Source organism: Lontra canadensis, unplaced genomic scaffold (genome assembly GCF_010015895.1).
Source record: "Lontra canadensis isolate GAN:19392208 unplaced genomic scaffold, GSC_riverotter_1.0 scaffold167, whole genome shotgun sequence".
NCBI lineage: Eukaryota > Metazoa > Chordata > Mammalia > Carnivora > Mustelidae > Lontra > Lontra canadensis.
This window is the reverse complement of record NW_022631161.1, coordinates 621,250-855,000: the sequence shown is the minus strand read 5'-3', so window position 1 is coordinate 855,000 and position 233,751 is coordinate 621,250. Positions and strand designations below refer to the sequence as shown.

General features: G+C 38.4%; 2 protein-coding genes, 1 non-coding gene and 1 pseudogene across 8 annotated transcripts in view; 1 reads left to right on the top strand and 3 right to left on the bottom strand.

The window, feature by feature from the left end:
* Window positions 1-10,169, bottom strand: part of TNFAIP8 (TNF alpha induced protein 8) — a 113,203-nt gene extending 103,034 nt beyond the window's left edge. Inside the window, exon 1 of the mRNA XM_032845606.1 lies at window positions 10,034-10,169. Coding sequence (XP_032701497.1) covers window position 10,034 — 1 coding nt within the window. The 5' untranslated portion in view covers window positions 10,035-10,169. The remainder of the gene's footprint in view (window positions 1-10,033) is intronic.
* Window positions 10,170-19,779: 9,610 nt separating this feature from the next.
* Window positions 19,780-143,706, bottom strand: DMXL1 (Dmx like 1). 6 transcript variants are annotated; one of them, XM_032845597.1, is made up of 46 exons: window positions 143,147-143,706; window positions 127,325-127,450; window positions 124,408-124,479; window positions 121,535-121,613; window positions 116,996-117,128; window positions 112,410-112,476; window positions 111,146-111,324; window positions 108,740-108,929; window positions 106,439-106,607; window positions 102,305-102,514; window positions 101,236-101,489; window positions 100,443-101,127; window positions 100,234-100,355; window positions 97,570-97,659; window positions 97,388-97,490; window positions 94,913-95,032; window positions 94,171-94,392; window positions 90,362-92,044; window positions 89,378-89,485; window positions 87,719-87,888; window positions 86,830-86,927; window positions 85,666-85,831; window positions 84,105-84,366; window positions 81,163-82,253; window positions 80,498-80,689; window positions 77,452-77,528; window positions 74,739-74,866; window positions 73,945-74,193; window positions 73,490-73,603; window positions 66,639-66,814; window positions 61,723-61,853; window positions 59,438-59,523; window positions 58,076-58,277; window positions 56,946-57,063; window positions 53,548-53,610; window positions 43,504-43,590; window positions 40,372-40,493; window positions 39,871-40,012; window positions 36,771-36,821; window positions 36,449-36,509; window positions 34,540-34,667; window positions 30,946-31,038; window positions 28,371-28,462; window positions 27,222-27,274; window positions 24,350-24,567; window positions 19,780-21,894 (listed from the first exon to the last, which is right to left on the bottom strand). In XM_032845597.1, the coding sequence occupies exons 1-46, from the start codon at window positions 143,231-143,233 to the stop codon at window positions 21,670-21,672; spliced, it is 9,294 nt and encodes a 3,097-aa protein (XP_032701488.1). In that variant the 5' UTR covers window positions 143,234-143,706; the 3' UTR covers window positions 19,780-21,669. The 6 variants fall into 6 exon arrangements, with proteins under 6 accessions (XP_032701488.1, XP_032701489.1, XP_032701490.1 ...); XM_032845598.1 differs by lacking the exon at window positions 36,771-36,821 and having other exon boundaries at window positions 143,147-143,705; XM_032845599.1 differs by lacking the exon at window positions 53,548-53,610 and having other exon boundaries at window positions 143,147-143,705.
* Window positions 34,044-34,150, bottom strand: LOC116859899. The gene has a single exon (XR_004381227.1). It is a non-coding gene; the product is annotated as a U6 spliceosomal RNA (small nuclear RNA).
* A 67,119-nt stretch (window positions 143,707-210,825) lies between the features above and the next one.
* Window positions 210,826-211,518, top strand: LOC116859895 (annotated as a pseudogene).
* The last annotated feature ends 22,233 nt before the right edge of the window (window positions 211,519-233,751 follow it).

Genomic DNA, 233,751 nt, shown 5'->3' with positions numbered 1-233,751 from the left:
TAAGTACTCCATAAATGCGTGTCATTATTGCCATTATGGTTGTGAATGTTTCCAGAAACGTGAAGAATTCTCTATTTGGTGGACACCTTCGAGGTTTGAATGTACAATGCTGTCTCTAAAGTAAGTTGTGCTATTTTTCTAAATCTATGACCCTTCCCATTAAAAAGTCACTACTAGGAGTAATGAAGCCTATGTGGTTTTCAACACCTCCCCCATCTTCTGTTTTTCTCCCCACTCCTCATCATGGGTGGTTAGCTTTAATTCCAGTAAAACCTGGTTTTATCATTCTCAGGAATAGTGAGGGCCTTAGCTACACAGCTTCTAGAATGTGGGAGTCTGGGGCCAGGGAGGGTGCTGTCTGCCCACTCGTCATGCCTTCTCCCTTTTTCCTTTTGGCATAGCCAACCTCCCACAGTGGCGTTTTCTGCTAATGACTGCTACTTACTTTCACAGTTTCCCGTGTAGCCCCACTTCACTCACTTGTGCCCCACGAAGCCTGAGGAGACTTCAGGAAAGATTCTACCCCTGGACAGAAAGACATGGACACTACAGGAGAATAGATTCATCATTGCCCTCCACCCTCCATACACACACACACACACACACACACACTTTGTGCCTTTGGATGGGGTTGGGAACAACGTGCAATACCTGGTGCTGATGACACCCTTTTCTGCCCATGAGGCAGCAAGTCTGCTGAAGGAAAGGTAACATGCTAACAATGGGAGAGTGGGAGGATGGGAAGAACTTGATCCCTGGTGATAACTGTTTAAGCCACTGGTTCAACCTTGGATTGGACCAACCACAGACTTCCCCTCACTCAAGATAACTTAATGACTTTACTGTTCAAACCTGTTTGTTGGGTGTTCTCTTACCTACCACCTACACCTACAGTATCCTGATTGTTATGGCCTGCAATGTGCCCCCCTCCCAAATTCGAATGTTGAAGCCTGAACATCCAGTACCTCAAAACAGAACTGTATTTGGAGATAGGATCTTTAAAGACATGATTCACCTAAAATGAGGCCGTTAGGGAAAGCCCTAAGACAAAATGACTGGTGTCCTTATAAGAAGAAAATTGGACACACAGAAATGAAGGGCACACACACAAGAAGTTGAGAGCATTTGTTCCCTGCAGGTCTGAGCCACAGGAAATAATAAAGGAAGTTCTTCAGGTTGAGAGACAAGAAAATACCCAGATGGAAATGGGCCTATGCTAAAGAATCAAGACCCCAAATAATGTGAATAAGTAGATAAGTAGAAAAAAAATCCACCTTTTTCTCATGTTTTAATTTTTTCAAAATAGTTGTTTAAGGACGAATGGATAAGGAAGATGTGGTCCATATACACTATGGAGTATTATGCCTCCATCAGAAATGATGAATACCCAACTTTTGTAGCAACATGGACAGGACTGGAAGAGATTATGCTGAGTGAAATAAGTCAAGCAGAGAGAGTCAATTATCATATGGTTTCACTTACTTGTGGAGCATAACAAACAACATGGAGGATGTGGGAAATGGAGAGAAAGGAGTTGAGGGAAATTGGAAGGGGAGGTGAACCATGAGAGACTATGAACTCTGAAAAACAATCTGAAAGTTTTGAAGGGGTGGGGGGTGGGAGGTTGGGGGAACCAGGTGGTGGGTATTAAGGAGGGCACGTATTGCATGGAGCACTGGGTGTGGTGCAAAAACAATGAATTCTGTTATGCTGAAAAGAAATAAAAAAATTTAAAAATAGTTGTTTAAAGTGCAAAATAGTAACTGCGAATTCAGAGCACTCTACATAGTAGATGTAAACTGTACGACGCTAACGGAAAGACTACCATTTGTAATACCCTTTCATAGTCAGAGAATTCTGCCCCCTAACATATTCATATTTGGAAGCCCCAACCTCCAATATGACCTTATTTAGAGATAGGCCCTTTAGAGAGATAATTATGGTGATATGAGATCACAAGGGTGGGGCCCTAATCTGACTGGGCCTGTGTCCTTGAGAGAGAAACACTTGGGATGCCCTCACAGAGAAAAGGCCAGGGGAGGAAATTCTGGAAGGTAGCCCTTTGCAAGCTAGAGAGAGAGAGGCCTCAAGGGAAACCAAACTTGCTGACACTTTGAGCCTGGCCTTCCAGCCTCCAGAGCTGGGAGAAATATAGATCTGCTGCTAAAGCCGTCCAGTCTGAGCTTCACCAATATGGTGATATACCACACTACTTATTATCAGGACTGTATAAACCGTAAGGGCAACCATAAAAGGCAACAGAACTTCCAACAGATGGATGGAAGGTAAATTTGGGGTAGATGTGCCTGGAGGGAGCTCAGAGTCAGGTATGCCCCCGCCATCCATCTCCACAAGCCACTTCCAAACTCTTACAACTGACCCCTTTCCCAAACTGTGAGGCTTGAAGCACCCCTGTCCCTGCCAGCGTGCTGCAGGATGGCTGCCTAGAGAGAGGGGCTCAAGCATGACTCAGAGGAGTCCCTTTATATCCTTGTGGATCCCTGGTAGAATATTTAAATCTCAAGGGAAAGACAGAGGCTCCTACTAAAATGGCTATTATGTAACATCAGAGGCAGACTTCTAATATACCCCATGGCTCTTACCAGAGTGATAAAGGGAGAAGTGACCAGAATTCAGAAATAGGGAAGAAAGTCTCAAGCACGGGCCAACTCAAAATGCAAAAAAAAAAAAAAAAAAAAAAAGGAAAAAGAAAAAGAATTTGTAAAAAGAAGAGGGAGGAGGAGGAGGAAGTGGAGAAAGTTACGGCAACGTGGCTTCAAGGAAAGAAACTGTGTTCTCCATCTTGCCATTGCCCACCATTTTGAAATGAGAGGGGCACCCCAAGAAGAGGACAGCCCCAGAGGGGTCGGGACCTCAGGACAGGGAGGGGACCTAGGGCAGCCCTCACTGGACATTCAGTGACCAAGTCTTAGGCCTTGTGCTCCTCTCATTGTCTGCCACTCTTGAAAAAGGGGCGCCCATCCCATATGAAGCCACAGGATATGGCCTCCAGGTTGCCAGCACCAGCCAATGACGTCAGCAGAGCCAGTGATTGGTAATCTAGATTTTTAACTCATGAATCCTGAGCTGATTCCCTGGGGTCCCTGCTTCACAGCTCTCAATTCCTGGATCTACTCATGGGACACCACTCTGGATGTTGATGGTTATTTTTTTTTTTTTTCTGACCTCGCTGTTGGTCAACATTCCTCCACCCAGCGAGGACCTACTAGAAAAACTACTTTGTTGTTTCTTAGATGGGTGAACAGGTGTTCATTTTGAGCGAGTTCAATTTAATCTTCTTTAAACTTTTAAAACCACTCTGTACTTTCAATAAATCTGCTCTTTCCACTGCCAAAACCACCCTGGGCCCCCACAAAAACAAACAAAAACAACCCTACAGATCATCTGTTGCCTGAATAGTCTTCTTATAGAACAAGATATTAAAACTGGTCTCCCAGGCTAGGGGTTTAGAATTTGCTAGGCAATAGTCAAGGTTTGGGGGGAGGGGTTCAGAAATACAGAGTCCCAGGCCCAGCTCTGGTAGTGGAGACCAGGAACCTGCATCTTTGGTATCAAGGGTCCCAGGGGATACTGACTTGCGGTTAGGTGGGGAGTTCTGGCTCCTGATGGGCCCTGCACTACAGCAGCACGCTGGAAAAGTTCACGGCTTCATTTGGTCTATCACCTTTGTGGCTGCCCAGATACTCATGCATTCAAACCATCCCACTTGGGGCACAAAGGCCAGGGACCCCCCAGAGCCCCTGCCTCCTCAGAAGGCTCCCCATTGACACATAGTGTCTGACCCTGGCAAGTCACAGCAGCCTGAGCTTTCCAGGTCAGAGAAGCCAAGGAGCAAAATAACCCGGTGAGTGCCACACAGAGGGGAGGTCTGAGCCCACTCACCTGTCAGGTACACTCTGTGAGTTCCTGGGAGCCTATCCTGTCACCAAGGCAACAAGGGATTCCAGCACTGAAATTAGGATTGCTCTGTCCTTGGGAAGTGATAACATAGAATCAAACACCAGCCTTTCCCAGAAAACTACCTCATCTTTTTAAAGAGAGAAGAGGGGCGCCTGGGTGGCTCAGTCAGTTAAGCGTCTGCCTTTGGCTCAGGTCATAACCCTGAGCCTGGGATCGAGCCCCTCATCAGCCCCTCATCAGGCTCTCCACTCAGCAGGGACTCTGCCTCCCCCCCCCCCCGCTCCTCTGTGCTCTCTCTCTCTCTCAAATAAATAAAATCTTAAAAAAAAAAAAAAAAGAAGAAGAAGAAGAAGAAAGAGAGAAGAAAGAAACACAAAGGAGTTATTTCCTGATTGCTGACTGGTGGAACCAGTCCGAGACTTATTCCTTAAAGGTTTGGATCATCAAAGATAGTTCTGAACTCCTCAATCTGTTGCCAACGTGGTGTCTGCTGATTTTCTCAGAAGACTGACATCTCTGCAGAGTTCTTTAGTCACGTGTGTGTGTGTGTGTGTGTGTGTGTGTGTGAGAGAGAGAGAGAGAGAGAGAGAGCGAGCGAGCCTGGACACAGCTCAAGCTCTTGAACTAGGGAAGGATGAAGACAGTTGGGTCTTCACAAGCACACACTACAACCCCTGCCTCCTTCATTTTGGTATTTTGGTTGGAAGTGATATTGTAAGAAACTTTTTAGTGCTCAGGGGTGGAGGAGGTTGGCTCATTTCAAATATACACAAGGGTATTTCATGCCCGAAAGAGAGAGAGAGAGAGAGAGAGAGAGAGAGAAGTGTGCCCAGCAGACCCTGACCCAGTAGACAACCAAGACGAGGCATTCCCTCCCTCTGGAAATCTCACAGCTTCCCCCCAAAGACCTGCCAGGCCAGGTCCCCTTGTGACACCGAGGACAACTGAGACATACCTGCCTATCTGTCTTGGATAATTGGGTTTCATCCAATACTTGATTTAAACAAGGGCCTCCAGAGGTGAAAGGCCAACCCACTGCTCACATCTTAACTGCAATAGGTTTTTCTTAAAAAGCTTTCCTCTTGGGGCGCCTTTGTAGCTCCCTCGGTTGAGCATCCGACTCTTGATTTCAGCTCAGGTTATGATGTTAGCGTTGTGAGATTGAGCCCCTCCGCCCCCCAACCCAGGTTGCATGCGTGGAGCCCGAGGAAGATTCTCTCCCTCCCTCTCCCTCTGCCTCTTGCCCCTGTAATCTTTCTCTCTAAGAAGGAAGGAAGGAAGGGAGGGAGGGTGAGGAAAAGAAGGAGGGAGGGAAAGAAGAAAAGCTTCCCTCACACACAGGGAGGCTCCCAGGATGCTGGCTTGCCTCATGCTTAGATACAAAAAAACCCAGATACCCTGTTCTGGCTCATTTCTCTTTAGAAGCAGCAGCAGCAGCAGCAGCAGCAGCAGCAGCAAGATTTCCCTCCATTATCACATGACCCTGCAGCTGGGAATCATTGAAATTGTGCTATATTCACCCCCTTCTCTGGGCTCCTCTGGCATCATGGAAAAAAGAAAGTTCATGCTAAAAACACATGTGGTACAAGTTATGGCTCTTCCTCTCCCCTCCACTCTGACCCAGTACAAACACCATCCTCTCAAAATGAGCCCAACCTGGCCAATCCAGAGAAGCCCACCCTTTGCTGGGTGCCTTCCACACATGGACACAGGAGAGGGACGTTCTGCTTTAATCCACATCACAAAACCCAGGACGTAACTACTATCCCCAGTTTTGAGGTAGAGAAACAGGCTCAGAGAGCTTGAGTGGACTGTCCAAAGTCACACAGCCAGGGTGGCTGGGACTGGAAGAGGTGAATCCTGCAGAGTCATGTGAACCAACCACATCGTGACTAACCTAGAAGTCATCCTTATTCCCAGTGTTTACGGAAACTACAAGTGGAATTTTGGATTTAATTCCATTCTCTATTATTAAAGAAACAAATCTCGATTTGTTTATAAGTCAGCATGGAGTGCTTAAGCAGAGGCCCATTCCTGTGATCCCTCATCCATTTTTTTTTTTTTTGTGAGGCAGATCACTGTATGCCTGCCCCCGCCCCTCGTCACCTCGAGAGAAACATCCCCGAGTTGTTCTATCAACTCTCTCCTTCTAGATATCAGAGCAGACCCTAGAAAAACAAACTTGTAGCTGCCCACCCAGCTTTGCTGCTGGTTCCGAACCTCTACTACCTGGGTCCTGAACCATGAATCCTTGCCTCTAGAGAAAATGCAACAACTCTCTAAAAGGAGGGAAACAAAGTGAAAATCCAGGGAAACAAAGTTCTCTGGAATCAGGCTGATAGCAATTATACCCCAGGCCATTTGAAAGGGACATTAGAAGAAAAGTGCTTATTTCCATTTCTTATCTTTTGAAATAAAAGTATTTTGAAAACGGTTCTTCTATCCTAGGGAAGTGCCTTTACTTCCCTTGGTGAAACTGAAGAATTCTAAACCTACTTTTGCCACTGTCGATCTACCTGCTGGGGCCCGTTCTTATCGACATTTTCCCTGCAAGTTGCCAGCCCTCCTGTGAACAGGAGAGGGCTGTGCACACAGCAAGAGCTCTATCAGCTCTGTCCGTTGTGTGAACCAACGGTAACACCCCCCACCGCCCCCGCAAGCTGGAAGAGGGGATACACCCCCAGATTTGTCTAACAACAGACGTTATGGTCTTAAACCCATAGGACAGATGGTTTCTCACGTTCCTGAGTGCCTCTTGTTTCTAGAATTATCTACCCTCCACCTGTAGCTCATTTCCTCTTCTTACTCCAAAATGTCGAATGCAAACCAGTGTCCACTGGATACTATTTTATCTCATTTATCTTTTGCAACAAGGATCACTGAAATTTTTTTTTTTACCCTCAAAGAAGTACCCACTTTTAGCTGTTGGTAAGCACCACTCACGGAGAAGAGTCTAGAAACTTCAGTCAATTCAGACTCCAGGGCCAGAGTCATCAAAACCAGGGATAGGAGAGCTGAAAGGAAACTGTTACCCCAGGGAAACATAAAGGTTGGGGTTTTAAAAGCTCCTTTTTAATGTTTGTTGAGTTCTTACTGTGTGCATTTGGTATTAGACGCAGGATGTGGGCAGCATGAGGAGGGGTGAGGCGAAAAAAGTTAATCTAGCCCCACACACAGTGCCTTCCGTCAACTTCTGTCTCAGACCTGAGCTGACTGAGAATGCCAAACAGGGAGTCAAGGGTCCACTTTCTTTTTTTTTTTTTTTTTAACCTAGGTTGGACCCTGTGCACGGGCCTGGGGCCCAAGTCAGTGGTCCTAGGACTGGGGTTGCACTAACGCTGGCTTTTGTCTCTGTGAGAAAATAGGTGGCCCTCACTTGTTCTCACTGATCCTCCCCTGCCTCCCAAAGGTTCCCCCACGTTGCATCCCTTCAATGTGAGCAAACCTGGAAGGGGTGGGGAACAGATTCTTCTGAGAGGTGTGCCAGCAAAGCTTAACTCTTGACAGACCACACATGAAATCTTCAAGAAGCAAATGTCTTCATTCCAAAAGGCTGTCCCAAGCAGAAGAGGATTAACTGGACCCATGAACTTCGAGATCTCCCTAGTGCCCAGCATGGTGGAGACTCAAAAGCAAAGAGCAACCATCTGAAATTCCCACAACCAGAAACCATCTAGAAATTGGCCCCTCCTCCCATATGGCATTTCCTAACGAGTGCTGTTTGGATGCAATCATTTCTCTCCACACACCCTTTCCTCCAATTTCAACAGAACGAAGAACTACAGAGAATAGGCCTCAGAAAACACTCTTCTGGTCAGGGGGCATGCTCACCCTCAGCTTCTCGGCCATTCTGTCAGGATACCTGAAGGGTCTACACTCACAAGACCACGCTACCAAGACGAACACTGTAACTGGCAACAGAGTCAGAAACAGAGAACTAAGGGACAATGAAGATGAGATTTTCCAGCTCAAGCTACCCCATATCATTGAATTTAAGCACAGGACACCAAACGGCGCAAGAGATTAAAATCTCCCTTAAAGAACAACATTTCAGGGTCCACTCGTCAGAACAACTACGCTTTTGGGGGCCGCTTCTCAGTTGCAGTGATTTCCCAATGATTCTTAAATTATCCGATAATCTAGATGAATAGAATAGCTTATAAGGCCTACATCTGTTCCGTTGACGAAACAGTCAACATCTAAAGCATTCACATTTTACAGGGAGGTAGGTGGTATCCACTTCCCGAAACTATTTACTCAAATAACAGGCAGAAACTCAAAAGGTGGGCCAGGGGTGGGGGAGGCAAGTACTGTGTACCAAGGGGAACAGCCATCCAAAAAAACCTACAAAAAAGCTAACTGTGTTACCAGCTAGAAAATTAGCAATAACTTGCTGACTTAACTCCCCATGTCAGATCTAATTAGAAGGTGGCAATAAATGTTTCCAGGTGTTTAATTAAGTGTGATAATTATTTCTTTCCTTTAAGAGAGATGGAGTCATATGTTTACATTTCACAGCATAATGTTTCCTTAGTCAAAACACCGTGGAAACACTTTTGTGTAACACGGGATTGAAACCAGGATAAAAATATCTGCTGTGATAAGCAGCACTTAAAGTGATTTATCAGCACTTGCTTTCACATGCCAACGTACAATGGCAACGTAAAGGCTGCTCTGTTCTAGTGATTTCCTTTAGCCACACAGCTTTCTGCCGCCCACCCCTCCACCCGTACACCTCAATGAAAGATTTCTATTCGACACGTCATTTAATTACCAGCATGTCTTAAATGAATTGTCAAGGAAGTGGGGACATTTTATGGGGATCTCTACTTTCACAGTAAGAACACAGCAAGAATACAATGAGATACAGAAGAATTCAGAGATACAGAAGAATTCAGAAGAATTCGGCAACCAGGGAATCATTTTAGGGATGGGTTCAAGTACAGTGTCGCTATCAATTAACCTTTTTTAAATTATTTTTTAAAGATTTTATTTATTTATTTGACAGGCAGAGCTCACAAGTAGGCAAGAGAGGCAGGCAGAGAGAGAGGGGGAAGCAGGCTCCCCGCTGAGCAGAGAGCCTGATGCGGGGCTCGATCCCAGGACTCTGGGATCATGACCTGAGCTGAAGGCAGAGGCTTTAACCCACTGAGCCACCCAGGCGCCCCTAACCTTTTTTTAAATGCATAAATGTACTCTACATTGAGATAGTATTGATCCCCTGCTCCCCCCCCCCCCCCCCCTAAAAAAAATTTCCACAGGGATATAAGTAGCTCAAGGATTTTGTTGTTCCAGGGCTGGGCTCTCAACTCTTGTCCCCTTCCTTCCACCAACCCGCAGGTCCTGCTCTTTCTAACTACTGCTGTGTTTTAGGAAATCAGTCGGCGCTAGCATTACCGTGTCACTGAAGGAATGCACACCCTTTTAGGTGTCAAAGTTTGGTTGGTCAGCTGGAGGGGGTTCTTGAACATGCCTATCAGCCTCCCTGGGTCCCAAAGGGCTCATCAGGTGTCCCTCCATCAGGTGCTTAAGGCTCGAGTGTCACCCGAGTGCGCGCAAGGACACACACACACACACACACACACACACAAAACTTTCTTCTGCAAAGGCAGTCTCCACCGAACGACGGAGGCAAAAACTCTAGTGCGCCCGTTTTACCACGCGGGGTTGGATTACAATCTCAGGCCAGCACCTAGGTCTGCAACCTGGGGCACCGTGATAACCCGGGCAGTCCTCTGCACAGCACGAGCTGTTAGCAGGCGGCGGGACACACAGCGGGCGCCGCGTCTACACAAGGAAGGACCGGATCGCGCGTGGGGCTCAGAGGAGGAGGTGGAAGTGAAGGAAAGGCTCGACCCGAGTCTGTGGTAGGGGCTGCTAGCCGGAGGTCTCAGACAGGCGCCGCGGCGCAGAAACTGGGTAAAACTTCGGGGAGTTTCCGGGGCTGTGCGCGCCTGCACACACACGCGCTCACATGCACCTACTCACACCCACTCACTCCCGTAAGTCTGAGGGAGCGGAAGGCGCGCCCCTAGCAGCAGCCGGCAGCCCAGCGGCCGGGGAAGCCCGGAGAGGGAGTGTGTGCGAGACCCGCGCGCCGGGAGGCACTTACTCTGAAGAGAAGGCGCGGCGGCGCCGGGACACACAGGCGAACCTGGTGATCTGACGGTGCGGAGTTCCCTAGCGGCTCGAACGCTCGCGGGTTTCCGCGGACGGATCAGCAGCGCGGGCCAGAGGCGGCGAGAGAAAAAGAGCCACGGGCCAGGGGAGGGGCGGACTAGGCAGAGGGAGGAACACAGCGGCCGGGGCGGGGAGGGAGACTGGGCGCCAGGGGCGGGGCTACGGGAGGCTCGAGGACGCTGGGGCGGGGGCAGGAGGACGAGCGAATGGGTCAGGGGCGGAGCCACGAGGGGCTGGGAGTCCAGAGAAGGAACTGAGAGGAGGAGCTAGGAGGGTGGGGGCAGAGCGGGCGGCGGAGGAGGGGCCAGGGGCGGGGATAAGGCGGGGCCCGACGGTCGGGAGCGGAGCTGAGAGGAGGAGCCAGGAAGCTGGGGGCGGGACGGGCTAGGGAGGAGGAGCCGAGTCGGGGATGTGGGAGGAGCTAGATTGTCGGGGGCGGGCCACGAGGAGCAAGAAGGTAGGGGGTGGAGCTGAGAGGAGGAGCTAGGAGTCCAGGAGCAAAGCGGGTTGAAGAGCTGAGAGGCGTAGAAGACGAGGGAGAGGAAGAGGGGCAGGGCTAGCGGACGGACCCAGGAGGTCAGAGGCGGGAAGGGGAGCCAGGTATCCTGGACTGGGTGAACCCAGCCTGACACCGGGGCGGCACGGCAGGTGCCCCGAAGAAGGCAGAGGAGGGCTGGGCTGCGGCGTGGGAGCTGGATCCGGATTGGAAGGAGGGACGTCTGGACGCGAGGGGTCAGGACTGGCTTGAGGGACACGTTCGGGCCTCGGTGTCTTCAGTTGCAAAAATGAGAACCAGCCTCATAGTGTGTTGAGACGGTTAAATGAGCCCATACATGTTTACTGTGCCTGGCACGAAACAGGCATGCATGACTGTTACCAACTGTTGCCATTATTATATATATTAGAACTATCCACATAAGTCCCTAAATCCCACTTTTCTTTTCTTTTTTTTTTTTTTTTTTTTCTTTTTCAGCTTCTACTGGCCTCAAGTCTACCTCGCGATGTCTGACGCATTCATGATTCCTGGTTGCCATTCACAGAGATTGCAGGGCTTCCTTTCTCAGGTAAAGACTCGTTGGCTCCTGGGAAGCCCGTCTGGTCTCAGTCACTTCTGAGGCTTTCACTGTGACTGCTCCTGCCTGTGGGGTCGAAGGCTATCTCTCCCCCGGGATGGGGCAGAATCTGCCTTCCTTCTGCGGAGGAGCCCCGACCTGGGGTAGAGGTTCATGAAGGTGCTGACCTTCGTGGGAGCACAATGAATCCACAAACATCCATTAAACACCTCCGATATGGTTGCTCTGTGCAGAGGGCTGTTAATAATAATATTAGCAAAACTTAGTATGGGCAGGTCACCGTCCTAATCCTCACAACAGTCTATAATGTTGATTTTATAGTTACCTTAATTTTACAAAGGAAAATGGAGGCATAGTGAAGTAAAATATCCTGCCCAAAGTTACGCATTTAGGGAGTGGCCCAGTATGGCTGGGAGACAGGTAATTAAACACTTTGTAGGTGAAGTAGACCAGAAAATCACAACACATTTGTGTTCAGTGCCCCAAATAAGAATATGCACAGGGTTCATAGGTGTTTAGAAAAGAACACTGTCCTGTGGTTATACTATGGGAGGGGGGTGTCAGCAAGACCATCCTGAAAGAGGTGATGTCTGAGTTGGGTTTGGAATTAGGAATAGGAGTTTTAGGAGCATCTACAGGTGGAGAAATGGGCACAGTCAACATTTTTCAAGCATTCAGGAGGATGGAGAAAAAGTAGAGTGTAGATTGGAATGAAGCTAAAATAACAAAAGACGACCCTTTAAATCCAAGCGTGTGTGTGTGTGTGTGTGTGTGTGTGTGTGTGTGTGTTTTCTCACTATAGGAGCTAAACAGCATTAATTTGACCCTTGGGTAGTAGAAAGCCAGAAGGATTTTAATCATGGGGGACATGTTGTTCCAGAAAGGTTATTCTGAAAAACAGCAAAGAGAATGCCAGAGCCAGGAAACTTGCTTAGGAAGTTACTGAAATATGACAGGTTGGGATACTGTGGTAGGCAGAATACTGAATCTGGGACGGATGTCCACTCCCTAATCCCTGGAACACTTTGCAGATGTGCTTATGTGTAAAGACAATGTGATGGGGGAGCTTATGCTGCATTATTTGAGTGGGTCTAATCTAATCATGTGAGTCTGTAAAGTGAAAGAGTGGGTCAGAGAGATTCAAAATATGAGAGGAACTGGACCTAGTTCAGAAGCCAAGGAATGGGTGGCCTCTAAAAGTTGGAAATGGATCTCAGCCAACAAAAAGTGGGAATCTCAGTCCTGCGGCCACAAGGAAGTGAACTCTGCCAGTAACCCAACCAAGCAGGGGAAAGGGAATCCTCCCTCAGAGCCTACAGATAGGAACTCAGCTCTTGCGGTGACACTCTGATTTTCTCCTGTTGAGATCCACACTGGAATTCTGACCTACAGTACTGTAAAATAATAAATTTATGTTGTTTTAAAACCTTATATTGGTGATAATTTGTTGTGACAGTAATAGGAAACTCATACAGATGCTGAAGGCCTGGAGATTGATGGGATGTGGGGGTTGAGAGAAGGAGAGTCATCTAGGTTGATTCATAGGGTTTCTGGTTTGGCAGGCTGTGTCTTTGGTGGTGCCACCCATTAGAGGGAGGGACAAAGACATTTACTTTCTAAATACTTCTTGACTCTGCAGTGTTGCAACTAAATTAGGATTAACAGAGTTTGTACACTCCCATCCTTCCCCACCCCCAAATAATTAGAAATGATTCCTGCCTGAATGCCCATGGGCAGTCATATTTGTCACCACCAACTGAGAACTGTGGTAATCTATCTGCCAAGTATAAACTGGATGACTTAGGACAACGCGCCTCGCTTCTGCTGAGATAGGAGGAGGCGACTGTCGGCATGACTGCTGTGAGAGACAGCCAGGAGGTCATGGTGCCTCCAAACTCAGCTCCAGGAACTGTCCCCATTGCCTCACTCCTGTCTCCCTTGTTCCCAGCTGCACCCTAAAACAGCACTGCCCAGAGCCCCTTCTATCTTTTTCACGGTGCTACAATCTATCTTCAACATTCCTTTTTTTTTTTTTTTAATATTTATTTATTTGACAGAGAGAGAAAGCATGAGCAGGGGAAGTGACAGAGGGAGAAGCAGACTTCCTGCTGTGCAAAGCGCCCAACTCGGGGGTTCCATCTCAAGACCTTGGGATCATGACCTGAGCCAAAAGGCGGTGCTAACGACTGAGCCATCCAGGTGCCCCTGTTTTCAACATTCTACGCCTGGACTAGTCTCTTATCCTTGCCTTAATTTTTGACTCTTCCTTTGCCTCACATACACTTGCATTTCTCCCAGCTTCCTCTCCTACCTAGCCTAACGCCAACAACCAACACTTCAGCCAGTCACTGCTAGTGCCTCCTCCTATTCCTTTACCTCATCATCCTTTCCCTGTACTCACCTGGCAAATTTCCAACCAACCATATTTTCTATATGGACTCAAGAAGAACCCAAAAAGGTGAACTTAATTGTCTACAGACACATGATCTCTAATCTCAGCTAAGTCTGTGTGCAGCCTAGATACCCTCCTGCATCACAAGAGTATGAAGGGGGTTCAATTTTTACCTCTTTCCTTGAGACATCTTTCCCATCCCTTGCCCTTCCTGCTCTCGATATCCCTACCTGCTAATATAAAATATACAGATAAGCAGTAGTTTTCTCGACTTCCTGTTGGAGCTAGCAAAAATACCATCTACATCCACTCATCGTGGTTTCCTTTCCTCTCATCCCAGAGGATCAGAGTAAACCCTCTCACCGGTTCTTTGGGTCCCCCCAGAGCCCTTGCTTCTATCTTACATGGGCTGCATTCAGTTAAATATCCCTTCTGTCTCTCTTTTTTGTAAAGATTTTATTTATTTATTTATGAGAGAGAGAACAAGCAGGGGAGGTGGGGGAAGCAGACTTCCTGCGGAGCAGGGAGCCCCATGCGGCACTCAATCTCAGGATCCCAGGATCATGTCCTGAGCCAAAGGAGCCGCTTAACCCACTGAGCCACCCAGGTGTCCCTTTTGTCCTTAACCTCTCAAGTTCTATACTTTCCTTGCAAAACTTTTGGGGAGCCTGAGTGGGTGGCTCAGTCGGTTAAATGACCAACTAACTCTTGGTTTCCACTCAGGTTTTATGATCTCAGGGTCATGAGATGGAATCCCATATCAGGTTCCCTGCTGAGTGTGAGGTCTGCTTGGGATTCTCCTCCCTCAGCTCCTGCCCCACTTGCACTCTCTCTCACTTTAAAATAAATCTTTTTTAAAATGCTAAGAATAAAAAGAGAATGCAAAGTTAAAAATTTTCCATGGATGCTGCTACTACCTTCATTCACTACAACCCACTTTACTAGGGCCATCTAGACCTGAGAGGCCACAGATGCTGCTCATAGAAACATGCAGATCGGCCATCATCTCAGGGCTTATTTAAGGGGGCTAGGGAAGGGAAGGGACTCTACAATCTCAGGCAACTTGCATTACTATCTTAAAGAACTATTATTCTTCCACCATATTCACAGAATGATAATATTTAGAAGTTAGCAAAGATATTAACTTTCCTATCCTGCTCGAGCAAATAAACACTTGGATCACTTCATTTTCAAATTAGCTCTTGGGTATTTCCAATGTGGGGTCATAAAAAGAAAAAAGTATTAGAATCTAGGAATCTTCTAATCACTAGACTATTAGTGAGTGGCTACGCATATTTTATAAATCCTTGCAGCTCTGTCTGGATTAATTAATCCTCCCAGGCCAAAACTCCAAGACCCAAGACCCTAACACCCTATAAATCACACGAAGTAGAGATAGCTGTATCTCTTGCTGCCTACCCAAAATACCTCTGTGCATGCCTGTTTTTGCTTCTACCCAGCTAAAGGTAGGAACTAACTTTAGATACTTTTTTTTTTTTTAGATTTTATTTGAGATAGAGAGCAAGAACGAGAGAGAGAGAGAGAGAGAGAGAGAAAGAGAACGAGTTGGGGGATAGGGTAGAAGGAGAAAGAGAGAGGACTACCTGCTAAGCAGGGAGCCAATGTGGGGCTCGATCCCAGGACACTGGGATCATGACCTGAGCTGAAGGCAGACGCTTAACCAACTGAGCCACCTGGGTGCCCCTAAACGTATTTGTAAGTTTTAAAAAATCTTCTGATTCTGTTTCTCCTGTACTCTCCTCTCTTTGAAGCCTCGACTATAGTTACTGAACAGCAGGGTTTTTTGTTTTTTTTAGTGCAAGCAAAAAACTCCATGATACTGTGATACGTGCAATAAAAATGTATGCACACATACTCTGGGAGGAGAGTGGAAGTGGCTCATATTCCCTGGATGAACGGGGAAGATTTCACAAAGGACCTTCCACCCAAAAAGGATGAACTGGAGTTTTCAAGCAGAGAGAAGGGCACTCCGGGAAGTGTGGAGAGAAAATGAAGATCAGGTCTCACATTTTCCAGCAGGCTAAAAGCACTGAAGCAAGGCTGTGCCCATTAAACACAGCCAAGGGAAATGCCCGTGTAGCCTTTGTACTTTAAACACATTTTCATGCAAGTCTGTTAATGAACGTGCCTGATTCCAAACATGGCTGTAACTTCACCACCCTCCCAACTGATTATCTGATGGCCCACTGCTTCACCTCTTTCCGGGCCTATTTCTCTTCTCAGAGCATTATCATAACATGTAATCTTGTCCTTAATGTAACTACATGAGTAAATGGTATATACATTTTTCCAAATAAAGGTGATTAGGTCAGGTAGGAGAATTGTTCAATGTCAGGCAAACCAGAAACTCAAGGATAGAATAAAAATTTAGGGATCAATGATCTCCCCCCCCCCACACTGATAGCTAGTACAGGTCACTGGTGATTATACCTTCATTGCAGAGTATTTTTAACTCTTTATTCAGAATTACTTACCTTCTATGATAACTGTCACTAAAACACACCTCTTCAGAAGAAAGCTTGCTAGAACTATTGCCTCCATCAAAGGGTGACTTTATCCACAATCTTAGACAATTCTGTCAACCACCCCCCCCAATGAAAATGAGTTGTCTCCATGTTTCCAGGTGTTCAACCTTTGAGCTATAGTAATTAAAGTGCTGCCCCCAGTTATTCTTCCATGGTTGCCCACTGGACTCCTTGTCTATGTGGCTTCTTTATTTTCTTCTTTTTGACTATCTCAAATCTCACTTGAGCCTATCCCAAATACTACAAAGCTTAGTTTTGTTTTGTCTTGTCTTTGTGTAATTCTGCTTTGAAAAGATGTTTTTCTACAAATACGGTCTAAAGCCCCTGGAGTTCTCCTGTGTATTTACCCATGAAATGCTAATCCAAGTTGGCAACCCTGCACTTTTAAACCAGGAAGGATCCCAGCATGGCACCCTCACCTGGTGGGCTCTTTTTTTCCTGTAACAGCCTCTCCCTTTTCTCTCCAATTACCAATCTTCAGAGTAAAGAGTTGTTGGACTAGCTCCTTCTATGTGTAGGTTATGTGTGTGTGTGTGCATGTGTGTGTGTGAGCATACATGAGTCTATCTCTTCCTAACAATGGCCTCATAGATATTTTTTAAAAAATTATCCAAAATTGTAGTGATTAATAGTGTCTTGTAATAAGAGACATGGCCAATGTTGTGTTGTCCTTTTGTTGAGATCTCAGAAAAATTTAAGGGTGTGCCATGCAGACCCTTTTTAAGAGATATTAGAATTTCTAAGAATCTTAATATGGTATACCACAACAACCTTGGGGTAGCTCAAGGTTATTGAGAGCCCATGTCAGAAAAAAATGTATGAGTGTGGCTTTTTTCTTAGTGGATTATGAGAAGTTAATACAGGAGAAACACAGCAAGTTTTTAAAGCAATTTTACTGGACTGAACTATAAGGAATAGGGATAGCACAAAATGAAAAGAGGACTCTGCACCCTGAAACAACTCTTGCCAAGAAACAGGCTGATACTCTTATCAGTTAAAAACATGGGCCACAAAAAAACAAAACAAGACAAAACAAACAAACAAACAAAAAAAAACCATGGGCCACTTTTACAGAAAAAAGCTCACTCAAGAGTTTGAAAGAAAAAACAGCCCAGGGGTGGAGCCAAGAGTTGTGGAGAATTAATTCAAGGATTACTCAAGGGACTGGTGACTTCTCAGCTAAACTTAGAATCTCTATGGACCAGGTACTACTGTACTCCCATTTGCCCTCTTTTAGAGTGGGAGATAGTCATGTTATCTGTCTCACAACTGTGTGTTTGGTGTGTGCAAGGCACATAACTTGTCCCCTTAGTTCATAGGTCTTTAGACTGAGAAGTACTCTACACAAGGAACCTCACCCAAGGAACCAAATATACACTTGGACCTGATTTTGATAATGGGCACTCAAGCCTCACCTGGAAGCAATTAACAGGATGAAAATACTGGAGTTCTGGGGAGTCCTGTGTATGTGGGGAGGGATGTAGATTATAATGATTCAACACTTATCTGGGGCTGATGTACTGTATTGCTTAAATTCTGTCACATAGGTCAGACCTACATAGGATGGACAGTTGTGCAGGGGTAAAACATCTGTACTGTGGAAAGAAATGGATTGTCACACAAATGATTTCTGTCACCTATCTGTATTTGCGGTGGGAGAACCTAAGAAATAATTTCTTACTCCCAGGAGCCTTGTGAAATAATGTGATACTCTGACTGCATGAGCTCTTTCAATTACTGGCCTCATAGACACAGGAAACAAGCAGGCAGCAGGGGGGACATGTCATGAAAAACTGAAATACAGACTATAGTAAAAGATACACACCTCTAGAAGACATTTAAGTAATGTATGTTCAACTTTTTCCAAGTAGTCCAAAGGGCAACATTTTAACCTTTCTACTTAAATAAATATCAAGCAACAAAATAGCTCAATCCAAAGAGTATTCTTGACACGTCCGCTTCATTCAACAGAGCAGCTCTCAGTCATTAAGTACTATGTGGTTTAAAGATACAGATCTTCTCTGTCTCTTTGGTATCCTGTTACTCAGTGGGGTTTAAAGGAGTTTGGAAGGAGCACCTGGGTGGCTCAGTGGTTTAAGCCTCTGCCTTCAGCTCAGGTCATGATCTCAGGGTCCTGGATCGAGCCCCGAATCAAGCTCTCTGCTTGGCGGGGAGCCTGCTTCCCCCTCTCTCTGCCTACTTGTGGTCTCTCTCTCTGTGTGTGTCAAATAAATAAATAAAATCTTTAAAAAAATAAAGGAGTTTAGAAAAGTATTAGTTCATTCTTCCCTTTTCCCAAGTTATAGTTTTGTGTATCCTCCATACATATTTCTTTGTCTATATATGCATATAGGACTGAAAAACCTGAAATAATATATGGGATATTTACCTTTAACTTAGAAATCTTTCTCACTAACCTATTTTCGGATCAACAGATACAAATCTGGCATTCTTTTAGTGCTGAGAGAATATTCAATTTCCGGGATGTTTGACAATTTATTTAACCATTTACCAACCAATTAACATTTAGATTTCTAGTTTTTTTTTTTCTTTCCCTCCAGATAGCTCAATAAACATCTATGTACACATATTTATGTGCACAGGTGCTTTTATCTTTATAGGATAATTTCTCAAAAGTAAGACTACTTAGTGAAAGTACATATATTCAAACTTGACATGCATCTAGGAGACTCTGTGGCAACTTACTCCTACCAGCAGTGTTTCAGGGTGACTTTTCCTTCCAGCTCTAGCAAATTGATGTTGTCCCTTGACTTTATATCAATCTGACAGATGACAAGCGGTATCACATTGTTGCTTTTTTTCTTTTTTTAACATTCCTTTAACCATTAGGATGAGCATACTTTATACTTTCTGACTTCTTCAATGTCCTATTCTATGAATTGAATTCTCCAACAACTTCAAAGTTCTCTTTACATATATGGACATTAGTAATTTTCCTATTACTATACAAATAGTTCTTATAGTCTACCTGTTCTTTTAACTTTGACGATGGTCCCCTTTCATGCCATTACATCTTTTTGTTTAGTGAAATAGGTCTGGCTTTCCAACCCTGTTAAAAAGATCATCACCACTTTAAAACTGTATAAGGATTTTCTTATAGTGGTCATCTTTGTATTGGACTCTGACTGTTGAGACCAGTGTGAGAAATTCTTACAATTTCTTAAGTAATTTTTTAAAAAAGGAGAAATAAATTTGGATAAAGTAAAGAGAACAAGAAAGGGGGATGGACTTGACTGTCTCATGATTCTACATAAGAAAAATCCTCCACTTCAGAAAATGAGACTTGCAATGTTGTAAACTTTTCTGTCATTACAAAGCCACATTCTCAGAAAATGCACAATTTAAAAAACGTATGTATTTTGATGTACCCATTCCATTAATGTGGATAAAATTTTACATGTATGTACACCACTTTATATTTAAATATACATTTCAACTTTTTATTCTTACCTTTTTTGAATAATGTTTATATATTAAGTTAAAAAGATAATAGAAAAGGAAGAATAAGGTGTTCAGGAAAACTACTCAATCCTTTCTATATTTACCAAATATAAATACAGAAGTTCTCTACTTTAAAATGTCACATATCCTTTAAGTCAACTAAAGTTGCATAAATATTACTTAAAACAACAGCATGCTAAAAAAAGTCACTGCATGATTGTTTATTTAAAATATTATGACTCTGATGTAAATACATATGGGCTTACATAATTTATTACTCATATAAACCCTCAATTAAAATGCTTAATTGTTCATCCACAATGCCTTTTTTCTAATAATAAGCATAATAAATTTTCTATCTCATTGAAAGTGTTTAAAGCCTTTTGAATCTTGATTTGTGCAGTTACTGAAAAATAAATTAAGCTGAACTACAGCACACAGCAGGATCGTTTGCAATGCCGCCACAGATCTCTCTGCGGCCAGTCACATACTGTTACTGTTATTGCACGGTTATAGATACAGGTTATTATGTGCACATAAACTCTCTACATAATCAACGACAGTGTTTTCACTGCAACTAGCTTAACACATTTAAAATTATGAATACAATTTACAAAATCTTTAACAATATACTTTTAAGATAAAAGTATCCTGAGGATATTACAAAATTCATTTTACCAGCCCTTCATTTCTTCACTTTGACTCTTTAATTTCCAAGATAATAGTTGTTCATATTTTGTTACATAAAAATGTTTTTATAATTCCTATTAACAAAATATATTTAAGCTACATAGTATATAATTGTCCCTTAAACACTTAGTCCCATCTGCCTCCGGTCTCCTTGGCTAAAATCAAGTATTTATCAAGTTGTCTATAATTTTTAATCAGAAAAGGTAGCACAAAACAGACAGAAATAGGGTTATTAGCACATTTAAGTTAAAAGCATTGTGCATTTTTAATATTTTGGTCATATTTTATAGTAAAATAATGTATTTTGGCAAAAAATAATAAAATATAAGGTTTAGTTTATTTTCTATTAATGGTAGATCTGGCAGGTATTTTACATTTGTAAATATTATCTATTTAATTTTACTGTTTTCACATTTGTTTCTAAAAACACTGCTATAAGGTGTTCAGAACTTTGAGACTAAAAGCACCTAACAAAAAAAAAAAAAGACGAAGTATAATGTTTGGTGCTCTAAAATCCTTTGACAATTTTATGAACTTACTTTTAAGTGTCTCATATATGCCAACACAGAATCATTATTGCCTGCTAAGACTTAATTAACTCAAGATAATCTTTAAAATTATAATCTTGGATGTCTTCCTGAAATTATTTGAAAATTAGGATGGGAATTAAAAAACTAAAAACAAAAAAACATGGAAAAAGCTGCAAAAAAGGTCGCTATTCTAGTGGCAGTAGTTGTTATGGCACAAAAACACATGAAAAGACTTGTAATTTCCTCTGATATATACACAAACTAAGTCCAAATAAGATGTGTAAGATATATTACATATATACAAACACACTTGGGCTTCAGGCAGGAAACAGGGAACTTTATATATCTTGGGTCATATATCACTGAAGTCCCAATGACAGTTTTTAATGAAGATGTTCATTATGTTTTTTATTCTTGCCCAATTATCAATCTATCGTTAACAGAAGAAGAGTTTGAGATGCATTAGTTTGAAAAAAGAAGTAAGGGCATGGTGAATTAAGTGATGACCGATGTCAACTGCCTTTACATAAAGGGTATTTTTACTGTTAAATTCATACAGAGACATCTGCAGAAGAGTTTATCAACAATCAGAACACAAAACTCCTTTAACACTATGACATACTCACTATAACATACTATAAATATGTATTATTACAGTATTACTTATACATTTTACTTTAGGCAATATAGTCTAATTCTGAATGACCTTGTTAATTTTTAAGGCATCAGTGCATCAAGGGCAAAGCTCCGTAAAATAAATATGAAAACAAGAAAGCATTAGCTTATCTGTGGCAGAGACAGTGATCACTGTACATTGTATGTGTTGGCCACTTCCATGGAATAGGGAATAAATTATACAACTTATTGTCAAAATGTTATAGCATAAATTTCACATCATTTCTCAATACTTCATTTAATGGGCTAAACTGATCCGGCAGTATCCTCATTTTCATTGTTCCATCAGCTCCACATGAAAAAATGTGATTTGCTGGTCCTGTCTCAATTTGCATCACTCCAGTTCCAATATTTCTGAAAATGGACTGCCGGGCATGTTCATTGATAAAAGTGTGGAGAAGACTAAAGGTAGATAGACTCCAAATCTGAAAGACATTAGGAACAAAATTAAAAATTGAGGTTGATGATTACCTTAAAAATCCAAATGAAAAATTTAGACCTCTTTAGACATTTTCTTTCTTACATACACTTCTATGTAAGTCTAAGGTCGTAACATTTTGACTCTGTGTTGCTATTTTCCAAATCCTTTGATATTATTATTCTTCAAAATCCATCCCTTTAGAAAGTATTTTACCTTGCATTTAAGAGAAGAACTTAGGTAGAGGAGGTTAAGTGTACAATACTATAGAAACTTGTAATATTATAGGGACTTTCAGAAAAGCTTGTGCTAATCTGGTTGAACTCAAGATCAGTCGGTTAAGCGACTGCCTTCCACTCCGGTCATGATCTCCAGGTCCTGGGATCCAGCCCTGCATCGGGCTCCTTGCTCAGTGAGGAGTCTACTTCTCCTCCTCCCTCTCCCTCTGGTGCTTGCTCACTTGCTCTGTCTCTTAAATACATAAATAAATCCTTAAAAAAAAAAAAAAAAGAAAAGAAAAAGAAAAAAAACACAAGCCAATACCTTCTGTGAGGTGGTCTCATGATCCCCAAAAATACAAGGACATAAATCTCAGGTTAGGAAAACCTGAAAGCTAGTCCTACATTTTTAGTGCTGTTACTTCATGTGTGTGTAACGTGTTGTGATGCAAATTAAAATCATACAAAAATACCTACTGCTATGTAATATATATGTGAAATTATATGTATATAATATGAATGATACCTAAATATCACGGTTAACTTTACTGGGAGATAAAAAATGAGAAGGCTCCTATATATAAAATACTTGTTGATTGACAGGCCACATATTTGAATTTTCAGCAATAAAGTATTTTTCATTTGGGTTAAAGTGCATTTTCCAAAACTTTCCCCAAACCAATTTACTCTGTTACCCAGGCTCCCCCAACACAGTAATATATTAATAAGCAATGAAAATTACCATGGATTAATTTAAAAAAAAAGAAAAAAAGAAAAGCTTGTGCTGTATAGTTTATAATGTATACATTTCAACTTTCTATTCTTTTTTATTTTTTATTCTTATAATACCCAGCAAAGGATTAGAACCACTGGAATGAGGGCCTCAGAAATGGCAAAACTATGTTCCAATTGCAAGATAAATGATCACAACTTTAATATACTTTAGTGAGATTTTCTATTTTCAGTCTCTACCAAAATAAATGTGCCTGTTATTGAAGTAAATTACTTATAAAGTAATTTATAAGCATCTTCACTTATGTGAAGGGCCTAAATGCTTTCAGGACATCTATTTTAAGTTTAGGGAAATCCAGTTAATTCCTGATTTTTTGAGATCACTATTTTTTAAATATTTTTTTTCCAAGAAATTCTTTAGCTCATACTACTCCAGACAGGATTGTTAAATTGTGACTTCTGAATACTACATGGTATAATTTCAAATCTTTTTTTTACTTGATTAAATAATAAACCTCAGGATCATAGCACAAACTAATCCAAAGAACTAATAAAAAATATAATACATCTTATTCTAAACTGAAGGCAGTTCAAATAAGAAACAAGCTTCAAACTGAAGGAAAAGAATTCTGTATGGAAGTTGGTATATATAATTGATTGAAAAGCCTTTACAAAATTCCAAAATTCTAGATAATTTTTTCTGGCTGGTAATTATGAAAACAATATGTAGGTTCTAACAAAGTAGCCCAACTTATTCTTACTAAATTTTCTCACTAGGGCTTAAAACAATGGATTCTAAGACTGTAGAGTCCTCCAGTGGGTTGCTGGCCATTACAATAACTTACGGACTTCTAAACTGACTTAACCCTGGAGATCTTTCCAAGTGTGGCCAGAGGACCCTCCATCCAGACTGCTAGGTATGCATTATAAAAATGCACATTCCTGAGCTTTAGAGTTACCATCTGACTATCTCTGGGGTGGGACCTTGCAACAGTATTTCTAGAATGGGATGCATTTTAATAAGCTGCTTAACATTTTAAACAACCTCTAAGATTTAAATACAGTGGAGTTTGAGAAGGACAGGGTTTATCCAGGTATATTCAGAATTCGTCAATCAGGGTGGCTGGATGCTAATGCTATAAATTAAAAAAAGGGGAGTAATTTAGGATCAAGGGAAATGTTAGTATATTTCACAGTACGTGAAACTGAGTTCAGTGACTCTGAAAATGGAGTCAAGACTAATTCAAATGACTGAAATATGTTTGTATCTGTGGAAAATTAAGTTCTTTTGCACATTAATTAAGCACATTTGAAAACAACTGAAAAAGAAAACTTTTTAGGTTAAATGTCATTCATTAAAATGTTTATTAAATAGCAACTAACATGTTGACCACAAGTAGGAGTTAATATTTCTATTATTTAAATAGACTGGTATCATCAATCCGATTAAACACTTAAGGTTTCTGAAGATTTGTTTGCATTTTGCAGATACTGTGGCATTACTGTATTTACCTTTATATTGCCTTCAGCAGATCCTGTAACAAAGTACTCTTCTGTCGGATCAATGGCAATGGCTTTAACAGGAGAATCATGGCTCTGGAAAAGCTGCCTTTGCTGTCGTTGCCGAAGGTCAAATGCACACGTAAAGCCTTTTCTGCCGCCTGATATTAGTAGCTGATGTTTTGGAGCATATGCTAAAACAGTAGCTCCACTATCATGGCATGTAAAAGCTAAAAAGATAAAATAAAGTAAAAATAAAATAAAATAGAAAAGGAAAAACCATTTAATGGTATAAGAAACAGAGTTCTGGCTTCTGGCCAATGTAGAACAATAGATCACCAGGTTTACCCACCTACCTGAAACAATTTAAAAAATAAAATGATATATAGGAAACAATGTTTTGGGGCACTGGACATCAGGCAAAGAAAAATGATCTCTAAGAGATGGGAAGCAAGGTAGGAGTGAGCCATACAACTGTCATTTCATACAGCTGGATCAAAGATCAAGCTTGTTAAGTAGAGACATAAAAGAAGGAGATAAAAATAAGAGGTCCGGAGATTAAAAACTGTAATATTAAAATGAAAAATACACTGCATTGGATTAAGAGCAGATTAAACAATGCCATAAAAAAAAAAACCCAAACTGGTGAACTTGAAGACATATCAATATTAAGTGTCAAATACATAAATACAATGAATATTTTTTTCTTAAAAAAAAAAGTCTAGCCTAACAAATTTCAGGGAAACAAACATCTATAAACAGCTCAAAGACAATATGGCATAAAGATGAAGATTTGGGAGTCAGGATGTCAAGATATAAATCTTGGTTTTTTGCATGGGTTTAAATGTATAACTTAGGTGAATTACTTTTTTTCTTTTAATGTTAAGTGTCAGTTTCATCATTTGTAAAAAGAGACAATCCAGCCTGCTTAATAATTTTGTGTGAGGATTAAATTAGTTAATACAGTCAAAACATGTAGAGTGAGAGGCATATACTAAGTACTCAATAGACTTATTTTAAGAATCTGAAGAAAAAATTATAGAGAAGGATTTTTTGAGTTTTACTAGTAATTTGAGATATAACTTATACAGTGTTAAATGCAGAAATTCTAAGTGTTCACCTCTGAATAGCTTTGACAAATGGAGACATCTGTGTAACCATTACTCAATTAAAGACACAGAATGCTGTCGTCATCCCAGAAAGTTCCCTCATGCCTCTCTGTAGTCAGCTTTCCTCTCCCACAACAGCTATCACTAGTCTGATTTCTATCTGATTACTTTTACCCGTTCTTGAACTTCACATAAGTAGAATTTTGCAGTATATACTCTATTGTGCCTGGCTTCTTTTCCTTCAACATGTTTTAGAGGTTAATGAATGTTGTCCCATGTATCAGTAGTAGGCCATGCCTTTTTTAAATTGCTTAATAGTATTCTATTACATAAACAGACCAGGTTCCTGGTGGACATATTTGTGTTGTTCCTGGTTTTTGGCTTTTATAAATAAAGCTGCTAAGAACATTCCTATACAAGTCTTTTTGTGGGCGTGTATTTTCATTTCTTTGGGGTATATATATAGGTGCATGTTTAACTTCATTAGAAACTGCCAATCAGTTTTCCAAAGCAGCTGTACCCTTTTATACTCATTCAGCACACCATGAGGGTTCCAAGTTCTCTATGTCCTTGCCAACACATGGTATTCTAGAATCACTGACTTTGGCCATTTTAGGGTATAGAATAGTATCTTATGGGGAATTTAGCTTCCATTTCCCTAATGACTACTGATGTTAGGTACCTATTCATATGCTTACTTGCCATGTAGATACTAAGGAGAGGGTAATTTTAAAGTCTTGAATATATCATTTCTTTCATGGACAGTGCTTTAGAGGTTGTATCTAAAAACCCAGGACTAAACCTAAGGTCACCCAGATCTTTTCCTAGACTTCCTTCTAGAAGGTTTAGTTTCTGTTCTGTGATCTGTATCTATTTTTAACCCATACATAGTATCTTTCATTACTGTAGTTTTATAGTAAGTCCTGAAATCAGGTAGTGTGAGTTCTTCAAGTTTGTTTTTTTCTCAGTATCCAGTATTCTAGGCCTGCTGCCTCTTTATAGGAACTTTTAGAACCAGTTGATATGTACAATACAGTTTGCTGGGACTTTGATTAGGATTGCATTTAATTTGTAAAGTTGGGAAGTGCTGACATCTTAACAACATTGGCTAACAACACTGAATATGGACTAGCTCTCCATTTATTTACATCTCTGATTTATCTTTTTTCTATAGTTTTCCCCAACAGAGGCTATATGTATTTTGTTATATTTAAATCTTAGTATGTCATTATTTTGGGTGCTATTATAAATGGTGATTTTTAAAACTTTCAAATCCCAGTTGTTCATTGCTGGTGTATATGAAAGCAAATGACTTTAGTATATTGACCTAGTATCCCGTGATTCTACAATACTTGCACATTAGTTCCAAAAGTTTCTTTTTTTTTTTTTGTAGATTCTTTAAGATTTTCTACACAATCATGTCATCTGTGAATAAAGGCAGTTTTATTACTCCTCTTCCAAATGTATACCTTTTAATTCTTGTGTTACTGCATTTGTTAGGACTCCCAGTACAATGCGGAGTAGGAGTGGTTATCAGATCCAAAGTAAAAACATGACTTTTATATTATCTATGTTCTACTACTATCCTTCATCAGGTATAGTAAAGAGTTAATTACATATCTCGCATTTTTCTGCTTTCAAAGTTTGCACCACTGTGGGCAAAATAAACCTCACAGGCTAATAAATATATGTCATTAAAGACAAGCCATTAAAAAATTCTTTTACTTTATGAATTTCTTGACTTGCAGAATTTACAAAATGCTTTCAAAACTTACCATGGACTAAACTATTGGCAGGTGCTACGAGAGTATCCCACAAACATATGTTCCTGAAAAAAAAAATTATTTGAATGACACAAAATTTTAACAGAATAAAAATAAGCTGTCTCATATAGTTATATTAACATTTGAACCTTGTTCTCATAAAAAGTTCTTAAATTTATAAAAGAACCAAATACAAGTAACCAATATATTTATGCATGATTAATTTTCACACAAAATTCAAAAAATTACTAACCTAAAAAACTAAGTAACTTTAGACTGGCACTTATTTACAAATAATGCTATATAAGGCCTGAATACAGAAACTACTTTTTGTATTTGTTGATTCTCTAATCTGACTGATGGACTGACATATACCAATACCAGGACACACTGAATTTTTTTGGAACACAAAGAAAACTTATTTCTGCTAAGAATGGGAGTAGCTTTTACTCCTTTCTATGAGTGGCAAAGGAGGCACTAACATACGCAAGAATTTCTATCCAAGATGGGCTAAAGACTCCATATTCCTACAATCCAATTTGTAGTGCAAAGTAAGGCTTCATAGATAAATAGAAAAGCTCAGCAACCTCAGCAGAACTCTGCTGCATAAGGGAAGTGAAACGGGGTGTTGTGGACTGAGGCAGGAGGAGATATCTTCTTACATATTTAAGGTTTTGGGGGAGATGGGGATAGGCTGCCACTCACTAGCTACTGTTCAACTAAAAAGTCTTTTGAGTTTCTAGTTGTTGTTTTTTTTTTTTTATCATGAAACACTAATAATACCTACCTAAGAGAGCCACCATGAGGATTAATGAAAAAGGTGGACCAATAAATAATAGTTCTTCTTTTTTGCCTCAAGCTTTCTTAACACATAAGGAATAATATGGAGAAAAATTAATTTCACTATCAAATTCTTTTTTCCTGAAGTCTTAATATTGCAATTTTAATAATACAGAAGGAATGGATTTTGTTTTTAAGGCCACCAAAATTTCCCTACCTTTACAATTAGAACAGTAAAACTACTCTAAGTAACAAGTCTTTATAATAAAATATGGAAAGCATAATTGTGAAAACATTCTTGAGACACAAAAATGCAAAGCAAATAAAAAATAAAGTTCAGTTATACAGATGCACACTTAAATTTCAGTTATAATCTCTTACCTATTGTCAGTTGAAAGACCAGCTGTAGCTATCAAAGAGGAGGAACTAACAAAGACAAAATCATTGGCTGTTTTGTTGTGACACTGCCAAGTCTGGAACAGTTAGAAACAAACAAATGTTACTGCTGTCACTAGCAATTTTATAACCAAGTAGATGCATTAATAAAAAAAGGGATCATGTAATCTGTGGCTTACTTAAACCTTTTGAGTCTTTCCCTCCAAACTTTAGACAAGATTCAAAAGTAATACAGAGAATTTTCATATACCATTTATCCAAATTCACCAATTTTGAACATGTGGCACATGTTTTGCCTCTCCTTCTCTTTTTCTCTTTCTCTCTCACACACACAACTTCCCTGAACCATATGCATTATAAGTCTTTACGAGACCCTGTGCTTTTGTTCATCTAAAAGTTCAAAAGAAAACAAAAGGAGGCTAATTGTTTAATATTTCTCAATATCTGTGAGAATTTTTTCTTAGAAAAAACTAGAATTTTAGATTATCTCAGACTAAATTATTTGTTTTCAGAAATGTTTAAACTCTTAAATAATTTTTTTCTTTTTTCAATTTAATTTCAGTTAGCCAACATACAGCACACCACTTGTTTCAGATGTTGGATTCAATACTTTATCAGTTGCGTGAAACCCCCAGTACTCATCACATCACGTGCCCTCCTTTATGTGTGTCACCCAGATACCCCATCCCCCCACCCACCTCCCCTTCGGCAACCCTCAGTTTGTTTCCTTTACTTAAAAGTCTGTTGTAGTCAAATATTTTTTCAAATGTGTGAATATAAACATATTAAGTCAACAAAACTAGAAAATTTACAATGTTTGTGAACACTCCATCAAATAGTAACTTAGTATGAGAGGCCTAGTCTATTACAAAGATTTCCAAGCTTACTTGTTCAGATGTTTCTCTTCAATAAAAAATGATTTTTTAAGTATATCAAAATCAACACATAAAAGATTTTTCCTTTGAGTCACTTCCCCATTTCCCCTGACTACCCTGACTACCCCTAGATATGTCCTTAAAACAAACAAAATACAATTTAACCCCCAAAACCAATAATGTACATTTCCAATCCAATTTATTTAAAAAAAAAAAAAAAAGAGGCAGCCCATAAGGGAATATAAACATATATTTAAATCCACTGGCTTAATAAAAAAATGAGGAAAAATATTATTGCAAAGTACTCTCACCAACCATCCCCTTAACTGCTTTTGTTTAAATCAGTACCATATCCCAGAATTTAACCTTGAGTGAATTATTAGAACCTTAACTTATATTCTCAATATTTTCCCAATAGGTATTGCTTAGTCCTATAAAGGGCTTCACTGAAAAATATATTAGTGCTCGCTTCGGCAGCACATATACTAAAAATATGTTAAATACAAACTCAGTGTTCTCTGAAGTTGCAGAAGGTTCATTATTGCTTGTGCAGTCCTGAATAGAGATGTATCAATTTTTTTAAAAAAAGACAGGGCAAGAAGCACCTGAGTGGCTCAGTCAATTAAGCTCTGACACTTAATTTCCAGTTGGGTCATGATTTCAGGGTTGTGAGATCAAGCCACACGTTAGGCTCTGCACTTAGTGTGGAGTTTGCTTGTCCCTCTCCCTCTGCTCCTCCTTCTGTTCTCTCTCAAATAAATAAATAAAATCTTAAAAAAAAAAAAAAAGAAAGAAAAGAAAAGAAAAGAAAAGACATGGGCAAGAAAATAAGTGTGCCAGCTTTAACATATCCTTTCTACTTTGTTTGTTCATAAGCGCTAATTGCAAAAACCAACCAACAAACAAACAACAACCAAAAAAACAACCCCAGCAGATGCATAGTTTGTTGATCATTCTTTTTAGGTATAATCCCCACTGTAGCCTAGTGAGGATGGAAAAGGGCTTGAGTAACCCACAGGCTGCATGGGTCTCTGGAGGTACCACGTTTGTTCGATACAGGTTAATTTTCCAAATTACCAGAGACTAAGAATTTTTAAATTCTTACAGAAATTTAAATTCTCACAGATTAATTTTCACATAACACAATGACAGGAGTTTATAGTAAAGTGATTGTATACATAGAACTAAAGAGATTTCACTTTTTGGCTTTAATATTTATTGCCTCAAATGTATATTCCTGATTTCTTTAAAATAAAAATTCAGGGGCGCCTGGGTGGCTCAGTCCATTAAGTATCTGCCCTCAGCTCAGGTCATGATCCCAGGGGTCGTGGGATAGAGTCCCGCATTGGGCTCCTTGCTCAGTGGGGAGCCTGCTTCTCCACTGCCTGTTTGTGCTTACTCGCTCTCTCTCTGTGTCAAATAAATAAATTAATTAAATTAAATAAAAATTCAAGGGGTATCTGGGTGGCTCAGTCAGTTAAACATCTCACTCTTAATTTCGGCTCAGGTTGTGACCTCCGGGTTATGACACTAAGCTCCATGTAGGGTTCTATGCTAGGCATGAAGCCTGCTTGGGATTCTCTCTCCCCTGCCCTTCCCTTGACTCTTGTTTCTCTCTGAAAAATAACAAAAATAAAATAAACTAAATATTCAAAAAAGTTTAAAGGTAAGAATTTTTGGCTTACCAGGTATGGCTTAGGCATGCTTCCAGTTACTGGGCAACATTTCCAGTTTGTTTGATACAAACTTAAATATCCGTCAGCATCAACTATTCCAAACTTAGAGAAAAACATTTTTTTAAGTTTCTAATACTAATACAAAAGTACATATCAACCCATACCCCCATTGTGAATCCCATATTTTGATCTCAAATATTATGTTGGTAAATGGACTTTTACTTCACCGATGCATGGATCTAGTCCAGAAAAAGTTAGCTGCTGCTTAAGAAAATACCAGGTCACACAGAATAAGCAAACATCAGACATACACTTTATCATACTAACCAAAAGCAGAGTCTATATATTATCTAAAAATACTCAAAAAATAGGATAATAGATTTACAAATTAAGTCATGTAACAAATGTTTAGTATATATAAAATAGAAAACTGTCATTATGACCAAGAAAAAATAAGGACTTCCAGAAATATATAAGAAAAACGTGTCAATAAGAGTAGAAAGTAAAATGAAACAAAACAAGAATTCCCACTATGGGAACTCAGGGTAATCTGATTGAGAAAATGTCAAAATTATTCAATGAGGGAGTGTATGTTACAGATATAAAAGGATAAGGAAGACTAAGCATTTTTTTCTTTAGGTTATAAAAATAACATATACAGTTTATAATATAAAAACAATGTCTACTTCGGACTCTTGCCCTCCCCCATCTCCAGATCTAGAAACTATTAACAATGTGATGTGTTCCATTTCAAATCTATTCTATGAATAGTCCAACATTCACACAGGGTTTTTAAAAAAATGAGAATCATAATAAATATACAGTTCTACAATTACATTTTTTACCTGTTATAGCCATCTTTTCATATTAGTACATTTAATCTACCTCATTCTTGTGCAGTGTAGTATTAAACTATATGTTGCATTATGACTTGTTTGAAAGCTTTTTCCTTTATGGACAGTTTCCAATTTTCCCTAATGCCAAGTGCTCCTTTAAATATTCTGGTACAAGGGTGCCTGGGTGACCTCAGTTGGTTAAGCATCTGTCCTTGGCTCAGGTCATGATCTCAGGGTCCTGAGAGCAAGTCCAGTGTCAGGCTCCCTGCACAGTGGGGAGTCTGCTTGTCTCTCTGCTTCTCTCCCCACCCCCGCTTCTGTCTCTTTCCCTCTCCCTCTCTCAAATAAATAAATAAAACCTTTAAAATAAATAAATATTCTGGTATATAAACCTTTGAGTATTTATGTAGGATAGATATTTAGAAATGGGAAAGCTTTGTCAAATAGCATCATTTAACACTGGCAGGTGAAGCTAAAATTTAATCTTTAGTGGTAATATCAATTCATACACCTATTTTTCTTACACATTAGTTAACAGTGCTTATTACTAAAATTTTAAATATTTGATGGTATACAGAAAAAAGGCTAATTTTAATATGTATTTCTTTAATTATTAGTCAGGACTGTTGGTCATGCATAGTTGTTTTGTAAACTGACCTGATTATATCCTTTATCTACTTCTCTATTTTCTTTTTAAAAAATTGATAAGGCAAATATTAGGAACAGTAACTCATTGTTTATCCAATTGTTTATCCACAGAGAATGTTACAGATATTTTCTCAAAGTCTATCCTTTTTGTGATTTATCTTGTTTTCTGGAGAAGACATACATATGGTCTTTAGAAAGGATATATGGAGCATGTTATATCTCTGCACACTTAAAAATACATTTTTTAATGTATTTTTCATCAAGTTTGAATGAATGTTTGGACAGATAATGACAACTAATTCCCATTCGTTGTCCATCAGACTTCTGTGAATATTGATTTCCTATGTGTAATCTTTATTTTTGAGTAGGTGAAATGCCATTAAATTTAGAGGGGAGAGGTGGAGAGGTTCTAAGTAATCATTTTACCCCTACTCCTTCCTAGAAGCTCTCTTTATCTTTGGGTTAAAAAAACAAAAATCAAATAATCAGGATGTATCTAGGCATGTGATGTTTCTCAATATTTCTGCCTAGTACTTGGTAGGTCCTTTCTTTTCAAAAATTCCATTTTTCTTTGATTTGGGAATATTTTTATTCTAATTACTTCCTTTGAATATAGTGCTTCTTTCTAGTCCATCATTTTTTTCTTCTTCTGAAATACCTTTTAAATGTCTTTTTAAGTTTTCCTGGGTCTAGTCTTAATTTGTTTCTTGTATTATTTTTATCAAAGGATAATTTCCTAAGTTGTTCTTCCAGTCACAAACTAGATTTTCAACTATATCCATTCTGCGATTCAGCCCTTATAATGACTAGTTGTTCTACTAACACAATTTTGGGAATCACATGTTTTAAATTTCCAAGAATTCTTTCCTCTTCTACTGGTTTTACTTCATAGCAGCTTATTTTTATTTTAGAATGCAGTATCTTCCTGAATCTGAGGAACTGTTGCTCACACGTCATTGATTCCACTTAATGCCTCTTTTTAGGCTCAATAACTTCTGGCAGCCCATTTCTGTTCATAATTGACAAACTAACCAGGATTACTGTCCTCTGTTTTATTTAGCATGGTAGGCTTCCCTACACGAAGGGAGACAGCATGCTTAGCTGTTGTGCTGTTTGGCTTCATCATGCTTATGGTGAATGGACAGTAAGTAGATTGTTAAATATACTTGGGTAGGTAATGAAGAATAGTTTTTTTGTGCCTTAAAATTTATGTTGAAAGCTATAGTGAGTGTTAAATCTACAAAATAATTCAGACTACAGAAGGTATTGAATGCCGTGCTAAAGAATATGGTCTTCTGGATACAACAAGGCACCTTGACGGGCTCTTGAAAAGAACCAGTAATGTGATCTCCCTTATAGTGTGGTTATATAACTCTATTATTAGTTATACAACTGTGTTGGCAATATGAAGGATGCATTAGAAAGGTAAGAATTGAGGTACAGAGCCTAGCTAAGGAACAATATAGTATTGACACCCAAAGTAGAAAAGCATAAGCACTAAAGTATACATTACACAACTGAAATTAAAGCTTAATGTAGGTACAAATCACAAAAGGATTTGGTTAAAATGCAGATGGTGACTCAGTAGGTCTGCAGTAGAGTTAATCTGCTTTTTTTTTTTTTTTAAATATGGAACCCTTCACAAATTTGTGTGTCATTCTTGCTTAGGGGCCATGCTAATCTTCTCTGTATCCCAATTTTAGTATTATATGTGCTGCCAAACGGAGCACAATATTCTGCATTTTTAATAAGCTCCCAGATGTTACTTGCTACTTGACCATACTTTGAGTAGGTTCCAGAGGACAAAGAAAGTAGAAATATTTAATCAAAAATATATTTGGTGGTCCTATAACAGTTGGTCCTTAAGCATCATTAAGTGAATTTTAATGGATATATAAACACACATATACACACAAAACATGCATACCCATAAATAAATGTCGTTCCAAGAAGAACGAAATGAATGTAAATGTTCTTTGAAAAGACTTTTATAAAAGAATCCATATAGATTAATAATTTATCATTACTTCACTCAACTGCTCTCTTCAGAAACACAGACTAGTAATATTTATAAACTTCCAAAATAAGCCCTCTTCCCATTTATATTTTTATATACTACCTTATTTCCTTGGTAGTTAAATCTCATTCTAGTAACTCTTGAATTGCCACCAGATCGAAAACAGGTTATTTGTTGAGAATGGCCCCATTCAAACATTCGGACACTTCCGTCTTGAGCGCCTGTCAGATCTGCATTATAAAGGGCAAAAATTGCAAATTTATTACAGTCATCTTTGGAAGGTTTATTTTTGAATCCAAGTGAAGACTTTTATGAAAGAAACAGCTTTGAAATGAATCATAGTCAATTTACATGAACTTACCTTTGTCATGAAATTTCGTTTGAATATTTTTAATCTTAAAAACAGTTTTTTGATGTACTTTCATTTGATTCAGAATATACCCTCACACTACATAACAGAAGCAATTAAATCAGACCTCTGTAAATTTTATTTCCTTTTGAAATTATCTTTTAATAGTCTTTGAAATGATCTTTTAATAGCTTTTAATAAATACTTTATATAATAACCAGTTAACAAATTTCTGGGTGAACTAAAGAGTCAATTCTTATCAGTCCTACTATTAATGTTTAAACTTATATATTTTGTCTGGGAAAAACAAAAGACTGTAGAAAGTCTTGAATGTCATGCACGGTAAAGAAAAAAATCACTTCTGATAGTTATTCTGACTGACTGGATATCTCAAATGTGTTATGTTTCACTGAGGGATGTGAATAAGCTAAGTAGTTATTAATTCATCACTTTGCTATTTACTAATTTTGTGATACGAGGAAGCTTATTTAATCTCCATGAACCCATTCAAATTGTCCTGTAAAAGGGGAATAATGATATGTAAGTTAAGAGATAGCTAGCAGAAGTAAACAAGATAATCCATATGAATCATTTAGAAATATGCTTAACATGGACCACTCAATTTATGTTAAGTATAATTATCAGTAGTAATGATTCAATGCAGTAAAAACACTGATTAATTTTTACATTATTTCACACCTTTAGGATCCGTAACATAAGTTACTCTCTTCATTTTAAATACATAGCTCTTTTGAACCCTTTTGTTGGACACTGATATGCAATTTTGATAACAGCTGCTTGTACTACTTAGGACAGTGAAGTAGAAAAGAATACTGGTTTTGTCAAATGTATCTTATCAGAATATCTCTCATTATAAAAGTAGTATAATTTTTTATACGTTACAAAATTGAAGGAACATGAATGTTTTTTAATTAACAGGCGCGGTACTTATTACTGTGTGGTGGGGCAACTTGATGACAGGCACAACTTAAAAATCATATTAAGAAAACTTGAATATTGAGATGCCAATATGAATGCTGATTCTAACGCACAAATATTTTTAAAGTTGTCTTTTTTGTTTTTTCTCTGTTTCAATATGTCCAAATAAATTCCCCATTGATTAAGTTCTTTGTTAAAGGAGAAAAACTTTTGAAATTCCCAAGAATATTAACTGAAAATAATATATCTTCCCTGAGAGTGTAAGAACTTACTAGTAACTACTTCCTTTGCCTACTATTAGTGTGTCTGATAAAAGGCAAACTGACAAAATATTAATAAAATACAAAGTGACTATGATGAGCCAATAAGTGACCAAGGTATTGTTCTGATCTATGTAATAAAAGATGGGAGTGATCTCATTATTAAAACAATTAATTATGACTATAACTTCTAATTGTATGAAGTCTCCAGAAATGTTCAAAACTAAAATGTTCTAACTTAGAAATATGCAGTCAACATAGTAAAGATTTACTGCATCAAGTTAGCCTTCTCTATTAATTCAGGAAAATTTCTTTTTCTATTGTTATCCAATTTTGAAATGTTTTTATTTGCTAGCAGACACTCTCTATTAAAAAAAAAAGTAAAATAGCTGACTACCTTTCAACTGAAACTAAAAACCTGCTTTAAATTCCTTAGAACACTGGCTAATTATTATCAACTTACAGTAAGGAAGAGTTGGATGAGAAGTCATTCTTCTGACATTATTAATGGCTTTCTTAATCATCTGTTAACAAAGAAAAATCATTCTTCTATAGTTACAATAAAAAGTAGGATTAAAAATACAAAATGTGACAGGTAATTCAAATAACATTTACTTATTTATTTTTATGTGATTCCTACTAAACATTGTGGGTGCTAAAAATACTAAATGTAATAACAGAAATTAAATTTAATAGCTCAGCTCTCTCACGTTTAAGTGTACATACATTTTCAGCATCATTGACTAGGCTCTAAGAACAAATTCACCTTGAGAATTTAGTCTTACCTCCTTTCTTGCCAATTCTTTTCTGATCCCATTAATTTTATTGGAAAAATCCTGAATGGTACAAGGTTAAAAAGATAGGCAGAAGCATGTGAAAAAAAAAAAAAAAAAAAAAAAAGAGGTAAACAGAAAATTGTATAAATTTTTAACTGATAGTGTGGAGCTATTCATCCATTTTTTAAAATTTATCCATTTTTAAATCATGTTGTGAATGATTTAAGTAGCCTGTCAAATAAGAATAAGTGAAATTAAAGAGATAATTTTAATTACTAGAACAATTCCTATTTATATAGCACCATAACCACAATTATATGTTATCCTAAGCTTCACAGTATACGTCTTGAGTAGATTTTTGTGTGTTGTTGTTCTTGTGGATTTTAAATTGTCCATTAGACTAAAGTCATGAGTAAAGTGGGGATTGGGTAGGGAGGAAGAGAGCCGGCAAGCAAAGTGTTGAAGGACAGAAACACTGAGGGATGGTTATGGTTGTAATTTTATTACAAAACAGCAGAAGTTGGTTATAACAAGTGTTCTTTTTTTGTTAGAATTAATAATTCAATAAAGCAACAGAATTAAGAAAATATTTCATTAATTCTTCCCAAAAAAACAAAAACCTGCTGAATGTTACTTCTGTTTAGCAAACTTGATGTTGAAATCTCATGTTCCTTTAATTAAAGAAACGCCTAAATATTCCTATTCTTTTACTTTTCTTTCTGACTAAAGTATCAAAGTAAAACCATAAGTAAAAAATACATAAACACAGGTTTAATAAAATTTCTAAGAGCATATGCAGAACATATAAAGGAAAGAAATCATAACTTATTTTAGAAGATCCTTATAAAAAAGAACCACCTGATAATACCAGTGTCTTTTCTTGAGGACAGAGTGGGACCAATTAGACTAATTATCCTAACAAATAATCTAATTATCCTAATTATCCTAACAAACCCCTCCTGAAAAGGGGTCCTACTAAGAGGAGATAGAAAGGAAATCCTATGCTAACAAGAATGACAAAGGTAAATTTCTGTATTATAATGCTTTGGAGTAAAAACAAGTATTTTCTGAGCACTGACCACATGATAAACACCATTCTAGTTAGAGATCATCAGTGTCTAAGGCAGGCGTAACAATCTCTCACACAGTTTCCATTACAGAGAATGTTAAAAAAGACAAATAGTGAACAGATAATTTCAAAACTGATACAGGCCATTAAAGAAGATAAAATGGGGGATAATAATGACATACAGAGTGACTACAGGTAGAGTTGGTAAGGGCAGATGCCTTCACTTAGAGAAGCAAGGGAAATCCCTGGGAACCTGACCTGAGATCTGAATGGTAAAAGAAAAAAAAAAAAAAAAAGAACATTTGAAGCAGAAAGCAAGGCAAAGGCTCTAACAGGGCAATGAGCTTGATGTTCTCAAGAGACTTCCTGAGTGGCCTCTCAAGGCCACTGTAATTACAGCAAAGCGAATCAGGTACAGAATGAACAGAGATGAGGCTGCAGAGGCTGGCAGGTATTATTAAGGATGATTAAGGATGATCACAGAGGACCACAGAGTCCACCTTAAGGACTTGTTTTTTTAAAGTTGTATTGGGAAATCAGAAAGTTTTAAACACCAGAGTGACAACCTAAATGATCCTTTAGAAAAGAGCAACTCTGGCCGCTGTATCCAGAACACAGGGAGCAAGTGTGGAAGCAGAGAGACCAGCAAGATACTGTTAAAGGAAGAAGTTCATTGTATTCTCTGAAAGTGGAGTTGGAGAAATTGCCCGTTATTTCTTTTTATATATTTTGTATATTCTCTTTAAGTTTTCCTTTAAAAGAAGATAATATCAGTAGGTTTTATAAGTGAATTTTAATGTATCTGACAGTTGGAAAAAATGAACTATAAATGACCAAGACAGTTCACTTGAATAATTCCTAGATTGCTTTTCAAACTCTGTAATACTTAAAACACTCCTACCTGAAATCAGTGAACTAGGTAGGAGGAATAGAAGACTTTAATATAAGCTCTACCAAAAATCTGAGATAATGACTTAAGTTAAATCACTAGGCCCTTCTGGATCTTAAGTTTCATCTGAAAAATGATAAGTAGGAGTAATTATAACAGCTATCTCAACAGGTATCTCAGAGCATAGTAAGGTTATATGAACAAAAATAAGGTTTTATGAGCAACAGAGGAACTACATTAATATATAATACTATCAGGTATTATTAAGGATGATTAAACATTTACTAAAATAACTATCCTTACTAATTAGTAAAAAAAAAAAAAAAAAAAAAAATTAGTGTGTGTGTTGGTGGGGACCGGGAAGCCAAGGAAAGAATTCTGCAGGAATTAGGAAACTAAAAATAACCACACCACCAGAAAACCACTGAAAGAATTACTGGTCCTGGGTTTCTCTGACTCCATGCATCATTAAATATTAATAAAAGAATCTCATTGAGGGATAAACATGGATCACATATTAATCAGAGCTCAAAAAGATCCTCTGACAAAATACAAACAAATAACTGTGGCTATGTTCCAATAAAACTTTGCCTATAGATAATGAAATCTGAATTTCATATAATTTTTTTGTATCACAAAATACCATTCTTCTTTTGACTTTTTTTCTACCACTGAAAAAAGTCAACACTACTCTCAAGCACGTTTATACAAAAACAGTTTGACTGACAGACCACAGCTTGCTGATACCTGATTTGTACCAGTAAGTTTCAAATAATTAAATATATCCTTAAAATACAGCTCTATTTTAATTTATTTAAAATAATTTTGTTATCTTTTTCATATGAAAATACATATTATTCTTCACAATCTAAATTTATAATTTCCAGCAAGTATGACTTACTAAAAAGTTAAGGATTTTTTAAAAATGTTTAAATCACCCTTTATCTATTAAACTACAGGGGAGGGAAAGGGACAGTTAAACACAGTATTTTTACTTTGTGTGTGGGGTTTGGTTTTGTTTTTGAAGTAGGCTCCATGCCCAGCATGGAACCCAATGCGGGACCTGAACTCACACCCTGAGATCAAGTCAGACACTCAGCTGACTGAACCATCCAGACATCCCTATCCACAGTATGTTGAACTCTACATACCACAGATGCTCCTCTGCCAGTCTGTGTACTGCCAAGCCAAGGCATGTTGATCGGAGTGCCGGGATTGCTATGTGTATATGGGGTTGTACCCTGCACAGCTGTTAAATCATCACGAGCATGTATAACCAAGAAATCTTCTGATCTACAAAAGAACGTCACCCGGAATGAGAGCAACCCATTAGTTCTTCATTTCTTCCTTTATTCCTGAAAGCTCTAATATATGCTTTTGTATTTCCCTCTAAAATTTTCTTCAGCTCTTAACTCCTAACTCAGAGATAGTAACTTTATATGGGAACAATTGCAGAATCTCTCACATTATTCTCTTCTAACCCTCAGTTCCTTTCTTTAAAGTGCCTGCCACCCCTTTTCCATTCTGTATCGTATCAGTATCCACTATACTCACAATCTAGGAATGCTCCTCTAAAAATCTTTTGGAAGTTATATTTCTGTGTATATCATTTAACACAATGTTAATGAATTAAAAACAAAGTATAAAAGTACCCTTTGGTTTCCATTTCAGCATCATCATCTACCCAAGTATAGATCTGTGTAGCTAGAATTCCAGAAACATCCAGTTCTTGAACATCATGGCTTGATGCAATTGCTATGCAGTTTCTATTTGCCTGAAAAACAAATCATATCATAATTTTTAAATAAAAAATCACAACATGTATATGGGCCACTTATAAAAATGCAAACTAGAAAATAGCCCCTAGAAATTTTAGGATGCAGAAAAGACAGCATTATCACAAATGAATACTTAAAATTAATTTTAATAATTAAATCTTGAGTATAATAATTATCCGCTTGAGCTTGGAGATATGTTTATGTTCTAAGAACTCAAGAGCATCTAACACAAAGCCTCCTCTAAATAGTAATGCATGTACCACTTTATTTCTTCTCCCAGCACTCTCTCTCCGGTCTGCTAGTGTGGTACAATCTCCCTAAGGTTTACACAGTTCTGAAATGTGGAGGGAGGTGCTGGATAGAAGCTCTAGAAGGTAGAGAGAGATAAGGAACATCAAACTAAAGAAATAAAAGTACATTATTCAAATAAGATAGTATCGCTTTCACCTAAAGCTTTTCAGGCTTAAACAAGAAAAACAGAATTTGGGAAAGAGTCACAATGGAAAGATATAGGGGTAGACAGAAAAAGAGTAGGGAAAGTTTGTCAGAATAAATCATAAATTAAAAGATGGATACTGTAGGGGCACCTAAGTGGTGCAGCCGTTAAAGTGTCTTGACTCTTGGTTTCAGCTCAAGTTGTGATCTCAGGGTCATGAGACATAAGTTCAGTGCAGAGTGTGCTAACGTCTCTCTCTCTCTCTCTCTCTCTCTCTCTCTGGCTCAGTTGGTTAAGTGTCTGCCTTCGGCTCAGGTCATGACCCCAGAATCCCAGGATCAAGTCCTGCATTGGGCTTCCTGCTTAGTGGTCTGCTTCTCCCTTTGCCCTTCACCCTGCTTGTGCTCTCTCTCTAATACATAAATAAAATCTTTGGGGAAAAAAAAGGTTCTCTCTTTCCCTCCACTCTCTCCCCCCCACCACGTTCTCTCTCTATCCTTCTTTAAACTAAATAAATAAATATTAATTTAAAAAGTTGGTCAGATTAAATGATAGAAAATTTTAAACATCTATGAACTGAAAAGAGAAAATAAAATGTTGACAGCAAAGAGAAAATAGGATTAACATTTACATTACGTAAAATGCTAATACAAAAACAAAAGGAAAAAATGAATACCCAGACATAAATGGAAAAAGGATATAATGAGACTGCTTGGAGATAATTCTCCATAGGTCTCTCTGTTTCTCCATGTCTGGTGAGTGACTTACTGACTGCTGTTTGTTCTGCAGAATGGCTATATATATGCCTATAGCGTCTCCCTCCAGATCAAAGAGCAGGTACCCTTAATGTACATTAGAGAAAATTAAGGTTCCCTAAACTCGGTGTTCCTTTCCTATAACACAACCTACTCTGTGTGCAGTTATCATCTGGCCCCCTCCCTGCCACTTGTGGTAATATTAACACAGGGAACTACAGCATAAATGCTGATATTCTGGATAATGCTTCTGTTATTAGTAATAAATCTTAGACCTTTCACAGTTCTTAACACAGATAATTCACAACTAAACAAAAGGAAAAAAGTTCAATCTCATCAGCATTTTAAAAAAATTGAATTTAAAGCAAAAGGCATTATTTCTCATCTACAAACTTAAGCTGTAAAATGATAATCAATCTGGAGAAATAAAAATTAAACACGTACACTCTTCTTGCACAGTGAACAAGAGATTTTATATAATATGTGGATAACTGTTTATTACTAATTACTAATATATAAGAAGAAGAAAAAGAAGTGAGCTTGTTTTATAGCACAGAATATTTAACATCATATTTTTTTCAAGGGAAGGAAGATAGCTGTTGGGTGCAGACAATAGCTTTCTATTTGTACTGACATATATTATACCATATATGGCACAGATGCTATAACATGAGAACTGCCTGGTTAAGGGGCTCATTCCAAACCTGCCTGTCTTCAACAGAACTAGTCACTGTTCAGGGGTGTGTATAAGAGGGAAATGAGACAAAGGACATAGGGAAAGATGAGGACAGAAGGATAGAGGAACTATCTAGGAGAAATGAAAGAAAAGAAAGATATTTCATAGGAAGATGGAGAACGAACTGGTGAAATGATTCTGAATGCATAATGCCGCAGGGTATTTATTAAAATAATATTTAAAAATTATTTTAAAGTTAGGAATATGTGAAAAAGGAAATATACGTACTTATGTGTATAGGTGTATTTGTGTGTGTATGCAAATAAAACTGTGCAGCAAGGCATTTAGGGAAGAAAGAAGGAGAAAGTGATTAAATTCTTTTTTTAAGGATTTATTTATTTATTTATTTATTTGACAGAGAGAGAGAGAGAGATAGAGAGATCACAAGTAGGCAGAGAGGCAGGCAGAGAGAGAGGGGGGGGGGGGATGCAGGCTCCCTGCTGAGCAGAGAGCCCGATGCGGGGCTTGACTCCAGGACCCTGAGATCATGACCTGAGTCGAAGGCAGAGGCTTAACCCACTGAGCCACCCAGGCACCCTAAAATAAATTTGACTTAGGACGACTATATATCTAAGGCTATTCTTTTTTTAAGGAACTCACAGACAGCTTTAAGGAACATGTTATGTAGAAGACTAAGGAATGTAAAGAAGAAACTAGTTACATAACTAATGTAGCTATAAGTCAATGAATGAGAATTTCTGTAAGTCATGTAAAAACTTGAATTTGATCTAATATTAACAACCACATTCAACATATTCATATAAGGAAAATAAAAAACCTTTTTTTAGATTAAATGCTTTACTGTGTTGTAGAAATTCTAAAGGCTATTGCATATATATTTGATATTTCTTTCTGTGTAGTAATAAAACATTACTTTATCTGCTACATATCCAATAAATTGAATTATCAAACAATATAATCATTTTATAAAATAAAGGAACTTACTCAGATTGAAATTTAGGCAGTGAGAATTAGCTTTGGGAAAGAGAATTACTAATACTGAATAAACTGACATAATAGTAGACATTCTTCAACAATGAATACTTAATAATCAAAGAATAAAAAGTCTATGCACTTACTTTATTAACAGCAAAGGCAGTAATGATATCAGATTCCTTGTGAATAATCCTTGCTTTACCTCCAGGATATCCCAAGTCTGCTTCTATCTAAACGGAAGGAAAGAAAATATAAAAATATAGTGATTTTAGTCATAGAAAAAAACCAGTATATCCCAACTTATCATTTAATACTTGCATTAATTATTTTAAGAAACTTTTTATACATTTCCTAGCCAAAGGTACTGTTTTACATGCTAATTATCTCTAAAACAAAACTAATTTGACCAGGGAAATTTAAATTTTTCCAGCTTCCCTTCCCATATATAAAAAGACAGTTTATACAATATACAACTTCATTAATTAATTATGTTCCCAATAAATTAACACAAATGAATTAACTTTATAAAGGATCAAGACATTCTAATTATTAAAAAAAGATTTGTTTGCGCTATTTCTTAGCATTATAATCCTTGGATAATATTTTGTAAATATAAGAATGTCAAAAGATAAATATTTTTAGATTTTGCATACCAAGAAGGATCACTGTTGCATATTAGTCTTTTTTTTGTTAAACAACCTTTTAAAAATATAAGGACCATTCTTATTTCACTGCCTATATAAGAAGAGTCAATATGGTCAGCTGAATATAGTTTATAGACTCCTAGTCTAAAACAACTTTTATTTTATAAAAACAAAAAAAAAGAAGAAAAATAACCTGAAACCCTGAAAGGCATAGTAATTTGCCCAGGTCAGTAGTCATTTTAATAGATGAATAAACCACAACTTGATTACTTTAGTTGAGGGAAATAGATCAACCTTCTGCTTACCCCAGAGAAGGTATATGCAAGGCCTTTGAACACAGAAAAGAATACTGTATAAAACTAACATTTATTAAAAATAAACAGGTAAAAGGAGGAGACAATTATTAACAGTTAGAAATGTTAATAGGATATTGTTTCATCTTATTTTACCGCCTAACCTTCAATCTTTAAAATGCATTAGTATAAAATAGTTCACAACTCATTTTGAAGTACAGAAGTTATTAATTTGACAAAAATTTAACAAAATTGAGGCATCTGTCTAGCTAAGTCAGTAGAGCATGCAGCTCTTGATCTCAGGGTTGGGATTTCGAGCCCTACTTTGGATGTAAAGATTACTTAAAAATAAAATCTTAAAAAAAAAAAAAAGAATATAACAAATACAATTCCTGCAAAGTTTAGATAAAAACATCATCAATGCTTGCCCATTGTTTGACCAACAAAAGTGAGTTAGCACTATTTTTAAAAATGGCAAATAAGAAGCCTGTTGAATGGCAAAGTTGAGTCTTAAAAGATAACCAAACCCGGGCGCCTGGGTGACTCAGTGGGTTAAAGCCTCTGCCTTTGGCTCAGGTCATAATCTCAGGGTCCTGGGATTGAGCCCCACATCTGGCTTTCTGCTAGGGAGGGACCTGCTTCCCTTCCCCCTCTCTGCCTGCCTCTCTGCCTACCTATGATCTCTGTCTGTCAAATAAATAAATAAAAACTTAAAAAAAAAAAAAAGATAACCAAACCCAAATAATCTTATATACAAACAAAACTCACGGTCACTGGATATAAAGATGTCAAATATATTCTAATCTAAATATAATCTGGGGGCACCTGGGTGGCTCAGTGGGTTAAAGCCTCTGCCTTCAACTCAGGTCATGATCCCAGGGTCCTGGGATTAGGGCTCTCTGCTCAGCAGGCAGCCTGCCCGCCCCCCACCACGCCCCGCCTAACTCTCTCCTTACTTGTGATCTCTGTCAGATAAATAAATAAAATCTTTAAAACACAATCTGATAACAAACACAAAGCAATTTCAGTGCTTGGCAAACATGTGGGTGATTTCAGAGTCAACTTCTTTACTGAGGAAAATCTTACCTCTGGCTACAAGAGCCTCATCAAATGTATATAACGTCAAATTCTGTAATTTTATGACAAAATCCCAACTTAATTACCTATCTGCCTAGTATCTAAAGCATACTAAATGTCCGCTACTGGATTTTGAAAAAATTGAAAGAAAGACAAATGATATTTGAAGTCCACAGAGGAATATATTACTTGCTGGTAATGGGTAGGTGAGGGGGAAAATATTCATTTTACCTGCATAGCTTTTTCAAACTTTACATTTATGGGAAAGAAAGCTTGAATAAGCATAAACTTCAAAAAATCTTCTTCAATGTGAAAATACATCCTTGTCCTCTCATTACTTACATTTAATAAAACTTTAGCTCTTAATACTGTGGCCCCAAGATCACCTGTGTGATAATCAATAGGAGGGAGGGGGAAAGAATGATGTTTAGCATCTCAAAAGCTTACGCATATTTAGTTTTTTTTTTTTAATTTTACCTATTTATTTGACAGAGATCACAAGTAGGCAGAGAGAGAGGGGGAGAAGCAGGCTCCCTGTGGAGAGCCAGATGTTGCGGGGGGGTGGGGGGGTGGGGGGGTCTTGATCCCAGGACCCTGGGATTATGACCAGAGCTGGGAGCCGAAGGCTGGCCAAAGGCAGAGGCTTAACCCACTGAGCCACCCAGGCACCCCTGCATATTTAATTTTGAGAACAATAGCAAGTGGTAAGAAATGAGCTTGGAGACCAGGCAGGATTCAGCATGCAAAGGGCCTTAAAAGCCTTAATAAAGAGTTCAAATTTTATTTTAAAGCTAGGAAGCCACTGCAGGGTTTAGATAATTCTGGATGTTGTGAGGCAAAGTATACAGAATGTGAGAATGGCTGCCAGATCAGTTAAGAGGCTACTTCAGCAGCTGGAGTGAGAGGTAAAGGGGGATTTGATTAGGGTAGTAGCAATGGTGGTCGTGATTGGAATCACGATTCAATCAAGTGGTTGGAATTAGGATAAATTTTGCTAATGGACTGAAATTACAGTAAAAGCTAAAAGAGAAAAAGCAAGGATAACTTCTAGATTTCAGACCTGATAACTGGGTGAATGAAGGTACCATTTAATGAGACACAAGTGAAGAAAAAGTGGGGATTTGGATTAAGATTAGGAGAAGAAAGAAAATTCTGTGTTTAGACATTCAGGGCAAGATAGCTCTTAGATTAACAAGGCAAGTCCAGAGTTCAGGAAGTGATTTAAGAGTTATAACTTAAGAGCTAGCTGTGGATGGTATTTAAACCATGAGATAACATGAGGAGAAAGTAAAGACAGAGAAGAGAAAAGCTTAGAGAACTAAGTACTGAGATACCCAACATTTCCAAGAAAGGAAAAAGATAAGCCAATTCAAGATGGAAGTAATTTGGGAAAAGAAATACTGACAGAATAAATCCATAGAACAGGAAACAGTCTGACAGAAGAGGAAACATTCTCCAACTATGAATACTTAATCATCAAATACGATGTTACAGAAACCAAGTGAACCAAGTTTCAAAAAGGCGGCTTCGGTCAACAATACCAAAGGGTACTGAAAAACTGAATTAAAGGAAAACAGAACCGACTACTGAATTGAGCATCCTGGAAGTCAAGGGTGAGTGACTTTGACCAGTAAAATCTCAGTGCAATGGGCTGGAGATAACACGTAACTACATTAGAGAGGCACGTGACATTGGTGACTAGGGAGGGAAGTCCATTGGGGAAGATTCACAGGGGCATTCAACTGAATTGATAATGTTTTCTTCCTTAAACTGGGTGGTTCCTCCACAGACTATCTGCAACATTACTCTTAAGTCTTCTCTGATGATTTTTAAAGATTTTATTCATTTATTTGGCAGAGAGACATCATAAGTAGGCATAGAGACAGGCAGACAGAGGTGGGGAAGCAGGCTCCCTGCCGAGCAGAGAGCCCCATGTGGGGCTCGATCCCAGGACCCTGGAATCATGACCTGAGCCGAAGCAGAGGCTTAACCCACTGAGCCACCCGCGCCCTGATGATTTTTATAGTGAATTCTATAAATGAATTTTCCTAGATGGCGGATTACAGAAATGGGAGAGTAGCAAGATTCAAAGCTAGGTCTTTTGGTTTTCATCTGAAAATAAGACAATAAAATATATTTGTTTATGATAAGAATAATCTAAGAAAAAGATAACTATTTATCAGTGTAGAGGAAGAGAGGATAACTATTGAAGCAAAGTCCTTGGGTAGATAAAGAGGAGATAGGATCAATGTATAAATGGAAAATCTGGTCTTGGACAAAAAGTGACAGCCTATGTAGTGTTAGAAAAGGCAGAACAAAGTATCTGCATATAGAGCAGAAGTTAGCTTTGATGATGAGAAGATTAGTCTAAATCTCCCGCACTTATTTTGATGGCAAAATAAGGTCACCAGTGGCAAACAGCAAGGAATACTGGAAGTTTAAGGAAAGAGGGCAAAAGTGGGGAGAATGGAAAAGAGAACAAGAAAACAAATTTACTACAGAGTCATTAATTTTGGTTGTCAGGTAGTTTAGTTTGGGATTTGTGGCTGTAAATTTCAATGCAAGCCTCCGGGGTTTGTGCTTTTTCTTCATCCATGTTCAGCTATTTGGGTGAATATGTCACCAGCTAGACCCCAAGACCTGACCTTTATGGCCCACTTGCTTATACTCCCCCACCTCTGTCCCACATTTTTTCTTCAGCTCTTCTTTCCCCCTTATCTCTTAAGTCAAGCCAAGGGAAAGCAGAACTGCCCCTCCAGCAATAGTGCCTGCCGTGACAAGACCTCCAGCTGGCCCAGGCCACCCAGACCAGTGTGATCTCAACTCCCCACTTCTGCCTGAAGAGATGGACCACAGAGTTACCTCTAGGATAGGGATGACTACCTTTACCCCATTTCCTTACCCCATTTAGTACTAAACCTCAGCCCAAGGAGGAGCACACGCCTCATCTGCATAACATACAACATGTGTATGGGCAGGTTTCCTTAAGGTGCATGTGTGACCTTACGCCCATTTCTACACAGGACAACCAGACTTCCCCATCTAAACATGCATTCTAATTCTAAATAAAAGGAACCCATCCACCCTTGCTCAAGGAGGCACAGCTTTGGAAGTCTTTCCCCACGATCTCCTTATCTGCTGCAAATCAATTTTTCTCTGTGCGATAACTCAACAGGGAGTGTGTGACTCACTGAGGATGGAACTCAACTTTGGTTCAGATACAATGGCACAGAGTAGACAAAAAGCTACATGTAAACAGGTTTGGGAATATTCAAGGCAGAGAGAGAAGAGCACAAAAGGGTTGAAGGTTTCTGTAAAGGACTGATCATAATGATGGATCATGAAATCTAAGGTAGGCAAGGAAGGAAGTGGAAACACAATATGGTCAGCTAAAAAAAGAGAACTTGCATGTGCTAGGAATATAATTTGCTAAAGGCCATACCATATAAAATCATAGTAAAAAAAAAAAAAACAACCCACAGTGAATATGGTCTTAATGTAAAGGTTAATGTAAGCTTTATAATAAGGTTTCAGGCCATGCTTTAAAATTTGATTGGGCTGGATACGTGAGGAAACAAGAATCTAAATACTAGTGCTAAAAGAGATTTTAAGAGATTATGCAGATCAAAAAGTAGACAGAGAATTACCATAGATTCCAGCAATTTCATTTCTGGGTATATAACTAAAAGAACTAAAAGCAGAGACTTGAACAGGTATGTATATATCAATGTTCACAGGAGCATTATTCAAAACAGTCAAAAGAAGCAAAGAACCCAAATGTCCATTGACAGAGGAATGGCTATATATGTGACGTATATAGAATGGAATACGAGTTGGGCTTAAAAACAAAGGAGATTCTGATATATACTACTTACTACATACATACTACAAAATGGTAACCTAAGTGAAAGCAGCCAGTGACAGAATGACAGATACTGTATGATTCCACTCATACAGATACCCAGGGCAGGAAAATTCACAGAGACAGACAGACCTGGCTGGTGGGCCAGGTGAGGTGGGAGGAGAAAATGGAGAGCTACTGTCTAATGGGGACAGTCGTTAAGTATGGGAAGATGAAAAAGATCTGGAGATGGGCAGTGGTGAGAGCTACACAACAATATGAATGAACTAATGGCACACAACTGTATGCTCAGAAGAATTAAATGGTAAAGTTTATATGTATATTTTACCACAATTCAAAAAAAAAGAAATTTTTTACAGGACCTGATCTAAATAATGTTCATGTTCCACAGAGCTTCCTTTAAGAACTGAAGAAAAGAGGACCACAACAAACTAAATCTAGGACTTTACTACTGTTTAAATTAGGGCAGCCAGCATGTTTAAAACTATCAACCCTAATTTTATACATTAGTAAAGAAGGCTTCAAGGATGTAAGGAGCTCAAGGTCCCATAATAGATCTACAGAAAAGCTGACCTGAGACTCTAGGTCTCATTGGTGATTTTTGGCTACTATCACCTTCTACAATGTGAAGGTGAACATTATAAATTACTTCAGCACTACTCTAATGATATTAAAAAAAAAAACATAAAGTAAAAGGAGATCTAAAGAGTATCAAAGGAATATTGCAAGGAAATGGGAAGCTTGCAAGTGAACATAAAAGGACACCAATACTCGAAATATTAGGAAATAAAAATATTCAGGAAGTAATTTTGTTTTCAAAACTAGCAGAAAAATGAAAGTTGACATCACCATAGATTTCACTGTGTATTAAAAAATAGGGAACTACTATGAATAACTTTATACCTATAAATCTGACACTTGAAGCAGATAAATTCCTTTGTTTTTAAATTTTTATTTATTATTTATTTTAGAGAGGGACAGAATGGGGAGGGGCAGAGGGAGAGAGAATCCCAAGCAAGTTCCATGCCCACCACAGAGGCTGACTAGGGTTTGATTTCAGGACCCTGAGATCACGACCTGAGCTGAAATCAAGAGTTGGACATTTAACCAACTGAGCCACCTATGCACCCCAGACAAACAAATTTCTTTAAAGACATGGACTACTAATGCTCATTCAAGAAGAAATAAATAACCTGACTTACCCTATATCTGTTAAAGAAACTGAATTTGTGTATATAAAAGACCAGATAGTTTCTCTGGTGAATTCCACCAAACACTTAAGTAAGAAATAATACTAATTCTACACAAATTTTTCTAAAAAATTAAAGAGAATATTTCCCAACTCATCTTGTGACTCCAGCTTTAGTTTAAAACCAAAAAAGAACTCCAAGATATTAAGAAAACCATTAACTAATATTCCTCATTAACATAAATGCAAAAGTTCTTAACAAAAGATTTATCATTAAAAAACAACCAAACACACACATCATGACCAAAGGAAGCTTGGTCAGAGAATGAAAGGTCGGTTTAACATAAACTAATCCATCATCCTATTTAGCCATACTAACAAACTAAAATAAGAACCACATGAACATCTCAATAGTAGAAAAAACAAAAACAAAAACAAAAAAACCACCAACTCAAAAAGCAAACAAACAAAAAACCCCCACAAAAAACAAAAACATGTGACAAAATCCAACATCTATTACTGATTAAAATCTTTCAACAACTAGGAACAGAAAATCTTCCTCAACCTTATAAAGGATCTCTAAAACAATCCTAGAGAAAACAGCATACTTAATGATCAGCAACACAATAAAAATGTCTGCTTTTACCACTTCTGTTCAATAATGGACTGGAAGTTCTAGTCAGTACAGTAGGACAGTGGGAGATCAGTATAATGATAAATAAATCAATGGTCCAAAACAAAATCCATGATACATATATGTCATTTGTTTTTTTTTTTTTTTAAAGGAGGAAAAGGCAATTTAGTGGAAGAAAAGATAATCTTTTCAGGCAACAGTGGTGAATAACTTTGTGCCATATAAAAAAATGACTCAAAAATTTTTTGGTAGGATTTAAACAATGCCTTTGTGTTGTGATTTCTTTGTAGGGCAGAACTTTGGATTTCTTTTTCATTGGAAAGTTGCAGTAATGAAGTAATCTTCACCAATTATAAAACTCAAACTAGAGCAAAGCAGGAGAAAATCTTTGTGACTTTTAGTCAAAGAACCTTCTTAGATATGACACCAAAAAAAGGATGTCCATACACAGAACAAATTTTGATGAGGTCCAATGTGTCCATTAAAAACTTCTGTTTAAAACAAATTGTAAAGGGAATAAGACACGCAACAGAGTAGGAGAAAATATCGGCCAATCAGCTATGACTTATATTTAAAATAGAAAAAACAACTGTTACAATTCTATTAAGAAAACAACCCAATTAAAGACACATTTGAAAAGATACTTCAACCAAAAAGTCCTACAAATGACAAACAAGCACAGGCAAAGATGCACAATGCAAATTAAAACCACTACATACCTACTGGAATGGCTAAAATAAAAAGGTTGAGCATGCCAGGTAGTGGTGAGGAGGTAAAGCAACTCAGATTTCATGCACCGCTGCTGGGGGTTGGGGGGTAAAATGGTACCACCACCTTGGAAAATACTTGAGCAGTTTCTTAAAAAGTTAACCACACACCTACAATGTAATCTGGCCCTTCCACTCCTAAGCATTTGCACAAGACAAATGAAAATCTATGCCCACACATAGAGACTTGCCTATGACGATTCTGAGCATTCTTTAATTTGAAATAGTTCTGAAATGGGAAGAGCTCAAGTGTTCACCAACAGGTACAAAAATAAATTATGGTACTGTGATACAATGAATACACTTCAGCGATAAAAAGCAATGCATTACTGAAATACCCAATATGGAGGAATCTCAATTATGCTAGGGGGAAAAAAGACATTGTGTGTAATTCCATTTACATAAAATTCTAGAAAATGCAAACTAATCTATAACATGAGGAAGCAGATTTGTAGCTACCTGCAGAGAAAGAGGGCAGAAGTAGGAGGAAAGGAGGAAGAGGGAGATTAAAATTTTGGAGGTGATGACTCTATTTGTTTTCTTGATTGTGGTTATGGCTTAGTGTGTACATATGCCAAGATCAAACTACACTTAAATAAATATGTGCAGGTGTTTTAACTCAGGTATACCTAATAAACCTGTTTAAAACAATTCTGTTTTATTTAAACATTATTTAACAATGATGTTAACAAACCAAACAGAATGACTACCTTCTAAAGTAGTGTGATTACTACAGAAATACCACATTCTGATTATTAACATCTTATAAATAGTATGAAAAGAAAAATCCTTGGATAAGAATTCATGATAACGTACAGACTAGTAGTTAATGATTACTTAGGCAAGAACTTATTGTTAACTGATTAAAAGTTTCAACTATACTCTTTTTAAAATGCCCAAAGGTCAATAGACATTTCCAAAGTATGAAATGCATAAATTTATTTTGCCAAAGTTTGAGTTATAATGTACACTTGACAGCTAATCAGTCCTTTTTATTACTTGCATAGAATTATTTTTCCTATTTTTACCAAAAGATTTTCTTAGAGAAAGAATTAACAGTGGGAATTAGTAGCCTTAAAAAATATCTTTTGAGAAATTTTTCCCCTAAAAATTACTTTGTTGAGAGGGACTTAAAAGCAGAGTAAGAAACACACGAGTTAAATACCAACTTAATAAAAGTCATACTTGAATGTATGATCATGGGACATTTGGGAGGTACTTCATGATTATACAAATTCCTACAATTTTTGCTCTTGATCTCAAGTATTATGAGACATTATTACACACAAGGCAATGTGCTACATGCTATTCCTATCAGAAAAATAAATGTTACATAAGAGTATTTGATATATTTTAAGGAATTAACATCACAGGAGAGAACGTTAACTTCAAAAGTGACACTTGTAGAAATAGAACAGTACCACTATAATTATATAATGGCTATTGTAATTACATTTTATTAAAAACTTCAGTTGTATGTACTCAGAAAAATCTGTAGCCAAAACAGGTTACATTCAACTCCCTTTAAAATTGCATTCTCTTATTAACAAAACAAATAATTTTTATGATTGCATATTTGTTGAAACCAAGGAAGAGTAATCTGAGGGAACAACAATTTAACTACGTTGGAGACAAAGTCCAGTTCAAAACTAAAATGCAAACAGTTTGTTTTTCTTGTTAAAGAATGCAATTTCTAATTTCAGTTGAATGATATTTTGTACCTTATTCATGTTTGGCTCCTCCATCATAGAATTTTTGATGGTTTCACAGTTGTCCTCTAATGACTTCATCAAGAAAGAATAACCACATGACAAAGAGTAAAGACGAGATATAACATGCAAAATACTGGGGTATTTTTTAAAATTATATTTTTGACCGAATTTACTAGAAAACAATACTGGACTGAGTTATTACCTTTTAAATATCATACATCTTAAAAGAAGCATGTGTGGGGTACATTGGTGGGGGGCTGGAGAAAATTTAATGCCTCAAAACTCATTAACCACTACCATAAATTTTATTTCACCTCCGAAGAAATTTTAACCAACTTAACTGATTTTGAAATGTTGACATTAAAGCAACATTGAGCCCACAGTTCTAATGTTATAAATTTCAAAGCTATTGGTGCCACAGTACTCTAACCTGATAATTAAAGTCAGCTTGTTCTTCTTCATACACACACTATGCCTTGTCTCCATCATAGTATCTCACTCCTCAAGAAAACCTCCTGATTAGAACATTTAGAATTCAAGGTTTCTAATTCTTTTTATTTAGCCAGAAATAGTCAATAAACTGCTTGAAGGCACAAATCCTTCTTAAAAGGGGATATTAGCATTTGTTAAAGAAGTGATTAAAGACCTTTAGTTCTCAGAAAATGAAAGAAAAAAGAAATATTAAGTAGGGGACAAAGATGATAGCTGTCAAGTATTTTTTTCTGGTTGGAAATTATTTAGATATAGTCTATCTGTAGCTATCTACACTTAATTTCAAAATAAATATAAACTGGAAAGACCTTCTATTTTAAAAATATAGTATATAAAAAGAAAAGATCTGAGGATATACCAGGATTTTAAATTTTAACATCAGATGGCAAAAATTTCATTTTCAAATGTGTAAGGAATAAAGAAACAAACAGCAGCAGTCTCAGAATCCTCCCATCCAAAACACTGGGACTGTTTGGCATCTATTTCCTAAACACCTGAAAAGTCACAGTGACTTGGACTCAAGCTACTTAAATACAATTACCGTTTTACAAAAAAAGAGATGGAAGGTAATTCTGCTAATAACAAAAATAAGCTAGTCAACTATAAAGATTAAATAATATTATACTAATTCTATGAAGTTAATATTCTTTTTAATTCTACCCAATCTATGATTCCCCATATAAATTTTTCATTTTCATATTCCCTTTATCAAAATATCACTATTTTTAAGAATATCACCATCAAGAATAAAACAATAAAAAATGAAAATAAAATTTAAGAAAGAATAAAGTGGTAATAACTAATTTCTAGTAACTACCATTAATCATACCAGGTTTTAAGTAAGTTAGATTTACTGGTCAAAACACAGCAGATTAAGGGGTATTTCACTCATTTTGCAGATAAAAAACCTAAAATTCAGGGAAAATATCTACCTTACTGATAATTATAAAGCTTTTAGTCTAACATCCATAAGCATGCTTTTGATTAAAATAATAACACAAAAATAACTTTAAAATTTTCTTAAGGTATCATAAAACTCCTAAGAAAACTAATAATAAAATAGCAAAGGGATCAAAAGGTGTACTTATACTTATTTACCTGTTCTCCTTCCTTATGCATTTTGGCTTATGCTACTCTCTTTCCTTAGTGATACTATTCCCTGATTTAGCTAGACAATCTAGTGGTATAACAGCTTCTTGTTTTGTTTGACAACTATTTAATTTCCCAGATATAATGATTATATCAGCAGTAGAGAAACGTTTTTATTTTTACACCTATATTAATCAAATACGGCCATGTTTAAAAAAAAGATTTTATAGTTGAAATTATGCCAACTTTCATATTCATATTATAAGCTACATCAAAAAAACAAATAAATAACAGAGTAAACATACTTTTTATACAGAATAATGTAGCAGGGTTTTATAAATTATTGTGAGAATGCTTTAACTTCTGATACATTATTTTAGGCAAGGATATATTAAAAATAAAATAAGAAACATTACCTTATCAGTAAATATACCCTAATTAATTAGTTTCTGATCCAGTACATTTTAAATTTTATTTATCCCAAAATTTTCTTGAACTGTTTAATGGTAATTCATATATGCAATACTTAAGGTATATCTTACATAAGGTAAAATAAAAATACTTCATTTGTATTATATCTATTTTATCTATTGTTGGCTTAGTTTTCAGTGTCACACTAAGGTACACAGAAGTTATCTAAGTTAGCAAAAAATTATGTCTATTTCCTTGGCTTGGCTAATTCAAATATATAATCTGGCAAAAACTAAATAATGGTGCATTCAGTTGCCTCTTATAAAAAACAGTGTTTAAACCAAGAGGCAATGAAATCTATGTAATTTTCCCTTTTATTCGTTAAGATTATATGACATCGTGCTTTTTGCTAACTTGTCTTTTAAGAAACCATTCTGATGCACAAACTTGTTGAGTCACTAAGTTGAAATTGAAACTAACGTAACACTGTATGTCTACTATACTGAAAAAAAAAAAAAGAACGAAGTTAGCAAAAAAAAAGCCATTCTATTCCCTTATTCCTCCAAGTGAAATACCTTCTTGTTTTCCCTCCCACTTCAAAACCATACAAAGCTTGCTTTAAGTCTAGTTCAATGCTTCTCAAATGTGATCCACAGACCAGCTGCTGGTCTTGAAACTCTTTGTTACTAGTCCATGAGGACGTAAGGAATTACTACCATCACCAAGTCCACTACTGAGTTTGCCCGGTATTTTTTAATAGCAATACTGTCCCCAAAAAAGAAGTAATATGTTAATTTACATTCAGGTGCAAGTTCCCCATATCATCCAAATGGAACTTTTTAAAGCCATGAACTAAATGAGAAAAATAATCATTATAATGATAATATCATAATATAATCAACTACAGTAAACTTACAAATTGTGCTTACAAAATTTCACTAAGAAGGATAATCACTAAAAAAAAAATTAAAAAAAGAAGGATAATCAAAAGAATAGAAAGAAAATGTACATATTTGAAATGTTCTCAGTCTACCAACCTAGTTTCAGTTAAACTTCTAAGATAAACTTCTTTTAGCTACATCTGAAAATCACGGGGAATTTCTACTTTGTCTCCCAACAGGCACTCATGACAGCAAACAAGATGTAGAATCTTCACACAAACAGTATTTTTTTGGGGGGAGGGGAGCTCCAAATACATCTGAATTAGTTCCTTTAAATTAACTTGATTTAGGAAAATACTGACCCCCTCTTTCTCCTTTTCAATCATTTTTTTCTACTTACTAACAGCATAATAAATGTTTATGATATAAAAGTGAGCTTTTTAAAAGTCTGTAAAATGAAACTTCTTTTTTATGGTTACATAATAAAAAAGACTTCATTAATACTAGAGTAAAAAGGTTTTAACTTATACAGACCTCATTTAGACATCTTTTCTTTGTGAATATATTTCTGATAAAGGTTTCCTGAATTTCTTCCTGCTTCACCAAGTACTGCCATAGTCTCTTCACGGACAGTGCCAGATGGTGTTTGGATCTACAGGGACAGGATACTTAATTATACACTTTGAAGATTTCTGATTAACTTGACCACATTCCCTTTGTGCTCTATAAATGTTTATAATAATAAATTAACTGGAATCAGACAATACCATTGAGGGCACCAGTCTTCAAACTTTTTCTTAAAAAACCAGACGGTAAATATTTTAGACTTTGTGGGCTATCTTTCAACCACTCAACTCAGTCACTGATAGGAAAGCATCCAGAAGAAATATTAAAATCAAAGGGTATGGCTGTGATCCAATAAAGCTTTATTTATATTGCAGGAGGATGGGTGGATGTGGCTTCAAAGCTGTAGTCTGCTGACCCCAGAAACATAATATCTACCAAAAACAGATCACTACTAGAAGATATCTAGAAGCAGAGCTACTCAAATGGCCTGTGAACACATACCAGTCCATGAACTCTGTTACTGATGCTCTCTAAGGTAAGAACTTGAGAAATAATGTAAATCAACTATGTCACTAAGCCACTAAGTACAGTGTATTTTAATTTGGTTAACATTTTGTAGAAAGACTTTATTGATGATGCAAGCACTGCATCGATTTATCTTTTCATGCAAATGCTTCATCTCTTCATGGATGATAAAACAGCTTGCTAACTAGGTATTATGAGGAGCACTGTTCCAGAGTGGGAGAAGTAAACAATGGCCCACCGGTCAAATTCAGCCTCCCTTTCATTTTTAAAAATAAAGTTTATTGGATCACAGCCATGTCCATTTGTTTACTTATTGTCTATAGTTGTTTTCACTCTACTCTGGCAGTTTAATAGAAGCAACAAGGACTGTAGGGTCCTCAAAGCCTAAGGCATTTACTCTCTGGATCTTTGCAGGAAATGTTTGCTAAGCCTACAATATACATCAAACAAAGATACAGATAGGAGCCAAGAACTGCAAAGGAGGAGGCCTTAAATATTTTTAAAGTACTAATTGATAACATTCTGAGTTAGTAAAACTCTGACTTAAAAACAGGATCCACAGGATAACGTACTTGAAAGGAGTGTTTGTAGGTTCCAGCAAAGCTTTATGGCGGAGAATTGCAGGACCCCCAGACAAACTCTCTTCAGATGTATGACTTGCAATATAGTTTTGAGGTGGCCCACCATGGATTTCAAGTCGTCGGAGAAGAACTTGCTCCCAACACTGAAGAGTTTTTAGAACCGCATGACAAAGTGGTGAACTAACTGGAAGCTCTAAAAAGAGAAAATAAAAATGATCCATGTTTGTCTTCTTCAGCAAAATGCTACAGTTGATTTTAAGAATGACTGAGGCAGACATTTTGGCGAGGAATTATGCAGGAGAGTGGGGAGAGACCTCCAGAGGCTCCAAAAAAAAAAAAAAAAAAAGATGTAATAAATCTCTGTTCCAACATAATTAGGTGGCCCGGAGCAACAGAAAAAAACAGTAATCCGAGTCACAATTATACCACAGTTTTACTACTGCAACTTGGAATGATATTTATAACTTGTGATGTAAAGTACTGCTATATCGATTACTGCTTTTGGCTTTGATTTCACATTAACGAATTTACCTGAATATTATGAAAATATGTCGGAGAAGAAAAATAATTGCTTTAAATCTTTGCATCAGCCCAATGTCTATACGGTATGTAACTAAAATTTGTTTAGAAAATTAAAACACACAGAAGTTAAAAGAAGTTAAATAACACTGAGTGGGAAATTCAGCACTTTTTACTTCTGCATAATTTCATGTTCCTGATTCCTCACTGCACTTTCAACTTCTGGCTACTCTTGCTATTCGCCTCCAAAAATCCAAGTAATATGCCTATCCTGTGAATTCTGGATTTTTCCATCTTAGAAATGATGTACTCACTTATTACTACGCTGTGGAATAGAAGAATAAACTACTCTCTCCATCATTCCGGTAGAGTCACATAACAATTTTTGGTAAAATTGGTGTTTTTGCGTTTACCTTGTTATTTATATCTATAAATGCAGACCACAGCTGGATCATGCAGTATACTATCGCTCCCCTTTCTTTCTGTGCAATCTTTTCTTCCCCTGGAGTTAATAATCACTAAGTTTTTACATTTGCTTCATTTTCTTTGTGTCTACTGCTATCAAATCCCCCAACACCTCCACTAGAGGTATAAATAAAGTCTCAATACAGTCAATCATATCAGGTTCAGATCCCCTGCTTTCTTGGGACATTGTCCTCCTGATGGCACCTAACAATATGATAGATACATTTATAGATGGCTGGTCTGGTTAAAAGAAACCTATCTTCTACAACAGGAAGTTACTAAGGTTTTTCTTGACTGTTTGAAAAAAAAATGCAAAAACGGTCATTCAAAAGCAATGGGAATATTAGTTCATGTTAAGATATACATTACCTGCAAGATCATGACCTGCAAAGGGATAGAAGGTCTTCAAATTGTTGAGCACTAACTGCACCATTGCCAAGCGCATCAATGACCAACTAAAAATAAAACAACAGTAGATCTGTTAAAGATTTACTCAGGGTTTTAGAAGAGTACACCACTCTTTAATCCAACAGTTTTACTATCAAGAATCTACTCTGCAGATATGCTTCCAAAAAAATAAAACAATTTGAAGTTACTCATGTCAGCTTTACCTATAAGAGCAAAAGAGCAGAAACAACCAATTATCCCCCAGGAGAGTACTGGTGGAAACACTTCGGTTTTGAACCACAGAATAATAAGGAAGCCATAAAAAAAGAATGTATAAGAATTCTGAAGTGTTAGTATGAAGTGAACTCCCGTATGTATTAATAAATAATCAAATCATAGAACACTATATATACTATGCCCCTGGTACCTTCCATGTAAAAAAGCAGAGAAATAAGGTTTTCAAACACCTACAAATACGCTTATTTTGCAAAGAGAAGGATAAAAACAGGAACTAATAAAAATGGGTATATGTAGAGGGTGTAGAAAAGAAACAGGTGAAGACAGAAATGTGAGACTTCCAATTGCACATTTTTATATAGTTTTTTTATTAAAAAAGAAATTTCAACTTTTCTTTTAAAGTGAAAATTTATTTCTTAGAGTACTGGCTTTTTATTACTTTAAATTGTATATATAGAGTTAACCATCTTAACTATTTTTAAGTGTACATTTCAGTGGCATTAAGTATATTCAAACATCACCACCATCTAATTCTAGAATTCTTATCTTGCAAAACTGGAACTATCCCCATTAAGTAATAATTCCCCATTTCCCCTTCTCCTAGTCCCAGGCTACCAATATTCTTCCTTCTGTCTCTATGAATTTGACTACAATAAACAACCTATATGTGGACTTATACACCACTGTCATGATATTTGTCTATTTGGGACTGGCTACTTCACTTAGCATAATATCCTCAAGATTCATGCACATTTTAACATTTGTCAGAATTTCCATCCTTTTTTAGGTTGAATACTATTCCACTACATGAATATACCACATTTAGTTTATGTATTCATCTGTCAACAGACACTTGGTGCTTTTATCCCTTGGCTATTGTGAATAATGCTGTTATGAACATGGTTTCTATGAATACCGACCCCATTTTTTTTTTTTTAGCATATGTGCTCCTGATGCGAGCATGGTTTGTACAAATACCTGTTCAAGACTCTGCTTTTAACTCTTTCAGGTATATATTCAGAAGTGAAATTGTTAGGTTATATGGTAATTCTATTTTTAATTTCCTAACTACCATAATGTTTTCCATAGTGGCTGGACCATTTCACATTCCCCCCACTAGTGCACAAGGGTTCCAATTTCTCCACATTCTCACCGACACTGTTATTTTCTGTTTTTTGGATACTAGTCATACTAAGGGGTGTGATGTAATCTCCCATGGTGGTTTCAATTTGCATTTCCCTAATGATTAATGATAGCATCTTTTCTTGTACTTATTGGCCATTTGTATATCTTCTTTTCAAGTCATTTGCCTGCTTTTTTAATTGGGTTGCTTGGTTTTGTTGTTATTAAGTTACAGAGTCTGAATGACTTTTGAGACACGTAAATATTATATATATTAAAAAAACAAAATTGGGTCAAGTAAAAATCTTGTAATAATTCTTCTTTTCAATAAAGGAGTATTTTTATTTCATTTTCACTAATACGCTACTTATCTCTTGTGGTATATTTCTATTTTTCTATCATACCATTAACATACAATGTTTTAAAAAGTATATACACCTTTCAGAGATATACGATCTATCAAAAGGGACAAGATAATATCCTCTTAGCATATATGTAAGGATAAAGCAGCAATGGAGCTGAGGGTGAACATTTTGAACATTCATAATTTTTATAATATGTGCAACCCATTTTTAAGACAGTAATCATTGATATCTTAGAGTATTAGTATTATACTGAAAAAATACCATGTTTTCTAGGCTAAAACAGTAGAGTTTGTTGATCTCAGGGAAGCAAAGAGCAAGGAAAAGTCTGACAGCATTTGTGAGGACCGATTCACGGATAATAAAAAACTAACTGTAATTATTCTTAAAGAAAGGAATTTAACAATTTCATCTAAAGAAATCTGAGTAATAATGGATGATGTAATTCAACAAGCTATCAATTTCAAACGTGTTATTTTCAAAAATATTATGTATATAAGCCAAGATGAATTTTTAAAAAGAAGCTTAAAATTAAATACTCCATACCTATATGAATTTGAATTAGAATGTTCTTGGAGATGGAAATCTGAGGCTAAAACATCATCATCATCGTCATCACTTTCCAGACTTTCCTCTGAATCATATTCTGCTCTACTTTGGGAAGGGGGTAGAAAAGGCTAAAATAAAAAAGGTACAGATTCAACTCTGCAATTTAAAACATTCAATTATATAGAGCATAATATTAGCAATTTATCCCATTTTTCAGATACGTCAATGTAAAAAAGTAAAGTAACCAGTACTCGGTTGCTTCTTTTTTGACATTCTATGCCTTCAACCTCACTTTACACAATTCTCTTATTAATTCAGACATTCAACAAAAAAATTTATCAAGTATCAATGTGTCAAAAAGTATACTTGCCATAAGAATTTTTTTCTTTCAAGTAGGCTCCATACCCAGTCTGGAGCCCAATATGGGGCTTGAACTCACAATCTTGAGATCAAGACCTAAGCTCAAGAGTCAGATTTTAACCATCTGGGTGGCACCCTTGCTAGAAGGATTTTTTTAAAGACTTAAACAGTCACTGCACTCAGCTTACCTTTTTATGGAAGAAAACAGACAAATAACAGAAAACTAAATACAAACTATTTAGTTGTGCCATACAAAAAAGAAGACAGAAGGGATTGAGAACATTAACAAGAACTGACATAAGGTGATCACGAAAGGTCTCTTAATAAAGCAGCATTAAGTGAGACTGAAAGAACAAGAAGTAAGCCATAGAACGAGAGGGAAGAAAAGCATTTTAGGCAATGGAAATTGCAGGTAGAAAGGCATTAATATGGGAAAGAGCTTGGTGTGGAAAGTAAGCGGTTTGACTGAAGCCCATAAGCAGGAGGATATGTGTTGGGATGAACACTGAAGACAATGGAAGGAGACAGGTGGGGAGGGTTTTTGTAGGTCACAGTAAAGAGGGTAATGGAATGCCACTGGTGAGTTTTAAGTAGAGGGCAGGCATTGAGATTTACATCTTAAGAATATGACTATGCCCACTCTTTTATGAGAGAAAAACTCAAATGGTAAAACTAGAAATGGAGACATAAGTAACTAAGTAAGGCAAGAGTTGACTGGTGAAACCGCTCTAGAAACATAAAGATGGATGGAAAGCCAGATGGACACAGTAGTGCTTCAGCAAGGCTTAACTTTAAATGGAATTGATTTTTCTCTTCCTCATTCTTGAAGCCTACTCCCACCTCTACCTTGACTTATTTTTCTATACAATCTTTTGTTCTAGGAACTCAGTATCAATGTGGACATCTCCCCGACCTCAAAGTATACTTAGTCAAGAGACTCAGATGGCTGGCACCTGCACTAGTCAGATACCACCTTGAAGACATGATGAACAGAGCTGGTAGCTCATACCAGATTCCTCTCTAAACTGCCCAGATCCTTTATTTTCCTCTAAAATTCCCACAGCCTTTTATCCCAGGTAGGTCTGCAGTTTTGAAAGCAATGGCCAGCTATAGCCTCCTTCACCTGGCAAAGCAATAAGACTATCATTCTTCTTTTCTTTATCCCCAAACTCTGTCATCATGTTATATTTTGGCTCCAGAGCACAGAGATTGGTTTCCAACAACATGGAGGTATGTGTTAGTGATGAAGATGGAGAGAAATAACACACTAACTGTATATTTTGGAGAAGCACTTACAGATAGGCTGATAAGTATGGAGAGCAAAGGACAGAGAGGAAAAAGACTATTTCTAGGTTTCTGACTCAAGCAACTATTAGAATGAAGATGCCGTTTACTAGTAGGAGAGAATGGTGGTTATAAAAGGGAGATGTTGGACAAAAAAAATATAAAAAACCCAAATGTTGAAAGAGATCAAGATTCACAGGTCAAGCTGAAAAGTAAGAATGAAGAAAGGACTATGGAAGAATAAATAGTAAGGTTAGGGGAAAAAAACTAGAAGAGAATGACATCAAGGAGGAAATGGCTGCATGTGTTGAATATTGCTAAGAGTTCAAATGAGATGATGATAAAGAAGTTTCAGTTATATGTAACAACCTGGATGCCCCCTGAATCTCAACAGCAGCTTCAATGAGGTAGCTGTGTCAGAAGTCATACAGTGCACAACTATGAAAGGGACCCAAGATAACAGAGAAAAAAAATGTGTGTATAGTTTTAAAAAGGTTAATGATAACAGGAAATAGAGAAACAGAGTTCTAGCTGGAAAAAGTTCTGGGATCAAAGCAGGATTTGGAATGAGAGACAGTAGAGCACACTTCTGTCCCGATGGGAAGCAATCAATAGAGATGAGAGTCAAAAGTAGAGAAGAAAAGCACAGATGGGATTCAGAACAGAACAGAAGTCTCTGATAGGAAGGACTCTTTGTCCTTATTAACAGGAGGAATGAATAAGATGGGAACAAGTGTAGTTATAGCTTCATGACAGGATGGTAAGAGTTTTAATGCCTTTCAACTTAGGAGTTAAGAGCGAAGATGGAAAAGGTAATACAGGAAATCTGAAGTTATAAAATCTTTGGTGTAGGGAAGACCAGTAAAGACACATAGCAGGGATAGGAGAAATTCTGAAAGAGCTGAGAGAGAAGCTCCTAAGTCCTCTCACCAGAAACAACAGTAAAACTGCACAATGTTGTAAAAAAGACCCACTTAAAGATACTGGATCAATTGATCAATGCATACAACACAGAGAGAAGCATTTATTCAAGAGAAATCAACTGGACTCTCTGGAGAAACAGTGAGAGCCAGGCATTTTGGTCATTTGGGTTGGGCTGCCGCTACCCCACCTGGCCACTCTGTGCTGCAGGGCAGTCCATGAGCGCCAAGAACTCTGCTGCATGGCCAGAGGTGGCTATCTTGAATAAAAATCCCAGGTCCAGGGGCACCTTCAAAAGCAACAGCTATCTCAGTACCAAACGACTAGGAAAGGCTAACCTCTCAACTAGCCTGAGGCTATGGTATGAACTGGGACAGGGACAGACCAGCCAGAAATTTAACAAGATCCAGGAACAAAAGAGCTAAAGAAGGCCTTCCTCATCATGGATCCTCTATCAATTAAAACTGCTTCAAAAATGAAGATGACATCAAGATATTCCCATATCAATAAGGGGCTCTATACACATTTGTTGAATAAATGAATGACTCTGCAAAGGGCAATGAAGAACAAGGAGAGACAAATACCTGTCTTTACCCCAAGAAAAATATAAGAAAAATAAAAGCTACTGCTTAACATGCCTAAAGGATTGTTGTCAGCAGAAAACAGTTAGGTATTCAAATAATAGAAGAAAATAAGAAGAACATCCAGAAGTTGAGAACACGAGGGATGCGGCTGATCACAGGAGAGGCAGATAGGCCATTTCTGCTCTGCACAATGGCACGGGAACATGGAACCGACCATGCAAGCTGAAACCATTGTGAAGCAATCTTAATAAACAAAGGAAAAACTACAAATATTCTGAGACTAGCAAAAACATTTTTCAATATATTAAAACTCTTATGGTTGGCAATAAATGTATAGGGAAATGAAAAAATAGTAAAAATAGTATTTATTTAGCACACTAAAATTAAACTACTAGAAATATTGAGAATTTAAGTGTTTTATTTATTTCTTCTTTTTCTTGAAGATTTTTATTTATTTATTTGAGAGAAAGAGAAAACAAGTGAGAGGCAGACGGAGAAGCAGTCTCCCCGCTGAGCAGGGAGCCAGCCCTATATGGGACTTGATCCCAGGACCCTGAGACATGACCTGAGCCAAAGGTAACTGACTGAGCCACTCAGGCGCCCCATCAAGTGTTTTACTTCTCTGTAAATAAATTATCAAGAGTACACTGAGTGGGCAAACTGTCATACATGTTTCTAAGTTTGTATCATCTTCCAACATTTTATTCTTTACACTTTCAGTGCTATGAAATATTAGCCAGAGTTCTTTTAATGTAAAGTGGGTCTTTTTTTGGGGGGGGGGGCAATTTCAGTATGTGTAGAACACCTTCCTCGTTGTGTTACACTTTCTTCGCTTCTGTTGACAAGTTAGCCCTCACTAGTCCTCTGGTTGCACATCCAGAATCTTTCAAACGACAGCAGTGTCAGCAGCCCCAATGTGAGCTATTTTTCCATAACTTTGTTTACATTTAACTTTTTTTTTTTTTGGTAGAAACCATCTTTCATTTTTTAATTTAAATCCTATTAGCCAACATACTGCTTACATTCAATCTGCATGTCACTTCCAGGGCTACCACTTGTCATTGTTTGGTTGCACTTCCATCTTCACGGGCCAATTCCCTCTTCTGACTATCCAGTTTTGTAAAATGTCACTTGAGTTGGACACTGCTGTCTGTATACAAACTGAGTAACGGGTCCTAAATGATGAACCACCAATAGACTCTGAAGGAACTGCTGTGACTGATCACTGCACACGAGGTGCACCTGCTCTTTTCCATAGTGATGCTAGCAGGGAAGTTTGTACTTAGGTCACTGCTCACAGTTAATAGACTGGAAACTCTGAGCCATGCTGCTGAGGGACTCGTTACTTCACTAAATAGCAGTAACTATAACATGTGTATATGATAACCATGCAGGAGCATCTGCAGTACAGAAAAGGAACGAGAGCAGCAATGGCCCTGGGACTTCTTGTAGTCTGGATTCCTTAATTACCATCAAGTACCTTAGCACTAAGGTGTTGACCAACATATCTTTTTTCATCTAAGAACTATATTTTGCTTAAAATATAGAAACTATAATTTATCAGAGGACTGTGTCAAAAACCAAATGGAAATGTCCAAATATTTTTGAGGGTTTTTTGTTTTGTTTTGTTATGCAGCCTGACAAAATGAAATCTTTCTAAACCAGAGTGGGAAAACACTTGGAAGCAGCAACAACCCACTTACTTCAAACATTTTCATTTCCATTTCATTGCATACATGTTGTTCTAAGTGGCACTTTCTTTACCTTGGCTATGAAATAGTCCCAGATACTGAGCTCTGGTGGGATGAACTTCTCTTGGACTGTCAGTGACTCCTGGCTGACTACTGATGGGGAAGAAGTCGGTAGGGCAGATTCTCTACAAGAAATTTTTGATGGCCTAAAACGTTTGTTCTGTTTCTCTCCTTCCACAAGTGAAGAAACTAAGAAAAACAAAATAAAGTATTATTAAAGTAAGTACTACTTCCACTGTACTAATTTCACGTATCTTTATTTAAGATTTAAGGTTACAAATAAGCATAAACACAAAACTGAGATCCTTACAATAGGTTAAAAAAAATAAATAGAAGTGAGACAAAAATCACTGTAAAAACCAATCTTTGCTTTTATCTCAACTTATCCCTCATTCTCTGAATGTTAACTTTTCTATTCCATATGTAGGTAATAGGATATAATATCTGTCTATAAATGAGTCCAAAATTGAGCTATGATCATGAACGAAAATTATCTACATCCCTTTACTTTGAAGAATATCATGGGAAACAAAGAGTATCATGGGATGTCAATGTTAATTGAAGGCACCAACTTACTTATGAGGTTCTTTAGTAATCCTTTGGCCTTTTATCTACATAGAAAACTGAATGTTTTCTCTGAAAATATATAAAAGAATTCAAATACATTAACAACTGAATTACACTGACTCAGACTTCCGGAAATGGCTTGCACATGGAATTTTCTGGTCAGTGGAATAACAGAGAGGCAGAAAACACAATCTTTGTTGTTTTAACTTTTAAATACTTAATGGTTAGTATTTTCTTAGTATTTTACTTTAGAGTATTAAGGGAAAGAAAAACGAGTTACACAAATCTATAAATAACAAATACTAAGTTACAAGATGCAAATTACCAGTACAGAACCAAGGATGTTCCAAAGAGAAGCATATGTCTAATTGACAAGCAAATAACTCTGCAATAAGGCACACCAATATACTCTTTCAATGGTTCCAGTGAGAACTGACTTACCTTTCAAAGGAATGCAAATATGTGTTCTGTAATATAATTTCGTTTTATTGTTTGAAGCTACTCAGCTTGCATAAACAGCATGCTCATGCATTATATCAAGCTACAGCCAAGCTGAGTTTAACAGACTGATTTAGTGATTTCAGAAAAAAAGTAAATTAAAATGGAAAAAATTCTAAAAGATTGCCAAGATGTGGTATGATATTACATAAACTCTCAAATGATTTTAAAAATAAACTTTTGGATTAAATGTGTAAATTTCTGCTTTTTTAAAAAGATTTCTTTGTTTGAGAGAGAGAAAGAGAGAGAATGCGCACGAGTAGGAGGAGAGGCGGGGGAGAGGGAGCAGCAGACTCCATGCTGCGTGGGAGTCTGATGTGAGGCTGATCTCAACACCCTGAAAACATGACCTGAGCCGAAACCAAGAGTCAGATGCTTAACTAACTGAGCCACTCAGGTGCCCCAATTATTTTCCTGTTTTTAAAAGCAACTGGTAGTCAACAATCATGTTTCTAATATACGTTGTATACATTCATATTCATTCTAAAACAGTGGTTATACCAAATTCTGATCAAATAAAAAATATATAATATAAATGTATTTTTTAATCTTTTAAAAAATTAATGCTGTGGTTTAAAATAATCATTTAACTTTAACATTACTATTTTGCTTTTTTTGTTTTTAGATTAGAAGGCATATGAACATAGAAACTTAAAGAATCTCTGGAAAAATAAAATTTACAAACAACACTAAATAGATACATTTTTGCCAATACAGCTATATGATAAAAAATCAGAGTTTTAAAACCAAAACCTAAGAAGATTTTTAAATTAAAAAAGAGAAAAATTTATAAGTATAGTCAATGAAACCAGATACTGACATGAAAATAAGAAAAGTCACCACACTGGGGGTAAATGTTTAAAATGACAGAGTCAATATCAGAAATATAAAAGTACCTATTAAAATACTTTTGATGAACAAAGAAAAAAATGGCAAAAAGTTCACAGTACTGAATGTTCTATTGCTTGAAATGCTATAAATAAAAGGACCCAAGTGATGCCTTCCAGCAAACAAGAAATAACCTGTAGCTTCTCATTAGCATAGTTGCTTCTTCTTTTCCAATAAATTATAGCAAGACTTAAGATGATTTTATGTTTAAATCACAGTGGGTTAGCATAGTCAGGAAGGACCAATAGAGGCTGCAAAGTGGCTGAAGGCTCAACTGGTGATTTTTGAAAATGCTAATAATTAAATATCAAGAATCTCTGTCACTCCTTGGATAAAAACTGACTCTACTGTTGCATTACTAAGGTGGTAAATGGCTACTTTACTAGTAATAGAAGAAAAAAACAGTATTAGGGAGAACTGAAAAGAAACTTGGATATGGAGCTTAGAAATTACAAGGAACATAGAGAAGCTAGAAAGTCGGTTAAAAAAACCCAACGTACAATGGATAAGAAAAGACAGAATCACTCACTAACATACATTTTTAAAAATTTCTTAGCTGCTTTGGATTCATAGAAAGTACTTTTAAGAAGTACTTTTAAAGTCAAGATAGTACTTTTAAAGTCAAGATTTTAAGAACCTCTATCCTCATTCCTAGTACAATCCGCAGTGACTTCCTGGAACTATGGATGTGACTCCCTAAGAACGCAAAACAAAATGGAGAAATGGTTAAGAGACTACATTTAAAGAATGGGCAGAGGAGTAAGAAAGACAGTGTTGCTTTTTATCATAAATTCTTCTGGACTACTGGATTTATTATCACGCACATATATTGTTTTGATTAAAATCAAAACATAAGAGGAAGGCTCACAAGTTAACACTTTTTGAGTTTATCATTTTATTTTCTTAAAAGAATTTATTTGAGAGCACAAGGGAGCATGAGTGGGGAGGTTGGGGAGGGAGAGGGAGAAGAAGACTCTTGGCTGAGTGAGGGGTCCAACAGGGGGCTTAATCCTGAGATCATAACCTGAGCTGAAGGCAGGAGCTTAACCAACTGAGACACGCAGGTGCCCCAAGTTTATCATTTTAAATCAGACAAAATTAATGTTCTAAACCTAGACTTAAATATTTTAAAAAGTGACCTTAAAGTAACCAGCAGAATGATCTCATTCTCTGCTTATCAATCTAAGGCACTCTTCATGCCAGAGAGTGCATGAAAAAGCAGGGGGCGCATTGTCCTGGACCTTCAAGTATAGCTCCAAAATTTAGGGGGTGGGAGGATGAAGGTAAGTAATTTAAATGATGATTTAAATACTGGAAAGAAACAAAGATATGGAGAAGATGAAAGTCATGTAAGTTCAAGATAAAACAGATTCCCATCTATTTCTTGCTTTTGGCAAGACAGTTAAGCATAAGAGATCTCCTAAGAGGAGATCTTCACTCTCCTCTAGCATCCATTTCAGACAAAAAGTTTGAGAAGTACAAATACAGGCCAATACTTTATTTAACCAATTAAATAAAAAACAAATTCTCAAAATTCTATGTAAAACATGACTTTACAAGTAAACTTCAAAGATTCTTAAAAGGAAAATACCAAAATAGATTTGAGTAGCATAAATTTAAGGCACTTCTTAATCCTCAAAGAATAAAATTAAGGCTACAAAAATGTCTGACAAGTGAAATTTTCCAGATTTTAGTTAAGATTGACTCTCAAGGATTGGTAAGGCACAGTAGTACCTTGTACCTGCTTCATAAGTACCTATAAAAATGAAATGATGATTATCTTAGTAGAAAGTAGTGATTTGTCTCCAAATCACAGAGCAAGTAGTTTCCAAAACAGTTGGTGTTCAAAGTGATACACTGGAATATGGAAAGAAAATATTACAACTATTACTGAGATTTATTTTTTAATAAGCAGAAGTGGGGAAAAGGAAGAGAAACAGGGTAAGAAGGGGAGAAGGGAAAGAAGAGAGGAGGAGAAGAGGAGTGGAGGAGAAGGCAATAGAGGAAGGAAAAAGAAAGGGGGGTGGGAGAAGGGGAGCAGAAAGGAGAGGGAAGTGGTAAGGGGAAGAAGAAAATCTATCAGTGTTTAATATCTGGATCGGCAGGGGTACATGCATTTATAAATAAATAAATACACACATAATGAGGATTTGCTCAAGCATGTTTTGTAGATAGGGTTATATAATAAAAAATCTGGAGATAACTACTTCTCCATTACCCTGAAGACTATGATCCAGATGTGCCTATAAGATTTCAGCTCCAGCTCAAAAGACCTATTAAAAGTGAGAAAGGAATACATACATACAGTGAAATACTATTCAGCTGCACAAAGAAAACTCTATCATGTGCCACAACATGGATGAACCTCGAGGACACTGTGCTACATGAAATATACCTGTCACAAAAGGACAAATATGGTAGTTATGAAATGAATAGATGCTTTTTAATGAAAATTTATGCCTGTCCCTCAAAAAAAAGTTTGTCCAAAGACTCTAACAAAAGATGTATTCCCTTCTCTGGCAAAACTAGTTATTTTTTTGGTTCAGTAGCCAGTTAAAATTGCTGGGCATATTCACATCTGTATTGTAAATAGCTGATCACTTTCTATTTTAAAAACACTGAAGTCTTATACTTTTTCTCGTCAAGAAATGTTGCTATTTTATATATTTTGCTAAAGGAAGGATAGCAATGACACGTATAATCACTAAACACTGAACAGGAAACTTTTATTTTATACGAGTTTTAGGGGAAAAGCAAGACATTTGGATTTTCTGGTCTGTATTTAACATAAATAATCAAATGGCAAAAATATGCTTTAAAATGTCTAAAACATCATTAGCAGTCTCATAGTTAAAAAAAGTTATGCTTACTACAAATAAAATACTCATTTTATATTTTATTCCTCAATGTGGAGACATACAAAATCATTACTATAAATTTATCAAGATGAAGATGGAAAATCTACAGTTCTCATTATTGCAAATATGACAAAATACAATAAAAATCCTTCAGCTAAAAACACTGCTTTGCTTTATAATATTTATGCAATCAAAAGCAAAGTATGGATTTCTAACTGTTAGCAGAAAAAAAAATCATTTTTCCAAACTTGCTATTGTTCACCTGATTATTTATTTTAAAAATTAACCATAATAACAAAACAATTACTAACTCCACAAACTTACACCTGCACTAATTTTAGTTAGAAAAAATAAATCCTTCACTAATATGTGATGTGGAATTCACCCAGTTAAATCTGATTTAAAAAAAAAATTACTGACTAAATTCACATTTTTGTTAAGAATTCTAACCTGCCAAACTGAAATCTAATAGAAATCATCTATCATTTTCTTACATTACAAAGCTTAGTCAATATTTAAATTTTGTCACTAAAAATATTAGTGGATTAAGTATATAAAAGACATGTAGAGAGAAATATAATGATATATAATTTAAGTAAATAAAAAAGAAAAAAAGAAAATAATTTAGTTCATGAGACCATCATTGCGAAGAAAACTGAAATCAGAATTTACACTAGAACAAGAAAAACAAATGGTGACTTTTAATTCGTCTTCTAGTACTAAGTTACATCTATGAATGATTCCGTAGCTTCTGGGTCTTCAAAGACAGATGAGCAACATATAACCTGGATGCGGACTTAAAACTAAGGGAACCACGTGTTTTAAGTATTCTGCGTTACTTGCCACCAAAGAATTAAATGTACAGATGCAGGTAATTTCCAGTCACTTTCACTAGGTAGGGTTCAGTAAGTGATGGAATACAGTTTATAGATAGTACCTATAAGATAATTTTTGTAAAGGTATTTGTGTGTAGAAACAACTAAAACTGAGTGGTTCAACAAAGAACTTAAGACTCTGAGTAAGGTTCTTTACACATCTATGCTTAGTTGAAATGGTTGGAATTGAGACATGGTGACTGGTTAGTAAGAATATTTTTAATTTTTTACAGGTATTTGGACATTCCATAGCAAGAATTTATCCCTTTTTAATATTTTGTATTAACGAGATCCAAGTTTTAAATGATTTTCTCTTAGGACACATTAAAAACAGGTCCACAATTAGTTTACCAACTTTTTAATGCTAATCTCATTAGACCTATAAATCCTATTCCCTCTTAGACTTAGACTTTTCTTTAATTGAATTCAGATATCTGAAGTTAAATATATATATATATATATATATATATATATATATATATGCCAAGGCAAACTTTATGAAAAGTTAGACTTTTTCTTTTTTTGTCCACATAAAAAATAATGCACAGGAAATTACTCCTTAAAAATGAAAAGAGATGTCATAAAAATGAAAATTTTTTAAAAATTTGAAAACTTAGATTATCACATATGGGCTAATAAATTATAAAACAAAAATTTAACAGCTAGGTAGAAAGCATTATGAAGATCCTTTTCACATCAAGATATAATATATACAGTTTCAACATTAGAAAGTCTAGAAACAGGGATACAGTTGTTAAAAATATTTACTTTTCCTGGTATTATGAACACTTAGAAATCCAAAACCCCTAACGGCCAGAATCATAGTATGCAAAACATAAAGCAGCTTCATTTGAAATGTTTTCCAGACATTTCAAGCCATAGTCTGATTTACCATGATTAGCACTGACATTTATTCCAAACATTTAAAAAGATGTTGAAGTCTAAGGAATAGAAAACATCAAAGGAAATAATTTAAAAGCAGAAAAAAGAGCAGAGATGGTTTTCTGAAATGCTAATCATTGTTTCAAATAAAAAATATGGCTTGATTAAAGGAAATTTCTCAATTTTCTATTTTAAGTGCCATACAAAATAAAACGGGCCCAAAGTACCCCAACCCCTCCAAAACAACACAAAGCAAGCTGAGCCATAAAAGCCTATTTCTAAAGCTAGTATCTTGCCTGCAAGACTGGGAGGGCTATGAGAACTGATGGTTGAAAGAGCTTTGGTAAAGCCCACACATTCCATGGAGAATACCACTACCTGGTGGGGGTTAGGCATAGCAAAGTGCCTTCCTGCCAAAGAAAGAAGAGAGAATCTGTATTTGGGATAGAACAAAGACCAGTGTTACAGAATATTTCAAAAGCAAATGATCATTTCAAAAACAAAAGATTTAAGAAAATTACATTAGATACTTCTAATTGCTGGTGCACAAGTGTCTCACAGTTTGAAAACTGCACCAGAAACTTGACACTGTATTTTCACCATAAAACCATTTGTTCATGCTTTAAAAAAATGGTCTGTAACAAAAACTCTCTGTGAATTAATTAAAATGTAATTACACTTGACAAAGTTATCATTTGGATGAACAAATATAGTTTCAGTTTTAAAAATAAATAAACACGAATACACTAACCAGGTAAAGCTTTTGAGTGTGTGTGTTCTTTGTTAGGAACATGTGCACCTCCACCAAACACAGCAGACCACATTTTTTCATTCAGAGGATGGGCCATGATCCGAAATAGTTCATTACTGGAATGTGTCGCCAGGCCATGGATGAAGAGACTCAGATACACTGCTGTGAGAATCTCACAAAGCAAGACTGTAAGCCCTGACTGGGCTTCCTCGCCAGAAGAATTCAAAAGTCGAATCAGAGAAGTGATTCCTAGAACAAACAAACACAGCTACCACTGACAATAAATTTTACAAAGAACTGTATCTTTTAATTTTTGAAAAAACTGTCTTATATCAGGATTGAAGTTTTTTCTTCTCTAGATTCACAGACTAGTAGAAGTTATTACAGTTAATGCACAAATTTGTTCAATTTAGAGAAACAATGAAAATCTACCATCTAATACAAATCTGATAGATAAAATTTAATTCCCACCACAAATGTCATTCTATCAAACATCTATCACGACAAAAAAAATTATAACAAGTGATGTAACAAAACATTTGAGTTATTTTAGTAAAACTGTCAGGGAAATACCAATGTTAGAAAGGAAAAAAAAAAAGACCAATGTTAAGTAACTGCAAAATTTACCATGAGTGCTAAATACTGAAGTGGTATCAATTCTAACAATATTTAACACTGATTATCATGCAGCAAAACCATACCAAATGTACTTTGTCCTCATTTGATTAAATTTAGGCTAAGAAAAAAACTCATATATATTTATTTACATACATATATACATAAATTATTTATACCTGGCCATTGCGCTGGTGATGTATTTGGAGTTATTGCTTCATCTAAGCTTCCTGTTTTCAAAGAATGTCGATGGGGAAGCAGTACTGTCTGATACATCATTCCAGTAAACTGATTTGTTTGAAATGAACTAAGAAAACAGAACATTTAAATAAGAACAATCTGTAATAATATAAGACAAAAATAATACAAATGTAATGATCTAAAATGAAACATGTAATATTTCCATGTTTTAGATCTAACTTCTAGAGTATCTTAAAATTCAAATTTTATTAGTTATACTGCTATTACGATCCAAGCACTGTTCTCTATAGTCTGGTGCTATATTAAAATCAAGTATCCTTTAAGTGTAAACATGTAAATTTCTAAATTAAAATACAAGTGATATGCTTTTAAGTATATTTATTTAATGAAAGATAAAAAATACATACAAATGAGAAAACTAAATCACTCATGACCACAAAAAGCAAGCTATTCTATGAAAGTTCAAAACAAGGTTATCTGGTTGAAAAAAAGTCAGTTTAGGTTAAGTTTGATATTTAATGGCTGTCAGTGCTACATTAGATTAGGTTACATCAGGTATATGCACAAGGTACCAGGGATATAATGAAAAGTGTGGTTTCTGTATCCATGAAATTTATAGTCTGGTGGAGGAATCAGACACAAATAACTTTATCAGATTGCTTTCTTTCTTTATTTCTTTGAGAGTGAGCAAGTGAGCAGAGGAAGAGGGTGCAGAGGGAGAGGAAGAGAGAGAATCCCAAGGAGACTACACAACCAGCAAAGAGCCTGAAGTGGGGCTTGATCCCATGACCCAGAGATAATGACCTGAGATGAAATCAAGAGTCAGGTGCCCCTATCATATTGCTTTTAGAGAACAAACCTATGCATACAGGGTTATGAAAGCAAAAGGTGAGGAGCACTTTACATAATTTGGGAATTCAGGGTAAGCTTCACCAAGTAAATGGCACTTCATACTAAAATTAAATAAACAGACGAATGAACAAAGTAACTTGCAGCTTGACATAAAGTATGAAATAAATCTGAAAGAAGATGGTACAAAAATATTTGTTAAATCCTGTCAGAAATTCCTATATCAAATGTGAGTAAATGAATGTCATATTTAAACATAGCGCATCTATTGGTTTAGATCTGTTCTGACTGGCAAGTCTTCTATTAGACATAAAACTTTGATGCATTTGTAAATAGTTTCTCTTGCTTTACTTTGCAGTTGAGAAATGGCAGACTGCCAACAACAAAAAAAATCCCCCCTGCTACAATAAACCTATGGAAATGATGAAAATAAAGCTCCATTCAATAACAAGAAAGTGAACTCTTGGAGGATGAAAGCCAAAGAAATCAAGTTGAAACTACTTTGGGAATACAGGAGCAGATTAGTAAATTGAGACTCCCATGGTAGAACTGAAACACAAACAAGCAAAAATCAACACCAAGGAAGGCTAATATCAGGTAAAAAACAACAAACTCTGTGAATGACCTGTACCTGAGGAAGCAGACTTATCAGAACATGACAGAAGGTGCTTTATACTCAGAGACATTAAAACAATTAATACAGACAGTAAGTTATAAAAATAAAAGTGACCATTAAAATCAACAAGGAGATCTTAAAAATGAAAAACAGAATTTATAAAAGACAAACTCAGCCTAAATAAAAGATGAGACATTGCTGAAGAAAGAGTGTCTGGAAAATGGCATTAGGATTTCTCCTAAAATGAAGCAAAAATAAATAAAGAAAAAAAATATGAGATGAAAGGTAAAAGGAAAATAAGAGAAACCTGTGAGTTACAATACCTAATAAGAAATAGGAGACAAAAGACAAAATATTTTAAAAAAGTCAAGAAACAAAAACAAAGGATCACAGGGGAAAAATAAGAGAAGCAAACCAAGAAACAGACTCCTAACTTTAGAGAACACACCGATGGTCACCAGAGGGTGGAGGGAGGGAGGAAATAGGCGACAGGGATTAAGGACGGCACTTGATGAGCACCGGGTGATGTATGGAAATGTTGAATCACTACACTGTATACTTGAAACTAATATTACACTGTATGTTAACTAACTGGAGTTTAAGTAAAAATTTTTAAAAAAGGAATGAGAATTTCAAAGAACTAAAGGAAGATACCAAAGTGTCAAACAGTGTGTTTTAAAAGCCTAGCTAAATTATAGTGAAACCTTGGGCTATAAAGGGAAATATCATAAACATCACTCTTTGATCAAATTTTTCTCAATTTCAAGTCAGTTACTCCTTCCTGTGTGTTCCCTGAACCCTTCCTTATATTATAAATATACAATATAGTACATTGTAATGTTATAGTATATAATTATAACTGTACTATAGTACTTATCACTTAAGTGCAATGTCATGTTATATATATTACTTATCAACTCATACATTTGTTTCTAACTAGATGGACCTCAAGAAAGGAGAACTTATCTCGGGCATATCACAAGGCCTGGCATTAGGCAGTAATCAATAAAAGTTAACTAGTTACACTGACAAGGGTCTACTTAACATTCACTTGCCACAAAGGCAGAAAAGCTAAAATTCAAAGATGGAGAAATAGTACTCATCATTTCAAATGCTTTTGGTATTATTTAGACTGTCATAAACAGTTTTTCTAAGTAAGAGCATACTAATTCTGAAACCTCATCAGTTATTGCAAACATTCCTAAATTTCACAAAAAGATATTTACCTGTAGTTATGACTACCACAAAGGCACTGATAAATACAAGCAGAAAGTGAGGCTGCTAAAGTATGCATTACATATACCTGAAAAAAAAAAAAAAACAAAATTAAGTATAACTTTTAAAAAATCAAACTTGTCTCAAGACCTACTATAATCTAGTGATGTAAAAAAGATGGAAAAACTATTTTGTCCTTAAAAACTATTTCTGTTTTTTCCTTAACACTCAGGTATGCATATAGAGATCAAACTACAAACAAATTAAAAACATGAAGGCCATTGGCAGAAATCATAAAACACACACCTGCTACCTAATTTCTATTTTAAGTATAAATGGGAACAGATGTTAGCTATTCAGTAGTGCATAAGCCATGTATTAAAAGAAACCCCTCCAAGATTCAACCTTCTTCCTCAATGAAAATATGTAAAATCTTAGTCTGATAAATGATAGTTTACCGATGGACAGGTCATTGAAGCATATGCTAATATATATTCTAACTACACGAGAAAACAAACAATCGAAAGAGAATGCAATTACTTAGAAAAAGAAGAAGGTTTGAAAGACAGCAACTGAATCTTGGGACTTGTCAGCCTCCATAATTATGTGAGCCAACTGCTTATAAAACACAGTTCTATACACACACATAAACACATCATATTGGTTCTGTTTTTCTAGAGAACCTAGGCTGCTTTGCTTGCCAACTATCAGTCCTGGAAATAGTCTGCCAACCACCAAAAATATAAACATGGCCATCCTAATCCAGAATCCAGCCAGCCTACCAGCTCACCAAAGACAAATGAGAATATCCAGAAGTCAGTACTGAGAAAGAGAAGGCTCTAAACATGGCATGACAAGCAATGAGAGAGGCAGATCTGAGAAGCACAAACCATGTCAGAAAGCAACTAGATTAGACTATTTAAAAGACTAGGTTCTTGATCTAATCATCAAGTATGACAGTCTGATATGTAGATAAAAAAATGGGAGTCGTAGATTAAAACTGAATTGCTATTTCCCCTTCAATTATCAATAAGATGTGTGGTTATGAATTAAAATCAAGAATATCATCATAAAAATGAAGACAGCAAGTCCAAATATGGAAAATTACAAAAATGATCAGAATATTTCCCAGCTTCTCTAATCAAAAAGTGGAGTCTATTTCTCTACTTACTGAATCTGGAATGACCATGGGACTTGCTTTGACCAAGATGGCAAAATGCTATGTAACTTATCAACCTAGTCCTCCAAAAGGCTTGCAAATGCTATTCTTGCTGATTTTTAAACACCCTGCAACCACTATGTGAAATAACCTAGGTGTGACAGTTAATTTTACTTAACAGTTTAACTGGACCAAGGGGTGACCAGACATTTGGCCAAACATTCTGGGTGTATCTATAAGGCTGATGTGGGATGCAATTAACATTGGTAGAAGTGGAAGACTGAGTAAGAAAGACTGCCCTCCCTAATGTGGGCAGGCCTCATCCAATCAGTCGAAGACATAAATAGAACAATAAAGCTGTAAAAAGGGAACTTCTGCCTGGCTGCACTGAGCTGGAACATTGGTGTTTTCCTGTCTCTACGTTAGAACAGAAACACTAGCTCTTCTTAGGTCTCAAACCTGTTGGCTTTCAGACTAGAACTTATACTCTACTGGCTCTCCTGGTTCTCAGGCCTCTAGACCCAAACTGGAACTACACAATAGGTCCTGGGTCTCCAGCTGGACGACTGCCAATCTTGGGACTTGTCAGCCTCCATAATTATGTGAGCCAACTGCTTATAAAACACAGTTCTATACACACACATAAACACATCATATTGGTTCTGTTTTTCTAGAGAACCTAGGCTGCTTGCTTGCCGACTATCAGTCCTGGAAATAGTCTGCCAACCACCAAAAATATAAACATGGCCATCCTAATCCAGAATCCAGCCAGCCTACCAGCTGACCAAAGACAAATGAGAATATCCAGAAGTCAGTCCAGGTGAACGAAATTAGAAGAACTGAGACGCCAACCCACTGAATCATAAGCAAAACAAATGATGGTCATTTGAAGATACTAATGTTTCAGAATGGTTCTTAAACAGCTTTAAAATTGTGCACAATCTGAAGGAAATTTAATTCCTTACTGAATAACATACCATGTGGACACTTATTCTACAGAAGAGTACAGGAAAAGTGACAAAATTAAATGACAAGGGTTAAGGGTATTCAAGAAGGTAAAACTGTAGGAGAGGCCACCGTTAGGCAAGCAGAATATGAAACAGGTGTGATATCACAGCCTGTGAGGTAGACGAGAACCAAATGACAGACTATTCAAGAAAAAAGAGAAAAAAATAGACAAACCTGGTCATACCTGAAAGGATTTCAGTATGTTTTAGAGTAAAGATGAAACATGAAATGTGATATCAATGGTATATAAAGTACAGTGGTGATGGGTGGCAACATGATATGGATGATTAGATAACTATATGATGAGTTATGCATCAGAATCACCTAAGAAACTTCCAAAAAATACATATTCTTGGGACTCATTCTCACACACTGATTCAAAAGTTTGGAGTCAACTTAAGAATGTAAACTTTTTAACAAGCATGTCAGGTGATTCTGCTGTAGCTCATTAATAAAACACTGCCTGACCTAGAGAAACAAGAGAGGCAAAATACTTCACATTAATCTTAAAATATATAGTGTTTTAATATTAACAAGGAAAAGTTTACTTGTATATTAATAATTTTACACCAAAATTATTTCTAAAAGGCAATTTCTAAATCATTTCTAAAAGTTTCTACTTCTAAAAGGCAATCAGCCTTTTGCCTAAGTGTAATACTAGAAGAATTACTCATGTATCTGTATACATACCATATACATACCGTATAGATACATGTATCCGTATACAAACTCTGTTTTCTTTGATCAAAAAATATGTAAGTGGTAATGTAACAATTCCTATGTGTAGTCTGATGTTTAAAACTGTCTCCAAAAAGTGCTGCTTTACATTTTTCCTTTGGTTTTCTCATAATAAGTAGCTAAGTTTTAAAGAATGAATCAAGCATACTTACTTTGCTGTTCTGGATGTCGGGATGGGGTGGTGAATCGAAGTTTATGATGGCATGCAGAATATCATGTGTGAGGTTACTGAGGTGCAGTAACGGGTTGGCAACAACTGTCTTGGCACTGGCTGTACAGGCAAAGAGGAGGGGTACTGAGGTCTGCTCTGACAGAGGACTGGGAAATACTGGTTCTAAGGTTTCCTTAAAAACAAAGCGAAAAAAAGGTTAATCACTGTTTACAGTTTTAATACATTACTTAACTAATTCAGGGGCCTCTTGGAAAAATTTTAAAACAATTAAAAACTAAAAGCATGACAGAAACTTTCATAGAGTTACGGGACCTGAGGAGGTCAACATTCCACCAAATATAATGAAAAAAATGAGAGGAAAATACCCTCTTATTCTAATGAGAAGCCCATCAGCTCACACAGCACTCATAAGAATTCAGAGTATGATTTCACCTGATCAAAGGGCCTGATGCTGAATGATCCTGAAACTATTACACACACAACTCTACAAATTCATAATACAATGCACCGTACAAAAAAGAGCATCCCTAAACAGCCATAGTGAAGAAAACCAAAAATTTTAATATTTAAAAACAAACAGAGCAATACCAAAAACTGTTTCTCCTATGTGTACTACTTTAACTGGCCATTGTCTAAGTTACATACCTGCTGAGATTCTTGTAAAAGCAAAATCAATTCCATTCTCACAGAGGCAAGACCGCCACCATGGGACCCATGAAGTATGCAGTAACTCAGAAACATCCGCAAGAGGGACTGATATTTCAAAAGCCACTGTCTTTTTTCCTGAAAATTTTCTCTTAGTTGTTTCACTTTCGTTTGCTGAAGCACATCTTCAGCATCTCCATTTAATCCAAATTCATCTCCATTTTCACCAAATGAAGCCTCTAAGTCTTCACCATCTGAACAGTAGTCACAAGTCCTCTGAAGAGCTATCACCTCTTTTTCAAGCCAGTGGTAGAGCTGGTAACGCAATTTTCCACCATCTATTTCATACCCAGTAGATAATGTACGAAGTTCCACTGTGAGAATCTTTAAACATGCTCTAAATTTTAATTGAACTGCAATGATATCTTCTGATGGACTTAAAATGTCGTTTTCATCTAGTGTGCTGAGAGATTCTATGTAATTAGAACTTGTTTCATCTATTATTTTCCCCATTTTTCTCTGTAAAGGTTTTAGTTCTTTCATTGAAATAGGGAGATCCTCATCTTCATCGTTATCACTGTCCCATTTTAATTCTAAAGAGTCATCCTGAAATACAACACTCGGTTGGCTCCAGTCAAAAGAAAGAGTGGAGTTTGACTGCTTCTCTGAGGAACCTTCTGAAGAAGATCCAAAACCATTCATTAGTGACTGTGACCAGTCAATAGCAGAAGACTTATCTTCCCTGGCATCCAACTTTAATGGAGAAGAAGGGGAACAGTCTTTACTAGTATCCAGGAAACTAGATGTTCTGCAAAAAGGTTTTGTTTTCTTGATGACTTTTGGCATCTTCGATAATACTTCCAAAGCTAACATAGGGCAGCCAGCTTTCAAATGAGCACTGGCTGTGGTAAAAAATAATCTTCTTTCACTTAAATTAATTGTTCCTGCCAGCCCACTTTTTCCTGTTAAACTCATGTGTGTGGACAATACATCAGATGATCCAAAATGACGTCTTAGCAAAAGAGGATGTGTTCTTAGATAATTGTAAAAATTAAAAACTGCAGGATTACAGGGTGACATCATGACTTGATCTGAAAGAAAATTCATTCTATCAGCTAAGAAAAGTTCAAGACTTGTACCTCAGTCCTTTTTCTGTACCATGGCACTTTTATCTACCTGGTCTTTCGATCACATTTTACTAAGACAACAAACTAATATACAGCAATGAATAGACAAGAACACATTTGTAAAGAAAGTGTTTTCACACGAAGGAAAAACAAAGGTTATACTGATTTCACACCTCTTCAATCAACAATATAAGATTATTTAAAATACCCACTTTCACATTCATCGTTCTTATTATACTTCCCTCAACATTCCTTCCCAGTCTGCTCTGCTAAATCTTCCTCATCCTCTACTTTAGAATGTTAAGTGTCCTAGAGTTCAAGGTTTGACATCTGTTCTATCTACCCTCCATGAGAGAACTCTAACAGTCCCATGGCTTCTAGTATCATTGAGACATGGATAACCTGCCTTAACTATTTCAGGCCCAACTTTACCCTATGAATCCATACTGCTTTATTCACATTCCCAATTTACATTCTATTTCCATGCACACACTCTTGCCTCAAAGCCATTTTATTTAGTGAGCCTTTAGCATAAACAACTCTTGACCCAGTTAGCTACACTGACCTTATAACACTCAGGTCTCTGCTCAGAGGTAACCTTACCAGAGAAGTCTTCTCTACCTAAAACAACACTCCCCCACACCAGCTCCTGGTCTTGCCCATATCGTTTATCTCAAGTTAAAAACCTAGAGGAGTTATTAAAATTGACTCTTATATCCTTCACATTCCATATCTAATCCTACCTAGTCTACCTGAGAATTATATTCCAAATCCAACCATTTTTCATTGCCTCTACACCTATCATCCTGGTCCAAGTCCCAGTTACCTTTAAAAATTTTCTTCTAGAATACAGATTTAATTGGCCCTGAAAGTATGTGACTGTGTATTAATTCCAAATCAAAATACATTTTTGACATGAATATGTGTAGGCATAAAAATGTGAAAAGAAAATGCGTTTTCTTTCCTTCCTTCATCACACAGAAGCCAGTTTGGAAATCTTCAGCTCAGATGGCCAGGACACTTGAACAGTTAACTGAACATGGCTTTCTCACAAGTCTTTCACAGTAAGACTCATGATACACTTCCCGATTAAATGATGCCATGTAAATAGCCATGAATTAAAATCTTCACCAGTTAGTACTCCAAATGATATGACACCTGTGATACCAGCTATCAGAACCAATTCAATTCCACCTATGGCAAAATATTTGAAAAACGCATATCATCATTTTTATATAATTTATACAAAGATTTCTATTTTATACTAACCTCCAAAAAAGCTTCATCAAATGGGATTTCCAAAACAAAAGGCAGAAATAGATCTCAAAATATTAATTCTAAAAAATTCTCTACTACACTCTCATAAAAAATTAACCATATCACTTAAGTCAGCTTTTACACTAAATGTTTTTATTATAAAAATTATAAAACTGATTAGCAAATACACAAACTTCCACCTAAGAAAATCACCCTTACATCATTATTTTCTCCAGAATTAGACTCAAATGTTGATAACATTTATGTTCAATACATTGATTTTATAAAAGCAGAAAATCTTAAGTTCTTGGTTTTCAAAGGATTTTTCTGAAAAAAAAAAAAAAAAAAAAAAAAAAAAAAGGAATCCTCCCACCTAACAAAACAAAACAAAACAAAACAAGAAACACATACTTAGCTCGAAGTTCCCACCTAAACCTTAAAGTCTTAGTCCATGTTTTCAACTTGCTTTGTATTACCTTTAGCACCCAACAGTGTGCTCCGTACCCAGCAAATGCTAACATAACTTTTTATTATCAACATCTTAGAAATGCAGCTTACCATCATCCTCTCTGACAGGCTGCTTTATTAATGTTTCCAGAGCACCACTATAATCTTCCAAAATCCAATATGCCATACTCCGAAGAAAAGGATCATAATGCATATTTATGTTCAGTGAATTGAGTTCACTGACAGGAGAATCAATCCCCAAAACTTTTTTACGTAAAATAGATTTGTATGTTGCAGAGGTATCAAATTCAGACTCATAGAGTCTAGCTATTACAAGAGCCAACTGAATGTCATTCAGTTTCTCAAGACATACCTTCAAAAAAAGAACTCATGGTCATAAATAAGCAGGGACATCTTTCATTTTAAGATAAACTCAATTAAGTAGAATGAATAAAAGGCACTGTTATTATCTGAACTAAATGAACAAAGATAGTAACAAATAAAACATATACTGCTTGCTTTAGCAAATCTACCTACTAGTACTAAATACCTACTTGCAAAAAGAATTAGCCTATAAAATTAAATAACCCTCAAGAGATTCAACTCAAATGACATTTTATTTCATCCCCCCGCCAAGGGGAGAGAAGCGAAGGAAGAAGAAGAGAAAATCCTAAGCAGGCTTCACAGCTTGGAACCCCACTTGGCCTTCAATCTCATGACCCTGAGATCATGATCTGAGCCGAAATCAAGAGTGGTACGTGCTTTTTTTGAGAGAGAGGGAGAGAGCAACAGAGTACGAGCAGGGAGGAGGGGCAGAGGGAGAGGGAGAAGCAGACTTCCTGCTGAGCAGGGAGCTTGACATGAGGTGGGACTCAAACCTAGGACCCTGGGATTATGACTTGAGCTGAAGGCAGATGCTTAACCAACTGAGCCACCCAAGCTCAATGTCAGTCCTGACATTCTGTTTCTTGAACTTTTACTCCTTCCCATCTCTCTCAGCAGACTATAGGGTTTTCTAATTAAAAAGCTGTTTCAAATCACTTGTATGAAACTCCGAGCAAAAGGGCAATTTGAGGGGTGACCGGGTGGCTCAATCAAATGGCTGCCTTCAGCTCAGGTCATGATACTGGGGTCCTGGGACTGAGCCCTATGTTGGGCTCCTGCTCAGCAGGGAGTCTGATTCTTCTCCTTCTCCCTCTGCTCCTCCCCTCCACTCCTCTCATGCGTGCACTCAGTCTCTCTCAAATAAATATATTTATATATTTCAAAAAGAGCAATGTGAGATAGGTTATACCTTAAATGTTTAATTTTTTTTAAGGCTTACTGAAAATAATCAGTTAAAAATATGCTAAGGTTCAATCAACTAAGACAGAGCCAAATATAGAGTCACGTATGCTTAAACTGATAGAAAAAACTTTTTTCAACCTGTTCATAAATATTCTTAAAAGTTAGATCAATTACCTCTACCAACCAATACAATGTGGTTAATCTTCATTCTGTATAAGTATCATTCAAGCTAAATGGCAAAATTTTAGAAGTCACTGTTAAATATACTAAGTACTTAACCTTATGTAATTTCAATATACTTAAATTGAAATTAAAAAATAAAAATTTGAGCCTACAGAAAGAGCTTGAAAGGATAATACTTTTTTTTAAAAAGTTTCATCATTACCTCAACTGCATCTCTGAGGCAACCAGCTAAAAGAAAAAATGCTGCAGAATGTTCAAATCTTTGTTTGCCTAACAAAGAAAAAGCATTCTTTAGAGCTGCTCTACGCCATCTCTCATCCTCAAAATTGTGTCCAAAAAACTGTGTCATCTTGGGGTCTTTTTGAGATCTATAAGGAAAAAGAAAATGTAAGAAAATTTTGAAACACAATGTTCCCACAATTTTCACCAAAGTTACCCATTTAAATGCTAGGACTCCAAAGAAACACTTGCCAGTGTATCACGTACTATACATCTGCTTCTTTTTTGAGCAAAAGAGCACTTACAGTAAACATCTACTTCTTCATGTAAATCTCAGACATTACTGAAAATTTTCAAACTATAAAAAAAAACTGCTTTAGCAGGACTTTAAGAAATTATGTCTAAATTCATGCAAAATACATAACTTGTATTAACTTGTATTACTTCACCATTTAAACTTCCTCAATCACCTTCACCCTCACTGCCCACCTGATGATGACTGGTAATCAAAACCTAAGGAATGTGTCCTCTCAAAACAATCCTAAAAGTTCAAGCCTCTTAGAAAACTGACTGGTGCCCATGATTTTCCCCCAAAGGTTAATGTTCATATGGAATCACCTAGAGCTGAATGCAATATACATGGTGAACTATTTTTGGTGATCATGTTTATCAAGTGTTGCTGAGAACTAGTAAAAGAAAAATTCCAAGTGATCCTAGCTCAAGAATGGGGTCATGTCAGGGACCACTATAGGAAGGTAGTTTGGAGGGATGGCCCGGCCCATAAGCTTATAATAAGGCAGAAGGAGGATGCCTGTTCAAGACTCCACCAATTCATCATCCCGACTCCAGATCCAAGTTTTTGGTTTAGTTCTTTGTTTTACAGAAGCATCATGGGACATCCTCAAAGTAAACAAAAAAATGTTCTTCTGGACTGATAAACCTGAAAACAAACTAAAGTGATCTCATAAGATTCTTTTGCTATGAAAAACACCTGGGCTTCTTTCCTATGAATCTCTCCTTAAATACAAAAATAACTAAGAATCTACAAAGAATCACACTTGACAAGAACAACAAATCTTTACTTTTCCTTCATACATTTACTTCTCATGAAGATTTCTCCATTTTGAAGCACAGTTTTCTCACCTACCTGTATAATCCCCAAATCACAGCTTTCTTTCTCATTGCAAGGTAAAAAATGGCAGCATCTAAAGGATCATTCTTTCTATAAAAGGCTGCTTTGGCTACCTACAGTTAGAAAATATTGGTCAGAATTTCACAGAAACAATTTTTAAATAAACAAAGTAATTTCTCTCACATTTAAGACTGGCACACATTACTTAATGTTCAATACATTTAGAAAATATATACACTATAAATATATATGCATGGATGTATATACACACACAAACACATATTATATGCATACACAGACATACATATATTTTCTGTAATTTTTTTTTTTTTCTGTAATTTCCAAAGTAATTCATGGTGGCCTCCAAAGACACAGACAGATGGGAACACAGGACTACACTTTTCATTACATGCTCTTCAGTACTATTTTATTTTTTCAAAGATGTGTATGCACTATTTCGTAAAAACCAGACATACGCTACTACATAAGTGTGTCACCTAGCAATTTAAGAATTAGAATATAAACATTAAAAACCTTTATTAATGTGATATTTTGAAATGTAACAGCTATTTAAAAGCATTTTACTGCTTCAGTTAAAAAAAATGGGAGAAACAAGAAGGAAATATGGAATGTCCTTTAAAGAAACACTCAGAATATACTTTTTAAAGATGTTTTAAAGATTTTATTTATTTAATTAAGGGGTGGAGAGAGAGAGCACAAGCAGGGGAAGCAGCAGAGGCAGAAGGAGAGGGAGGAGCAGGATTCCTACTGAGCAGGGAGCCCGATGCAGAGCTTGATCCCAGGACCCTGGGATCATGACCTGAGCCGGAGGCAGACGCTTAACCACCTGAGCCACCCAGGTGCCCCCTAATTCCTTTTTATACCAAAATAAAACACAACTTACCTTCTCTATACACTTGCGTAACGTGCGGCTATTCCGGACCCACCAGCCCACGCCCATGGCTCTCAGTTCAGACCAAGTGGGATCATCTCTCTGCATGGCTGGCAACATGTTCAGCAGCTCTTCTTCTGCTACTGAGTGAAATGCCCATGCAAAGTGACTGGTAGACAGACCTGAGGAAATGTCACCAATAGTGTTTATAAGAAACATAAGTGTTTTTATAACGATTATCAGAAATGTATGTTTCATATCTGCCATAAAAATGTCTAAACTTTTTATGAGATTCACAGAGTCACAATTAGGTAATTAAGGTTGGAGGGAATACGGGCGTTTTTTTTTTCTGGCTTCTCCTAACAACTCTTATCGCTTCATGGTTTTCTACAATAAGCACATATTTTCTATAATTAAAACATATTTCTTAAAAGATAAAAAATGCTGTATGGCAAATGCCACTGTGCTGATTATTTTTGTTCTCTAGCTATTACCCACGACCTTTCCTTAGAAAATGAGAAACATGTAAAGCTTTAGTCTATGCTTAAATAATTGTTCTTCGTTGCTGACTCTTACTGTCCTTTGGTCAATGTTTTTTTTGTGGATTTAACTCCACAGAATTAAAAGAGCATCAGGCAGATGGGACAGCGCACTGAACAGAACTTAAGACTATAGACTCTGGAATCAGAATGTATAAAATAAGCCCAGCTCCAACCCTAACTATAGGACTGTGGGCAAGTTACTCAGTCTCTTGATTCTTCAATTGCCTCATTTATAAAGTGTGAGTAATCATGGTACTACCTATTACATCGTTGTGAGGATTAAAATATTATAGTTAAAGACTTTAGAACAGTACTGTACCTGGCACATAATAACTAGTATGTCAGATACTTTTCTATTTAAATAGCATCATTAACACCAGCAATTCTCTCGACCTACTGATCGGTACATGCGTATTTCTTGTTGAACTTCTAATTTGTCTTTTCAGAGTATGTTCTGTTTAGTATTTCTAGGTGAGGTACATGCTTAATTAAAAGATATGGCTTTGACATATATGGACTCAACATTTAAACCAAGAAATACCCTGTTTTAAGTTACCTTAAATTTCAGTAGTATTTGTTACTTTGAGTCTTGACTAACTACATAAGACTATCTGAAAGGTTACTAGACTATATCTGAAATACATACTAATGTTAACAGTAGTTTTGGGGGTAAGTGAATTTTTACTTTCAGTGTTCTGTATTCTGTATGTAAGACAATTAGATACTGAATATATAGTATTTCTGTAACAAAAATGTTACCCAATTTTGGATAAAAAACTGAACTTCAATAAATATCAAAGAGGAGAAAGAAGATAACCTAAAGAAGTTAAAGAGAATAAAACAGTATTAATTGGCCTTTAATTAAAGTATGATGCATTTGAATATGCAACTCAGAATATCCAATTGCCCAATATCTACTTCTTTATTAGCTCTTTCTAGCTACCAAAAAAATTCCAGTATTTAAAGCAAAGAAAATAATGCGGAAATAAATGCTTTTACAAGTAAGTTAAGGAAACTGAGAATGTGTCAAATTTGTCATTGTTATCACATCTGGGCAAAAAGAAACAAATGTGCTCCGGTCTCTCTACTTTTACTCCCATTTCTTTTAGTAGATTACTACTAAAATCACCTTGGTGAAGAAGCTGAGCTCGGTAAGCTGGAAGGGAAGTTGTAAGGAAAGTATGAAGTCGAACAGCCAAAAGAAATTTTAGACCACATTCATCAAGAGTTTCTCCACCTATAAAAAACAAAACAAAACAAAAAGTATCTATTTATTTGTATTTATAAGAAAACAAGCTGATTAGCAAAATCCAAGTAAATGTTAATAAGATCTGATCTTATTTAAATCAAAATATGACAAAAGTTTTAAAAAGTTTAAACTTCACTATGGAGTATGTTAAAGTATTTTCCATGTTGATTCAGGTCCTAGACCCAGCCCAATAATCTGCTGCTAATATGCGAAAGAAGAGTTGTGTACATTCCTTTCAAGCATAGTTTAAGGGATGCATCTTACTGTCCAATGCACAAGGCTGGACTTGTTAATTTCAGATCGTACTGAGATGTGATGGAAATTCTACATTCAATTTTTTTATATATGTATGTAACTCAGGAGATTAAAAAGAAAAAAAATGCTCTCTGGGTGAGGAAAAGACCAATTTTAATATACCTGTTTTTGCTATTCTAGGTAGAAGTATACATTAGTGATAATTTAAAAAAACCTTCAATATTTTATAAACCAAATTAATAGTGATTACAACATGAGAAAACGTAAAGCAGAAAGCACCTTTAATTTTCAGGTATCTAAACTGATTAGTTAATAAGAATGCTAACTTTTGCCAAACTCCAAAGGATTCAGTTGGATCTTTAATATTATTGAGCAATTAAGTAAAAATGGCTGGCATAATGAATCTTTGCATACTTTCTCAAAGTACTATGATTTCTGGGATAAACAGCATATATTAAAGTTAAAACTATCGAGGAGGGAACAACAATGATTTAAAAAAAAAAACCTTCCTGGGCGTAATTTTTATAAACATTCTTTAGGATTATTTTCTGTGTAAATAAGTAAACATATTCAGTTTCACCTCCAATCCTGTGCCCAATTTAGTTTTACCTTGGCTTCTGTCTCTGCTCTCCCCGATATCAGTGCTGGTAGTAGCAATTGTATCTGCTAAGGCCATTAGAGACATCTGCTCCATCCGGCTGAGTCCTGGTAAACTGGAATGAAGTAAGTGGCCAGAAAGAACCTGAGCGTGCTCAGGACCAAAGTAAGTTGGACTGTACTGTGAAAGGTCAATGACCCTGGGCTTGGCATTTTCCTCATCTGTCTCTAACACCTGATGATCAGTCATTAAAGTTGGGATCTGAAAAAGCTCATCATAACTTTCTTTTGACAACTGGTTTGAGTTATTTAAGGTACTCTGCTTATTAGACTTCTCTAAAGATGAGTAGCAGCTATCATCATCTGCCGCAAGTAAGGCATATAAGGGAAGGGGAGGGACAGAATCTATTTCTGTATAATCCGTATTTTCACTTTTGTTGAAAGCCTGGGGGTCTCTGGTTGTGCTCCCACTAGCACTGATAGTGAGAGACCTAAGGCGGCGCTCGTGATTGGATTCAGCTTCATTCAGTGCCACAACCTCCCCAGCAATGCACTTGACAAGGTGCGACAAGATGGCTTTTGCTCTCCGAACTTTGCCAAGGTCCATGAGTTCCAAAAGCTGCAAGGGATGGTACTGAGGTAAAGTTGGGGAAAGAACATGAGCTGCTTCGAAAAGACCTGAATCTTCCGTATCCACAGATGGATCAAAGGCAGTTTTCTTTCCACAGATTTTCTGTGCAAGACTGGTCATGGATCGAGTCAGGGTTTTCTTTGGAGGATGTAATCCAGAACTCGATGAGTTGCTCTGTTTTATTAAACTTATTAGAGATGGAGTGCTCCCATTGTATGAATCTGCTGTAACAGGTTCCTGTTTAGAAGACGGCTGCCACTGGGAATATACATGCATTTCACAATCCATTCCTACCACAAGGATGCCATCCCGGACCCATGATAAAGAAACAGGAAAAGGTGGAGAGCCTTCCACAGAAGAAACCAAGTCCATACTTCTTAAGAGGACAAATTTAGAAAGAGGCACAGCTTTAGTGCTTTCCCAGAGAGGAAAGGCTAGGCTTTCCTTACCCGCCTGCTCTTGTACCTTGCCAGCCAGGGGTCCATACATAAAAAGTTTTGATCCAATTCCTACAGTGAGGATATGAGAACCATCTTCTCTAGACATCCAATCTAAGTGAACTAAATGCTTTGTGTTTGATGTGATACTCTCTTTACTGGATAAATATACCTCTTGTTTATTATAAGCCACTAAATTGCTATCGATACTAATACCAGAATCTAACACTGTATTCAATTCATCTAAATGAATCGTCTGTTCGAGGACCCAACATGAACCTCCTGTAGACTCACATTCAAAAATACTGACATGCATCAGGAAGTCCTGAGACCTACTATTAGACGCAAGCTGCTTATACGCTACTGCTAACCGATTTGTATGTGCACAGCTAACTTCTACAGGCCTACCAGGGACGGTTATACTACTATTGCTATGAAGTCCATCTTCGATAAGTAATGGCCATTCTTCCCAAATGTATACCAGATCCACTTTTCCATTCTTTGATGTGTCAGATTCTCCATCTGTTACTCTGCATCTCCAGAATCTTACTTTCTCATCTGAACATGAAGTTGCCAATAAATAAGGAGCACTGCACATAGGATATATGGAAGAAGAACTCAGATGTCCTAAAATAAAAATAATCAATTAACAAAATGTCAAATTTGGTTAAATATTTCTCTTTTCATGCACCAAAGATTTTAGTCTTTGTATAAACTACTGTTAACAAGACAGTAAACATTTAGTGTAAGAGTCAATAAGATCAGTAAAAAGCTTTTAATGACATCAAAAAGGTATACAAAAAGGGAAATATTATCAAAACCTAGAGCTGAAAGAGAATTCTGAGGTAAATTCAATTTCTACATTTTATAGGAAAGGACCCTTAACCAAATGTGTGTAGTATCTTATGCCAAACAGCTAGAATACAACAGAATCAGAAAACCGGAATTCTAGTCCTGATTCTCAGAAGTACTATTTTCTCCCAACTTTTAATCATCCAATTCTTATAAATTGCATTTTAAAGATATCAATACATTTTAAAACTGTGTCAACATTTATTGGCTCCTCTTCAATATTTTTACCATTTTGTGCATAGCCCATGCTTACCTATGTACTAAATGGGCCCTCCATAACTGAGGGGTATTTGATACTACTGATGCTGACAAGATTCCTAAGGGGGACAAAACATTTGGGTCCTTAATATAATTACATACTCTTAATTTCCCAAACCATTGGCAAGCTTTTTCTTTAAGATAGTAGTGACTATTTTAGGCTTTGCTAGCTATAGAGTTTCTGCTGCAACTACTCACCCTGCCAGTCTAGAGGAAAAATAGGTATACCCAAAAGTCAACCATAGGTATGGCAAGGTTCAAGCAAATATATTTACAAAACAGGTACATGGCCCATAGCCTGCCAACCCCTGTTCTAAAATAATAAAATATAAACTACTAATTATAAGATATGTTATGTAGGACATTTATTGTACTTTGAAAGCATTTCAACAATTTTTTTTTTAACTCCTCAAGGAGTGTAGCAGTGTTGCAGAAGGACACAATTAGCATTGTTCATTGCGATCTCTGAGCTGAAGAGACTAGCTTACCTTGCAAAGAGTCCTGATTAAAAAAAAATAAAAAACAATCTTAAGACTAGCATTTACTGTATGCTGTTTTTGCCAAACAAAACGAATTTCTTATCTTTCCCTAGAAATCCTCTTCTTCTGCCAAACTCAACTTGGGCCAAAGTTAAATAAGAGGACTGTTTCTAGAAATATTTTTCTTACATTTGCCGTATGTTTTAACTGGAGTTCAGCAGTGAAGATCATACTGTTTGGCTAAGGAACAGCTCTTAAAATTGTGTCAATGCAAAAACATCATTCTTTTTCAAACTTTAACTTTCCTTGCACTGGTGCCCCTTTTAGTAAAATGTACAGGGATGAAGAATTAAAAGTTACCAGAACACTGTTAATACCCCAAGTCCTGCCAACTTCACTAATTAAAAAAGATTAAGTACCTGATAACATGGCACTGAAAAGCACTCAAAGTCATCAGTCCAAAAAATGACAGAGAAGTAGAAAAAAACAAAAATGCACACTCTGACTAGAAAAAAACAAAGAATTGAGTGATAAAAAGATGGATTTTGTGTTGGTTTTCTTGATACCCTAAAACTGTGGTTTGTGATCTACTCTGTGCAATCAGAGTCATGTGGGACCCTTGTTAAAACAGCCTGGTAGGTATACCCCAGAGTCTGTGATTCAGTAAATCCTAGGGGTAAGCCCAAGAATTTTTATTTCTAAGAAGGTGCCACATGGGGATCTGATGCTGATGCTGCCAGTCTGGGGATCATATTTTGAGAACTACTGCCCTAGGATAAAGATGATAAATATATACCAGGACCCACGCACTTCAAATCCTTTAAAGACACAGTTCCAGGCAGTTACTACCAATATTATCAAAGTTGCCAAATAAGGCACAACCTCGTTACTATCTCTGCCCAGGAAACTCTGGGTTTTTCTTCATAAAGGCATCATGAAAATTTGTCTTGGAAATCAATACTTAAGATTACAACTGGCTGACAAATGTCAGAATAATCTGAAAACATAATGAGATTTAAGTTTTCAATGTAGGATACTTAAAATAGTGTTTCCATTTCTGCTTCCATGTAGATTTACAAACAGAAGTTGTGGCCCTTTTTAAATACCTTTAAATATTCATGGATTATCAAGTTTGATTAATCTCTTTTCACAAACTTTACTAACCTGCTGATGGCTTAACACTTATTATTTCAACTCCTTCTGGCAAATTCATCTCTTGGCTATAAACCATTTCTGAAGTCAGAGTCAACTTGCTAGTACTCTGGAGATTTGCTCTGCAAGCCTGATACTTCTGTGAAAAAGGAGATACGATCTTCTCTGGAGAAGAAGAATAATGTTCTTCTGGCTGCCAAACTGCTTCAGATATTTTTGTATCTACTTTTTCATCTATAAAACATAAGAAAAGAACCAAAAACCGGGGGTGGGGGGAACCCTGTAAATATTAAAACAGCTATATTTTATAATCCCAAAGTCTTATAAAAAAATATTCATAGGATTCTTTATGGAAAGAAAAATCAGAGAATCCATTTGCTTTTTTCATTAACTGAATAAAACTACAATTAGTTTCACTCAATAAGAATAGGTTTAGGGGGCCTGTGTGGCTCAGTTCATTAAGCAGCTGCCTTCAGCTCAGGTCGTGATCCTGGGGTCCTGGGATTGAGCCCTGCTTGGGGCTCCCTGCTCAGAGGGAGTCTGCTTCTCACTCTCCCTCTGCCTGCTGGTCTGCCTACTTGTACTTTCTCCCTCTCAAATAAATAAATAGAATCTTTAAAAAAAAAAAAAAGAAAGAAAGAAAAGAATATGTATTAAAAAAATGTACTGAACTATCTACTCATACATAATTTATTCACTTAAGCCTACGTAAAGCTCCAGATATTAAAAAAAAAAAAAAAAAAAAAGGACTCACCCAATGAGACAGGAATGGACTGTAAATGTAAATTCCACATGTGTAGCAATGAACGGTTGTCTTGGGTACACTCTATCACAATTAGGTAGAATTTCTCAGAAAATCCATTAGGTGAGCTGCCTGTTGGTATTAATATTTTTCACTATTAACATGGATAAATGAGATAACTTATTAACTATGCCAAGTTAAAATAAATGAATTAAAAAAAAACTCTTACCTAAAATTCTATATACAAAGCAGCATTATGGAATGCAATCAACTTTCTGATCACATGAATTTGTGTTAAATTAAAACTTTAACAATTAAAATATATGTTATACTTTTCACTTCTGAATTGTCAGGCTTAAAAACAGTCACATATCATAGTAATCACTATCATGTTATTCACATAGGTTAGACCATAAAGAAATTTCTGAATAGGTGGGAACTATGTGACAGATACTTTATTTTTTTTAGATACTTTAAATCAACATATCATGATTAAAATTGTATTGCCAAACATATTTCAAAGTAAATAACTTCCATAATGGAATGACCTATTAATGAAGTTTATCTAAGAACCAAAATAAAAGTATTCATCATTCACCCATTAAGAATTTTTCTTAGTCAAAACTGCATGATTTAAGCAGCACACAAGCTGCTCAAAATAAAACAACTGCATCTAAAATATAAAATCAGTGACTCATTATTGCCTGGAAAAAAATTAACTTGGTTTAATGATGGACTTTAATCCAAGTTTTCTTAATTATAAACTAATCTTCACTACGTACAAAATTATGTGAAGAAAAAGTAAAAAAACATATAAATCATAGAATATATAAAAATCAGAAAAATAACCACAAATATCTTAAGTTATATTGTGTTAAGAAACTAAATGAAAAGGTAACCTTGGTAATGGGTTCTGGGTGAGTTAGACACTTAAATTCCAAGAATTAAGAGGAAGGATAAGGGATTACAACTAAAGAAAAAAGATCAGAGATCAACTACTTCTGATAATTTTACTAACAAGAAAGACTGTCCTAATAACAAATGTATCTGTGAAGCATTTCTTCGGTTCTTGATATTAAAACAAAGTAAGATGAACATGTTATATTTTGTGGGTGTTTTCTGGAAAACTTTGATAATCAAGATAATAGTTTTTTAGTAAAAGTAAGAATTTCCAGAATATTTTAAGAAAAACTAGGAAAAATATTCATTTTTAAAGAGAAAAAAATAAATTAAAAAATGAAGAATCCTAGAAAAGAAAATGCTAGAATAGATTTAAGATCACAAAAAAACTCCACCTAAAGCATAAGAGAGTAACTTCTTTAAAAAATACCTCAAAGAGACGTGAGTTGTTAACAATATTAATGCTAATATTTTGATATAAAAAATAAATAAAGAATATTTTGTTGATATAAATAGCCCTTTATTTTGTACCTAACATCTTTATTTTCCATTTTCAGTATCTTTCCATTATTATATTCAGAGCTTACCAAAGCACTGTGTTTTGCACAGTTCACAAATTCTCAGGGAAAATGACAGTGAAAACAGTGGTAAGAAATTAGACATTGGACATAACAGTGCAAACTCAAAGGAAAAGAAAAATAGAAAAATGTGGAATTAAGAAACAGTGTACAAGAAATCTAAGAAAAATAACCTGGAACAAATACAGAATGAAATTAGTATTATGTGGGGCTTAATAACAAACTTTTAAAAGCACCAGGCAAAAACTGTATGGTTCATTTATAAGGAAAGTAATTTCTCAGTTTGCTTTGGCTCTATAATTAGAACTAATGACCAAGAGGTTTAAGCTTTATTCTGCTCTGTTTTCCTCTATACAAAATAACAGTTAATTTTTAGTGGAGGAGATTAATTTTTTTAAATGCTTAACTATAAAAGTATTAATTAAAACACTTTGTCTTTAAATTATAACTTGAAGCTTTAAGCTATTGCTTTAAATTGTAGATTTCTAAAAGGTCAGGTATCCATATTATCCAAACTGCTAGTGCAGGACTGTATCGATGCAAAGCATACTCATATGCTATTAATAAAAAATCTCAATTATGCTTTTTAAAAAATATAATTGACAAACTTCTTTAATTTTTTCATGGTTTTTTTCCTGGTTTAAGAATACAAAACAACTGGGTGACTGGGTGGCTTAGTCAGTTGGGTGTCTGCCTTCTTAGGGTCCTGGGATAGAGTTCTGTATTAGGCTCCCTGCTTCTCCCTCTCCCTCAACCACTCTCCCTGTTCATGCTCTCTCTCTCCTGCTCTCCCAATCTCTCAAATAAATAAATAAATAAAAATTAAAAAAAAAAAAAAAAGGAATAAAAGACTACTGGGTATTTATATGGTAAATAACATCACAAACCTAATGGGAAAATTTTAAGTTCACATAGGTGATATGAAACATTATATCAACTGATCTTTATTTACTGTTTAATGTACTCCACATAATATTTCTCATTACATTAAAAAAAAACTATTCTTTACCTGCATCAGATAATATTCTGTCTTTTCCCAGACCTTTCTTCTCAAGGTTATTCAAAATGAAATCTTCTTGAAAAACATGAAGCAGCTGGGTTCTTCTGCCTTGCTGAATGTAAATAAAGACCAACATAAGTTGACATATATGTTATTTCCCAAGGCTGAGTGGCCAGAAAAATAGTACTTACAAGTCTGGTAATAGGATCTAATGCAATAATGCATCCTGGCCTGGCTGTTGACTGTTGACTTACGATGTTAAACACTTCTCCAACATATTTCTGTTAAAAAAAAAATTTTTATTAAACAATTAAATTCAAAAATAATTAATAAATAAATTAAATTTCAGTCATAGTAGGTAAATAATAAGTAAGTTCAAGTTGGGCTAAATAAATTTACAAGTTGCTTTCATTATAAACACTCTAGGATTTTACCTTACTATTCATCACAGAGGAATGAGTAAGAGTTATGGGTCAGTCAACGCAAAGAAGAACAAAAGTAATGCATGATAAGGGGGAAGAACATTTTACATCTATAAATGTAAAAGACTGACTTCATTGTCACAGAAATGTTCTAAGCATCAATGTTTTCTAGGCATTAATTTTGAGGTGAGAAAGATGGAACTAAACAAACATGTTGCTATACTATTTATGTATGTGGGTTTCTCAAGCTATATATATCCTGACTGCTCTAGTCAAGGTCACACTGTTAAATTGGATCTTCATCACACTTTATCTATGAACAGCATTTGATTCTAGCGATCACTCCCTTCTTGAAATAACTGTCCTCACTTGGCTTCCACTATATGCCACATTCACCATACTTTCAACAATGGGATGCCCCAGAGTTCAATCCTATCACTTCTACTGTCCTTCCGTGATCTCAATCAGCTTCACACCTTTAAATTCATATCCTGACAACTAGTTATTTTACACCTTCAGCCCAGAGCTCCCTCTGAAACTACATCTAGTATACCACACCTCTTGGATGTCAAACAGTCATCTCAAAATTAACATGTTCAAGACCAGCATCTCAAATCTACCTGCTCCTCAGAATCAGCCTCTTAGACACTCTTCTCAACTCAACTCAGAGTCATTCTATTCTTCCTTGTGCTCACCAACATGAGCCATCATTCTCTTTTTCTCATGCAAGCCCCACATTCAGTCCAATCCTGCCTATTCAACGTTCAAATCACATTGAGATTTGACCAATTTTATCATCTTTACCACTACCACTTGCTACCATTCTATGCCCCTTTGATTCTCTCCCAGACTACTGTAAAGACTCCTGCATTGGCCTCTTTGATGCCACTTCTGCTCCCCATGTCTGATTTATACAGCAGCCAGAGAGATCCTTTCTTTTTTGTTTTTTCTTTTTATTTTTTCTTTAGAAAATTTTATTTATTTATTTGACAGAGATCACAAGTAGGCAGAGAGAGAGAGAGAGGAGGAAGCAGGTTCTCAGCTGAGCAGAGAGCCCAACGCGGGACTCGATTCCAGGACCCTGAGATCATGACCTGAGCTGAAGGCAGAGGCTTAACCACTGAGCCACCCAGGCGCCCCAGAGAGATCCTTTCAAAATCCAAGTGAGATCCTATCAATCAGTCATTGTCAATGGTTTCTATGTAATTCACAGTAAAAGCCAAAGTTACCACAAAGGCCCAGAAGGGCTTGTAAGATCTGGCTAGGCTAATTTTATAACTTTATCCCTGACTACTCCCCACCTCACTTACTTTGCCCCAGCCACAATGTCCTCCTCGTTGCTCCTTTACATAGCAAACATGCCTTGACCTCAGGATTTTTACCCTGGCTGTTTCTCTTCCTAAAATATTCTTCCTCTAAATATCCACATCCATATCTCCTGCAGGTCCTTACTCAAATGGTACCCTTTCTGTGACCAGTAACTTACTTGGCATTCCCTTGTGCAACATGGTTTCTCTCTATAACATTTATTAATATATTTTTGCCTTTTTTCTTATACCCCTTTCACTAGAATGTAATCTCAGATTTTTGTCTGTTCTCTTCACATCTAAATTCCCAGCACTTAAATAATACCTGAAAAAACAGAAGGCCCTCAATAAATATATGTGTTTCTAGTAAAACACTGTTATATGTGTTTTGAAAAACCTTGCATTCTGAAAAACCACACATTAAAAATAACTCAGGAAAAAGACAGGATGGGAGCAAGACCACTAACACCTGTGCAGCTGGATAACAAGCACATTACCAAAAACATTAACTGGTAGCTGAGGAGATGGCTTGAATCCCCTAATCAAGAAGCTCAGTACAGCTAAAGGTTACCTCAAGGGATATTTAAATGTAGATACTAGCTTGGTGGAGGCGCTAAGACAGTGCAGACGGTGGTTGCTATTAGCTGTGCAGAGGAAGAAGTACCACCTGTCACAAGATAAAGGCTCTGTGATGATGTTGGAAGGACTCCTAACTGTACTGCAAACAAGCTGAGAGCTTTTTCTTTCTGGGTTAAGATTAAAATTCTACTGTTGTTACTCCCGCTCCCACTGCCTTGAAAAAAACTGCAGACAAACCAATGTAACTTCCACATTTATTCTGCCAGTAGTCCTCATTTATCTCTGAGCAAAGAAGCATTAGAGAAACACATATTGTATGACACTAGACTCTATTTTTGGAATGAATGAAAGAAATGGTTTCTTTTTAAAGAAGCTGAGAATCGCTATAATGGTACATTGCAAATATGAAAAAAAATAAAGTAACCAGAAAATATACATCTATTTATCACAAATTATATGTCACAATTCTAGAACATGCCTAAAAAGTATAAATTAAGTATCTAGAAACCTCATACTATACACTTACTTTTAAAAGCCATTTACTTACAGAAATTTCAGGATTGGAAAGCTCATACAGGAGTTTCTTGGCATCAATAACAGCTTCATATAATCTCAGATATTGTCCATCACTTGCTACAAAGCATGCACTAGGAGAGTTGCAGTATGCACCTAGAAAGTATTCACAAACATTTAAAATTTAACCCTGAAACGATGTCAGAAAATCTAAATTTCTTAAAATAAAACCAGAAAGCTTACCTAGACAGTAACTGGGTATAAGAGTGGGGAGCCATGCCACATTGGAAAATGCAGAAACATGTAGAGAATTAATCCGGGCAAGCTCAGAAACACCTCCAGAAAAGGACAATGGCCCAACCGGATCAACCCTCCAAAGAATAAGCTCACTATAAACTGCATTGGGATCCTGAAATGTCACATCAGCGCTGTTTTTACTCTGTTGTGCCAAAGAACATTCTTCAGTATTTACAGGATCACAAGGCTGCTTTTGGTTATCAACATCTGGTGTCCTTAGTGCGTTGTGGTGTGACGTTGTCAGCAATAAAGGTAATACTGAGTGGCAAGCTAAATCATTAAGATGAAAGCGATGACCACAATATCTAGATTTGTGAGAAATACTGAGAACTGTAGAAAAGGCAGATTCTTCAGCAAAACTGACCAGCCACTGATTCAGAGAGCCATCAGCATGCTTTGATATCATCATAACATTAGGAGTGAAAATACTTAATTTTAAACTATTTGTTGATTTACTGTGGCCGGAAGAGATAAGCATTGACGTAGACCGCGTGAGGCTAGAAGGTTTTTGTTTCCCTTGCTGAATAGCCAAGTCAACATTCTTGGTGCAGGCGTACATCACTATGCTTTTACAGAGAGAGTTCGCATCACCTGTGGGAAAAGCTACAGGAATTCTGGAAACAAAGGACACCTAGAATTAAAAAAGTAAGTATCAGAACATATGATATAACACGAAGAAGTATCACAAAACAGGACCCACATTTAACAAGCAGCAGCTCTCCTGAGATCATAATAGTACCTGGACTTGACGAAACATACCAGGCTGGTATTCGTCCAGCCAATCCACATGCCAAACTAGCAAGGAGCCATCCATGGGATGAATACTGAATAGCATGTCTGCATTTTTACTCCATTCAGACAGAAGTACTTCAATCTGATGATCGATGGCAGCTGATGGTAAGGGTACAAAACCTGAATTGGGTACCATTTTATCACTGCCCAATTCCTTCTTTTCATGATTTATTTTCAGATCATCCACACCATCATCCATTTCTGTAAGCAAAAAAATTCATGAGCCAAGTAAATACAAGCTGCTAAGAAAGATCTTTGTAAACGCATGCAAGATGAAAAACACAATAACACACTTAATTAAACAAGAAATTGGCTCCCCTTTAAAAATAACTCTGCTCCAGGGAGATAAGGCCACTGGAGTTAACTCAGCAGTCAGAAGGCCTATAGGATTGAGTCAGTGGATTAACGATAGAGGACTAATACTGGACTAGAGAATAATAGTTAAACTTGCTGTACCACAATTTACTCAGAAGACCTCAGATTTTCTCAGTGAAGAAGGCAGAATGGGGTCTATAATTCTGGGCTGAATTATTCAAATATATTATTCGAGTGTAATTTGTACTCTCTTGATAATATTGGATTTTTTAAAACCTGAGTTGGCTACATTAGAGATGCTCTGGGCATATGCACTTATAACTGATATGACACTCTTAAGAAACGATTTTAAAGGAATACATTTACAGTGTCCAATTTCCAGGTTTCCATCAATACATAGGTAATTTTTAATAAGCTCCTAGGTAATGTCAATGTTACTAGGCCACAGATAGTCCTTTAAGCAGCAAGGCCTAGGGGCTAACAGAAGCATAAGCATGGAGAACCCCAAGCCTATATCATCCTATAAAAGAAGGCCACCAGGAAGAGCAATACCAACATTGGACTATTTACCGAGCTACTTCAAAGTTATATTAACCCATTGCAATTTTGAATGTCTGAAGCTAGTAGCTTACGTTACCCCAATATAAAAATCTTAGCTATTGTCAACAAAACATTTTTTTTTATCCTTCTTAAAACTTTACCTTCATCAGATTTTACATCTGCCTGATTAGAGTCTTCTACACTGGCCTCAGAAGACGGTTGCTCAAAACTTTTTCTAAGTTGCTGTAAAAAGACTTCCATGGACAAAGTAAAATGCAACTCTTTATTGTTCAGCCAATGTACCACAAAAGGCCCACTCTTCTCATTTTCACTTAGACTTAGAGATGTGATAGAAGGAAGAAGTGGAATGTCTGTAAAGAACAACAAAACACATACACACAATTTATATGTCTATCATTCCAGCATACAAAACATTCACATCTTCTATTTCTACTATGTTACACTTATCTTTAAACCTCTGTACTAGATTTTAAATAAAACTCCCAAAATAATGTTTGCCATGATTATTATTAATGATAAAAGCTTTAAAAATGGTAGATTGAACATAACTATTATAAAGGAAAACAATTACATATTTCAGGTCACAGATCATATTTATATACACATACAGGTATTTTCTTTAGTTCAAAACATATTCTCATTAAGAAATAAATCTATAGGGATGCCTGGGTGGCTCAGTCGGTTAAGCCTCTGCCTTTGGCTCAGGTCATGATTCCAGGGTCTTAGCATTGAGTCCTGTATTGGGCTCCCTGCTCAGTGGGGTGTCTGCTCCTCCCTCTGCCCACTGTTCCCCCCACTTGTGTTCTCTCTAACAAATAAATAAATAAAATCTTAAAAAAAGAAAGAAATAAATCTATAATCTGTAGACATGTTAAGAGGAAAGTCTCCTTACAAATTTCTCTAAGAAAAATGTCATCATTATGTCAAAGGAATAAGTGGCTTATTTATCTCAATTTTTTTAAAGAAAGATTTTATTTACTTACTTGACAGAGAGATCATAAGTAGGCAGGCAGAAAGAGAGAAAGAAGCAGGCTCCCTGTTGAGCCATCAGGTGCCCCTCATTTATCACAATTTTAACAACTTTTTAACTTAAGTTTTTAAATGACCTACCTAACTCTAAGCTAGATAATGCCAATTTACTGGCATCAAGATTCACATTGGAAAGCAGAAACTGAGATCCCCATCTTACATTCAAGGAAGGCATTCAAGACAAAACCAGGTTAAAAAAAAAATGCTTTCTTGGTATTATTTTTCACTTAATTGCTGAATTAAGTATACTGAAGTACAAATTCAGAGTAAATTGTGACAAATTATAATCCCTGATTAATAGAGAGGTGAAGAAAAGTTTATCTATCATATTAAATCAAACAGAAACTAGATCATGCTGAAATCTGCAGAACAGTAAAGGCTAAAATGGATTCAGAGAAGGAAACTATTTTCCACAAATTTACTGATTTGTTTAAAGGAGAAGAAAAATAATTTGACTTAATTACCTGTTCAAACAGTCTATCAATCGTTAGATAGCAGTGAAAAACAGTATTATAGGAGATGACTTATAAAGGAAAGGATAAAAGAACCTTTCTCCTACTCCTGTCGGAGGTAAGTTCTAAGAGTTGATAGATATATCCAATCCAATCCAAGAGCTCTGTTTATAAATGCACATTCATTACTATATTATTGGATTTGTATTTATCTATCCCTTTCTTAATGAGAGGCTTCATGAGAGCAAGGATCACACTGGTTTCCAACACTATACCTTCAGTTCCTATCACTATCTCTAGTTGCTATGTGGCACAGACCAAACACTCAGGAAAAGTCTTGAGGGACTGTACTGCCAATCCTATCATGCCTAGGTGGATATACATTAGTGCCAGGGAATCAAAGAGTGTCCTCAAGAATCCTATTCAGTATGATTTTCTGATTTTCAAGTGACAATCAACACAAAAAAGATCAGCAATGCCTCTATGAGACCAAAGGCCTAGGTGTTAAATACACAACGAGAGGCCAGGTTAACACAGGCTTTCAACAGCAGCACTCGTAAAAGGGACCTTAAATTTCTCCTATCTCCTGACCTCAAAGAATTTTATTGAAGCCATTTTTTTATGACAGATCTTCAGGGAAAGGGTATAAGAATTATAATTAAAAGAAGATGTTCTTACAAGCTCCCCTCCTCTATTTCTATTGATGGGCAAATAAGTGAAGCTCTATCTGAAAGTTTGGCCTTGAACAAGAAACACAGCATCCAAAAAGGTCATTCCAAAAGGTCTAACTTAGGGAAAGGAGATCTCCATAGTGTCTAATTTAGCTGCTTATAATATTATTCTGCTTTGATTCATTCTACATATATGGATTTTCCTTAAGGTCTTAATACCTAAAGAAAAGTTTTAGAGTTTTCCTTATTGGAAGGTTGTCAAGGAGATGCTACATTGGAACTCAGGGCTTATTTTTCTGTAACCCCTCAGCCTTTTCCATTAAAGGTAAGAATCCAAGCTTTCTCTATTCTCAAAATGTTGTCCTTTATTCAGAAAAGACTTTCACAACAACTCCAGTAGACTCAGAGCTGCCTTTGGGTATTACAAGCACTGCCAATGTATGTTTTTGACAAAGATAAGGGTATTTCCCAAGCCTATATAAAGTTTTACTAAAAATAATTCAATATCGTCCTTTTATTTGCTTGGCTCATGGATTCTTTTAGAGCTGGGACTCTTGTTAACCAAATAAGAGCTAAGAAAATCGGCAAATACTCTATTCTTAGTGGCAGTATCTCTACCCTTAACTTACCAGAACATTTCTCTCTTTGGTTCAGGTAACTAACGAACCACATTTATTGCTATGTTTCCTTAAGGAATGTAATAGTACTGCAAATCCAGGGGGACAAACCATAAGAGACTCTTAACCACAGGAAAACAAACTGAGGGTTGCTGGAAGGGAGAAGAGTTGGGGGGTGGGATAACTGGGTGATGGATATTAAGGAGGACACTTGATGTAATGAGAACTGAGTATTAACTGATTAATCGCTGAAACTAATAATACACTCTAGGTTAATCAACTGAATTTAAATAATAAAAAAATTTAAAAATAAAGAGATGGAATATTAAAAAAAAAAGAAAATAGGTTATGCTATTCTATGCATAAGAATATCTCCAAAATATGCAAAAATTAAATAGTGGTTATCTACAGGGGAGAAGGACTGGGGGGGGCAGAGGTAAAAGAGGCTTTCACTTTCCACTTTCTGTACAGATGGTATTTATTATGTGCAAATAATGTTTTTAATCTTTTCCCAGTAATATGCTAAGGTTCCTCTTTAAATGCTCCAACTTTGACCAGTTGCTTTTTAAACTCACAGAAAACATTTACTGAAAGATGAGCATTTTAAATCTTCAAATTCATAGATAGATCCAGATATTCTAGATTTTTAAAAATCTAATAGTACATACTTGACTACTGAGGTAAGTTTCTTAACTCTTTCAGTTATAACTTCTACATATTTCTGTCCTACTTCCGGAAGATCACCTAAGACTAAGCATTAGACATGTTTTATTGTTTTGTTTTATTTTTTAAGATTTTATTTATTTATTTGCCAGAGAGAGAGAGAGACCGATCAGGGGGAGAGGCAGACAGAGGGAGAAGCAGGCTCCTCACTGAGCAGGGAGCCGGATTGGGACTCCATCCTAGAACCCTGGGATCATGACCTGAGCCAAAGGCAGATGCTTAACTGAGTGAGTCACCTGGGCATTCCTACATGATGGTTTTATTTTAACAACTATACAGTAGTTACAAAATACTATTCTATGGTGTTAACCTGTTAAGTTTTAGCTCAAATCGCAACTTCTGAATAAACTAATAAAGGATCTCAAAGACTTATTAAGATCTTAATCACAAACCAAATCATAGCTTTAAAAAGCAAACAAGTAAGCAAAACCCTGTATTTTTTTTAAGATTTTATTTATTTATTTGACACAGGAGAGAGATCACAAGTAGGCAGAGCAGCAGGCAGAGACAGAAGAGAAGCAGGCTCCCTGCTGAGCAGAGAGTCTGATGCGGGGCTCCATCCCAGGACCCTGAGATCATGACCTGAGCTGAAGGCAGAGGCTTAACCCACTGAGCCACCCAGGTGCCCCGCAAAACCGTATTTTTATGTAATTAGTGAGCTGGCTATAATGAAAAGTTAGATAAGCAACTTTTCTTACTTATTCAAAACTAGAAGTAAAATATCTTTGTTATAAAATTAATTACTCAAGTCCAAGAACAGTTGTTGAACAGCGTTCTATTACCCGTGGCTGGGTTGATGCTGGCGGCAATATGAAAGTGGCAAAGTGCGTTGGCATGCAACGGAGCATTTCTGTGGACATGATGAGGGTCCTGCTGGTGTGGCAGGTATCCAGTATGCGCTACGATGGGAAGTGATCTCCTCCGACCTCTGCGAAAATGTCTCAGATTTACCTGTACCAGTAAAAACAAAGTAAAACCAGTGGCCACAATGTCATAAGCATATACATACGTATGGGTTACAAAATGATTATTAGACATTATTCTCTACTTCGTTTCTCCATTTTAACTAATTTTTAATTCCAGTATAATTAACAGCATTACATTAGTTTGAGTTATACAGTACAGTGATACCACAATTCTACACATTACTCAGTACTCATCATGGTAAGTGTACTCTTACTGACTTATTTCAAATATACTCTATTTTAGAAGCGTTTATATGTACAAACATTTTCAGTACTTTTGTGCAGCAAATCTGAAATCTGAAGAATAAGCTTAGAACTCAACTGCCTAACTTTTTTAAACCATCACAAATATTTTGCAATTTTTATTTGGTTTATTTTTCTGGTAAGTAATTTTCTAAAACAGAAGTTCACAGCAGTGTATCTGTGGATAATGATGTCTCTACAAATAGTATTCCCTTTGTGTCCAATTTATTCCCTATGACCATAAAGCACTGAACAATATGCCATCATACATTACGATGATATTTCAAGTGGCATGGCTGACTTGCTAAGCTTTTTCAGAGATCACTTCATTTGACTCATAAGGCAGAGTGCTAAAATTTATTTATTTTCATTTTTCATCTGATAAAACAGTTTCTACAGAATGCAAGGTCACCTAAGCATAGAATGAGAGTCTTCATTCCTAGGTAAGACCTCTTTCAGCTGTTATTACACATAACCATTCTATCAGTTGTTAAGTCTCCAGGCAATATATATTTACTTATATTCTGAGCCCTGAGAATACCCTCCAAATTTGACAAATAGTTTTTCCATAATTATACAAAGCATTCCGAGATAAATCACTCTCTGATTTCCATATCAAGAAAATAAGAATCTGTATTACTAGTGTATGTTCAATTAATCTAAACATGAAAAATTTACTTTTACTTTCTATACTAATCAGTAAAATAAATACTTTAAGGGGCACTTGGGTGGCTAAGTCGGATGAGTATCACACTTGATTTCAGCTCAGGTCATTATCTTAGGGTCATGAGATCAAGCCCCTGGTCGGGCTCCACGGTGGGCGTGGAGCCTGCTTAGGATTCTTGCTCTTGCTCTCCCTCTCCCTCTACACCCTGCCCCACCATACTTTCTTGTTCTCTAAAAACAGAACAAAAACCCACCAAACAAACAAACAAACAAACAAAAAAACCAAACCTTTAAGTTCTGGGAGGTTCTCAAGATGAGAAATATAGGGGTGCCTGGGTGGCTCAGTTAGGCATCTGCCTTCAGCTCGTGTCATGATCCCAGGTACCTGGGATCGAGTCCCACATCAGGCTCTTTGCTTGGTAGAGAGCCTGCTTCTCCCTCTGCCTTTCCCCTTGCTTGTGCTCTCTCTCTCAAATAAATAAAAATCTTATATAAAAAGAAAGGTAACACTGGCGATTCACATACCTGTACCCCTGGGAAAAAATATATGTTTATAAAAAATAAAATTAAAAAAAAAAAAAAAGAAAGAAAGGTAACATGGGGTGCATGGGTGGCTCAGTGGGTTGGAGCCTCTGCCTTTGGCTCAGGTTATGATCCCAGTGTCCTGGGATCGAGCCCCACATCAGGCTCTCTGCTCAGCAGGGAGCCTGCTTCCTCATCTCTCTCTGCCTGCCTCTCTGCCTACTTGTGATCTCTGTCAAATAAATAAATAAAATCTTTAAAAAAAAAAAAAAGGTAAAATATACAGAACAGAATCTGATAAACTATTCCAATCATTCCTATAATTACGTCAGGACAAAACACCCCAATCTCTAAACAAAGTAAAAATATAAACTATTTTTACAGCCAAATCTTTGCATTCTCAGATTTTCATTTGTTATTGTAGCTAAGTGTAATCTTCCTTATGTTATCATCAGTTAACCTAAGATTAACTTCATAATTATAAGTAGTTTAATGCTCTTAAATACTTAGGCATATTTTTTAAACCAAATAAAATAGAAAGTTTTCTGAGAATTGTTTTCCTAACATACATATTTTTTCATAACTAACCACATACTTTGAATATTAATTAGGATGAATGTTACAAAAAAGGCAAATTACAAAAGGTTTTAACACTTGTAGGAAATAACACCTAACAAAAGCACTTACATCTAAAGTATTTTGAGCTCGTTCCTTACTGGAAACATTTCTTTTGAAGTTATTTGTTAAATTAATTGGTTCGGCCCAATGATTGCAGTCACCTCCATAGAGCAAACAATCATTTGGTAAAAATGTCTCTACCCAAAGACGACATACGTTATCTTTGCAGCAAGTCAACAATACATTACATACAGAAGCCCTGAGGAATAAAAAAATTTTAGAGGCAAAAATATAAATCTCAGACAGTATAACATTCTGTAATGTTTCTGTAATTAATTAAATGCACACAACAAAGGTACTGATGAAAAAAATGTCAATACACATTTATGCAATGTATTTAGTAAAAACCATTAAAATTGAGTGGGTATTTTATTTCATCACAGCAAATGCCTGCTAACCTATTTCTTTTCTGCCTAGAATTTGGTAGTTCTTGTTTTAGGAACCTAAGATTCTCCATACAGCCAAAGAACGAAGACTGAAACAATGCCATAATCTTTCAGTCTATAAACAAGAAAAAACCTACAACTTCTTTTAGAATGTTCTGATTTATTCAGTGGATGGTTATCATTCAGATTCCTTCATAATACTTCATTTTTGCTTTCTGTAAAGCTACACATGCACTAGTCAGTGACAAACTACACTATTTAGTATACTTATTCTCTCCTTGCTTAACACTTGCAAAAAGCAGTGACTACATGAATAGAAAAATCATGATGAAATAATTACTAACCACCTCCTTCCTTATTCTTGACTTCTAATGAAGTTTAGTGAAGTCTTTCCACTTTCACTGTCTTTCCAATCACAAAATAAAAGCAAAATCAATTACATACATATTAATAAACCTGATAAGCATCAAGAGCTCAAACGTTGAACCCCCATCAACAAAGAGTACCTTTTATTGGGTAACTCATTAAAAAAAAAAAAGAAAGAAAAAGAAGTCACAATATCCTGTAGTAGACACATATTCAAACATATCAGATTTTTTAAAGATCAGTAAAAGGCTTTTATCAAGTAACTCAGTAAGTTAAAAATAAAAAAGGAAATCAAAATATTCTGTAGTAGTTGCTTTGTTAAACAGAGCTGCTTGATTAAAAAAAAAGATCTCTAACAAAGGGAAGAAAGAGAAAACCACCATGTTTTGCATGGGTTGCTCTCCCCTTCAGCTTCCCTCCTCTGCTCTCTCACCTCTCCCATCCCCACCCCTTCCTCTGCTACTCTCCAGACTTTTTTCCCTTTCCATTCACTTTCTGAGCCTCCCTCCCTCTGTGCTCTACCCGAAGTGCTCTGCTTCTCAGGCTTAAAGGCCATTCTCCCTTTCAACCTCTCCCCACATGCTAGGGCCCCTACTCCTTCCCTTTCTCAATCCTGTTTCTCCCTCTCTTTCCCTCCCTCATGTCTAAACCCACACAATATACAACGCCAAAAGCAAACCATAATCTGAACTATGGACTTTCAGGTGATAATGTGTTGATGCAGGTTCATCAATTATAACAAATCTATCACTCTGGGGGAGGCTATCTATGCATGTGTGAGTGCAAGGGATATATGGGAAATCTCTCTACCTTGTCCTCAATTTTGCTATGAACCTTAAACTATTCTTTAAAAATCAGTCTTATATACATTTTTTTAAAATTTGGATATACTTTGCTGGCTCAAAAGAGCAAAACTAAAGTCAACAAATGACCCAGGTATCCTACCAAAGATCAGTGTTTAAGGGAAAAACTGTACTGCTCCATGATGTGGCCAAATTGAAAATGGTCATGAAACAAAAAGCAATTTCTACCTACAGTTAAGAAACAGGTCTCTGTGCTTACTAAGTACAGGCAAAAATTCAATGGGATATCAGGTCTTGCAAGGGTCACAAGAAAGAAAGGAAGTACTGACAGGTGTGCTCGAGTATGCATGTATAGGTTAAAATAATACCTAGTTCAGGGCAGAGTAATCTATTACCACACTCTCTTTTCCACAAAAATGCTGAATATAGTTAGAGCAATGTTTGAGACCTCACAGTATATCCTCTCCATAAAGCAGTTAAAAACATAAAGGAAACCAGAGGAGATACACAGAGAAGGTACCAGATGAGGAGTGAAATATGAAAAATTCCACGCAAATGACAATATGGGGAATGACTAAGAGACAAAAGAATAGGACACTTAACACCGAGAAGGAAAGACGTCCAACTTTGCCACTTAAAGGCATCTAAGATGGAGGTAAAGCATCCTTTCACATGGCTTTCCTCTGAAGTATCGATCATAGCTGACCCATGGCTAGATGTCTGTAGGCCAAGGACTATCTAATATTACTAAAATCTTCCTAGGCAAAAGTCCTATAGCTATAAACTCTTAAAGTAAGAAGAGCAGTCAATGTCCAAATGACGCTCTCTTAATACACAGACAAAAGGACTAGGTTACTGACCTAGGCATGTACTTGCTTGTTTTACGCCATGAAAATCCATTTACAGCTCGAGGATGGGCCAGATATACAAAGGAAAAGTCCATTTCTCCTTGGGATTGTTTTTCTGAACTTTTATCTGGAGAGGTAACAGCTGTCCGCCAGTTTTCTACATTATACCATACCTTTAAAAGACAGTCATCCTGATAAGAAAAAAAAGAGAGAAGTAAAACATCCAAATAAGAATTAAATTAAAGTTTCAGTCAAAAAGCAAGGGTAAGAATTTTCTCCACAATCACAGAAATTTAGGGATGGGAGGAATGGTGGGGCATGGGGAAAATGAGAAGAAAATCTCTAATTCTGATAGTTTTCTATCAGCATTCCATCATTGTGCATTGAGAATTAAAGTGTGTGAATGTGTACTTTGCAAGAAGTGGATCAAGGAAAATGCTAGTTACCATGCAGTATGCTACATGGAGTCAATGAGGAAGACTGCTAAATGGGATCGTCTTCCCACTTAGCCAAATATCAAATAAGAAAGCATTACCACCAGCAGGGTTATGAAGACTGCTAATCTCTGAAAGCGAGACTTTTCATGAAGTATCATATGAATGTTTAAAGAAAGTTCTGAAGATGATAACAAGGAGTTAATAGCTACTATTATAGAAAATACTCTAAGTATAATTAAAGCAGCATCTCTTAATTTGGGGAGTAAGGGAAAACAAGATGATTAGAATGTACCACGTTTTGCTTTTAAGCTACAACTGCATTCCACACTTAAAGTCAATCAGAATGAACAGCTTTACTTGTCTCCTAACAAAAACCCCCCTGAGAATTTAGGGTATGTCACATCCCCTGTCTACAGAAAACTATGATCCATGAGAACAATTAACTTCACACAATCAGTTGTGAGTGAACTATTTGGTGAACCAATAATTACAAATAAATAATTTCAAGGAAATATACTGTTCTGACATTGGCAGGTAAAAACATGAAAATGGTTACAAATGTCCCTCTAGAAAGTCTGTAAATTCTTCTATTTGCTCGAAAAGATTAACCAGTTGACCAAAATCAAAAAGTTGGTAAATGGCAGCTTTATATCCAGATATACCATTCTCTGTTTCAATTATACCATATTGCCTTTTAACACATAATAATTACCCCGATTTTTGCTATTTAACATTTTAATAGAAAATATTTTCAATGTCAATACATTAATAGAATGAAACCAGTTCCTGTTTCTGATGTTTCAAAATGAACCAACAGCAATAGCATTTTCAAAAATCACCTTCCCAGCAGTGGCAAAAAATTCTCCATCTGGTGAAAATTTCATTAGATGAATTTGGGAAGCAGTTCTGTAAATCAAACAGGTAAGAAAAAATTTTTAAGGAAAATTAGAATTCAATATTACTTCTATAAGCTATATTCAGCAACTTGCAATTTTGTGATAACGTAAGTTTCAAACTCAATTTTAAGTATATCTCACAATTATAAAATAAGAAGTATAAATGTTTAAATATAAAAATTATTTTTATATGAAATAATCTATGTATAAGAATAATTCAAGAATTACTGATATTATCAGTCTTTAAAGCTTAGGACAAAGAATCATAGCTTTCATTGCCTAAGAATATGAGAAAGAGAAAGGTTTCATTTTCTAGTTTGCAAATTAAATTTCCAAAGCCATGAGATATCTATATTCTAACATACATTTTCATGGACAATAAATCAAGATTTTGAAATCAATTCTCCCTTAAGGTAGCATTTACATAATTAAAGATTATATGTGGGATACTGGGGGACTTGTAAGCAGGCTGAAGTCAGCCTGCCAGCTTGACCTATACACTTGGCGCACACTTGCCTTTTTCTTTTTCAAGAAGCTTTGGCTCTTGTCCCTTCAGTGCCTTCTCTTCTGGCTACCCCTATATGCTGATCTCAAGAGCACCCTCACTATCACTGCTTTCCTTTTCTTCACCCAATTTCATGCTTAGATAAATTTGTCTTAAATTTACTGGTAAAGGAGGCCAAAGAGGAATTCTGTCATAATTCATTCCAAATTAAGATAACTTCTTCTAGGAAACAAACTGAGGATTGCTAGAGGAGAGGTGGGGGAGAATGGTATAACGGGGTGACAGGCATTAAGAAGGGAACTTGGGGCGCCTGGGTGGCTCAGTGGGTTAAAAGCCTCTGCCTTCGGCTTAGGTTGTGATCCCAGGGTCCTGGGATCAAGCCCCGCATCGGCCTCTCTGCTCAGCGGGGGGCCTGCTTCTCCCTCTCCCTCTGCCTGCCTCTCTGCCTACTTGTGATCTGTCAAATAAATAAATAAAATCTTAAAAAAAAAAAAAAAAGAAGGTAACTTGATGAAATGAGCACTGGGTGTTACAGGCAACTGATGAATCACTAAACTCTACCTCTGAAACTAAGAAAAAAACCCCTCTTCTTCTTGATTTTAAATGTAATAAATATGTAATCGAAAACACTGATAGAAGAGAATGAAATCATCAGTTTCACCTATACCACAACACCCATTTCCAGGAAAACTACTGCTAACATTTTAACACACAGACTTCCAGACCTCTCTCTCCACCCTCCCTCTCTATCTACTTTTTGTGGTTGGATATAGGGAAGAAGGGGATGGAAAATGAGGTCATATATTACAGTTTGCTTTGTAATATTTATTTTAAAGTATGTAACAACCATATGTGTATATCAATGTGTATAGGTCTGTATTATTTTACTGGCTATGCTATTTCCATTACAGACACATGCAATGCCTCAAAATAATTTAACTACTCCTGCTGTTTACTTATTTTTGCTGCTACAAAAAAAGTGGTGCAGTGAACATTCTTGTATATGCATTTTTATGCACCTGCTTAATTCTAAAGATATTCTTAAAACAAATAGTTAAAAATGCCTAATATCTATGGAAATCCTCTCCATGATTGTGACCTTTGTCTCCAGGTCTTCTCAAAATAGCAGCTAAGGCAGATCCTTTTAAAGAGGAAATTAGTCCACAGCACAAAATCCTAAAGAGCTTCCCAACTTGGAATAAAAGGCAAAAGCCTCACAATAACCTCCAAGCAGTCTTTACTCCAAGCACAACCTATGCACACCCTGACCACAGAGTCTGTACTTGAGGTTCCCTCTGCCTACAACATGCTTCTTGTAGACATCCTCACACATGGCTTGCTCCCTCACTTCCTTCAGGTCTACATTCAGAAGTCACCTCTACTCTTCTTCCTCTTACCCTATTCACCTTTCTCTGGCTGTTAGATGTTCATCTAGCATGTATAAAAAGTGTTTTAAAGGCATCACAAAAGGAATGTGATCAAACTATGTTTAAATGTGATCTGGGTGGCGTAATCATCAGCTGCTCCTAAATTGAAACCCAAGCGCCATGGCTTTTCTGCTTCATTAAATAACCATTTCAGACAAATAGTATGTGCAGTCCAAGTTACTACCGTGGGCTCTGATCTTAATTTTTTTTTTTTTTTAGAATTTATTTATTTGACAGAGAGTGAGAGAAGGAGAGAGAGCACAAGTGGGGGGAGCAGCAGAGGGAGAGGGGGAAGCAGGCTCCCTGCTGAGCAGGGAGCCCGATGCGGGACTCTATCCCAGGATCCTGAGATCATGACCTGAGCCGAAGGCAGAGGCTTAACCCACTGAGCCACCCAGGTGCCCCTGGGCTCTGATCTTAATTTAACTTAAGATTCTTCCCCTCTCCCAAATGCACGAAACATTTCAAATTTTCAGTTCAACACACAGAAGCCCTTCGGTGAAGGCAATATAACACTTTGCTACTTCCTCTCCACAAGCTTACATGAAAGGCTCCAGAGCAAAGACAAATCTTGCTGAAGAATTTTCTTGGCAAAATCCTATTCCTTTTCCATATGTTAACCCTTTCTAAATCCCTTTTAAAATGCATATGATCTAGCTGAGAGGTGCAAAACACATGGAACCAACTGCTCTGAAACCTCCTTTCTAAACTTTATACCAGGTCTACCTTACTCTCACTTTAATATCTGATGTATTTCTTATTACTGTTTCATATATTATTGACTCAGAAAGAATGCCATTTAACATTTTGTCATATAGATTTCCTGGTTTATAGTCTTTCCCCACCTGGTCAATGCTATATTCCAAGCACTTTTACCACTGCCTTGAAACCCGATAAACACTCACCAAATATTTGCAGCATGAATGAATGAAATTTGGAGTTAGTATCTCAAGGGCATAAAAAAATTAAGCCTGTCAATTCATACTTCCAAGTTGCTCTTCAGAAAAATATCAATTACACTCCCTTATTAACAGAATATGAGTACCTGTTCTGTATACACTCAGTAATAATGGACATTATTTGTCCTGTTCTTTCTGGATATTTTGCATTTCTTGATTTTGAGTGAGGTCCATCAGTTCTTATTTAATTTGCTATTATTGATATGTACTATCAATTACAATTTTCCTCTTCATTGTTCATTTTTGTTTGCTATTTTTTTCTAGTTAATTTTTAAGACTTTCTTTTAAAAAAAGGCATTAACTCCAAATTGCAAATATTTTCCCTTAACATTTTAGTTTCCTTGCTTTACAGGAATTTTTCACTGATATGGTCACAACTATGTTTTCCTCCCCCTTCCTTTCAGTTTCTAGTTCTGGCATCATACCTAGAATGTCTTTCCTAATCTAAGGCAGCATTTTTCATGCAACAGTGATAGAACATAAACATCCAATGTTAAATATCCTAGTACCACACTTGGCAAAAGTAAAAAGAAACAGGTGAAATTATTTTATTTAAGGGGAGCTGGGTGGTTCAATTGATTCAGTGTCTGCCTTTGGCTCGGGTCATGATCCTGGAAGCCCAGGGATTCAGACCCATACCACTGTGCTCGGCCAGGAGCCTGCTTCTCCCTCTCCTTCTGCCCCTCCCACCACTCATGTGTGCACACATGCTCGCTCGCTCTCTTTCTCACGCACTCTCAAATAAAAAAAAAATCTTAAAGAATAATAAATTATTTCATTTAAGCTAGTATATCAAAAATACTATCGGGGTGCCTGGGTGGCTCAGTGGGTTAAAGCCTCTGCCTTCGGCTCAGGTCATAATCTCAGGGTCCTGGGATCGAGCCCCACATCGGGCTCTCTGCTCCAAGGGGAGCCTGCTTTCTCCTCTCTCTCTGCCTGCCTCTCTGCCTACTTGTAATCTCTGTCTGTCAAATAAATAAATAAAATCTTAAAAAGAAATATTATCAACACGAAATCAATAAAAAAAAAAAAACTAACAACAAATTATATTGTTTTCCTTTGTGTTAAGTTCTTGAAATCCAGTGTGTACTGTATGCTTACAGTACATCTCAATTCGGACTGGCCACATTTCAAAAGTGTATTTCACTAGTTGCTACCATGATAGACATTGCAATTCTAAATTACCAATATTCACCTGTATTTTCTTCTAGTATTTGTTTCATTGTATAGAAATTCAGTGGTTCCTTCTTTTGACACTTCTTATGGTGTCAGATATGAAACAGACTCTATTTTCATGATCTTCTCCAAAGAGCTACCAATGTTGCCCCATGATGTAAAATGACAACTTATATATTATATCTCCCTGTCTCCTTTTATATAATTTAGCAAGTTGCTATTTAATGATAATCACACAGGTTTAACCAATTTCTTATGTTTCTTTCCAAGTGTTTTATTCAACAATTAAAAAAACTGGATCTGCAGAACATGGGAAATTGTGCATCCCCTGTATATAAGAAAAGACCTATCACAGAATAAAAAATCTTCTATGTTAGTATAGTTTTACACAAACTAAAAGGCATTTATAATAAAACCCACATGAACAGGTTTATCACTTTAATCCCCTAATTAATTGCTTACTTGCAATGCCAAATGCATCTCCAGTCCCCCAAATTAAGATCTGTTTTATCTGGATTTTCATCTTCAGATGGTTTCTCCAAGTTAGCATTGGACCACAGTTGCAAACAGCTAGAACCAGTTAAAAGACGATTGCCTAAAAATATATGTATATTATACACCACTTATTATTTAGGTATTTAATTAGTGAGTTAAGTCACATGGTCAAGAGTTTCACATAATAATATAAAAATAACACAACTTCTAAGAAAAGTTAAATAACAAAAAAATGTGGGGGAGAGGGAAGGAGGCTGTATTTTAATTTTGTTGAAGCAGCTTGGGAAAAAAGGGACTATGTCATATAATCTCTAATTTAACAAATATTTAATGAGCATCATCTTTGCACCAGGCACTGCACTAGACACTGGGAAGGATACAATGACAAAAAAAGCACTGTCCTTTTTCACGATGACTTCACATTCCGGTAAAGACATACTGTAAAGAGAGACACGAAATCGTGCAATTTCAAGTATAGTCCCAAGAAGGATTCATAATCTGGTTTACGGTTAAGAAATAAGGTGCACAGTAGACTTGGAAAAATTAAGGCTGAAAAAGTTTCTGGGGTCAGACTGCATTTTCAAAGTTTATAAGGAATTTGGACCATGTTATAGATAACTTTAAGTGTGGGGGTTACATAAGTGGATGTGTATTTTAGAACAGGTTGTCTGAAATGGGGTGGGGGATGTCATCAAATGGACTTGAAGAGGACTGTAAATTTCCCTCTTCTGAGATAATATGCAAAAGTTATCTGTATAGCATGTACATTTTTCTAGAGAGGTAATCCATAATTTTCACCATGCTTTCAAAGGCTCCACTATACAAAGAAAGGTAAAGATTCATTTTAAAAAATAAGACTAGAGATAGATGAGATTAGGGAAAACAAAAATACAGGGAAACCTGATTAAGTGACTATAATACACAAAGGAAATCATGAGGATCTGAATCAAATATGAAAATACGAAGCAAGGATTTGAAAGCCATTTCAAAAGCAGAATTTTTAAGGCTTGACACCAACTGAAAAACAGGAGATATAAGAGGTTTCCAGGACAGAGTCCAATTTATGATTTGGGTAATTAAGGAGAAGGCTGTGTTGTCATGCAAAGAAAAAAGAGAAAGAAAGAGACACAACTGTGGTCAAAAAGTTCAAAATAAGTAAGGCATTCACTTTGGCAATTAAGGACTGTGGATTTGTGTCTTTCTTGAAAGATCACTTTTTTTCAAAAGAAAGCGGGTCTGTGACAAAACACAGACTGTAGATCAGAAATCCCTGTGTCTAAATTCCAAATAAGTCACTTAATTAGTCATGTGAGTTTGGTCTAGTGGGAAAAACTCTGAGCCTCAATTTTCTTCTCACCTTTAAAATCAGAAGTGTGTATAGAGTTGTCGTAATGATTAGCTATTACTGTATAACCCATCTAGCACAGGCTAGGCACTTAGCAGAAGCTCAATAAATAGTAGCAACCAGACAGAAAGTCTCACAAATGGATAAAAACAGCCTAGACAGCATTAATGAGACATTCCATTCACATTTGGTTATTATTCCACTGTTTAGTATAACAAGAGACACAAGTTTGATTTTTTTTTAAATTCAGATATAACATATAACATTCTATTTCCTTCAAGTATACAACATAATGATCTGATATTGCATATACTGCAAAATGGTTAGCACAGTAAAATCTAGTTGATATCCATCACCACACATTGGTTACAATTTTTTTCTTGTGACGCAAAAACTTATAAAATCTACTCTTAGCAACTTTCAAATATACAATTTAGTATTGTTAACTATGGTCACCATGCCACACATTACCTCCCCAGGACTGATTTATTTGATAACTGGAATTTTGTACCTCTTGACCCCCCCCGCATTATGTATTTCATCCACCCCTCATTCCTGCCACTAATCTCACCTCTATATTTATGAGTTCGGTTTTTACGAATTTTCTTTAACATAAACTGAAGCTGAAATTAAGCTATACCATGAAAGATTAAGAAATTAATAAAGAATACAAAGTAATTAATCCCAGTTATGAAATGATACAAAAATAGCTAAGGTATGGTACAGAGTATTGACCTGCACACAAAGGGTGGAGGTATGAACAGTAAACTAGGGAAACAAAGCATAAAAAGTCTTAAAAAGAAAAATCTTTTGATTTAAGCCAGATGGAATAGTGGATCAGAAGAAAACACAAAGGCACTACAGTAAATTTTAGTGGCATCATCTGAAAAACTTTCTTTAAATCCCAATACCTGGCATATAGTTAAGTATTGATCAAATCCAAAATACTAACACTTCACTTAAAATATTTAAAATCTATTTATAAACAAAGTTCACTTGCAAAAATAATATACTAGTTGCTTCCAAATTTTTACTGCAACAATAACCTATTTCTTAACCAAACCATTATATTTCAAACTTTTTGATCATAAAAAGAAAAATAATAAACTTTTATGTAAATTTTAACTTAATCACAATAAAGAGATAATGGTCATACGTGTTGTGAAGTCACTACTAGATAGTTAGGAAAATAAGTAATTATCTTTTGATACAACTCTGTAATGATGACAAAAGAATTTAACATTAATACTATCCTCCAAAGCATTATTACTGATAAACCAACTGTACAAAATTTCAAAGCAATTGTTGTTATGTTATTACTAAAGAAATTTCACTTAACTCTAACATTTAGAGTTAAGTCATATTTACAACTGCAATTTTATTGCAGTTGTAAATATGACAGTTGAAGTACCTAGCTTACTTGCTAACACTATTTTTATAGGGCTCTTATAATTTACCAAGTACTTTCAAATACACTGCCATATCTGATCATTAAAAACCTAGCTTGTGAAATAGATACTACCTTAATTTATAACTGTGTTAACCATTCTTAATCTGTTAAGTAATTTCTTCATGATCATAAAACTTAGTCAAGTATATGAACATTTATTGAAAGCCTAATATAATGTCCCCGCAAAGATAAATACTAAATAAAATAGAATCTCAGCTCTTGTCTAATCAAAAATTTAAACCATGTAAACAAATAACTACAATAGAATGTTGTGCTATAATAGAATAAGCTTATAATGTATCATCCAAATAGGAACTTATCTGAGAGCAGAAGGTGACACTATTAATAATCATTGGAGAAACAGGTATTAACTGGGACATAAGTCTCACTAGCTATAGTAAAATTATACATAAACTGTTGTACTAAACTAAATGCCAACTTTGAACCCAAGTGTGACCTCTTTCCACTGTATGCATAAAATATACATATAGGTTACCAGCTTGAAGATATCAATCCTACATCCTTACATAAGAAAAAAACATTTTAAAACACTGATTTTTTTTAAAAAAAAGTATCTCAAAGATAATCTTTTATCTTCTAAAATAATTACCAAGGGTTCTGAACTTTGTTTTCTAAATAAACATTTTTCTCAGTCATTTCATGTACTATAATAAGATGCAAGCTATCTTATCTAAACTGATGGCTTCTATGTTTCAAAGATAACTTCTTATATTCTAGAAATTTCTATATTTTGGGAATTGCTATATGATATGCAAACATGTCAAATTCCACATGTCCAAACAAAACCTATGTTCCACTATCTAGAACTCCTACATATCTCTCTTCCACTTATGATCACAGATATTCTCAAAATACTTTAAAATCCAACTGTCAAGTAATGTCAATTCTATCACCCATATGCATTTCATATCTATGTACTCCTTTCATTAGTCATGCAACATTAATTAAGCACAGAGGTCCTGAAATAAATTCTTAGTTCTCATTCAGACTACTGTGAAAGCACACTGTGTAAAGGTAATTATAAGTAATTATAAATATTTATCCTCCTGTTCCTTCCAACTACTGCTACCAGAAAAATTGTACAAAACCATAAATCCTAGCTTGGCACAAGCCACTTTCAAAACCTACAATATTTTGCTGGATAGTCAAAAAGAATGAAATTCAAATACCTTAGCATAGCTTTAAAGGTCTTTCATAATATGCTGCAGTCTTACTTATCACCAAACTCATTCCAGCCTTAATGAAGTCCTAAGCATTAAGAGAATGTATCTTATGCTTTCTTTCTCTGTGCCTTTGCTCACTGCAGGAGACTGGTAAAATGGCTTTGGGATTTTAATGCAGAAATACATAAGTGATATATACACACATTATCTCTTCTTAAAATTCACTTCTTTTTCTCTCTTCCCATCTATCCCCACTCTTAATGTTAAAATCTACCTAATCGTAGGACAAAAAGCTCCTCTTCAATGAAATTTTGATTCTCCAGAGAGTATTAAGTCTCTTTCTCAAAACAACAGGTATTATTATACTGAATATCTGTCTTCATTTCAGTACAAGCTCTAAAAGAACATAACGTCTTACTTATTTTTTACTCCCAACAATCTCACACAAAGCGAACTGAAATACAGTAAAGTACTAAAAGAAACAGCCTAGGCAAGTGATGTTTGATTTCAGTTGATCCATTTCTTACCTGCAGGATCCCAAGTTATGTTGTGTGCTATTGATTCCAGAAAAAACTGGCCACTCTTCTGCCATTGACTATATAATTCCTAAAGTTAAAATTTAAAAACTCATTTAACCAATTAATATTGGCAGCTTTTCTCTATCAAATATATACATTCATGCTTGTTATTCTTAATAATACAAGATGCCATTTTTTGGGGGGTACAAGTGACCATGCGGTCATTTTTAATAGGGAACAAAATGTTCAATTCAGTTGAGAATTATAAGAAGTATATGATGGAAGAGACTAGTGAGAGAATGACTACCTATTCCTGGAGGGCCAAAAGTCTGTCTTCAGCATAAACGACCAGTAAGTATATGCCAATTTGGACAACATCCTCATAATCCTCAGATTTTTATAATATGATTACCTCATATTATTATAGTTACAAATGTTTAATTTTAAGTGGGCCTGTGCTATCTGAGGCTTCCTTCTCTTTTAAGGTTTCATCCTCACCTGAGATCAAAACTACACGAGAAAACTCAGATTACGAGATGTAACACATCCATTATATTATATAAGATTTTTTCATTCATTATAGCAATATTTTTCCAATTTTTTTACCTGTAAATCAGTAAGAAATATGTTGCAATAGGACCCAAAAAATAAACGCAATCTAAGTTTACCCTTACTACATGTGATGCACTCTAATATTTTCCATTTTACTTTCTTTTCTTTTAAATTCAGGCTGTGGTCTAAGTTGATTTCACTAACCTCTGCAGGACTGAGACCCATAAACCACCTTTGAATGCAGCGGTTCTCATACTCTAGAACAATAGCCTAAGATGTTTACTAAAAACTCCAATTTCTGAGATACATCTCCAAAGGTTTAGGGTAAAAAAAATAAGAATGAGGAATCTGTACTTTAAATGAACACCCCCAGTGATTCTGATAGAGATGGTTTGCAGAATATACTTTTATGAAATACTGCCTTATAGGAATGGCTCTTAATCATAGCATACATCAGAACCCTCTCTAGAACTAGACATAGAAATGTCCAGGCACAAGCCCACCCCTACAGATATAGAAATCTCCAGGGCAGGATCTGGACACATGGTCCAACTAGTGATTCTGAAGTGTTCCGCTCATGAAGAATCACCACCTTAAAAGAATTTTCTAGAATGGAAATAATTCTTTTTCTAGAATGGAAATAATAATCTTTTTTATGAGAATCTAGAGATTCTCTGAGACTCTATTCAGGAATTACAGATTCTGTGTACCTTCTAATAAGTCCTTTTCCATTTGATCCGGTTTTCCCCTTATTCATCAAGCTTTTTTTTTTTTTACCCCTTTCTCCAAAGTCAGTGCTGCCTAACAATAAACCAGACTTTTCTCACCGACTTTTTAGCATTACATTAAACAATGTTATTTAGTACATGAGAAAATGGACAAAAACTAAAATTCTTGATTCTACCCTTCATAATAAAGGCTTTTTAACATAACATACTGAATTTTTTTTAAACATACTGACTTTTAAAAAAAGCCAGTTACCTTATTCAATAAATATTTATGGAGTACTATTTGAAATACATCATTCTGGGCAGAACAATCACTTATTTTTACTATTATCAATTACTAATTCACAGGTTATCAGGGCCTCTAATACTGGATTCATTAAGTAATACACAACACAAATATAAATCAGGGGAGGACTATAACTCTCTTTCCATGAAATTTTAAAATGAATATCAGTTAACCTAGAGAAAATGTTTTTTCATTTACACTAGGTAGGGAAAAGCATGCTCATATTAGGAATCAATACAGTTGGTTTTACTTAGTTCTGTGGCTCAGCAGCTATTTCAATGGTCAACAACTGATTTTCTTTGGGTACCTGCTGTCATATTTATAAAAAAGAAACAATAGCTATCATACTAAGAGAGAATTTGTAAGATACTAATGAGCTAAGTGAAAAGGCAATGAAAAATAAAAGGTATATATAAAGGTATATGTATTATTAAAATATAATTACTTTTAGTTAGCATACTTCTGCACAGTTTTTGAGATCATGCCATTGTTCCAAGAGGCCCATGAAGAATGAATAGCTATTAACCAATTTTAAAATTGAGCAAAGAGCCTGGGAAGACTGACTGGCTTAGGATCAAATGACTAGAAAGCAGCAGATAAAGAAAGCAGTTCTATGGTTCCTAAGATAATGTTCTTAAGACCATACTATGCTGATCCTCTTCCATATAATTTAAATCACCAGTTTAATCTTCAGTAGAAATGGGTAAAATAACCTGGACTATTATATTTAGAGCATTAAAGCACCCAAGAAATCTAATACTTATAAACTGTTGTTTTCAGAACTATTTCTGAATATAGTTTCTTCATAAAGAAAAACACTGACCTGTTAACAGTTATATTACATGATACAATAAGGGGGGGGGGGAGTCCTGAAGGTAGCTTAAGACTCTGCAATTAAAACATGTAACTTTAAGAACAAAATATTTAAGAAAAAGCAGAAGTATATTAAAGAAGATAATAAAAAACAAAAACAAAGGGCCATACTTCACTACATAATGGTGTTTGCCATTAGCAACAAACTACCAAACTTAAAATTGTTGACTCTTCAACAAGAGTCAACAACTCCTTCCATAAAGGAAAATGTCAGAAGAAAAAAAACACATATAATTCATCAACACAATCTGATTTACTTCTACTTCAATCTAAGATTTAAAACATATTTTAAATAAGGAAGTGGCATTTAACATCTATTTTTAAATTATGGTATAATTTATACAATTTATCTGATGATCACTCTGATTTTATACTCTTAAAAATAATGTCTTTTAATACTCAAGACATTTTAATTCCTAAAAGAAAAATGATAAATTACTGACCAAATTTTTCTTTTGCTTCGGTAGGTTAACTGGTTCAAAAACAGAGATAACATTTCCATAGGATGCTGCAATCTTTTAAAAAGAAAAAAGAAAGAAAACTTATGGATATGTTAACTTACTTATGAATCAAAAGACGAAAGAAATAATACAAATTAAAATAAGCCCCCCCACAATTTCATGTATGAATACTTGAGAATATCAGTTTTAAGAGACCACCATACCTGAGTCAGAATTCCAGTACTGTCACCTACTGTGTAACCAGCAAGTTAACCTCTCTGTACCTTATCGTCTCTATCTACATTTAGAATATGCATAATACTATCTTCCTAATGGAATTAGTTTGAGGATTAAAACAGCATCTGTAAAGCATCTAGTATATAATTACCTGTAAGATACATGGTAAATATTAAGTCCCTTTATCATAGAAAAAAATGTAATGATAGATTCCTTGTCAAGTGGAAATGAGATAGGATTTAATCCATTTCTAGGTTATCTGTCTTCAAAGTTCACAATTCTGTCAGTGTGTATTTAGCTTTATAAAAATAAAACTTAGATCTATTCCTTTGTAAACGCTGTAAGAAATGTATTTTTTTAATACTCCATTTTGTCTGAGTATTTTTAAAATTTACTCTTTCAATCAATGGCTCTGTTCTATAAGGTGGCTACTATTATAGCTTGGGTGAGCCACAATAAAGAACAATGAAATATCAGAAATAAGGACTGATAGATACAAAAACGAATGAGGGATAAAAATAAGAGAATATAATCTCAAAAAGAAGGGGATAAGCAATGAGGATGTAATATATAACAGAAAAAAAAACTTTCAATGGCTATTTTTAAGTGTTCTAAGAAGTTAAAAGGATATAGAAATCATCTGCACTGAGTCAGTCTGGGAGGCCTTATTGAATTTGGGCTTTTAAGAGTGGGTAGGACTTCAAAGAATGGTGAATATTCAATTACAGAAAAGGGGCATAACACAAGTATGAACACAAGTGCAAAGATTAGAAGAGGTGAAGTATGCCTGGAAGTGACAACCAGCCGAGATGGAATGGAATGTCCCTTCTAACAGAGTGAGATACATACGTCCAAAAAGGCAGACCTAAGCCAGGTTGTACAGGGCCTCATGCCCAGGTGAACAATTTGAACTTTCCCAAGGTAATGGGAGGCAAAGAATGTTTTTAAGCAAATGAATAAGATAAATGCAGATGAATTTTCTCATGAAAATTAATCTTATAGTAGAAAAAAAAACAGTAATGCTAAAATACTGGATGTCTACAGTATCAAGCAGCACTTCCCACTTAAAGTATCATAACCTGCAAATTTTCTTCCTGATATGGTGAGAAGCCATTTATTTGTACGAATATCTGTGACCCAAAGGAAATCTGCCCTTTATAAAAATGACTATAGGGGGCACCTGGGTGGCTCAGTCCGTTAAGCAACTGCTTTTGGATCAGGTCACAATCCTAGGGTCCTGGTATGGAGCCCCACAGGGGGTGGCCCCCCCTCCCTGCTCAGTGTGGAGCCTCCTTCTCCCTTTCCCTCTGCCACTGCCCCTGCTTGTGCTCTCTCTCAAATAAATAAATAGGATCTTTAAAAGGAAAAAAAAAATGACTACAAAACCAAATGACCCATCTATTTTAATCTAGACTGTCATGTAATCTAGGGTATCATGAAAACATAACTCATATTGCAAGTTATTAAAAGGGATTTCCAACATAGCCAGGCCTATGTGAGTGTAGATATTACGAGCAAGTTTCAATACAGTAATGAAGATTACAGAACTATAGAGCTGGAGACCAAACAAACATGAAGAGAAAAGGGGGAAGTCTCAAGGATTTGCAATATTCCGTAATAAAGATCATTTTTGTAATATAGTGAGAATGAAAGGTGTAAATAACAGAAAGATGAGAGACACCTTAACCTGTAAAGGGAAGGGACACAGGAGTAACACAGTAGTCCAAAACAGGGAAAGATTGTAAGAGCCGAAACTCATTTTACCATAAGTACCTCTACACTAGATACTAAGAGGTAACTTTTCAGACTGGCAGGTGCATTAGGAATGATTAGATTTAAAAAAAAAAAAAAAAAAAAAAAAAGATTGGGTCCTTTTGATTCCTCACACAAAATATTCTAGTGGAATCATATAGTCCAATAATATATTTAAACATCTAGCAAAAAATTAAGTGAATCTACAAAGTCCACCCCAATTTAGCTGTAAATATGCCTAGACCTGGCCTGTGCCTACATGGTGCTATATTTACCTATATACTATGCTGTCTACTAGCTATGACTCTACCTATTCTGCTACTGTATAGAACTGTACTTCACCTGATACAGAATCATAACCTGTTTCTTTTGTTGTTGTTGCTTTCCTACTTTCAAGGTTACTTGTTACTTTCATATGCAAATGGAAGTCCAAACAAAATTTTTCATTTTTCTTATAGACTTGGAATAAATTAATCAAAAAACTATGCACTTTAGAAGAGTTGACCTCCATTTTAGTACAAAGTTTATCCAGAAATTATAAGGAGATACTACAGCAAAAGAACAACTCAAATGATTTCTCTTTAGTAGTTTATTTGTAAATAGATTGAAGGTTTACTGTCATTCCTTTCCTTTAATCCAATCAGTTTTTAAATAAGTAAGTTTTAGACCTGTTCTATGGGTAATACTTCTTTATCAACTCACAGGAAAACATTATGCTGTATCTTGAAATTATTTAAGAACAGAATTCCTGTCAATCTGAAACATATCTGAGTCAGGAGTTTTGTTTTCTATGGTGCATCTCAGAGAGCCAAAGAAATTTGTAGCTACATTGTCCTTGAAACAAAGCAAATTCGACAGGAAATATATACTTGGGAGATTATTCTGACAAAAAACATATTCAAAAGAAATCTCACATTACAAGATTACAAACCTTGCCTTGTTGCAATGAGCAGTCTACACATCCTACTTGAATATTTCCATGTTTAGCTCCTGGGATTATTTGTAATCTTTCAAAATCACTTCCCAGTATAACAATGTCACATCCAGATGCATAAGCCTAAAAAAAGGGGGGGGGGGGAATAAAAAGGATAAACTTGTCAAGAAAGTATTTATCATGTAGAATACTGGCATTAAATACTGTTTTAACTAAATATTATGTTTTAACAAAGCAATTTTAAATATCCCTTTTAAAAAAAAATCTCTATTATTTGAGAATATTTCCTTTACCTCTGATATCCAGTCCCATCAGCAAAATCAGTCAGTCCTGTCCGCAAAACATTCATTTCTTCCACCTCCACTGATGCTACGCTACCACTATCTCCCTCCTCCACTACTATTAATAGTCAGCTTCCATTCTTGCTTCCCTCTAATTCCTTTCCACACAGTCATGGTTTTTTTTTGTTTGTTTGTTTTTTGTTTTTTAAGTAGACTCCACATCTAATGTGGGGCTCAAACTCATGACTCCAAGATCAAGAGTTGTATGCTCTACTGACGGAGACAGCAGGCACCCTGAAAAGAGTCAACTTTAAAAATGTTTAATAAAGGGGCGCCTAGGTCCTCAGACAGTTTTAAGTCTGCCTTTGGCTCAGGTCATGATTTCAGGGTTCTGGAATCAAGCCACACACCAGGCTCCCTACTTGGTGGCAAGTCTGCTTTGTCCTCCTCCTCATGTGATCTCTCTTGTTCTCAGTCTCTCTAATATAAATAAATAAATGAATAAATCTTTAAAAAATGTTTATTAAAGCAAGAATTTGCCCTGCTTAAACCCCTTGATAGTTACCCACTGCACTTGGAATAAAATCAACTCCTTGCCATGGTTCAATGCCCTTATTGTCCCCACTCTCCAAACTCATCCCAAGCTACTCTTTCTGTCCCCTCCATTGGCAGTGTCCCTACACTGCCTTTCCTTGTCCTGGAGCATATCAATCTTTTTCCACCTTACGGGGTCTTTTATCTACCTCTCTCTGCCTGGTCTTTGTCCAGCTAGCTTTTTTTCAACATTCATGTCTTAGTTCCCAACCACACAGACAGACAGACAGACAGACACACACACACGGTCCCTTCCTCTCTCTCTTACATTACTTTCTATCACATTACTATTTATTCTTCTTCATAGCAGGTAACATGATTTGTAAGTATCTTGGCTATTATTCACTTTCATTATTGCAAGTTAAGTTACAAAACAAAACGATAGCATTCAAAAGTGTATCTTGCTCTCTGCTCTCACCTCCAATTCTAAATGAAGGGGCTTCTTTATAAATACCTATGAAATAAATGAAATATTTAACTTAAAAAAACAGCCACCATGACCAAACAAATAAAAAGGTATAGTTTAAGGCTTGTTAGCAAGCATTTTATAGCTCTTTTTGAACTTTACAATTAGCAGAACTCTTCCAACCAGAATTTTTTTTGTATATTTTTGTCATACTTCTTAGATCACAGGAGTTTCTTCATGGCTTTCTTCTTGGAACTTACTCATATAAGCCACCATGAAGTATGACACTGAGAACAAAACATCTATCACAAACTTTACCCCAACCAAATATAAGTTCTTAAAGTATTAGTAATTATTTACTTTCTCTCATTTTTGCACCTGTACATATACCTTACTTAATGTAGAAGATAATAATATATACTTTATGACCTTAATTTTTACTAAGGCCAAAATGTTTCTGTATGTGCCAGCAAAAAATATTTGGAAAGGCGTTTGAGAGAACATACAAATAAATCTGCTCACATTACAGACAAGAAAATGAGGCCTAAATAGGCTGATAGAACTTCTTAGTGGCAGAGTGGGCTTTAGAATCTTGATCTCTTTTGATTCTTGATCTAAGTGCTGTATGTACACCACGAGGACTTCCCTAGTTAAGTATCCTTGCCTAGAATTTTCCTAAAAGGAACTGGGGACAATCAAGTCTGGTTCTACTGGCGTCATATAGTGGAAAAAATTGGCTTAGTAAACAAACAAACAAAAATCTCATGATGGCCTGCTCACCTATATAAATATCCACGGTAGGATCACAAGGCTTGTCACAAGACTATTAGCAAGAATAAATTCCAAAAACTTATTTTAAGAAAAATTTTTATTTGCAATATTCTAAATATCTTAATATTTTAGAAACTGATTTTTCCCCTCAATATTAAATTTTGATAAAATACCGATAGTCACTATATCCCAAAACATTGTGTCAAATTACAAATGTTCATAATTTAGATTTCCTATTCATTAAACAAAAAATTTTAGTTCCATTAACTGGAATGAATGAATATATATATATATTTTTTTTTTCAAAACATGTCTTCATAACTTTGCCTTCCTTTTGCCATACCTAAAATTGTCTACCTACTTTCAGATATTGTATAGCAACTATTTTTAATCAACTACAACTCTTGATTTTCTGAATTAAGTTTGTATTAATCCTGAAGTTCCTCAGAAAATTACTGTTTAATACAAGTACTAAACATCTGCAGAGTTGAGAAATGCATAGTTAGCCCAGAAACACTTAGCCGTACAGAGAGGAGGATACCAATTTACTGCATAATTAACCCTTCATCATTCACAGATTAACCCAGTTCTGAACTACTCTTGTTCTGTTGCTGCAGTTGTAATACACTAATACAGCCTGTCATTTGACTTTCTCTTAGTGACAGTACTAAAACATACAAAGCTTTCTCTCTCTAGTTTTGGTAAACTTCAAATCAATTGAAATGACAGATCTTATCTGGAATATCTCTCTTTCGGTCCTCATTTTCTTCTCTTAGAGTCATAACTAATGGATGACAATAAGCTACTACATAGGGAAAAAAAAGGGAAATAACCAATTACAGTCTACACTTCATGAGCTGACTATTATGCGAGGGGTTAGAATAAAGATCTTCGGGTATTTTTGACTCATAAGCTTAAATTTTTACACTTTATTTGGTTGTATAATTAAACATAGGATGGACTAAAGACTCAAACCATATTTGCATTATGTTCCATTTCTTAATCATTTTCAAGAATCTGTAAATGTATCTCCTAAAAAGCCTGCTGTGTATAGGAGATTAGCTGAAAAAAAAAACTATAGTAAATATCCACAATGGAGTATCATATAGCTGTAAAAATAAGAAAGAAGCCATCTATGACTCACATGGAATGATTTCCATGGGATATTATTAAGTTAAAAAAAAGGAAAGTACAGGGGTGCCTGGGTGGCTCAGGGGGTTAAAGCCTCTGCCTTCGGCTCGGGTCATGATCCCAGGTTCCTGGGATCGAGCCCCGCATGGAGCCCTGCATCTGGCTCTCTGCTCAGCAGGGAGCCTGCTTCCTCCACTCTCTCTGCCTACTTGTGATCTCTGTCTGTCAAATAAATAAAATCTTTAAAAAAAAAAAAAAAAGCAAAGTACAGAAGGACATATATGTCATTTTTTGGGTAAGAGTCAAGGAAAATGAATCTGTTTACTACAATTAAAAACACAGGATTGATAAAACTAGGGAATAATAAAGTTGATTATCTACAAAGGTGGGGAGGATGGAATAGAAGAGATACAGGAAAAAATGACTTTTGAAAACATATTAACATAATGCATATTCAAAGACAAATCAGTCAGAGTGGGGGAAGTTATGGTAAAACAAAGGAACTAAGTACATTTCAAATGACTACATATCCACACCAAAAGAAAGAAGGGCCAAAGGAACCAAGCAACTTACCGAACACTGATTTTGACCCCATATTTTCAGTCTTGGGTAGTGAAAAGGAAAAAACTAGTCCATCACCCATGTTTCTCCTTTACTCGCACACTACTACCATATTCACAATACTTTTGTGGACAGATGTGGGATCTTTTAACCACATCAAACAATTCTGTGACACCCACTAGGTATCTGACAATTGAACTCAGTTCTGACATTATCTACCTGAGAATAGCGTCAGATCTCACAGGTGAAGGGCTCAGTCTTAACTGAGACTGTCCTACACTTCAGATGCTAATCTCAAGTAGTGGGACCCCAGATTACCCATTACTTCTGCCCAACCTGGCTACAAATGCAAAGGTACCCATGACCTCCTCTCTCTTGGATTTGATTTTTCACTAAAACAGCTTACAAAACTCATGTAAACACTTACTTACATTTACCAGTTTATTAAAAGACCTGATAAGAATAGAGAAAAACAACCAGATGAAGAGACACACAGGGCGAGACCTGGGAGGGGCACAAGCATAGAGCTTCTGTCCTCATACAGCTGGCGTGCATCACCCACCTGGTACACAGATATGTTCACCAACCTGGGAGCTCCCAACAGCACCATATTGTTGGGATTCCATGGAAGCTTCCTCACACAGCCATGACCAATTATTAACTCCATTCCCAGTGCCTCTCTAGTCTATGGAGAATGGGAGGTAGGGCTCAAAATTCCAAGCTTCTGACCTTGGCTTGATCTGTTTGGTGACCACACGAGGAGCAATCCAGAAGCCTACCCAGATTTTCCTCATTAGAACAAAAGATGCTCCTAGTACCCTTATAAGCTACAAGGATTTGTGGTAGGACCCAGTGTCAAGACACAAATATTAGGGGGCACCTGCCTGGTTTGGTCAGCAAAGCATGAGGATTTTGAGGTTCTAAGTTCAAACCCCACACTGGGTACAGAGATCACTAAAAAGAAAAAAAAAATCTTAAAAAAAAAAAAGAGCCAAATATTATAACAAGTGATGCTCCTAATGTTCTTATCACTTAGAAATTTTGAAGTGTCAGGAATTCTGTGCCAGAAACTGGGGAAAGAGACCAATACATGTATTTTCTATTATCTCACAGGCAGGGTGGGGAGAAGTAAAAACAAATCCTGAATGTTTTTTGTAGGTTGTTTTTTAATTATAGTGGTATGGACAATGCAATTCTGAAACTATTTTGGATATATTATAGAAATGAGCAAATGAGCCGAGGATCTCACTGTGTAAAGAAAAGGAACAAAAATATAAAATAGGAAAAGATACAAGAGTCAAGCAAGGTTGTTATGGAAGTGGAAATACTGGTATAAAATCATGTTTTCCAAAATATATATATTTCCATGTACACATGTAAATACATGTTTGTATATGTCTATGTATGTGCATACTAGCTTGCTATATGCATATGCACGTGTATATGTGCTAGTTCTATACTATTAAAAGGCCAAGAAGCAGATATCCCAAAAGCAATGAGATCACTTAGTACCTTGATCTTGGCCTCTAATAGCATTCTCTACTAAAAGAAACCAGGGCTCCCTGAAGAAATGGCTCAGTATAGCACTATAGCAGGGCAGTACAATAGGGGCATAGAACACTCTGTTATATCAGAAAGAAGGTACAAAAAACAGGCAAGAATCTCATCAGTGTATAGTCAACCTAGGGGAAAATGATGATGAGGCTGATGATATTTGCAGGGTCTTCAAAGGCTTTCTCAGATATTGCTTATTAGTTGCAAAGAGAAAAAAAAAATCTGTTATACAATGGAGAAATTAGGCAATACCTTTAGTGGTCATTAAAATTAACATCCCAAGTGACAGATATCAGGAACCTCCAACCGGGATACCTAGAGGACACAACATCATCTAGGCAGAATTTTGGCCAAGAAGTCATAAGCTCAATCTAATCAGGAGGAAACATTAGACAAATGTGAAATGAGAAAAGGTTTTGTTTTTGTTTTTGTTTTTTTAATTTTATTTATTTATTTGACAGAGATCACAAGTAGGCAGAGAGGGAGGCAGAGAGAGAGAGAGGAGGAAGCAGGCTCCCTGCTGAGCACAAAGCCCGATGCGGGGCTCGATCCCAGGACCCTGAGATCATGACCTGAGCCAAAGGCAGAGGCTTAACCCACTGAGCCACCCAGGCACCCAGAAAAGGTTTGTTTTTTAAAAGTGGGAGGGAAGTACTAAAGTCTTCAAATGCCACTGTTGAAGCGATAAAGAACAAGAGAAATGATGCTAAAGAGACGCGATAACTAAATGTGATATCATAGTCTGAATCTTGTACTGGAAGGGGTAAAAACATTATAGAGAACACTCTCATATCAATTAACAGAACTCAAACATGGGTAAACATTAGCTAAAAGTTTATCAATGTAAATTTATGAAATAGATAAGTATACTGTGATTATGTAACTGAATATTCCTCTTATTAGGAAATGAGACTAAAGTATTTAAGGGTGAAGAATTATAACATACATAACATCCCCAAAGTATTCAGAAAAAAAATTATATAGGCACACACAGGTCTGGGGAGCACAAATGATAAAGAAAATGGGAGTACATTATTGGCAATAGCCAAATCTAAGTAATGACAGCATGGGTGTTCCTTGTATGATTTTTATTTTTTTAATTTTTTTTAAGATTTTATTTATATATGTGAGAGAAAGAAAGAGAGAGAGAACACAAGAGGTTAGAAGGTCAGAGGGAGAAGCAGACTCTCTACTGAGCAGAGAGCCTGATGCAGGACTCAATCCTGGCACTCCAGGATCATGACCTGAGCCTAAGGCAGTCGCTTAACCAACTGAGCCACCCAGGCGCCCTTGTACTATTTTTATTTTATAACTTTTTCTAGGCATGAAATTATCTCTAAAATAGTTATTTTCTATGTAGTAATGAAAACATATAAAACCTAAGTAATTGTTTTCAAAAAGTTAAAACAAAAACTGCTACCACTTTTTTTTTGCTTCGTTTTATCTTTACTCACGTACAGTCTTCTGGGCCTATTTTCTTCTCTTTGGCAATATACTGCAAGGCCAATACCAAGTGCTTTTCACCATAACCCATTTAATCCCTACAAGAAATTCTGTGTAGTACTTTATACGATAATCACCCCATTTTACTGCTAAGGAATCTTAAGCTTAGACAGACTGAGTAATTGGCTCAAGTCTCAGAGCCAGCAGGAAGAACAACTAAGACTGAAACCAAGTTATAACTAGTGGGAAAGGACATACTCTTACTTACTGTGTTATGCTATCACTCAATGCCCTATAAACAAACACTGGCATGAATTTAATAATTTTTCTCTAATCTCTTCCCATAATTAAGAATATCTTAAAAAAAAAAAGAATATCTTATCTGGACCATAAAGCAACCAGAACTCCCATAACCATGATAAGAATGTAAATTAATATGGTACGACTACTTTGGAAAACTAAACACATGCCTACACAATAACCAGCAATTCGACTTCTAAGTTTATACCCAACAGAAATGTGTCTATACATACACTAAAACACATGAACAAGAACATTCATAACTATTCATCAACACCCCAAAGTAGAACCAATCCAAACATCAACCAACAATGGAATACACAAATGAACTGTAGTATAATCATACAATGGAATACTATAAAGCAATGGTTCTCAAATTCTCTGGTGTTGGAATTCTTTGCACTCTTAAGAAAATATTAAGGTTAACCATCCTCCCATCCCCTTCCTTAAGGGCTTTAGTTTTTGTGTATTATCACTATCAATACTCTCTCAGAAATTAAAACGGAGAAAACATAATACACTAATTCAGTAATGAAAACCTCTCAACAAATAAAAGCCTAGGATCAGATGGTTTCACCAGCGAGGTCTACCAGACATTTGAAGAGAATTAAGGCCAATCCTTTCCAAAAACCTGAAGAGGGAATACTTTCAAACTCATTCTGCAAGGCCAGCATTATGTTGTTACAAACCTAGACAAGGGCACTATAGGAAAAGAAAATTACATTGCAATAACCCTGACTGACATAAATGTAAAAATCCTTAACAATTTCAATTCCAAAAGGAAAATTTCAAAAGGACATTAAAAAGATTATACATCATAATCAAGTGAGATTCATCCCTGAGATTCAAGGACAGTTTAATAAAGGCCATATATGCCAAGCCCACAATATGAACACCATATTCAATGGTGAAAAGCTGAAAGGTTTTCTCTAAGATCAGGAGAAAGGCAAGGATGTCTACTCTCATTACTTCTTTTCAAAACATTACTGAAAAGTCCTGGCCAGGGCAATCAGGCATGAAAATAAATAAATAAACAAATAAAAATAAATGGCATCCAAATCGGAAAGAACACATAAAACTTTCTGTTTACATTTAACAAGATATACTGAAAACCCTAAAGACTCTACCAAAAAATAAAAAATAAGAAATTAGAACAAATGAATTCCATAGTCATAGGATACAAAATCAATACACAAAAATCCGGTGCATTTCTACATGTTAACAATGAATCTTTCAAAAAAGAAATTAAGAAAACAACTTACATCAAAAAGTAAAATACTTAACAAATTTTAAAAAGGTGAAAGATCTTGTGTACCGAAAACTATAAGACACTGATTAAAGAAATTGAAGATGACACAGATAAATGGGAAAATATCTTGTGTTCCTAGATTGGAAGACTACTGTTAAAATGTTCATACTACCCAAAGCAATCTACAGATTCAATGCAATCCCTATCAAAATTCTAATAGTATTTTTCACAGGCCAAAAAAAATTCTAAAATTCATATGTAACCACAAGAGACACCAAATAGCCAAAGCAATCTTGAGTAAGAACTAAGCCTGACACTCATATGTGGAACATAAGAAATAGTGTGGAGGACCAAGGGGAAGGGAGGGAAAACTGAATGGGATATCAGAGAGGGAGACAAACCATGAAAGACTCTGGACTCCAGGGAACAAACAGGGTTAGAGAAGGGAGGGTCGGATGGAGGGATGGCGTGACTGGGTGATGGGTATTAAGAAGAGCATGTGTGGTGATGAGCACTGGGTGTTATACACAACTGATGAATCATTGAACACTACATCAAAAACTAATGATATATTATATGTCGTCTAATTGAACAAAATAGAAATAAATAAAATTTTTAAAAAAGAACTAAGCTTGAGCCATCAAGCTCGAGCACCACACTTCCTGATTTCAAACTATATTACAAAGCTATAGTAATCAAAACATGATACTAGCATAAAGACAGGCACCATGAACAAAAAAGGAAGAGAATCATGAGCTCAGACATAAACCCACGCACATATGGTCAACTAAATCTTCAGCAAAGGCACCAAGAATACATAATGGAGAAAGGACAGTCTCTTCAATAAACAGGTGTTGAGAAACTGCACATCCAATTGCAAAAGAATAAAACTGGACACTTATCTCACATTATACACATAAATCAACTCAAAATGGATCACAGACTTACATGTAAGACTGAACCATAAAACTCCTAGAAGAAAACACAGAGAAAAAGCTCCTTGATATTGGTCTTAGTCATGACTTTTCTGATATGACATGAAAAGCACAAACAGCAAAACCAGTAATAAACATGTAGGACTACATCAAACTAAAAAGCTTCTGCAAAGCAAAAGAAAATAAAATGCAGAGTCAACCTACAGAATGGGAGAAAATTTTGCAAACCATTTCTGATAAGGAATTAATATGCAAAGTATATAAGGAACTCATTCAACTCAATAGCAAAAGAACAATCTGATTTTTAAAAAGGTAAAGAACTTGAATAGATATTTTTCAAAAAAAGATATACAAGTGGCTAGTAGGTACATGAAAATAAGTTCTTCATCACTAATCCTTAGGGAAATCAAATCAAAACCACAGAGAGATATCACCAAATGGCTATTGTCAAAAAGATAAGAGATAACGTGTTGGTGAAGACACAGACCAAAGGAAATTCTTATGTCCTCTCGTTGGGAGTGTAAACTGTTACAGATGCTATGGAAAACAGTAAGAAGGTTCCTAAAAAATTAAAAATAGAACTACCATATGATTCAGCAGTCCAACTTCTGGGTATACTCCCAAAGACAATAAAATGTCTCAATTAAATACCTGCACTCCCATATCACTGCAGCATTTATGCACAACAGCCACAACATGGAAACAACCTAAGTGTGTCTAACTACAGATGGGTGGATAAAGAAAATAGGGTATATATACACAATGGAACAGTATTCAGCCATAAAAAGAAGAAATCCCTGACATTTGTGACACCCATGGCAGCATAATGCTAAGTGAAATAAGTCAAAGAGAGAAAGACAAATATATGTATTCCACTTATGCACAGAATCTAAAAACATTATACTGATAGAGATAGAGAAAAGAATGGAGGTTGCCAGGGGTTGTGGGGTGGTGAAATGTGAGACTTTGGTCGAAGGGTACAAACTTTCAGTTGTAAGGTAAGTAAGTTCCAGGGATCTAATGTGCAGCATGGTAACCGTAGTTAACAATATTGTACTATGTACTTGAAAGTTGCTCTAAGAGTAAAGCTTTAATGTTCTCACCATAACAACAACAAAATAGTAAAGATGCAAAGTAAAGGGTATGTCAACTAGCCTGTGATAAACATTTTGTAACATATGCATGTAGCAAATCATCACAGTGTAGACCTTAAATTTAAACAATGATATAAGGCAATTATATCTCAATAAAGCGGGGGGGGGGGACATAAAGCTATACAGATAATCTAATCTGGGTATCACTCAAGAATCACTTAAAATAGACACATCTTCTTATGCATAGTTCTAGAAGACTATTAAAATTAGTTCAGTCTTCTCTGTAGCTTATACAACATGATGAGGTAACATGGAAGTATACCAAGCCCTCTCCCCGCAAAAACCAGGGAAAACAGCTTTAAAGTGAGCTAAGTATGTACCACTTTATTCTTTAAACAATCCATCAACCTGGTTTAAATAAAACCCTAAGAAGTAATACAATACATGGTATTTCTAAGACCAAATTTAAAACTAGTTTGACAGATTTTTCTAAAATAAATTCTCAAAATTTCCTTCCAAGGTGTCCTGACTATATTGTGTGACATTATCAAAACCATAAGAATAGCACTGATTTATCAAATAAACTGCCATGCTATTTGGTCTCCAAAATTAATGTGCATATACTGATAACTGATACATTAGCTGCTTTTGTCAAGAGATCTTTAACGAGGACAATCTATTACTAATCAATGAAAATTAAATAAACAAGTTAAAATTCTTTTGTTGGGTACCTATAATATTAGGTTTACTAATTTTGAGACTAAACAAGATGCCCAGGAAGAACTGAATTCAATGTGCTATCAAGCATATAATCACAATTTTTTACTTAAAATTGTGACAGAAAACCTTCTCAAATTTCTAAATTTCAAAAATTATCCAAGGCTGTAACAGCTGGTATTCAAACTTGGAAGTATTGTGATTTCTGTAAAACACTTGGATTTCTTGTTTTCACTGTTCTGTTTTTACCAACAATACCACGTAAATATCCTAAGGAATTTCTTCCTGGTATATTTCCTGGTTAAATGACTTGAATTGTAAAATACTGTAATTAACATTTTTCTCATTTTTAAACATATAATGTTGAAGTTTAATTTTGCTTCAATAATCTTAAAGGTACTTTAATACTACTTAAAACCCAGTATTTTAAAATAGGCCAGTTTTTAAGAAGAAGTCTGATGTACTTGTGATGGCATATGAGAACCACAAAAATCTCTTTCCAGATGTAAATAGTATCAAACTTTCCCTTCCTGTATTCTCTCCCCTTACAAAGACCTGTAAGTCCCCTCCAAAAAAAAAAAAAAAAAACCAAAAACAAAAAAAAGAAAACCGAGACAACAACAAAAAAACCCTTTCTATCCTCCCACCTATAAAGGTTTCCCTAGAGTGAACAAAACAAAAAGCTAAACTAAAAGATGCTTACCATGACAGACATAGGAAGAAGAATGCTAATTTAGCCTCCATTTCTCTACCAACCAGATTGCTGCATCAGTCTTTTGACCTTTAATTGGGGTCCCCTGACTGTGAATACGCGGTTGTCTAACACGAAAGGAAGCCTGGAGCTCTAACATGTTTGTTTTCTCTCCTATAGCAAAGATGTTTAAATTACAAACTAGAGACAGGAAGTCCTAAATATTAACACAGTCTGTCTCTTACAAATTACCTCCCTTTCAATTTCATTTGAAACAGTTTCAACACTAACCATAAACAATGAAATGAGAAGAAAAAAATCTATTGTATATTAAAGCACATGTCATCAGTATGCACAGCAATACTAGAAAATCTAGATTCAAACTAACTGTGCCTCTTTTTAACTACTTGCCTTTCATAAAATATTTTTTATTCTAAAAACAAAAGTTGTCAACAGATCAGGACCAGTTTGCTCACATATTTTCACTCTAATAAACAGCAGGAAACTAACAAGGAAAAAAGACTGAGGGAAGCATTCAGGTAAAGAAAGAAAAAATAAAGAATTTTTGCTTAGTGTGCAGGAAAACCATTGCTAAGAAGTGAATGAACAAAGTCTAAAGGAACTTTAATAGAAGCATTTTATTTGGACTCGAATCTAAATTATTAAAGCTATTCTAAAACACAGACTTTTAATTATATTGCAACAAGGCTTCTTTAAGTACTATTCATCAATTCAACCAATATTTATGTGCCAAGCATTAGTATGAGTAAAACTTTAATTTTATAATAATTGACATTTTTGAGGGTTTTACATATACTAACAATGAACAGAACTTAACACTTCTTCACGTAACAACCCTATGAATAGGTACTACTCTGGCCCCATTTTACAGATGAGGGAAAAAAGGAATTTAAAAGAACTTGCAGACGGATGTACAGCTAAACATAGGGATGAGGCTGGAAATCAAACCCAAGTAATAACTCTACTAATAGGAGCCACCAATACCTTAATCACTGTTCTATATGGTCATAATGAAACCATGGGAGATACAAGGCAATACTGGTTAATAATATAATGACACAAATAAAGTGGTTTGACAGCATAAGACACACGGTCACTGCCTACTAGAAATTCTCAGACTAAGAGGGAAGTCAAAATACTTCATGTCAGTTTAAGCAGTAAGATGTTAGCTAATACTTAGACAAATAAATTATATCAGTAAGTACATATTTTAAAACCTAGAATCCATGAGAGCTGGCATTCAATTTCATTTCAATTTAAAACCTGTCAGACTTCCTTTGAGAAACAGGATCTCATTTCTTGCAATCTTTCAAAACAAGAACAGGTAAGTTATCAGCAGACATGAGAAGGGAGGAATTACAAACACAGTATGTCTTCACAAAAGGCATGAAGTGCAAGAGAAATAAAATCATTCTTCAAAGGGGCCTCCAAGTGGAAGATCTCATGTCTCTCCCTCAAGTCAAACTGAAATTTAGAGATTTTTTTAAGTCTATACATACCATTAATGTCTGCTATCTTCTACCAAAGAAGTCAAAATCAGAAGCAGTTAAAAACAATTCAAGGAGTCGGCGTGCCTGGGTAGCTCAGTGGGTTAAGCCTCTGCCTTCAGCTCAGGTCATGATCTCAGGGGTCCTGAGACCGAGCCTTGCATGGGGCTCTTTGCTCAGGGGGGAGCCTGCTTCCTCCTCTCTGCCTGCCTCTCTGCCTACTTGTGATCTCTGTTTGTCAAGTGAATTAATAAAATCTTAAAAAAAAAAAAATTGAAGGAGTCAAAATAAATAGATCTGCTTTTTAACATGAAAAACAGGCAATTTCGAAAGAGATAAAGTTAAGATGTATATATATGGTGTAGAGGAAACTTACAAGGCAAAACTTGTAAGGCAAGAAACTTAGTTTGTAATAGAACAAGCAACATAATGTTAAAGGGTCAAGGATGGATTGGGTACAAAGGAAGAAGATGATTGTTAATCCCTAAACTACCACCCACATTACAGAACAATAGAGTATCTTTATACTAAACAAATGAAAAATTTATTTTTATCTAATTTACTAGAATCCTTCCTGAGATGTGGGAGAAATCTGCAGTAGGCTTGGTAGGAGATGATTAAAGTCTGGTCTATGGAGGGGCACCTGAGGAGGGCAATCAGTTAAGGGTCCAACTCTTGGTTTTGGCTCCAGGATGGATCTCAAGGTGGAGAGATTGAGCCCCTGTTCCCTAACCTCTATCCTACTGAGGTCCTGCTCAGGCTCAGGGCCCACTGAATCTGCTTAAGACTCTCACTCCTCCTCCTTTTGCCCCTCCCCCCACTACAGGCCAGTCGCAGGTGCTCTCTCCCTCGTTTTCTCTAAGATAGGTAAATAAAATTAAAAAAAAAAAAATCTGGTCTATGGAAATAGATTTTAAAATAAGGTCACAGAAGAAGCTACATGATGGTGTATAATAACCACATAGAGTCTCTGGTTTATTAGCTCACCTCTTCTTTAAAATAACACGGAAGCATTCACCAAGTTTTTCTAAACACTTAGAGGGGTCATCTAGGTGTATACCTAGGCCAGTATATTGTACGTACTTTAAAGTTCACACTATGGTATAGATACCAAAAGCTTTCTTAGGAAAAGTTGCTAGAATTTGCAGTGGAGAAAGCATACAACTTTAGGAGATGTTACCATCCTATAATCTCCCACTAGAAAACCCCCTTAGGATGCTGCTTATTTCTTCCATCTCAATACCAAGAGCAGAGAGCAATGTCCAGCCATAGGGAGTCTAGAGTAGCTCACTAAGACCCTCAAAGTTCACTCTTCCCCTGAGCATTCAGGCTAGATTAACATTTACCATCAGAATCTCAAAATTGGTACTGTCAAATGCAAGCTAAGGTATGTATGAATCTCTCCACAGAGGAGGTACATACTCTCTCTGAGAATGAGTACTTAGTTGTCACAGATCTAAAAGCACAATTTAGGTATGAAATTCCTATACCTTGTTAAATTATCACTATTATTTAATCTAAGATTTATTTTGACTGACAAAGACCACAAAATAATTCATAAGTAAAACAGAAGAAACCCTAGGGGATCTGTTAGGCTGTTTACTTAGTTTCACTTGCTTATGTAAAATTAAGTTTTACTTTTATTCTTAACGAAGAGATAACAACTCAAGTTATGGCAAATATCCTCAGTATTATAAATACGTTTAGACAATGGGTATCTTATGCAGTACTTACTTACAGTGTGAAATTATTATAAAAACTATAGTTAAAGCAGAAAACGCCACCGCACTGTTAAGTAGCTACAAGTTTGGGGCCTTCCTCCTTCCAGTATCTGAGAAGACCAATGAAAAACTAGTCACGTTCAGTAAATCTTAACCTGGAACTACCACTACACACCAGGGAATTTTTACGGAAAAACTGTAATGCAACTTTTAGTAATTAATGTGAGCAATCTAAAATAAAAGTTTCCCAGGATTTCTAAACTGTTACATATGGAATTCAAAGGATGACAGGAGAGAATTACTTATGAAAAATCTCTTCTTCTTTCCAAAGTTATTCCTTGGTGAATATGATGAAAACACTGTTTTCACTGGATTACTCAGCGCTAGATGTTGAGAGCAAACAATTGTTATAAGACACCCACTTTTTTTTTTAATTACAAAGATACTTGATCTTAAATTAGTGTAAAGAAATTAAACCAATCTCAACGATTTCTACACTTGACAATTTAAGCCTATGGAGCAGGATACCGAAACGCCCTCATACACATTACAACAACGATTTCTGGATAAACGATTTTGGATAAACCACCCCAGTCGAAGGACGTCAGACTGGAAACTTTAAAAATCCTACAAAACATTCTAACTTCCGACCCAGTGCCTCGATGACGGACATGTTTCACCCTCCTTCGCTCTCAGAAGCCAGGTCCGCCTGGTCCTAGGGGCGGGGACCTTCGTGGGTGACCTGGGTACCCCAGTGCGGGCGACCAGGCATTCCTGGCCTCGGCCCGGTGAGTCTGGGCCGATCCCGGCTGACTCAGGGGCGCGGACCCGCCACGGGCGACGCGGGAGCCTCCCTCACTCACCGTGAAGCGCTGGTCGCCGACGCTGCCCACGGAGAAGCAGTGGTCACCAGGGTTCACAGCCCCGGTCAGCACCTGGTGCAGGTTCATGTCTGCGCCCTAGTCCAGCAACGGACGCCGCGTCCGGCTCATGCCCAGGGTCAGCTGCCGCTTCCCTCCTCCTTCCCTCAGGGGCGGCGGCCGGTGTTGGGCGGCGACGGCGGCAGCGACAGGCGCCAGGAGCCGGAGCCGCTCAGCTGGGGCCCGCAGTTCATCCCGAGCCCTGGCGGGCAAGGCCCGGAGGGGGCGGGCCGCCGGGAGGGCGCAGCGCGGTGCTCGTCCGCGCACCTGTCACAGACCGCGCGGGCCCAGGTGAAGCTCCGGGGCGACTCAAGGGCCGAGACCCCAGGCCGACTGCCCGGAGGAGGGCCGCGCAATCCACACAGTTCTTCTCGGCTCGGGGTGGCTGGCCCAGACCGAGCCCCAGAGGCGCAGACAGCACGCGCTCGCCTTCCCCACCTGACCTGTCCCTTCCCGGCTCCGGTGCCCGCCACCCCCACTGGCCTTTGCCGCTTACTACGCGTCGCTAGGTCCCTTCAGCCGAAATATCGCGAGACTTGCCGAGGCGAAGAGGGGTACTGCGGTAAAGGACTCACTTTTTTTAAAACCACAGTTTACAGATCCGCAAGTGGATAAGAAAACGCCTCGTCTAGTCAGATGCTGGCCAATCATGAGCTCCAGTCCACCTAGGGCCCCGCCCACCACTGAGGACAGGCCAATCGCTTGGAGGCTGGTGACTGAGTCTGTCGGTTTGAGTGCGGAACAGAAGGACCCTGGCAGAAACACAATGAGCCTGGAATGAGGTAAAAGTAGTCGAATTATGCTTTAGGATGGGGCTTAATCCGTCGGGTCAGAAAGCGTGAATGAAAGAAATGCGTTATAAATGGAGGTGCAGTGTACTCCGTCCTGGTAGAGACTACAAGTCCCAGCAAGCACCGCTCCCCCCCCCCCCCCCCCGGCAGCCCTTGGGGACTCCCAAGTAGATGTGACCCCTTCTGGCGTCTCTGTCCAGGCGTAATAGTTTCTCTAGCCTTCCGCGCCTTTCCAACTCGCTAATAAGCAGGGTGATTTTGAGAGACTTAAATACTCGACAAGTGTTAAAATCAAGTGTTTTCACCTAAATTTTCTTGAACTTAAGTTTTGAAGAACGGCTGACTATAATTACTGCACCAGCCCTACGTTGAGCGTTTGTTTCTGGAAAAAACCCTAAGGATTCCGAAAGATTAGTATCACAGTTACAACTGCTGGATACTCTCAGTGTATTTTGACCCAAGTCTTGTGTTATTGTTGATAAAATATCTGTTTATATGTTTCCTTCCATATATTTAAGCCTCTGAAGTACGGACTGTCCTCTTCGACTGTGTATCCCCAATGTCTAGCGCAGTGTCTGTCCCACCATAGGTGTTGGGTTAAATGTGAAATGGATGAATATGAACAGGAACTCTCCACCTAAAAAGAGTATTTTGTTAAAAATTGTCGTGGTTTAAAAAAATAAAAAAACCACTCTGATACTTGGATGGGAGTATTAATTTTATCCCTTTATGCTCTGCGAAGAAATTTTTTTGCAATGTGCACTTTATTTTGCAGTAAAAAGTCACTTGAGCGCCTGGGTGGCTCAGTGCGTTGAGCCTCTGCCTTCGGCTCGGGTCATGATCTCAGGGTCCTGGGATGGAGCCCCACATCAGGCTCTCTCCTCCGCGGGGAGTATGCTTCCCCCTCTCTCTCTGCCTGCCTCTCGGCCTACTTGTGATCTCTCTGTCATATAATTAAATAAAATCTTTAAAAAAAAAAGTTACTTAAAAAACAAGCTTAAGACCCATCTCCCTCTTTTAATTTGAAGGATGTCAATAGAATCCCATTATTTATCCAAGTCTCTTTATAAAAATAAGGGACTTAAAACTTAATTTGTCTTTTAAAAAACTTTTATTGAGGCCTAATGTACATACAACTTAATTTCTGTTTTAATTATAATTCAAATATTATTCAGAGTGGCTTTAAGTTAATTTTATATTTTAGATTCTAACTGAAGTTTTTTTTGTGTGTCCTACATAAATTGTATCTGGCCAAACGTGTTTACTCATTCTATCCTGCCCAGTTTTTAGTTTTCAAGGGCATTCAGTATAGCAGAGTTAAAGAAACTGAGTGACCTAGTAGTTAGGAAATCTGAGATCTACTCCTGATCTTACATTAGCTGTGTGACCTTGGAATGGTTTTGCTAACTTTAAGACTGATTTTCCTCGTCTGTAAAATCAGCAAGTTTAACCTATCAACAACATTTTGCTTGGCATTTTCATTCCTGCAACTCAGTACATCTGTTAGTTTTTATTAAATTCCTTCAGCCTTGAGTTAGACTACCTGAGTTTGAGTCCTAACCTTACCACTCAGGTTACTTAATCTCTCTGTGCTTTACTTTCCTTATCTATAAACAAGAGATAATAGCAGACTTTCTTCATATAATCACTAGAAGGATTAAATAAGAACAGTGTTTGGCACATAGAGTTCAATAGATGTTAGTTGTTATTATTATCACTATTACTAAATAAACCTAACCTTTTAATGTATGGTTACTCTTTCTAATGTTTTCCAGTTGGTGTCATACCCTAGTCCAAATCAAACTTTCCAGGGATGCTTGAGACTGCGACAGATGTTCTGAGGACATTCTAGTCTATCTAAAACTGTGGTACTACAGTTCCTAATGGAAAGCAAGGGTATTCTTTTGCTTCTTATTCATCAGGAATACTCCTACTACTTTATTAAATTGCCCATTAAACAACTTGTCTTTGATATATAGCAGATAAACTGTTTCACTGAAATAACTAAATGCTAGTAATTTATCTTTTTTCTTTCTCTGCAACTCCTGTCTACTGTCAGGTTTTATACAGGCCCGAGCTAAGAATGGTTTTTACATTTTTGGTTGAAAATATCAAGAGAAGAACACTTCGTGATAAGTGAAAATCGCATAAAGTTCACATGCCCATAAATAAAATTATATTGGAATACAGCCATGCATAATCATTTAGGTATTATCTATGGCTGCTTTCATACTACAGATGCAGAGTTGAATACAATTAATCATTGAACAAGGCAGGAGAAATTCTAGTCTCAAAGGGGAAGGGAGACTTTAATTAGACTTAAGTGGTAACAGTGTAAAGAACAACAAACAGACTAACCTCGGAGACTCTGGGGCAAAAAAAGGAGCGTGTAGGAAGCCCACTCAGACTGAGAATTATTCATGCCTGTTCTTCACTCTCTGATCTCCTGAAATCCTTGTCATTATCCCCCTCCCTGCTACCCTCATCCTAAACTCATTAATATAAATTCCTATCCTCTGAGTCCCTGTGCCATGGGAGCCACCAATAGGGGCTTCAGTTCCCTCTGCCAACATTCAGTAGATGAAGGAGACTGGAAGTAAACAGAGTTCCTCATCCTGTAACAAATGCTGAATCAGGGGGACTCTGTTGCTGGAATTTCACACAAGCATTTGGAACTTCTTGTTTCATAAAAACAAGATGAGGGTGTCTGTGCATCTAAGACACTGACTGCCCCAGGAACTCGTCTGGACTGGCAACAGCAACCTTGCTATATAGCAAAATCTATCATGGAGATCACAGGTTAAATAGAAATTCAAGCAACGAAGTAGGACCCCAGCCATCCTTTATGTATTGTTACTATAGAAACATTAATTCTAATGCCTCTAAATTTTGTAGATTGCCATTAAATAAATACTCTTGGCTCACTCTCACTTGCTCAACTGAAGGGTTCCCACCCATAAGCACTTAAAGGGCAGTTATTTATAAAAGCTACTATTCATTAAACACCGAGTCTACACTATCATAGGTATTTTATTTATTTCATTTAAATCTCAACAAACACTATATTACAAATGAAGAAACCTAATTAAAAAAGAGACTAAATATTCTCCAGCACCATATTAGATTTGGATCATATCATCACCCAAGAATTTGAACTCAGATTTTGTGGGCTGCAAAGACCCTATAAGTGTTCTCCAAAGACCCCTGAATCCCAAAGTGAATATAATCAGAGTCTACCACTTACCCCTTTGCTGACAGTGTGAGAAGAAACAGAGAAGGTGAGATGACTTCTTTATGTTGGATCTTCAGGGATTTTTCTAAGGAAAAGAGCCATCTTCCCCAAATACTTTTCTCTTCCCCTTCCTAAAGATTGAAGAAAAGCTGACTTCCTTACTTTGACCCACTCCAAAACTAGAGAGACCATAGTTTGTTGAAAGATAAACATCTTCAGCCAAGAGACTCCTGATATTTTCCTACCACTAAGGGAAATGTTGTGGGGTAAGACCAGGCATACTGGGGTTTGGATTCATTTTCCCACCTCCTTTGCTTTGCTCACATTTCTTTTCCATCAGCAAATGCCAGAAAACACACACAAAAAGAAGAAACAAACACAGCAAGATCAACCTCCAACTGGGCCCACCCAAGCCCTCCCCCTACACAGGCCACACCAGAAAGCTGCAGGGAAGAGGCACAGTACTCCCTTCTCAGATGAGGGGTGGGGATGAGGGGGCAAAGTGAATAAATTAGAATAAGTTAACAAGGGCAGGCAAGGAATGCAACTTTATGCTGGGACAACACACAAGAGTTGATGTGGGGGGCAGGGGGCATCTCCAAAGGTTACTACAATAAGGGTAAGACCAGTGGGGGGAGAAGTCAGATTTACCTGAACATTCTTCCCAAACAGAGCAGAAGAATTAAGAGTGGAGGGGAAAGAGACACACAAAAGGAAAAGGTAGATATCTACCAATTAGGTAGTTATTCACTTGGTCAAAGGCAAATACTTCTCAGAAAGTCTTGAAATTATAAGTAAGTCACACATATACATCAATTGTGGCTTTAATGTGACTATAACGCTTCATATGCCAATTGGAATTTTCATTAGAGGGAAGTAGAAGTCAAGAGAAGTAATTTTGCTCTCTCTCCCTTTCTCTGCCATTGTGGTATGTGCACTTGACTCTTTGCTGTGTCTTCTCACAAGACTTTCAGGATCAAACAATTCCTGGCCAAGAAACAAAAGTGGAATTGTCTCATTTTCCAATGGATTTCGATGAAAATTGCTAGTAAATAAGGGACAAGACCAAGAGGAGACTTTGGAGAAGAACATTTTTGGGTCTCTAAGGAATCACACATGAGATGACACTCATTTAGGCTGTTTCAAGGTCACTCACATCTTACTATATCACTGAAAATATCACTACCATCTGGAGAGCTTGACATGTTTTATTGGGAATATTCCTCTTCTCTTTATGTTTCTGCACTAATAGGTTGGTTTAGTAATAAATATGTGGGACCTTTTGTTTAGAATAAAAGGCGGAGGTGTAAAAAAAGAGAAGCAAGACAATAGCAGGCAGTTTTTTTAAATCCAGGAACCTGAGGTCAGTGGACTCTGGAAAAGTAATAAAGAAAAGGAATTATCACAATCAAGATCCCAGCAAGTTATTTTGTGGATATTAGCAAATTGATTCTAAAGTTTTATAGCAAGGAAGAAGACAACCAGCAAACACAATATTGAAGGAGAAGAAGAGAGCTGGAGGACAGACACTAGACAATTTTAAGTCTTACTATAAAACTCCAGTAATTTAGACAATGTGGTATTGGCAAAAGAATAGACAAACAAATCAGTGGAACAGAAGAGAGAGCCCAGAAATAGACCCACATAAATAAAGTCAACTGATCTTTGACAAAGGAGCAATACAACAGAGCAAAGATAGTCTTTGCAACAAATGGTGCTACAAAAACTGGACAACCATGGCCAAAAAATTAATCCAGACAGAGACCTAAAACCTTCATAAAAACTAACTCAAAAATGGGTCGCAGACCTAAGCATAAAACACAAAACTATAAAATTCCTAGAAGATCACATAGGGGAAAACCCAGATGCCCTTGGGTTCGATGTTGATTTCTTAGATACAACACCAAGGGCATGATCCATGAAAGAAACAGATAAGGTGGACTTTGTTAAAGTCAAAACTTTTGCTCTGTGAAAGACATAGCAACAGAATGAGAAGACAAATCATAGACTGGGGGAAAATATGTGCAAAAAACACATCTGAAAAAGGACTGTTATCCAAAATATACAACGAACTATTAAAACTCAACAATAAGAAAACGAATTACCTGAGATATTACTATACATGTATTAGAATGGCTAAAATCTGAAACACTGACAACACCAAATGCTGGTGAGGAAATGGAGCAACAGGCACTCTCATTCATTATTGGTGGGACTGCAAATTTTCACAGTGGAAAATAGTTTGGTGGTTTCTTACAAGCTGAATATACTCTTAGCATATGATCCAGAAGTCATGCTCCTTAGTATTTACCAAAAGCAGTTGAAAACTCATGTCCACACAAAATCCTGCACATAGATGTTTATAACAATGTTACTGATAATAGCCAAATCACGGAGAAAATAATTACAAAACACCAAAATATCCTGGAAGCAAAGAAAACAGAAGGTGTACACATTCCCCAAATAGAATATAAACAAAGCTCGTCAGGAACTCAGGGTCCTGGGATCGAGCCCTGCATCGGGCTCTCTGCTCCGCAGGGGAAAAAAAAAAAAAAAATCCTTGAACTCAATCATGTATGTGTTATGGAATCACTGATGAGTAAATGGGTAAATAAACTGTGGTATATCCAGACAATGGAACATTATTCTAAAATAAAGGTATTAAACCATGATAAGTCATGGAGGAGTTTTTTTTTATAAGATTTTATTTACTTACTTGTTGGAGAGCACACAAGCAGGGAGAACAGCAGGCAGAGGGAGAAGCAGTCTCCCCCCTAAGCAAGGAGCCCAATGTGGGACTCAATCCCAGGATTCTGGGATCATGATCTGAGCTGAAGGCAGACACTTAACCAACTGAGCCACCCAGGCATCCTAGTCATAGAAGACTCTTAAATGTATATTACTAAGTGAAAGAAGCCAATCTGGAAAGGCTACACATTGTATCCTCACAACTATATGACATTTTGAAGAAAGCAAAATTATGGAGAAAATAAAAAGCTCAGTGATTGCCAGGGGTTGGGGGTTGGAGCTTGGGGATGAGTAGGTGGAGCGCAGAGACTTTTCTAAAGTGGGGTGGGGGAATATTCTGAGGTGGGTGATATTATGAGGATGGATATATGTCCAAACCTATAGAAGGTATAAAACCAAGAGTGAACCCTAAGGTAAACTGTGAACATTGGGTAATTGTGATGTGTCAATGTAGGTTCATCAGTTGTTTAAAAAAAAAAAAAGTGTATCATTCTAGTGGAGGTTGTCAATAATGGGGAAGCTATGCATGGGTGAGGGTAGGGTTATTTGGGACATCTCTGTGACCTCCTCTTAATTTTTCTATAAATCTAAAACATATCTTAAAAAGTAGTCTAAAAAAAAAGAAGAAGAATGAGGAGTATGATTTGGAAATCATCAGAACCCACCGTGTCCCCCTAGCTAAAAAGGTGAGAAGAGATAGGAAGGTAAATTAACGAACAGAAATGTTGGGAATGTTTCTCTAGTATGGGAAGGAGTAACTACAAAACACCAAAATATTCTGGAAACAAAGAAAACAGAAAGTGTATACAGAGAAACAAAGCTTTGTCAGGAACTATGGGCACTCAATCATGTATGTGGTATGGATTAACTGATGAGGTAGAACATGAAATTTTCCAGCAAAAGAAACTGCTGGCCTCTTTTCTGCCTCAGACAACATAGCAAGTTGCCCTTGAAGCAATCTGTGTCTAGGTAAGAAGCATTTAAAGTGGCCCTTTAATTATGTAATATAAAGTGAGACTATTTCTGCCTAAGGGTGAGAGAATGACACTGGGTCATGCACCATCCAAAAATATATATAAACTAAATAACAACTATATTACATATTACATATACTTCACATATATTATTTATATATATGTGTATATATACATATATATATTTAAAAACAGCAAAATTTTGTCAGCAACAACCACCTTAGGGAAGCAACATAACCACATGAGATAAACCAGAAAAAGTGATGGCCACCTACAAAAGCCCAAGATTCCACTCAGGCTTTGTGTGGTTCTATTTGCATCTCCAAGAAGCAATCCTTGAAAGTTACAGACAAATCATAAGAATCCTCACAAATAATCCCCAATTTAGAAAGAAGTGGACTGAGAGCATATCCTTATTTTCCCCCCTTCTGTCTATGGAAGTAGAAATAGGTTCTTGAGAGAGATGGATGAAATGAGAAGTCAGCACAACCTGGACTGCCTCTCTCTAGTCGATGGTTGGGCTCCAGGGCCCTACACCAAAGAGGAATGGCAGTGGCAGTTCTCATGACAATGGCATTACAAGCCTGGCAAGCATCAGAAAGCACATTCAAAGTAGACTACAGAAATCTACAAAATCCCACCAGAGTGCATGCCCTTACTTGCTGGGCAGTCCTGCCTTACCTTAGGTTCGTTGGCCACAGTAACTGACTCAGGAATGGACCCTAGCTGGGTCAGTCAGAAGCCTTCTCTGGGATTTTTCTGCTGCAGCTAGCAGGGAACGCTTGGATTTTTTTTTTTTTTTTTTAAGATTTTATTTATTTGAGAGAGAAAGAGCATGAGTAGAGAGGGGAAGGGGCAGAGGGAGAGGGACAAGCAGACTCCCCACTGAGCGGAGGGCCCTACCTGGGCTCCATCCCAGGACCCTGAGATCATGACCAGAGCCAAAGGCAGACACTTCACTGACTGAGCCACCCAGGTGCCCCAGAACACTTGAATTTGTTAAAGAAAGGACCATCGTCCCTGAACAGAGATGATGATTGAGCGTTTAGAGAAGAATGGACAGAGAACAGTAGAGCTAAGTTCTATTTCTGACTGGAATAATGAGGATGTAATGACAACCTCACTTGAACTCTTGTTTCAGTCCAGCATCATGCCTACCTTGCCCAGTTATGTGATCCCCAAATCTTCCCCACCTGCTTTTTTTTTTTCTTAAGTGGGTTTGAGTTTTAATTCTGTTTCTTCACTTTGAATCCCAAGATTAATACGCAATAACTTACAGTCCACCAAGCAAGAGAGTTCCAATTATCCTAAATCTCCAGAAAATATTATCATGTGAATCAGCGGAGAGAACATCAAATAGGAAAAAAGCCAAGAAGAATACCATTCCTGAAAAGTGTTCTCTATATAACTCTACATAACTTGGCACAATTGCTGCAGGTAGGATTTTTTCTTTTTATTTATTTATTTTTTTATATTTTTTTATTCATTTATTTGACAGAGAGAGAGAGAGATCACAAGTAGGCAGAGAGGCAGGCAGAGAGAGAGAGGGGGAAGCAGGCTCCCTGCTAAGCAGAGAGCCCCATGCAGGGCTCCATCCCAGGACCCTGAGATCATGACCCGAGCCAGAGGCAGAGGCTTAACCCACTGAGCCACCCAGGCGCCCCGGATTTTTTCTTTTTAAACAAAAGTATGGATACCAGGAAGAAAATTAGTTCCACAGAAAAAAAAAATCTGGAAGAGCTCTGAACAAATAGAAGAAAGCAGAGGTGAATTGATTTCATCTGTTGATTTTTCCATTATAGCAAAGAAACAGAGAACCTTTTTGAGAAGGAAATTCAGTAAGAAGCATTCTAAAAACCCTCATTTCTGTGCCTGAAATTGCAAGAGATTCAGATGGTCAGAGTACTTTTCTTTCCCTGTGTTCTGAAAGCATACTGCCATGTTCTCAGTGCAGAGGCTTTTGATTATAGTTCTTGGATCAAAAGCATCCTGAGAGAGCACACACATTCAAGGTTGTAAATAGCGCATTAATTAAAGCACATCTATCTGAGTCAATAATGGATTTTTAGCAGATAAGGCCTTTTGATTCCTGAATTTTAAGAACTTGAGGTAGATAAAAGAAATGCTTTTTTCTACATATGAAAATGTCATTTTTGCTGTGTATAGTTCTGAAAAACAATCTCATCAAGTTTGTGTTTTCAAAAATGAAATTAAAAAATAGTATAGGATGGTATTTCTACTTGTTTCTTTCTCCTGTGTGTAATGAACTTGGGTGTCTAAAATGCTACATTTGTTCGCTTAGACCATTTTCATCCTGGAGAAAAAGGGGTAGGAGATTTTGAAACTTTCTCATAGAAGAGTAGGAAAGGAGACGGGCTGCTGATTAACAGAATTGGATGATTAAGGAAATGACATTGTACTAATGTAGTGAAAAATGGGGAGAAAATGTCAGGACAAGCCTTTTTAGGTGGTTAAGGCCAAGACTGATTTTAGTGTTTGAATTTGAAGTAATCATAGGACATCCAAGGTATGAGACAGAGAGCTGGGATTGTAGTTCAGGAATGATTACACAACTGGTAATGCAAATCTGGGAGATATTGAGTTAAGTGTCAAGAGTTGACCCTCAGGAAGGGAATGGAAGTTGTTTCCAGGGAAAAGAAGGAGAAGAAAGCCAGCAGTGGAGAACCAGGAACTAAAGCTTAGTGACTATCCAGTATGGTCATGGGGTCAACTCCCCTAATGCAGTCAGGTAGGTGGGAGAGTCATGTAGGAACACTAGGAGGAACTTTAAGAAGTATGGTGTTTGAAAAAAAAAAAAAAAAAGAAAAAGTGTGTTGCTCAGAGTGTAAAAAGAAATCAAGTCCAAGAAGAGCATTGGATTTAGAATTTTAGGAGGTCATGGGTGAACTTCAGGAGCTCACAGGGAGGTTGTAAGAAGGCATGGGCTGGCAACAATATCTATAAATTGTCTTTGCCTTTGTATCCATTCATTGTCATTTTCTCAAGCTGGGTCCTGAGAGTGGAAAACTATGAAGAAAATTACAAGACTCTGGACTGCTTGGGTGGCTCAGTCAATTAAGTGTCTGCCTTCAGCTCAGGTCATGATCCCAGGGTCCTGGAATTGAGACCTGTATCGGGCTGCCTGCTCAGCGGGGCACCTGCTTCCCCCTCTCACACTACCCCTGCTTGTATTCCCTTTCTCTCTGTATATTTCTCTCAAATAAATAAATAAAAATCTTAAAAAAAAAAAGAATTAAAAAGTGGTTGAATTTCCCTGGTACATAGAAGGTTCTGACAAGGAGAGCCTCTGACTGGAGAATACCTGGACTGAAGTAGATAAAAGGGCAGTAGTTTCCTAGGCTTCAGTCAGACAGAGAACAAGTCCTTTCTAGCCCTGGCTCTGGACCACCGCCCTGAAGAGTCTAATTAGCTTGCTTCTCTGACCTTGATTACTACCTTAAGAAGAAGCTTTAAAGCCTGTTAGTTTCCTAAGCTTGCCAAGCCCCAAAGTCTCAATGTAGTCAGCAATCATGCCCTGCCCAGACCTCTTGCTGTCTGACCACATAGCTTAGCTAACCCCATTTGGGTCACAGCCTCTCCTTATGCCTCCTTTGGGAAAGCCCATCTAAGAAAGAACTCCTTACACAAAGAGAAAGATTTAAAAGATTTTTGATGGAGTAAAGACCAGTCATATAAGGAATCAAGGGTTGAGGGGTTGGACTTGGAAATGGTAAATGTAGAGATAAAGACCTTTACCTAAAAAAAAGTAGAGGTGAAATAACAAAGGTTCGACTTGATAGACTTCAAGTCTTTCTACAAAGTAGGATGCAAATCGTTCTTGAAAAGGGAGTGTGAATTATATAGCATGTGAATTATATCTCAATATATTTTGAAAAAGGGTGATTGTACACAAGGATATGGAAAGACCTTCAGTGCTCATCTGCAGAAAGAACAAATATTCTTAAAATGTCCATACTTCACAAAGCAGTCTACATATTCAGTGCAATCTCTATCAAAATGACAACAGCATTTTTAAGGGAACTAGAACAATCCTACAATGTGTATGAAACCACAAAAGACCCTGAATATCAAAGCAATCTTGAAAAAGAAAAGTAAACCTGGAAGCGTCACAATTCTGGACTTGATGTTATATTACAAAGCTGTAGTAATGAAAATAGTATGGTAAGGACACAAAAACAGACACATAGGTCAATGGCACAGATTAGAAAATTCAGAAATTAAATCACAATTATATGGTTTCCTGCTTTGTTGAAGGAAAGACTATTTGCTTGGAAAAAGACAATCTCTCTTCAACAAGGGATGTTGGGAAAACTGGACAGCAACATGCAAAAGAATGAACGTGAACCACTTTCTCATACCAAAGAGAAAAATAAATGCAAAGTGGATCAAAGACCTAAATGTAAGACCTGAAACCACAAAAATCCTAAAGGAGAGCAGAGGCAGTAATTTCTCTAACATCAGCCATAGCAAGTTTTTTCTAGATAGGTCCCCTGAGGCAAGGGAAACAAAAGCAAAAATAAACTGTTGGGATTATAGCAAAATAAAAAGCTTCTGCACAGTGAAGGAAACAATAACTAAAAGGTAACCTATGGAATGGGAGAAGATATTTGCAAATGAAAATCTAATACAGGGTTAGTATCCACATTATTCAAAGAACTTGTAAAACTCAATACCCCCAAAACAAATAATCCAGTTAAAAAATAGGCAGAAGACATGAACAGACATTTCTCCCAAGAAGACCTCTAGATGGCCAACAGATGCATGAAAAGATGCTCATCATCACTCATCATCAGGGAAATGCAAAACAAAACAACAAAGAGATATCATCTCACACATGTCAGAATGTCTAAAATAAAAAACACTAGAAACAGCAAATTTTGGCAAGGATGTATGGATAAAGGAAGCTTCTTGCACTGTTGGTGGGAATGTAAACTGGTAAGCCACTCGGAAAACAGTATGGAGTTTCCTCAAAAAGTTAAGAATAGAGCTACCTTGAGATCCAGCAATTGCACTTCTAGGTATTTACTCGAAGAATACAAAAACAGTAATTCAAAAGGCTACAAGCACCTCTATGTTTATAGCAGCATTATTTACAATACTGAAGTTGTGGAAGCAACCAAGTGTCCATCAGTTGATGAATGAATAAAGTAGATGTGAGATACATACACACACACACACACACACACACACACACACACACATATATATATTTCAGCCTTGAAACATTATGGATGTTCCTCAAGAAGTTAAAAATAGAGCTACCTTAGGACTCAACTATTGCACTACTAAGTATTTACCCCAAAGATACAAATGTAGTGATCCAAAGGGGCACCTGCACCCCAATGTTTATAGCAGCAATGTCCACAATAGCCAAACTGTGGAGGGATCCCAGAGGCCCATCAACAGATGAATGGATAAAGAAGATATGGTGTATACACACACACACACACACACACACACACACACACACACACACACACAGAGGAATATTACTCAGCCATCAAAAGTACCATTTATATCAATGGGTATGGAACTGGAGAGTATTATGTTAAGCAAAATAAGTCAATAAGAGAAAGACAATTATATGGTTTCACTCATATGTGGAATGTAAGAAATGGCACAGAGGATTATCGAGGAAGGGAGGGAAAACTGAATGGGAAGAAATCAGAGAGGGAGACAAACCATGAGAGACTCTCAACTATAGGAAACAAACTGAGGGTTGCTGGAGGGGAGATAGGTGGAAGGATGGGGTAATTTGGTGACAGGCATTAAGGAAGGCAATGGAATCTTGGAACACTGAAAAAATAAAGTTAAAAATAAGGAGAGCATATGATGCATAGCAGTTCTTTTTTTTTTTTTTTAAAGATTTTATTTATTTATTTGACAGAGTAAGAGAGCACAAGCAGGGGTAACAGTAGAGGGAAAGGGAGAAGCAGGCTCCCCACTGAGCAGGAAGCCCCATGTGGGGCTCGATCCCAGGACCCTGGGATCATGACCTGAGCTGAAGGTAGACGCCCAACCATCTGAGCCACCCAGGCACTCCTAGCATGTTATGGATCCCCCTTAATGATGTTTGTATATGGAGTGATTGGAACTGTTGGCATGTTCCTCTTTTCATTTCACATTGAAATATTACACTGCTCCAGTGGTTTGCACAGAACCTGTTCAACTTTCTAGTAGTCATTCCAAGGAAGGAAAAAAGAGACCATAACCGTATTTTTCCTCATCGACGAACAAGCATGATGGATATACTAAATATTCCAATGCCTAAGTAATATTTATATAGGATGTTTTAGGCAGTATATAACAGACTATGCAACTGTATAACAGAATATAACAGAGTATGCAACCATCAGTGTCTTAAATAATAAAGACATGTAAACTGTGTCATTCAGTAAAGGCAGTTCCAGGATAGAGCAGTGACAAAATGTCAGCTTTCTCCTGTTGAACTCATGCTGGTTTTAGCAGTTCCAAATTTTTCCTCACTAGGAATCATATAGGACAGCAGGAGGGATGGAGAAGGAAAAAAGGCATTTTCCTCACTTTCTACTTTTTCCAGTGAAGAAACTCTTTCTAGGAAGCTACCATGCAAACTTCCTATTATATCTTTAAAAAAAATATTTATTTGAGAAAGAGAGAAAGATACCCAAGCAGACTTCACATTGAGCCTAACATGGGACTTGATTTCTCCACCCAGGGCTCCATCTCCCAATCCAGAGATCATGACCTGAGCTGAAACCAAGAGCTGGACACTTAACTGATTGAGCCACTCAGGTGCCCCCCTATTATATCTTAATGGCAAAAAAGGGGGTCACAATGCAAACCCCTGGATTTAAGGGAGATTGAGTAGGTGAATAACTGGTTTTTTAGCTTTAGAGATAGAAGTGCAAGAAAGGAGTGGGCTGGAAATAGCTTTTGGTTAAACAACAAAGCTGTCTGCTACATTACCCACTGGGGAAAGAATAATAAACTGAAAAAATATTTGCTTGAGGAACTTCCAATATAAGCATATGTCATTTAAACTTAGGTAAAGCTCAAAAGCTGAAGACTAAAATTTGAGGGGAAATAGCGCACTTGAATAGCAAAAAAAATTTCAAAAACCAAAACATAAGCCTCTGAAAATGTTATGAAAGGAAATCTGATTAATATAGCTTTGTGTTTGGGGTTCCACTACTTTTGGTAGGACTATATTTCTCTTGCAGAATAGCTAACCTTTCCTAGAATTCTCCTTTATTACCTCCAGAGTAGATTCCTAAAGGGCCAAAAGTCTTGATGTTTCCACTCCAACAAGTTAACCAGGAGTGTCTTTAACAACACTCTAATTTTCTTTCCATCTTAATTTTTAATTGGATCACATTTAGCATCTCTATACTTCTCAAAGAGGTTTTAAGTACAATGCCACATATCCTAAATGAAAGTGAAAATGAAAAATGTTTGGAGAAATGTAACCTAATTCTCTGAGAATTAGGATCCCTGCATAGATCAAAAACTTAGAAAAGTAAAACAACTGTTTTCCATTCAAATCATGACCAAGTCATATGTTGTAAAGCTGTACTCTTAATTAGTGACTTTTACACTCAAAAAATATCTTTTGTATGTTTTTTTTTAATTATACAAAAGGAGAAAAGAAACCACATTTGTTTTTGAATGTTATTAATAAATGAAGATATTGCTTATACATTCTAGTTTTAGCAACTTTGCCTATGTTGACCCTTCAATTTTTCTTTTTCTTTAAAAAAATTTTTATTAACATATAATGTATTATTTGTTTAAGGGGTGCAGGTCTGTGATTCATCAGTCTTACACAATTCACTCTATGGTGTGAGTGTTCACCATAGCACATACCCTCCCCAATGTCCATCACCCAGCTGCCCCATCCCTCCCAGCCCCCTCCACTCCAGCAACACTCAGTAAGTGTTTTGGGTTTTTTTTTCTTTTTTTTTTTTTTTTATTTGTCAGAGGGAGAGAAAGAGAGACATCACAAGCAAGGGGGAGCATCAGGCAGAGGGAGAATCAGGTTCCCCAAGGACTCCAATGTGGGATGCAATCCCAGGACGCTGGGACAATGACCTGAGCTGAAGGCAGATGCTTAACCAGCTGAGGGACCAAGGCACCCCTGATTTTATAATTTTAGGACAATTTTGGGTTCATAGCAAGATTGAAAGACAGAGGGGTACCTCCTGTAGGGGCCAAAGGGAGGTCACCGCAAAATATGCCACTTTGGCATATTGATTATTTTGAATTAAAAGTTACTTTAGAAACACCCAGTATAAGAAGAGCACTCTAACCCTCTTCGTCTTAATAAAGTAGGAAATAAACCTCCCCATGTAAAGGTAACCTCCCTGTACCAGAGATGGGGAATTTAGTGCCAGAAAGTTTGCATAATAAACAAGCCTTATTACGTTTTACTAATTTACTATCCCAACCCAAATTCTGTTTAGAATTCCTTAATAATTGAAGCTCCCTCACATCAGTTTTCTTTGTCCTGTCAATTCTTCATGAGATTTATTATCTCTGTCTAGAAAGTAAAAAACTGCCTGCCTTAGTTGTTTCTCTAGCTCTCAATTTCATTATTAGGCCTCTGTGTGCATGCAATTACATTATTTTAACCCCCCTCTTGTTAGTCTGTCTTATGTGAATTTCATTCTTAGAAAAGCTAGAAGAACTTTAAACAGCAGAGAAAATTTTTTTCCTACCCAGTAGCCCATACAAACATACCTTCCCTGATAATCAATATCTTGTACTAGAAAGGTACATTTCCTACTATTGATGTACCTACACTGACACATCACCCCAAGACCATAATCTACATTAGGGTTAACTCTTGGTGTTGTAACATTTTATGGGTTTGGACAAATGTGTAATGATATTTATCAAGGATTACTATATAGTACAGAGTAGTTTCATTGTCCTAAAAATCTTCTGTGCTCCACCTTCCTACATTTTATATGTTAAATATGGCATCCCTAACTCAAAGGCTTTCAGTCGTCATGAGGACTACCTCCTCTCAGGAAAAGCCTTGCCAACCTGTTGAACATTCTTGAGTTCAAAATATTGTAATCATTTATTCATTCAGCAAATATTAATTTGCAATACTTTCAGGTGTTTGCTAGGTATCCTATCCTTCGCTAGATGTTGTAAAACACAAAAATAAATGAGACATAATCCTAACTCTGCAGGGGTTGTGGAATGCTGGCTCTCCTAAATCACCTAAATAACTTGTTGTAGAGACAAAGCTGACTTTATTGCTTAATGCAGTCAGGGAGGGCACTACTGTAACAGAGTTCAAATAGTCTCAGAGAGGGAAGGGCAAAGTTGGGGTATTTATTGACATTTTAAAGTTTGATTCAAAGCAGTTATTTTAATTCTAGTCCATGGCGAGAGGGCATGTTGATTAGTATTGGGTATGGATCACTATATAGGTTACATGGATATTGTAGTTTAGAATTGGTGGACACAGGAGGTGAGGATTTTCTGGGAAGTTTTGGAATACAAACTGTTTTCTGGTAGCTTCTATTGAAGAATTTATGGTTTATCCCAGGAAATTCCATTATTTTATATTTTCCTTTAGATCTAATTAATTAATGGTTGTTTGCCCTTTCCTGGGAAAATCAACAATTATCCTGGACAATTACGCCTGGAATTTGACCGAGGCATAATGCTACTTTGCATAGTTCTACCACCAAGACATCAAAGAGAGTAAATTTCTCTGTGATTCTACCTATATCTAAAACATGGATGATCTTTTGTTATGCTCTGAAAATGAAGATGATCAGTCATGAGACTGATTCTGTCTCTCGGCTTACTGTTTTGGCAGAAGAGTCATAAGTTTCCCAAAGAGAATTTATAATTTTATTAAAGTCAAGTTCTTTAGCTGGGATATGATTTATCTTGAAGAGATAAATCCTTTACTGCTGACAGTTTATAGGCCGTTCAAAAGTTCATCAGGCCAGGACCTAAGACACAATTAAGAAGATTCCTGAGTGGCACTGTCTTTTTCAGGCAGTGGATTCCGGATTCTTTTGAAATAACAAAGTCTTTAAAGATTTTATTGATCTGAGAGACAAAGAGATCATAACTGGGAGGCACGGGCAGAGGGAAAGGGGGAAGCCGAGTCCCTACTGAACAGAGAGCCCAATGTGGAGATTGATCCCAGGACCCTGAGATCATGACCTAAGTAGATGCTTAACCAACTGAACCACCCAGGCGCTCCTGAAATAACAATGTCTTTAAACTGTGTGTTAAAAGAAGCTGTAGGATTTAACTAAGTCCTTGGTAATGAAACCTCTGCTTTGGGAACCCAGACATGGAAAGAACTTCTGCAAGTTAAAATGAGCCCTTCAGCAGCCTTCCACTGTGGTTTGTGTAATCACAGTGACCACAGCAATTTAACTAGTAGACAGAGGCAACCTGTTTTGGGGGCCTCCTTAAATCCGATGTTTCTTCATGCCATACAATCTTTGATTTTCACCGAAAACACCACATTTCTTAGTAAATAAGCTTAACTCCTAGTGAATCCTATTACCTTCTCTATTACACATTTTTTTTAAAGATTTTATTTATTTATTTGACAGAGATCATAAGTAGGCAGAGAAGCAGGCAGAAAGAGAGGAGGAAGCAGGCTCCCCGCCGAGCAGAGAGCCTGGGATCATGACCTGAGCCGAAGACAGAGGCTTTAACCCACTGAGCCACCCAGGCGCCCCCTCTGTTACACATTTCTGATCACTGTTACAGTACTTTAAGTCCTGCTACTTTCCTTTCATTACCTGCAAAAGAGGAAACTCATGACTGTCTAACCTCTGTTTGTGAAATCCACATCATGAATAGATTTATTAGAAGTCTAATTAGAAAATGCAGACTTTACCTTGTTTTTTTGATGAGTTGCATTTTAAAACTAAAACAGAAAAATATTAGGTAAAATACACTGCGTAAAACAAATTCACTTTGGCTCTAGAATATAACCCCTTACCAGAAGGAAAAAATTTTCTCAGATGTCAGAATTCATTGTGCTCATTAGAGCTTACTGGTTAGATAAGAGTGTGAACATTTACAAGGATATTAGATATACCTTTGTGGTAGTTCTTGAAGTGCTCCGGAGACAAAGAAAGTTCCTCACCTCAGGAGGAAACCAATTAAGGATAGCCAGAAAATTAAAAAAATTTGGAACATTGTGTTTCCTAAGAAGATAGCTATCATAAAACTAGGAATTCATCATACAAATGTGAAAGGAAATACTCTGGCACTCAACTAAGATCCTAGCCTTTGTGATACTTCAAAAAAGCTCAGTCTTTGGAGAGGTGTTGAAGAACCTGTTAGAGAAGGTCAGCATTCAACAGAACTTACAATCCAGCCGGGTAAGAGGAACATATAAGTTAGAAAATACAGTAAGAGATATACGAATTATGAAGAAATAACATGTAGGCGAACTTTTAGGGAGAAAGAGTGTGGAGGAAATGATCAGTTCTCAAGGAAGGAGAGTCTTAATGGATCTTGAACAGTTTCTTGGAAGAAGGTACTGTTTTAGAGGTAACTTAGATGTACTTGGAGGTAAATGCTTGGGAGATGAAGATGTGAAGGTGGCATGGAGTGCGTTCTAGACAAAGTTAGCAGCTCAAGCAAGGGTTATGAAATGGCTTGACCAGTCCAGGGACTGGAAAACATCTCGGGTGGCTAGAGCAGTTGAGTGACAAGTAAGAGATGATATATATATTGTGGAAAATTTGTATTCCTTGATCTCTACCTCAAATAAAGCTCTTTAGAGGAGAGGAAGTAACTTGATAAAAGCATAATTCCTTATTAATAAAGAATTTCACCTGAAAAGCTTCTGTTTTCACAATTATAAATATATCTTGATCCTGATAGTCATACTAATTTTTTAACTGCCCTGAGTCAACTTTAAAAATTATGTCATATGTGGAATTCTACAGATACCCTTTCTCCCACCATAATCTAGTTGCTACAAATATTTGAAACTTCATTCTGGATAAGTATAAATTTGTGCAAATGGATCTACTTTAAGCAAATGCTATTCAATTGGAAAAGATGCCATTCAATTGGAAAAAAGTCATGTTCTGATATTCAGGTACACAAAGTAATTTACAGGCCCGGCTAAGCAATATTCTATTTGTATATGTATCTGTGTCTGTGTATGTATCTTTGTCTGTGTGTCTGTTTATGTGTACCCACGAGTATCATTTCTATTCATGTAGTATCCTTTATAACCTAAAATGAACATTCTAGGCTATCATCTAATGGTTTTGTATTTACTATTGCAAGGTAACATTGTTGTTAGTAAACACTCTGCATGGAAAGAACTATTACAGTAAAACCCGCTCAACCACAGTTCAATGTCCTTGTTCAGTGGGTTTCTATTTAGAACATAAGCAAGAACCTAATGACAGACAGAGGAGCTTGTCATGTCCTTGCTTTCTTTGCCTTTCTTTTGGGTTCAGCATTAATCTCATAATCTCATAATTTGGGTTATAGCATTAATCTCATAATCATATTTCCTTGTTCATGGCACATTTCCATCATTCATACAATCCTCTCCCCAACCCCTCACTTTTTATGATTTTAAGGAAGAGAAATATTTTTACCTTTGTGCTTCCATTTTTCAGGGTTTAGATGGAAATGAAGTCCTAAGAGTCAGAGAGACCAGGGTTTGGATCTTGGGTAAATGATTGAACTTCTCTGAGACTCCATGTTTTCAACTATAAAATGGGAATAACATCAACTAATTCATCATGGTGTTGTTATGAGAATGGACTATGCACCTAGAATGCTTATTAATATGGTGTCTGGAACATGGTAAGTGCTTAATACATTTTTGCTACTGTTCAGTAACAATGGCATTAGAACTTTAAATATGGACAAACTACAATGCAGGCTAAGAATATTACCAATATGCTTTGTCACTTTAAGTCTCTTGGTGAAACTGTTACTTCCATTTTTGCAACTAAGGAATAGAAATGACATTGCAATTGTTTGTACATAAGATTATGAAATTTTAAAGCACAAAATAAATGTTAATTTATGTCACTTCATTAAAATCTGTAGTTACGGGGTACCTGGGTGGGTGAGTTGGTTAAGCGTTTGCCTTTGGCTCAGGTCATGATCCCGGGAGTCCCAGGATTGAGTCCTGCATCAGGCTCCCTGCCTAGCAGGGAGTCTGCTTCTCCCTCTGCCCTTCACCTTACTCTTATGCTCTCTCTCTCAAATAATAAAAACAAAATCTTTTTAAAAAAATCTGTAGTTACATGTATAATCCTGAAAATAAGTAAAATTTGTATTTTGTATTAACAGTGGACCTTCCACTAAGGTGTTATTAAGATGTTAAGATAAATGTAGAGCATTCAACCCAAGGTTAGGGACTCTGTAAGATAGGAGGAGCAGATGTTCTGTAACTGATGGGCAATGATAGAAGAAATTTATCTTCTCTGAAGAATTCCATGTTTATTCCTATATAGTAAATAGTGAACCCTCAGTGAACCCTATCAGCTGCTCCATTAGGAAGTGGATAGCACTAATGACCAGGTCTTCAGTGGCAGCTGATTCTGTGGGTCTTTAGACCACTTGAGTAACTATAGCCATTCCTCTCCCCTTTCATGCCTAATTCTGACTTAAAATTTAGCTCCTCCAAAGGGTTAGCAACAAAGAAAGAAATGTTCTGCTGTAAAAGTAATGGAACTTGTGGGTCCTCTAATACTGTCTATTTTGACCCTTACTTCTCAAAGCATAAGACTCATCATCAGTATAGGGGCATTCGCTGAAGGGCTGTATAGAACAGTGACTTTGATCCTTAAAGCCAGACTGACTGGGATTGAATCCTGACTTTGGTGCTCATGAGCACTGTAAACTTAACCTGTTAGGGCTTAAATAGCACCTTGCTTCACGAATTAGACCAGTACCTAAACCATACTAGAGGCTTAGTTAATATTAGCTATTAGTTCTACAGCCTTTTTTTTTTTTTAATGCCTAACAGGAATATGATTTATCTGAAAGGTAAAACAGGAGGATGAAGTTGGCTTAACTTGAAATAACTTATATGGGCAGACACCATCAAGATACCAACGTGAGTCACTCCACAGTCACATAAATGACACGGGTTTCTTCCTCATCGCTAAAATTCCGAAAGGTAGTACAGTACAGAGAATAAGTGCATGGGCTTTTAACTCAGTCATGACACTTCTGTGTTTCTTCCTTTGTAAAATGGTTAAAAACAGTACCTCCTGCATGGAGTCGTTCTGATGCTTAGAAGAGATAATGCCAGTGAAGTGATTAGCACCATTTCCGACAAACAGTAAACACTTAATATTATGTTATCAATAATAAATGTCAGTGTGGTTGTTATTTTAAGTAAAATAGCAAGGTATATAAGCCCCTTTGAATATTCCTAAGTTGTAACTCTCATTGTCACAAATTGAAATGTGCTTCTTGTTGTAGATTTAGATGTATGGAAAAAATGCTAGAAGGATTCTATGCCTGGGCCATAAGAGTCACTTATAGCATGAGTGCCTCTGTGAATACACTGGCTATTTTCTTCTGTGAACCTCACATCTCAGTCTCTAAGATTCTGTGCTTTGTTTTGCCTTCTTATTTCAGGTCAGGTTAGCTGTGGGAGGTTGTTTATGCCATTGCTAGGTCTTGCTTTAATCTGATCTAGTCTTGATCTGAATCTGTTAGAAGCGGCTAAAAGAAGCCATAGCTAGTTGGCATTTAGTTGAAAAAGCATGAAGAGTTTGGGGAAGCAGTTTTTAAGAGTAATAGGAAAAGAACAGGACGTTATTAGATTGGATTTAAATGTCTTGCGTGTATATTGGAGTTTGGATTACCTTCTCTATGGGCTAACTCTGGCAAGAATTGAGTTAGCGTTTTTCCTCATTCAGTTTACTTGGCTTAAAGTTCATTATTGTCTTATGGATTCAAATTAATTTTAGTTTTAGCCCAAGTAAAATGTAATAAAGATGGTAAACCTTTAGTTCCAGTCTTCTCAAACGCATTACAAAGCAAAATGGTAGTTTTGCGTGATGAGTTGCTCTCAAATATTCAAAGCATGTCTATGAATCATTTAAACTGATAAACACTTTAAATTGCAATAATAAATGTACAAATTATTTTAGCAGAAAAAAATTGCCATTAATTCACAAGGGGCAGCAGAGTTGTGTTTACCTGTTCATCTACTTAAACCCTCTCCCTTCACAGCCTTTGATCTAAACTGTATCTTCATTTGTAGTGGATCAAGGGTGTCGCTGTGGCAACACTGAAAACTCAAGGCACCAGAACGTGGTCAGGTCAGAAAACCTCAAAATCTGTCCTTCTGGGTCCGTATGGCATGTATTTGCTGTATGTGATTTGTTTGGTTATTTGTGTACCTATCCAGGAGACAGGTCTGAACACTGCCTGGGATCACGTCTCCTTGGAAAGAAAGAAGGAGGCAAAGGAGGAAAGAAGGGGAAGGGAGGGAGGGAGGAAAAAAAGAAGAGAAGAGTGTGTCAGTATGGCGCCAGAGTCAGAGACATGGGCCTAGGAAAATACTGTTATCATTGTGATCTCCTGCCTTCTATATACCACCCCACTGGCTGCTCTTTCTTGTCGCTATCCCATTTCTTTATGAAGTCAGCCTTAGAGATCTTTTCTTTGTTGTCACAAATGGATTCAGTAATTTGAATCCCCCTCAGGAGTGAAACCGTCAATGGAAACATTTTTTAAATGTAGGTCTTAAAATAGGCTTTCCTGAATAATTCACAGGTCTGTCATAGATGGTCATGTTCATTCTCCTACTTCAAAGTTTGATTTTTCTGCTTCTGTCAGCTCCAGGATCAGTAAAACCTCTGAGATGTAAAAAGAGAAAGAAATTCAACATTGCTTTTCCTCTGTACTCTAACTTGCCCTTTTATCTACAGGAGCTAAAAGTATTAATTTTGGAACCACACCTTTTTTTTTTGCCCCAAAGACTATCTTAAATAATTTATGATGATGACACACAATGAAATACAGTTGTGAAATGGCTTTTGGGAGTACTGTTCTTTGACCCAGGATGAAGACACTTGATTGAGTGCATTCTTTCTGATTGGAAGATAGCAGAGCTCATTAACATAAGGGATAGAATGACATTTGCTGTGTCTTTGACTGTTTCGAGAAGAGGATCTTCCCATTAGATTACGTTGTTGTCAGTCTTTTTACTGTTTTAAGGGAAACACATCAATCTAACGTTTAAAAAATTCTATTTCCTTCTTTGAATAGATAATACAGACATATGGTGTAAAACCCAAAACGTACAAAAGGGTATGTAGTGAGATGTCTCTCTCCTGCCCTTGGTCTCCCAGCCACGCAGCTCCTAGAGGTAACCACTGCATTTTGGATACTCTTCAGGACATAGCCTCACACTGATTTTTGACACCTCTCTCCCCATCTAACCAGACGTTTGGCTCAGACTTTACTGTCAAATTCAGTTATTTCCTAAAGAAGCTTTTTCTCCCTGCTGGCCATTTGCTAAAAATTGATTCACAAAATGGAAAAACTTAATATAATTAAACTCCCATTTAAACAAACTTGATAGAATGTCAAAATTGCTGGGATTAATTTAAGTAATGTTTAAAAGAAAACCAATTACTGTAGAGTCCAGATGGCAACTTAAAAAAAAAAATATATATATATATACATATATATACATATATATATGTATATATATATATATATTGCAGTGTCTTTTCTTAGGTTTGTCTGTCAGCGAAGAGGATGACTTCTATATTAGGGAATTCTTTGTTTTTTGTTGTTGTTAATCTTGCCCTGTGTCAAGTTAGGCTTCCAGTCCAATTGCAGAAGGCCCCTTCTTTTACCTCTACCTCTTTTTTGCATGTTTTTGGGGATTACCTTGTCCTTAGCCTACTTCCTCTATCCTGAGCTTTACAATTAGGTTTTACACCTTCTTAGAGCTGTCCCCTGGGTTTAGGCTCTTTTGCCTGTTTGCCTTCTTTCCTTGTCCTTCTTTGTTCTGAGGTCATCAAGATCCCAGCAGGTAAACACAGTCACAGGATGAAGAATTAACTCTTTAACAGTTGGGTTGAATAGACCTGTGTTTGGGAACAGCAGGTCTACACTGGGGTTTCCATTCCATGCAATTTGTTGAACTCTATCACCCCCCTCACTATTAATGGGTCATTTGTTTGGAAATGGGAATTGGTTCATTAAATGACAACGTAAGTCAAACAGATTTTTAGTGAAATTGGACTGTCCATGATGATGCAGTTCCTAGATTTCACTAGAGTGAATTATTTATGAGGCGATCCTGAAGGAAATCACATGATCCCACCCACAGCAGTACTGTACTTGTGGAGAGTGTTATGAAGATATCAGGCAAGGTATTCTCCTGAGGGTACATGCTGTCAGCCCACAATAAGACAACTCTCTAAGGAGGGCTTTTAGGTATTTCTAGCAGTTAGTCCTACTTTGCTAGGATTCAACGTGGACTTATGTCATATACACATTTAGGGCAAGGTCCCAGGGTTTTATTAGTTCTGATACCATAAATTTAAACTAAGAGAACATGTACTAATGAAGAGGAATAGTGTGTTTATTTTTTCATTATCAAGTACTGTAGCTAGGCAACCAGGAATTTGATTAGAATCTGCTGTTTGCTTGACACAACATTCTCATTGCCCTCAAGGTCTCTGCCAACAAGGTTAGAAACTCCTGTGACAATGTCAAGCAGTTCAGAACTATTGGATCATCTATGTTAATATTTTTTTCCACAGTGTGCTTCAGATCAAGTGTTTTTCTATTTATTACTCATTTTGTTTTATTTATTTAAAAGAGTTTATTTATTTGACAGAGAGAGAGAGAGCACAAGTAGGTAGAGTGGCAGGCAGAGGCAGAGAGAGAAGCAGACTCCCTGCTGAGCACAGAACCTGACCCTGGGCTCAATCCCAGGACACTGGATCAAGACCTGAGCCAAAGGCAGATGCTTAACCAACCGCACCACCCAGGTGCCCCTATTTATTACTCATTTAAAAAACCATACTGCTTTATGGAGCACGTGGCTGGCTCAGGTGGTGGAGTATGCAACTCTTGATCTTGGGGTTGTGAGTTTGAGCCCATGTTGCGTATAGAGATTACTTGGAAAATGTATGTTTAGGGGTGCCTGGATGGGTTAGTCAATGTAGCATCCAACTCTTAATCTCAGGGTCCTGAGTTCAAGGATTCCCACATTGAGCATGGATCCTACGAAAGAAAGAGAGAAAAAGAGGAGAGGGAGGGAGGGGGGGAAAGGAGAGAAGGAGGAAGGTAGGAAGGAAGAAAGGAGGGAGGGAAGAAAGGAAGGAAGGAAGGAAGGAAGGAAAGAAAGAAATCTTAAAACAAAACAAAACCATACTGCTTTAAATGGGTTACCTGAGATACTTTTACTAGCACAGGCTTATACCTCATAGGTTGAAAACAAGCTTATCAGGGCCCTACTTATTTTGGGTATAAGGAAAAACTAATTTTAATTAAGTTTGGAATTGTATTCAAAATATTGATGTTCTATTTCTGGTTATGTATTCTCATGAGAAAACTTATTAACTAAACGAAGGGGCAGCGAAAACTGTGGAAGGATATTCTTGGTTTACGGCATTCAAAAATTTCATGATTATGTCTTCTGCCACAGTGTTGTCACATTACTTATATGTGGTTATCTCAGAAGCTAGGATACTGAGATAGTATTGACAAAATTAATAGAGCACTAGTGACTTGTCTAATATACCTCCTATAGGCACAATGACAGAGAGAAAGGGTTTTAGATTAATAGCCTTTAAGCTCTTAGTAGGTTAAGCTACTGTTTGCCCTTAAGACTAGCATGACTGCAACAGATAATTGTCTACATATATTTTTTTAAGGTGAGAACAATACCTTTGTGTTTCAGTTTAGCAGTATCTTTAGGTAAATGAATGTCTTCAAATTTGATTTCAAACAACCTCCTATTGGAAACTGGTAGGCACACAGCCGTGATTTTATTTCCTTACTATAATTTCAGATGGTTTATGTTTAAGTAATTCTCCTGGAAATGACTTTAGGACTGGCAGGTAATAACTCAATGGGACAATTCCTCCTCTGACTCATGGAGAATCTGGTATTAGTCATTTGACTCATCTGCTTCTCTCATTTAGGAAAAGTCACTATAAATGCACCATAAGGTGCTTGTGAAATGCTCCAATACACATATAAAAGGTGCTAGAAAATTATAAGTTAGAGAGCCTTTCTTTAAAATACAGTTTTATGAAACTTCAAACAGGTATTGATTTTCATTAAAGACCAATTCTAGAATTACCTATTTATGTGCGGGGAGGGGGGAAACAACCCACCTCCTCTCCAAATGAAATATCTCATTAAAGTTTTATAGCTTCAGTATGCTTCTGATCATTAGGTTAAATAAAATAAATGGAAAGAAACAAACATTCAGTGCTGGATTTAATTTAAAAACGTTTCCTAATTAAGTTTAAAAATCCACACACTATCCAGTGCCTACCATAAATTAAATTAATTAAATCAGAAGCTTATTCCACTTTGGTTAAGTAGAATTAAACCTGTCTCCAACATAATTTTTTTTAAGATTAACAAATGTCAGTCTCCCAAAAGTATTTCCATTAAATAGAAATGCAGTGTGTAAGTGATATGCTTTTATTAGAATAACTGACAACCCTTTCTTTAAATAATAGACTTGATTTTTTTAGAACAGCTTTAGATTTGTAGAAAAATTGAGAAGATAGTTCAAGGAATCCCCCTAGAACCCATGCCTAGTTTCCCTTATTATCAGTATCTTACATTATTATGGTACATGATAATATCAACTAAATATCTGTATAAATTATAAGTCAAATAAAGATGAGAAAGTATATATTTTTATTCTGAACTTATTTGGGTTATTGGCCTTTCCTTCTATACTCATATGCTAAGTCATACTTTCAGCTCTGTTGGTATTTTCCTCTGAGTCCTGATTTACCCACTTCAGTGATAAGAAGAAATGAAATGTTGTTGCATCCCTTTTTGTTTGTTTGTTTTTCTCCCCATTTCTCTTAGTGTCACAGCAGCAACTCCTCAGCTTGGTCCGCAGGTGTTTGGGTTCATGAGAGCTAGTGCTACTAGGCAGACCCGAGTTCCTAAAACCTGTAACTCTACCCTTCACATTCCTGAAGGCATGGGCAGATCCAGATTTTATGCAGCAGGACGATTACACATTTTTGGAGGCCTCTTAAAAAGGACAGACAAAATTAGGTTCATTTCTTAGAAGGGGCCTATGCAAATGAAAAGCACTGAAGTTTAACATTAATTAGCTTCATGGTTAAATTGGTCACCGCCAAAGGACTGTATCTCCATGTATAAATATATATATTTCTTAATGCATACCCTCCATATGTGTGTGTATGTGTGTGCCTGCATGTGCATGTGTGTGTGAATAAAACCCAAAGCAACACAGTCATAGGCACCTGTTCTTTCTTTCTTTTTTCTTTTTAAAGATTTTATTAATTTTTTTGACAGAGATCACAAGTAGGCAGAGAAGCAGGCAGAGAGAGAGAGGAGGAAGCAGGCTCCCCATTGAGCAGAGAGCCCGGCTCGGGGCTTGATCCCAGGACCCTGAGATCATGACCTGAGCTGAAGGCAGAAGCTTTAACCCACTGAGCCACCCAGGCGCCTCACACCTGTTATTTCTATCTGGGATTTTGGTCCCTACCTCCAATCTGAAATCTAGTGAGTTAGACTGCACCCCCTTGGTGGTCAACTAGACACTCAGATTTTATAACTCTTCTATAAAATGAGGTCTAGAGCAATGAAAAGTGCCAGAATGCAAAAGAGCAAGACAGAACCTAAACCTGAGCAGGCCAGAATTCTTTATTAACCTAGACAGCCCCCTGGGTGGGGAATCGGCCTGTTTCACCTAAACCTTAAGAGGAAAGGACACTCAGAGAGAGGTGACTCCTGTAAATCTCATTTACCTTTGAAAGCACCTTCCCAGTATAATCTAAATCATCCTCCTGCAGGGCCCGGAGTCTAGCAGGAGCCCTTGCCGTGGGGCAGAGGTCCTGCAGCAGAGCAAAGAAGGAAGTCAGTTGGGTGGTAAGAGGACAGGAAGGCTGACGGAAGCAGGCTTACTCTCCTGGCTTCCCCATCTCCAGGCTTTAGGGTAATTCCTCTGTTTATCCATCAACCCCCATGTGAGATTTAGAAACTTGATACTCATTTAACCCACATATTCAGATTGTTTGCTCTGATTGATCAAAATGTTTAATTCATCTGCTATTTATGTAGCATGATTTTCAAAAAACCAAAAACTTCACCTTAATTCAGAGAGGGGGTAAAGATGTTGGCTGTAGAGATACGCATGAACTTAGAAATGGATTACAGTTCTGTTTCTCTCTACGCGGTCACAGTTTCTACTTCCCTCTGAGTTTCTGCTTAACATCTGGGGGGTGGCCAACTTCTTCTTGCAGTTTCTACCTTTTAACTTCCGCTTGCACAGAAGTTATACTTGTTAACAGTGCTATTCTAGGGGCTGGAAATACAGCAGTGAGTAAGATGGCCCTGACCCGTCATGGAACTTACAGTATGTCAGGGAATAAACAGAAAGACTGAGAGAGAGAAGGCACGTGAACTATAGGGGGCAGGTGGGGGGAGGGAGGGAGAGATGTTATACTCTGAAACCAAACACACGAGATGCAATGAAAACCTACATTAGGTGAGCGTAATATAAACTGTGGATCAGGGTGCTGGGTGGCTCAGTCAGTTAAGAGTCTGCCTTCAGCTCAGGTCATGATGCCAGGGTCTTGGCATGGAGCTCCACATAGGGCTCCCTGCTCAGCGGAGAGTCTGCTTCTCCCTCTGCCCTTCCTCCTCCCCACCACTCATGCATGCTTTCTCTTTCTCTCTCTCTCTCTCTCTCTCTCGCTCTTGCTCTCGCCCTTGCTCTGTCACAAATAAATAAATAAAATTAAGAAGAAAAACCTAAAAAACCAAGAATAAACTGTGGGATCATGATCCATGAGTGTTTTTAACAAAAAAAAAGAAAATGTCAGAATAAATCATGTACAGTAAGGATAAGTATTGCTAAAAAAAAAAAAAGGATAAGTATTGCTTTGTGAATCTTCGGGTTTCAGTTGGCATTATCAATTGGTAAACAGATAATATTCCAGGTCCTTGTGGAGTGTGCTTTCTAGGAGGAAGATAATAAACAACGTAAATTCGTAAAATATAGAAGATATTAGAAGGTGGTAAACTGAAAAGTAAAAGGCAAGGAAGAGTATATAAAATATCAGCGGTAGGCATTGAAATATTAGAGGCAGCAGCCGAGGAAGACTTCTGTGGGAAGGTGGATTTTGGGTAAAGACCTGGAAGAACTGAGGGAGTGAGCCCTACAGCTATTTGGAAGAGGAACATTCCAGACGGAAGGCATAGCCAGGGCAAAGTCCTTGAGTGGGCCTGATTTATTGTTGGAATTTGTAGATGAGCAAGGCCAATGCCAGGGAAGGGGGAAGGGGAGTGAATGGCAACAAGGAAGGAGGGTCAGTGGAGCCTCTGGATCACGCAAGACCTTAACAGTCCAAAGCAAGGCTTTTGGTTTTGACTTTTTTTTTTTTTTTCTTAAAGAATTTATTTATTTATTTGACAGACAGAGCTCACAAGTAGGCAGAGAGGCAGGCAGAGAGAGAGGGGGAAGCAGGCTCCCCATGGAGCAGAGAGCCTGATGCGGGGCTCGATCTCAGGACCCTGGGATCATGACCTGAGCCTAAGGCAGAGGCTTTAACCCACTGAGCCACCCAGGCGCCGCTGGTTTTGACTTTCAAAAGAGATGGGAAGCCCCTGGATGGTGTTGGGCAACAGAGGAACATCTGACTTATGCTTGAATAGGATCATTCTAGCCATCGGTTTGAGAAGAGTTTTCAGGAAGGCACAGGCTGAAGTAGGAGCAACAAAATGTAAGCTCTCCAGCACAAGATTGTTTCCCTGTTTGGTTGGCTTTGTATCCCTAGTGCTTTATAACAATGACTGGCACATAGAAATAGTGATTTATTCAAGAATGAATATTTGAAGGGGCCCCTGGGGGGCTCAGGAGGTTAAGCGTCAGCCTTCAGTTCAGGTCATGATCCCAGGGTCCTAGGATCGAGCCTCCAGTCAGGCTCCCTGCTCAGTGGGGAGTCTGCTTCTCCCTCTGCTGCTTCCCCTTGCGCATGCTCTCTCTCTCTCTCAAAACAAATAAATAGAATCTTAAAAAAAAAAAAAAGAATGAATATTTGCCTATAGGTGCACCAAATCATAGCATGAAATAGAGATTTCTTCTCGCTATGGGTCGAGGTCCTAACGGTTTAAAGTTCCTCTCTTAGAGGAAACTGACCTCACGAAAGACTCTCTGGGAATTGACATTTAGGCTGAGATCTGAAGAACAAGGAGGAGGAGGTCTGGGATGAAGAGAAGACAAGATTTTTCCAGGAGGTGTAAATTTGGAAATTATCATCCCCTGCTTCATATTTGAAGCTCTCCTCTGTGTTTCTGGGTGGATGTAAGAAGCAACGTTAAAGCTGTTACAAGCCACTCCCACTTTCTCTTTCTTATTTTTTGTACCCATTCTTGTGACCTTTACCCTATTGAAAAATAGCAGAGAGTGGTCATTTTTCTGAAAATTGTCAATCTTAAAGGCAGCCTCCTGTGCCATGTCATAATAATCAGAAAAGTTAGTAAACAAAATTCCTGTTTCGTTCCTTTTATTTAAAGTGTCCATCATGGTGATTTGATAAACATAGGCCCTGTATGTGGATGCCCCTCATGTACTGAACAGATCTACCTTTTTAGTTCTTTTTTGTGAGAGCTTCTAAGTTCTACTCTTCCAGCAAATTTCAATTATACAGTACAATGTTATCAACTATAGTCACCGTGGTTCACATTAGATCCTCAGAGCTTCTCATCTTACTGCTACAAGTTTGAACCCTTTTACTAACCTCCCTTATTTCTCCCACCCAACAACCCCTAGAAACCACTTTTCTGCTCTGTTACCGGGAGTCTGAGAATTTGTTTGTATGCTTATTGTGTCCACATATAAGTGATATCATGCAGTATTTGTCTTTCTCCATCTGCATTATTTCACTTGGCATAAGGCCCTGAATGTCTTTCTTTTTGAAAAAAGCTTTAGTTATTAATTTTAGAGAGAGAAAGAGAGAGAGAGCGTCATGGCGTGGGGGTGGGGTAGGGGCAGAGGGAGAGAGTCTCAAGCCAACTCCGGCTGAGTGCAGGGCCCCACATGGGGCTCGATCTCATGACCCTGAGATCATGACCTGAGCTGAAACTGAAAGTCAAGCGCTCAACCCACGGCGCCACCCAGGTGCCCCTAACACACTCAGTTTCTATCCATGTTGTTGCCAATGCAGGATTTCCTTCTTTAACTGGCTGAATAATATTCCGTTCTATATATATACAGGAAACATCTTCTTTATCCATTTATCCACTGAGGGAAACTTAGATTGTTTCCATGCCTTGACTGCTGTGAATAATGTTACAGTGAACACAGGAGCATGGCTATCTCTTCCATATCCTGTTTTCATTTCCTTTGGATGTATCTATTCCCAGAAGTGGAATTGCTGGGTCATATGGTAGTTCTTTTTTTTTTTTTTTTTTTTGAGGAACCTCTGTATTGTTTTCCACAGTGGCTACACCAATGTACATTCCCACCAACAATGTACGAAGGTTCTCTTTTGTCCACATTCTCAAACTGCTTGTTATCTCTTGTCTTTTTGAGGATAACCATTCTAACATGTGTGAGGTGATATCTCATTGTGCTTTGGATCTGAAATTCTCTGATGTACACATTGGCCATTTGGATGTCTTTTTTGGAAAAATGTCTTTTCAGTTCTTCTGCCCATTTTTGGACTGGGTTGTTTATTTTTTGCTACTGATGTGTATGAGTTCTTTATATATTTCAGATAGTAACCCTTTATCAGGTACACAATGTGCAAATATTTTCACCCATTCTGTAGGGTGTCTTCATTTTGATGATAGTTTCTTTTGCTGTGCAGAGGCTTTTCAGTTTGATGTCATCTCAGTTGATTTTAGTTTTTGTGGCCTTCACTTTTGGTGTCAAATCTAAAAAAAATCATTGCCAATACTATGTCAAGGAGCTTACCCTCTGTGTTTTCTTCTGAGAGTCTTTATGGTTTCAGGTCTTACCTTCAAGTCTTTAACTGCTTTTGAGTTGATTTTTGTGTGTAGTGTAAGAGAGACATCCAACTTTATTCTTTGTGTCTGGCTATCCAGTTGTCCCAACATTATTTATTAAGGAAACTACTGTTTTCCCATTGCATATTGTTGGTTTCTTTGTCCTAAAATAATTGACCATATATGCACAGGTTTATTTCCAGTGTGTATTCTGTTCTATTGGTCTATGTAACAGTTTTTAAGTCAATACCATCCTGTTTTGATTACTATGACTTTGAAAGATAGTTTTAAATCACGAAGTGGAGTGCCTCCGGATTCATGGCTATCCCTGTTTTCTGAAGCTGTACCTTTTTATCTTTGATCCGTGCTTAATTTTGAATAGGTAGAATGTGATTGTTCCTGTGTATAGACATAAGTATAGTTATATTGTCTGCCCAAGAGACTAGCAATGCTTTTCTCCTGATTCTTCAGGCAGAATATTCAACAACACTGGTTTGATTTGAACTGATGCTAAGTCAGATTCTGCTGTTGTGGTAAGACACACACACACACACACACACACAATCTAGGCAAATTTAACTCCAAAATTATTCATTTAGAACAGGATTTTCTAACTAAACACACCTTTGGTATGTGTTATTTTCTGAGGAAAGTTCAACAATCTTCTAGTATTTTTTTAAACTATATAATAGAATGAAAGTTCTTGGGCATGTTGTTTGGAACAGTATCACAATTTAAACTACAATAGAGTCCAATTTTAACTTTACTAATTAAAATTTTGTAATATTTCACTTGTCTAAAAAATCAAACTAGAAAAAATATTTAACCTGTTTTAAAGAAACTTAATAATTGTTTCAAATAACTTTTCTTGTTACAAGGTAAACATTATTATTGTAGAAGATATAGAAACTACCTAAATGTATAAAGAAGAAAATAAAAATCACCTGTAGTCATATCATTCAGATGTAATACCGCTATTTACATTGTACAATATTTTCTTCCAGTTTCAATAGATACATTTAGTGTATATTTTATTTTTTTAGTATACTATGATATACTGATATTGGGTTGCATTTATTGACCATTTCTTATGAACTGGCACTGCACTAACTATTTTACATATATTACCTCATTTAATCATCATGAGGACCTTATTTAAAACTTGGTACTATCATTCCCATTTTATAGACAAGAAAACTGAGGCTCTGACTGGTTGAATCACTTATTCAAGATCATACATTAAGAAAGTATCAGCAAACTCTAGAATTCCGGCCGATCTGACTACAAAGCCTAAATTAAAGCCTATATTCTCTACAATTATCTTGACCTGCTTTTGTCATTTGTCATTAGATTATGTGAATTTTGCCATGTCACTATGTGTTCTTCATAACATGATCTTAAGGGCTGTAAAGTTTCCTGTTTTGTCAGGTGTACCATAATTACTTTGACCCTGTATCTCTTTGGAGCTTTAAGTTGGTAACAGATTTGAAGGCAAGGACCATGTGTGAGTCATCACTGTAGCCCCCAGCATCTAGCAGCATGTTCAGGCTTGAGATGTCAGCTGAATGCCTAGGTGGAGAGGGGAAAAGGAACATTGTCTGAGATAAATGACATAAAAGATGGAAGCAGGCAGAAACGACAGTGACATGTTTGTGGAGAAATGAAGAAAGAATCCTACTCAAAAGGAGTAGAAGGAATGCATATTAGAGGAATTGATTTTCATTAGGCTAATTGAGTTGTAAAGAACAGAAACTCATTCAGCCCAACTTTCTTGAGATGGTAATTATCAATAAGGAACATGGTGATACCACAAGAATTCAAGTCTGTAACTATAACAGACTCCCTCTTAATACACCTCTACCACTTTCTTTGAATCTGTTCCAGGGTGTCAATTTGCTTCTCCTCCAATTACCAATTGGTTCACATACTCTTTATCTTTTTATGGCCATACATTTTCTTTACCCCATGGATTAAGTCAACATGTCAGCCCATTCATGGCTCATTAATACTCATCTGTCCTCCTACTTTGTGATCCTTCTGATTTTGCTTCCAGAGCAAACTGTCCAATGCAGGCTTGAAAGGCATAAACATTAACATACTCAGCATTGGGGAACGATGCTGAAAGGAGATGGTAGGTGTAAAGAGCATTCATTCTTTACTCCAGCCACAAAAGACAATGTACAACTCTCTGTCCCTTTGAATATGCTGTTTCCTCTGCTTGAAATACATAGATTAAAAAAAGTCACTCTTCCTCCCTAGTACCCTCTATACACCTCTACATAATATCTATAATTCCTTATTGTAATTATCTATTTACCTTGTCATGACTATGTAACGAGCTTTTCAACAGCAAGGAGAATAAATGAATGAATACATTAGTTAAAACTTATTTCCATTTTTTAAATTTTTAAATTTTTAAAAAAGATTTTATTTATTTATTTGACAGACAGAGATCACAAGTAGGCAGAGAGACAGGCAGAGAGAAAGGGGGAGGCAGGCACTGAGCGGAGAGCCTGATGCGGGGCTCTATCCTAGGACCCCAGGACCATGACCTGAGCCAAAAGCAGAGGCTTTAACCCACTGACCCCCCACAGGTGCCCCTATTTCCATTTATTTTACACTTGTATCCATTTAGTCACTCATACCATAATTTATTGAGTGTCTATGCCAATGTACAAGGGAAACACAATATAGAATGTAAAAATGGAAAAGTCCTTCTACTTTACCCATAGGTAGATCCCAAACTATTACAACTATGACACATGCTCTCACAGTGTCTCATATTAATACACTTTTAGACAGAAGAATGCTTTCAGCCTCCAAGAGAAGGAGTAAAGGCGGAGAAAGCAAAAATAATACGACGAGAGGTGGTAGAGGTAGATATAACCAGCCTGACCACCCGACTTGATCATAATGGTACCACTGGTGTAACACACAGGCAGACCCACAGGGGAGATTCCAAGTCATGATTAACATTTCTGCGACCTGCCTCCCATGGGACACACTCCTTTAAAGACAAGGGAATGGTTTTTCAGCATTCTACACAACTGGCACAATAATGAACACCTGGCATCTTACCTCATTTCTTGCTGCTCTTCCCACAGCAATGAAGCAGTCAGCCTTAAAAAACTTTAAAAGTGTTGTAGAATAGTCTTGAGATAGGACTATTTCCTAAATAACTTTACAGGGCAAAAACAAAGAAAAGCGTCCAGGGTTCTCTCAATCATTTTATTACCTTCTTAATTTTAGTTTTATTTTCCAAATATTTTCACCTGTAGGAAAGAAGGCATGTAAAAATATTACGGGACATTCAGCACATTATGTGGTATACAGGAGATCAAAACAAAGCAAAACAAAACACCAACTGCATGACCCAGGCTGTACCTCCTAGGAATGTACGATGTATTAATTTTGATGATATCATTAAAGGGTCAGGATTTTTCCATTTTTCACACATCAGTGACATGTTGGTTCTTGCTCTGAGGCTTGTCTACTTATGACCACAAGATGATATGTTATCAGGGTGAATAGCAGAAGTCATTTTCTTCCATGGGTCTATTATTATCAGCTAGAAGAAACTTCTTTTTTCTTATCCTTTTTTAAAATTTTATTTATTTGTTCATGAGAGGCAGAGAGAGGGGGCAGAGGCACAGAGAGAAGCAGGCTCCCCGCGGGGCAGGGAGCCTGATGCAGAAAGCGATCCCAGGACCCCAGGATCATGACTTGAGCAGAAGGTAGATGTTTAACTGACTGGGCCATCCAGGCACCATAGGAGAAACTTCTGCTGGACACCCCCTAGTAGACTTCCCGTCATGTCTCCTTGGCCAGAATTGTTTCCCATGCCTGTGCCTAAGCCAGTCATTGGCAAGGGGGATAGGATGACAATAGTTGGCACTAATTAAGATCCCTGGGTTTGGGATGGGGTCTTGCTTCCATTAAATTGGAAAACTACCCTAGATATGAGCAAGCAGGGATTTTCCTGGCAAGGAACAAAACTAAAGTATGGTCTGTGGAGAAGCATGGCCTAGAGAATCAATAGAGTGGCCACATACATGTCTTCCACAGAGCAAAATCAGACAAACTCAAAAGCACAGTGGTCTGAGCCATCTGATGTAAGGGCAGATAGCCCCACATGTATTATTTCTTCTGAAGGATTTATTATGTGACTCCCTAGGGTGACAAATAGGACATGGGCTTTAGAATCAGACAGGACTGGTCACTTAGCAGTGCCTTAACGTTAGAGAGATTACCTTCTCTGCAATTCAACTTCCTCCTTTATAAGAAGTAAGATCCTTTGTAAAGGGTAACAGTGCCTGCTTCTAAGGACTCCTGGGGGCTAAACCCTATGACGGACATAAATTACCCAGAATATTACAGACATTCAGAGTGTAAAATCTATTCTCTCTTTACTGAAATTACAATAATTCATAATGATGGCTCCAAGAATTTTGTTTGGACCCAGATATTTATATATATTGGACATAGTGTTGTCTAACCTGATAGAAATAAGAGATTCTAGGTTCATAAAATATAAAAATTCAGTTATCCAGAATTCCAGAATGGCTCATTATTATTAATAACTGAAAACTTACTGGTTATATATGTATATTGTATATATTTTCTCATTTTTTCTTTAAACCAGGGAATGGGAGCATGCTGGAGGTATCAGTGGGTAAAGATGGACTGCCACTAAACAGCTTACAATGTGCAGGACAGCTCAGCACAAAATATATCTGAAATTTTACAGTAATGCTATGGTATTATTGCCCTTATTTCATGAGTTGACCTTCCATGAGGTTGAAAAGCCCAAGAAGTAGGTAAAGTACCTGATTTTATGTGGCTTTAGAGATCATGCTCTTTTGACTATAATGCATTGCCTGAATAGGATGAGAGAATGTCAGTAAATGTGTCACTAAAGATTCAGAAGATACATTTACAGCGTCTACAAAAGATAAAAGGTACCTGGAATCAGGGAAATACAAATAAAAACCACAATGAGATACCACCTCACACCAGTCAGAATGGCTAAAATTAACAAGTCAGGAAATAACAGATGCTGGTGAGGATGCGGAGAAAGGGGAACCCTCCTACACTGTTGAGGGGAATGCAAGCTTGTGCAACCACTCTGGAAAACAGCATGGAGGTTCCTCAAAAAGTTGAAAATAGAACTACCCTATGACCCAGCAATTGCACTACTGGGTATTTACCCTAAAGATACAAACATAGTGATCCGAAGGGGCACGTGCACCCGAATGTTTATAGCAGCAATGTCTACAATAGCCAAACTATGGAAAGAACCTAGATGTCCATCAACAGACGAATGGATAAAGAAGATGTGGTATATATACACAATGGAATACTATGCAGCCATCAAAAGAAATGAAATCTTGCCATTTGCGACGACATGGATGGAGCTAGAGGGTATTATGCTGAGCGAAATAAGTCAATCGGAGAAAGACAACTATCATATGATCTCCCTAATATGAGGAAGTGGAGAAGCAACATGTGGGGCTTGAGGGGCAGGAAAAGAATAAATGAAACAAGATGGAATTGGGAGGGAAACAAACCATAAGTAACTCTTAATCTCACAAAACAAACTGAGGGTTGCCGGGGGGAGGGGGTAGGGAGAGGTGGGTGGGGTTATGGACACTGGGGAGGGTATGTGCTATGGTGAGTGCTGTGAAGTGTGTAAACCTGGCGATTCACAGACCTGTCCCCCTGGGGCTAATAATACATTATATGTTAATTTAAAAAATTAAATTAAAAAAAAAAGGTACCTGAGAATGAATCATTTAAAAATGTCGCATGAGTGCTTTCTTTTTTTTTAAGATTTTATTTATTTATTTGACAGAGATCACAAGCAGCCAGAGAGGCAGGCAGGCAGAGAGAGAGGAGGAAGCAGGCTCCCTGCCTAGCAGAGAGCCCGATGAGGGGCTCGATCCCAGAACCCTGAGATCACGACCTGAGCCGAAGGCTTTTACCTGCTGAGCCACCCAGGCACCCCACATGAGTCCTTTAAGGAGGGGAAAAAAATGGAAGGAAAGATAATAAAGGTGATTTAAATAAATTAAGCCAAGTGAAATGTACAACTTCTTAGTGCAATATTGTCTTGTTTGAGAATATTCAGTTCTGCTCTAAAAGAAAACAAATGACCTCAGTGAAAGCCTTTAGATGTATTAAGTATGGGTGACAAGTTAATGTGGAGCACACATGTGTGTTAAGTAGAAAGGGAAGAAAGAACCAAGATGTACTTAATATTCATGAGGAACTAAAGACCTAATGTTCATGATAGATTAAATACACAAAAGACACTTGATATTCATGGCATACTGAGTATACATGATATAGGAAAGCACTCAGTATTTGTGAGGACTTTATTCAACCACCCATTTTGGACGCTCATTCTGGCCCTGTGTATCCTATACCCAATAACGCAAATAAAACCCAAGACTGTTCAACAGGTTGAACTGAAATGCCAAAGCTGTGACAGAGCGTACTGACCCCTGAATCTCTCCAGTAGGGCAATTATGTATCGTTGGTGTCGGGCACCTTCTGTCTGGGCTCTTGGCTCAAACCTCAACTCTAGTCCTCAAAACCACACCATCCACCCACATGGGGAGGGCTGCCCCTGCTGTGTAGCTTGCACCCTATCCTGAGTGTGTAAACCCATCCCTCTCTTTCCCCTATTTCTCACTGTGTATTTTAAAGTTGTTTAATAAACCACTTGATATGGGGTGCCTGGGTGGCTCAGCGGGTTAAAGCCTCTGCCTTCAGCTCGGGTCATGATCTCAGGGTCCTGGGATCAAGCCCTGCATTGGGCTCTCTGCTAGGCAGGGAGCCTGCTTCCTCCTCTCTCTGCCTCTCTGCCTACCTGTGATCTCTCTCTGTCAAGGAAATTTTTATAAATAAATAAATAAATAAACCACGTGATGTGAACTTTTTTCTGTTAGCTTTGAGCCTTTCTATTCCGTGGTATCCTTCAGTAAGTCACTCATTCCCTGAAGCCAGGGTCTTAAGTCTCAACATATTTGGAGTCAGTGACCTTGGACAAGGTTTATAATGACCCTACTTACTTACATCCTTACATCAATTGTGCTGGAAGATTCCAAAGACATCATTATACCTTTGCCCTTTACCAGGAGGACACATGCCATTCACATCACAAGGTATGTGTAGAGTGGGATGAGCATGCGTGTAGGTCCTAGCAAGATTAGAAGCTGGAAAAGCATCGAAGGAAAAAAATATGGTTTTTGTTTGTTTGTTTGTTTGTTTGTTTTTCTCATGGAGGTCCCTTCAGTTTCCCTGTCTCAGGATGACCTCTGTTTTTTAAACAAAGGATCAAATCTTTACCTGATGCTCCTCCTCCTCCTATTATAACCCTTTTGCTGATCACATATTGAATTTGTGTGATTAGTCCCTCATGTTTATTTTATAAAAATGAAGAAATGCTTATGTTATGGCAGATGTTATCCTGACTTCTTGAAATGGTTAATAGAAAAGTTACTTCTCAGGCAACCTCCTCATTAAATAAAAATGTAAAATATATCCTGCTTAGAGCAGAGAAGAGCTCTAGAAGGAAACCGTCCAAAAAAGAAGAAAAACCTCTTTTCCTCTGGGTTTCCCCTTTGGGGATTTCTCATATTGCTTCTTCATGCAACTACCTATCTTAGCTCCTTCAGATATAGGTTCTTTCCTTCCTGCTGCTTCTTCTTCTTCTTCTTCTTCTTCTTCTTCTTCTTCTTCTTCTTCTTCTTCTTCTTCTTCTTCTTTAAGATTTTATTTATTTACTTGACAGAGAGAGAGAGCCAGAGAGCACAAGTCGGGGGAGAGGCAAAGGGAGAGGGAGAAGCAGACTTCCCGTTGAGTACAAAGCCTGATATGGGGCTCACTCCCCGGACCCTGGGATCATGACCTGAGCCAAAGGCAGATGCTTAAATGACTGAGTCCCCCAGGTGCCCAGGTTCTTTCCTTTAAAATGTCCAGTCAACTCAGATGTAGATAAAACCTCTATCTCCCACTAGATATGCTACCACTCTGTTTGTGTGTACACACACACACACACACACACACACACACATGCTTTTTAAAAATTATGAGTTCGTATTAATACTGACAGTTCCAGTTAGATACCAGAGTCTTTCTTATCTTCCCTCTTTCCATATTTATGTCTATCTCCCTTCTCCCTCAGGAGAGCCTTGGTTCTCAGTGGGACAACGCAAAACCAAATTCTACCTGTCTGCGTGTTACCTGGCAGAACCTAGCCTCAGATGCTCACAGCTATAACCTGCTTAATCAAAACTAATTTTATTGCCTTCCGTTTTTCCTTTCCCTGTCTCCTCTACCCATACATCTATAGGTACTTCTGAAATTCACTTCCCAAGTTAACTAACTACCTGCTCTCAAATTCCTCATCTCAGGATATGCTTCTAGGGAAACTCAAGCTCACACCCCACCCCCCGACTTCCCTACCTCCCCACCAATCCCAAGTACCAAGAATGGTCTTGTAAAACTACAAAGATACATGTTCAAAGTACATTAAATTAACAGTATCGTAAGCTGTATTTAGAAACTAAAATGCAGTAAAGATTCAGTAAGAAAAAAAATAATTTCTCATATTTATCTTTTAACACTCGGGCCTTTCATTTTTTTTTTTTTTTCACAAAATAGAACATAGAACATTACTATTAATATGAAGTATATCAGTGAATTAAATTATAGGTTGTTTATAGCCAAAGGGAAAAAGGAAAGGAAGCAAGAAGGAAGAAGGAAGGAAATAAAAGATATTAAAACCCAATCTATCTCCTGCACGAACGTTCCATTTTTAAATGACCTTTGTGAATCATGTACATAAGCAATGTGTCATTTGACCCACAATCCGTGCCTTCAAGGAAGGAAGGAACGAATGAACACTGAAGCCAATTTTTATCTCAGGCAAAGAGGGGGTAGTATCACTTCATCGAATGAGCTATATTTGTGGAAAAAAATTTATTATAGAAGAAAACTATTTTTTGCCTTTCATCTCCAGTTCAGTTTTAGGATAGAGAGAAATAAAAATAACATTTCCACATCAGTACTAGTTTCATAAGAATGGTTCTTCACGTGATACAACAAAACATCCCTCAACCTTTCAGAGAATACCCCAAAATGCCGGTCTTTGCTCTAAATCCACTATAGAAATAAAAGGAAAGCAGAACAGTCAAAGAAAACTATAAATGTAGTATAAGGAAACCTGTATTTAAAAATGCATTATAGTTAAAAATTAACTGGAAATTTAAAAAAATCATGGGGAGAGTTATTTCATGAAAGCATTCCTCACAGGACTCTACTTGTAGCCTATTTTATTTTACAAACAAAAGTGATATTATAAATTAGTAAGAAAGAGCCAAACCTCTTAAAGTAGAAATGCCTTTTGAGCTTAATGGAAAAGGTTTCCAATGATTTCCTTTGTCAGTCTCTGAGGCCTTTTTCTCCTGGTTGGAGATATCTTCCTCCTCAAGTCCTTAGCTGTGTCTAGGAGGTTGTGAGTGGATCTGTCACTCGGAAACAGGATGCTGGCATTTGCCCCCTTGACAATCACCTGCCATTTGAACCCCCTGACAACACAAATAAGTCCTGTGACACAGCCTTGAGTTTGCCATAGTGCCTGAATTCAGCTGTTGTCTTCATGCAACCAGGGCTAGCTTTCTTACTACTTCCTGGGTTCTGAAGTCAAAAGACCGGGTTTCAAGTTCTGCCTCTGCCACTATTTTTGGCAAATGAGTAAAGAGAAGTTGGATTATCCACACAAGGATTCTAGAAATTCTTTCTGGGTCATTTGGATGAACTAGCTGGAGCAGGCAATGCTCTCCACCCACCGGTAGAAGGGGCTACGTCTGAAACATCTCCTTGTGGTACTGGTGGCTTCCTTTCTTCCCAGTGGGAAGAACTGTGCCCTGAACCAACTCGTGTTCACAGACAAGAGGCACCTAAGCTTGACCATTTATTGCTCAAGCCCAGACTTTCTGTCCCTTGCTTGTAAGTCCAATCTCAGACTCCCTGTGAAAAGGAGAGCCGCTGGGGAGTGGGATCCCTCTCTTGAAAGCACAGCCCTGTTATGCCTCCAGCTGCACCCTGGCCCTACCTAGCTCCCCTCTCTGCAAGATGCCCAGAGGATGGGTGACTCTGTTGCTCATGGCATGCACCAAGTGACAATGTTGATGTCTGCAAAAGCCCTTGAATTTTGGTATGTATTTGACTTCTTTACCCTTTGGTTTCCTTTTTGGTGAAAAAAGGAAAAAACAACCCATACCTCCCAGGTCTGTTTTATAAGTTATTTTAAACACTTATTTGTTCAAGCCACAAGGGAGACACTATTGAGTTAACTCTCATGGATGCATTTGCTGCACAGGTTAAAATCAATAACCTTGGAGAGACTTTGGTATCAATGAAAAGGACAAGGACTTTTGTGTCACACATTTGGCTCTACATTCTGACTTTGTTGCTTTATGCCCCTGTGACCTTGAGTAAATCCTCAAGTCTCTGAACTTAAGAGACAGTGTGAGTATTAAAGGAGATGATGTCTGTAAAAGGATTGAGTCCATACCTGGTACATAGTACATGCTCAATAAATTGTTAATTTGCCTTCCTGCTTCCCTGCCTCCCCTCCTCCTTATTTCCACTCATGCTTGCATGCTAGCCTCTTCTGTTATCTGACTTTATGTGTCCCACTTATCCTGAATCCTTCTCCCTCCAAATCTCCTCCAAACTCATATGAAATGCTTCCTCAAATCCCACAAATTCCTTCTATGTTGTACGGAATGTGAATCCTTGGTTATTGTGAGTGTAGGACTGTATGTACTTTCTGGAGATAACTACTCCATGTGGAAAGGTCGGGTGATGAAAATCCATCCGTCTTTGCGGTTGTTGCTTTTAACTCCTAAATTAACATTGTCATTCATCTTTGTGCACATCTGGACTGTTCTTTGCTTCCCTCTTCTGGTGAGATTCTTTTCAAATTTCTTCAGGATGCAGCTGGAATTTGGAGGGATGTAGGAAACAAGTCAGGAATTCTGGAGTGCTTCCAAGGATTGACCCTTGATGCCTCTCCTTCTTTGGCCCTGCAATGGTGTTGTCCTTTCACACAGTTGGCTTGCTGACATCAATGGAGCCAGAAAGACAGGAGAAACTGAGAATTGAAATTAGATATTGTGCTGAGTCATGGGGTAAACAGAACAAGCTGAGATATTGATGAGAGCTCTGTTGGAACAGTGGAGGGACTCTCTCTCTGGGCTCTAACTCAAATGGTTCCAAGTCCTAGGCAGGTGAGCAAATTAATAAAAGGGTAGGTATAATACAATAGGGAGTGCTGGAGACTATGGCAAACTGGAGAACATCTTTTTGGGCTAAAGATGTTTAAAAATTGCAAATATCTAGTAGGCCATACCAATTATGTTAGAGGGCCAAATTTGCCTTAAGGGTCATCAGCTGGCAACCTCCCCAAGACTTACAAAACTTGGTCTCTAGGGAACAAGGCAACAGGTCATAGTGGGGAGCCAAGAAAGTGGTCACCATCAGGAAGGTTAACCAGATGCGAAAGGGGTGGCCTGAGAGTGAGTGTTGTGATGAAGGGAGGAAGTCAGCCGTTAATGGAGGCCCAGTTCCAGGGGTGAGAGTGGCAAGAGCCAGGCTCAGTGAAGGGCTTAGGCCTTCCAGGCCTACCACTCTGTGGTAGCAGAGGGAATAGGACCAGGGTCTGAGGGTGGTGATCATTCCTGGAAGTAGGAGCTAGGAGGCAACAGTAGAAGTCATTCCTTGTTACTAAATCCTTGGCATACTGAACCTGTGATCCTTAAATTCCTTAATTTTTTTTTTTTTGCTTTGCTTTTTTTGCTTCTTAAAAACTGATTTTTAATTGCTTCTTGTAGACAATTTAGAAAATACCCAAAAGCAGAATGAAAAGGAATTCTGAAATGTCCTACCAAAGGGAAGATAGCACTGTTTCCAAAGCTTGGGGTCCGACAGGGAATCAGAGCTTCTGTCCGAGTGAAGAAGACTTGGGGAGATAGGGGCAGAGAACCAGCCTAAGAGCTGTAATTGGGCTGGTTAGGCTTCGTGAATTATCTAGAGCAGGATGAATTTCAGGCTATTTACAAAGAGTTTTGGTTTGAAACTATTGTGGTTTAGAACAAAACTATCAAACCTACCTCTTATCTAGTTACACCTTCTGTATTCATAATATAACTCCATCTTTTTTAGGAGTTGTGAACTCTCAGCATGTTAAGTATTTGTATCCTACTAAAATGTATGTCCTAAGTTCCTTCTTGGAGATATGTACTGTTGTGAATTACATACACCACTCATCTTTCACATCATGGATTACATTGTCTTAGAATAATTCTGGTTTGACTAAACATATGTACGGAAGAGTATAAATCTTCTTGGTATTCACCTTCTGGCCTGTTTTATGTAAGAGTTGTGTTTTTAGGATAGGAGTGCGTCAGGATAAGTAACAAGCTAACTGAGACTCTGTCTATATGCCTCAGGCCAAAACTAATTGTTGTCAGCTGATATGGTGCTGTATTGAATTCTAATTCTGGAGCTTGTATTCAGAAGCTATAGTTTGAATGCAAGAATGAACACTTTTTTTTTTTTTTTTTTAACCGAAAGAGAGAGAGATTTTAGAAGAGAAACATGACACTTAGAGGAGAAAATTTTAACTTGAGATTCTCTGGGCTAGTCTGAAACTGCACTCACACCTCTTTTAAAATAAACAAAATAAATCATTCATCATATGCTCCTATAACAGCATTTTCACTGAATAGGGGCTTTGTGTGTAACATGTCTCCAAAATGTAAAATGTGAGATTTCCCATGTGTGACTGCCGGAGTGAGTCCACTCAAGCATGCTAACATCTGATATTCTAACATTATTTGTATGTTTAGTTTTTCTTGAAACTTCCTTTTTTTTTTTTTTTTTTTTTTTGGTGGCAATAGCCACATCTGCTTCAGCAATTTTGTGATTTTTAAACTTCCTTCTGCAAAAGGGTTTTAAAAACATGCATGCCGCTTATAAAATGTAAACATTATCTCTTTGGACACTTGAGAAAAAAAACATAGCTAAAATCGCTAAGACACTGAATTAGAGGCCTTCTCAGGAGAATTTATGCCAGGTATATTTTGGTGATAGGTTTTAGCTCAAGGTATTTTGGTTGGAGAGACGTTGGTTTACATGGTGAACATCTCTCCCTGACTGATTGGGTGAATAAATGTTCAGTGGATTAGTTAAGAAACAGCAACTCAGGAGCTAGAAATGCTAGTTTTAGCTCTTTGTGATCTAATTTCATGATGTCAAAGCATTCATTTCACTCTATTGATCAGAGTTTGGTGTATTATGAAATTGGTAACATTATTAATAAATATCCACTCAGCAGTTTGGAAAAAATAAGAGTCTTCATAGTACTACGGATAGAGAATCAGCCCCAGAGTGAGAAGATCTGCTTTCTGCCTTGTCTTGTCCCTTAAAACAGCTATGTTAATGTAGACAAGCCACTACATTTTCCAAGGCTGTCATTTTTTTCCCCCTTACCTGTCAGATAAGGGAAAAAAATACATATCTTCTTTATATATATATCTTCTTTACCTTGTAAGGAAGTAGGAAAGAATAGAATGAAATACTATTGTTAAAAGGGTTTTATAAATTGTAAAGTGCTATATTAAATGTGATAATTTAAAATAATTAAAATATAAATTAATTCAATATTTGTGATGAAAATATAAATTAAAGTTACAATTTCAGAAATAACACTGGAGCTTTGGTATAGTACCATCTGCTTTAGCATGGAATTCAATGTAGTGCTGCTCTGTTTCAAACTGTTCAAAGGAGCATGTCAATTGGCAAGGCTACCTCATGTTCATCTTTGCAGGAATTTTGAGGTTGGTCGTATAATGACATTCAAAGGATATTTATTTTAGAATTCTACTTCTGTTAAATTATATATGTGCTATTCCAATGATACACATTTGTTTTGAGAAATATCAGATTTTTCCCTGTTCATCTGCGCCCTTCCTTTCACCACCAGTCCTATCCCCATGAGCAATAAACTGAAAACATATACAGAAGCATCAATGTTCCAGACCTTTTGGAAGTCTACCATACAAACAAAGGCTTTGAGATGATTTCATGGAGCTAGCTGTAGTAAAAGTTATAAAAAGTACAGCGATGGCTCATTTTATTTCCTTCTGCTTCTGAAATCAGATAAACCCCTGGTATTTCTAGGGTACAGTTGAAACTCCGTTTTTGTTTTTTTTTAATCAAAAGCACATTTAATTAGGGGGCACCTGGGTGGCTCAGTCACTTAAACGTCTGACCCTTGAGCCCAGATCTTGATCTCAGGGTCGTGAGTTCAAGCCCTCCATTGGGCTCTGTGCTGGGCATGGAGCCTACATTAAAAAAAAAAAAAAAAGCATATTTAATAGTATCAGCATCAATTTCAAATCTGTATTTCCTCCTTCCTCTCTGCCTAATATTCCGGATTTTTATATCCCACTGCACACTTGGTATATCCACATAATTTCAATGTTGAAATGTTGGTGCTTGAAACATGTCACAGACAAAACAGAATTTTTGGTACCCTATTTTGGCACCCCTTTCCCCTAAACTGGTTTATTACCCCAGTCTTCCTTATCTTAATTAATGACACCATCATCACTCATTTACTCCAACCAAAATTCTGTGTTTCCCATAATCCTTTTTTCCCTTAGTCTGTATAACTAACCCACCGGCCAATATTTGATATTACTTTTAAAACACATCCTCAATCTGTGCATTTCTTTTCATCTCTCTGTTATCAGTCTGGTCCAAGCCATGTCTCTGTCTCTCTCTCCCACTCCCACCCTTTCCACATACACAAACATATTTTTTTAAACCACTGAAGAATAAGTTGCTGAAATGATGCCTCATGCTGAAATACTTCAGTATAGAATTCCCCAATACAAGGATATTCTGTTAGACAACCCCATACAATTTCTACAAGAAAATTAACATTGATTTAATACTGTTATTTAATCTACAGATCTTATTCAGATTTCTCCAATTTTCTAAATAAAAGATATTCACTTTCAGCTGTCTAAATCCACAGAAGAAGGGTAAGTCCTGTGTTCTGCCTGCCATGGAATGATTGGTCCATAGATGAACTGTTACAGTCTCTGATTTCTCCTAATTATTTAGCTGGTGCCTTTAAGAAAATACATGAAAAAGTAAGTGGGGACTTGGTTCTATCTAGCACTGCCTTGCTGTCAGATATTTCATTAGTAACTTAAAATATCTGGTCCTATTTCCTTAGCTATAAAATAAGTAGGTGATTGAAGATTATCTTTGAGGAGGTCTGTGGTTCCAGATTTCCACAATCCTATGGTAATGGTTTCTCCTTCCATATTTTCACCTCAGGCTGAATTCTAGCACCATTTTGAGGATCCTGGTTCACAACACCAAGGACAGGAGGATGAGAGGGCACAGTGCTTGAGCTTAAGGTCCTCGTGGGTTACCACAGGAGGTAACATACAGGGTTGTTGTTTGGGGGAAGCTGATGATCAAAACCTATCCTCTCCCTCTGCTCGAGAATTTTGACTCTAGATACTGATTTTGGAACATCAACTTGGAAACCAAAAGTTACTTTCTTTCTTTCTTTCTTTTTTTTAAAGATCTTCCTTCCTTTCTTCCTTCCTTCCTATCTTTCTTTTAGAGACAAAGAGAGAGAGAAAGAGAAAGAGAGAAAGAAAGAGAGAGAAAGACAAATCAATTAGATTTGGGTAGAAATCTCGTGAGAATTGCCTGAGTTCTCAGGAGATTTGCACTGAGAGCTCTGGAAGTTCGAAATACGTTCTATGGAGATTTGAGTAGAAATCTTGTGAGAAATGCCCGAGTTCTAATGAGACTTGGACTGAGCTCTCTGGAGATCTGGAATGAGATCTCTTGCAGTTTAGAATAAGTTCTCCTCTCATGATATTTGGGTAAAATTCTCAAGATTTGGACTGAGATCTCATATGTCCTGTGGCGGAAACTGACCCTGCCACTCCTTCCAGTGTCTCACACCGCAGTTCATCACTGCCTCCAGTGGTGGGAACCGACACTGCCTCTTCTTCCAGCAACCAGCACTGCAGCTCTTCACTGTGTCCAGTGGCAGCAAGCTCCAGTGTCCCGTCTCAGCACCACTCACTGTGCAGCTCACCACTGCCTCCTGTGGCGGTAAACAGTGCTCCAACTTCTTTCACCATCTCACACAGCAGCACTTCACTGCCTGCAGTGGCGATAATCTGCACAGTGACGGAATCCATTGTCTTGCTCTGCAGCTCACACTGCCTCTTGTGGAGGTAAGCAACACTATAAAGCATTCCGGCATTCCTCCCGCTGCAGCTGACCACTGCCTCCTGTGGCAAGAATTGACACAGCTTCTTCTTCCAGCGTCTCACTCCCCAGCTCACCACTGCTTCCAGTGCTAGGTTACTAGACTGCCACTCTTGTGCGTTTCAAATGGCAGCTCTCCACTGCCTCCAGTGGCGGGATACGTCCCTGGGACTCTTTCGGTTATCTCGCATAGCAGCTCATCACTGCCTCCAGTGGCGATAGGCAGCAGAACCACGCCATCCATGGTCTTACACTGCATATCAGCACTGCCTTTAGTGGCCATATCCCTCACACTGCAGCTGACCACTGCCTCCAGTAGCAGGAACAGACACAGCTTCTCCTACCAGCATCTCACCCTGCTGTTCACCATTGCCTCCAGTGGTAGGAAACTGCACTGCCACTCCTTGCAGCGTCTTAAGCTGCAGCTCACCACTGTCTCCAGTGGTAGGATACTTCACTGTCACTCCTTTCAGCGTCTCACATGGCAGCTCATCACTGCCTCCAGTGGCGGCAAGCTACAGGGCCATGGCGTCCATGGTCTCGCACTGCATCTCAACACTGCCTCTCGTGGTCGTCAGCAGGACTGCAAAGCCTTCAGGTATCCCTCACACTGCCTCCAGTGGCGGAAACCAACATTGTCACTTCTTCCAGTGTCTTGCACTGCAGCTCACCTCTGCCTCAAGTGGTAGGAACCTGCACGGCCACTCTTGTAGGGTCTTGCACTACAACTCTACACTGCCTCCATTGGCAACAAGCTGCACCGCCATGCCACCCATGGTCTTGCACTGTCTCTCACCACTACCTCTAGTGGCAATAAGAAGCAATGCAAAGCCTTCTGGCAACCCCCACATGGCAGCTTACCACAGCCTCCAGTGGTGGGATACCTCACTGGCACTCCTCCCAGGGCGTCGAACTGTAGCTCGGCACTGCCTCCAGTGGCAACAAGCTGCATAGCCATGCCATCCATGGCCTCACACAGCCTCTAATGGAGTGGTGAGGTGCTGGGTGAGAGACCCAGAAAGATGACGTGCTGCGGCTTGTTTCTCCAGGAGGCAGTGGTGAGCTGTATAGTCTCTATTTCCCCAGCCTCAGGAGTGGTGGTAGCAACCCCTACAGCCATCCACCAACTCAGCATTGTGCTTCCTGTCCCCAGGTTTGGTGGAAATGCGTTGTCAGGATGAGGCAGAAGGGGCCTCCCAGTGGGGGTCCAGAGCCTGGAGGAAACCAGACCCAACTCAGGTTGCATTTGGAACCAGAGTTGAGTGGGTTTTTTTGAAGAGTAACTTCACTTCTCCAAAAAGGACAATGGCATTGGTCAACGTTAGAATGAAGCTACTTACTACTTAAGAAACAAGCATGTGTCTCCCCTTCTCCTAGGAACTGGAGCAGGTGTGCAGGCCTTAGATCGGAGGTGCCTTCTTATCCCCACCTGACAACACTTCTCCACTCTGGCTCCACAAGACCCGAAGTTTTGAATATCAACATCTGAGTCATTCACGCAGCTTGTCACAGGACGTCAGTGTTCCGAGAAAGCAGCAGATACATTGGGCACAATGTCACATCCATGTCAGGATGGGAGGTAAAACTTCTCTTTAACCCCAAACCTCCTGGACTTTTCTCTTGTCTCTAGTGGAGCCACAAAGTCACACTGAGGCAGCTGTCAGCAGTCTAGAGTGGGTGCAAGAGTTCCTTAGTTTCCCTGAAGATAGAACATGGCAGAGGATCCCATTTTCTCTGTTCATTTCTGGTTTACGAAGGTATGTGGAACATCTCTTTCCTAGGCAGTCACTTTGGTTAGAAAGGGAAGATGAGATTTACTCTGAGTATTGTTAACATATAGTTTGTTCCTTCATCCTAACAGTGTTTATTTCATTGGGCCTAGGCTGTGGTGGAGTGGCCAGCATCTAGAGTTAGGTGGCTTTTTGCTGTCAGAGACTTGGATGATGTCTTGCCACTTGTCAAAGGTGATGTCTCAGGACTGATTATTCTCTTCATCCAGAGAGTTACAATGAGGGCAGAGGGAAAATTCAAAATGATTCCAAGGAGCCTTTGATGATTTAAAAGTGAAGCTTGACTTTTTAGTTTCACTAAATGGATCATCTAGATAGTTGGACATGCTGTATTTTCTCTGTAGTTTCATTGGTGGTGAAGTCAGAAGGAGAGTCTTTGGGAATTCTCCTGGATAGAGACATGATGGTGGCTTCAAGGGGCTTGGTGTCAGGAACCCTGAGGTGCATTTCTGTAGCTGCTTGCCTGACGCTGGGTGAGTCAGGTTATCCCACATGTTTTCCGTTTCCTCCTTAGGAAATTGCTGGCAGGTAATGTTGTGCTTAAAGCAGAACCCTCCTGCACTGTCGGTGGGCATGTGGGCTGCTGCGGCCACTCTGGAACGGAGTATGATGGTTCCTCCAAAAGCTGAGAATTGAACAACCCTAGGATCAAGCAATTGCACTCCTAGGTATTTACCCAAAGGACACAAAAATGCACATTCAGTGGGGGAACAAGCACGCTGATGTTTATAGGAACATTATCAACTGTAGTGAAACTATGGAGGGAGTTCCAGTGTCCATTCGCTGATGAATGGAGAAACAAGATGTGGGAGAGATATATACAATGAAATAGGATCCAGCTTCACAAAGAATGAAATCTTACCATCTGCAAGGATGTGGCTGGATCTAGAGTGGATTAAGCTAAGCAAAATATCTAAGAAAAGACAAATAGAATCCACTGACTTCACTCCTATGGAATTTCAGAGAGAACACGGATGAACACAGTGAGGAAAGAAAGATAGGCAAATGAGGAAACAGACTCAACCTTAGAGCACAAACTGAGGGTTGCCAGAGGGCTTGTGTGTGTGTGTGTGGGGAAGGGTTAAATGGGTGATGGCTACTGGGGGGCCACTTGTTATGAGCTCTGGCTGTCTTGTGCAGGTGAGGAATCACTAAATTCTACCACTGAAGCAAAAGAATTACCACTGCATGGAAACTAAGTGGAATTTAAGGAAATGAAGAAAAGAAAAAGAGCATGTTCTGCTTCATGAAGAGTGAGGTAAAAATGGAGTGATTTTCACTCTCCTATTCTGTAGACGATAGTTTTCAAACACACTGTGGTGTAGGATATGCTAGTTTTTTATTGCATAAGGAGTCCTTGGAAAGCTGTAATGAAAGATTCAGATCTCAGAGCATGTTCATGTTCCACTGATATTTTACTTACGGTTTGCCCAGGTACAAAGGTAAGTGGAGAGAAATAGGGCAGAAGAGGAAAGGTGGTGTTAAGCATTCAGGAGGTAGCCTTCCCTTTTTCTGATGAAAGCCTTGGGCCAGTGGAATTTTGAAAGGTGGGCGGAGGGAGATCCTGGAGCTTTGCAGCAGACAGGGGAGTTCCAGGGCTGGGGAGAGCCTACAGAGGTCCTGGAGGAGAGCGGAGTGCATTCTGCAGGAGGGTGTGGGCAGAGCTGGCTCCAGGGGTGGCTATGTGTCTCCCGTGTGACAGTTGTGACTGGTCAGGACTGTGAGCAGGTTCCTGGCTAAGGACAGGTGAGGCCCGGGTGGAGAACTGGCAGAGCCCCTTCTTCTGTGCCACCAGTCTCAGCCCACACACATGAGCTCTTCGTTTGTCCTGTCCCTCCAGTTCAGGAGACCAGGTGCTGAAGGGGGTGGGTGGCAGTGGTGCTTGCTATTCACATAGGGGCTTCGCTAGGAAGGTGATGCTTGAGTGAAGCTCTATAGAACGTGAGTGATCTCATATCAAGAACCTTCTAAATGGAAGGGAAAGCATATGCAAAGGCCCTGGGGCAGGAGCATACCAGGCTTCATGTTGTCAGGCCGAGATGTTGGTTTGGGCTTCATGCTCTGCGTGTGGGTGAAGTTTCAAAAGTTAGATGGTGGAAACGACGGGTCATCAGAACATCGGTTCCTCTTTTATTTCCTGCTCTTCTTCCAGTCACTGAAGTGAATCAGACCGGCTACTGGAAGGGGCGATCTATGTGTTTTTCTTTCCTGTTTTAATTAAACAATGGGAAAAGTCTTCTAAAATCGTCAAAGAATCCTTTGTGAGGGTTCATGTTTTTCTCTTCGGTGAACCATTTTCTGATATTTGAAATTATTTTTGAGGGGCACCTTGGTGGCTCAGTCATTCAGCATCTGCCTTTGGTTCAGGTCCTGATCCCAGGGTCTTGGGATGGAGCCCTGCATTGGGCTCCCTGCTCAGTGGGAAACCTGCTTCTCCCTCTCCCACTCCCCCTTCTTGTGTTCTCTCTCTTGCTGTGTGTGTGTCTCTCTCTCTGTGTCAAATAAATAAATAAATCTTTAAAAAAAAAAGAAATTATTTATTTATTTATTTATTTATTTTTAAAGATTTTATTTATTTATTTGAGAGCGAGACAGTGAGAGAGAGCATGAGCGAGGAGAAGGTCAGAGGGAGAAGCAGACTCCCCATGGAGCTGGGAGCCCAATGTGGGACTCGATCCCGGGACCCCGGGATCATGACCTGAGCTGAAGGCAGTCGTCCAACCAACTGAGCCACCCAGGCGTCCCAGAAATTATTTTTTTTAAAGTAAGGCACAGCTTCAGAGCTATAACAGGGGGCAGTGCTCTTTGTGAGGGGGGAGAAATGGAGGAAGAGAGTAGGTTGTTTTGGAGCCTGGGGAGTGGCTCATTGTGCTCTCAATGGAACACAAGCCCCTGTTAGCCTTCTTTGGCAGCGGGGGGAAAGGAGGTGGTACTCACTTGGGGGTCCATCCTGGGCTCTGAAACCTGACCCAGTGAGTCCCTTTTGACTAGAACTGGGGAATTTATGAAGAAAACAGAATGAACCCTGGAGGGTGTGCTACACCCTCCAGGGTTCATTCTGTCATTGGATGTTGTCCTTGGACAACTCCATGGAGCAAAGGAGCTCATCACCTATGATGGCGTGACAGGATCCCAGAGGGTGTGGACTTTGCTTCCTGGGAAGAGTTTGTGTCTTCATCCTTATCTGAACCAGAGCCATGTTGTCTGGCTATGGAGACCCAGACCTTTACATGACCACATCATTATTATTCTTGTTATTTTAAGAAAGCAATCTAGACATTTATTTCAGGATACAAATATCTAAAGGAAAAACACAAGATAAAATATATGTATGAGGACTGAACTTGTGGTGCCTCTCATTATCATGGGCAATGTCGGGCTGCCTGTATGAGAAAGAATACGAAATTCTATTTGGATAGAAGTGTGCTGTGCACACGTAGTGCTTTATTCTGTCCTTTTCCTTACTTCTCTGAAAGGAAAATAGAGCGGTGACAGGAGCTTGGTTTCTGATTTGAAGGATTGGAAGACAAGAGATTTGAAAGAGCAGTGTTCATGCTGACGTGCTACCCCGTGCCCAGTGAGTAAGGGTTTGAAGCTTGGACTTGGAAGCGTTGGTATTCAGAGAGGATGTGGTCCAAGTTTCCCACACACAGAGTTGCTCGGCTGGTCTGCCTAAACGGACCTGTTCCTGTCTTTTGAAGGGCAGCTTGAAAGTGGCTCAAAACCCTAGGGTACTGGAGGAATGATCTGGAAGGGACACCTGGGTGAGTTGGTGTAGACAAACCGAGGGAATTCCAGAGCTAACGATGAACACGTTTCTGAGTCTGGAGTTAGCTTCTCTGTGAGCAGCATTGAGCTGGGGAGGAAAGCAGTCTCTGGGTCTTACAAGTCACCGTGTCAGCAGGTGTGAGCCTGGCAGGGGAGTCCTCAGATAGCTGGAACACTGTGAGGCCGTGGCGGTGACCTTCACTCTGATGCACAGGCCAACTTGCTCCAGTACAGGGCTCTGCTCCCCAGCCAGCCCTCCTGCTGCAGATGTGATAGGAAACTTGCTTCCTGTTTTGTTCTCCAGTCCTCGTCTCAGCAGGGGGCTGAGATGGTGGGAAGCGGCCTGCAGACAGCGTTATGGCTTCTTGCCCAGTGTGCCCCTTGCTTCCTCAGACAAGGCACCCCAGGTGTCCTCTGCCTGGTGCCTGTGAATTCAGCCAGCAGAAGCACTTCTTCCAGAGCCACACCCCTGAGAAATTCTCCACTTTGCTGTGCTGTGTGGGAGAGGCCAGTTTTCATTTGGAACTGAAATCTCAGCTCCTGCCATGAGGTTCCAAGGCCACACGGCACACCAGTCTCCCTGAAGCTCTAGTTCCACATGGGGCCTGACGTGCAAGATGGAGACCAAACCTGGGTGGCCTGCTGCTGTGTGCTGCTGCTTCTGCAGCTGCAGGTTCCTTTCTGAAAACTGTGCAGCCAAGACTGGTTTGCGATGACATTCCAGGAGAGAGGGACAGGTGCACCATTCTGTCCCAGCACAGGAGGATACTGGACAGCTATCACAGGTGGCTGGTGCAGGGGGGAGAGATGTCTGTTTCCCAGGACCTTGGCCAGAGGGAGATTTGGACTCTGGGATGTTTCTCTGCCCAGCTTTCTCAGATGAGCACATCAGGCAAGGGGAGGACATGTGTATGTGCTCACCTGAAATCGAGGAAGGTGTCTGGTTTCAGGTTTTGTGTGCAAGTGGATTCCTCTTATGGCTCATTTCCCTGGTGGTCTTCAGGGTGCTGTAGGGGGACCCATTGTCCTGGGCATGCTGGCTGTGCAATAGCTCTGGTCACCTGTTCCCCCAGGGCTCTGGACTAGGAAATCAGAAGGAGTCACTGGTGAAATCTTCTGAGTAGGGCTCTGTTTCCCCCTTGCTGAGATGGACTGTTGACTATGATAACTGCTCTGGAAATAGAAAGCAGAAGACAGGGTGCTGAAGGGGGGCGGTGGCAGTAGTGCTTGCTATTCACATAGGGGCCAGGTGGGTCTTCGCTAGGAAGGTGATGCTTGAGTCAAGTTCTAAAGAATGTGAGTGATCTCACATCAAGAGCCTTCTAAATGGAAGGGAAAGCATATGCGAAAGCCCTGGGGCAGGAGCATACCAGGTATGTCCAGGAGCAGCAAGAAAGCCCTGTGGCCACAGGAGACAGCGTAGGACATGACCTTAGAAAGGTAACAGTAGGGTGACAAAAAGCCATTGCAGGGCCATGACCCCATGGGACCCTGTTTCACTGGGCTATTCTGACTACAGTGTTGAGAACAGATGACATTGGGTTGAGGATGGGCAAGGGAGGTCAATTATGAAGCTTTTCCAGGAAGTCTGGCAAGAGATGGGGTCCAGTTGGGACTAGAGAGGCAGCCTTGGAGGGAGGAGTTAGTCCTAATCTGGGTATCTATAGAAGATGGAGCTTATAGGATTTGCCAATATTGGAAATGGGAGAAAGGAGGAACTGAGGTAACAACGAGCTCTTGTGGGTTGTCTCGAGCGAGGAGAAGGAGGAGGTTTCTGGGGGTAGGAGGTAGTCTGTGTTCCACCTGCTGAGGAAGGTGACTTTTATAGTGGACCTGATGAAGTTTGTGTCAAGGAGAATGCTGAACTTCTACCCTTTCAGCAACTTTCAAGTACAAGTCTCCCCCACTTTTCTCAAAGTTCATGGTAAGACACTTGGCTTTCTGGAAAGATCTATGTTACTTCCCAGCTCCAGTAGCAGGAAGAAATCTGAAGAGGATTTCCCTCTTATGGAAAAAAGTAAAAAACTGGGCTTCGCGTTCACCATCTGTTTTGTGGGGGAACCACTACAGAGGCGATGTGCACCCCAACCGCTCCTTCCTGGGCACTGCTCTCCATGTCCAGCCACCAGCGCTTTGAGTTGTGTCTGTGAGCATCTTTTGTGCTTTATCCCCATGTATTTTGGGCATCTGTTAGGATGTTGTGTCCTGAGGCCTAAGAAGAGCCAAAGAGAAGGAACTTTTGGTGTCTGAGCATGCTCACTCATTTTTCTGTAGAAATGAATGGTAATTCCCTTTTCCACTTACACCCTTTCTGCTGTGAAAGGTTTCCTAGCAACACTGTACTTTCAGGTAGTGGGGGAGCCTGTACCCTATCCTGCAGGGTTAGCTTTCGTCTCCATGCTGCACAGAACATTCCATGACTTGCGGATTTTATCACTCAACCATGGTACCTTGGACCACCTTCACCCCTTTCCCCCCTTCCCCGAATCTGGCAACCACCAATCTGTTCTCAGTATGTATGTGTTTAGTACTTTTTGGATTCCATGTGGAATGTCCATGAGATCCTCTGGTGTTTGTCTTTCTATGTCTGAGTTACTTAGCATAGTGCTCCCAAGGTCAATGTTTCCATGTCTGGTTATTGTGAATAATGCTGCCATGAACATGAAAGTGCATCTCTCTTTTGGAGGGAGTGTTTTTGTGTTCTCCAAAGAAATACTCAGTAGAGCAATAACCGGGTCATGTGGTAGTTCTATTAATGTTTTCCCAGAACCTCCACAGTTGCTGCACCAATTTCCATTCCCACCAACAGTACACAGGGTCCCCTTGTGTACACACCCTTGACCACACCTGGTGTCTGTCTCTGAGACAATTGCCATTTCCACAGTTACGAGGGGATAGCTGATTGTGGTTTTGACTTATGTTTCCCTGACAACAATTAGTGATGTTGAACAACTTTCTCTGTGTCTGTTGGCCACCTATGCCATCTTTGGAAAGTGTCTATCCACATATTCTCCTCAGTTTTTATTCAGTTTTTGTTTGGCTTCGAAGGAGTGTTTTGTGTATTTTGAATTTGCAGATATTTTTCCTCATTGGGTAGGTTGCCTTTTAAGGGTTTGATGGTTTCTTCTGTCATGCAGAAATTTCAGTTTGATGTCGTTCCACTTGTTTATTTTTGCTTTTGTTGCCTTGGCTTTTGGTGTCCAGGAGCAGCAAGAAAGCTCTGGGGCCCCAGGAGGCAGCTTAGGACAAGACCTCAGGGAGGTAACAGTAGGGTGACAGTAGGGTGAAAAAGACTCTTCCCCAAAACCAGTATCAAGAAACTGAACTCCCTGTGTTTTCTTCTTGGAGGTTTATGGATTCAGTTCTTATGTGCAAGTCATTCATCCTTTCATAGTTTGTATGTGCGGTGTGAAAAAGTGATCCAGTCACATTCTTCTGCATGTAGTGTCCAGTTTTCCCAGTACTGTTCACTGAAGAGACAGTCCTTTCCCCATTGTATGTTACAGAAAGGAGAACTTGGAGTTCCCAGAAACAGGCTGGAGTAGTCAGGGGGTAGGGGGTGTCTTGTGGAGGAAGGGACCGGGAGACTTGTCACGGATTCCAACAGTGCACCATCAGGGTATGTGTTCTGCCTGACCCACGACCCCCAGGGGCATTGGGGGCATTCTAGCTCCAGAGGATTTACAGAAATGCAAACTGGCCTGAGCAGAGCCTCTGTGGTATGTCTTCTTGGTTCCTGGGTGTGGTTTTTCTCTGCTTCTGGAGGCTATTGATTCTCCTTTTGTTTTCCTCTGAGCTGAACTGTTTTGTGTGGATTCAGTGCTGTTAGCTGACACAAATTCTTCCTGAATAGAAGTGGAATAAAAATCATCCTTGTTTCTTACATAGACCTGAATATATTCAATAGTCATAGTCTTTTCCCAGGCCCCTGGGCCTTCATCTGCTCGCCAACTCTGAGATTTTTGAAAACATCTTCTATTTTAAACAGGTTGAAAGAATTAGTTTGGTTTTTAAAAAATTCAACAAAGTCACACTTTTTGTCACCTCCACCATTATCTGTGAACATTGAATGAACAAGCCTTGACAGGATGAAGGAAGAATGGGCTTTGCAGTGGGGTTTGGTGCAATTTTACTCACTGTTGCCGTCGTGTGGCCACTCTCCAGATAGCACGTGGACATATGTGTTCCAACTTGACAGATTCGAGGGATAGTACTACAGAAGGAAGTTGGTCCCTGAATTCCTTAGCTCCTAAAAACCATCCTCTAATTTATGAGTGGTATTCTAAATCGAGTATATCTTAACTAGATATTAGGGTTAGGGTCAAGTTACGTACATTAACTATGAAAGCTTTTTGTATGTCAATCTTAACCTCCTAAAGTGTTTCTAAAAAATAAAACGGGAGAGGATATAGTCACCAAAGCACTGAGCACATGACCTGTCTCTGGAAATAGGTCACTACACATAATGATTGTTTCATCTTAGCTGAGGACCAGGAGCTGGTCCTATAGGTACTTGGCAGGTAGCATCTGTGGCCAGCAGACCATCTCCCCCCAACAGCCACACCCAGCTCAGCCCATCATCTGCTCTGCTCAAGGGCAGCAAACAGATGGACCAAGTGCAGGTGGGACTCCCTCCTGTCAGGCATGGCTTGCTTTGGACAGGTAGAGAAATGGGTCAGCTCACGTGCGCATGATGTGTTCCTTTGGTTCCTTGCTATTGGCCTCCCCTTCCTGTCACCCTGGCCTTGAACCTTTAGCTCCTATGAGAACTTGGGTTTGCAGATTTCTGATGACATTCGAAGTGTAGATCTGTGTTGCCTTTGTTTCCTGTCCTTGGGTCAGAGATGAAGGTGGGAAAAGTCATCCAACTCTGAAAGCAGCAAAAAGAAAGATCAAGTGTGCTCTGCTCCCGGCACCTCAGGCTTGAAAGCAATGGCCAGCTATGTACTTCATGTTGTACACAATCAACGTTAGGGACTCACAGACACATGTGACATGAAATTGCACTGAAAGAAATCTTGTTACCAAACTTTTGCCTTGCAGAAGACAGTTTAGGGACACCGCCCCTCGCCCACACTGTCATTTCCAGTCTAGCCAATGCCCAGTCACACTGACACATGTAGCCACACAGCTGTGACATCCTCCTGGAGCACTCCTGGTCCTCCTGCCCCCTGGTCTGGCCATCCCTACACACCCCCAGTCGTCCTGAGTGTACCCTGTTGTGGCACTTGTCACACAAGGCTGTCATTTTTTGTCTCTCAGTCTGTCGTTTCTGCTTGGAGTAGATCTCTCTCACATTCCTGGCTGGATGACAGGCAGATGAATGGTTTCGGGATCTTTTGTCCTGGAATAGCAGGCAACCTTCAAGAACCTGACGGGCAGGGGGAATCTCTCTCTCTCTCTCTGTGTGCCCCCAGCCTTGGAAGAACATAGTGCTCAGGACAAGGGACTTGGGAGTCCTCCCAGATGAAGTTTGTTCTATGAAGGTGGCTTCCTTCTGAGAACATTATGGAACCACATTGCACGGCCATTCCTGTGGGACAGAAAACATGCTGCTATATTATATCCCCCCTTGCACCCTGTGGCTAACAAAGAGGAAACACATACTCACCCTCACAAGTTCACATTTACACCTCTGTTTCTTAGCATCACTACCATGTAAACAACAGTGAATTCCTGTTGGGCTGCAGACCTGTAGATGTGCCATTCAAGGTGTCCATAGAGGAGGATGGAGATGGCGTTCTCACTAAAAGGTTGGAAGTCCTTGCCCTGGGAGTGAAGAAATTAGATTTTACCCAGAAGGCACTATGTTCTACTCAAAGAAGTGACGTGATCCTAGGATCTTTGAGACCAGGGACTGGCACAGACTTTCCTGTAAAGTCTTCTGTAAAGATTTTCTGTTAGGTGTGACAGTCCATGTAGTGTCTCCAACGATGACTCCACTCTTGCACTGTGGCTTGAAAGCAGCCACAGATCATCCATAACTAATGTTCTGGCCACACTTGATTGATAGAATATGGGGGAGGTCCCGTGGGTGGTAGTTTCCCACACTCCAGATCTGCAACATGATGGATGATGGGGGAGAGGGCTCTTCTTTTCCAGGGGCAGAGTAGGAATACACTGGGATCTATCCAATCTGACCGCAGCCCCTCCACTTGAAAGGAAAAAAAAAATGATAGTGAGATTGGCAAACAATGAAGGCCTCCCCATTTCTCTGTAGGCCTTGAGCTTCCCACAACATGTTTGTCTGTGGTTGAATTCCATGTATGTATTGTTCGGCTGAGTAAGTCCCCATTGCCTGGCAGGTATATGTTGTGGGTTATATACACCACACAGATGGTCATCTTATTCAGGCCAAGACCATGAGCACACTTAGGGTTCTCCTGAGTTAGCAGAAGATCTAGCATGTGTGGGCTTTAGGATGAGTATGATTCGGCCTTCAGCAATGTTACAGAACACCTGGCTTCCTAGGCCCTCTGTGGCACTGGCATGGGCCTGGCCTAGGCCACTTCTGCCGTCGTGATGGAAAAGCCCCTGGCCTGGGTGGTCCACCCCATGCTTGGCTCTGCCAGCTGAGACCTGAGGTTTCTCCCACCTCATTGGCTGGGACCAGGTCACATGTCCATGGATGAGCCAATCCCTGGTGCCAGGGAGTGGAGACATGGAGATTGGCACCAGTTGTTAGGATGTCTGTTGTAATGACTTTTCTAATGGCTGCGGCGGCAAGATTTCCTGGGATGCACCTGTTAATAAAATGAATATTAATTTCTGATAGTAGGTGTGTCCAAGGTGCTGGTTTAGCACCTTGCACCTCAGCCCCAGCACCTCGGTATTACTGTACTACTCTGCAGAGACAATGGCTGAGAATGAGCAAAGTGGATGGAAACTGGTCTGGAGTACACAAGGGAAGGGTGTGTGTGTGTGTATGTGTGTGTGTGTGTGTGTGTGTTTAGGGGAATGGGGACAATAGCTCTGGCCAAGCTGTATCTCCAGTTTACCTAGGTTCAAGAAGGTGCTGGGAATCTGTGCTATTTCACTGTCCATCATTTTGCAGATGGAGAATATGCCTTTTGCATGGAGTATGGCAAGACTTTTTCCAAGTATTCTCTAGTTGGTACGGAAGTCAGGGAGACCGCACCCTCTGTCTGCTAGGAGAGGCGTGAGAGGTTGAGTGCTCTCATTAGGTGTCTGGCTTTCGCAGGGCTCAACTGTGAGCTTGCACACAGGACTGATGAGGACAGTTCACGGTTTTGTTCTGAGGATGGAGTATTGGAAGAATGTGATGCCCATGTAATCCCGGGCAGGGGACAGACCTGGAGTCCACTGTAGAGTTACTTTGTGGGAAAGGTGGTCATCTGCAGCATCCGCTTCATGAGACATCTGTCCTTTATTGAATTCTGGGTGTGGTTTCTGTGACTGTGTCCTAATGGCTGGGATTTCCAAGGAGTGGGATTTTTTGGCTTCACTGTAACAGTTGGTCCACTGGGACTGGGCAAGTCCTATTCTGCTGCTGAGAAGACTGTCTCTAGCCAATGGAGTGTGTATTACAAGCCTAGAGGTCAAAGGTGAGGTGGTTACAGTGGTCAACAGGCTGTTGTTATTGATGATTTTTATGGGTGAATTGCATAGGATGAGATGTTAGATCTTATGGTTAGAGATCCTCATTACATGCCCATAAAGGGTGCTTTTTCTGAGTTTCATATTTGATACCTTTTTATTGCTTCTGATAGCCCTCCTGTACATGGTATTCCAATGAGCAGTGCATTACAGCATTGCCTGCATTGTACCCGTGTGTTGATGAGAATTTGAGAAAGGAAAATGTTGTCAATGCTTCCAAAAAATTGTACACTGGAACATCCAAATAATAAAAATTTATTTTAATTTTTAAGGTTTTTTTTTTAAATCTATGTGAGAGAGAGAGAGAGAGAGAGAATGAGAGAGAGCATGAAAGGGGAGAAGGTCAGAGGGAGAAGCATACTCCCCTTGGAAGTGGGAGCCCAATGTGGGACTCAATCCCAGGACTTCGGGATCATAACCTGAGCTGAAGGCAATTGCCTAACCAACTGAGCCACCCAGACACCCTAAAATTTTATTTTTGACACAAATTAGGAAGTGTCCTGCTGTGATTCTTAGTTTAAACCAGGGAAGGGGGCCCTCTTTCAGTACTGGTAACGAGTACCATAGGCCTTCCTAGGGAAATTTATCAGATTCTGTTGGAAACTTGGTCTTTGTTATTGTGGAATAATCATGAGTCGACCTATTGTTTTTCTCCTGTTTCATTTTCCATGAACATTTCCATAATATTTGGTTTCAGTCCTCTACCATTGTGAAATCATCCCAACTTTGGCACCAGTTCGCCCTTCTCTGCCAAGGGTATGTTTGGTCCAAGAAAAAAGCTGCTTCTGGGTGACTGGGAGACTCTAGGACCAGAATGCTGTCAGTAGGGAGTTACTGGGATCCTGAACTCCAAACCAGCTCCTGACACCCAGACGAAATACATTTCAGATTTAGAAACTTCAGATAGAAATTGTGTGCCCATCGTGACAACTGAAGAAAATGTGTCATCCCAAACCTAACCTTAAATACTAACTTTAATGCTGAAAACTAACCTGACCTTAAAGCCCAAATTGGAACCCTGAATCCCAAAACTGAAATTGAACCCGAAGCCTGGACTCTGAGCCTGAGCCATGGATTCAAGCCCTGAACCACGAACCCAAACCCTAAACCAGAACTCTGAGCCATGAACCCTGAACCCAAATCCCAGCATGAATGCAAACCCCAAATTTGATCTTGAACTTTATCCCATAAGCCCTGAGTCTTGAACCCTAAACCATAAACCTAAAGCCCTAAACTCTTAACTGTTCCTTTGCCCCTCACTCTAAATCCTCACCCTGAACCTAAACCCATACCCTGATCTAGAACTCTGATTGAAACCTGAGCCTGAACCCAAATTTATAAACCCTTCATCACACTTTGTTTATGCATTCACCATTGGTGGATATTTGCAATTTCTACCTTTTGATTCTTATGAGCACTGTGCATGTTGGGGGCTAGGGTTAGGGTCTTGGATTGGGGTCAGGGCCAGGCTTGAGATCAAGTTGAGGACAGTGTGTGGGTCTGTGTCAGGGCCAGGGTCATTTTCGGTGCCACTGTTGTCATTCCAAATTGTTTCCAATTAATTGTTCCTTAGCTATTTTTGGAGAAGTTGGGGGATATTGGGCTCCGTGCAGCTTGAATTTCCAAAATGAGATGGCTTCAGCTGGACCCTGAGAGGAAGCAGTTGCTTCCATTGAAGGGCAAGTGCCCCAAGTCCTGCACTGCCTCCACCGCCTGCAGAGGGTGCCAGACCCCAGCTCCCGCCCTGAGCCGGGCCTGCACAGCCACAGCTGGGACAGGAGCCCAGCCTCCTCAGGACCAGCTGTGGAGACTTCTGGAGGACGTGGGGCTGCTCCCACCCTGACAGGACAAGCTGGGGAGGATGTGAGTCCACATCCACACTGAAAGGACCCGCTGTGGAGGACGTGGGACCATGTCCACACTGACAGCAGTCTGGCCACTGGAGGAGAAGGTGGGGAGAAGCTGTCTGAGTGGGGACTGGTGAGGGGGTACGTGGTCTCAGGACCCCACAGAGGAAGGGCGTGCTGTGTGGACACTGGGGCTTCTGTGGTTTTGTGTGTGGTGATGTGACCTCCTGCAGTGCTGTTTGCGGGGCTGTGGGGTCTCCACTTTCTGGGCTCAGATATGTGCCCTGGATCCTGTGTCTGTATTTATGCACTTGTGGATTTGGTTCCTGGGACTCCTCAGACAGTCTGCAGTCAGGGAGCGGCTGCCCACATCAGTGCTCATGCTCCCCACCTCAGTGCTCGTGCTCCCCCTGCCTCGGCCCTGCAGGGTCCTTTGCATGTCCACACCTGCCTCAGGGTTGGTCCGGAGTCTGGAAGTTCGGGAGCGACAGCGCAGACTCTGTAGATGGCTTTGGGGGAAAGGAGGTATCTTCCCAGTGTCAGTTCTTCCCTGAACATATAGTGTCTTCCTGTCTCCGTATGTCTCCCTACCTGCCTGTCATCAGTGTCTCATGGCTGTCAGAGGACAGGTCTGTCACCCCCTTGGTTCAGGGGACTCCTAGGTATCTTGTTCTTTTGGATGTGGTAGTAAATGAGATTGTTCTCCATAGTCTCTTTCTGATGGTGCCTTTGGAGCACGTAGAAATGCAATTGATTTGTTTATATTGATTTTGTTCCTTGCAAGTTTCTAGAATTTATTAGTTCTGTTCGCCTTAAACTCAAAAGGCCAGTTATTTGACCAGCAACATGGGTTTGAGCAGAGAATGGCAATCTGGGATGAGCAAGCTACAGTCCCATCACAGGCAAGTGCAAGAAACAAAGGAGAGGAACAGTATTTCCTCCTGAAGAAGGAGGAAGAAGTTGGGAGGGGTGCTTGGAAGGAAAGTCCCCTGGAGAAAGGCAGGGTTTCGGGGTGATGGAGGATTCTCACCAGCTGAGCAGTGGGGATGGTGATTTCTTGTAGGAGATGAACCCTCCAGCTACCTGTGTGGGGCCTGGAATGGATGAGTCTCTCCCATGGGGGATTGTAATGTGGGGTCTGTAATGGGCACTGAGCGCCAGGCGCCCCCTTCTAGCCTCGCGTTCCGGTGTCCCCAGACCACTTTACTGAGGCTTCCCTTCCTGCTTTTTCACAATTCTAACCTGGTTGTGGTGGAGCCTTGTGGAAAACTGGAATTCCATATCCTACTGCTTCTACTGCACCCAAGACACAGGGGTCCCCAGTTTAAACCTCCACCTAGTCTCTTGCTAACATGTGTCCTCCTACAAGGGTGAGTGGCCTCTCCAAGGTGGATGACCTGTATGTGGGAGGGCTTGGCCTCCATCCTGAAGTCTGATGTCCTCTCTGTTTCTGTGACATGGTGCTAACGTGGATGTTTGGAAGAGTCGTTTACTCTGAGTTGATTTCAAATCTTCATTAACTTGTCACAGCAGCACAAATATGCTGATAACCAAATATGGAAATAACCACACTCAGACTCCCCAGCTGTCATTTCTTTACCATGTTTGCCACTTCACACAGGCTACTTTGGTGCATTTTACCTCAAAGAGGGACACTGTCCCATGAAACCACCAGGTAACCCCAAGGGAGGAAATCATGATGGTTCCCACATTTGAACCCAGACCACAGGCCGACTTCAGCTGTCACCACCTGCCCAATGGTCTGAAATTCTCCATTTGGATCCAGTTTTCTTCTTCTGCAATTTCTTCCAGGACTTTCCCTTATTTTGGTAACCTTGATGGACTTAAGGAGCATAGACGGTTCCCATCTAAGTGGTATTTCTATATGTTATGTCACTGGGGCTGTTTTCAGTGTCCGTCCACATTGTTACATACATCAGTCCTTCCTTCACTTTTTCACAGTGATTAAACATAAGAACATTGACCCCTTAAAGCATTTCAGGTACACAATTCTCTGGCCTTAGCTGAATTCCCATGGTCGTACATCATTCTCTAGAATTTTCTCATTCTCCCCAAGGGAGACTGTATGCATGAAACATCAACTCCCCATTGTCCTTTCCCCTGGCCACTGCAGCCACATACAATATTGTGTGTCTGGATACTTCATATAAGTGGAATCATACAGTATCTTAGGCTGGGGTTAGGTTTGGAGTTTGGGCAGGCACAGGGAAGTACCCTTAGTGCCTGTGGAAAAAAAAAATCAGTCTCAGGGGACCTGGGTGGCTCAGTCATTAAGCATTTGCCCTAGGCTCAGGCTGTGATCCTGGGGTCCTGGGATCGAACTCCACCATGTTGGGCTCCCTGCTCAGTGGGGAGCATGATTCTCCCTCTTCAATACCTTGTGTTCCCTCTCTAGTTGTCTCTCTGTCATATAAATAAATAAAACCTTAAAAAAATCAGTCTCATGGGGTTCACCACCCTTGCTGACAATGGGGAAGCTGCTGTCCCCACAAGTAGTCCCCTCAGAGAGATAAGACTTCCAGCTTCTTGGGGCCAGGGAGATGTAGCCCTGGACCTAGAAGCTTACATTCTTGGATTCATGTCAGGGGCCTAAGCAAGCCCCATCATCTTCCAGCAGTCCTCTTTCCCTTTCCCTGCCCATGGGCTTGACCTGATTCCTGATATGGGGGAGTTTGAGGGTAACCCCTCCTAGGAATATCTGTGGTCGATTGATGGACCTTGCAGGCCCAGTAGCCTTCAAGGGAGGACCCTATGGGGGTGGAGACAGCTCTATGGGGGCCAGCAACAGCCCTCTCCAAGCAAAGGAGGCCAGCCCTGCTGATTCTAGCCTGTTTGTAGGCCATAGAAAGGAGGGCTATGCCCAAAGTTGCTCCACTCCTGGCAGGTGGGGACAGGACCTGCAGGGGACCAGCCAGGGAGGGCACCTGCAGGTTTTGCCTGGGAGCTCGGCACAGGGTGAGTGTTCCTGGCTCCAGCATGCTGACTGTGAGGTTGGTTTCCTACCTCTGAAGCCTCAGGCTCCCCTTTGTATGATGGAGTACTGTTGGCCCCCATCCCTGGAAGCAGAAGGTGGGGAGGCCCCACAAGCAGATTTGCTCAGGAAAGACTGGGAGAGTGGCTGTTCTTTAAAGCAGCCCAGGGCCTGCCCCCTTGAAGAAGGTGCCCACGTCCATGGTCCCCAGCTCTGGGTTCCTGCCACCAGCCTCTGACAGGGACCCTCCTCCTACCTTGTCCCTCATCCCTGTAGATAGGTGGTCTTCCTGGAGTTGTTCCTGCAGAGGGCAGAGAAGCCCATCATGGTGGGACACAGGGTCACCTACTAGGTCTTCACTGACCAGCAGGCTGCCAGAACCATGTGCCCCCTGGGAGGGCTAGAAGGTGGTGGTCTTAGAGGTCCCCAGCACCCCACCCTGGCAGGATGTGTCCATGCAGCACAGGGCGATGGTCAGCTGCTTCTGTGAGCAGCGCTTCCTCTGTGAGGTGGACGACCTGGTGTTTGCAGATGTAGACATGAAGTTCTGCGATCATGTGGGCATGGAGATCCTGTCGCCCTTCTTTGGCACCCTGAAACCCAGTTTCTACGGGTGGCCTGTGAAGACTTCAGCTACCAGTGCTGGCCACAGTTCTAGGCCCAGATCCCCAGGAACCAGGGCAACATTTACGACATGGGAGCCTCTTTTGGGGGGTTGGTGGTAGAGGTTCACTGACTGACCTTGGCCTGTCACCAGGTGATGGGGGTCAACCTGGCCAATGCGGTTGAGGTTGTGTGGCGTGATGAGAGCCACTTGAACAGGTACCTGCAGGACCACAAGCCCACCAAGGTGCTCTCCCTGGAGGACCTGTGGGATCTGTGGGACCTGTGGCTGCTGGGATGCCCTCCTCCCCCTCACCGTTTCATGAAGAAGCTGAGATTTGTGGCGGTGCCCAAGAATCACCAGGACATCTGGGACTCATGAGGGGCTGTCCGTCTCCGTCAGGAGGTACTGTTCTGAGCCAGAGCTCTCAGAGCAGGTTCCTACTTCGGTCCCCTCCAGGGAGATCATGGAGCCCAGCACTGGCCACACAGGCATGTCAGGCCCCCAGCTGTACCCACACACAGGAGGCCTGCCTGGGGACACAAGGTCCTCTCTGTGGTCACTACATTCTGATAACTTGTAGGTCATTTGCAGCTATGAATGGCTCCAGCTTTATGTCAGATGTTTTCCTGTGTCAATGCTGAGCAACTGTCTTTAAAAAAGAACAGTAGAGGGAAAAGGTTTTCTTCCTGGTTCTAGACAGATAACACCTGGTGGGGCTGGGAGTGAGGGTCCTGCAGCACCTGGGGAGCCAGGATGGCCTCTGGTTGGAGCACGTGGGGGGCCAGGATGGCCTCAAGGACCTCCCGGTCCCTGCACCTTGACATGGCCATGGGGCTTCGGGTGCAGGGGTGCACCGAGCCACTCTAAGATCTCCAGTCCTCTGACCGCCAGAGGCCTTGGCAATGGCCACTAGCTCAGCCTCCAGGAGCATGGAGCCCTCTGGGTTATGTACAGTTTCTGCCTTGGTTTTATTTATTTATTTTTAAATTTAATTTAATTTTTAAAATTTAAATTCATTAGCCAACATATAGTACATCAGTAGATTTTAATGTGTTCAGTGATTCGTTAGTTTCCTATAACACCCAGTGCTCATCACAGCATGTGCCTTCCTTAATACCTGTCACCCAGCTACTCCTTCCCCCCATCCCCTCCCTTCTGTAACCCTCAGTTTGGTTCCTAGAGTCCAGAGTCTCTCATGGTTTGTCTCCCTCTCTGATTTCTTCCCATTCAGTTTTCCCTCCCTTCCCCTGTGGTCCTCCACTCTATTCCTTATGTTCCATGTATGAGTGAAACCATATGATAATTGTCCTTTCTCTGCTTGACTTATTTCACTCAGCATAATCCCCTCCAGTTCCATCCCTGTCAATGAAAATTATGGATATTCATTCTTTCTGATGGCTGAGAAATATTCCATTGTCTATATGGACCACATCTTTATCCATTCATTTGTTGAAAGACATCTAGGCTCTTTTCAGAGTTTGGCTATTGTGGACATTGCTGCTATGATTATTGGGGTACAGGTGGCCCTTCTTTTCACTACATCTATATCATTAGAGTAAATACCCAGGAGTGCAGTCGCTGAGTCACAGGGTAGCTCTATTTTCAATTTATTGAGGAACCTCCAGAATGTTTTCCGGTGTGACTGCACCAGTTTGCATTCTCACCAATGGTGTAAGAAGGTTCCCTTTTCTCCACAACCTTGCCAACACTTGTTGTTTCCTGTCCTGTTAATTTTAGCTATTCTAACTGGTGTAAGGTGGTCTCTCATTATAGTTTTGATTTGTAATTCCCTAATGTCGAGGGATGTTGAATACTTTTTTTGTGTCCGCTGGCCATTTGGATGTCTTCTTTGGAGAAATATCTGTTCATGTCTTTGGCCTATTTCTTGATTGGATTATTTGTTTTGTGGGTGTTGAATTTGGTAAGTTCTTTCTAGATTTTGGATACTGACCCTTTACCTGATACATCATTTGTGAATATCTTCTCCCATTCTGTCAGTTGTCTTTTGGCTTTGTTGACAGTTTCCTTTGCTGTGCAAAAGTTTTCTATCTTAACGAAATCCCAACAGTTCATTTTTGCTTTTGTTTCCCCTTGCCTTTGGAGATGTGTCTTGCAAGAAGTTGCTCTTGCTGAGGTGAAAGGGGTTGCTGCCTCTCTTCTCCTCAAGGATTTGGATGAATTCCTGTCTCACATTGAGGTCTTTCATCCATTTGGAGTCTATTTTTGTGTATGGAATAAGGAAATGGTCCATTCTCATTCTTCTGCATGTGGCTAACCCATGTTCCCAGTACCATTTACTGAATACACTTTTTCCCCCATTGGATCTTCTTTCCTGCTTTGAGGGAGATTAGTTGACCTAGAGTTGAGGGTCCATTTCTGGGCTCTCTATTCTGTTCCACTGATGTATGGGTCTGTTTTTGTGCCAGTACCATACCATCTTGATGATCACAGCTTTGTAATAGAACTTGAAGTCTGCAATTGGGTTGCCACCAGCTTTGGTTTTCTTCTTCAACATCCTTTTGGCTAGTTGGGTTTTTTTTTCTGCTTCCATACAAATTTGGGGATTATTTATGCCAGTTCTGTGAAAAATGTGGATGGTATTTTGATAGGGGTGGCATTGAATCTTTGGATTGTTCTAGGTAGCATAGACATTTTCACAATATTTGTTCTTCCAATCCATGAGCATGGAACGTTTTTCCATTTCTTTGTGTCTTCCTCCATTTCTTTCATGACTGCTGTATAGTTTTCTGAGTACAGATCCTTTGCTTCTTTGGTTAGATGGATTCCTAAGTATCTTATGGTTTTGGGTGCAATCATACATGGGGTAGACCCCTTCTCTTTCTTCTGTCACATTGTTGCTGTACACAAATGCAAGTGATTTCTGTGCATAGATTTTATATCCTGCCACTTTAGGGATAATTCCTGGGTGAGTTATAGCATTTTGGGGTGGAGTCTTTTGGGTTTTCCATAGAAAGTATCCTATTGTGTGCAGAGGTTGAGAGTTTGACTTCTTGTTTGCTGATTCAGATGACTTTTATCTCTTTTTGTTGTCTGATTGCTGAGGCTAGGAATTCTAGTACTATGTTGAGCAATAGTGATGAGAATGGGCATTCCTGTCGTGTTCCTGACCTGAAGGGAAAAGCTCTCAGTTTTCCCCATTGGGAAATGTGGGTTTCCCATAGATAGTCTTTATGATGTGGAGGTATGTACCTTCTATCCCTTCACAGCGAAGAGTTTTGATCAAGAAGAGATGCATTAATTTGTTGAATGCTTTTTCTGCATCTATTGAGACGATCCTATGGTTCTTATTCTTTCTTCTATTAAGGTAGTGGATTCCATTGATTGATTCGTGGTTGTGGAACCACCCTTGCAGCCCAGGAATAAATTCGATTTGGTTGTGGTGAATCATCCTTTTAATTACTGTTGGATCCTATTGGATCCTATTCCAATATGGAATATTCCTATTCCAATATTCCAATTGGATCCATTCCAATTTTTTTTTTTTGCATCCATATCCATATTCATCAGGGATAGTGGTCCGTAATTCTCCTTTTGGGTGGGGTCTTTGTCTGGTTTTGGGATCAAGGTAATGCCTCATCAAAAGGGTTTTGAAGTTTTCCTTCCAGTTCTATTTTTTGGAAAAGTTTCAGAAGAAGAGGTATTAAATCTTCTTTAAATATTTGGTAGGATTCCCCTGGGAAGCCATTTGGTGCTGGGCTCTTGTTTCTTGCTGGATTTTTTTTTTTAAGATTTTTTTTTATTTATTTATTTGACAGATCACAAGTAGGCAGAGAGGCAGGCAGAGAGAGACAAGAGGAGGAGGCATGCTCCCTGCTGAGCAGAGAGCCGGATGCAGGACTCGATCCCAGGACCCTGAGATCATGACCTGAGCCGAAGGCAGAGGCTTTAACCACTGAGCCACCCAGGCGCCCTCTTGCTGGATTTTTGATGACTGCTTCAATATCCTTGCTGATTATGGGTCTCTTCAGGTTTCCTTTTCTCTCTGGTTCAGTTTTGGTCATTTCTAAGTTTCTGGGAATGCATCCATTTCTTCAAGACTGCCTGATTTGTTGACATAGAGTTGCCATCCTATGTTCTTATAATTGTTTCTATTTCTTTGGTGTTGGGTGTCATCTCTCCTTCTTGATTCATGATTTTATTGATTCAGTTCCTTTTTCTTTTCTTTTAGAGAAGTCCGGCCAGGGGTGTAGCAGTCTTATTAATTCTTTCAAATAACCAGCTCCTACTCTCGTTGATCTGTTCTACTATTCTTTTGGTTTCTACTTCATTGATTTCTCCTTTAATCTTTATTATTTCTCTTCTCCTTTTGGGTTTAGGCTTTATGCTGCTCCTTCTCTGGATCCTTTAGCTGTAGGGTTACGTTGTATTTGTGAGATCTTTCTTGGTTCTTGAGAAAGGTCTTCCTTCTTTGGACTAAAGGACTATACTATACTTCCTTCTTTGGACTGAAGGACTATACCTATATACTATATACTATAGGACTTTGGACTATACTTCCCTCTTTGGACTGCCTTTGTTGCATCCCAAAGATATTGAACAGTTGTGTTTTCATTCTCATGTGTTTCCATGAATTTTTAAAATTCATCTTGGATTGACTGGTTGACCCATTCATTCTTTAGTAGGATGCTCTCTAGCCTCCATGTATTTGAGTTCTTTACAACTTTTCTCCTGTGATTGAGTTCCATTTTCAAAGCATTGTGGTCTGAAAATATGCAGGGAATGATCCCAATCCTTTGGGATGAGAATAAACATGGCAGCCTCCCAGTCTCTGGCCCTGGAGCTGAGAGCTTGGGGCCCCACTCCTCATTGTGCCCTCACAGAAAAGCGGTCAATCCTTCATGTCTCCTGGTTCTCTGTCCATACTCCATGCTCACTGGACCTGTAACCAAGCATTTCCATCTCTGGCACATGACCCTGTTTGGTGTCCAAACCCAGCAGACTCCGGCAGCATGCTCAGGCAACACTCCTGGGGAAGACAGGGGCTCTCCCCAATTGTGCCACTTTTTGGGTGCCTTCTCAAAGAGGAGTGGCCAGACTGTGCCATGGATCATGGTTGATGGCAGCCTCCAGCTTAGAGCCCACTCCTGGGCTCACTCTATGCAACCAGTTTCCTTGCTCTGCTACCTGGGAGCTCTGCTGCCCTCCAGCGCCCCTGGTCTTTCTGGGACCCTGAGGATCCTGAGACCACACTGTCCCATCGAAGGTTCCATTCCCTGCTTAGCCGGCTGAGTGACATCTCTCACCAGAGCAGACTTCTAAAGTTCCAATTTTGTGCTCTGCTGCCCCTAGCACTTGGTGGTAGCTGGCTGACTGAGGCTCCCTCCCCCCCACGGTTTATCTTCCCACCTGGCAACTTAGACTCACTTTTCTGTACCCCCTACCTTGCAGAAAGTGGTCGCTTTTCTGTTTGTAGAGTTGCAGCTATTCTTTTCTTTGATCTCTGCTTGAATTTTCAGGTGTTCAGAATGGTTTGCTATCTAGCTAAATTCCTTGGACCAGACAAAATTAAGGTCTCCTACTCCTCCGCCATCTTGGACTCTCTCTCTTCTTCTTCTTTCTCCAGAAAGCTTTGGGTATTCAGGGTCTTTTGTGATTCCATATAAATTTTAGGACTGTCTTCTATTTCTTGGAATATACCACACATGACCTTGCACTGCATCTCAACACTCCCTCTAGTGGTCGTAAGCAGCACTGCCATGCCTTCCAGTGTCTCACCCTGCAGTTCACCACTGCTTTCAGTGTTGGGATACTTCACTCACACTCCTTTCAGCATCCCGTATTGTAGTTTGTCACTGTCTCCAGTGGTGACAAGCTGCAAAATTACACCGTCCGTGGTCTCATGCTTATGTCAACACTGCCTCTGGTGGTGGTAAGTAGCACTGCAAATCCTTCAGGCTTCCTTCACACTGCCACTGACCACTGCCTCCAGTGTTGGGAACAGACACTGACTCTCCTTCCAGCGTCTCACCCTGCAGCTCACCTCTGCCTCCAGTGGTAGGAAACCGCACTGCCACTCGTCACAGCTGCTTACATTGCAGATCAATACTGTGTCCAGTGGCAGGATACTTCACTGTCACTCCTTCTAACATCTCACATGGTGGCTCAGCATTGCCCCCAGTGAGGACAAGCTGCATAGCCACACTGTCCATGGTCTTGTACTGCATCTCAGCACTGCTTCTAGTGGCCATAAGCAGAACTGCAAGGCCTTTGGGCATCGCTCACACTGCAGCTGACCACTGTCTCCAGTGATAGGAACCTGCACTGCTATCCCTTCCAGGGTCTTGCAGTGCAGCTCACCAATGTGTGCAATGGTGTGAAAGCTCATTGCAACTTCTTACAGCCTCTCTCACTGGAGCTCACCACTGCTTCTAGTGGCAGCAAGCTGCAGTGTCATGTCTTCTAGCACCTCTCACGTGTGCAGCTCACCACAGCCTCCTGGTGGGAACTGGCACTGCCACTTCTTCTAGCATCTCTCACTGCAGCTCACCACTGCCACCAGTGGTGGTAATTTGCACTCCAGCTTGAGTTATCATGAGATTTGGGCTGAGATCACATGAGATTCGGAGTGGGTCACATGATTTCCCTGAGTTCTCACAATACTTGAAATGAGTTCTGACGAGATTTTTGTAGCAATCTTGTGAGAAATGCCTGGCTTCTCAGGAGATTTGGTCTGAGATTGGAAGAGATTTGGACTGAGAGCTCTCAAAATTTGGAGTAAGTTCTCATGAGATTTGGACTGAGACCTCACAAGACTATGGACCAGGCTCACGTGATTTCCTTGAGGGCTCAATGATGTTGGAAACAAGTTATCAGGAGATTTCTGCCCAATTCCCATGAGATCTCTACCCAAATAGATATTGATATCGATACTGAAATTGATATCAATAATAAAAAAAAATAAAGAGAGAAAGAAAAAGAGAGAAAGGAGAGGGATATAGAGTCCCAAGCAGATTCTGCCATAAGTGTGGAGCCTGATGCCGGGCTCCATTTCATGACCTTGAGATCATGACCTGAGCTGAAATGAAGACTTCATTACTTAACCAACTGAGTACCCAGGCACCCCAAAACCAAAAATTACTTGATAATTACTTTTGCAACTCTTCCCCTCAAGGATATTTAAGGATGAAGAACAAAAGAGAGCTGCTAGGAAGCTTTTAAGAAAATTTTCCTATTTCCTTCTATACTACATTTCAAAATAGAAATATTTAAAATGTGAGTGGGGGTGGGGGCATATGACTTCTAGTTATTAGCACAAATGAGGAATTGGCAACAAATGACATGTTAGACCAGGTGATATCTAGAGCTCAATGCTATTAGGAAGGAGATATTTCTCAAGTAATTTCAAGGTTCAGATTTTTATCCCCTTAGATAGTTTAACATATGGAATGACATCCATAAGCCTAGACCATGGATGTCAACTTTGGAAATCCCTGATTAGGGGGTGTTGTTGGTATTCCCATGGATGGATGGGGATTTATCCTTCATCATCTTCTTGTGGGATCTTCCCACCCATCTTCTTTGCACTTTGCTTTTTTCTCATGATCTCCCTACTTTCCACCTTCTTTTGCAAGTGTTTTATTTAGCATTAGAGATAATAATAATTTTCTTGGATACTATCTGAATCTTCTTATATTAAACATCTTTTGTTAATAATTTTTTCTGTGATTCTTCCCACCATTTGTAGAGGAAAACTCATGTAACACAGTTCTAGGTGAGTATGGGAGGGAGAGAGGAAGGGAGGAGAAGGTTCTTCCTACTGCTGCTAAAAATGTTTTGGGATGACATCTATATAGCCAAGAGTGATATTAACATATTTAATAATCAGTACTACATAGGGCCCAATCATTTGTTCAGAATGGATGCAAATAGCAGGGCTGGATCAGGGTCCTAGAGACCTCCTGCTGTGCCAAGTTTACCTCATTGGCTGCTGGACCAAGAGTACGGAAGGTGGGGCTCCAGGCAGCAGATATTATAAATCAGCATTTTAATAACGGATATGGCTGTTTCTATCCCTATTGACTGATTACCAGGTCCACACTCAGTGGTTCCATGATATAACCTCTCCAAATCTTTCTTTCCTTTGTGCAAACAATCACTTCAGAGTCAAAGGCAAATGACCCTTCTTTATGGGTAAGAAGGGAGTGATGGATTTCGTTAGATTTTAAGTTGGTTTTGGTTTGCAAATGTTTTACTACACTTTTTTCAAAAAAGATTTTTATTTATTTATTTATTTGATAGAGAAACAGTGAGAGAGGGAACACAAGTAGGGGAGTGGGAGAGGAAGAAGCAGACTTCCCACCAAACAGGGAGACTGATGCGGGGCTTGATTCCAGGACCCTGGGATCATGACCTGAGCCAAAGGCAGACGCTTAATGACTGAGCCACCTATGCGCCCCAAAACGTTCTATATTTTTATGTAACCATATAAACATTTATCCTTTATGCTTTTGTTGCATTGCCCTTATGCTCATAGAGAACTTCCTTATATAGATGTCAGCTAAATAGTAAGCTATATTTTCTCTGAGTTATTAAGGATGATATCATTTTTTTTTAAAGATTTTTTTATTTATTTGAGAGAGTGAGCAGGAGAGAGTGAGCATGATCGGGGGTGGCACAGAAGGAGGAGGAAAAGCAGACTCCCTTCCAAGCAAGGAGTCTGACAAGTGGCTCAATCCCAGGACCCAAGGACCCCAGGATCATGACCTGAGCAGAAGACAGATGCTTTACTAATAGAGCTATCCAGGGGCCATGCTGATATTGTTTTTAAATTCAACTCTTATTTGCTACCTTTAGGCATCTTTTAGTTTCTAATGTCATATGCAGCTCTTACCTGCTTTTTTATGCAAAGCTCTAATTTTCTCAACATCATAATTTGAATAATATATTATTTTCCTATTGATTCATATTATATTCTTAATCAGGTTTTAGGTTCTTTTATCTACCATAAGAATTATAAGAGCTCAGGAATTATCTATTTTGGTCCATTAATTGGTCTCAGTTATCATAATTTCACATGCATCACTATCAAGGAACAGAATAAAATGCCCCCTGAAAGTATACAACATGATAATATAATTGAATTTTTATCTGAGCCTGAGCTTCTGGAAAACATCAAAGTTTAAGAAATCACCCACCCTCTTGTGCTCCAGAAAAGACTTGTTGCAAAGAAGCACCATTCCCATATACCTTGAATAAGACTACAGATGCCTTCTTTCTTTACTTATCATAAGACCACATACAGACCTCGAAATTCTATTCATAAATGATTAACTGAACTGTTTAATCCCACTGATCAATGGGAACAAATGCTTGTTCAACAAACCTGGGTTAAGATGCCTTCCTTCCTCCAGGCCCTAAGCTTCGATTTATACTCTGTTTGAGCCAGTATACCACCCCTCCTTAATTGCACCTCCAGAGATGAGGCTGGCCTTATAAAAATAATAAAAATAATTTTCCAATCCTATTCTTACTTCACTATGCCACACTACTCCTTGTTTATTCCTCCTATAAAAAACAAATTCTTTTTACTCTTGAAAAGCTTTCAGATCTTATGGTAACAGAGTTCTTGTATAGTACTTCCTTTCCCTCCTTGAAACAATCCTTACAATACTATCTCTCTTTACTAAACCTCATTTGCTTATTTGAAAAGACTCACTCATTACCTTTTACGACTAAATTTTTCTTTCCTATTCTTACATGCTCCTAAGAACAAATTATTTTGCTAAATCTGTCCCCCCCATTTAAGCTTTTTATTTTTATTTTTTTTAATTTATTTATTTATTTATTTTTTTTCTAGAGAGATAGAGATCACAAGTAGGCAGAGAGGCAGGCAGAGAGACAGGTGGAAGCGAGCTCTCCCCCGAGCAGAGAGCCCGATGTGGGGCTCGATCCCAGGACCCTGAGATCGTGACCTGAGCTGAAGGCAGAGGCTTAACCCACTGAGCCACCAAGGCACCCCAAGCTTTTTAAAAACTTAAACCAACAAACCAAAAAAGCAGAAACAGATCCATGAATACAGAGAACAAACTGATGTTTGCCAGAGGGGAGGGAGGTGGAGGGATGAACAAAATGGGGTATGGCGAGTGGGAGGTACAGTCTTCCACTTATGCAATGAATAAATCATGGGAATGAAAGTCAGCATAGGGAATAGGGTCAATGGTACTGGAATGGTGGCTACACTTGTGGTGAGCTCAAGGTAATGTACAGACTTGTTAAATCACAATGTTTCATACCTGAAACTAATGTGACATTATGTGTCAACTACAGGTCAAAAAAATTACTGAGGCATAATTGATATACAACTACTACATCCATTTAAAAGGTACAGTTTGATGAGAATTGCCATGTGTATAATCTCTGTGAAACTCCCATTCCAAATGATAAATGGAACATTTCTATCACCCCTAAAAGTTTCCTTGAGTCTCATATGAGTCTCTTGCAGACAGTGTATCAATGGGTCTTGCTTTATTTATCCAATCTGACACCCTGTGTCTTTTGACTGGGGGCATTTAGTCCATTTACATTTGGAGTTACTATTAAAAGATATGAATTTAGGGGTGCCTGGGTGGCTTAGTCGTTAAGCGTCTGCCTTTGGCCAGGATATGATCCCAGGGTACTGGGGTTGAGCCCTGCATCAGGATCCCTGCTCAGCAGGAAGCCTGGTTCTCCCTTTCACTAACCCTGCTTGTATTCTGTCTGTCTCTGTCAAATAAACAAAAAAAATCTTAAAAAAAAAAGAAAAAAGAGAGATACGAATTTAGTGCCATTGTATTACCTGTAAAGTCACTGTTTCTGTATGTTGTCTCCCTTCCTTTCTTGTCTATGTTCCTTTTGGGCTCTCTTTGCTTAAAGGATCCCCTTCCACGTTTCTTTCAGGGCTGGTTTGGTGATCACAAGTTCTTTTAGTTTCTGTTTGTCCTGGAAGTTTTTATCTCTCCTTCTATTTTGAATGGCATCCTTGCTGGTTAAAGTATTTTGGCCTGCATATTCTTCTCATTTAGCACTCTGAATATATCATACCTTTCTGGCCTGCCAGGACTCCGTGGGTAGGTCTGCTGCCAATCTAATGTTTCTACTACTGTAGGTTATGAACCTCTTATCCCAAGATGCTTTCAGGATTTTCTCTTTGTCTCTGAAATTTGAAAGTTTCACTATTACATGTAAAGGTGTTGACCTATATTTATTGATTTTTGGGAGGATTCTCTATGCCTCCTGAACTTGAATGCCTACTTCCCCAGATTAGGTAAGTTCTTCACTATAATTTGCCCCAATATACCTTTGGCCCCTCTGTTTCTCTTTCCCCTTCTTCTGGGATCCCAATTATTCCAACATTATTTCACTTTATGGTATCATTTATCTCTTGAATTCTCCCCTCGTGATCCAGTGATTGTTTATCTCTCTTTTTCTCAGCTTCTTTATTCTCCATCACTGTGTCTTCTATATCACTAATTCCACTTTCTGCCTCATTCAACTAGCAATTAGAGCCTCCTTTTTAATTGCATCTCATTAATAGGCTTTTTAAATTTCAACTTGATTAGATTTTAGTTCTTTTATTTCTCCAGAAAGGGATTCTCTGGTGTCTTCTCTGCTCTTTTCAAGCCCAGCTAGTATCTTTACAATCGTTATTTTGAACTCTAGTTCCAACATCTTACTTGTATCCATACTGATTAGGTCCCTAGCAGTTAGTACGGCCTCTTGTTCTCTTTTTTGAGGTGCATTTTTTCATCTTGTCATTCTTTACAGAGAAGAATAGATGAACAAGAGAAAAAAATAGTAAAATGGCAACAAAGATCCTAGAGAAATAGACACTAAACAAATCAGAAGAGGCCCAAAACCACAATAAATAAATAAATAAATAAATTAATTAAATTAAAAAAATTTTTAAAAACCGAGAGAATATAACCAGACAGGTGATATAATCAGAGAATATAATCAGAACAGAGCATATATTGGATCCTGTGCATATTTTGTTCTGCTTGTTAGAAAATTATATCCCAAAATTGTAAAGAAAGAAAAACTTATATATGTACAAAGATATAATTAAATACAGTGAGAGGATAGAATGTAACTGTGAAGATGAATATTAAAAAAGACTTTAACAAAGAAAAAGAAGAAGGAAAAAAAAGAGAATTTATCAGTCAGGTGAAGAGAACAGAGCATTACACTAGATTCTGGGTGTATTTTGCTCTGTTTGTAGAAGAAACTGCATCCCAAAATTGTAAAGAAGGAAAAACTTACATATATACAAAAATAAAATTGAATACAGTGAAAGGATAGAATATAATTGTAAAAATGAAATTTAAAAAAGATTTTTAAAAAAAGAGTTGATAAAATAAGAAATTGGTTGGGAAAAGAAAGAGAAAAAAATGAAAATGAAAAACTAAGAATCGTGGGGAAAAAAACATGAATTCTATATATTATTTCCCCCTAGCACTGCAGTTGTGCAGTTCTGTGTGATCAGTAAGCTTGGTCTTGGCCCTGTGTTTTTACTGATCTTCAGAGGGAGAGGCCTGTTGCACTGATTCTCAGATGTCTTTGCCCCATGCAGAATTGCACCACCCTTGCCAGGGGGCCAGGCTAAGTAAGTGACTTTGGTTTGCTCTGTGTGGTTTTTGTTTCCAGAAGGCTTTCCATGCAGCGTTAGAGGATGAGGATGAAAATGGGAGCCTCCCAATCTCCAGCCCCCGAGCAGAAAGCTCAACGCCTCACTCCTTACTGCACTCTCAGGGAAAAGCAATCACTCTGTCTCCCTGGTCCTGTCCATACTCTGTGCTCACCCGCTCTGTGAGCTAGCGTTTTCTCTCTCTCTCTCTCTCTCTTTTAAAAGATCTTATTTATTTATTTGTCAGAGAGAAGGAGAGAGAGCACAAGCAGTGGGAACAATGGTCAGAAGAAGCAGGCTTCCACTAAGTAAGGAACCCAATACGGGACTCCATCCCAGGACCTTGGGATCATGACCTGAGCGGAAAGCAGATACCTAGCTGACTGAGCCACCCAGGCATCCCTGAGCTAGCATTTCTATCTCAGTCATGGCACCCTGTTTTAGACAAAACCAAAAGAAATCCAACAGAAAGGGAGAAGATATTTGCAAATGTCTTATCAGATAAAAGGCTAGTATCCAAAATCTGTAAAGAACTTATCAAACTCAACACCCAAAGAACAAGTAATCCAATCAACAAAGAGGCAGGAGACATGAATAGACATTTCTCCAAAGAAGACATCCAAATGGCCAATAGACATATGAAAAAATGCTCCAGATCCCTTGGCAACATGGAAATACAAATCAAAACCACAATAAGACACCACCTCACAGGGGCACCTAGGTGGCTCAGTGGGTTGGGCCTCTGCCTTCGGCTTGGGTCATGATCTCAGTGTCCTGGGATCGGGCCCCGTGTTGGGCTCTCTGCTCGGTGGGGAGTCTGCTTCCCCCTCTCTCTCTGCCTACTTGTGATCTCTCTGTCTGTCAAATAGATAAAATGACTAAATTCTTTACCACCTCACATCAGTGAGAATGGCTAGCTAACCACTTAGAGAATGACAGATGTCGGTAAGAATGCAGAGAATGGGGAACCCTCTTACCCTGTTGGGGGAATGCAAACTAATGTGGCCACTCTAGAAAATAGTATGGAGGCTCCTCAAAAAGTTGAAAATAGAGCTACCCTATGACCCAGCAATTGCGTGAACAGGGATTTACCCCAAAGATACAAATGTAGTGATTCTGGGGGGGCATGTGCACCCCAATGTTTATAACAGCAATGTCCACAATAGCCAAACTATGGAAAGAACCTAGATATCCATCAACAAATGAGTAGATAAAGAAGATGTGGTACATATACACAATGGAATACAACTTAGCCATCAAAAAATGAAATATTGCCATTTTCAATGATGTGGACAGAACTAGAGGGTATTATGCTAAGCAAAATATGTCAATCATAGGAAGACAATTATCATATGACCTCACTGATATGTAGAATTTAAGAAACAAGGCAGAGGATCATAGGGGAAGAAAGCAAAAAATAAAACAAAATCAGAGAGGGAGTTATGGTTATAAGAGACTCTCAATCATAGGAAATGAAGTGAGGGCTGCTGGAGGGGAAGATGGGGTACTTGGGTGATGGACATTAGAGAGTGCATGTGATGTAATGAGCACTGGATATTATATACGACTGATGAATCACTGACTTCTACCTCTGAAACTAGTAATACATTATATGTTAATTTATTAAATTTAAATAAAAAATATAAAAAATGATAAAAGTTTCCTTGAACCACTTTCTATACAGCCCTTCTTCTGCCCTTGACTCCATGCCAACACCAATGTGGGTTTGGTTTGGTGTTTTGTGTTTTTTTTTTTGTCAGTATAGATTGGTTTGAATTTTCTAGAGTTTTATATATATAGAATCATACTCAGCATCATGCTTTTTAGATTCAAACACATTATTATACATATTAGTATTATCATTCTTTTTTTTCCTATTTTTTGTATTTTTCCATAGCTGTGGGTATACCATGTTTTGTTTATCTGTTGGTTTATTGGTGGATATTCATGTTTTCCCCCCTAGTTTCTGGATACTGTGAATAAAGCTCCTGTGAACATTTAAATACACATTTTTGTGTGGACATACATATTCATTTCTTTGGGGAAGAGTAAAAAGGCTAGGTCTGAAGGCAGTTATATTTAACTTTACTGAAACTGCCATAAAACTACCATTTTTCATTTTTTATTTTTTTTTAATATTTTTATTTATTTATTTGACAGACAGAGATTACAAGTAGGCAGAGAAGAGAGGCAGAAAGAGGAGGAAGCAGACTCCCTGCTGAGCAGAGAGCCCGATGCGGGGCTCAATCCCAGAACCCTGGGATCATGACCTGAGCTGAAGGCAGAGGCTTTAACCCACTGAGCCACCCAGGCGCCCCTGTTTTTCGTTTTCTAAAAAAGATTTCATTTATTTATTTTACGGTGGCGGGGGTGGGGGCAGAGCACAAGCAAGGGGGAGGGGCAGGCAGAGGGAGAGAGAGAAGCAGGCTCCCCACTGAGCAGGGAGCCTGATGGGGCTTGATCATAGGGCCCTGGGATCATGACCTGAGCCACCCGGGTGCCGACAATTTTACGTTTGTTTATTTGAGAGAGAGAGAGAGAGTGCACACAGGTGGAGTGATGTGGGGGCAGGGTGGTGGGGCAGGGAGAAAGGGACAGAGCTGGGAGCCCAACATAGGGATCAATCCCCAGAGCCTCAGATCATGACCACAGCCAAACCAAGAGCCCAGTGCTCAACCAACTGAGTCACCTAGATGCCCCCTACCATTTTACATGTGTACCAGCAATGAATAAACCCCACTTAGGTTTATACGAACATTATATAGTTTGGGAAGAAATGACGTGTTTTTTACATTTAGTTTTATACAGAGACAAATGCTATTCATCTTCAGTTATCAGATGTTTCATATCATCCAGTGAATTTTTTACTTTTTTTCATCATATAGGACTTATTTCTGCTTAAGGTTAGTCCTAGGGATTTTATGTTTCTGTTATGATAGGGAACTTTTTGTAGTTTTGAGGTTTATGTTTTAACTGCTTACAACTGTCTTTTTCTCTTTTAAATACTTTATTTTTCAGAATGGCCATCATTTACAAAGTGCACCTGAGGGGTGCCTGGGTGACTCAGTGGTTAAGTGTCTGCCTTCAGTTCAAGTCATTCAAGGTCCTGGGATTGAGTCCAGCATTGGGCTCCCTGCACAGTAGGGAGCCTGCTTCTCCCTCTCCCACTCCCCTCTGTTCCCTTTCTTGCTGTCTCTTTCTGTCAAATAAAATAAATAAAAATCTTGGGAAAAAAAAAAAAAAGTGCACCTGAAACCAAGGGTTCCCAAATTAAACAGAATAGGATACCTCTTTTAATTGCCAAGCAGAAGCCTCCAAAAGGTTTCAGAATTCCAAAATAGTTTCATTGAAAGATTCATTGCAAAAGGCTAATGAAAAACTGAAGACATAAGAGGTACCTAAAATAAGACTGTAAGACTGGCTAACTCCTACTGCTCCCCTCTTCCCTCCTTCAAGTACTCATTCTACTAATCCTCTGTCTGAATTGTTTTTCCACCCTGAAGGGACCACACAACCATAATCTAAAGTCTACCAAATTAATGGCCTTGCAGATACCCTCATATCTACCTTCACAGGAGGGCCCCCAGAGTTTGGGGCTCTGGCTCCTCCCAGAGTTTATGAAACTGAAGGACATTCTGGTAAACGGCTATGTTATTCCCTGAAACAGCTAAAGGGAAACTCTGGTACGTACCAGAGCCTACAGAGGGGATCCTGGGAAAACTGGCAGAAGGCAGCAAAGGGTGAACATTCTTACATTAGTTCCTCTGGATCTCTTGTCTATAGTGTCCAGTCTAAAGAGGACAGTAAAATTTCAAGTTGTCGGGACTCCTGGGTGGCTCAGTAGGTTAAAGCCTCTGCCTTCAGCTCAGGTCATGATCCCTGAGTCCTGGGATCAAGCCCCGACTCAGGCTCTCTGCTCATCAGGGATCCTGTTTCCCTTCCTCTGACTCTGCCTACTTATGATTTTTGTCTGTCAAATAAATAAATAAAATCTTTAAAAAAAATTTTTTTTAAGTTGTCTCTTCCCCTCCAAACCCAGACCCATTGGTTATTGATCTTTTCTCTCCCAGGGATAGCGATTGCCTTATTTTAGATAAAAGGGCTTGGCTTTTTGCCTGCCTAGGACATGCAGGTTATTGGTTATTTCTTCTGGCTTTCTTTGGAAGTGACTTTGAATCTTGGGGAGTTAGTATCCTTTGCACCCTCTTTGGGAGCCCCTCTTCAACCCAAGGGGAGTTAGTAAGTACTGCCAGAAATATTTAAAATTACAACCTTGTCCCCAGAAGGAAGGAAGCACATTGAAGATGATATACTTGGAGAGGTGGATCAATCCATGTTATTTAAATTACGACCCAATTTTTTGAGAAACCGAGAGTTACTGTCCTTATCTTACAAATCTTTTGCAATGCAAAAGTCAGCTCTAGAGGCAATTCAAAATTAAACTATTCCTTTTTCCAACTGCAAAACATCTGTTATCTCAAAAGGCATTTAAATTATCAGCCTTAGGAAAGCAAAGTCCTTCTTGGAGGAACTTGTCCTCTTTCTCTGTCCCTTGAAGTTATGAATCTTGTCATGTCTTTAAAATAGAAACAGCCCCCCAAAGGCCTGAGACAGTGGGGGGAAAAAGGGAAAAGAGGCCTTTTTAAAATAAAAACTACTAAAAGGGCTCTCGTGCCCAAACTCTAGCACAACTTCCTTAAGATTAATTCCGGGGGGTGGGGGTGCCTGGGTGGCTCAGTGGGTTAAGCCTCTGCCTTCAGCTCAGGTCATGATCTCAGGGTCCTCGGATCGAGCCCCACATCGGGCTCTCTGCTCAGTGGATAGCCTGCTTCCCCCCCTCTCTCTGACTACTTGCGATCTCTCTCTCTCTCTGTCAAATAAATAAATAAAATCTTTTAAAAAAATTAATTCCAGGGACAAATACAAATCTTAAAAATCTCCACACATTGAAATAGAAGTTTTAGACATCTAGACAAATAAACCTAACTTACTCCATCTGCCAGAGAAAGTAATTTAGGACCAACTTCTATAAAGCAGTGAGTTTTGTACCTATTTTATATCATGGCTTTCAGTTTAAAGCCAAAGCGGTAAGGTCTCTGTTTGCATCTATATGCTCATATGTCTATCGATGTGTGGTAATGTACCCGAACCAACACAAATTGCTCCTCAGTGAGTCAGAAACTGCTCCAGACTGAACAGCCACACAAAGAAGGTTAGCAGCAGGGAAGGAGATCACAGGGAATAACTTCCAAACTGTGACTCCACAAGCAAGGGTGGATGGATTCCTTGTATTTGGGTAAGGATGAATATTTAGATGGGAAAGCCTGGTCCTCCTATGCAGAGATCCTAAGGAAACCTGCCTAGACACACATCCTATGTTATGCAGATGACGCTTGTGCTCCTCCTTAGCTGGGATTTTAGTATTATAATGAGATAAAGGTAGTCACAGGTCAATCCAGAGGTCATTCCATGGTCCACCTGTGCAGACAGGAGTCAGGGGTTTAGCTTACACTGGTGTGAGTGGCCTGGGCTGGCTGGAGGTAAGTTGCTGTTGCTGGAGGGGTGGTTTTGCTTTCCTTTTACTCTGAGTTAAGGGACAAGCTGGAAAGAAGAGCTTAAGGAAGAATGTGGGAGAAAGGTCATTGAGTGCAAGAAGGTGCACAGTAAAGGTCAGGTCTTGGGGTCCAGCTAGTGATAACCAAGAAACTAGGAACTGGAGAAAGGATGAACCAGCAGACCTCAAAGAATGGAGACTGAGGGCTGATTTCCAAACCAGCGGAGTACTGTGGCTGCCCACGAGCAGGTACCAATGTGGAATCTGTGGAGAGAAATAAAGGCCAGGGTTTGGGTTACTTGGACTATGCAGCGGAAGCTGATGAGCACGCCACTAGCAATTCCCAACACAGACAATACCAGCAGACTCCGCTGGGGGAGACTGCAGACTGGAATCGGGAAAAGGACGAAGCCAACAAAGTCTGGCATGTGGGGGCAGCAGATTTGAATGGGAGAAGGGAATCCTGTGTGGAACTGTGGACTGAACGGGGTTGGGGGAGTGGGGTGGGGGGGAGGTGGGGACTGGTGTTCTGTTGGAGCCTTCTGTCAGTCTAGACTGACCCATTAGCTGGATCGGAAAGCCAATCAGGAGCTCCAATACAGAGTGAAACTCCATCCAAGAGGGATTCACCAAGTACCCTTGGAAATGGAGAGAAAGACCGTGAACTCAGAGAGGATCGCAGGCTCGTTTCTTGTTTCCCACATGCTGTCACAAGTTCGCTTCAGATTCCCCATGCTGACACCCAATCTGTTAGACAAGTCAATTTGAAGATATAATGGGCTTTTTAAATCAGTTCCTGAGTCATGCAGTACCCCATCCTGTAAGTAGAGGGGAGCTCCAAGGGGCTGCAGACAAGGAAAGGTTTTTAAAGGCAGGACAAGGAAGCGAGGAAGTAATAAACAGAAAAAAGGATGATTTCAGGTGAGGTCATCTTCATTTGGGGACAGATGGGTCCTTTAATGTGGATTGGGGGATAGGGAGGGTCCATGTGACACATGACGTCATTGGTTCTGATCAGACAATTCCTGATCCAGAAAATTACCTGACCAGGTAAGACTACATTTCTGGGAAAGGCTCTAACAGTCACCTAATATTGTTGGGCATGAAGCCCCAGTTTGGTGACTTGGCCTAAGTGACACCATTTGGGGCCTGTGGTTTTCTTTTTTCTATGGTAGAAGGGGCTGGGGAGAGTTGAATCCTAACAGGAACTCAACCTGCCATTACTGGCTCAGAGATCCAGAAGATTCTGCCCCAGACATACGGCACTTTAGCATTTTGACTGTTGTGAGTGAAAGACGCTTGAAAGATGGCAAATACAAGAAAAACACTGACCTTCCTTCTTTTGCTTAAAAGGAGATATTCATTCCTATATGGAAGTTGTCCTCTCTATTCCAGAAGGTAAACACATGCTAATCGCCAAGGACAGGAAATTGAGATCAAGAGAAGTCTATACAAACCATCCTTGTTAAAATAATTCTGATCTTGCTTCAGCCTGCCCACAGGGTTGAGTCACTTTTCCACAATTGCCTTTCTTTGCTCAACCTAATGTAAAAGCAAGTTGGTTTCACAACTTCTTTGGGTCCTTGTCCCTTAGGAAGGCTCCCTGGTCATGAAAATCTTTTTTTTTTTTTCTTTTTTAGATTTTTTTTTTTTTTTTAAATTGGATAGACCGAGATCACAAGTAGGCAGCGAGGCAGGCAGAGAGAGAGGAGGAAGCAAGCTCCCCGCTGAGCAGAGAGCCTGATGTGGGGTTCCATCTCAGGACCCTGGGACCACGACCCGAGCGGAAGGCAGAGGCTCAACCCACTGAGCCAGCCAGGCACCCCGAAAATCTTTTTTTAAGTAAATATGAATGCTTTTCTCCCATTGGTCTGTCTTGCTGATTTCATTCTCTAAACCTATGAGATGTAGTAAAGGTAACCAACCATTTGCTTCTCCTACAAGTCAAAGAATATGGGTGACATCAAAAAGCTGATAGCCAGGAAGAAAATGACAACCACATGGAACTGAATCCTGCCAATACCCTGAATGATGAGCAAGGAAAGGTAGTCTCCTTTAGAGCCTCCAAAGGAAATGCAGCCTTCCCCCATGTAGATTTTAGCCCTATGAGATCTCTGTCAGATTTCTAATATACAAACATGTAAGATAATAAATGTGTATTATTATAAGCCACAAAGTTTATGGTAATCTGTTACAGCATTGATAGAAAGCAAATAACGGCAGGAAATGCAGTTTTATTTCATTGACTGATGGATTGATTTATAGAAAGTGCACAGGAGTGGGGAGGAGTGAAGGGACAGAGAGAGGGAGAGAGAGAGAATCCTAAGCAGGCTCCATGGTAGCCCAGAGCCTGTATTAGGTCTCATCCCCAAGATCCTGAGATCACGACCCTGAGCTGAAATCAAGAGTTGGACACTCACCTGGCTGGGCCACCCAGATGCCCTATCTTTATTTCACTTAAATCCAAGTTTATTCAATGCTGGATCTTCATCCTACTGCACTGGTAAGGTATTCAATCCCAGACATTACTGACACCCTTTCCCTTATCAGTAACATTTAAGGTCTCAAGGATCTTGTGTGGAAACCTCAGGGAGGCCCCTGGAACTTTTGTCCTCATTTGCTATCAGTGAGATGCCACTGTTCTTGTCTTCTTGGCCCCAAGTATTCTGGTGGTTGCAGCAGGATAGTTACAAGGCTGGAAATGGTTCATTCCCTCAAGGCACACATGAAGTCATTCCCTTATTCCTCCTATCTGAATGTTGCCTCATCTCCTGGGAACCATGTGGGAGTGGGGGTGGGACTTTGGTTTTTGCTTTTACCAAAAGGGCACTTACCATCCCTAACAACCTGCCCACGCCCCCACCCCATGGCCTGATATTGTGATGTCTCTAATCAGTTTTTACCACTCACTGTCCTGAGGCCAACAACCCAGGTTACCTACTAGGAGCTGGGAGATAAACGATATATAAACTAACATATTAATAGATTATCTTGCAACAGTCTTGCTCTCATAATCAGTAGTATACCTTCAAGGAACTTTTGCTCCCCTTCTTGATGTCTTGGCATTTCTTAGATTTTGGATCACTGATGTCTATTCTGACTCGAGTCTACCCCTGAATAGTGACCTCACATTAAGTAGCAGCTGCTTGGTAGGTGATACATCTCTTTGGGTTTCTCAAGGTCAGGGTTAACAAACCTGGATATTGGGTGAATATCTTGCTTTCCAGAGGACAGATGACTCTTTTCGCTTAACTCTGGCTGCATCCCTGCTACGTGGGAGTTTTCTTTGATTCTGGTCAACCTCAGGGAGAACAGATTTATCAGAGAAGCAAGGAGAGAGCAAGAGACCATTTATGTGTCTATAGCAATACCCTATGCAAGAAATGATGGGGGCTTAAACAAGGGCAGAAGTAGTAAAAGAGATAAATGATTGGATTTTGGATACTTTGAAGTGTACAGCCAATAATCTGATTAGTGGGGGTTAAAGGGAAAGTCAAATATAAGTAGGCTGTCAGGACTGATTTGCCCTCAACACACCTCACAGTTGGGAGGAACTTTATTGACTTAAGAGAACATTTCATGTCTTGAAACTAGAGAAAAGTGTCTAAAGGTTGTCACATGACAATTTAGTTTTGGCAGTTGAAGAATTGGTTCTCCATCCTAAATCTGCAGCCAGTATTTCTTTATTTTCTGATTCACCTCTCTTTCTACAGTCTCTGGATTTTCATTATTTCCCAATTTCAGCTGGCCTGTGTGTCAGTTCTTTCTTCCATCCTCCATCCCTCGCCTGGTAGGTCTTTCAGCTTTTTTCTATCTCTTTAGAGTACTCCAAAAGAAAGGACAGGTGCTGTTTCCAGCAGAAAAGAATGCAAAATAATTAAAAACAATAGCTCTGTATTCTATTCATCAGCTTGGTTTTAAGATGGCTGAAAACCTACTATTGAAATAAGTACTTTGTTTTAAGAACTACAATATTGCTCTATTACTGTTAGTGTTGAACCTGCTTTGTTTTGTGTTTAATCCTTCATGGCTCTGGGATCGAATAATTATGACTGCAAAACTTAGGTAACTGATGAAAACTAATTTTTTGTTTAAATGCTCAACAGTGGTATTAGTCACACACAGTATTAATAAATGAAAAGCATCAGAGCCCAATTTTGGGCAAGTACTATTTCTGCCTTCATTCTAAGGCGGACTTCACTTTGGCTTTTCAAAACGCTCTAGGCTATATATTGCTGTCATCCGGGAGCTGCAAATACTGGGGCAAAGTAGTTTTCTTCTTTCCTTTCCATTTCCTTCCTTCCTCTCTCTCTTTCCTAAAGTAGTTATCTTCTTTCTTCTTTTTTTGAAGTAGTTATCTTTTGATGGCTTCCCCCCCCCGCCCCGCCCCCATCCACCGTATCTCAGCCCTCCGACTGCTTCCTGATCTTAGGGG

Bases quoted from the DNA above. Each gene is read 5' to 3' on its own strand.
- DMXL1 (XM_032845597.1), bottom strand. From the start codon at position 143,233: ATGAACCTGCACCAGGTGCTGACCGGGGCTGTGAACCCTGGTGACCAC. The intron at 59,524-61,722 runs GTATGGAGTATT...TTTTATTTTTAG, and splicing joins TCTAATTCAAATTCATATAG to TTGGTCATTGATGCGCTTGG. The intron at 24,568-27,221 runs GTAAGTTTTGAA...TTATCTTTTTAG, and splicing joins TGCCAATAGTTTAGTCCATG to CTTTTACATGCCATGATAGT.